This window comes from Oncorhynchus nerka, linkage group LG24, assembly GCF_034236695.1.
Source record: "Oncorhynchus nerka isolate Pitt River linkage group LG24, Oner_Uvic_2.0, whole genome shotgun sequence".
NCBI lineage: Eukaryota > Metazoa > Chordata > Actinopteri > Salmoniformes > Salmonidae > Oncorhynchus > Oncorhynchus nerka.
The window spans coordinates 24,132,482-24,345,966 of NC_088419.1; the positions used below are offsets into that span (position 1 = coordinate 24,132,482).

General features: G+C 42.8%; 2 protein-coding genes, 1 long non-coding RNA gene and 1 pseudogene across 12 annotated transcripts; 3 read left to right on the forward strand and 1 right to left on the reverse strand.

Annotated features, from left to right (window-relative positions):
- The first annotated feature begins 1,452 nt into the window (after positions 1 to 1,452).
- Positions 1,453 to 10,961, forward strand: LOC115107704 (transmembrane protein 200A-like). The gene is given in 3 exon segments (XM_029631248.2): positions 1,453 to 2,072; positions 8,586 to 9,782; positions 9,785 to 10,961. Coding segments are annotated over 2 exon segments (1,497 nt in total). The 5' UTR covers positions 1,453 to 2,072; positions 8,586 to 8,605; the 3' UTR covers positions 10,105 to 10,961.
- A 51,888-nt stretch (positions 10,962 to 62,849) lies between these two features.
- LOC115107705 (protein 4.1-like) lies at positions 62,850 to 163,643 on the reverse strand. Of its 10 annotated transcripts, XR_010460861.1 has the most exons (23): positions 163,507 to 163,642; positions 129,247 to 129,815; positions 127,125 to 127,355; positions 105,453 to 105,554; positions 102,157 to 102,199; positions 93,691 to 93,766; positions 92,490 to 92,708; positions 91,141 to 91,228; positions 89,861 to 90,013; positions 89,447 to 89,544; positions 84,554 to 84,726; positions 82,100 to 82,197; positions 79,355 to 79,408; positions 79,188 to 79,220; positions 71,226 to 71,384; positions 69,576 to 69,638; positions 68,600 to 69,283; positions 67,360 to 67,488; positions 67,175 to 67,273; positions 66,425 to 66,505; positions 65,615 to 65,730; positions 64,221 to 64,350; positions 62,850 to 63,936 (listed from the first exon to the last, which is right to left on the reverse strand). XR_010460861.1 is itself a non-coding variant. In XM_029631249.2 (22 exons), the coding sequence occupies exons 2-21, from the start codon at positions 129,799 to 129,801 to the stop codon at positions 65,623 to 65,625; spliced, it is 3,246 nt and encodes a 1,081-aa protein (XP_029487109.1). In that variant the 5' UTR covers positions 129,802 to 129,815; positions 163,507 to 163,642; the 3' UTR covers positions 62,850 to 63,936; positions 65,615 to 65,622. The 10 variants fall into 10 exon arrangements, 9 of the variants coding, with proteins under 9 accessions (XP_029487109.1, XP_029487110.1, XP_029487119.1 ...); XM_029631249.2 differs by lacking the exon at positions 64,221 to 64,350; XM_029631250.2 differs by lacking the exons at positions 64,221 to 64,350; positions 163,507 to 163,642 and adding an exon at positions 136,109 to 136,255.
- Positions 80,548 to 92,423, forward strand: LOC135564291 (uncharacterized). Its single transcript, XR_010460862.1, has 2 exons — positions 80,548 to 81,631; positions 91,403 to 92,423. It is a non-coding gene; the product is annotated as an uncharacterized LOC135564291 (long non-coding RNA).
- Positions 163,644 to 173,657: 10,014 nt separating the features above from the next.
- Positions 173,658 to 209,012, forward strand: LOC115107708 (A-kinase anchor protein 7-like; annotated as a pseudogene).
- The last annotated feature ends 4,473 nt before the right edge of the window (positions 209,013 to 213,485 follow it).

The following is a 213,485-nucleotide window of genomic DNA, read 5'->3' on the forward strand; positions in this document are numbered from 1 at the left end:
GAGATACTCCTCTTCACAATGTGGTTAATTGAATATGGTTCAAGATGGTGAATTTACACACAAAGAGAGACAGTAAATATAGTGCTGTACATGTGCACATTTGTCACACGTGTCATGCAGTACATCATAACGTATTACAGCTGGAGTGGATCCAGATCTCAGGACGTGCATGGCTGAAATCTGTTTCCTCCCCCTCGCTGAGACTCACTAGTCTAGCTGCATCACGCACGTTATTAGTCAGTTATGCAGTAGGATGTGACCACAAGCAGCTGACCCTGTCACACTTAGAAAAGTGTCCTCAGTTCGACAGCAGAGTTCCTCCCCAGTAAACTCCAAAGAAATAGGTTACATTTCTTTGGTAATCACACCCAGGCTGCGTCTCAAATGGTACTCTATTCCCTATATAATGCCTTACATTTGATCAGGGCCCATAGAGCTCTGGTTAAAAGTAGTGCACTATGCAGGGAATAGGGTACTATTTGAGACACAGCCCAACTCATTTCTCACATGGGCCTTGACGTAGTACACCGACAACTCCCTCTTAGAGCAATTGGAAAACCCAACCCGTCAAGGTCCCCATACGGTCAATCTCCCCATTTAACAAGCCTTGAGAATTCCTAACAAGGATCAGATGTGTGGGGAGACAGAGAACAGGCGTAGTAGTGGGACCTTACCCAGCCCCTCTTCAACCCTTCTCAGCCCCTCAACCCCAAAGGCTGAAGTGGAACCTAACTATACTAGAAGTTGGGTTAGTCCCATTTCAAATGAGAAAATATGCCTGTTTCTTTTGTCAGTAGCACAGGAGAGGAATGTAATATAGAAACCCAGCCACCTAAGCCCTATAGCCCATCAAGCCCCCTGTGAAAATGTTGTTTTTTGGTATCAAATTGAGCCAGATATGCATTGCATAAACACAGGAAATGACAGACATTAAAAAATCTGCAACTTTCAATACTGATCTTTGGGTTTTTAACCATATAATTGCTCCTGCTAAAATAAACTACAGTTGTTTGTTTACTCCAAGGGTGCTTACACATCACCACATGTAGGCAGTATGAACAGGGATTGTGTTTCATCTTGATTCAGTGGGAGGTATATTATCATACAGTGTCTCATTATACATATGCCTAATGATTGTGTTCATAAATGCCCATCCTCATAGGACTTGGTTTAACTCAACCATTTGCATCTCCAGATTGAAAGCAACATGCATGGAACTTACTGTAAGTTACCACATGTTTTCAATATTTGCATCAATTACTGTCTTTGCATTGGACACTATTATGATAATATTCTATTCAGATGCATTGACTTCTCCAAGCATAAATGAGTTAAATATGATTTATCTTGTTTCTTTTTTGTCGTCTCACTGTGCATCACTTATAGTGAAGCATCACGTGGGAGTACAAAGCTTGCCTAGTCTACCATCCCCAGTAATGCAATATTCCCGAGTTGAAGGGACGGTCTCTATCCTTGAAGATGCTGCAGAAGAGCTTTATCTACAAGCTACCGTTCCACGGAGGAATAGAAAGTGGACGTGATAATACATCTTGGTTCTACTCCAAAAGGATTATGAAGAGGACAGTGCTTTTTCCCCAGATGTGAACACTTCTTCATAAGAAATGTAAAAACATGTTTCTGTGCAGATTTTCTGCCAAAGCCAACTCTTAAGTTAATAGGCTAAACTGAAAACATATTTGATTATATTCTGGACATGAAACTGAAGTTTATGAGCCGACTGTAATGTGGACCACCGGGCATCAGTGACAACAAGTTGAGACGGTTAAAAGCAAAACAATAGTCATTCTCCGCGCGTCAGGCAGCTTGGAGCAGTTTACACAGCCGTGTGGCCAACAGTCCGGGTGCGCGTTTAGGAAATGGAGCGAAATAATGAACGCTTGTTTCTTTGGAAGTGTATTATTTTTCGTGTCGGCATCCGAATATAAATGTAATGGGAATACAAACAGACATAGCAAGTCAAACATGAGTGTTGAGATACATGGCTTATGTTATATTTTCCTATGCGTAATGGACAAATAACATTAGCTACAAAGAAGCACCCTCGTTTACAGGTAAGTAACATTATTTTTTAGGAATAGTGAATTGGCCTAGATGGCCTCTTCTTTAATAAAGTAAAGATGATTTGCTTGGTTCTATTTCAACCTTCATTTAAACCAACAGATGCTTTTCTCAATCGAATCCATAGACTGGGTAGTAATCATGGAGCAATTGCGCTCGTATCAAATATAATTTATATCTTCTCATCACTTTGATTTCTCAACTTAAATGTTCTATCATACAACTGGCGAATTCAAAATTCCTTCTCATCGTTTTACCACAGTCTATTATTCATAGCTGTTTTAAACCATTTACTATGTATGCCCTATTCGAGCTATAGGCGTTTTTTATGAAAATGCAAATATTACATTGGTCTGGTGTTTTGAGATTTCACATATATCGCAGCATAGCCTGCACGCGCACATGTAGTTATGATTGATTATAATATTGTGTATTGAATTACTGTGCAAATGATTCATTTTCCTGGAACGAGCGGTCCCATAACAGCGCCCACCCACGCACACACTCGCGTCTGTCTAGAAGTTACTGACACATTTGACTATCATCATCGTGGAGTTTTCTTGGCAACATACCTCTATACAACAGGATTTGTAATACATAACATGTTTCTTACCACAATAAGTGTAATGGTAGTTGACATAGGAAAGTAGGCTGCAGTGTAACGGTTGTTACATACTTAGGATATATCAGCTCTCTCTCGCTCTCGCCTCACTCTTAGAACAACCAAGTGTCACACAATTCCATGGTATCCTCTATTCACACATTATTGACGGTGTCTGGAACAACCCCTCCCCCGATCCCACCAATAATGCCCTGACCATGTTCCTACTCCTTGTCTCATCTGCCATGGCTGCAGTCAAAAAAAACTTTGCCAAAATAGCAAGGGCATTTTTGACAATATGTTCATTTTGGTTATCTCAGGTTTGACACATTATTTCAATCTGGGAAGACAACATTTTGTTCTCAGCACTGAACATAAATGTATATTCACTGACAGCACCAGTCTGTTTTTCATCTATTTAGTCTTATCTTTCACTGGTCCCTATGTCTTTTCCTGTCCACTGATGTTAATCCTTATGATATCCTCACAGGGCATCATATTCTTATTTAATTTCCTGTTTGTGTTTTTCGAAAACAGAGCAAAGCCATGGCATTCAAGAAATGTTCTCTGTTCTAAACACATTGTTAAAAATAAGAAAAGAAAGTTGATAGGAACTTCACTCTCTTCTTTATTGCTACCATCCACCCCCTGCTCATCCTGGTATTTAATAGAGAACTTTAGATAAGCCAACATCGAAAGGCTACATCGCCCACACCTGCTCACAGACCTAATGCTGGGGGTGGGTACAGGGTACGGGGCTGCAGTCAGAGAAGCAGGTCATGCAACTGTCATGCATTCGCCCAGGAGTCTCCTCTCCACCTGCAAGGGAATAATACCCTTTTCTAGATCTGAGTATTATGACATCTAGTATTTTCACCATGCAATCGTGTGCATTGACCTTAAGCTAATAAGGCAGTGCCTTGAGGTATGTACTTGGATATACAGTGCTGCTTGAAAGTATGTGAACCCTACAGGGCTGGTCATTATTTTTGCTATAAAATATTAAAATAAACATAAAATACTTATCTAATTTCCAATTTGTAATAAAGACATTCCAAGTAAATGACAGAAACAAAAATATATATTTTCAGTGTTTATTAACAAAAGTGGTTTATTTAACAGAAACTCAGATTTGATGTGTGCAAAAATGTGAACCACTTCAGTCAATAGCTTGCGGTACCTCCATTAGCAGTGATACTTTGGAGTAAACATCTCCTATAGCAAGTAATCAGTCTCTGACATCTGTTTTGATCGATTTTTGCCCACTCCTCCTTACAGAACTCAGCCAATTGAGTGAGGATTGAGGGGTGCCTGGCATGAACTGCCCGCTTCAGGTCCTGCGACACCATCTCGATTGGATTTAGGTCAGGACTTTAACTTGGCCAACCCAAAACACAAATCTTATTTCTCCTGAGTCATTCTTTGGTAGATTTGCTTGAATGCTTTGAGTCGTTGTCTTGTTGGAAGACCCATTTCCGGCCCAACTTTAGCTCCTTGACTGATGGCCTGACGTTCTGTTCAAGAATCTCCTGGTACACCTCAGACTTCATGGTTCCCTTAATGATGTGGAGTCATCCAGGTCCAGAGGAGGAAAAGCAGCCCCAGATCTTGACATTCCCACCACTATGCTTGACTATTGCGATAAGGTTATTTTGGTGGTAGGCAGTGTTGTGTTTCCGCCAAACATAGCAGTGTTGATTGACTAAAAAGGTCAATTTTGGACTCATCGGTCCAGAGAATGGACTTCCAGAAACCTTCAAATTTGTCCAGGTGGTCTTTGGCAAAGATAAGATGGGCAGTTTGGTTATTTTTGACAGCAGATGCTTCTTCCTAGCAACCCTCACATGAATGGCATTTCTATTCAGTGTTCTTCTTATTGTTGTTGAAGCATGCACAGTCACTTGAGATGCAGCAAGGGAGGTCTTCAAATCTCCAGATCTTTTGTGTGGGTTGGCTTTTACCAGATGTATTATTGTTCTTGTGGCTCTTGGGGATATTTTGGAAGAGCGTCCACTTCTAGGCTGAGTTGCTGTCATGTTAAATGCTCTCCATTTGTAAATGATTTGCCTCACAGTGGACTGATGGAGCTCAATCTTTTTGAGATGATTTTATAGCCTTTCCCAGACTGATGTGCTCTCACAACCCTCCTCCTGATATCCTCGGAGATCTCCTTTCCTCTCAGCATGGTGTGCTTTGTGTTGACCTGGATGGGTAACACCAAACTGACCAGGTTTCTTATCTCTATTTATCAGAGTCCCATCCAAATCTCTCCTTTGATTGGTTCATTTGGTGCACAATTATTTACCCACCTGATTCCACTTACCTACTTGATTTAAACAATGCTACTTGGGGTTCACTTATTCTTTGCACCTGCACTAATACCTTTTTTATTTTGTTTTTCTACTACATGCATGATTTTGTCTATACACCAACATATGGTATTGGTAAATATAAACATGTTAAGTCAGATCAAAAAGACTGGTTCTGATTAAATTAAGATTTCATGGTTAAAACAAAATAATCTGTAATTGAACAAGGGGTTCACATACTTTCAAGCAGCACTACATCTACAATGCCAATAGAAAGGCTACACCTCCTTGAACTTTCCCCCCCCCCACATTTTGCTGCCTTAAAATTGCATCTAAAAAGGGATTGAACTCAATACCCCCCCCCCCCTACAGATCTACTCCACATTTCAAAGTGAAAGAAAGTCATAGAACATTTTCCAAATACAAAAAAACAGAAAGAATATCTTAGATGGATAAGTCTCCACCCCTTAATTAACACTTCGTGGAAGCAAATTTTGCAGCCATTTAAACTCTTAAGCAATTTTATATCCATAGTTTAGTCAAAATTGCTTAGGTGTGTTGTGAGTATGGTGTGTAAACATGACAAATTGTCCACACTGCAGTACATCCTGTTAGTGCTGACAGAGATTGTTAATGATTCACTCAACACGCCTGTTGGTAAAGCACCATGTTACTACACATCTCCTACCTTCAGCTTGATTGGTGGAACATTTAAGGTGTTTTATTGGATACCATGTTATTTATTTTTGCTCTTTTGGATCCCAGTATCTCTACTTGCACATCAATCACTCCAGTGTTAATGCTAAAAGAATTAGTTCACTATGGCCTATTTATTGCCTTACCTACCTAATCTTACTACATTTGCACACTGTATATAGATTTTTCTATTGTGTTATTGTCTGCTTATCCCATGTGTAACTCTGTCGCTTTGCTTTGTCTTGACCAGGTTGCAGTTGTAAATGAGAACTCATTCTCAACTGGCCTACCTGGTTAACTAAATGTGAAATAAAAAAACAAGAGTACCCTTCTGAAATATAACATATTTCTCTTAAGGTATGGTGGCAAATGTTGAAGTATGAGAGTGTATGGCAGTCAGACCACCCATGAATGTACGGCTGACCAGAATACTGACCAGTGCTGCTTGTGCGTGCTGAGGATGGATTTTACTGTAAAATAGGTAAAGACCACTTCTGAGTCATCTCCATTAAGACTGTCAATCAATTCTACAGTCTTTAATTGAAGATCTCTTCATAAGGACTAAGTAACAGCAGCTTAGTTTTAAAACCCCTTTTATGAAATTAGATCCTCTTGAGATAACAAATAAATGTCTTCTCACTGTCAACTGTGTTTATTTTCAGCAAACTTATCGTTTGTAAATATTTGGATGAACATAATATTTAACAACTGAGACATAAGCTGAACAAGTTCCACAGACGTGACTAACAGAAATGGAATAATGTGTCCCTGAACAAGGGGGGGGGTCCAAATCAAAAGTAAGTCAGTATCTGGTGTGGCCACCAGCTGCATTAGGTACTGCAGTGCATCTCCTCCTCATGGACTGCACCAGATTTGCCAGTTCTTGCTGTGAGATGTTACCCCACTCTTCCACCAAGGCACCTGCAAGTCCTTGGATGTTTCTGGGGGGAATGGCCTTAGCCCTCGCCCTCTGATCCAACAGGTCCCAGACGTGTTCAATGGGATTGAGATCTGGGTTCTTCGCTGGCCATGGCAGAACACTGACATTACTGTACATTTACATTTTACATTTAAGTCATTTAGCAGACGCTCTTATCCAGAGCGACTTACAAATTGGTGCTTTCACCTTATGACATCCAGTGGAACAGCCACTTTACAATAGTGCATCTAGGTCTTTTAAGGGGGGGGGGGGGTGAGAAGGATTACTTTATCCTATCCTAGGTATTCCTTAAAGAGGTGGGGTTTCAGGTGTCTCCGGAAGGTGGTGATTGACTCCGCTGTCCTGGCGTCGTGAGGGAGTTTGTTCCACCATTGGGGGGCCAGAGCAGCGAACAGTTTTGACTGGGCTGAGTGGGAACTGTACTTCCTCAGTGGTAGGGAGGCGAGCAGGCCAGAGGTCTTGCAGGAAATCACACACAGAACAAGCAGTATGGCTGGTGGCATTGTCATGTTGGAGGGTCATGTCAGGATGAGCCTGCAGGAAGGGTACCACATGAGGGAGGAGGATGCCTTCCTGTAACGCACAGCATTGAGATTGCCTGCAATGACAAGCTCAGTCCGATGATGCTGTGACACACGGCCTCCACCTCCAAATCGATCCCGCTCCAGAGTACAGGCCTTGTTGTAACGCTCATTCCTTCGATGATAAATGCAAATCCGACCATCACACCTGGTGAGACAAAACCACGACAAGGCAGTGAAGAGCACTTTTTGTCAGTCCTGTCTGGTCCAGCAACGGTGGGTTTGTGCCCATAGGCAATGTTGTTGCCGGTGATGTCTGGTGAGAACCTGCCTTACAACAGGCCTACAAGCCCTCAGTCCAGCCTCTCAGCCTATTGCAGACAGTCTGAGCACTGATGGAGGGATTGTGCATTCCTGGTGTAACTCGGGCAGTTGTTGCCATCCTGTACCTGTCCTGCAGGTGTAATGTTCGGATGTACCGATCCTGTGCAGGTGTTACACATTGTCTGCAACTGAGAGGACGATCAGCTGTCCATCCTGTCTCCCTGTAGCACTGTCTTAGGCGTCTCACAGTACAGACATCGCAATTTATTGCCCTGGCCACATCTGTAGTCCTCATGCCTCCTTGCAGCATGCCTAAGGCATATTCACGCAGATAAGCAGGGACCCTGGGCATCTTTCTTTTGATGTTTTTCAGAGTCAGTAGAAAGGCCTCTTTAGTGTCCTAAGTGTTCATAATTGTGACCTTAATTGCCTACCGTCTGTAAGCTGTTAGTGTCGTTCCACAGGTGCATGTTCATTAATTGTTTATTGTTCATTGAACAAGCATGGTAAATGGTATTTAAACCCTTTACAATGAAGATCTGTGAAGTTATTTGGATTTTTACAAATTATCTTTGAAAGACCGGGTCCTGAAAGACGGTTCTTTTTTTGTTGAGTTTAGATGGCGTAAATGGGACTGAGTGTGTGTTTGTGTGTGTGAGGGAGTGAGTGAGTGATTGAGAGCAGAGTGACAGAGACCCACACAGCTGGAACAGAAAAGGCAGTGTTGTATTACAGTTAACTCTGGAGTCTTCTGCTCACAAACATAATGCATTTAGCCATTTCTATCATTTGGCTTCCAAAAATGCCCACCTTACTTTTTAGAGAGGAAATACAAAGAGGATTTAACACCAGATTTCCAAATGAATTGTTCCCTATGAGCTGTGACTAGAACAAATATTAAAACATAATTGTCATCAGTCGTAATTACCAAAGCAAGCATGAGAGCAGTTAACTGCAGATGCTGTTCCCAGCTTGATGGAGCCACCCCAAGGTCAATGGTATCTGCTTTTCACTGTGGGATTACCAGGAAGACAGTGCCAGCAATCAGAGAACAGACATCCCGTAAACATACCAGATGCCTCTCACTCCCCCTCTCTGTTTGTTTGTCTTTACAGGGCCATAGACAGCTGTAGTGATGATTTCAGCTGGGGGAGTGATCACAGGCCATCTTGCTGCGCTGAAGAGGCAGGACTCTGCCCGCTCCCAGCACCACCTGTCCATCCAGTCCCCAGCCTCAGGAGAGATCCAGGAGAAGAGGAAGGCCAAGCGTAAAACACGGGCCGATGTGGTGGTGGTCAGGGGGAAAATCCGCCTCTACTCTGCCTCTGGGTTCTTCCTCATCCTGGGTGTGTTGATCTTGATGGTGGGCGTTGCCATGGCCGTGCTGGGCTACTGGCCACACACAGATCCCCTTGTAGCGGCCAACACCAAGCTGTCCACCAACGACACCAGGGTGACCCGGGAGCAGGGCGGTAAGCTGATCCAGTTTTTTGAGCAGCACCTCCACTCTGAGAAGATGAAGATGCTGGGGCCGTTCACCATGGGTATTGGTATCTTCATCTTCATCTGTGCCAATGCCATCCTGCATGAAAACAGGGACCGGGAGACCAAGGTGATCCACATGAGAGACATGTACTCCACCGTCATCGACATCCACAGCCTGCGGATCAAAGAGCACCAGTACATGAACGGGGCCTACTCAGGCCCCTATGGGGAGCATGAGGTCAGGACCTATGAGAACCAGTGTGCCTCCAAACTAGCTGCTAACACCCTGCTAGGGTTCCCCAGTGTGGGGAACAATGTGAGAGTGTCATGCAGGACCAGCTCTACGGAGGACGAGGAGGGTCTTCTCAACGAGGCCAAAGGGGGGCATGGACTTGTGCCTTCGTTCTGCCGAGAGCGCTCTGGCTCCATCTTTGGCTTGCAGCATGAAGGCAGTCGCCATGAGAAGAGCAACTTGCCCAAGAGATGCCAGACCAGGTCCATCGTCTCATCCTCCATCAGCGCTTTTACCCTTCCTGTCATTAAGCTCAACAACTGTGTGATTGACGAGCCTGACATGGACAACATTACAGAGGACCTGGAACACATGAGGGTTAGGTCCAGACCCCCCTCTATGCAGTCCCTTTCCCTGGCTGTGCCTGTCCCGGCGGACATCGCCAAAGCCTACAAACCCCCTGGTATCATGCTCCTCAGGAGCAATTCGGCCACAGAGTCTCACACCGTGTCCTCTCGTAGCTCTCTGTCCCCAGGTTCTGCCAGTGGGAGCTACCTGTCCCCTGGGGCGGCCCGGAAGGACTTTGGCTCCAAAACTCCCTCCACATGCTGTCTTCTCACTCCAAGTCTCTGGACCTGGATCGAAGGCCCACCACCCTGACAGTGAAGCCAGAGCAGAGGAAACATCCCAGCTGGCCCCGACTGGAACGCAGCAACAGTAAAGGCTACATGAAGCTGGAGAACAAGGAGGATCCTATGGACAGACTGCAGCTGCCCCAGGTAGCAGTCAAACGGGATTACACCAAGAAAGAGAAACTGCTCATGATCTCCAGGTCTCACAATAACCTCAGCTTTGAACATGATGAGCAGTTCATGAGCAACACTATGAAACGAGGGAGCTCGGAGACCAGGTTTTAAACTCTTACAAAGCCTGGTCCCAGATGTTTGTACTGTCTTGCAAAAATGACCATACAGATGTAGGATCTTAATTTGAGCCAGTTAGCTACAGCAGGAAATATTATTGCAGTACCAGGAAATGTGCATTATAATTAATGGACATTTTTTGTAGGGGTTGATACATTTTTCAGTAGGGCAAATCAAGTCTGACATTTTAAAGTGGACATTGCTAACTTTAGAAGCCTTTTTAAACCTTGAATATACTACAAGTTTGCATTTCCTGCTCGGCAGAAAAATTATCAGCAACAAAAGAGCGATCAAATTAAGATTCGACATCTGTAGGAGTTGGCAAGACAGCAAAAACAGATCTGAGACCAGACTTTAAATGGTCCGCTACTTGGACCTAATTCTAACAATGGTGTTTCTTTGTGTCACGATCATTCTGCAATACGAATCACAATTCAAGCTGTTCACTGTCAGTGTTGAATAGTTCATTGTAAGTGTGATGACGCGCTCAGGTAGTCCGTCTGTTTGCAATGAGTCTAAAGAAAGAGAGGCTGTGTCACACACGGTGAGATTATTGCAGCGCAAATCAATTTGAACAAAATGTTGAAATTAGGTTCAAGGTGAACTTGAAAATACAGAAATCAATACGACTAAAATGTGGTTTGTTTTTCTCATCTTTGCATTGTTGCTACAGGCAGTTTTGTTTGTTTAAACTGGTCAGTGTATGTACCAGAGTTGGCTAGATATTTTGCTATGGAGCTTTTAATAATGTAATGTTCTCTACAAACACTGCTATTTTTTTTAAAGAAACGAGTTAACCTGTAAATGTACAGTTTACCCATTTCTCAGAATAAAATGAAGCTTTTCAGTGAGTAACATTTGTCTTTTATGATAGCCTATACCTTTTCTCGCCAGCCTTATGAAAATCCGCTATGTATTCACAAAAAGGTATGTCACCTGGCCTTAGTACATGCATTTTAAACACAAACATAATTGCACAAAGTCTGTGTCGAACAGTACAGAGTAACTCAATTTCCGTCTGTAATTCTGATGTTCATTCCGTCCATTGAATTCTCAAGGTCAATGAACTGAGAAATTCTTCAAAAAATATTCCTTCTCAACCCACAAACTTTGAGTCCGTTGAGAAGGGAAACTATTCTCTCTTTATCAAGATTGTGAATAGCATTCCCATATTGACCAATAGGAGCTCTGGGAGTACCAAGCTGGGAGCTGCCAGAATAGAGAGGAGACTCATAAGAGGGTTCCATCTGGAGGGGGAATCAACCAAGACATATGTGACTTCCAGGAAGCATGATATTTAAACAAGGATTGCATATTGTCAACATGAAGAGCAGAACCTGTGCTATATGAATGGTCAGGACCTGATAAATATTTTTTATGGTCTCTATTCGCTGAAATGAATTAAGACTAGCTGTCACCATTGGCGTCAGATACTAGAGATCCTAATTAAATAAATATACAAAAAAATATTATTTATCTCACTGCATTTGGAAAGACATTGGATTTCCTTTGATCGTGTTCTTTATTTTATGAGAATTTATTTTGTTCAGCTTACTGCCCTTTTCGTTTATCTATAAAAGGTAGTCCTGTCCAATTAGTCTCTCATAGTCTTCAACAATACAGCCTCTGCTTGCCGATTTGGTCCGTTATTGCTCTCTGAGCCTGATTAAGTTACTCATAAAGTTTCATCTTCCCACAAACCACTTACAAACAATAAGGTAGTATCATATGGATGAAGCACTGACTAATCAATCCTCTGATATTCTTAAGTAGTACATATTCATACTTGCAAAGTAATAAAGAGTAGCTTTTGTTTTGATTTAGTCTATTTTTATAGTAGTTCCTTGCCTACAGTATATAGGTTACAGTCCACACAGCTCCGGCTCGGATCCTCATCCTAAACAGAAAAAAATGACAGAAAAAGTTGAAGATAGTTTTGGATTTGACAAGGAAGATAAAGTTTGACTGAGGCCATCTTTGGAGTTAGTATAAAAGCCAAAAACATTGCGGCTTAGACAACAAAACAAATAAAAATATTATTTGTCACATTCGTCGTAAACAACAGCTTACATATGGGCCCTTCCCAACAATGCAGACTTTTTTTTATTGTCGTAAAAATGTAAAAAATAATAACAAATAAATAGAAAAATGATAACACAAGGAACAAATCAAATCACATTTTATTTGTCACATGCGCAAATACAATAGGTGTAGACCTTACAGTGAAATGCTTACTTACAAGCCCTTAACCAACAATGCAGTTTTAAGAAAATAAATAAATAAATAAAAGTAATAAATAATTAAAGAGCAGCAGTAAAATAATAATAGTGAGGCTATATACAGGGGGTACTGGTACAGAGTCAATGTGCGTGGGCACTGGTTAGTCAAGGTAATTGAGGTAATATACATGTAGGTAGAGTTATTAAAGTGACTTATGCATAGATAATAACATAGTTGCAGCAGTGAAAGGGGGGGAGAATGCAAATAGTCTGGGTAGCCATTTGATTACATGTTCAGTAGTCTTATGGCTTGGGGGTAGAAGCTGCTTAGAAGCCTCTTGGACCTAGACTTGATGCTCCAGTACCACTGCCGTGCAGTAGCAGAGAGAAGTCTATGACTAGGGTGGCTGGAGTCTTTGACAATTTCTGTGGCCAAGCTCCTGGATGGCAGGATGCTTGGCCACAGTGATGTACTGGGCCGTGCGCACAACCCTCTGTAGTGCCTTGCGGTCGGAGGCCGAGCAGTTACCATACCAGACGGTGATGCAACCAGTTATGCTCTCGAGTAATGATAACTACAGAGATGTTCGATCGGGTTCATGTCTGGCCTCTGGCTGGGCCACTCAAGGACATTCAGTGACTTGCCCCGAAGCCACTCCTGTGTTGTCTTGGCTGTGTGGTTAGGGTCGTTCTCCTGTTGGAAGGTGAACCTTCGCCCCAGACTGAGGTCCTGAGCACTCTGGAATAGATTTTCCTCAAGGATCTCTCTGTACTTTGCTCCGTTCATCCTTCCATTGATCCTGACTAGTCTCCCAGACCCTGCCGCTGAAAAACATCCCCACAGCATGATGCTGCCACCACCATGCTTCCCCGTAGGGATGGTATTGGCCAGGTGATGAGCGGTGCCTGGTTTCCCCAAGACATGACACTTGGCATTCAGGCCATAGAGTTCAATCTTGGTTTCATCAGACCAGAGAATCTTGTTTCTCATGGTCTGAGAGTCATTTAGGGGTCTGAGAGTCCTTTAGGTGCCTTTTGGCAAACTCCAAGCGGGCTGTCATGCCTTTTACTGAAGAGTGGCTTCCGTCTGGCCACTCTACCACAAAGGCCTGATTGCTGGAGTGCTGCAGAGATGATTGTCCATCTGGAAGGTTCTCCCATCTCCACAGAGGAACCCTGGAGCTCTGTCAGAGTGATCATTGGGTTCTTGGTCACCTCCCTGACCAATGCCCTTCTCCACCGATTGCTTAGCTTAGCCGGGCGGCCAGCTCTAGAACAGTCTAGGTGTCACATTCTGACCTTAGTTCTTTTTTTATGTATTTGTGTTAGGTTGGTCAGGTTGGGAGTTGGGGTGGGTAGTCTATGTTCTTTTTTCTATGTTGTTATATTTCTATGTGTTTGGCCTAGTATGGTTCTCAATCAGAGGCAGGTGTCGTTCGTTGTCTCTGATTGAGAATCATACTTAGGTAGCCTGTTTTCCGCATTTTGGTTGTGGGTGTTTAATTTCTGTTTAGTGTCTGTTCACCTGGCAGAACTGTTTCGTTTTCTCTTCGTTGTTATTTTGTGTAGTGTTCAGTTTTTCAATTAAAATATGACGAACACTTACCACGCTGCATATTGGTCCGATCCTTCTTACTCTTCCTCAGACGAAGAGGAGATTCGTTACACTAGGTGGTTCTAAATTTCTTCCATTTAAGAATGATGGAGGCTACTGTGTTCAATTTGAGGAAAAAGCTGTAACGTAACAAAATGTGGAAAAAGTCAAATACTGAATCCTTTCTGAATGCACTGTAGGTAGGGATAAAGTGACTAGGCAACAGGATATACAATAAATAGTAAGAGCAGAGTATAGGATGAGTCAAAATAAATTAGTGCGAGAAGGGTCAATGCAGATATTCCACGTACAGTTGAAGTCAGAAGTTTACATACACCATTACATACACAATTTTTCACAATTCCTGACATTTAATCCGAGTAATATTTCCATGTCTTAGGTCAGTTAGGATCACCACTTTATTTTAAGAAATGTGAAATATCAGAATAATAGAGAGAATGATTTATTTCAGCTTTTGTTTCTTTCATCACATTCCCAGTGGGTCAGAAGTTTACATACTTTCAATTAGTATTTGGTAGCATTGCCTTTAAATTGTTTAACTTGGATAAAACATTTTGGGTAGCCTTCCACAAGCTTCCCATAATAAATTGGGTGAATTTTGGCCCATTCCTCCTGACAGAGCTGGTGTAACTGAGTCAGGTTTGTAGGCCTCCTTGCTTCCACACACTTTTTCAGTTCTGCACACAACATTTTCTATGGGATTGAGGTCAGAGCTTTGTGATGGCCACTCCAATACCTTGACTTTGTTGTCCTTAAGTCATTTTGCCACAACTTTGGAAGCATGCTTGGGGTCATTGTCCATTTGGAAGACCCATTTGCGACCAAGCTTTAACTTCCTGACTGATGTCTTGAGATGTTGCTTCAATATATCCACATAATTCTTCTCCCTCATGATGCCACCTATTTTGTGAAGTGCACCAGTCCCTCCTGCAGCAAAGCACCCCCTCAACATGCTGCCACCCCCGGGCTTCACGGTTGGGATGGTGTTCTTCGGTTTGCAAGCATCCCCCTTTTTCCTCCAAACATAACGATGGTCATTATGGCCAAACAGTTCTATTTTTGTTTCATCAGACCAGAGCACATTTCTCCAAAAAGTACAATCTTCGTCCCCATGTGCAGTTGCAAACCGTAGTCTGGCTTTTTTATGCGATTTTGGAGTAGTGGCTTCTTCCATGCTGAGCGGCCTTTCAGGTTATGTCGATATAGGACTCGTTTTACTGTGGAGATAGATACTTTTGTATACCTTCAGGCATTTGGAAATTGCTCCCAAGGATGAACCAGACTTGTGGAGGTCTACAATTTTATTTCTGAGGTCTTGGCTGATTTATTTTGATGTTCCCATAACGTCAGGCAAAGACGCACTGAGTTTGAAGGTAGGCCTTGAAATACATCCACAGGTACACCTCCAATTGACTCAAATTATGTCAATTAGCCTATCAGAAGCTTCTAAAGCCATGACATAATTTTCGTTAATTTTCCAAGCTGTTTAAAGGCACAGTCAATTTATTGAATGTAAACTTCTGACCCACTGGAATTGTGATACAGTGAATTGTAAGTGAAATAATCTGTCTGTAAACAATTGTTTGAAAAACTACTTGTGTCATGCACAAAGTAGATGTCCTAACCGACTTGCCTAAACTCTAGTGTGTTAACAAGGAATTGTTTGAAAAACAGTTTTAATGACTCCAACCTCAGTGTATGTAAACTTCTGACTTCACCTGTACGTACAGTCACTGTGGGGACAACATTGTTGATGCACTTATTAATGAAGCCGGTGACTGATGTGGTAAACTCCTCAATGTCATTGGATGAATCCCGAAACATATTCCAGTCTGTGCTAGTGAAACAGTCTTGCAGTTTAGCATCCATTTCATCGGACCACTTCCATATTGAGATTATCACTGTTACTTCCTGTTTGAGTTTTGGCTTGTAAGCAGGAATCAGGAGGATAGAGTTGTGGTCAGATTTGCCAAATGGGGGGCGAGGGAGAGCTTTGTATGCATCTGTGTTTGGAGTAAAGGTGATCTAGATTGTTTTTCCACCTCTAGTTACACAGGTGACATGCTGGTAGAAATTAGGTTAAACTGATTTCAGTTTTCCTGCATTAAAGTCACCGGCCACTAGGAGCACCACCTCTGGGTGAGCATTTTCTTGTTGCTTATGGCCCTTACAGCTCGTTGAGTGCAGTCATAGTGCCAGCATCGGTTTGTGGTGGTAAATAGACAGCTATGAAAAATATAGATAAACTCTCTTAGTAAATTGTGTGGTCTACAGCTTATCATGAGGTAATCTAACTCAAGAGAGCAGAACCTTGAGACTTCCTCAATATTAGACGTCACGCACCAGCTGTTGCTAACAAAGAAACACACACACCCTCTGAGCTTCCCCATGCAGCTGTTCTGTCCTGTCGATGTATAGAAAAACCAGCTAGATTTATATTTACCATGTCCTTGTTCAACCACGCCTTGGAAAAACATAGGATTTTACAGTCCCTCATCCAGCTTTTTCTCCAGTGATTGCACGTTCGCCAATAGAATGGAGGGTAAAAGTGATTTATCCACTCTCCGACAGTCTCCACTATATAGCGCTGTCTCCTCCTTCTTCGAGTGTCGGGGACTTGCGCCTGGTCCAGGATAATCAATGTCTTTTGCCTCCGACTCATTGAAGTAAAAGTCCTCATCCAAATGGAGGTTAGTGAGAGCTGTTCTGATATCCAAAAACATTTTCACTCATAGGAAACAATGGTGGAAACATCATATTAAGATCATCGCCCAAAAATACACAAAATAGCCCAATTGGTCAGGAGCCCATAAAACAGCCACCATTTCAATCAACAACCCCCAAAATGTATTTTTATCATACATTTTACATCAATAGACAAAAACTACTTTTAAATTCTAATTGAATAAATCTCTGTGTTTCTTTTGCTTCATTGCTAGATCCTCCCACTGGTGCTCCTTGGGTACCGATGGCTAATTTCTTTGGTCGAGCAGGGCTGGGTTAATTGTTAAGAGCCTTGGGGTTTAGATCTCACTCACTCACCAGGGGAATGGGAGCTTTGGGTTAGACCTGGGCCTTCAGGATGCTATTCTAGCTGCAATTCTACCTCATTAGGGGCATCAATCTCCATCATAGTTTAGGTAGGGGTCCAGAACCCCCTCTTAATGCCATGGCAACAAAGGCACCCTCAGTATTTGACCCTGACTGCAGCTAGGCAGATGCTACATTTGACAAAGGAGAGCTGCAAAGACTCATGGGTCAAAACATGAAACATTAATATGAGATTTCGTAAAATAACATATTTGTTGTACTTTCATTTATACAGTAAGACACTGTCTTGCAATGAGGATGTCACCTCTGTTCAGTTATACATTAAATGTCAAATTTCGATATAAACCGTTTCTTACCCAAACTATTTAGAAGCTAAGGCTGTGCTTACTAATTGGCTGACCTTCCCAGGACCTTCAGCACCTTGTTATTGTCTTTCATGACCTGCTATTGGAAACTTCACCATTATGCTGCATCCAAAGTCACACAGAGGTATCCCACTCTTATTAGTGATGTCTCTACTTAGTCACATGGCCTATTATTCCCCATCCTCATTATCCAGGAGGCGTGTTGGTAAATCAGTGTGACCAGAGTGGTGTACTACGAATCTAGATAGAGGTGTTTTGGTCAACTTGGAGTTCAACTCGGGATAACTGGTGACACCTTTTAGCCAGGAAGACATCTAACAAAATATTTTATTGATCAAATGTTCTTGTGTGTTAAAAATAGCAATATTCAAATCACACAACACATTTAGTAATGACAAGATGCGTTGGAAACTTCACACGTACTAAAACTTTTGTATCACTTCATACAAGTAATTGTATTGGTAGGAGTAGGGGGGAAATTGAGTTGTGCATTGATAAGCACACCAAAGAATCAATTTGCGTAAGAAAGATGGCACTTGAAATAGCCCATTTTGCAGTTTTTTTTCTCTTTCATTTAGATTTTGGCAAAAATGTAAATGTGGCTCTGACTCGCCCATGGATGGATGTTTCGACATTGTCTCAATGAATAGTTTGGTGTTCGACTATCCATGTTCAACATGAACGCGCAGTTACAAGCACGCCTCGAGTAAGCGACGAGTGCATGATCAATATCTACCTTTGTAACATGGATGAAGCCTGACCTGGAATGTGAAGCTATGTAACTGAACTGCTGGCTAATTTCATAAAAACCTGAGTACGTCTAGCTAGATCTGTCCAGTCCTGTCCACACTGAGCTGATGGTGTTGGGTCATAGTCTCAGAAACCCAGACCTTGCAGCAACGGCATAAAAGGGGAGAAATAAAATCCTTCAGACAGATACTGTAACTCTCCCAACAGATCAAGAGCTAGGGTCGGTCCTGCTTTACATTCTAAACCAATCTCTGCCCACTTCTGCAGTGACATAGTTTGACCCATCCTCCTGCCCCATTCTAAAGGCACCTCTAAGTTCAGAGGTCAAGTCGTGTTTCAGGAAAATGTCTTAACGTGTGCTTGATCGAGCCAAGAGAATGATCATTATTATAGGCAAAGTAATATTTCATACTGCTTTTAAATACTGTATTGATTGAGAAAAGATCTGTAAGAGCACAGTTTGACTACACAATGGTCAGTGGCCACTGACAAAGTAGGCTTGAGTGACTACTTTGTCAGTGGCCACTGATGTGTTCATATTGTTATGCATGAGTACACTGACAATGACAATCAATAATGGACCTGAGGGCACACATAGTGTGTTGTGAATTCTGTAATGAATGTATTGTAATGTTTTTTAAATTGTATAACTACCTTAACTTTGCCGAACCCCAGGAAGAGTAGCTGCTGCCTTGGCAGCTAATGGGGATCCATAAGAAATGCAAATAAGAAATAACTTGTCAACTGTCAAATTTAAAGCCAAGTATGTGATGTCACTTCTATCTAAGGATGTTAAGGCTTGGTATATTGGATGTGCCACCATGCACTAAATGAAACTGTTGCAGAGTGAGTGGTTTACATGAATGATTCAGAGATCTTCCAGTATGTATTGTTCACAGCAACAAAAGGTATGTAGACATCTCTGTTTATATTCCCTATCTTCAATCCCTGTCAGCTTTTTTGACGTAATGGGTACATACGTTTGTTCTGGAAAAAGCTTCTCTCTGTTACCTTATTTTCGCTTTATTGTGCATAGTCTATGCTTTCTGCAACTTAAAAAATCAAGTCCGTAATGTTGGTGTAAAACAATGTACTATTTCTGGACCTGTCTGGCTTCGTAATAGTTTAGTTCTCGTGTCGTCTTTTGAATCAGGGTAAAATGCAGACTCAGTTAAAGTAGAGATAGTAGGCTACATTAGAAACAGTTAGATAATGTCTTAGGCATTTCCATTTCCTTCCTCTGTTTCAAAGAATGTATGAGATTTACCTGGATGGAATAATAGACATGTTAGTGAGCCTTATTTGGAATGCAACAAAACTTTTGTCCTATAAAATGTATTATTTAGTATTAGTGCTAAAAAGTTTGAAATATTTATTTGTGTAATATTTGCCACTTACAGTGGCAGTTGACAAGTGATAGTTTGAAAGGTTCAAAAGTTTGGTTGTAAGGTCAGGGCCTATGTCAGTAAAGTTACATTCTCCACAGTATGGAATACAGAAATAGTAACTTGGTACAAAATATATCTAGTTTGTCTGTAAGAGGGAAATGAATGCATAGTGTGTCTGCTGTCACCAATGTCAGTATGAGAATGAGAATATCGGAATATCGGATATATCGGATATCGGATATCCGGAATATCCTCTGAGCAGTCCATTAAAGGGTAGAGCGCAGCACCCTCCTAGCCTTCTGGGAAATGAAGGCATTGTGATCACTGGTAAAGAGGGGGCGTGTAGGTTGTGTCTGAAACCGTGAAGTTGAATCAATCTCTCAGTAAGGTGTGAGCAGCACACAGTCAACACCATCACATACCACTGTTTGCACAGTGTGTGATGTGAGGTGGGATGGTAACGTTGTCTACAACACTATGAGTGTGATGCTCACTTGTTTAACTGGAATATCATTATATCTAAGGTTCCTAAAGCTTCCCATTGCCTCATTCACCCCCCTTCCTCTCCCCTGTAACTATTCTCCAGGTCGTTGCTGAAATTAGAATGTCCTCAGTCAACTTGGCTGGTAAAATAAGGGTAAAAAAAAATTTAAATTGATGTTTTGCAAAGATTATATAATTACTCCTGTCTAAATAAAATAATTCAAAATATTTTAGCAGAGAGCTCGACTTAGCCACTTAAAAAAAAACAGCTGTGGATGGTTTCAAATCACAAGTGCAGAGGCCTATGCCAATTACATCTTGGGAATCCAGAAATTTGGGCAGCACACGTGGCAATAGGCCTAGTTGAGTATAGAGTTGCAGCACACAGGAGGTCCCGTTTAAAAAAACTACAGAATTCAACTGATTCGTTCTGGAGCCGGCCATGACAGTATGTTTGGATTTATACAGTGAGTAAATTAGAGTAAGATAGTGTTCGTTGTTCATTCAACTGGAAAGACTTCATGGCCAGCTACTCATGCTCCACACACTTTTTAATGACATGCAGACACATCCGAGAGAGAATATGGGGAGAAATGTATGGCTAAACAAATGTGGAGAGTGTGTGCATTTTGCAGTATTAAAGAGAAGCTTTAAGGAGCATGTCTATTGGCAGAACAATTTTCGCCGGCATTCTGTACCTAGTCATTCTTCAAAGGATACTTTTAGAACAGCCACAGTTAACGGGGTCTGTGAAAAGTGGTCCTATACCAGCCTCAGCCCATCATATGAATATAATGACATTTGCTGAGGCCTGCTGAATTGTTTGGCTATCGAGTACAGAATCATGTAGACTGGGAGAGTTCAAGCTGAGGCCCATTCCTTCCTTCAATATCCTGCCAGTACTGCACTGACATCATCTGCCCACACATCTGACCACAGGGGACCCATGCTCTGACTCCCCTCCGCCAATCCCTCTTAATCAGCCAATTAAATTATTCCTGCTTGAAGGGAACACCCGAAGGGCACCCAGAGCATCTCTCTCTAGCTACACGCCCATCCTCCTACTCCTCCTCCATCCCTAGCTCTTGTCATTCCATTCATCTTCCTCATTAAAGAAATCGGCCTTACTGTGCACGTCAATGCGGAGCATTGCAGAGATCCTATTGGTTAACCTCATTCCCTCTTGTACAAGCAAAGACACTGCTATTTAACATCCATTTTACGCGGTTTGAAAAGGTGGCTAAAACAAGGTGGATTAGGCTAAACATGAACGGCTGTGTTGTACAGCAAAGGCTTTTTTAGTCACCTTTAATTGTCTGAGAAAGACATGTACATTTTAAAGTGTCTGGTGATGATAGACATATTTGTGAAACTATTTGTGAATATTTAGAGAGAAAGGCCTGACACAGCTCTCACGGTAACTGTTCCATTGCTGTCACTGATTGCCATAATCTGTCCACTTTGCCAGCAGTGTTATCCCTCCTGTAAGTGGTGCTTATTATACACTATATTTCAATGTCAAATCTCTGAATTACTCAGGTCCCTCTTATTAATAATTGAATGGAGATCAAAACACAATCACTTACTCAAACAACTTCAAATATGTCCCTGACCCTGAATATCTCACCCACTAGACCTTTGGCACTCAGGAGACACACTACACACAAAAAAACTATTTTTAGTGTGATTAATTCCAATAATAAACAAACATTTAGTACATAATAGTGCATAATAAACTCCTTATTTATGCCCTAAAATACTAATTTCACCCATTTACTTACAGCTAAGTCATCAACACGTTCATAGAGGAGAGCTTGAGAATATAAATCAAGCTTTTTAATAACCATGTAATAAATTGGCCTCTACAATTTAAATGTACAGTACCAGTTAAAAGTTTGGACACACCTACTCATTCAAGGGTTTTTCTTTATTTTGACTATTTTCTACATTGTTGAATAATAGTGAAGACTTCAAAACTTTGAAATAACACACATGGAATCATGTAGTAAACCAAAAAGTAAATAAATAAAAATATATTTTATATTTGAGATTCTTCAAAGTAGTAGCCACCCTTTGCATTCTCTCAACCAGCTTCATAAAGTAGTCACCAGGAATTCATTTCAAATAAGTGTGCCTTATTAAAAGTTAATTTGTGGAATTTATTTCCTTCTTACTGTGTTTGAGCCAATCAGTTGTGTTGTGACAAGGTAGGGGTGGTATACAGACGATAGCCCTATTTGGTAAAATACCAAGTCCATATAATCACACAGGAAGCAGCGCAGGTCCTAATCCAGGCACTTGTCATCTCCCGTCTGGATTACTGCAACTCGCTGTTGGCTGGGCTCCCTGCCTGTGCCATTAAACCCCTACAACTCATCCAGAACGCCGCAGCCCGTCTGGTGTTCAACCTTCCCAAGTTCTCTCACGTCACCCCGCTCCTCCGCTCTCTCCACTGGCTTCCAGTTGAAGCTCGCATCCGCTACAAGACCATGGTGCTTGCCTACGGAGCTGTGAGGGGAACGGCACCTCAGTACCTCCAGGCTCTGATCAGGCCCTACACCCAAACAAGGGCACTGCGTTCATCCACCTCTGGCCTGCTCGCCTCCCTACCACTCAGGAAGTACAGTTCCCGCGCAGCCCAGTCAAAATTGTTCGCTGCTCTGGCCCCCCAATGGTGGAACAAACTCCCTCACGACGCCAGGACAGCGGAGTCAATCACCACCTTCCGGAGACACCTGAAACCCCACCTCTTTCAGGAATACCTAGGATAGGATAAAGTAATCCTTCTCACCCCCCTTAAAATATTTAGATGCACTATTGTAAAGTGGCTGTTCCACTGGATGTCTTAAGGTGAACGCACCAATTTGTAAGTCGCTCTGGATAAGAGCGTCTGCTAAATGACTTAAATGTAAAATGTAAATATAATGTCAAGCTCAAATAAGCAAAGAGAAACGACAGTCCATCATTACTTTAAGACATGAAGGTGAGTCAATCCGGAAAAAAAGTGCTATGATGAACCTGGGTCTCATGAGGACCACCACAGGAAAGGAAGACCTGCTGCAGAGGATAAGTTCATTAGAGTTACCAGCCTCAGAAATTGCAGCCCAAATAAATGCTTCACAAAGTTCAAGTAACAAACTCATCTCAACATCAACTGTTCAGAGGAGACTGCATTATTTTTTATTTATTTTTATTTAGGCAAGTCAGTTAAGAACACATTTTTATTTACAATGATGGCCTACTCCGGCCAAACCCGGACGACCCAGGGCTAACCCTATGGGACTCCCAATCTCGCCCGGATATGATACAGTCTGGATTTGAACAAGGTACTATAGTGATAGCTCTTGCACTGAGATGCAGTGCCTTAGACCGCTGCGCCACTCTGGAGCCCAGGGCTTCATGATTCAGGACTTCATGGTCGATTTACTGCAAAGAAGCCTCTATAAAGGACACCGATAAGAAGAGACTTGCTTGGGCCAAGAAACACAAGCATTGGACATTAGACCAGTGGAAATCTGTCCTTTGGTCTGATGACTCCAAATTTGAGATTTTTGGTTCCAACTGCTGTCTTTGTGAAACGCAGAGTAGGTGAACGGAGGATCTTCACATGTGTAGTTCCCACCGTGAGCATGGAGGAGGAGGTGTGCTTTGCTGATAACACTGTCAGTGATTTATTTAGAATTCAAGGCACACTTAACCAGCATGGCTACCACAGCATTCTGCAGAGATACGCCATCCCATCTGGTTTGCGCTTAATGGGACTATAATTTGTTTTTCAACAGGACAATGACCCAACACACCTCCAGGCTGTGTAAGGGCTATTTGACCATGGAGAGTGAGGGAGTGCTGCATCAGTTGACCTGGCCTCCACAATCACCTGACCTGAAACCAATTGAGATGGTTTGGGATGAGTTGGACCACAGAGTGATGAAAAAGCAGCCAACAAGTGCTCAGCATATGTGGGAACTCCTTAAAGACTGTTGGAAAAGCATTCCAGGTGAAGCTGGTTGAGAGAATGCCAAGAGTGTGCAAAGCTGTCATCAATGCAAAGGGTGGCTACTTTAAAGAATCTCAAATATAAAATATATTTCGATTTGTTTAACAGTTGTTTGGTTACTACATGATTCCATATGTGTTATTTCATAGTTTCGATGTCTTCACTATTATTCTACAATATAGAAAATAATACAAATAAAGAATGTGTAGGTGTGTCCAAACATTTCACTGGTACTGTATATAGTCAATAATTAAACAGTCAACCCTGTTGAGAGAGAGAGAGTACAGTTAACTTAAACCTCCCACTGTTGGCCTTGGCAGCTTTACAACAGTCCTCTCTTCTTTATTAATTCAGTTGTGCATCATAATGATATTAATATGTCAATAGATGTTACCAGCTCAAATGAATTAATTATGTACACTAGCCAGTGACTAAAATTATTTACTCAGAAAGCAACTGTTTCGCATTCTATCAAAAATGTACAACAATATCTCTCAGCCATTGCATTCCTATCTCTCTCATTCCCTTAATCCATCATCCAAACACAAATCCATGTGTCTGTATGAGCAGGGGAAAGTTGAGCAATTCTAATTTTACCAGACACATTCTCATTTGACTATTGAGGATATAAACAGTGTGTTTTATGTTTGTTTACCTTGAGCAAGTATGAATACTGTATTTAATGTACAGTTGTTAACTTGGGGTGAAAGTACAACTCTAAAAAGCATCTTTAAAATGTCTGGGTGCATCAAGGTTAAGTCCATACAGTCAATTGTCCAATAGTATCTGTATTGTTTGCCTCTAGACAGCCTCTCCTCATGTGCCTTCACTAGCTTTGTAAGGTGTGCTGTGTCAATGATCTACAGACACCCTACATTGAAATTAATCCGGGTTCTTGGTCGCAAAAGCTATTATAAATCTCTTCATATAACTGTGGCAAGGTGCCTTTCATATTTAAATTAATGCTTTGTTTGTATAGTTTTAATTCTAATGCAATCAAATGTGACAATGAGAACTGAATAAAGAGAAGCAGGCTGCCACTGGGGGTTAGATATGAATATTGCATTTCTTCAATTTACTAAATTATCACCCACTTATAAATTATAATTGCTCTACACCCTTAGAATTGATTTTATTTGTGCTTCTATATCGAACCTTTTGGCTATTTAGATGAGATTAAACAACCCTTTACTATTTTTTATATAGTAATGATGCTGCTACATGATTTCCCCTGGTCAGAAAAATGGCTAGCGACACTATTAATTCATGACAAGGGGTGCATGAAATTTGTATTTTGCAGTATTGTTGCTGATGTTGCAGTGGCAAATAGCAAGATTAATCTAACAGCACAGGTGTACATGAAGTAAAAACATTTTGGACCATAAAATCCTAAATGCCAGTAACTTCCACCATTTATTTTCCCTACATCACTTATTCCTGATGAGACATGAATGCAGCCCACTGTGATTGATACAATTGTTGTCCCTTTAAAGTCAAACCACCTATAAGGACTTTATGGGGAGTATTTATCAAGCGTCAGAGACCAATATCCAAAGGTTGGAATCAATCATGATACTTCCTTGTGAAAATTATTTGGCCAAACGGTGGTTTGGAGCAAGAGGACTGGACTTTGGTAGTGTCCTCCAAAAAGCTGTCGCAAATTGAACTAAATTAAAATATATATATAATCCTGATAGGTGGACCACTAATCCTCTTTGTTAGTCCTTCTCAAAAGTTGAAGCCCCCATTATTAAAAAGGACAGCACACAGTGTGTGGGTTTTGATAATATGTGGTCTAAACACGCACGCACAAAAGCGAATGCACACACACAGAGACGCGAGGCACGCGCACACGCACACACAAAGCTTTCTGTTATACTGTATGTCATGAGTCAGTTATTCAACTCCAACTAGGGGCTGGTGGTGTGTAAGATGAGGCCATCTATAAATGTCACAAACAACAGCTATGAAAAGACATTCGACTGGTATTATGGCCTCCAGAACTGCCACCGAATAAAGACATTCTATATCCACAAAAAAGGTACAGACAACATGGTGCAAGTCTGGAACGACAACTGTAAAGAACTGTACAAGGACCTCCTTAAAGCACAAGAGCTCTGCACTGTGCAATGCCTTCTGTGCAATGCTTTCAATGTACTTGAACATAATGATATCATTTAGTGTCCCTCTGCGGTTCCCCACAATAATGAAGACATGTAGAAATATCTTTAAGAAGAAACAAATGGGAAATTATTTGATAATTATTTGAGTCTATAATTATATGTTGTAACTAAGTACTGATGTTCCTATATTTGACCTGTTTAACTGCCATTATCAAATGTCTGCCAATGTTGAATGTTGTGGTTAAAGTTGACGCCAGGCTGGGCTGAGGTCACACTGATTATGTATCTGTGACACTGTGCGATTCTGTAGCAGCTGATGTTGTGACTATCTTCAAGCCTCTCGGGCTGGTGTTTACAGAACATTCGGTGCAGTGTGGTTAGACATTTCCTTTGGAGGTGTTCTCCCTGAATTCTTGTAATAAACTGGATATATTTGTTATATGATATTATCAATGACTCTCCTTTGTGTTCACCTGAAAATCCCCTTCACAGCTTCCCATTAAAATACAGTACATATGAGAATACAAATAAAAAGTCACAACATGTATTTACGTGGTTTTCTCTTCATGTCTTTTGAAAGGGGTTGACTCATCCTTATGAGGCATGTCGTGGCCTGGATAACTATTTCTTCTGGACTACGACTTGGCCGAATAGGGAAAGTCCTTTTTAGGCCAGGCTGCTCAGCACCAGCCCTCCTAACTCCCTTTATTCCCTGGCTGGCTGCATTGCATGCTGGGTGTGGAGAAGGATAGCGGTGATAAACATGTTTGTCAAGCCACATGTAGGACTCCAAGCTAAATATGGAGAGGCTGATAGACTAAGTACTTAGACTGGCTATAACTACTATTTAACTAATATAACTATTATATAACTACGATTGTACACACTTTTTCAATACATTTTATTGAATATTATTATTTATTTTTTCACACAATTTCATGGCATCCAATTGGTAGTTACCGTCTTGCCCCATCGCTGCAACTCCCGTATGGACCCAGGAGAGGCAAAGGTCGAGAGCCGTGCATCCTCCGAAACACAACCCACCCAAGCCGCACTGCTTCTTGACACAATGCCAGCTTAAGCCGGAAGCCAGTCGCACCAATGTGTTGGAGGAAACACTATGCACCTGGTGACCATGTCAGCATGCATTGCGCCCGGCCGCCACAGGAGTCACTAGTGCAAGATGGGACAAGAACTTCCCTGCTGGTCAAACCCTCCCCTAATCTGGACGATGCTGGGCCAATTGTGCGTCACCCCATGGGTCTCCTGGTTGCAGCCAGGTGCGACAGAGCCTGGACTTGAACCAGGATCTCTAGTGGCACAGCCTTAGACCCCTGCGCCACTCGGGAGGCCACTTTTTCTATTCAAATACAGTCAATAATGTCTATACACAACATCATATACATATATATGGAGTGTGTCCAGGGTGTCTGCGATGATGGTGTTGATGTGAGCCAAGACCAGCCTTTCAAAGCATTTCATGGATACAGATGTGAGTGCTATGGGGCGATAGTCCTTTAGACAGGTTACCTTGGCGTTCTTGGGCACGGGGACTATGGTGGTCTGCTTGAAACATGTAGGTATTACAGACTGGGTCAGGGAGAGGTTGAAAATGTCAATGAAGACACTGCCAGCTGTAATCCGTCTGGCCCTGCGGCCTTGTGAATGTTAACCTGTTTACATTTTTACTCAAATCGGCTACAACTGGTGCTCTCATGCATGGTTCAGTGTTGCTAGCCTTGAAGCAGAAGGTATTTCGCTAGTCCGGTAGGCTTGCATCACTGGACAGCTCGCGGCTGGATTTCCCTTTGCAATCCGTGACAGTTTGCAAGTCCGTACACATCCGAAGAGCGTCAGAGACAGTGTAGTAGGATTCTATCTTGGTCCCGTATTGACACATTGCCTGTTTTGACGGTTCGTCGGATGGTGCAGAGAGATTTCTTACACAGTTGAAGTCAGAAGTTTACATACACTTTAGCCAAATAGATTTAAACTCAGTTTTTCACAATTCCTGACATTTCAAATCAAATCAAATGTATTTGTCACATACACATGGTTAGCAGATGTTAATGCGAGTGTAGCGAAATGCTTGTGCTTCTAGTTCCGACAATGCAGTAATAACCCACGAGTAATCTAACCTAACAATTCCAAAACTACTACCTTATACACACAAGTGTAAAGGGATAAAGAATATGTACATAAACATATATGAATGAGTGATGGTACAGAACGACATAGGCAAGATGCAGTAGATGGTATCGAGTACAGTATATACATATGAGATGAGTAATGTAGGGTATGTAAACAAAGTGGCATAGTTTAAAGTGGCTAGTGATACATATATTACATAAAGATACAGTAGATGATGTAGAGTACAGTATATACATTTACATATGAGATGAGTAATGTAGAGTATGTAAACATTATATTTAGTAGGTGGCCCTGTTGAAGCATGTGCGAACAGCAGACTGGGATAAGGATTGATTGAATATGTCAGTAAACACACCAGCCAACTGGTCTGTGCATGCTCTGAGGACGCGGCTAGGGATGCCGTCTGGTCCTGCAGCCTTGTGAGGGTTAACACTAGAGGTCGACCGATTAATTAGGGCCGATTTCAAGTTTTCATAATAATCGGAAATCTGTATTTTTCTGTATTTTTGATTATATAAAAAAAAAATGAAAAAAATGTTAAGCCGTTAAGATTTTTTTTTAAATACTCTCATGTTCTCATGTTAAAAGGAACCACCAACTTTCATATGTTCTCATGTTTTGAGCAAGGAACTTAAACGTTAGCTTTTTTACATGGCACACATTTTTACATGCCACATATTACTTTCTTCTCCAACACTTTGTTTTTGCATTATTTAAACCAGTATTCAGTATGTTTCAGTATTTATTTGAGGCTAAATAGATTTTATTGATGTTTTATATTAAGTTAAAATAAGTGTTAATTCAGTATTGTTGTAATTGTCATTATTACAAATAAAAAAATTGTCCGATTGATCGGTATCGGCTTTTTTGGTCCTCCAATAATCGGTATCGGCGTTGAAAAATCATAATCGGTCGACCTCTAGTTAACACATTTAAATGTTTTACTCACGTCGGCTGCAGTGAAGGAGAGTCCGCAGATTTTGGTTGCTGGTCGTGTCAGTGGCACTGTATTGTCCTCAAAGCGTGCAAAAAAGTTATTTAGTCTGCCTGTGAGCAAGACATCCTGGTCCGAGACGGGGCTGGTTTTCTTTTTGTAATCCTTGATTGACTTTAGACCCTGCCACATCCCTTTTGTGTCTGAGCCGTTGAATTGTGACACTACTTTGTCTCTATACTGACGCTTAGCTTGTTGATTGCCTTGAGGAGGGAATAGCTACACTGTTTGTATTCGGTCATGTTTCTGGTCACCTTTCCTTGGTTAAAAGCAGTGGTTCGTGCTTTCAGTTTCACACGAAAGCTGCCATCAATCCACTGGAAGCAATGCGGAACATATCCCAGTCCACGTGACCGAAGCAGTCTTGAAGCGTGGAATCAGATTGGTCGGACCAGCGTTGAACAGACCTGAGCGCGGGAGCTTCTTGTTTTAGTTTCTGTCTGTAGGCAGGGAGCAACAAAATGGAGTCGTGGTCAGCTTTTCCGAAAGGAGGGCGGGGGAGTGCCTTATATGTGTCGCGGAGGTTAGAATAGCAATCCGAGTAAAAATTGCCTGTCTTAGGTCAGTTAGGATCACCACTTTATTTTAAGAATGTGAAATGTCAGAATAATTGTAGAGAGAATGATTTATTTCAGCTTTTGTTTCTTTCATCACATTCCCAGTGGGTCAGAAGTTTACATACACTCAATTAGTATTTGGTAGCATTGCCTTTAAATTGTTTAACTTGGGTCAAACATTTTGAGAAGCCTTCCACAAGCTTCCCACAATAAGTTGGGTGAATTTTGACCCATCCTCCTGACGGAGCTGGTGTAACTGAATCAGATTTGTAGGCCTCCTTTTTCGCACACGCTTTTTCAGTTCTGCCCACAAATGTTCTATAGGATTGAGGTCAGGGCTTTGTGATGGCCACTCCAATACCTTAACTTTGTTGTCCTTAAGCCATTTTGCCACAACTTTAGAAGTATGCTTGGGGTCATTGTCCATTTGGAAGACCCATTTGCGACCAGGCATTAACTTTCTGACTGATGTCTTGAGTTGTTGCTTCAATATATCCACATACTTTTCCGACCTCATGATGCCATCTAATTTGTGAAGTGCACCAGTCCCTCCTGCAGCAAAGCACCCCCACAACATGATGCTGCTACCCCCGTGCTTCACGGTTGGGATGGTGTTCTTCGACTTGCAAGTGTCCCCCTTTTTCCTCCAAACATAACGATGGTCATTATGGCAGAACAGTTCTATTTTTGTTTCATCAGACCAAAGGACATTTCTCCAAAAAGTACGATCTTTGTCCACATGTGCAGTTGCAAACCGTAGTCTTCATCCCAAGGATGAACCAGACCTGTGGAGGTCTACAATTTTATTTCTGAGGTCTTGGCTGATTTCTTTTGATTTTCCCATGATGTCAAGCAAAGAGGCACTGCATTTGAAGGTAGGCCTTGAAATACTTCCACAGGTACAACTCCAATTGACTCAAATGATGTCAATTAGCCTAATAGAAGCTTCTAAAGCCATGACATCATTTTCTGGAATTTTCCAAGCAGTTTAAAGGCACAGTCAACTTAGTGTATGTAAACTTCTGACCCACTGGTATTGTGATACAGTAAATAATAAGTGAAATAATCTTTCTGTAAACAATTGTTGGAAAAATTACTTGTGTCATGCACAAAGTAGATGTCCTAACCGACTTGCCAAAACTATAGTTTGTAAATAAGACATTTGTGGAGTGGTTGAAAAACAACTTTTAATGACTCCAACATAAGTGTATGTAAACTTCCGACTTTAAACTTTAAACGGAAATATGGATTAGGGAGAGTAACTTAGTGGTGATGTTGTTGTTGCTATTACATTCAGATGATGACTACATTATATTGTAAATAATAAACCAGAGTTTCACAGAGTGCAGAGATATCCTCCTACTCTTTGATTAAGAGACATACACAGCTGTGTAACTTCACACAGTAAAGCCAGCAGGCCAGATGTCTGAAAAGAGGGTGAGGGCTGTTGTGAAAAAAATGCACTGATTTCCTTCTGAGAGCTGGAGAGACTATATCCCCATGGCAACCTGCTCCTCAACATTGTCCTTGTAATCTCTGCTAGTACATTTCTCAACCCTGTTTGATCTCACCTCTAGGGTGTTAGCTCTGGTGCTAATAGGCCTGCTGCTGTTTGGAGATGTTTTATCTTCAGAAAGATGGTTCCATGATATTCAGTCACACTGAGAACGGTGGTAGATTTAGCTCATTCATGGTATGTACTGTACAGTAGCAGTGGAAAGTAGAGAGCCTCAAATAAATCATGAAACATGTTCAATTTGGTTTAAATAATGCAAAAACAAAGTGTTGGAGAAGAAAGTAAAAGTGCAATATGTGCCATGTAAGAAAGCTAACGTTTAAGTTCCTTGCTCAGAACATGAGAACATATGAAAGCTGGTGGTTCCTTTTAACATGAGTCTTCAATATTCCAAGGTAAGAAGTTTTAGGTTGTAGTTATTATAGGAATTACAGGACTATATCTCTCTATACCATTTGTATTTCATATACCTTTGACTATTGGATGTTCTTATAGGCACTATAGTATTGCCAGTGTAACAGTATAGCTTCCGTCCCTCTCCTCGCCCCTACCTGGGCTTGAACCTGGAACACATCGACAACAGCCACCCTCGAAGCAGGGTTACCCACGCAGAGCAAGGGGAATAACTACTCCTAGTCTCAGAGCAAGTGACGTTTGAAACGCTATTAGCACGCACCCCTCTAACTAGCTAGCCATTTCACATCGGTTACACCAGCCTAATCTCGGGAGTTGATGGGCTTGAAGTCATAAACAGCGCAATGCTTGAAGCATAGCAAAGAGCTGCTGGCAAAACGCACGAAAGTGCTGTTTGAATGAATGCTTACGAGCCTGCTGCTGCCTACCATTGCTCAGTCAGACTGCTCTATCAAATCATAGACTTAATTATAACATAATGACACACAGAAATACAAGCCTTTGGTCATTAATATGGTCGAATCCGGAAACTATCATCTCGAAAACAAGACATTTATTCTTTCAGTGAAATACGGGCATCCATAAGTCTAAATATTCCTGTTACATTGCACAACCTTCAATGTTATGTCATAATTACGTACAATTCTGGCAAATTAGGAGGCCCAAACTGTTGCATATACCCTGACTCTGCGAGCAATGAACGCAAGAGAAGTGACACAATTTCAACTGGTTAATATTGCCTGCTAACCTGGATTTCTTTTAGCTAAAAATGCAGGTTTAAAAATATATACTTCTGTGTATAGATTTTAAGAAAGGCATTAGGTACACATTGGAGCAAGGGCAGTCCATTTTCGCATATACGTACCGCATCGATTATATGCAACGCAGGACACGCTAGATAAACTAGTAATATCATCAACCATGTGTAGTTAACTAGTGATTATGATTGATTGTTTTTTATAAGATAAGTTTAATGCTAGCTAGCAACTTACCTTGGCTTACTGCATTCGCGTAACAGGCAGGCTTCTCATGGAGTGCAATGAGAGGCAGGTGGTTAGAGCGTTGGACTAGTCAACTGTAAGGTTGCAAGATTGAATCCCCGAGCTGACAAGGTAAAAATCTGGCATCCTGCCCCTGAACAAGGCAGTTAACCCGCCGTTCCTAGGCCGTCATTACCAGCTTCCGGGTTGGAGCGAGCGGTCGCATCTGCACTCGGTCCGCAGGTAGTATTACATTTCATTATAGTACAACGGTTTGATTTGTCTAATCTTAGCAATTTCTTCTTAGCTAGCTACATAGCCGTCTTTGTATCATAGATAATTGCGTAATTATCGTATTTCGTCGTCCTAACGCAGTCTACACTGCCCTGCAGCTAGCCAGCTAGCTAACGTCCACCGTTAGCTAGTCCACCGTCTACCGATTAGCAGCACAACTATTACACTCAACTGAACGACTTGATTAGTGTAGTGTTAGCTAGCTACATATTTGTCTTTGCTGTCTTCGTATCCAAGATAATTGTGTAGCTTAGAGTGTGTAGTTTTAGAGTGATTATCTTAATTTACCGAGGTTAGCTAGCCAGCTATTTGTCGTCCTTAACGTAGGAGACTCTGCTAGCTAGCCAACAGCTAGCCAACGTCTACCGAACAGAACTTCTGCACTCAACAATCCGGTCGCATTTCGCTTCGCTCCACAGGTAGTATCACATTTTTCATTTCATTTCATTACAGTACAACGGCTTGATTTGTTTGATCGTAGCTAGCTACATAGCTAGCTACATAGCCGTCTTTGTATCATAGATAATTGCGTAATTATCGTATTCCGTCGTCCTAACGCAGTCTACACTGCCCTGCAGCTAGCCAGCTAGCTAACGTCCACCGTTAGCTAGTCCACCGTCTACCGATTAGCAGCACAACTATTACACTCAACTGAACGGCTTGATTAGTGTAGTGTTAGCTAGCTACATAGTTGTCTTTGCTGTCTTCGTCTCCAAGATAATTGTGTAGTTTAGAGTGTGTAGTTTTAGAGTGATTATCTTAATCTACCGAGGTTAGCTAGCCAGCTATTTGTCGTCCTTAACGTAGGAGACTCTGCTAGCTAGCCAACAGTTAGCCAACGTCTACCGAACAGAACTTCTGCACTCAACAATCCGGTCGCATTTCGCTTCGCTCCACAGGTAGTATCACATTTTTCATTTCATTTCATTACAGTACAACGGCTTGATTTGTTTGATCGTAGCTAGCTACATAGCTAGCTACATAGCCGTCTTTGTATCAAAGATAATTGTGTAGTCTAGAGCGATTTCCTAGGTTAGCTAGCCAGCTATTGTCGTTCTTTTAACGCAACGTAACATAATCAACACTGCTAGCTAGCCAGCTAGCCCGAATAGCAGCACAGTAGAAACTATTACACTCAACGGAACGACTTGATTAGTGTAGTGTCAACAACGCAGCCAATGCCAGCTAGCCTACATAGTCAACAACGCAGCCTCTGCCAGCTAGCCTTCTTCAGCAGTACTGTGTCATTTTAATCATTTTAGTCAATAAGATTCTTGCTACGTAAGCTTAACTTTCTGAACACTCGAGACGTGTAGTCCACTTGTCATTCCAATCTCCTTTGCATTAGCGTAGCCTCTTGTGTAGCCTGTCAACTATGTGTCTGTCTATCCCTGTTCTCTCCTCTCTGCACAGACCATACAAACGCTCCACACCGCGTGGCCGCGGCCACCCTAATCTGGTGGTCCCAGCGCGCACGACCCACGTGGAGTTCCAGGTCTCCGGTAGCCTCTGGAACTGCCGATCTGCGGCCAACAAGGCAGAGTTCATCTCAGCCTATGCCTCCCTCCAGTCCCTCGACTTCTTGGCACTGACGGAAACATGGATCACCACAGACAACACTGCTACTCCTACTGCTCTCTCTTCGTCTGCCCACGTGTTCTCGCACACCCCGAGAGCTTCTGGTCAGCGGGGTGGTGGCACCGGGATCCTCATCTCTCCCAAGTGGTCATTCTCTCTTTCTCCCCTTACCCATCTGTCTATCGCCTCCTTTGAATTCCATGCTGTCACAGTTACCAGCCCTTTCAAGCTTAACATCCTTATCATTTATCGCCCTCCAGGTTCCCTCGGAGAGTTCATCAATGAGCTTGATGCCTTGATGAGCTCCTTTCCTGAGGACGGCTCACCTCTCACAGTTCTGGGCGACTTTAACCTCCCCACGTCTACCTTTGACTCATTCCTCTCTGCCTCCTTCTTTCCACTCCTCTCCTCTTTGACCTCACCCTCTCACCTTCCCCCTACTCACAAGGCAGGAAATACGCTCGACCTCATCTTTACTAGATGCTGTTCTTCCACTAACCTCATTGCAACTCCCCTCCAAGTCTCCGACCACTACCTTGTATCCTTTTCCCTCTCGCTCTCATCCAACACTTCCCACACTGCCCCTACTCGGATGGTATCGCGCCGTCCCAACCTTCGCTCTCTCTCCCCCGCTACTCTCTCCTCTTCCATCCTATCATCTCTTCCCTCTGCTCAAACCTTCTCCAACCTATCTCCTGATTCTGCCTCCTCAACCCTCCTCTCCTCCCTTTCTGCATCCTTTGACTCTCTATGTCCCCTATCCTCCAGGCCGGCCCGGTCCTCCCCTCCCGCCTCCGTGGCTCGACGACTCATTGCGAGCTCACAGAACAGGGCTCCGGGCAGCCGAGCGGAAATGGAGGAAAACCCGCCTCCCTGCGGACCTGACATCCTTTCACTCCCTCCTCTCTACATTTTCCTCTTCTCTCTGCTGCTAAAGCCACTTTCTACCACTCTAAATTCCAAGCATCTGCCTCTAACCCTAGGAAGCTCTTTGCAACCTTCTCCTCCCTCCTGAATCCTCCCCCCCCCTCCTCCCTCTCTGCAGATGACTTCGTCAACCATTTTGAAAAGAAGGTCGACGACATCCGATCCTCATTTGCTAAGTCAAACGACATCGCTGGTTCTGCTCACACTGCCCTACCCTGTGCTCTGACCTATTTCTCCCCTCTCTCCAGATGAAATCTCGCGTCTTGTGACGGCCGGCCGCCCAACAACCTGCCCGCTTGACCCTATCCCCTCCTCTTTCTCCAGACCTTTTCCGGAGACCTTCTCCCTTACCTCACCTCGCTCATCAACTCATCCCTGACCGCTGGCTACGTCCCTTCCGTCTTCAAGAGAGCGAGAGTTGCACCCCTTCTGAAAAAACCTACACTCGATCCCTCCGATGTCAACAACTACAGACCAGTATCCCTTCTTTCTTTTCTCTCCAAAACTCTTGAACGTGCCGTCCTTGGCCAGCTCTCCCGCTATCTCTCTCAGAATGACCTTCTTGATCCAAATCAGTCAGGTTTCAAGACTAGTCATTCAACTGAGACTGCTCTTCTCTGTATCACGGAGGCGCTCCGCACTGCTAAAGCTAACTCTCTCTCCTCTGCTCTCATCCTTCTAGACCTATCGGCTGCCTTCGATACTGTGAACCATCAGATCCTCCTCTCCACCCTCTCCGAGTTGGGCATCTCCGGCGCGGCCCACGCTTGGATTGCGTCCTACCTGACAGGTCGCTCCTACCAGGTGGCGTGGCGAGAATCCGTCTCCACACCACGTGCTCTCACCACTGGTGTCCCCCAGGGCTCTGTTCTTGGCCCTCTCCTATTCTCGCTATACACCAAGTCACTTGGCTCTGTCATAACCTCACATGGTCTCTTCCTATCATTGCTATGCAGACGACACACAATTAATCTTCTCCTTTCCCCCTTCTGATGACCAGGTGGCGAATCGCATCTCTGCATGTCTGGCAGACATATCAGTGTGGATGACGGATCACCACCTCAAGCTGAACCTCGGCAAGACGGAGCTGCTCTTCCTCCCGGGAAGGACTGCCCGTTCCATGATCTCGCCATCACGGTTGACAACTCCATTGTGTCCTCCTCCCAGAGCGCTAAGAACCTTGGCGTGATCCTGGACAACACCCTGTCGTTCTCAACTAACATCAAGGCGGTGGCCCGTTCCTGTAGGTTCATGCTCTACAACATCCGCAGAGTACGACCCTGCCTCACACAGGAAGCGGCGCAGGTCCTAATCCAGGCACTTGTCATCTCCCGTCTGGATTACTGCAACTCGCTGTTGGCTGGGCTCCCTGCCTGTGCCATTAAACCCCTACAACTCATCCAGAACGCCGCAGCCCGTCTGGTGTTCAACCTTCCCAAGTTCTCTCACGTCACCCCGCTCCTCCGCTCTCTCCACTGGCTTCCAGTTGAAGCTCGCATCCGCTACAAGACCATGGTGCTTGCCTACGGAGCTGTGAGGGGAACGGCACCTCAGTACCTCCAGGCTCTGATCAGGCCCTACACCCAAACAAGGGCACTGCGTTCATCCACCTCTGGCCTGCTCGCCTCCCTACCACTGAGGAAGTACAGTTCCCGCTCAGCCCAGTCAAAACTGTTCGCTGCTCTGGGCCCCCAATGGTGGAACAAACTCCCTCACGACGCCAGGACAGCGGAGTCAATCACCACCTTCCGGAGACACCTGAAACCCCACCTCTTTCAGGAATACCTAGGATAGGATAAAGTAATCCCTCTCACCTCCCCCCCCCTTAAAAGATTTAGATGCACTACTGTTCCACTGGATGTCATAAGGTGAATGCACCAATTTGTAAGTCGCTCTGGATAAGAGCGTCTGCTAAATGACTTAAATGTAAATGTAAATGTAAATAAATATGTGTTCTTAACTGACTTGCCTAATTAAATAAAGATTAAATAAAGGTGTAAAAAATATATATATATATATCGTCCAAATCGGTGTCCAAAAATACCGAATTCCGATTAATCGGTCGACCTCTAGTGGAGAGTACTGAGTGTGCTATGGTAATGCAGAAGCAGCTGGAGGTTTGAGAAGTGGAGGGGGGTACAGAACAGGTGTAACAGACATCCTGACAGCCTGACCTTTTCTCTATGTAAACAATGTAAAACTAAAGTGATGGGCAACACTTAGATAATAGACAGTAAATGCCATTGTTTCACGGCAGAATGCGCAGCGGCTATCTGCAACTGCGTGTCCCATTGGAATTACACCATCCAATGGAAGATATTGCACTACATACTGTAGCATCACAAGTTCACATACAGCACCTCTCTACAGAGATAGTAGGGAATTATTATTTGGTTGAACATGGTGAAACCAATTGTTTCTCATCGTCTTCAACCAGCCCTCGTTCCCTAATGAGATTCACCACATGAGAATCCCCAAGTGATTATTCAAGTTCCAATCCTCACCTCCTCCAGTGGAATACAGAGATGTGATCTTATCTTCTTATGGCTGCAGGGGCAGTATTGAGTAGCTTGGATGAAAGGTGCCCAGAGTCAACGGCCTGCTCCTCGGTCCCAGTTGCTAATATATGCATATTATTAGTACTATTGGATAGAAAACACTCTGAAGTTTCTAAAACTGTTTGAATGATGTCTGTGAGTATAACAGAACTCATATGGCAGGCAAAAACCTGAGAAGAAATCCAAACAGGAAGTGGGAAATCTGAGGTTGTCGATTTTCAACCCAACCCTTATTGAATACATTTACATTTACATTTAAGTCATTTAGCAGACGCTCTTATCCAGAGCGACTTACAAATTGGTGCGTTCACCTTAAGACATCCAGTGGAACAGCCACTTTACAATAGTGCATCTAAATATTTTAAGGGGGGTGAGAAGGATTACTTTATCCTATCCTAGGTATTCCTGAAAGAGGTGGGGTTTCAGGTGTCTCCGGAAGGTGGTGATTGACTCCGCTGTCCTGGCGTCGTGAGGGAGTTTGTTCCACCATTGGAACAATACACAGTGGTATATGGATAAAGTTGCACTTCCTAGGGCTTCCACTAGATGTCAACAGTCTTTAGAAACTTGAATGCTTCTACTGTGTTGTGGAGCCGGATGGGAGCTCTTTGAGTCAGTGGTCTGGCAGAGAGCCAGGTCCTGGTCACGCGCATTTCACATGATAGCGACCTGCGTTCCATGGCTTCTCTACAGACATAGGAATTCTCTGGTTGGAACTTTAATGAAGATTTATGATAACAACATCCTAAAGATTGATTCTATACTTAGTTTGACGAGTTTCTTCGACCTGTAATATAACTTTTTGAAGTTTTTGTCCGACACTCGCATGGACCTGCACGAGTGTTTGGATTTGTGTACTAAACGCGCTAACAAAAGGAGCTACTTGGACATAAATAATGGACATTGTCGAACAAATCAAGCATTTATTGTGGAACTTGGATGCCTGGGAGTGCATTCTGATGAAGATCGTCAAAGGTAAGGGAATATTTATAATGTGATTTCTGATGACTCCAAAATGGCGGATAATTTTATTTATTTTCTGAGCGTCAGATTATTGCATGGTTTGCTTTTTCTGTAAAGTTTTTAAAAAATCTGACACAGCATTAAGGAGAGGTATATCTATATTTCCATGTCTAACAATTGCATTTATCAACCTTTTTAAGGAGTATTTCTGTAAAATGATGTGGCTCTCTGCAATATAACCGGATGTTTTGGAACTAGTGAACGTTAAACGGCAATGTATATTGAGATTTTTTTATATAAATATTAACTTTATCAAACAAAACATACATGTATTGTGTAACATGAAGTCCTATGAGTGTCATCTGATGAAGATCATCAAAGGATAGTGATTCATTTTATCTCTATTTGTGCTTTTTGTGACTCCTCTCTTTGGTTGGAAAAATGGCAGAATTATTCTGTGAGTTGGTGGTGACCTAACATAATCACTTGTGTTGCTTTCGCTGTAAAGCCTATTTGAAATCGGACACTGTGGTGGGATTAACAACAAGATTACCTTTAAAACGGTATAAAATACATGTACAGTGCCTTGAGAAAGTATTCAGCCCCCTTGAACTTTGCAACCTTTTGCCACATTTCAGGCTTCAAACATAAAGATATAAAACTGTATTTTTTTGTGAAGAATCAACAACAAGTGGGACACAATCATGAAGTGGAACGACATTTATTGGATATTTCAAACTTTTTTAACAAATCAAAAACTGAAAAATTGGGCGTGCAAAATTATTTAAATCCCAATGCATTTTTTATGGAAATGATCATTTAATTAAGAGAAAAAGAGGCACAGTTACAATCCAAATGTGATTCATCATCATCCGTCCAGGATATCTCAACAAATCGTTGGTTTGGTCACAAAAAATGGGTATGGTGATTCACAGCCACGTTGTCTGTATAGTACATGCTGTAGAAGTTCTGCTGTGGTCTTAAACACTGCCAGTTTGATGTGATATTTCAAGATGTCAAATGAATAGAAAATAGAAATGGTTTTAACATACAGGCAGCAGTGTGATAACAGGGAACACCACTACACAATCAGACATTAACGTCACAAATACCCAATGGAACTCTTGAGTGGATACCGTTGGATTCCTGCAGAAACCGAGATTGGCTGCCCACTGTGGGGGTTTCCCTTTGTAGTCCCTAAACCTGAGGTACCTACGGAGGATTGATACTGACTGGCCACCTTATGCAAAGGCAGCCAAAGTATGCACCCCTGCCCGATACATCCTCCGTATCCATAGAAATTCTGTCAGCTAAAAGCCCCTCCATCACACGCAATTGGCAGATAAATTGCCAATGATCCGGGTTATTTTTTATCTCCCCATTTCATACAATAATGAGACAGATTTTGCTTCAGCATTTTTAAGTATATTACAGACCGCAGGCAGGAACGCAGTGGAAATGAGCTAAATTGATTTTCCCCTCCTACTCTACACCAGTTGAATGCCCTCATCCTGTTCAGCATAACATCATGAAATAAATGTAGAAATGACTGAAGCCATGTGTGTCTGATTGCCGTACTCTGCTGCACTGTGGCATCAGGGTGATACAGTATCTTATTCTGTCTTAATAAGTCTTTGTTCCATTACACAGAGAATACACTGAGTTTTCACATGCATGTATTATTACTGTTCACTGAGCATTGGTTATTGGATATACAGTAGATTAAAAACATATGTATGTTTTACAATAATGACTTCCAGTCAGATTGAATAGCATTGGTTATATATAGCATTCTTATTAAAGGATGTCAGGTCAGCACAAAGGGAATCTCTTGGCGATATAGATCAGTGTCCTGCATCTTAGACAGCCTTTGCTGTGAGCTCTGCTACACACAGGAAACACCATGGCTACACTGACACATAGGGAGACTAAGGTCCTGGGTGTCGTGAGAGTGAAATCAGGCGCAGGAAAGCAGAGTTCAATAAAGTGCTTCTTTAATGCACACACAGAGAACTACGGCCCCCCCACTTACGGGTGCTCAAACCAAATGCCCCAGACACAGGGTAACGAAAACAGTCTAGCACTAAATACACGAACATGTACATCTAATGTAAACACCAGGGTTACAATAATCAATCCCACAGAAAGAACCAGGCGGGCCGGCTGACTAATAAAGCCTCACTAATTATAACCAACTCAAAACAGGTGTACTCAATAAACACATAAGGAGGGGGAGAAAAGAATCAGTGGCAGCTAGTAGGCCTGCGAGGACGACCACCGAGCCCCACCCGAATGGGAAGGGGAGCCACCTTTGGTCAGAGTCGTGACAGAGTCGAGCCACCTTTGGTCAATGTCTGCAATCCATTTTAAAATCAATCCTAAAGTGTGTATGAATACTCGTAAGAGTGAAAATGTCACCACAAACCAAAGATCATGGATTTTGAATGGATGATATCTAATAAGATGGATCTTTGCAATGAGTGAAAATGAAGCTGAGTGTTGATTGAGGCTGATGAGAATAAGACGCCTGGCTCTAAACCAATCCTCACCTCCGGGGTGTCTGTCTTACCAGGAAATACACTGTAATTAAAGCCTATAGTGGTGACAGGTAGTAATCCGGCCTGGCTCCGGAGTCATTAGGACCAATGTGTGGGATACAGCCATGAGAAGAGGGAGGGGAGAAGCAGCAGGAGGCACTGGATCTATTTCAGTCTAGAGTTTATACGTTATAGATCATCGCTTCCAGGGAATGTTTTGATGAATGGTGGGCTCTAGAGGGAATGACGCTTCCAGCCGTTACTACTATGCCACTCTGAGAAAAGACTGTCTCTTTAGAACAAAAGACAGGAAAGTCAACAGGTGCTACTGTTATTCTACGCTCATAAAGGGCAAGTGTCAAGCAGGTGGTGAATCACTGATAGTTGTTGTCATAACGTTTCCATAAAGATCTAATTAACAGTAATTCATTCATGTTGATATCAATCTAGAACAACAATGTCAGAAAATTATCCGCTTGTCTATGCCAGAAAAGGTGTAGCACCCAACTGCTGTAGCTCTCAGTGTCTAAAACAGTTTCCAAACGTAGTTCAGAATGTGGACATGCCAACCCATCCACTTCACACCTTTTATAATGTCAAGTAACAGTACCATACAAAAATCCACACATAAACGTTTCTGAAAGGGGAAATAGCGGTGGGGACTTCACTGCAATCTGCTTGAATGAAAAGGCCATTCTCATCCAGAGTGAAGTGCCGTAGATGAAAGACAGAGGAGTCTGCAAACCAAACAAGGCCATGATACCAAGGTGTAACTGACTGGTGTGCTCCCTTGGTCTGCAAACCAAACAAGGCCATGATACCAAGGTGTAACTGACTGGTGTGCTCCCTTGGTCTTGGTCTGAAGCTCACTATGTGGCCAGCTCATCAACCTGTTAGTGTACATACAGGACAGATAAAGTACATCATCTTTTATTGTGAACACACATCCAGTACAACAATCAGTAGACTTGCCACTCAACACAGCTGGTGATGTTGTGACGATGGAGCCTGTCAGTACACCAGTATGGGAGGCATGACACTGGATATTGTCGTAAACCAGAACAAGTTGAGGACATGGTTCATTTGAGAATACAGTATTTTCAGTTCACATGTTATTGCAGGACCAATGATGGAATCCTAATCAACCTCCCACACATTACATGCTGAAGAATTTATTGGGTTGCTACTCCAACCATGGGAAAAACAAGTTTCTACAGAGGGTGGAATCTCCTTCTAATCCTTGACACCAATCAAGCAGTAACACAAAACACTGCCAATTAGGAAGAATACAAATGTACAAAACAGCACAAGAAAATGTGTGATGCTACATTCACAGCGAATACATTAAGTTACATAACAACTTTTAATTGACAATCTCAATGCGTATTCAGACATTTCAGACAGAAGTTGAGGGGTACAGCATACTGAACAAATGAATCTTCGAGTCAAAGATTGAGACAGATCCTGAAGACAGGCTGTATCTGGGTTAAGCTATTACATGTCAGGTAGAGTCAGTAAGGGAATATGTTCTGCAGCTACTGCTGATACAGTAGGAACATTCTCCACAGCTTTTCCCTAGCAGACCCAGACTCCAGCCTGGAACAGAAAAACAGCCTCCATCCAAAAACACTTCAGTCCTGTGGGATCAGCTGCGTTCTAACCACTAAATGCTGTTCCCTGGCAACGACTGGTATAAAGTACACAGTCAAAAACAGCATTCAAAGGAAAGTTACAGTTTGACGAGACTGTTCTCTACAAGCAGAATAAACACAGAACAGACATACATTATTTACATGAAGACGTGCTAAGTGTTCGTAATCAAGTATGACCTTGAAGCTGTTTTCATTCACTCTAAAGACTCCATTAAGTCTCTTTACCTTCACCGTTATATACTGTACTTTTGTGGTCAACATCGTTTTTATACCGTTCTGAAAATCTCAGATGTAAACATGGAACCAGTGAGAAAAGTTTTGTCCTGTAAATGTGGTCCCTAGAGCATTTAACATCACACAATAGCTCTGTAATACTGTTTCCATACTTTACCCTACTTTCCCAATAATCCCCTTCTGACAGCTAAGTTCTCTACTGTAGCTACAAGTTAAAATACATGGCTCTCTCAATTCATGCTACTTAGAAAGGCTGGTAAATGAAACATATTTCACCTCAAAGCAGGCAAACACAATCCCACGTTGTCCCAGATATGATGGCAGATGGTCTGTATTATAGAAACCATCCCTTTCTTTTTCAGAGAAGAGGAGAAAAGGAGTCAGGAATAGCAATTACACCGAGGTCAAGCTGTATGTCACTAAATCTACAGCGTATGCCGTGCTTATGCAAAACATTTAGCTGTTACAGAGTGACAATGTCATGTAGCTTGCTGGCATCCCATTGGACAGAAGCCTTTTGTTGCCATAACACCCCTGCCCTTGTGTCATTTCCCATCAACGTAAGACTATATTCAGTCAAACATATAGTCTTAGGGCATGAAATTAAACTGACTGCCATGAGTTTCAATCAAATCTTTGCTTAGTCAAAAGATTATATCCTAATTCTCATGTCACATTGTTTTTAAACAAATCCTCTAAATGGGCAGATGGGATTTTCCTCCATGCCAACAACTTGACATTACTCAGTGCCAAGATTGTGCATGTAATCATTTCATGGGGCCAAAAACACATATATTTAGTGTGAGTTTCCTCTATGACCCAAAAGGCAGACTGTCCCTGAGGGTTAAAGGAAGGCTGTGGGCTTCTTCACTAATAGGTTTTTCTTTCCACAGAGTGGAGATTGTCCTGCAGCTTGTACACATACAGTATCATTACATTTGCTAAACAATCTATGTACATGCAACTATGTAAAGTACTGTACTATGATAGCAAAAATGTGTGTACAGTAATGATATGTATAATGACCAACAGTAATCAAATGTTCCATTGGGCTGAAACTATTTTAGAACGATAGACCACCAGGATTTGGGTGATCGAGGGGCTGTACACACTAAACACAGATATCTAGATGCTGAATTACTATTCCAAACACATCCCCTTAGATCACAACAAAACAGTGGAATGCTAAACGCTATCAACTACACCCCTGGCCAGTTCACCTCTGTTGCCTACAATACACACAGTTGCTCTAAATGCATCATTCCTGCAATTACAATATGCTACAGACTTAGAACTCTGTCACAATTACACACCAGCACTGTTTCCATAGTTACCCAACAAAACCAGGCATTGTTTCCTCAAGCATTTCAAAACGTTTTGATTTGCGTTGTTACACTTAAATGGGAGATTTTCCCAAAAATGTAAGTAGTGCGTTTTCACGGATATATTGTAAAATGCCCAAGATAACAGATATACTCCATTGACATGTGATGGTCAGAATATATTTTTGCTCCATAATCACATTCAGAAAGATGTACCACAAGATCGATTAAAGACAAATCACAATGAAATACACATAACAGTTTTATCATAACCCACGTGGGAGGGAATAGTCAGGAAGCAGCCTATGGTATCAGTGTGCTTCACTCATACAACAGTGTTTACAGAAGTGGGAAAACAAAGTCCTTAGGTACAGTCCATTAACAGAATACTAAATTATATCAAATGATGGTTGATAAGTCTAGGCCGTTACTCACCAACACAAAGTAATGAAAGAAGAAATCATTATCACTCCTACTGTCCCCTGTCCAACACAAAAAATCACTCTCTCATCTTTTAACGAACTGTATTTTACACCCATGTTTGTATTCTGGTATATTTTGTATAATGGTATATACACACTTGGCAGCTTCTATATAATGAAAAACAGGTTTAAATGCATCCAGTAAACTAATGAGACCTCAAGGGAGAGAGAAAGGAAAGGTACATGTTTATCAGGGACATGTTAGAAGAGCCATTCACACACACATGCCATCAACAAGGTACAGAAGCTCGCTGTGAGGAGTGATAACACAGAGGGCAGAGGTCAAACACTTTTACTCAAACCTTCTGCTGCAGAGAACACCACCTGCTGTAACTATATTTCTCCATAATGAATCCCTCTCTCTGTCCATTCCTTCTCGCTTTCCCCACAAATGGATGTATAACCACACGAGCAGCTGTGTAAACACTCCATATGTACTATAAATGGTTGAGAGCTGCAGGCTCTGGTAAACGAGAACAAGCCAGCAGTACTACCAAAGTAACCAGTTAATAGATAAACATGTTATGATCGTCAGGTAGGAGGGTGTGCCTCATCCTAGACTTTCAGTGCCCTGTCTGATTCAGTCTTCTTCCAGTGTCTGGCTGGGCTCCATTTGGGAGAGATTGGGAGAGCCCACAAAGATGAGCCTACCAGCCAGCAGGGCTGATGGACAGAACAGAAACACAGCTAGTATAAATTAATTGGAGCACTTGCTATTTGTTCTCCTCCTTTTGTCGTGCTCAAAAACCTTTCAGGGCCTGACTAATTGGCGCGCTGAAAGAATGGAAAAATGTGCGTCATTCAAACCCTATTGAAGCAGCTGGCAGCACAGCCTTGTTTTCAGGAACACCGTTTACACAAAGGTTTCAAACAAGCCATAATATAAAATTGCAGCAATAACACCCTGCCCAATGCAAAAGAGCAGCCTACTAATTAGAACCAAATCTCAACTCCCAGCCCTTCCCGCCCTGGGCTAAAACAGCTCTTCCCAGACAGATGTACTTTATAAAAATGTCTCCAAGACACCCACTGCAATGCCTATGCTGTGCCTTCCGAAGGTATTCACACCCCTTGACTTTCCACAAAATGTTTATAAATTAATTAAAAATGAAAAGCTGAAATGTCTTGAGTCAATAAGTATTCAATCTCTTTCTTAAGGCAAGCCTAAATAAGTTTAGGAGCAATATGAGCTTAATAAAATGCATGGACTCACTCTGTGTGCAATAATAGTGCCTAATAAGATTTTGGAATGACTACCTCAACTCTAAACCCCACTTACAGTACTTTCGGAAAGTACTCCTCCTAACCCTGGACTTTTTCCACATTTCGTCACGTTTTTTTATTTTTTATTTTATTTCACCTTTATTTAACCAGGTAGGCTAGTTGAGAACAAGTTCTCATTTGCAACTGCGACCTGGCCAAGATAAAGCATAGCAGTGTGAACAGACAACACAGAGTTACACATGGAGTAAACAATTAACAAGTCAATAACACAGTAGAAAAAAAAATGGGCAGTCTATATACAATGTGTGCAAAAGGCATGAGTAGGTTGGCGAATAATACAATTTTGCAGATTAACACTGGAGTGATAAATGATCAGATGGTCATGTACAGGTAGAGATATTGGTGTGCAAAAGAGCAGAAAAGTAAATAAATAAAAAACAGTGTAAAAACAGTATGGGAATGAGGTAGGTGAAAATGGGTGGGCTATTTACCAATAGACTATGTACAGCTGCAGCGATCGGTTAGCTGCTCGGATAGCTGATGTTTAAAGTTGGTGAGGGAGATAAAAGTCTCCAACTTCAGCGATTTTTGCAGTTCGTTCCAGTCACAGGCAGCAGAGTACTGGAACGAAAGGCGGCCAAATGAGGTGTTGGCTTTAGGGATGATCAGTGAGATACACCTGCTGGAGCGCGTGCTACGGATAGGTGTTGCCATCGTGACCAGTGAACTGAGATAAGGCGGAGCTTTACCTAGCATGGACTTGTAGATGACCTGGAGCCAGTGGGTCTGGCGACGAATATGTAGCGAGGGCCAGCCGACTAGAGCATACAAGTCGCAGTGGTGGGTGGTATAAGGTGCTTTGGTGACAGAACGGATGGCACTGTGATAGACTGCATCCAGTTTGCTGAGTAGAGTGTTGGAAGCCATTTTGTAGATGACATTGCCGAAGTCGAGGATCGGTAGGATAGTCAGTTTTACTAGGGTAAGCTTGGCGGCGTGAGTGAAGGAGGCTTTGTTGCGGAATAGAAAGCCGACTCTTGATTTGATTTTCGATTGGAGATGTTTGATGTGAGTCTGGAAGGAGAGTTTGCAGTCTAGCCAGACACCTAGGTACTTATAGATGTCCACATATTCAAGGTCGGAACCATCCAGGGTGGTGATGCTAGTCGGGCATGCGGGTGCAGGCAGCGATCGGTTGAAAAGCATGCATTTGGTTTTACTCGCGTTTAAGAGCAGTTGGAGGCCACGGAAGGAGTGCTGTATGGCATTGAAGCTCGTTTGGAGGTTAGATAGCACAGTGTCCAATGACGGGCCGAAAGTATATAGAATGGTGTCGTCTGCGTAGAGGTGGATCAGGGAATCGCCCGCAGCAAGAGCAACATCATTGATATATACAGAGAAAAGAGTCGGCCCGAGAATTGAACCCTGTGGCACCCCCATAGAGACTGCCAGAGGACCAGACAGCATGCCCTCCGATTTGACACACTGAACTCTGTCTGCAAAGTAATTGGTGAACCAGGCAAGGCAGTCATCCGAAAAACCGAGGCTATTGAGTCTGCCGATAAGAATATGGTGATTGACAGAGTCGAAAGCCTTGGCGAGGTCGATGAAGACGGCTGCACAGTACTGTCTTTTATCGATGGCGGTTATGATATCGTTTAGTACCTTGAGTATGGCTGAGGTGCACCCGTGACCGGCTCGGAAACCAGATTGCACAGCGGAGAAGGTACGGTGGGATTGGAGATGGTCTGTGACCTGTTTGTTGACTTGGCTTTCGAAGACCTTAGATAGGCAGGGCAGGATGGATATAGGTCTATAGCAGTTTGGGTCCAGGGTGTCTCCCCCTTTGAAGAGGGGGATGACTGCGGCAGCTTTCCAATCCTTGGGGATCTCAGACGATATGAAAGAGAGGTTGAACAGGCTGGTAATAGGGGTTGCGACAATGGCGGCAGATAGTTTCAGAAATAGAGGGTCCAGATTGTCAAGCCCAGCTGATTTGTACGGGTCCAGGTTTTGCAGCTCTTTCAGAACATCTGCTATCTGGATTTGGGTAAAGGAGAACCTGGAGAGGCTTGGGCGAGGAGCTGCGGGGGGGGGGCGGAGCTGTTGGCCGAGGTTGGAATAGCCAGGCGGAAGGCATGGCCAGCCGTTGAGAAGTGCTTATTGAAGTTTTCGATAATCATGGATTTATCGGTGGAGACCGTGTTACCTAGCCTCAGTGCAGTGGGCAGCTGGGAGGAGGTGCTCTTGTTCTCCATGGACTTCACAGTGTCCCAGAACTTTTTGGAGTTGGAGCTACAGGATGCAAACTTCTGCCTGAAGAAGCTGGCCTTAGCTTTCCTGACTGACTGCGTGTATTGGTTCCTGACTTCCCTGAACAGTTGCATATCACGGGGGGCTATTCGATGCTATTGCAGTCCGCCACAGGATGTTTTTGTGCTGGTCGAGGGCAGTCAGGTCTGGAGTGAACCAAGGGCTGTATCTGTTCTTGGTTCTGCATTTTTTGAACGGAGCATGCTTATCTAAAATGGTGAGGAAGTTACTTTTAAAGAATGACCAGGCATCCTCAACTGACGGGATGAGGTCAATGTCCTTCCAGGATACCCGGGCCAGGTCGATTAGAAAGGCCTGCTCACAGAAGTGTTTTAGGGAGCGTTTGACAGTGATGAGGGGTGGTCGTTTGACTGCGGCTCCGTGGCGGATACAGGCAATGAGGCAGTGATCACTGAGATCCTGGTTGAAGACAGCGGAGGTGTATTTGGAGGGCCAGTTGGTCAGGATGACGTCTATGAGGGTGCCCTTGTTTACAGAGTTAGGGTTGTACCTGGTGGGTTCCTTGATGATTTGAGTGAGATTGAGGGCATCTAGCTTACATTGTAGGACTGCCGGGGTGTTAAGCATATCCCAGTTTAGGGCACCTAACGTTACAGCGTTATTCTTAGATGGATTAAATAAAAAATCCTCAGCAATCTATAGACAATACCCCATAATGCGTTTTGCAAATGTATTACAAATATAAAACAGAAATACCTTATTTACATATTCAGTATTCAGACCCTTTGCAATGAGACTCGAAATTTAACTCCGTTGCATCTTGTTTCCATTGATCATTCTTGAGATGTTTCTACAACTTGGAGTCCACCTGTGGTAAATTCAATTGATTGAACATGATTTGGAAATACGCACAGCTGTCTATATAAGGTCCCACAATTGACAGTGCATGTCAGAGCAAAAACCAAGCCATGAGGTCGAAGGAATTGTCCGTAAAGCTCCAAGACAGGATTGCGTCGAGGCACAGATCTGGGGAAGGGTACCAAAAAATGTCTGCAGCATTGAAGGTCGCCAAAAATAGTGGCTATAGTTTGGAACCACCAAAACTCTTCCTAGAGCTGGACGCCCAGCCAAACTGAGCAATCGGGGGAGAAGGGCCTTGGTCAGGAAGGTGACCAAGAACCCGATGATCACTCTGACAGAGCTCCAGAGTTCCTCTGTGGAGACGGGACAATCTTCCAGAAGGACAACCATCACTGCAGCACTCCACCAGGCCAGACTGAAGCCACTCTTCAGTAAAAAGGCACATGACAGCCCACTTGGAGTTTGCCAAAAGGCACCTAAAGATTCTCAGACCATGAGAAACAAGATTCTCTGTTCTGATGAAACCAAGATTCAACTCTTTGGCCTGAATGCCAAGCACCATATCTGGAGGAAACCTGGCATCATCCCTACGGTTAAGCATGGTGGTGGCAGCATCATGCTGTGGGGATGTTTTTCAGTGTAAGGGAATGGGAGGCTAGTCAGGATCAAGGGAAAGATGAAAAGAGCAAAGTACAGAGAGATCCTTGATGAAAACCTGCTCCAGAGCGCTCAGGACCTCAGACTGGGGTGAAGGTTCACCTTCCAATAGGACAACAACCCTAAGCACACAGCCAAGACAACGGAGGAGAGGCTTCGGGACAAGTCTCTGAATATCCTTGAGTGACCCAGCCAGAGCCCGGACTTGAACCCGATCGAACATCTCTGGAGAGACCTGAAAATAGCGGTGCAGCGTCGCTCCCTATCCAACCTGACAGAGCTTGAAAGGAACTGCAGAGAAGAATGTGAGAAACTCCTCAAATACAGGTTTGCCAAGCTTGTAGCATCATACTCAAGACTGTAATCGCTGCCAAAGGTGCATCAACAAAGCACTGAGTAAAGGGTCTGAAAATTTATGTAAATGTGATATTTCAGTTCTTTTTTTATACATTTTTGCTGTGTCATTATGGGTTATTGTGTGTAGATTGATGAGGGGGAAAAACAATTGAATCAATTTTAGAATACGGCTGTAATGTAACAAAATGTGGGAAAAGTACAGTACAATAATCTATAAGGTCCCTCAGTCAAGCATTGAATTTCAAACATAGATTCAACCACAAAGACCAAGGAGTTTTTCCAATGCCTCGCAAATAAGTGCACCTGTTGGTAAAAAACAAACAAACATTGAATATCCTTTTGAGCATGGTGAAGTTATTAACTACACTTTGGTGACTAAACAGTTATAGTTTAATAGTTGTGATAGGAGAAAACTGAGGATGGATCAACAACATTGTAGATACTCACAATACTAACCTAAATGACAGAGTGAAAAGAAGGAAGTCTTTATATATATAAAAAATGCATCCTGTTTGCAAAACCTGTAGAAAATGTGGCAAAAAAAGAGAACTTTATGTTCTAAATGCAAAGCATTATGTTTTGGGCAAATCCAATACATCTCTGAGTACCTGTCCTTGTATTTTCAAGCATTTTGGTGGCTGTATCTTTTTATGGGTATGCTTTTCATCAGCAAGGACTAGGGAGTTTTTGGGGATAAAAATAAACAGAATAGAGATATGCACAGGCAAAATCCTAGAGGATAACCTAGTTCAGTTTGCATTCCAACAGACACAGATAAATTCACCTTTCAGCAGGACAATAACCTAAAACGCAAGGCCAAATCTACATTGGAGTTTCTTACCAAGACGGCATTAAATGTTCCTGAGTAGCCTTGTTCCAGTTCTGACTTAAATCGGCATAAAAATATGGCAACACCTGAAAATGGCTGTCTAGCAATGACCAACTTGACAGAGCTTGAAGAATTGTTTTAATAACGTGCAAATATTGTACAATCCAGGTGTGCAAAGCTTTTAGAGACTTACCCAGAAAGGCGAACATCTGTAATCGCTGCCACAAGAGATTCTAACACGTATTGACTCAGGGGTGTGAATACTTAGAAATTAGACATATCTGTATTAAATGTTCAATAAATGTGCAAAAATGTATAAAACACGTGTTCACTTTGTCATTATGGGGTATTGTGATGTCATTATGGGGTATTGTGTGTCAAATAAATGTTGAATTCAGGTTGTAACACAACAATATGTGGAATAAGCGGTATGAATACTTTCTGGAGGCACTGTATAGCAGAACATTGTAATAGTTTAGTTTTAAAGTGTAATCATTGTGGAAAATAATTACCGGTTGACCTCATATTGCTCAACATAAAAACAAACAGGCTCATTAAATCCTATGGTAGAGCACTGTTTGACGGTAGAGCAGTGTTTGAAGAACAAACAATGATTTTGCGGCACTCTCTTCTACCACTGATAGGCGGAATCAAACCATCAAATATAAATCTAGTGTAATCTACAGGATTTAAAACCTACTCATTCCAGTTTTTTACAACTTTCTATATTGTAGAATAATAGTGAAGAAATAACTATGAAATAACACATATGGAATCATTTAAGTAACCAAAAAAGTGTTAAACAAATCCAAATATATTTGAGATTCTTCAAGTAGCCACCCTTTGCCTTGATGACAGCCTTGATCACACTTGGCATTCTCTTAACCAGCATCATAAGATAGTCACCTGGAATGCATTTGAATTAACAGGTGTGCCTTGTTAAAAGTTAATTTGTGGAATTCCTTTCCTTCCTAACGCGTTTGTGCCAATCAGTTGTGTTGCGACAAGGTAGGGCTGGTACACAGAAGACAGCCCTACTTGGTAAAATACCAAGTCAATATTATGGCAAGAACAGCTCAAATAAGCAAAGAGAAACGACAGTCCATCATTACTTTAAAACATGAAGGTCAGTCAATTCAGAAAATTTCAAGAACTTTGAACGTTTCTTCAAGTGCAGTCGCAAAAACCATCAAGCACTATGATGAACCTGGCTCTCAAGAGGATCTCCACAGGAAAGGAAGACCCAGAGTGACTTCTGCTGTAGAGGATAAGTTAAATGAGTTAAATGCACCTCAGATTGCAGCCCAAATAAATGCTTCATAGAGTTCAAGAAACAGACACATGGTTCCCACTGTAAAGCATGGAAGAGGTGGTGTGATGGTGCTTTGCTGGTGACACTGTGATTGATTTAGAATTCAAGGCACACTTAACCAGCATGGCTACCACAACATTCTTCAGCAATACGCCACGCCACGCCATCCCATCTGGTTTGCGCTTAGTGGGACTATGGACAATGACACAAAACACACCTCCAGGCTGTGTAAGGGCTATTTGACCAAGAAGGAGAATGATGCCAATATGCTAGATGTAGTTTGAAGAGAGCAGAGTTGGAGAGACTTGCACTTTCTCTTGAGCTATATGTATAGCCTATCTTTTAGGAGTGGGTGATTTTCAGACAGAATAATTGTTGATCAATATTTAGGCCTATTTCCAAGCAATGTAGTAAACTATAGTGTAATCATAGGCCTATTTAGGAAGTACATTTCCTTGGAAAGATAACCTGTCCCGTGCTTCTCCCAGCCCATGTATACATTGGCTATAGCCTACTCTATTTAATTGAGAACACACGCGCACCTGATCTCACAGGTATGGCTACTGAACTGGAGGCAGCAAGAGTGATGACAGTGACACCTGCTACGGTTTGCATAGGCCTATAGGATATATCCTACTGTTTTGCAGTCAGAGACAAATACATGGGTAATCCATACTTATTTAAAATGAAAAGGTGCAAGCTCTCTCACCATAGTAGCCCAACCTATGTGCGCATTGTGCGTTTTCCTTTGCAATCATGATCAAAACATTTGGATTGCACTTCGACTCACATTGGTTGAGCGCCCTCCACTTCTTTTCATTATTACTATTTATTTATAGACAGTGTAGTAAACTACAGTCTAATTATATTTAAGATCATTTCATATTCAAGTTAACTGCCACGTGATTCTCCGCCCATGTAGGCAGCCTACTCTATTTCAATGAGACCACACATACTAGACGCACTTGAACACAGGATGCCGCAAGGTGAAACGCTGCTTCATTTCAATGGAAGGAAAGTGGTGTGAAGCGGAGAGGGCGGGGATCTTTGGGCAGTGTGATGGGGGCGTGGTAGGCAGTGAAAAATGTTCACTTTTCCCAACTTCATGCAAATCACCAGCGGACCGCTGGGCGATGACCAATCATATCTGTTTCCCATGACGAATTTGATGCTGTGTGGCCCAAGGCTGGAGACTTTCTTCAGCAAAGATACCAACACATCTTGACCACCAAAGTCCAATTGATGTCACAATGCTGTCCAGTACTTTAAAAATATCCTCTCCTATTGTTCTGGTTTCCAGTGGTTTGCAGAAGAGGATGTATTTTTTAATTGACCCCCAGTAATCGTAACGGACATATACCAGGAGCTGTGCCAGGCTCGCCACCTCTGACTCATCCAGCTGTAAAGCATATAATTCACTGGCTTGTATGCGAAGCATCTCAAAACATCTCCTGTCATGTCACTGATGCATCGTGAAACAGTGTTGTTTGATGAAGGCATTGCCTGTATAGGCCTTTTCTCTCAGCATTATCCCAGCCATATCCGCCATATCTCGAAAGTCATGTTAATTCTGGCAAAAAAAACCTCCTGTGCCTTATTTTTCAAATTGGCAGGTTTTGTTTCCATCGTGTTGTGAAATAGTACTTTGCACATAACACACTGTGGCTGAGGAAAGGCACTACTCCCAATATAAGTGAACCCCAAAATCAATGTAGTTATCATCATATTCCCACTGGCTCCAGGTCATCTACAAGACCCTGCTAGGTAAAGTCCCCCCTTATCTCAGCTCACTGGTCACCATAGCAGCACCCACCTGTAGCACGCGCTCCAGCAGGTATATCTCTCTGGTCACCCCCAAAACCAATTCTTCCTTTGGCCACCTCTCCTTCCAGTTCTCTGCTGCCAATGGCTGGAACGAACTACAAAAATCTCTGAAACTGGAAACACTCCCTCACTAGCTTTAAGCACCAGCTGTCAGAGCAGCTCACAGATTACTGCACATAGGCCATCTATAATTTAGCCCAAACAACTGCCTCTCCGCCTACTGTATTTATTTATTTTGCGCCTATCTCTACTTTGCACCTATCACTTACTTTGCATGTTGTGTCGAACTGCTTTGCTTTATCTTGGCCAGGTCGCAATTGTAAATGAGAACTTGTTCTCAACTTGCCTACCTGGTCAAATAAAAGTAAAAATATATATATATTTGCGCTTCTTCGATGGTCCAACATCCGTCTGTTGTTCGGTGCTTTCCCGCTAAGGGAGCAGTAGCTCTTCGGCTGCATCAGTGTGTGTCACTGTCAGTGTCCATGCTATCTAGGCTAACAACAAATGTAGAATTACTGATTGCATTAGCATTGGATGTGCTCGTGGAAGCAGAACAATGTGTCATCAACATGTGCAGGTGTAGTACTGCTGGGAGTATCAGTACTACCAGTAGAGTAGGTATGTGTCTCTATGGACGCGGCCTTACTTTTAACCATTTATCCATTTTTGAGCAAACGGAATTAGCAGCAGTTACGTTTGGATACATACGGACTGTTAGTAGAATTCCCGCAAGAGAGTAACGGTTAATGTGATTGGATATTATTTGACAAGGCTACCTGTATTTGACAATGTGTTGTTATTTTGCTGAACAGTAGATGGTTTCATTTTATTTTTGGCAGTGAAGTGAGGCTACTCAGGTGAGAAAAAAACCTCAGCCAAATGTACAGACCGTTGGAAAATACAAATGGACTGTTTGAAAATGTGAAGAAATGATTATTTCTTTGTTTAAATGTGAATCCCCTTTTGATTTGGAGTACCCCCGAAGGCATTGTGCATACCCCAGTTTGGGAATACCTGTCTTAGCAGGATCAGATGGTGACAGCGGTCCCAGCAGGGTCAAACAGCCAGGGAAGACCAGTCTACGGAGCTCAGGTGAATTTTGCAGTATATTCAGTGAATTATACAAAAGTTGCATCTTGAGTTGATGGGTAGACCTACAGTAGCTACATGACAGCACCTTAAGTTTAAAGCTACAGTCTGGGATCTGGGAATAATGGTAATTTCAATTATCGAACCATTGACTCAATTCGTACTAACGTACTTAAGTAAAAAAAATACTTGAAAGTACTACTTAAGTAGTTGTACGTTTTACCCCATACATTTTCCTTGACTTTCAAAAGTACTTGTAACATTTTGAATGCTTAGCATGACAGGAACATTTTCTAATTCACACTTATCAAGAGAACATCCCTGGTCATCCTTACTGCCTCTGATCTGGCAGACTCACTAAACACATGCTTAGTTTGTAAATGATGTCTGAGTGTTGGAGCATGCTCCTGGCTGTCTGTACATTTAGAAAACAAGAAAATGATGCCGTCTGGTTTGCTTTATACAAGGAACTTGAAATGAACTATACTTTTACTTAAGTATATTTAAAACTAAATACTTTTAGACTTTTACTAAAGTAGTATTTTAGTGGGTGACTTTTACTTGAGCCATTTTCTATCAAGGTATCTTTACTTTTACTCAAGCATGACGATTGGGTACTTTTTCCATCACTGTATGGAATACTGTACAACAAAGGGAGTCTGTATTGAAAACATTCCCACGTCAGGGAAGATCTAGGCAATCCCTAGCAGCTGGGCTGCACAGTCCTGGCCCTGGGGGTCTGCTGTACTGATGTCACCCTGGCCTTGGTCTAACACACCTGAAACCAATAATGAATGTTTCACTAAGACTATAAAGCTGAGTGGTGTGTGCTGGATTGGGGCGCTACAAGGCCGTGGACTCTTAGGGGCAGGACAGGGTGACCCAGCTATTTGTGTGGAAGTAAAAAGAGCTCTACAGTACTATTAGACCTTTGATATGAATTAAATGGAGGGTGTACGGTTTCTGTGTGTTAATGTGTATGTGAGTTTTCATTAAACTTTTGTTTTCCAAACCATTCCCTTGAGACAAAAAAAAGATGGGAAGGAAGTTGGGGAGAGAGTTGAGTTATTGACTAGACTGGTGGGGGTCGGGCGTGTAGGCGGCTCGGGTTGGCTGGGCGGTCTGGCTGAAATTTTTATGTACCTTAGAGGTCATCTTAAAGATAGTCAAAAGTTGTCTTTGTACTTTATTTGTAAGAGTTGTTCATTGGTTAAGCTATTGGTTAAAGGTGCATCATGGATCTAGTTCAGTCTTATTAATCACTAAAACATTTTTCATTATCTCTTACCTAGCTTGATGACTGGGAATTTTTGCTTATTTTTTGTTGTTCTATATAGAGATGGCTAGAAGGGCCATTGATCATATTAGATTGTGTAGTAATGCAGGAAATGTGCTTTAGATGCCCCAAACAATGGGAGGGCCCCCTGACAAATTATGTCCCCCTCTGCAACTAGCACAGCTGGGGGGATTTAATCATTCATAATCAATCGATCAAAAATATAAAAATAATCTTAGCAAAAAAATGTATTTTAAAATTACAATATGTAGAAACTATGAGAATAGAAATGTTCAGAACTTTTGTGAAACATCCCAGCACAGTTGAAAAATAAATGGCAAATAGAAATCCAAACTGGATCGTGTTCAGAGATAGATGGGAGGGGTTGAGTGGAGTTGAAGGATGGGACTAACAAACAAAAAAGATAACCATTGTGAAATATACTGTGTCCGTAGAATGTATAATCTGGAAGTAGAAGCCTAAATGTTGTTGTCCATTAGTTTACAACAATTACGGGAGGGATGATAGGGTTCGGGGAAAATAATAAAGGAAAATATATATTTACAAAAAAGATAGGGACAGGAAATGATGCAGACAATTACATTGATGGAAGCCACAATGTATGTGCAATATTAAAGCTGACCCCACTTCTAAAACCAAAGTTGTTCCCCTGATAAACACAGATATTAAACGGTTTTCCAAAATGTTGTTGTTCTGTCTCGAGCCTTACTTACCCAAAATGGTCATCACGGATCAAAACAGGTCAGTAAAAAAATGTATCCTCGTAAACCTCCGTCAACTATTACGTATTTTAGATGCTTCATCAGAAACAACAGCTACTTGGACTATATCTTCCGATGCAGAAAAAGCTCTTGATAAACTAGAATGGTCATATCCCTAGTCTGTCTTAGAACATATGATAATTGGCTGCAATTTCATTAATATGATTAACATTCTATATGCCAATCCCTCAGCCATAGTTGTAACAGGCAATATATGTTCTGCTCCATTCAGAATCACTAGAGGAAGCAGACAAGGTGACCCAATTTCCCCTTTGCTATTCTTATTATCGATGAACCCCTGGCTCAGGCAACTCGTGGAAATAACACAAACTTCCCTAAACTCTACTGATCACTTCATCTCATTAGAGAGACAATATTTTACTATATCTAGACAATGTACTTGAATCGCTCCCAAACACAATGAAGATCATAGATAAATTCAGCTTCATCTCAAGTCATAAAATTAATCTTCTCAAGCGCCCGATGGACAACTCCATCTCTACATATGGAATCCCAATAGTTTTCCATTTTAAATATATGGGAATTGATACATTTCTTTCCTTAGAGATAACCTTTGCCAGAAACTTCAACAGAACGCTCAAATCAATTAAACCTGACCTCAGTAGATGGAATAATATCCCAGTTGCTTTAAGCGGCAGAATATCTATTGTCAAAATTAATACATTGCAACGGCTGAATTTCTGTAGTTCAATGCTTCCCATGGCTCTCCCTTCTGGCTATTGGGATCAAATTCATAGTTTCAAAATGTATATGGCAAGGTAAACGATCACAGATAACATGAACACATTTACAAAGAGGGAACGACGTAGGACTATCCTTTAAATTGCATTTCCAGGCACTATCATTTCACCCATAATAATAATAAATTGTCTTCGACATGATTCTTCTGCCCCCTGGCTGAGTATAGAGTGTGCTCTTCACTGATATATCCCTCGAACAATGTAAACCATGCTTGGGTACTATTATTGCTCACAATTTCGATTTGGCACAAAATTAAAAAACAATGCAACTGGGAATCAAAATGGCATGCCCATACACAAGAGTTTCACAAAAAATGCCTTGCGATCTGGAGGGCGGCCTTTTGCATCCCCCCAACGTGGAATCCGTATCCTTACCGATATCATGGACGGTAATGGTTTGAGAACATTCCAAGACTGGAAACATACAGACATATCACCAGACAACTCCTTTTTTCTATACCTACAAACTTAGGTCAGCTGTACTGACTCTCTGTAGACAGCAGTCATACATTTACAATGGACAAAACAGGGGGTCAAACAATGTTTTCAGAGATGAGCAAAATCAATAGGTGGAAGATGAGGTGGAAAGAGACATTTCTGAGAACGTGCGATCTTGAAAACTGAAATAACCTTGGGTTAATGCTGAGCGCTGGTGACTAGAAATAGTCTGCTGGTTTCAAAATGAAGCATGATGGCATGCATAGAACATTGGCAACTCTGTCTCACCAACATACAAATGGCTGTTAAATGCTCATTTCCTATCTAGGAGAGAAAATATGGCGACAATACAGTATGCTTCGCATGACAACGCCAATGACCAATTTAGCCTTGATTAACCACTATCAGAAGCCCCTCCATTATGTCTCATCCAGTGACTGTCAATATGATTGACAGGCGTGTGATTGAATGCAGGAGAAGTGTGATGGTGGGGCAATGAGTGGACCCAGACCTGATCACTGTAGGGGCCCATCCAATGACAGAAGTAGGATCTTCATTGGAGCCAGTTTGCTACAGCAGGACAAAATCATGCAGCAGCAGGAAATGTAAAGGGAAATCAAGCCTGAAATTTCAAAATGGAAATGACCAACTTCAAATAAAATACAAGTTTAAAATGTCCTGCATTGTAGGAAAGTTCCCCTGCAACAGGGTGATCAAATTACGGTCTCTCCTCAATCATGGTACAGTATCATGGTTTTACCTACTGAAGTCTGAGTTAGTCTAAACATAATTAATTCAATCTCTTCTGGGTTGGGGCTAGGTAATTACATGCTGATCATGTTTTGTGGTGCTGTTTGAACTTTATCATTTCCATTCATTAAGGAGTAATTTTCGCTCTCTTTTTAATAGACTGACTGTTTATGAACTATTTTTAGCTCTTGTGACAGTTTGTGGAGTTTAGATCAGCGGTTCTCAACTGGTGGGACGCAACCCAAAATTATAAACATGTCCTATTGCTGCAGGAATATTTTCCCAGATTTGGGTCACAGGTTAGAGTAAAACATTTCAACCTGAACTTAAACAACTAAAACCGTGTAGAAATTATAATTAAATCGCTGAACTATTTTTCTTCAACACAGTAGTTTTTTATATAAAGCTATTAGCAGCACTATTTTGCAGACTTGGTTGATGTTGTAGTCTCAAACCAGTGATGATATTATTGTGCAAAATTGTACTAGAGACCTATAAGACTATTTATATAAAAGCAGCACACCCTGGCCCCTACACCTTCAAAATCCAGCCTAAACCTATGACTGCCCCACGAACCAGAGTGATACCCATTCAAAACTCCAGTTAGTGTGCTAACTGTGGAAATGTCAGTCATGACTAATTCCTGTGAAGTAGCATGGCTGAGTAGCCAGAGTAAGAGACATGGGGCCCGATGGAAGAGACAGTTATACCAGCTGATTCCATTATGAGAGAGGGCTCAACTCATCCAGACAGTGACACTGTGCACATGGAGTTCGATCATACATACAGTTCTCTCTGTCTGGAACTGAGCTTGACAGAGCTGTTGGGTTTGTGCTGTCTAAAGTCAAGCTGGAGGTGTATTCTCTTAGTATGATATAGCAAGACCTAGTACCCACAACGCTGAATGCCATTGAATATTCTACCTCTGTATGCAATAAGCACAGTGATTGTATGTTAAGTACATCCCCTCTCCGGAGAACATGAGAGCAAGTGAGTCAGAGAAAATTCCTTAAAGCTAGAATCCTTAATTGAAAAAATAAAGCAGCCACTCATTCTCTAGATGGGTCTGGAGAAATGTAGCCACACTCAAATTCATAGACAGCGCAATGGATGCGAGGACTAACCACCCATATCATCAAAATGTATTTTATCCTTAGTTGGTACAGAAATCCCCAAGAAACCATGATGCCTGGCAGAGCAAAATGTTTTTGTTGCCAAAATAAGCTAATGATCAAATGGGAGAAGGAGATATTCTAATTCATTGATCATGATGGTTGGAAGTCAAAATTAGCGGTCAAAGTGTCTGTCCCGCAATCTGATAGCTGAGTGGTGAAGGTTGTTGCTAGGGTCGAGTGATTCATTACAAAGCAGATCAAAGATTCATCTGATGGATTTCTCACTCTATGCAAATGAACAAGAAACCACAAAAACAAGAGAGCCTCAGAAATGGCCTGATATCCAGATGATTGCGAAAAAGGGTTTTTAATCGCAGTATCCCCCAAAGGCTCATTTGAATAACTGGATAAGTAAATAACCAAAACGGCAAAGAATTGAACATTACTAGGCCAGATGAAGCAGGAAGCAGTATAACATTCTTCCTACACAGAACAGTTGGTTGGGGGGGGTAAATTGGGTTCAGAATTGCTCATTAAGTGTTGTAAATCCTTCCTCTAATCATATCAGGCAGAGGCTTTATATCTTTAGTGTTTAGGGAACATTCTCTCATGTTTATTCAAGAAACACACTGCATATTGACAGCATTCGATTGCCGAACTTAATTCAGTTCAAAGGCGCAGCGGAGAATAAAGCCTGTTTCTCAAAGCAAACAGTGCTTATCGTGCCAATAACGAAAGTTAGGGAACATCACCTGTTTATAATAAATCATAATCCTTTTCAATTCTATATATGAACAATTGGAAATAGCTTGGGGATTTGGAAGATAAATGGCAGTGATCTGTTATCAATTCTGATTTCAATTGTATTCTGAATAAGTAACTGTTTGGGAGAAGTATAGAGACTTCCACAACACGGTCAGAGAGCAGTATAATAGCAAAGTCAATCTATTTCTATCACATGTACTAAACAAACCAAACAATAGACATTCACACAGAACCTTCCAACAACAGCTTCACTCAAAATGTCTGTTCGGCCAATTACAATCTCTCAAATATCCAGTTTACTTCAACAGACCAGACGTGTCCATCAAACCCTTCATACTTTCTCAGAGAAATGAAAATTATCCAAAGTGGAGACTATGTTTATGACATCATGGATTGGTGCTGGATTGGCCACTCAGCACCAGGGTTGGGTAAACTTAACCAGGCAGTAGTACATCTAAGTAATCACTGGGTTGTTTAAACAGATCAAAGTCCACAAGTGGTATTTCTACAGCAGCGTGCCACAGGGCCAAAGGCCTTACTTGTAGCATACTGTTACTGGACACCCAGCCTGTGTAAACCTGGTAGGATTTGACTTGCTGCATATTACTGAATTACAGCTGCATTAGCATAGAAACAGTCCTACTTTTCAAACATACAAAAACATAATTTTGAGAAATGTTCCCATCTGAGAGAAGTAAGTCTTTAGAACGTGGCTTAGTGTGGAGCTGGCCTTAAAGGCTCAGCCACCTGTCGATACTTTCTCCATTTCATTATTGATGGTATTACTGATGGAGCTCTACCTCTCAGCAGGGCTGACCTCACAGCTTTCAAACATTGCTGGCTGCAGACAGAGGATGTGACCACACACTCTCTCTCCTTCCTTTATAATCAGTAGAGGCAGAGTTGTCTTCATTCAGCACCTTACCCCAGGGACATGGCCTCCAGCCTGAGCTACACAACCTCATCACCCAGGCAGAGACGACAGGCTGAGGGGAAGATGTGCATATTTTATTACTAAAATAATTGTTTATTGTACCATCAGTATTAAATTATTTCTAAGAATTGTTCAAGTTCTTTTCAGACTATTGCCTATGGTTGACAGGTCCCAGAAGTCCACAATGTGGACTTTATGTAAAAAGATCTGAGCCTTTTCTAAAGCAATTAAAACTTTTGAGAATGGTCTGTTTTTTTGTGGTTCAACAGGAAGCAAGCAAGAACTCAGATGTTTGGCTGCTGAAGGGTGTTGTGTAAAAAGAAACCAAAGTCATCCAATTAGAGAATAACAAATGTTTATTTCAGTGTTACACAGAGGGTTAGGTGGCTGTGGTGGAGAGGGGGAAAACAATTTTCAAGCTGCTGAATATCTAAGATGATCTGCTATACACATGGTCCGTCATTGGACTTGGTGGGGTTGGTCAGACTGCAGAGAGCACTAGGCAGCCATCTCTTTAATCTACAGGTAAAATGTTAAAATGGTGGCAACTGTTTCTTTTAGCTGTCAAAAAACCTCTGAAATATATTAAAAATATATTTTTTAAAAGGGGCAAACACACCTCATCAACATCTACAGTAAATCAGTTTACAGATAAATACACCAAAAAGTTTAAAAGACCCCCCCAAAAGTTCTACAAATATATTTATGATTAATGATGCCAGAAAGTCACAGAAAAAAAAAAAAGTGTCCAAGCTTTTAATTTGACAGTTTTTTTTCTGAGTGATGTATTGGAAAAGCACCTGCACTTTAATGGAATGCTTCAGTTTTGAATGCATAGAGAAGAACATGTGTTGGCACTGTATTGCAATGTACAAAATGACACAGTGCTTCACCCTTTGCTGATCCCTTGGAAACTCCCCCAATTAAATTAATTTGCTGTTCTTCTGTGTGCCCCCCCCCCAAAAAAAATGATAAACATCTGGCTCTAAGAACATAGAACAAGACTAGGTCCAAAGCTAATTTCCACCTAGTCTTACTTCCTGTCCACATACAGATGCAAGAATCCAGGAAGCTAGATATTGAAATGTACTTTCTCATAACACCAGCTGTCTGTACATACTAGGAATGTGAATACTGCGCAACAATAAAAATTACCACTTGATAAATCCTATCTGGTTTTAACAATGATAGCCATTTTTTTCTTATTTTAGCAAAAAACACATAAGAATAAAAACGCACTACAAACATTAGCTAAGTGGTTCTCTTCTGAGTGATAAAAAAAGGAAGGCGTGCGATGAAACAGACACATAGGAGTTCAGCCTCTGGGTTGTCTTCACCTCGTCTTCTCACCAGGTTGACTCTCAGTTTGGGAGAGGACAGGAGTTTCTCAAACATCCATGTATGAACTTCACAGGCTCTTCAGCTCTGTGAAAGACAAGGAGAGAGGGATGAATATTATATTTAACATGAATGAGTCTAACACCAACTGGAGTCATTTAAAGCGGTGTCTAGAGGTCTATTTGATATAACCTAAAATAGCTTGGTATGGTAATGCCACTGCCTTGCACTGATTAACAGTGATTATACAGTTGATCATATCTACTATTTTCTAATTTAATTAGGAAGAATTCATCTGCTTCACTGAAAGTGGCCAAATCCTGAGCTTTAGTGCTAATAGGGCATAAATTGGATTTTCATTAGATACTTGCCTACTGGGATTTAAAGCCACCATCTCCTTGGGGCAAACCCAAACCAGCTAGTACTCCATCGCCTGCTTCAAAGTCTTTTGATGAGAGAGGTATCTCTCACGTCATGCCAGGTAGGTAGAGAGGAGGGAGACTATAGCGAGACAAAAGCACTTGATGATCTGACAACAGCTGCCGCAGCATTCTCACAGAAGGTTACACATGCTGCTTCACCAATCAAAGTGTTACTCTATTCTCAGCAACCACCGCAGTCTTGCTCATTTCCCCCCCAATTCAGCAGAACTGGAGAGGCATGACAGAACTAAACACTTGAGCTGGGCTGGCTGGGGCTCTATCTGGGCCACCTCTGAAGTGGAAATAAATGGACTACTTTTATCAGTCCCACTTTCCTGTTGGCAGTTATTGCGTTGCTGAAGTGCAGAGCTGGCTCTGCATGGAGATGGATTGTAAACCAAAGCTTTACTGTAATGTAAACAAATCGCTGTGCATCGGACAACTGGCATGATGAGCTGTCTGAACTTGCCAAACGAAACGAGGATATACCGCTATATGGACAGGGTGGAGGCAGAGCAATGAGCTAGTTTATACAGAGTAATACCAAAGTAATGAAGGCATATGATCCACCCAGCACCCATGGATTCACTGTCCCAATCAATTGGCTCAGAGCCTCTGCTTTGCTGTGGGTACATTTAATCCTATTGTATGGACCCCACTTCTGACTCATTTTTGATGAGCCATAGATACTGCTTTGTAACTGAAGTAATTGAGGTGTTTTCAAAACAATTCTCTGGGCGTGATCCAAGCTTTTTGAGACCTCAATGGATTATAATGGCTTCATGTCCAATGGTTGACAAAGTCAAATAACTGATGAAAGAGCTATTGTAAAGGGCTTTCAAGCTAACAACCTACAGGGAATATTTGTTTCCTCCTCCCTTACACCAATTAATTAGCATAGTCATTAATCTGCTGTTCCAATGTGTATGAAGTGTCATAATGTCTGGTGGAGTGTGGTGCCACAGTCTGCCAGCACTGTGCATGTTAGAATACAGACAGTGATGTCACAAGGATTAGCAAAGCAAGTAAAACAAAAATATTTTGCTCAGACAAAATGATACATCTGCAGATGTTTGGTTCTGACATTTTGTATGAATTGTGACATTTCATCCCAAAATAGCTCAGTCAAATGCAGACAGAGCAACCGGGGAGTTAACAGAGAAGATGAAGAACTCAAAGACAAAGACAAGGAGACAGACAGTTCCACCATGTGGGGGGACTTATTTCCAGCGGATGCCGCTGATGTGCTGTCTATTTGGGCTAGTAGGGCTCCTGTAGAGTAAGAGCAGAGGGACGCCTCCCTCACTCTATACCCCTCTAATCACCACACCCTTGGGCCTTACCTGGTGCCTCAGTCCTCGCCCTCCTCGGCCAGCTCAGTCTCTTTGTGGACCACCACCCGGGTCACTGACATGTCAGGGTGCTGCTCTTTGGCTTCCTTTATAGCCTGGGCCAAGGCCTATCCGGGGTGGCAACACACCCCACCCAAAAGGAAAGGGAGACGATGGCATTAACAGAAATAATGGAACACAAAGGAACCGAAAACAATTGACAGATGAGAAAAGTAGTGGTAGCAACAACAAAACAATCAGTAAAACATCAAATGAGAGGACAAAGGATGGGAGGGGTTGAGGAGGATATGGAAAGCATGACTTGGTAGTCTGCCCATGCTTGTCCCTGTGGGGTTTGTGGTGAACTTCTACTGTGGAAACATACGTTGCCGTAAATATTTGTACGTTCTACAGGGACTTCTGTATGGAGTGTATCAGTCTGCTGTACTCTTTAGTTTAATGTCCAGAGAACAGAACAAATCAGCAGCGCTCTCATACGGAGGGAGGTAAAAGACTAACTCTTGACACTATAAATCAGACAGCTGGGTCTTGTAACAGGAATCGATGCATCTCTTTCAGCTGAGACATTCACTACACAATATGAGCGAGCTATTGATTGCAATTGGTAGTATGGCATATAATATATAAATATGACAGATTCTCATTTAATTTCCATATTAAGTATAAATGTTCACTAAATGGACAAAAGTGACCAATGTATTAGACCGACAACTTCCATTCAGTAGTACAAGCTGCTGTGGTGTACTGTGTAATTGGTTCCCACCAGAGGGTGTCTGATTGTTGTGACTGACTGACGCTCACCTGATCGTGGTCGATGTCTGAGTCTCCGGTGATGACAATGCGCTTCTCGATCCTGGTTTCTGAGAGACCACCTTTTAATGTCTGCAAACAGCAATATGTTCAGGATAAGTGCACAGACATATTGTACTAGTAAGACAACAAATCCATCAGGAGGCTTAAATGATGCACTGAGCCGAATTTCATCAAGTTCAAATCTTCCAATCTTGGAAGTATCTCCTTGTGGACATGTGTGCTCCCAGGGAGGAGGATTTAAAAAGAAAACATCCCCAGCTATGTGTATAAATGAGTTTGGTGCCACCAGCAAGAGAGCAGATGAAAACCAGAGTTCTTCAGCAAGCTTGCTAGAGATACTGTCCAGCAGCTGTCAGGTGTCTGCTTAAGCCAGGCGTTTGGCATCTAGGAGTCGGCATCAAGTCACAACAGAGGAATGATGCCTAGGCTGGGCTGGGTAGGTGCCAGTCACAGCCCCAAGCATCGACACTACAGAGCAGGCTGCTCTTCATTTGCACACAGATTACACTGAATAATGCTGCCAGATGGGAATCCAGTCCTCCCTGCAACAGTTTTCATACCATGGTGTTTACACAATCGACCAGGGAGAGCTGGACCGTTACCATGGTGATGATGTGGCTTGGAGGTTACCATGGTGAAGTGTGTAGTAACCGTGATGACGTGTGTGTGTGTGGTTAACTTTGTGGTGTGTTTGGCCGTGTGGTTACCATGGTGATGTGTATGGTTACATGTAGCTACCTTGGTGATGTGTGTGGTGGTGGTGGTGCACAGCGACTCAGAGGTAATGGTTTGGGCGGTCATGAGAATGCCTGGTTCACCGTCTCCACTGCCGTCCAGCTGGAGAACAAACAGAGCCAGGTTGAGCATCATATTCCCGGCTGAACACTAGCTATGGTGGTGGTCTATTGAAAGAGTGGTCATACCTGTGCAGCCTCGTAAGTGATGGTCTTTGTCTCTGTGTGCACGATGGGAACCTCCTTAGTGGCAATCTCAGTCTTCTGGGCCGCAAACGTGTCTGAGATGGTCACCATCTCGGTCTTCACCACAGGTGGCTTGGGGGCAGGGAGGGAGTGAGTCAGACCAGACACACACACACCATGCTGGTCCACTTCACTACGCAAATACCACATGCAATGGCCAGGCAAAAACAGCACAACCGCTAAAGTAGAAGTAACAGAGCTCATGCACAGGCTGCAAATGAACGTTACAAAAACTCACAGAACTATAAACTACAATCTCTTCGGCGTAACCATGCAACCAAGCGCATGCCAGCTAAGTTACCAACTGAAAATGCAAAAAAGGCAAATAATATACAGAAGTTTTTGTAATTGTTATGTAAGTGCACCATGCATTTTTTGCTTTGATCTTTGACAGACATGCATTAACGTTCCCACAAATGAACGTTGTGGCATTTAAGTGGTTGGGAGGACGAGTCCTTGAAGACAGTCACGTTGGGGACTAAACCCAATTAATGCCAACGACCAAGCAATAACGCATCTTACCCAAGCACTTACAGATAAAGACCCTATACAGGGGAGGAGACACAATCCACATGCTGTAACACACACACACACACACACACAACATGCAGTGCACAATACCTCCATTCCCATGCAATTCTCAGCTCCATTTCTGCCAGTGGGTTCACAAACACAGGGCCCAGGGGCAACCAATACAGTGCTCACAGTATGTATAATGTATGAATGTATGAAGGGACACAGTATGCAGAGTCAAAATAAAACCCCAACAGAAACGTGCTGCACTGAGGTGGTAATGATTACAGTGAAGTAGTCTGGGAGGGTGCAGATTGACAGTAGAGGGCAGCACTTTGGCACAGATCCACAATGGCTGTTGCTTCTGCTGGGGGATATTAGCTATTATTTCTTAAGATTATCACTTATCAACATTCAACTTGCTTAGAAAAATAGCCCAAGCGACCGCTGTGCAGGTGAAAGGCCTTCAGATAGCTTCCCATTGCTATGACGCTCAGGTGCTAAGCGAGAGAAGCACGGACAGACAGAGAAGCAGCAGGTAGGTGTGTAGGTACAGTAGGTAGCTAGGTATATAGTAGGTAGGTAGGAGGGGAGGTGGGTGGTGGTGAAGGTCAGAAGTGTGCATGGCTCAGTACTACGCAGCTCTGTGAGGCCGCAGCCATTCATTTACCTCAGAGCAACAAATAACCTGAGGAATGCGCTCCGTCTCAGCGTGAGACGCGTCCCCGTTGACTCTGGGCTCCTCCTCTTCCTCCTCTTCTTCTTCCACAGCCACCAGGCCAGGCTGGTCCTCAGCATGCCCGTTAGGGGCCTCCTCAGGGGTAACCAGGATGTCCTCGGTGCGCTCCTCCTCAGCGGGGGCATCGACCACAAGGGCTGTCTCTGGCTCTGCCATAGGCGTTTCTTCCACTACTGCAGGGGAAGGCATGGTCTCTACCTCAACCTCTGGGAGTGGTTCGGGCTCTGCAACTTGCTCTGGTTCTTCATGGTTGTCCACTTCCTCCTTATCCTCTTCCTCAGGCTCTTCTTTGATCTGTTCCACTGAGGTGCTGACAGTGACCTGGGGGTGGTACTCCCCTGCCTCTTCCTCGCTCTCACTGTGGCTGTCTGAGGACACGCTCACAGGCCTCTTCTGCTCCTCCTTAACTTCCTCTATCACTTCCTCTATCACTTCCTCTTCGGGCTTCTCGACCTCTGTCTCCACGGCGACAGGGGTGACCACCACCTCGGGGGTGGTGATGGTGACAGAGCCTTTGGGTGCCACCCTGATCTCCTCGACGACTACCGTCTCTTCTATCTCAACCTCTGCTGCCTGCAACGTTGTCTCGTCTGATTTCTGTTTGTCATCTGAACTCTAAACCAGAGAACAAAAACAACAAACGGAATAGAGAGAAAAAAACTAAAACTTAAAAGATGACCACACAACCCAACAAAGGACAACACCAACTAAAAAATACAACACAACAAACATAAGGAGGGATGGAAATGGCAACAGATGAAGAACAGTCAGCATAATGGCAACCAGAGAGATATGGATGGGTGGAAGAAGAGATGTCCGGAATAAAACAACTGATGAGCTGGCAGTTAAGAATATGTGTGGGGGAGAGAAAGCAGAAGGTGGGTGTGTTAGATGAGGGGGGGACCACCTTAGAGACCGTGTCCACTGTGAGGTCAGAGAGAGGTTCCTGGGTTGTGGGTGGGGGGCTCCTCTGTGGAACAAAGGCAATGGTCACTCACACCAGCATGGCATCAGGAATCACTAGGGTTAGTTACTATAGCACTGTACAGGTTCCCCTCTGAGCGGGTTAGGAGGGAGAGACTCTGCCATGCACAAACATTACCATCTCATTACCCATCTGTAAGGGAACTTTTAACAGTTCTATATAAAAACATATAGTGTAGTAACACTCAGAGCACTTAAAGTCAGAATAAACATTCAGAACAAGAGGCGAATGACAGAAGAGAATGAAATGTCGAGAAAATATTCAAGTTTATGGCCAGCCTTGTTTGTGCTCTTACAGCTTGTGTACAAAATTAGTAGGTTTGTGCATTGACAAGCTAATGACACATCTTGTCACAATAATGTGTATACACTGTAAATTCAGCCATTACTTTGATTGTGTGTGGAGGTCTGGACTGGTCATGAACTTGCTACGGCAGCAGTGAGAAGGAACAATGGACAATACATTAGTTGTGGCATGGTTTTATTTGATCTGTACTTAGGAGCACCTGGGCAGTGAGTGGAGCTGAGGCCATTGGGCTAGAGAATACAGCGCCAGCGCCCTCTGCTGCTCTCTTAATGGTGCTACAGCCAGGGTCAACCAGACCAGACTCGCAGGCAAATTTACTGAATAAAATAGAGGTAATTTCCTCTTCTAAGCTCTACACGGGTTAGAGAATGACAAAGCAAAGAGGTCAGAGTTAGATGCTGGACAAACACATTTATGGAGAGAAGACAAACTAACTTTCACAAGCTAATCCACACAGTTCAAAAAACACAACAGAAAACATAGAAGTGCCCTTAAAAGTTTAGTGGCTAAGGGTGGCAGATTGACATCAGAGAAACTGGAGAGATGAAAGCTGGAAAAGGTGCCACAGTAGAAGCTTTCAGCTGTGAAACAAAGAGGGAGACAGGGATAATGGAACAAAGACATGCCACACACACTGTTTATCACACAGGTCCAGGACGTGGCCCCAGGCCTGTGTGTGAACACTATCACCTGCTTGTTGGGTGTAGACACAGAGTGACAAGAGGCATGCAGTACGTCACGCAACACAGTCAAACACAGGGTGGGAAATCAGAAGAGGAGACACGAAGTAGGAAATCAAAAGTGAGGCTTGTCCAGCTGAAAGGAGGAGCGATTACACCGATGCACAAGTGCACGTGAAAGAAGCATACCGTTTTTAAATACAGCAGTGAAAATTAAAGCTCAGTAAGAAAGGAATTTTCAACAGTAGTGCAAATATACCCTTATGTTCAGTGTCACTTCAAAATATAAGAGGCTGAGAAAATTGTGAACACAGAAAATCTAGCGCAAAAGAACATTGGTTGGGGCAGTGTGGCATGTGTAGCTACAAAAGAAAGTTAGTGGAATTAGGTACACAGAGAGAAGGAGAAGGGGTGATACTTCTATATCCAACTGTCACATCAATCATACAGAGAGTCAGAACCAGGGTACAGAGGTTGGAGCCAGGACCTCCCTGCAGACTAGAGAGATCAGAGAGGTGGAAACAGGAGGAGAGTAGAGGACATGCAGGCAGGCTGGTGGGACAGGAGGACACGGCTGGACACGTACCCCTTGGGCCTGCAGACGCAGACTGGTAGCCGGGCTGGCAGTGAGGCGCTTTTCCCATTGACTGGGACGCGTCTCAGGGGTGGCCTCCATAAAACTGCGCTTTAACTCACTAGTGCTAGCCTGATGTTTCAAAACATCCTCCTGAGTCTTATCCAGGTCCTAGCAGTGCCAGGAGGATGCCACACACAGCCATGGTGGGGGAGAGGGGAGGACAACAGGTACATTAGTCTGTAAACCATGATAGTAACAGGAAGGATGCCAAGCCTCACTGTCTGCCCATTTATGGTTAGTTTTAGTGTGTGTATGGGTGAACTGTTTTAGACCTAGCGCAGAGTAAAGAGTGCATTTCCTAAGGAGCCACCAAGAGGCGATATCACTCCATAGAATGTACAGGTTATTATTGGGCACTACCCATTTCAAATGGTCACACACTGTCCCAAATGAGACCTCAATCCAATTATCAGATAACAATATCGAATTGAAAGCACTCTGGGTTCAACTTGTTGTGACCCCTTTTAGAGAGGAGGATGTAGAAAACATCCACACTGATCAAGGGTTGTGATGAGGGATCAGTGAGGCGAGGCGTTGTTTTGAGTTTAAACCCTTTAGCTCAGTAGTACACCTGAACATGAAAACGTGGAACTGCCAGTGGAACCCAACCAGAGGGATACATTTCCCTTTATGAGACTGTTGAACAAGGGGATGACTCTGAACTGTGTTAGTCTTGTCACACAAGTTGGCAGGTGTAAAATTATACATCGCATAGGCACCTGCTATTGCCATGGCGATAAGTGACATGGAGGGCGGTTTCACTATACATACAATTATATCATTCTTATTTCAAAGTGAGTCCTACAGTACCAGTCAAACGTTTGGGCACACCTCATTCAAGGGTTTTTCTTTATTTTGACTATGTTCTACATTGCAGAACGGAGAGATTTGAAAGATCAGGAAACATAAATGTGCACACACACGCTTACCCCTTATTTTAGGCCACAAAACAGTCGCCATATATACAGTACCAATCAAAAGTTGACACATTTACTCATTCTAGGATTTTTCTTTATTTTTACCATTTTCTACATTGTGTTAAATCAAAATATATTTTATATTTGAGATTCTTCAAAGTAGCCACCCTTTGCCTTGATGATAGCTTTGCACACTCTTGGGATTAGCTCAACCAGCTTCATGAGGTAGTCACCTGGAATGCATTTCAATTAACAGGTGTGCCTGGTTAAAAGATAATTTGTGGAATTTCTTTCCTTCTTAATGCATTTGAGCCAATCAGTTATGTCGTGACAAGGTAGGGGTGATATACAGAAGATAGCCCTATTTGGTAAAAGACCAAGTCCATATTATGGAAAGAGCAGCTCAAATAAGCAAAGCGAAACAGACCATCATAACTTTAATTAAGACATGGTCAATTAATCAGGAAAATGTAAAGAACTTTCAAAGTTTCTTCAAGTGCAGTCGCAAAAAGCATTAAGCGCTATGATGAAACTGGCTCTCATGAGGACCGCCACAGGAAAGGAAAACCCAGAGTTACCTCTGCTGCAGAGGATAAGTTCATTAGTTACCAGCCTCAGAAATTGCAGCCCAAATAAATGCTTCAGAGTCAAGTAACACACACATCTACTGTCTGATTCAGAGGGGTTGGGTTAAATGCAGAAGTTGAATGCATTCAGTTGTACTGAGTAGGTATCCCCCTTTCCCTTGGATGTCATAAGGTGAATGCACCAATTTGTAAGTCGCTCTGGATAAGAGCGTCTGCTAAATGACTTAAATGTAATGTAAATGTTTGAGGAGATTGAGTGAATTAGGCCTTCATGATCGAATTGCGTCAAAGAAACCATTACTAAAAGGTCACTGATAAGAAGACTTGCTTGGGCCAAGAAACACAAGCGTTGGACATTAGACCAGTGGAAATCTGTCCTTTGGTCTGATGACTCCAAATTTGACATTTTTGTTTCCAACTGCTGTGTCTTTGTGAGACACAGATTAGGTAAATGATCTGCGCATGTGTGGTTCCCACTGTGAAGCATTGAGGTGGTGGTGTGATGGTGCTTTGCTGGTGACACTGTGTGATTTATTTAGAATTCAAGTCACACTTAACCAGCATGGCTACCACAGCATTCTGCAGCGATACACCATTCCATCTGGTTTGCGCTTATTTGGAATATCATTTGTTTTTCAACAGGACAATGACCCAACATACCTCCAGGCTGTGTAAGGGCTATTTGACCAAGGAGGGTGATGGAGTGCTGCATCAGATGACCTGGCCTCCACAGTCACCCGACCTCAACCCAATTTTTTTATTTTTTATTTTTTTATTTCACCTTTATTTAACCAGGTAGGCTAGTTGAGAACAAGTTCTCATTTGCAACTGCGACCTGGCCAAGATAAAGCATAGCAGTGTGAACAGACAACACAGAGTTACACATGGAGTAAGCAATTAACAAGTCAATAACACAGTAGAAAAAAAATGGGTAGTCTATATACAATGTGTGCAAAAGGCATGAGGAGGTAGGCGAATAATACAATTTTGCAGATTAACACTGGGGTGATAAATGATCAGATGGTCATGTACAGGTAGAGATATTGGTGTGCAAAAGAGCAGAAAAGTAAATAAATAAATAAAAAAAACAGTATAAAAACAGTATGGGGATGAGGTAGGTGAAAATGGGTGGGCTATTTACCAATAGACTATGTACAGCTGCAGCGATCGGTTAGATGCTCGGATAGCTGATGTTTGAAGTTGGTGAGGGAGATAAAAGTCTCCAACTTCAGCGATTTTTGCAGTTCGTTCCAGTCACAGGCAGCAGAGTACTGGAACGAAAGGCGGCCAAATGAGGTGTTGGCTTTAGGGATGATCAGTGAGATACACCTGCTGGAGCGTGTGCTACGGATGGGTGTTGCCATCGTGACCAGTGAACTGAGATAAGGCGGAGCTTTACCTAGCATGGACTTGTAGATGACCTGGAGCCAGTGGGTCTGGCGACGAATATGTAGCGAGGGCCAGCCGACTAGAGCATACAAGTCGCAGTGGTGGGTGGTATAAGGTGCTTTGGTGACAAAACGGATGGCACTATGATAGACTGCATCCAGTTTGCTGAGTAGAGTGTTGGAAGCCATTTTGTAGATGACATCGCCGAAATCGAGGATCGGTAGGATAGTCAGTTTTACTAGGGTAAGCTTGGCGGCGTGAGTGAAGGAGGCTTTGTTGCGGAATAGAAAGCCGACTCTTGATTTGATTTTCGATTGGAGATGTTTGATGTGAGTCTGGAAGGAGAGTTTGCAGTCTAGCCAGACACCTAGGTACTTATAGATGTCCACATATTCAAGGTCGGAACCATCCAGGGTGGTGATGCTAGTCGGGCATGCGGGTGCAGGCAGCGATCGGTTGAAAAGCATGCATTTGGTTTTACTCGCGTTTAAGAGCAGTTGGAGGCCACGGAAGGAGTGCTGTATGGCATTGAAGCTCGTTTGGAGGTTAGATAGCACAGTGTCCAATGACGGGCCGAAAGTATATAGAATGGTGTCGTCTGCGTAGAGGTGGATCAGGGAATCGCCCGCAGCAAGAGCAACATCATTGATATATACAGAGAAAAGAGTCGGCCCGAGAATTGAACCCTGTGGCACCCCCATAGAGACTGCCAGAGGACCGGACAGCATGCCCTCCGATTTGACACACTGAACTCTGTCTGCAAAGTAATTGGTGAACCAGGCAAGGCAGTCATCCGAGAAACCGAGGCTATTGAGTCTGCCGATAAGAATATGGTGATTGACAGAGTCGAAAGCCTTGGCGAGGTCGATGAAGACGGCTGCACAGTACTGTCTTTTATCGATGGCGGTTATGATATCGTTTAGTACCTTGAGCGTGGCTGAGGTGCACCCGTGACCGGCTCGGAAACCAGATTGCACAGCGGAGAAGGTACGGTGGGATTCGAGATGGTCAGTGACCTGTTTGTTGACTTGGCTTTCAAGACCTTAGATAGGCAGGGCAGGATGGATATAGGTCTATAGCAGTTTGGGTCCAGGGTGTCTCCCCCTTTGAAGAGGGGGATGACTGCGGCAGCTTTCCAATCCTTGGGGATCTCAGACGATATGAAAGAGAGGTTGAACAGGCTGGTAATAGGGGTTGCGACAATGGCGGCAGATAGTTTCAGAAATAGAGGGTCCAGATTGTCAAGCCCAGCTGATTTGTACGGGTCTAGGTTTTGCAGCTCTTTCAGAACATCTGCTATCTGGATTTGGGTAAAGGAGAACCTGGAGAGGCTTGGGCGAGGAGCTGCGGGGGCGGAGCTGTTGGCCGAGGTTGGAGTAGCCAGGCGGAAGGCATGGCCAGCCGTTGAGAAGTGCTTATTGAAGCTTTCGATAATCGTGGATTTATCGGTGGAGACCGTGTTACCTAGCCTCAGTGCAGTGGGCAGCTGGGAGGAGGTACTCTTGTTCTCCATGGACTTCACAGTGTCCCAGAACTTTTTGGAGTTGGAGCTACAGGATGCAAACTTCTGCCTGAAGAAGCTGGCCTTAGCTTTCCTGACTGACTGCGTGTATTGGTTCCTGACTTCCCTGAACAGTTGCATATCACGGGGCTATTCGATGCTATTGCAGTCCGCCACAGGATGTTTTTGTGCTGGTCGAGGGCAGTCAGGTCTGGAGTGAACCAAGGGCTGTATCTGTTCTTGGTTCTGCATTTTTTGAACGGAGCATGCTTATCTAAAATGGTGAGGAAGTTACTTTTAAAGAATGACCAGGCATCCTCAACTGACGGGATGAGGTCAATGTCCTTCCAGGATACCCGGGCCAGGTCGATTAGAAAGGCCTGCTCACAGAAGTGTTTTAGGGAGCGTTTGACAGTGATGAGGGGTGGTCGTTTGACTGCGGCTCCGTAGCGGATACAGGCAATGAGGCAGTGATCGCTGAGATCCTGGTTGAAGACAGCGGAGGTGTATTTGGAGGGCCAGTTGGTCAGGATGACGTCTATGAGGGTGCCCTTGTTCACAGAGTTAGGGTTGTACCTGGTGGGTTCCTTGATGATTTGAGTGAGATTGAGGGCATCTAGCTTACATTGTAGGACTGCCGGGGTGTTAAGCATATCCCAGTTTAGGTCACCTAACAGAACAAACTCTGAAGCTAGATGGGGGGCGATCAATTCACAAATGGTGTCCAGGGCACAGCTGGGAGCTGAGGGTGGCCGGTAGCAGGCGGCAACAGTGAGAGACTTATTTCTGGAGAGGGTAATTTTCAAAATTAGTAGTTCGAACTGTTTGGGTATGGACCTGGAAAGTATGACATTACTTTGCAGGCTATCTCTGCAGTAGACTGCAACTCCGCCCCCTTTGGTAGTTCTATCTTGACGGAAGATGTTATAGTTGGGTATGGAAATCTCTGAATTTTTGGTGGCCTTCCTGAGCCAGGATTCAGACACGGCAAGGACATCAGGGTTAGCAGAGTGTGCTAAAGCAGTGAGTAAAACAAACTTAGGGAGGAGGCTTCTGATGTTGACATGCATAAAACCAAGGCTTTTTCGATCACAGAAGTCAACAAATGAGGGTACCTGGGGACATGCAGGGCCTGGGTTTACCTCCACATCACCCGCGGAACAGAGAAGGAGTAGTATGAGGGTGCGGCTAAAGACTATCAAAACTGGTCGCCTAGAGCGTTGGGGGCAGAGGATAAGAGGAGCAGGTTTCTGGGCATGGTAGAGTATATTCAGGGCATAATGCACAGACAGGGGTATGGTGGGGTGCGGGTACAGCGGAGGTAAGCCCAGGCACTGGGTGATGATGAGACAGGTTGTATCTCTGGACATGCTGGTTGTAATGGGTGAGGTCACCGCATGTGTGGGAGGTGGGACAAAGGAGGTAACAGGGGTATGCAGAGTGGGTCTAGGGGCTCCATTGTGAACTAAAACAATTATAACTAACCTGAACAACAGTATACAAGGCATATTGACATCTGAGAGAGACATACAGCGAGGCATACAGTAATCACAGGTGTTGAATTTGGAAAGCTAGCTAAAAACAGTAGGCGAGGCTAATCCGCTAGCACAACAAACAGCAGGTAAAATGGCGTTGACTAGGCAACGGGGCCGACAGGTAAGACAAACAAGCAGAAAGCAGAAAGGAGTACCGTGATTAATGGACAGTCCAGCGTGCGTCAGCTATGTAGCCAAGAGATCAGTTTGGGATGAGTTGGACCGCAGAGTGAAGGAAAAGCAGCCAACAAGTGCTCAACATGTGTGAACTCCTTCAAGACTGTTGGAAAAGCATTCCTCATGAAGCTGGTTGAGAGAATGCCAAGAGTGTGCAAAGCTGTCATCAAGGCAAAGGGTGGCTACTTTGAAGAATATAAAATAGATTTTTTGGTTACATGATTCCATGAGTTATTTCATAGTTGAGGTCTTCACTATTATTCTACAATGTAGAAAATAGTAAAAATAAAGAAAAACCCTTGAATGAGTAGGTGTATCCAAACTTTTGACTGGTACTGTACGGCAACTAGTATCGAGGGACCTTCAGACAAGTCTTGTAAGGCCTGTGGGCGTGTTTGTGAGAGTCTCACCTTTCCACATGGTAGTTGGTTGCCCAAACTGTTAGGACGCTACAGACCAATGTTGGCAGATCGGCTGTGTTGACTTCAGACGAGCCCCAAGACACAATCGTGTTTGTGAGAGAGTCTCATCTTTCCATAGAGGGTCATAATAATAGGACAAACCGTTCCGACACTACAGACCATTTTGTGAGAAGACCGATTTTCGGGATGTCTCATGGTCTGGATGCGGTGGATTGAGACGCGGGGCAGCAGACAGCGACTATAGGAGGTTAAAGACATTCTGGTAATTACATCATTTTAAAAGGGCACTAATGACAGTTCCACGTTTCTAATGTGTGAGATTATAGAACACTCTGGGTAGGTTTAGTTTGTTATCACCATTACAAATTCACAACTTAAATCAAGCAAACCAGAGCAGGAAAATCACTTATTGGGTGAGGGAAACATTAGTCCTGTTAAAAACACATCCCCGGAAAATACTAAATATCCAAAACAATTTTCAACTCAATAACAGGAGAGGTTGAGCGTTCATCAGCACTCCCCCTCGCCCCAATAAACCCTTTTTGGTCAGACATGCACCCCATCCCACATGCAAAATCATGCAATGGTGTTCAAACACACACAGAGATACAGAGCCTGAGAGTGAAAGGTAGACTGGAGAAGACAGCCTGGGACAAGAGCCAAGAGAGAGGACGCAGGCTTGGGCTTTGATTCCCTTTAGTTACGGGCCAATAGTTATCACAGTCATACCAACCTCCAACATTAAATTGCTATGTCTGACATATATATTTTCCCCCTGCACTCTCAACTTTCCGCTCTGTGGAATCAAAAAATGAAGACGCATTTGTGAAAAACACATAAAAAAGGAAATAAAATGCCTAAGCGCCCAGAGGTGAGAATCTGTGCAGTCAGGACAGTTCCACTACAGAGCAGAGGCTGTGGAGACTGGGACAGAACTACACTGGACGTCCACTACTGGTCAGGGCAGACCAGAATGGACCCTGTCTAAACCACACATCACCTTAGCTGTGTAGTCATTAACTATAATACTGTAGAGATAGAGAATATTTACTCCTCACAAGGTAGAGCTTATTTGGGTGTTAATCCGTAGAATGCTGCAGCTAAGGCAAGCCTATCCAGAACAATTTCCCATCCAGAACAATGTCCTATCCTCAGCATGTTCAGCTGTGGTGGCGTGTGGTTGAACAGCAGTGTGTTGAGAAAAACCATACACGTCACAGATCACAGTGGCAGCAGCACAAAGATACAAAAAACAAAGCATACATTCCTGTAGGATAAGTGAAACCCAGGTTACAAAATAAAGAGCAGCGAAGATGTAAAAAAGCCCAGATGATCTATAGACAAAGTCACCATCAAACAATCAATCACAGTTAATCAATCAACCTGCTGGGAGGAGTCTGGCTCATCTCTTTTCATCTGTTAGCATCCAGAAGAAAAGGACATGTTAGTTTGATACCTGCACTGCCCAGAGCTCCGTGTATATACACTGTATTACAAATACTCTTAAAAGGTGCAGTATGATGGTAAAGATGCCCACTGCCCTCACAGACCTCAGTGCCTTCAGTAGGTGTGGCCGCCGCCCTTTCGCTAGGCTCCTCCTCTACCTGCGTGGTTTTTGTAGTGGGAATGTTTTTTGTCAGGGAAAAGAAAAGGTGAAATGGATGATGAAAAAGCCTGATTCCCAGCAGCACCACCTAACGATGCAATGTCATGTGACAGAGGGAGGAGCGCCCAGGCTCTGCCCACATGAGAGTGAGACCTGATGAGATGGGGGCGGTGCACATGCTGGCCTCGGAATACTGGTCATTTTTCTGTGTAGAGCTGATTTAACTGTTTTGTGTCATCTGTCATTTCCTACTTTATGTTTCTTATTGTTGCCTAAATGTCAGAAACGCAGGTGTACTAAATGTCAGAAACACGGGTGTACTAAATGTCAGAAACTCGGGTGTACTAAATGTCAGAAACTCGGGTGTACTAAATGTCAGAAACTCTGGTGTACTAAATGTCAGAAACTCGGGTGTACTAAATGTCAGAAACGCAGGTCTACTAAATGGTGACTAATAACACTGAATGGGACAGGGGGTGCAACACAGGCAATGACATCCTTATAGCGCAAAACTAACTTGAAAACAGAGCTATATATATACACACTAAATCTACCTGTGTATGACTATGGCATTTACAGCCAAACAGATAGGGACACAGGAATAAGAATTATCATCTTACAACACTAAAAAGGTTTAAATTATTTTTATGACAGAGCAGCCAATACTGGTACAATAAGAGTGATTAGTATTTAATAATAATAGTATTTAACTCATTTAAGATTTCTAAAGAATGGCGAAAGACTGAAATTCTATTTACTAATTTTATACAGAAATCAAGGGTTTTAAGAAGAAAGGAGAGTGAAATATAACAGGGATGGAGGGAGTGCAGAACACAGACGTGCTGGCTAAGGTGAGGGGTGGGAGGAGCTGACAGAAGCAGGGGGGTGATGAGATGGTGCCATTCAGGCGGCGGGGTCACACAGCTCTTCCTGCAGCAGGGAAGTGTGTGTGTCAGTGTGTGTGTCTGAGCAGGGTGTGGCCACAGGGGGATGAGCGGGGACAGGTGCCTTATGCTCCAGGTAGCAGAGCGACAGGGCCAGGGGCAGGGCCAGGAGGAAAGCCAGAGCCAGGGACTGGAAGGCAGACAGCAGCAAAGCCAAGATGAACATGAATGAGGGCACCAGGGAGGGGGAGGAGAGGGGCAGGTAGCGCTGCAGCCCCGAGGGGATCAAGCAGGCAGCACAGTCCTTGGGAAGGCTGGGGAAGCAGAGGTAGCCATCCGCATCCAGCAGAGAGAAGGGCAGGAAGCCCAGGCCCATCAACATCCCCAGCACGGAGAAGCCCTGACTGGACTGAGCCACATCATTGGCCTGGACGGGTGACCCTTCCTGGGGCTCTGAGCTGCAGGCCAGGGGGGAGGGAGGAGGAAAGGCCTCTAGAGGCTGGTGATGGTAGTGCCCTGTTGCAGCCAAACTGTCTGCATGCTGCTGGGGGGTAAAATCAGGATCCCAAATACCCGGGTAGTCCCCGTCCCCATCTAGCTGGCCCCAGGACAGGGGGTCGTCCTCCGAGATGTCGGACAGAACGTCTAGCTCAGAGATGGTGTCCAGGATGGGAGGGATGGATGAGTTGGAGGAGGATAAGGACAGGGGGAACATGAAGATTGACTACACAGTGATTAACCCGTCGTTTCCCCCATGTAGAGAAAGAGAGAGAAGGCCACATGTAGACACCATGCAGGGAAGGAAGCAGTGAGAGGGAAAAACAAGCAGTAATCACAACCAAGAGAAGAAGAAACAAATGTGTGTGAAAAATAATAAAACGGTAAGAGGAATGTGTGCGCAGGAAAAGAGGGGAGAAAGAAACACCATTAGTGAGACGTGTCAGGTCACGGGTGCAGACAAGAGGTCACATAGTGGGGGCAGTGAGAGGTCAGGGGTCAAAGGGTGGGTCCAAGAGGTTCTGGGGGAGGAGGGTCAAGCGCATTCTACAACTGTACAACAACAGGATCAGAACTGAGAACACTAGTGGACAGATGCAGAGAGAAGTCAGAGTAGATGACAGGAAGGGGAAGAATCTAAAGCAACCCAAAAACAGGAAGGTCTTTGTGATTGAGTTAGAGATATAGCACAGTTAAACTCTGGTTGTTCCAATTCAATTTGAATTCAAAACTCTTACTTTTAGCCCTGTCCCCTTAATTTTTACTTCCAGGTAAACCCCCCAGAGAACCAGAAATCTTCCCTGACCATGGCAGGACAACATCCGCCGAGCAAGAATCCAGTAAGTGGAGTCTCGATTAATATCACAATGTTAGGAGGGGATCCTATTGGTGTACATTACCCCTAGTACAACTAAGACAGTGCCCCCCCCCATAATGAAATAATGATATTGCATTATGGACAAGTCACTGTTATGTTAAGGCTGAATATGATCCTTTATACAGCACCCACATGTCAAGAGTCTTACACTCTCCTAATAGGAGTTATGGTACGAAGCAAACAGTTCAGAATGTCATCCTATAGCTCTGGCTAATTCAACTCCACAGTGCTACAGTGTGGGGGGGGGGGTGACAAAACCAAGATTAAGTCAATAAATTTAAGCTAGACAGTGGAGATAATTAATTGACTTCCTTTGAGACAAAATTATTAGGCATTAGTCAGACAGACTATTCATTTCCAGATGTCAGATGTTTGGTTCTTCCTTGAAAGACAAGAGATAGAGTTAGATCATCCCGCTACCTCCTCTCACCTTGGAGGAGTCAGAGGAGAGTTCCAGGCCAGGCTCCCTGCCGTTCCCCACAGAGGTGGGGGCCGAGTCCTGGGCCTCGATCATGTTGATCACTGGCGCTGAAGGGGCACAGACAAGATGACACATATCCAAGCTTTATATAACATTCATATTCTCCATTCATGTATGTATACTTCAGAGAGCTCTTCAATTCAGCACATCATGCTAATGTCAATGCATGGCCAGCAGAGGGCGCTCTAACCCCAGAGCACAGTTTAATCTGGACCATATGAAAACAATAAAAATTAAATGTACCCGCCTTTTGTGGATGAGATAAGACCATAATTGCATGGATTCATAGTACATACCAGACATGGCTATTTGTTTTGGTATAGTAAATGCCTATGTCCAATAGCTATTCAGATGGAAAGAGGTCAGAGGTCAGAGAAATTACACAGGATCAGTTATTTGGCTAAATGCTAGGTCTATGTGAAACTACAGTAATGATTGACATGTCATGCTAGCCGTAGTGTATTTAGCAGTGCCAACACACAGTGGTGCGGTGTAGTCATGGATTCTTGAGGTTTAGTAGTAAGGGTTTGATATGGAACCTGATATCATCAGTAACTGACCATGCCACCCACAGCACAGCCGCCACTCCCTGTATTGTTGTGCCATGTGTTGGGAGGGGGAGAGGGATTTATCCAGAGATCAGGAACAAATTCTCCTCGGCTAGCCCCTGTCTCATTCAGAGTCCCAGTCTCACACCTGCTGTATCTGAAGCTCTGGGGGCCATAGTCAGGGGCCAGAGGAGAGAGCGAAGTCTCGACGGCTGGCCAGTCAGAAAACAAAATGGTTCCCTCCCGCCCTCTTCTTATTTTTCCCTCTACTACAGAGGAAGGCGAGGGAATTAATAGTACACTGCATTGGGCTGATGATGAATGATCAAGAGGCTCAGAGAGGCCCTACATACAGGAGGGGAAAGAAGGAGTGAGGAAGCAAAGAAAAGGGATTCCAGAGCAGGTCCAGGTTAGCGTGAGTGAGTCGAGTAACCCTTTAATAATGAATGGCCCGGCCCTAGTACACATTGGGTATTTGGGACGGAGTTGAGTTATCCTAGATTTACAAGCTAGACAGAGAGGGAAGAAAGGCGAAAGCCCTCATCTTGCTAAATGTTATGGTAGGCTATTCATGGCAAAGTAAAGTATCGAGATTGGCATTCCTTTGGTGACTCATGTTCATCTAGGATTCTCCTCCTAGATTTGTGCTGCTGAAGTTGGAAGCAAAAAACTGAACAGTCAATATAACACACTAATCTTTACATTTTCAAGCTTCGCCATTTAATTACTACTTCACTTTCAGCTACACCATCACCCGCATTTAATCTGCATAGCAGCTGGGCCAGTCCAGTATTACTGTATTTTAGTCTAATTCCCCACATCACACAAAGACACTAGGTTTTGCTCAGAGCAATTTCTAGAATGCTTTTATGGTGGAAAATAGGCTTACAAATTCACATGGACCTTGGCCTGAGAACATCCTTCATGCTTGTTAAGGTTTTAGTGGCACTGTTTCTTTCCCATGTTAAATGTACAATGTAACATACACCGCCTGGGTCTAGTCATAGAAACACATTGAAATCCCCTGGTCAAAAAGAACGAGTCCAGTTTCATCCACAGTCCTTCCCAAAGTTCCAACAAAGGGAAAGATGTTAGAGCCATTTCCCGTATATAGGCAATAGCAATGACAGTGGGGGAATGTGCCAAGCCTACAGCTAAACACTAACTGACGTTGCACAGGACACTGCAAAATGGTTCTTCTAAAAACACTTGGAAAAGAGAAATAGCCTCATAGTAGGCTATAGGAATGTTCATCCCTAGTCATTGTAACATGTTTGGCTAAATGCAAAACCAGCACAGTTCAGCTCACCAGACAGTTTGAGCTGACTAAAACGAGGAGGATAGTGGTTTGTTCCCTCTAAACTTTAATGGTTGGCGGGGGAACAGAATGCATGCTGAGGCACGTTGATGAGCGTTGTCACGGAACGGGGCCTTTTCTGTATATCTCACGGTAATGGTTTTCCTCTGATCCTGCGGGTCCTTTGTTACTTTATCTACTTCTCTCGCTCACTGTTATGGGAGTGTTTCTTCAGCAGTTTATCTAAATGTCTCTTTGATGGCAGGGCTGAGGTAGCCTGTGGTTCTGTGACGGACCCCCTACGGTGTCTGCACTGAGCTGACTGAATGAGAACCCTCTCATGATCACAAAGAGACCGGCTGCTGCAGAATCAGAGGCTATGCTCCACTGAGTAACACTCATCTCCTCGCCTGCAGAGACAGCTATGGACTGACTCATACTGTACTCATTACCAGAATACCAGCGCTGCCCATAGTCCAAGGTAGTGGGCACTGGGCATAACAATACATCAACCCAAATCCCAACTGTGTGTGTGTGTTGTCTAGTGCCACTGCCTACCTCCATCCAGGCTTCGTGAGATGCGCTTGCTGGAGGTGCGCTCGAAGTAGGGTGCCGGCCTGTCGATGAGGGTGCTGGCCTGTCGTGTTTGGGCCTGGGTCCGCCCACTGTAGCGGAATTTAGAGCCCAGTGTGAGGAACTTGGCTTTAGTGGGTGCTTCTTGAGTCATCAACCTGGAGTGAGAATAGGACCAAAATAAAATGAAACTATTCTGAAAACAAACAAATACTGTATCATATACAGTATTTGGTGCAGTGTGTAAACTCCATGTGGATATGTTATTTCAGGTTACTGGATGACAGTGAGGCTATATAGATAAAGAGTACTGTCTTTTTTCACTATAATTAAAAAAATGTATGTTTTTGTCCTGCCTGTGACCTAGGATAACCACAGGTGGAAGTGATAAACCTAGCTATCTCTGTGTGTAAATGCAGAGATTATGAATGAGTCATGAAGACCTAGGTAAAAGGGATCCGTTCAACAGTCTCATTGTTTGTCAGTGACCGTACGTGAACATGAGCTGTAAACCACATCAAACTCTGGGCGCCGAACAGTAAGCAGTCTCCTATTCTCCTTCGCTGGCTCTGAGTAACAGCTGTGTTTGAGGCTAGATATTCAAAATCGTCCCTGCCCCTATCCTTAATCTCCTATGGAGACAGGGCTTTCCTGTCCGCCCATCTCCTCCCATTTGCTTTGCAGGGCCCCTCACTCAGACATTTATCACACACACACACACACACACACACACACACACGTATGTGCACAGCCTGAGGGAGCGGCAGGCTGGGGTCCAGATGTCTCTGGCATCTTTCTAGTGGTGTCAGGTTAAGCCATACTGGGGTCCTCTCCAAGGCTCTGCTCTCTGCTGTTATACAGGCAGACTAGGGCATGCAGGCTAGGGCTGATTTCAACCCCATTTAAACACACTGGCCCTAGGTGTGCTGCTGGGATGTCAGGGTGTCTGTGGATCCCATTATGATCTCAGCATCCCAGCATGACCTCCATCCCAGCCCAGCCAGGGCTGGGGTCTGTCATGACATCATGCCCTCACAATACAGCCCAAGAAAAGCCACTCTTCGGACCCAATTGCTAATAAGCGGGACAATTGAACTTCTCTAGGGTTGGGGGTAGCATTCAGAATTTTGGATGAAAAGCATGCCCAAATTAAACAGCCTGCTACTAGGGCCCAGAAGATATGATATGCATATAACTGGTAGATTTGGATAGAAAACCCTAAAGTTTCCAAAACTGTTAAAATAGTGTCTGAGTATAACAGAACTGATTTGGCTGGCGAAAACCTGAGAAAAATCCATTCAGGAAGTAGTTTTTTCTTTTTTTTTTTGTTTTCTATTCAATGCCATTACAGTATCCATTGAATTAGGACTCAAAATTGCAGTTCCTATGCCTTCCACTAGATGGCAACAGTCTTTAGAAATTGTTTCGGGCTTGTGCAATCTGGTTTCCGAGCCGGTCACGGGTGCACCTCAGCCAAGCTCAAGGTACTAAACGATATCATAACCGCCATCGATAAAAGACAGTACTGTGCAGCCGTCTTCATCGACCTTGCCAAGGCTTTCGACTCGGTCAATCACCATATTCTTATCGGCAGACTCAGCAGCCTCGGTTTTTCGGATGACTGCCTTGCCTGGTTCACCAATTACTTTGCAGACAGAGTTCAGTGTGTCAAATTGGAGGGCATGCTGTCCGGTCCTCTGGAAGTCTCTATGGGGGTGCCACAGGGTTCAATCCTTGGGCCGACTCTTTTTTCTGTATATATCAATGATGTTGCTCTTGCTGCGGGCGATTCCCTGATCCACCTCTACGCAGACGACACCATTCTATATACTTCCGGCCAGTCCTTGGACACTGTGCTATCTAACCTCCAAACGAGCTTCAATGCCATACAACACTCCTTCCGTGGCCTCCAACTGCTCTTAAACGCTAGTAAAACCAAATGCATGCTTTTCAACCGTTCGCTGCCTGCACCCGCACGCCTGACCAGCATCACCACCCTGGATGGTTCCAACCTTGAATATGTGGACATCTATAAGTACCTAGGTGTCTGGCTAGACTGTAAACTCTCCTTCCAGACTCATATCTCCAATCGAAAATCAAATCAAGAATCGGCTTTCTATTCCGCAACAAAGCCTCCTTCACTCACGCCGCCAAACTTACCCTAGTAAAACTGACTATCCTACCGATCCTCGACTTCGGCGATGTCATCTACAAAATTGCTTCCAACACTACTCAGCAAACTGGATGCAGTTTATCACAGTGCCATCCGTTTTGTCACTAAAGCACCTTATACCACCCACCACTGCGACTTGTACGCTCTAGTCGGCTGGCCCTCGCTACATATTCGTCACCAGACCCACTGGCTCCAGGTCATCTACAAGTCCATGCTAGGTAAAGCTCCGCCTTATCTCAGTTCACTGGTCACGATGGCAACACCCATCCGTAGCACGCGCTCCAGCAGGTGTATCTCACTGATCATCCCTAAAGCCAACACCTCATTTGGCCGCCTTTCGTTCCAGTTCTCTGCTGCCTGTGACTGGAACGAATTGCAAAAATCGCTGACTTTTATCTCCCTCACCAACTTCAAACATTTGCTATCTGAGCAGCTAACCGATCGCTGCAGCTGTACATAGTCTATCGGCAAATAGCCCACCCATTTTTACCTACCTCATCCCCATACTGTTTTTATTTATTTACTTTTCTGCTCTTTTGCACACCAATATCTCTACCTGTACATGACCATCTGATCATTTATCACTCCAGTGTTAATCTGCAAAATTGTAATTATTCGCCTACCTCCTCATGCCTTTTGCACACAATGTATATAGACTCCCCTTTTTTTCCGTCCTTTTATGTTATTTACTTGTTAATTGTTTACTCCATGTGTAACTCTGTGTTGTCTGCTCACACTGCTATGCTTTATCTTGGCCAGGTCGCAGTTGCAAATGAGAACTTGTTCTCAACTAGCCTACCTGGATAAATAAAGGTGAAATAAAAATATAAAAAAATAAAAGTATTCTGATAAATGAGGGAGTAAAACCAGTCTGAATGAATGGACCCTGACGTGTCACAGAGCTTTTTCATGCGCAATCCCGAGAGAGTGCCTTTCTTGTTTACCTTTTAGATTGACAACGTTATTGTCCGGTTGAAATATTATAGATTTAGGCTAAAAAACAACCTGAGGCTTGAATATAAACATCGTTTGACATGTTTCTATGAACTTTACGGATACAATTTTGATTTTTTTGCCTGCCTGTTTTGACTAAGTTTGAGCCTGTGGATTACTGAAGAAAACGCGAGGTTTTTGGATATAAAGAGACTTTATCGAACAAAAGGAACATTTATTGAGTAAATGAATGTCTTCTGAGTGCAACCATATGAAGATCAAAGGTAAGGGATTAATTTTCTCTCTATTTCTGAGTTGTGTAACTCTTCTGCTTGGCTGGTTACTGTTTGTAATGATTTGTCTGCTGGGCCATGTTCTCAAATCATCTTAAAGTATGCTTTCACCATAAAGCATTTTTTAAATCTGACACCGTGGTTGGATTCACAAGAAGTTAATCTTTAAACCTATGTAAAATATGTTTTGTGAATATTTATAATGAGTATTTCTGTATTTGAATTTGGCGCTCTGTAATCTCACTGGATGTTGGCCAGGTGGGACGCTAAAGTCCCACATAGCCTAGAGATGTTAAAAGCCCTCATAGGTATTGATATCAATATACAAGACCATTAAAGTGGATGGCAGTGTTTGAAATTCAAATTTGACAGATTAAGGAGTAATTACTAGGAGTTTCTTTTGCACACAGAAGATCTGAATGAGAGGAGAGGAGAAAGAGCGGCGCTACAGGGCTTTGGGATATTACTGGTTGGGTTGAAAGCAAGGCAGTGAGTGATTGTTGCTTTGTGTTTGTTGAGGCTGTGGCTCCCCTCCTCGTTGTCCATGCCAAGAATAACAACTCGATTAAACAGCCGAGGATCTCCATGCCGTATCTGGTTTCAATTTGGAGTGTGCCGACAATCCTCTTACGAACTGTCAAATAATGAGATGCGCAGCAGGGATTTATTATGTGATACAACACACTTCCGCATTGTCTCCATACTGCTGTACCGTTTGTTGCTACTTGGCTACCTGCCAAACTTTTGCTTTTTACTTTTGCTTTTTACTTTTAAGTATTTCATCAAACTCGGTACTTAACAAGTTTACCAAGGTCTTAGTTTTATCCTCACACAACTTTTTTAATTCAACTTTTTCACCCCGGATGCTTCATCTGGACATGGATCTACAGGACCTCCTCCGGGCAAAAAAAACAAAACAAACTAAGTAACATGATGCCTTCTCATTGCAGTCGCTGTACTCTTAATATACAGGATTACTATCGCCTTGTGGTGAGGATAGCAGAGTTGCAAGCCGGACTTGAGACGCAAATCATTAGGCAAGGGCAATTTAAGTGTAGGAAAAGATGATGCTGCATCTGTACCACAAATACAAGCGTCCCCTATACCATAAGAAGTTAAGCGCATGATAATGGCCATGGCTTTAGGCCTCAGACAGAGAAGCTGCCTGAACAAATAAGTGCATAGGGTGGGGGTGGGGGGGGGGCATTTAACACTCCCCACTGACATGGGGTAGGACAAACTGTGTTAGCTTAGACACATTTCACAGAGTCAACAGGTTAGAAAGGACCTATAGATAAAGTTGCAAGGAGGAACAGAACACTATAAAGAAAGGTGCAATCGTTAAAAAACAACAGACTTCAGAGGACCTAACACACTAGTTCTTCCTGGTTCAGACATCTTTTAGAGTCTGTGGCAGTGAGTTGGAGGTTAAACCTATGTTGGTGTCGTTGACATGGGAGCGGAGAGTGTGATTGTTACCTGAAGAAGGTGTGATTCTCCACGCAGACCTTCCAGACCCTCTTGGAAGAGCGGTGGTTGGGCAGCTTGAAGCCCACGGTGCTCTCAAACTGCTCCGTCTGTAAGACAGAGCATATAGCTGAGTTCCCCCGAGTACAAGAACTAGCCAAGCTAGAAAACATATACTCCACAAAAAACGAGATATGGACCAACCCCCCCCCCCCCCCACAAAACTAGTTTGAATTGGGCCTTGAGAAAGAAATATCTAAACGTCAGCATTTCCATCTCCACAATCAAACCATGTCCTAACATTGTCAGTATTTGGCTCAATGACAGTCTCTTTCCTACAGCTGATCTCTGGAGTGGGTTTTGGAAAGGACAAGAGTAAATTGTGGAAATATCTTGTTTTCCTCTGAGAGCGGTGCAGTTCTGTACCTCTCCCGGCCTGATTTTGATATAGAAGTTGCTACGTTTGTAGGAGATCTTGAGGATTTTTGGCCAGGCAAAGCGGTTTATCCGGAGTCGGTCTTTGTAGATCAGCAGGCCATTGGCACACACTCCCAACATGATGTCCACTCCCTCAGAGTCCTGCAGACACAAAGACAACAGCCAAAGCAACAGTTCAGCAAAGTATAATGAACAGAAAACAGTCACGTTTACAGCAGTACAGACAACATGGATAGAGAACAGACAACGTTCTCAGATTTCAGTCCAGAATATTTATAATATTGCCAAGGCTCACAATGGAATAAGATGACATACAATTGAATAAGGCTGGATATGCAATCATCCCACCATAACTCAATGGTAACGTTATCGAACTTGCATGATGCCATAAAGGGTATTTTAAGTCTGGGACATATGGATAGTTTGATACTGAGTGGCTATTGATTTGTGTATCAAACTGTAAAACGAGGAGGAAAATCCATCGCCGCTGATGGGCATGGCAACTATTTGACACCAATGCATGGCTTTCAACCACCCCCTCTCACTCCCCATGGCCATGACATGCTTCTCCACACAACCCTTGTACGTGGCTGTCTGCCTACCTACTGAAAGAGAGAGGACATAAGGGCCTGACATGCACTTTTCTCACTAATTACTGACGGTTGGGAACTGCCCCCCCCTCTCTCGTCCTCTCCCTAACGCCCCCTTCTCGCCATCCCCCTCTGTGCTCTAGACCAACAGAACATTTCTGTGAGTATTTTCAACCCATGTCCAGTCCACCGGGAGAGAGAATGGTTCATTCCACAGGGCTGTTCCCATGCAGACGGCCCAGTGAAAAGAGCTCCGACTCCACCACATGTATTTGTACAGCTGATGCACTTTCTGCTTTGGCTTTGTGTTTTCTGCCTGCCTCTCTTCCCCTCACTGCACACTACATCAAAGGGGCCTCCCTGAGTCCTGTGTGCTCTCACAGTTTCAACAGACTTCCATACACAAAGAATGGAGCGTAGGAGAACAGTTCCTTGATAAATGACTAAGTTTGGATACTGACCAGTAGGCTATGTGTCCTTGTTAAGAACTTACAGTTCAATCATGTTTGTTTTACAGCTATGAGGTTGACATTTTCTCATTGCAGGGCATTTTATAAACGTCACAAATGTATTTCCTAGTATTTCCCAAAACATGTATACAGGAGTGATTTCTTAAACAAAATCTCTGGTTGGATTGGACATTTCAAAACCCGGTGCCTGGGGCCATGTGTCAGTCACCTTGGCATGGTGGAGATCGACACCATACATCGACAACTTCTTGGCGTTTTCTAAGAACTGGGTATCTGCTTGAGCAGGAGTCATCCCCCTAGAATGGTAGACAAAACATAGAACAATCCAAAACAAACAGAGGTGAAAAGTTCAAGTCAATGATAATTCAATCGATAAATGGGAGATGTTGAAAACAGGGAATTCAAAATATGATAATCACAGGGTTTAGTAATCACAGGCCAGGGGTAATTTCCAATCTAATTTCTCACAGGTGTCTTTCCCCAGTCCCCACAGCCGGGTGGTTTTAGAGGCCCCTTCAGTGATGACTTCAATGTCAGTGTCAGAAGAGGGGATGATCGTGGACTACAAGAAAACTGAAGAGGAAGCACCTCCCTATCCACATCGACGGGACAGTAGCGGAGAAGGTGGAAAGTTAAGTTCCTCGGCTTACACATCACGGACAAACTGAAATGGTCTACCCACACAGACAGTGTGGTGATGAAGGCGCAACAGCGTCTCAACCTCAGGAGGCTGAAGAAATTTGGCTTATCATCTAAAAACACTCAAGCGTTTAGACGCACAATCGAGAGCATCCTGTCAGGCTGTATCACCGCCTGTTCGGCAATGGCACCGCCCTCAACCGCAAGGCTCTCCAGAGAGTAGTGTGGTCTGCACAACACATCACCGGGGGCAAACTACCTGCCCTCCAGGACACCTACAGCACCCGATATCACAGGAAGGCCAAAAAGATCATCAAGGACAACAACCACCTGAGTCACTGCCTGTTCACCCCGCTATCATCCAGAAGGCGAGGTCGGTACAGGTGCATCAAATCTGGGACCGAGAGACTGAAAAACAGCTTCTATCTCAAGGCCATCAGACTGTTAAACAGCCATCGCTAACATAGAGGCTGCTACCAACATAGACTCAAATCTCTGGCCACGTAAATAAATGGACTTAATAAAATGTATCACTAGTCACCTTAAATAACGCCACTTTAATAATGTTTACAAATCCTACATTACTCATCTCATATGTATATACTGTACTCTATACCATCTACTGCATCTTGCCTATGCCGCACGTCCATCGCTCATCCATATATTTATATGTACATATTCTATTCATCCCTTTACATTTGTGTGTATAATGTAGTTGTTGTGAATTTGTTAGATTATTTTTTAGATATTACATCGTAGTCGGAACTAGAAGCACAAGCATTTTGCTACACTCGCATTAACATCTGCTAACCATGTGTATGTGGCCAATAAAATGTGATTTGATTTGTGTCACTTCCTCTTGCTTGCTTTAAAGGGATAGTTCTCTGAACTATCCCTTTAACCCCACACGGCTCTGACCTGTGAGTTTTGTGGAGCTCTACCACCTTCTCCTCCATCTCCTTAGTCTGTGAGGGGGCAAACTGGAAGTCGCTGATGTAGTCGAGGCGTTGCTCATCGGGGTCGTGATCTCCCAGCTCGGCCTGCAGGGAGTAGGAACCCAGCAGAGAGTGGGTGACGAAGGAGCAGGGCAGACGCCCCGAAACTATGTCCTGCCGCAGCTGAAGGCACAGGAGATATCTACAGGGAGATGGAGAGATGGGAGGAGGGGAAGAAAGAGAGTGAGCGAGATGGGATCAAAGGGCATGAAATAGATTTTGTACATTTGGTCTGTATGTTTATCATGACACTAATCCACTAGTTCAGATCTGACATTCAGCACGTGAACGTGGTGTGTGGGGGCGGTTTCCTGTGCCTTACAGTACAGCAGCAGCCTGCAGACTCACAACAGCAGAAATAGCATGTGCGGTAATGGCACACAGAGAGAGAGAGAGGGAAAAAAAGGTAGGTGTGCGAGATGATTGCCTGTGACCTTGGATCTGGGGCTGTGCTGAAACTAAACTCTGGAGGCTGAAGACGGCTCCACTGCATTCAATATTGCTGCAACCTTTTGACGGGTTCCGATCAAAGAGGGCATTCTACGCTAGATTAGGGAGTAACCGGAGTGACCCGCTGAGGGCTCAGAGCCGAGTGTGATGAGACACTGGGGGAACACACGGACATTGAACACTCCGTGTACAGCACACCGTTCCCCCTTGTGCTCTGCTCTTCTGACCTTATCGACCAGGGGTCTACTGCATGTTGCTGCTGTGGTGTGCAACTACTGTGCAGCACAGTACTACAGCTCCCTTTACTGGATTAGAGGTTTATATATTCACAGTTGTACAGTGAATAACAGTGCTTTCTTATGTGTTAGTTACGTGTGCATGCTGGCCGAAAAACAACATGTACTGTAGATACCGTAACAGTACAACTATTTACATTTCCTGAGTACAAAATACTCTGGAAAGATGTCAGAAGTGTGAATGCAACATTTTAACAGACTGTAGGTTATTGACTGCTCCAGGCCACCTGCGTGGCATACATACATTCTGTGTTTGCACAACTGGGCAGATCATTTCATTGCTATACGACTAACACAATAAAGCCAAACAATCAAATGTACAATGAAAAGGAGTGGCTGTTTGACCTTTGTTTCCTTATGAAACGGACAGTACAATACCTGGTAATATCCTCGGTCAGCTGGGACGGATCAGGAGGGTAGAACTTGACATTGAACGCTAACTGCCAGGAGGGATCTGTGGAGAGAGAACAGGACTCGTCTGATTTAAAGATGCACCTTCATTGTCATAACACAACATATTATACATTCCTCTGAGGCGCCAGGCCACGTGTTCAAGCCTAGAAGTGACTCCGGCTAAGCATTTGGGTGAGCGTTTGTACTGTATGTAGAGGAAAGCAATTATTAGTTTAGTGTCAAATAACCAACAAAGAAAAACAAGTGATGGTGGAATCTTCCCGAGCCAGAGAACACATGCTTGCTCGAACAGCTGTGCTCATCGACTGTCCGTAAGGAGTGTGGGTGTGGTGGGGGAGAGAAAGCAGAGACGGGGGAGATGGGGCAAAGAGATGGAAAGAGGAAGAGAACACACTGGGAAGGAGCGCTGTAAGCAATTACACAACAGCTAAGACCTGCGAGGAGAGGCTTTGAAGTGCAAGTTTTAGCAAGCCTGGAAAGACATGGGCCAGCCTGAGGAGTCGTTTTGATTTGGTCGTGCACAGAGACTAATCTAAAATGGTAGTAGAAACAAGGCCTTTAAAATTAAACTCCTTTTCCATTTTGAGTATTCATCATTAGACACACTGAGGGGACTTTATCAGTAAAATAGACTACATTTGGATTCAACCAGCTAGCAGAAAACATTTCAGAACCACACACTCAACTCCCACAAAAGGGGTTTTAAAATCAACGTCAAATCTTCAACACTAAATTATGATATGGATTCACTTTTACAAAAGCAATCTACTTTCTAGTAGTAGCCTACTTTTTATATAGAGACTACTAGTGTTGGGGTCAAATGGGGGCCAGATGGGCTTAAGAGCCCTTTGCAGGGCTCCATGTTATACTTCCTGTTGTCAGCGATAAGAGAGCCGCCATGTGAGATGAGACAGGATTAGCAGTGCTAATACACACTACCTACGCAACTCTGTGTGTGTGTCCAGTCACAGACCACTGGCTTTATGTGGCAATGCCTAGAGCCTCGTCAGCATTAGGGTAGGGCTGGTTGTCACCTAGCAACCGCTAACTAAGAGAGAAAGAGAGAGAAGGGGTGGGTCGGGGGGGGGGGGTTGCGCTATCCTGATTACACCGGGGAGAGAAGAGATGGATGATGATCACAGTCTCTCACCCTCTGGGTGGGAGACATGATGTTATGCAATGGCTCAATTTACAACAAATATCCACCGTGTCCTGACATAAGACTTAAAATGGTCTTCCCACTCTCTTTCCCTGAAATGTATGTTCCAAAACATGAGGAATTCAGGCTTTTTCATCCAGAAAAGGGATATTGAAATAAGAGGTTTTCTGTGTCTGCTCATCAGTGGAGAGTGAGAGTAATATCCTTTTGGTCTATCTGCAGGTGAGTGAGTTTAACTGGTCTGGACAGTATGCTTGAACAGAGTAATCATATAGGGATTCCATGCGGGCCATTTGTTTTGCTGCAGAACTGAATGGCTCTGCTTTTCATTCTTCCCAGAACCTTAGAGAAGGCCTCATGAGAAGGAACATAAGGAATTAGAGCCAGGCAAGGAAGGAATTTCATTGACTGTGCGGAGAAAATGACATTAGGGGATTAATTCATTTCTCTTTTCAAGTCTGCACAACATCGAGAATTCAAGGAAAATCATAGAAAAACAATGCTCTTCCCCCCCCCTTTTTAAATCTACAAAACACAAGAAGGAAAACCATGCCAAATTCACACATGCTTAGTGCGGGCATGGGATACAGGATATGTTATTAAAGAGGAATTCCCAAAATTACCCCACAAACTAAACTGCCACTGTTCCTCTCCTGTTACAACTGTGGTCATATTGTAGCCATTGTCCTTTGGCCAGACCGAGCGGAGAGATCAGTGACCGTTTGAGGAAGCAAGGAGCAAAAAAACTGGTGTCATCTAGCACAGAAACAGCTTTGGAAATCAGGGTAATTTTCTAAGTGAGCATTCATGGGCAGACTCTTACAAAGTAAGCGTTTTTATAAAGATGACCTTCAAAAAGTCAGCTGTGGTGGTGTGACATGGGATTTCAGTCTCCCCCTCATCTCTGGCCTATTTTTTGATTTTCAATTATCCTTGAAACGTTCCAGTCTGAGTCACAGGCTGAAGATAAATGGGTCTGAGCTGAGGCCTCAATTCATGTGATAGGCTAGCCTCCATTCCCTAGTACCACACACACACACACTATAGAGTGCTATTACAGGGCACACAGGCACAGCAGCTTGCATGAAATGGAATTGGGAGGGGAGTGCCATATCATAGAATCATATCCACAAGCAGCAATACCCCCAGAGGTACGCGCAATGCTGTTCGGGGGCACGCCAAATAAAAATGTGAATCACATTTAAAAAAATATATAGACTACTGTTCAAAAGTTTGGGGGTCGGTCACTTAGAAATGTCCTTGTTTTTGAAATATATATATTTTTTGTCCATTAAAATATCAAATGGATCAGAAATAGTGTAGACATTGTTCATGTTGTAAATGGCTATTGTAGCTGGAAATGGCAGATTTGTGGAATATCTACATAGGCGTACAGAGGCCCATTATCAGCAACCATCACTCCTGTGTTCCAATGGCACGTAGTGTTAGCTAATCCAAGTTCATAATTTTAAAAAGGCTAATTGATCATTAGAAAACCCTTTCGCAATTATGAAAGCACAGCTGAATACTGTTGCCCTGATTAAAGAAGCAATAAAACTGGCCTTCTTTAGACCAGTTGAGTATCTGGAGCATCAGCATTTGTGGGTTCGATTACAGGCTCAAAATGGCCAGAAACAGAGATCTTTCTTCTGAAACTCGTCAGTCTATTCTTGTTCTGAGATAAGGCTATTCCATGCAAGAAACTGAAGATCTCGTACGATGCTGTGTACTACTCCCTTCACAGAACAGCACAAACTGGCCATAAACAGAATAGAAAGAGTGGGAGTCCCCAGTACACAAAAGAGCAAGGGGACAAGTACATTAGTGTGTCTAGTTTAAAAACAGATGACTCACAAGTCCTCAACTGGCAGCTTCATTAAACAATACCCGCAAAACACCAGTCTCAACGTCAACAGTGAAAAGGCGACTCCGGGATGCTGGCCTTCAAGCATGCTGGTTATCAAAGGGCAAAGTATTGAGAAGTCTTTTTTTGAATTGAGAGACAAGCTTAAAGTTCTCTTTACTGACCATAATTTGCACTTGTTTGACTTCTGTTCACCTGATTTAGAATTCCTCACAATCAAATGTAGACCGCATTATCTTCCAAGAGAATTCTCTTCGATTATAATCACAGCCGTATATATCCCCCCCCCCCAAGCAGACACATCGATGGCTCTGAACGAACTTTATTTAACTCTTTGCAAACTGGAAACCATTTATCCGGAGGCTGCATTCATTGTAGCTGGGGATTTTAACAAAGCTAATCTGAAAACAAGACTCCCTACATTTTATCAGCATATCGATTGCGCAACCAGGGGTGGTAAAACCTTGGATCATTGTTACTCTAACTTCCGCGACGCATATAAGGCCCTGCCCCGCCCCCTTTCGGAAAAGCTGACCACGACTCCATTTTGTTGATCCCTGCCTACAGGCAGAAACTTAAAGAGGCTCCCACGCTGAGGTCTGTCCAACGCTGGTCAGACCAAGCTGACTCCACACTCCAAGACTGCTTCCATCACGTGGACTGGGACATGTTTCGTATTGCGTCAGGTAAAAATATTGACGAATACGCTGATTCGGTGTGCGAGTTCATTAGAACGTGCGTTGAAGATGTCGTTCCCATAGCAACGATAAAAACATTCCCTAACCAGAAACCGTGGATTGATGGCAGCATTCGCGTGAAACTGAAAGCGCGAACCACTGCTTTTAATCAGGGCAAGGTGTCTGGCAACATGACAGAATACAAACAGTGCAGCTATTCCCTCCGCAAGGCTATTAAACAAGCTAAGCGTCAGTACAGAGACAAAGTAGAATCTCAATTCAACGGCTCAGACACAAGAGGCATGTGGCAGGGTCTACAGTCAATCACGGACTACAAGAAGAAACCCAGCCCAGTCACGGACCAGGATGTCTTGCTCCCAGGCAGACTAAATAACTTTTTTGCCCGCTTTGAGGACAATACAGTGCCACTGACACGGCCTGCAACGAATACATGCGAATACAACGAATACACGAATACACGGGGGCCCCACAAGGGTGCGTTCTGAGCCCTCTCCTGTACTCCCTGTTCACCCACGACTGCGTGGCCACGCACGCCTCCAACTCAATCATCAAGTTTGCGGACGACACAACAGTGGTAGGCTTGATTACCAACAACGACGAGACGGCCTACAGGGAGGAGGTGAGGGCCCTCGGAGTGTGGTGTCAGGAAAATAACCTCACACTCAAAGTCAACAAAACTAAGGAGATGATTGTGGACTTCAGGAAACAGCAGAGGGAACACCCCCCTATCCACATCGATGGAACAGTAGTGGAGAGGGTAGCAAGTTTTAAGTTCCTCGGCATACACATCACAGACAAACTGAATTGGTCCACTCACACTGACAGCGTCGTGAAGAAGGCGCAGCAGCGCCTCTTCAACCTCAGGAGGCTGAAGAAATTCGGCTTGTCACCAAAAGCACACAAACTTCTACAGATGCACAATCGAGAGCATCCTGGCGGGCTGTATCACCGCCTGGTACGGTAACTGCTCCGCCCTCAACCGTAAGGCTCTCCAGAGGGTAGTGAGGTCTGCACAACGCATCACCGGGGGCAAACTACCTGCCCTCCAGGACACCTACACCACCCGATGTTACAGGAAGGCCATAAAGATCATCAAGGACATCAACCACCCGAACCACTGCCTGTTCACCCCGCTATCATCCAGAAGGCGAGGTCAGTACAGGTGCATCAAAGCTGGGACCGAGAGACTGAAAAACAGCTTCTATCTCAAGGCCATCAGACTGTTAAACAGCCACCACTAACATTGAGTGGCTGCTGCCAACACACTGTCATTGACAGTGACCCAACTCCAGCCACTTTAATAATGGGAATTGATGGGAAATGATGTAAATATATCACTAGCCACTTTAAACAATGCTACCTTATATAATGTTACTTACCCTACATTATTCATCTCATATGCATACGTATATACTCTACTCTACATCATCGACTGCATCCTTATGTAATACATGTATCACTAGCCACTTTAACTATGCCACTTTGTTTACTTTGTCTACATACTCATCTCATATGTATATACTGTACTCGATACCATCTACTGTATGCTGCTCTGTACCATCACTCATTCATATATCCTTATGTACATATTCTTTATCCCCTTACACTGTGTATAAGACAGTAGTTTTGGAATTGTTAGATTACTTGTTGGTTATCACTGCATTGTCAGAACTAGAAGCACAAGCATTTCGCTACACTCGCATTAACATCTGCTAACCATGTGTATGTGACAAATAAAATTTGATTTGATTTGATTGCATGATGACAAGTTTCTCACACGACTGGCCCACCTGGGTGATGTTTTTTCTGGGTGATATGTTTCTCCCCTGAATGATCTGAATCTAGGATTACAGGGACTCTCCCCTCTCGAATCCAAAGCCAAGTAGTTGGGAAAAAAATATTTCGTTCTGCCCTTGAGGAATTCACTTAACCCTAATTTCTCCTGTAAATCGCTCTGGATAAGAGCATTTTTAGTAATTGACTAAAGCCTAAATACACTTTTTTTACGCACATGTACACGCTAGAATTAGAATGCACGGTAGAGTATGAGAGAAAACAAATGTCATCAAGCATTTCAAATTAAGTATTTTTTTATTGCGTCTACACAAAGCAATGCTGGTAAAGTGAGAGGATAAATTGCCAGAAAATAGACTGTTTGCATTATGTCTGGAATTGTGACATGTAGACTTTTTTTTTTTTTTTTTACTATACATTTAGTGTTTATAATGTAATGACCTGGCTAGATCATAAATGACAAAAGTCCAGACAGAGGATTGAGTTTACGAATTCCCCGTTTATTAACAACTCAAAACAGGCTACTGTTCGGCCGTAGCCCACGCAAAATAAATCAAGGATCCCAGTATAAAACACTGACCATCTCTTGTTAAGATGGTTAACGTAAGAGAGAACAATGGCTAAGCATGGTCTTACACTTGCAGTGCTCCACCAACCACAAGGATGCTCGGCACCGGAACATTCCAGACATTCCAGTGGTTGGCAGATAGTAGGTTGACAAGCATGTCAAACCCTGCAAACACTGGGTACTGGTAAGTACAACACAACAAACAAACAGCATAACACACAGCTAGCTGTCTGTGCAGGTCGCTACAAAAAGTTTAGCTGCCATTGCCAATAATACATTTTTGCAAACAATAACTTTATGCCCACCGTTGTTGATTTCAAGCACATAGCCTGCAGGCAACAGCTGGGAAACCCGAGGAACTTCGTTCAAGAGAGAATATTGTTAAGCAGAAAGATTGAGACTAGCTTAATTTCATTCAAACATGTAGGAAGAGGATAGCTAGCTTTTGCTAGCTAACGTTATCTGCTGTCACTTCAACAAGCAACTGAACACATTGACCGTAAAATCCACCCCTCCAAAGAAAGCATGGTTCCGTGGCTTCTCCGAGACGCCACCCGATCTGTGATCGGATCCACGTCCGAAGCATGGCATTTCAGTAGAGCCAGCCCTCGGCAGGCCGTATAGAAAACTCTATAGAGCATAGAGGTAGCAAGCTTGCTAGCTATTTAATTTACCCAGTTCACTTCTATGCCAGGGATAATGCTCACGGCTGTTTGAGATGCTTTAGCGCCACAATGGACAGCATCCACTTTGAGAAACAACTTCTTGTTAAAGTCATCCTTCCATTGTTGATAGCCCTGGAAGTTGTCAGGGATGAAATGTGCCCCGCAGATTGACGAGTAGACACCCAATTTACCCGTCTCATTTTCAAATTGATCCTACTTTTAACAAGTTTTTAATTCACCATGTGACACTGACCCCAGGGCATTGTGGGATTGTTTTTACAAAGCTAGAGATGACTTGGAGAAAACCTCAGACCAAATGTTTAGAATGACAATATTATAACAATTGCTTTAAAGAGTTTGTAAATTGGGAAGGTTTTCTTGGGGTTCTCCAAGTTACTATTATATGCGTTTCTGGCATTGAGAAATAGGCACTACACCGCCTTTAAAGAAAATGGAGTGTCCCAATATCTACCATTTCCCTGGATCCCACGGGCAGTCAGTGACCATAAACCCCTAGTGATCTCAGTTACAGACTTGGTAGTGAACTCTGCCTGCCTACAGACCGGAATCAGTCAAGTCAGTATAACAGTGGTCTCACTTGTCAGAAAGTGCTCCAGATCCATTGACTATCTCAGAGAGCAAACTGTGGCTGACAGACAGGTATAGGGCATCTGTTTCTCACTCATTGACGCAAGGTGTTAAAACAGTTCAAACAAGACAGAGATAAGTCGAGAAAACAGGCATAGCTTTGGCTGCTGGACAGCCAGATAAAATGGGGATTTCTTTGCTGACGGTCATCTGCTCTTAAATGTTCTTGCATCGTCACTGACAGCCGCTGTCACAGTCGGTGTGGCAGAAAACTCAAACACAGAACGACCAAAAGGCACTAATAAGCATGGCTGTGCCTGGCTTAGTGCAGTGACTGGGTCCTGGGTGACCTGCAGATGTGGGTTTGGATAACAACATTAAAATCACTACCAGGCAGCACAATGGGTCTTTATTGAACCAGGCAGGGGTACAACACATGAAGCAGCCTTGACTGTTGCATCTTTCAGAGGGAGGATCCCTTTCTCTCCCCTGAAGGAGGGACCAGACCAGCCCAGCGACTCTGAACATGATCCAAACGGATACATCAAGTTAAGGAGAGAGAAAGAGGCCAGTTTTGGGCCGCTGTAGACCAACACATCCCAGGCCCTGGACAGGAAAGTACCTCCGCTCGGAGCTGCCGTTCCCATGGCTAGAGTGAATTCCCTCTGTGTGTTTATAAACGCCTGGTCGTTGTTACTGGCAGTGCTCTGGAAGTATCAGACTGGGGATGGGTGAGCAGGCTCCCCCCACCAAACACACATCATCACAAACACATCCCCCCCAGCCCCATCCAGAATTACTGCAATCCAGTTACCAGATGTGAAAAGAGCATGTCACTCCAGGAGACGATAAATAACGTATCTGCTCAAGATCCAGTAAATGTCAACAGTAACATTAGTTATTAGTTCTACTGGAATAGACTTGGGGGATAGAGTGATCGGGGTGCTTTAGGAGAAATTATAGGGTATAGTGTGGAAGTCTTTCTTGAGGTTGGTATGTACAGTAAAGCCAATTGGTGTGAACTCCGGTGGCCATGTTACTTAATGAGACACTTCATACAGAAAGTTTCAAAAGGTTAAAAAGCCACAACTTACTGCAGATCTGACGTTTGATCTCCTTTGTAGGGTCCAGCCAGCACTATAGAAGAGAAACAAAGGAGATATTAGCTTTGGTATTAACAAGTACGCAGAAATTGTAACACAGTATCAAACTTCTACCAATTAATCACAGACTTCAAATTTTCCCTGTTGAGTAACCATGGTGATTGGCAACATGTTAGAATAATGAGATGGGATTTTGATTGTAAAGGCATTCATATTGCAATTAACTACTTGGCCAGACTATACCACCTAAACATAGAACACTGTGCCGTTTCTAATCCAAATACACTAGGACCTCCTTTTATTTCCCTTCTCAGATACTTTAGTAGATCAGGTATGTCAAGAAAAGTAGAATCAAACAAGACAGAAGGTAGCATTTTGCACAGAGCTACTGTAAAGAGCATAACTCTCAATTTAGCACCAGTCCAGACCACAGACAACAAAACTAGCCATGGTGGTCATTACTGGTCTGATCCCTGAACTCCAGCACACCACTTTCATATAAACAAACACACATGATGAAAACACTTCCACTAAACTACACAGCCTAGCCTCTCTCCCCTCATCTCCACACCCCACCCCCGTGGCTAGCCTACAGTTTCCAGTTCAAAGTGGAACAAAAGTCAGCATTTAGCCCCACTGCAAATATGCTAATCTCTCCCAAAAGTCTCCCTCACGGACTGATCTGGAGCCTGCAGAGACAGTGGAGCGTGTTGACTGTCTCATTAACTTCTCTAGGGTAGGGTCAGCATTGGGAATTTTGGATGAAAAGTGTGCCCAAATTAAACTGCCTGCTACTCTGCCATAAAAGCTAGAATATGCATAGAAGATTTGGATAGAAAACACTGAAGTTTCTAAAACGGTTTGAATGATGAATGATGGGCGGCAGGGTAGCCTAGTGGTTAGAGCATTGGACTAGTAACCGGAAGGTTGCAAAGCTGACAAGGTACAAATCTGTCGTTCTGCCCCTGAACAGGCAGTTAAACCCACTGTTCCTAGGCAGTCATTGAAAATAAGAATTTGTTCCTAACTAACTTGCCTAGTTAAATAAAGGTAAAATAAAAAAAATTATAAAAAAATGTGTGTATAACAGAACTCATATGGCAGGCAAAAACCTGAGAAAAATCCAACCAGGAAGTGGAAAATCTTGAGGTTTGTAGTTTTGACTCTTGTCCTATAGAATACAGTGTCTATGGGGTCATGTTGCACTTCCTAAGGCTTCCACTAGATGTCAGTCTTTAGAACCTTGTTTGATGCTTCTACTGTGATGTGGGGGCAAATGAGAGGGGAATGAGTCAGAGGTCTGCCAGCAGCCACGAGCTCAGTCTCGCGTGTTCACGTGAGAGTGACCTGCATTCCATTGAAGACAAAGAAATTCTCCGGTTGGAACATTATTGAAGATTTATGTTAAAAACATCCTAAAGATTGATTCTATACATCGTTTGACATGTTTCTACGGACTGTAACGGAACTTTTGGACTTTGTCTGCTCGTGCGTCATGAAGCTAGATTACTGGCCTGAACGTGCTAACAACGAGGATTTTGGACATAAATGATGGACATTATCAAACAAAAAAAACATTTGTTGTGGAACTGGGATTCCTGGGAGTGCATTCTGATGAAGATCAAAGGTAAGTGAACATTTATAATGCTATTTTTGACTTCTGTTGACTCAAACATGGCAGATATCAATTTGGCTTGATTTGTCGTCTGAGCGCCGTACTCATGGTTTGTTTGTTTTAAATCTGACACAGCGGTTGCATTAAGGAGAAGTATATTTTTAATTCTGTAAATAACACTTGTATCGTTTATCAATGTTTATTATGAGTATTTCTGTAAATTGATGTGGCTCCCTGCAAAATCACCAGATGTTTTGGAACTACTGAATCTAACTCGCCAATGTAAACTCCGATTTACTTTACCGAACCAAACATACATGTATTATGTAACATGAAGTCCTATGAGTGTCATCTGATGAAGAGCAAAGGTTAGTGATGAATTTTATCTATATTTCCACTTTTTGTGACTCCTCTCTTTGGCTGGAAAAATGGCTGTGTTTTGGCTCTGACCTTACAATCATTCGGTTTGCTTTTGTCGTAAAGCCTTTTTGAAATCGGACACTGGCTGGATTTACAACAAGTGCATCTTTAAAATGGTGTAAAATACATGTATGTTTGAGGTATTTTAATTATGGGATTTCTGTTTTGAATTTGGCGCCCTGCAGTTTCACTGGCTGTTGACCGGTGGGACGCTACCGTACCACGTACCCTAGAGAGGTTAAGCTCCAATTACAGTGTGCAGGGGAGAGTTCAACATCCAGGCCCAAAGCCATAAGATCTGAGAAGGATACAGTCTGTGAACAAGGCCTGGGTTCAATTACCACTTGAAATAATTTCAAAAACTTTAGGTGTGCCTGATTGATTGGCTGTTGCAATGGAACCAATATAAGTCCCAAAATTGCAATTAAAATAGTATTTGAACCAGTGTTGGGATCAATTCCATTTCAATTCAGGAAGTACACCGAAATGACAAATTCTGCCTATCCGCAATGCTTTTCAATTAGAAACATTTTGAATTGGAATTTGGTTTACTTTCTGAATTAAAATTAAAATTGACCCCAACCCTGATTTGAATCCAGGTCTTCTGTGAACCAGGCATGCTTGGCAGCAGGCAAGAGCAGAGTCAGATTGGACTGAAGTTTGTGAGAGGAGCCTCGTTTGTCTCGAACCAGTGATATTACAGCCCTCTCCAATAAACAGTGTCGACACAGATATGGAAAATAACGAATGTTATTCCCTGGTAGCATATCTGGGTTCTCTGGAGGTTTACTGCACACTTCAGACATCCTGTGAGGATGGAGTGGACTTAAAGTACTTCCCTGTGTTTCATCATCCATCACAGGCCTTTGTTAAAACGATCAATTATATGGTCTATCAGGCCCGCTGAAGGTTTAGAATGTCTAAAGAGCGCATATTGATCTTGAGGAATATTATGTGGTATCAGTTACAAGTCAAGCCATTGGTCATTGTTGCTATTGTAGCAGAGAAACAATATAAAACGTTTAGGACATAATTGCAAAAACATCTGTGCCATTAGGTGAGAAGGATATATGATACATTTTATGAAGTAGTTATGCCTGAAGTAGTAATGGTACTTCAGAAACAAAACATACAAAAAAATGGATTGGAAAGCTTTATGTACAAGAGGAGTTTGTATTTTGTAACGTGTTTGCTGTTCTGGAAAAGCCTCTTACTGTACAAGAATGTGGTACAAAAAAACAAACAACTTTACCATCTGGTCAGCGTTTTTGTAACTCAACCCAAAGTAGTCCTTCTCCAGTAGGTTCAGGGCTTCACACACTTTGAAAAACAGGTACTGGCCTTTGGCCCGTTTCTACAGAGAGGGAAGAACAAAGACAAGAGAATGAAAAACATTACATTAATCATCAATTAGAAAGAACAGTTGACATTTAGAAATAACGACCTACAACCGCAGCGAGGCAGATTATTTTGAGAACTAGACTCGGGATAAATATTTCTACCACCCATCATTCCTCATGCATTTCATTTAACGGAAAACACCTTTACAAAACTTAAAGGACAAAACCTTAAATTACACAATCTTTCACAGTTCGTTACGACAGGGTTAATTTACGTGGAGTTTAATATATGTGGCTCATGAATGCAACAGCTGTAATGGTTGTGTGTGGAAAGTGTCAGAAACTCTAGAGAATGCACTCTATCTTGGGTGTGAGGTGATATTTGCCCTGCAGACAGACAAACGTGCAGTTTGGGACAGCTTGGCAGCTCTCTTCAGCTGGTCCTGTATTCACCTGCACAGCAGAACTAGACAGTATGGGCATTACAGAAAAATCCCCACAAAAGCCTACGAACTGTGTGATCACTGCATATTGGTCCTTTGACACTCGTGGAATGAGGGAGCAATTTTAGATGAATTGCAGTGTGGACAAAGGGGACAAACTCTACCTCCCGGGGTAACACATTGCCTCAGGCGGCAGTAACAATAGCCATAAAAAGTTCACAAAGGACAATGACACTGCATTCTAGACAGGGGGGGGGGGGGGGGGGGTAAAGAATGCTGTGCATTTGTGTTTCTCCTCCTTGGGAAGGTCGAGACATTTAAGATATGCTGGTATCAGCCACTTCAGAGAAAGACACAAGGCTTTTTGAATGCCACTTAATTTCCCCTCTCTCTGACAACATACACTGTTACATTAGATAGTATGTTGTGTGTGTGTGTGCAGACTATGTGCTGGGAGGCAGCAACATGCTGGTAGCCAGAGGAGTGCAGCCCTGAGAGACAATTTAGTAGATTCTATGTTGTATGTCTAAGGTTTTGCCTTTGGTTTCAAATAAACATCTTTACACATGACCTTGCATCTTCTGCCATGGCACGTCCCTCTGAGCTACATATTGATCAATCAGAACAGGAACTCAGTTGATTTTTAATTTACATTGTAAATAAGATTTTGTTCTTAATTAACTTGCCTGGATAGTTAAGTTCAATACAATAAACAAGGCTGATGGTGAAGACAAATGTTCAGGGCCAGCTCTTTCCACTACTAAAGCACTTCAGTGCTGACTGGTCAACAGTCATTAAGTATTGTTGGCACAGAACAAAATGGATTTTACACATGTTTACTATCGATCATGCAGAAGCCATGGCCTTGGAGTGCATTAGGCAGCACTGTATAAAAAAAAAAAAAAAAAAAAAAAATGTCAGTTTGCCCATTAGGCAAGAGATTTCAGATGTTTCTAATTGAATCTTGGGTTACAGTGCAAATGCAATGGAACTGTCTGTGCTCTGGGCTGATAATTGTGCCTGACAGAGAGAGACTGCAGCACAAGCAGACTAGTCCTGATATGAATTACTGCCTCCTGCTCAGTGTCATGTAATTCCCAATAAAATATGTTTGATGGCAACATCTCATTGGAACGAGAAAAGCAACCCAATCTCATTGGTAGGTGTAACAGTACAGAGCCACAGACAAAAGGCTTCATAAAACTTCAGGTCATACACTGTATATTCCATCCAAATAGGCTAACACAGTCTCTTACAGCCTTAAAAAAAATGTTATAAATCACAGAGCTATTTACGCTATGTTCAACTGGAGGTGAGGTAAACACACATGACCCTAATCCCCATGGTGTTGGTGAGAGAGATGCTCCTTCCTGAGGGCTGTCGTAACCAGGACAATGCTCCATGGAAACAAACGTATGCATGAGAGGCAGATCATCCACTATGGGTCTCTATGGACTGAAGCCATCTGTCAAAAAGGTGTAGCTAGGCCTATGCTATGCTAGCGAACTACTAGCTTGCCTCATTAGGTTTCTTCCATTGGCCAGCGCGCTACAGTGCAGGTCAATTAGCTCAGTCATTAACATGCTAACAGAGGGCACTTCAGCCACGGAAGGAACATAGAGCATTAGTATTACCTCATTTGCAATCACAAGTCAAGCGAGTTTGCGTATGTTTTACGTCAGTATTTGTGTGTACATTCCCTATATATGCGCGCCAAGCTTACAAAGGGTGTATACAAAGCACCAGAAATCTTTGGAAACATAAAGTCATGCTTTGGCACATTACAGTAAATGGGTGGTCGAATTATGAATGCTAGCGAGTTGCCCTGAAAACACACTGAAAGTTCAATAATGCAGCGGTGCAGGAGATGATGCATAGAGTAACACAGTGGCACAGCCAACAATACACCCAGTGAGGAGGACTAGCAGGCTAAGTGGAGATGGGTTAGTGCTGGGTGCATTACTGCAGCCTAATTGAAATTGGCAGGTTGGAACAAGCAAAAGTCCTGGGCTGTCTGCTAAGGATTTAACAGAGCACATGGTTAAGGGTAGGAAGCAGTTTTTACTCACCAAAGTAACACAGTGAGGTGAATGACTTAGTAACGTAGTTGTAGTCACGCTCGTTACCTATAATTACAGTTATTTTGTATACATTGTTTTAGCAACGGTAATTTTTTAAATATATATAATATTTGATAGTTACATGTTGGGATATTATTTGACATGTCGCAATATTTATTTCAATGACTGATCAAAACTAATTTTCTCATTGCGCTCTCGTCTCCAAACAGCTAATACTGAGTCGGACCCCCCGTTGCCTCCTGAACCGGCAGAATTCTTCAGGGCATTCAATAAGGTGTCGGAAACGTTTCACAGGGATGTTAGTCCATGCTGACGCGATGGCATCCCGCAGTAGCTGCCGAGGTACATTCCTGCTGCGAACAGCCGTTCCATCTCATCCCAAAGATGCTCTATTGGGTTGAGGTCTGGGGACTGTGCAGGCCACTCAAGTAAACTGAACTCGCTGTCATCTTGCAGGTGATGATTTTCCACTCAATTGTCCAGTGTTGGTGATCGCGTTCCTACTGGAGCTGCTTCTTCTTGTTTTTAGCTGATAGTAGTGGAACACAGGTGGTCGTCTGCTGCAATAGCCCATTCGTAACAAGGTTCGAGATGCTGTTCTGCACTCCACTGTTGTACTGCACCATTATTTGCGGCCCACCTGTTAGCTTGCACAATTCTTGCCGTTCACCTTCCAGCTCTCTCAATGAGCTGTTTACACCCACAGGACTGCTGCTAACTAGAAATGTTTTGGGCGTCGCACTATTTTTCAGTAAACGTGAAAAGCCCAGGAGGGTGGCAATTTCTGAGATACTGGATCCAGCGCACTGGGCACCGACGGTCATACCACGCACAAAGACACTTAGAATGGGCAAAACCAATAACCTAACGTTCAATTGAACAGTAACGGAACGCCTCATTGCCTGCCTCTCACGGTCTGTAGGAGCAATCCATTTTTTTGAACGGGGTGGTGTACCTAATAAACTAGCTGGTGAGTGAATATTGTGAGCAATATGTTTGGAACATCGAATCGCAATACATTCGATGTTCTACTCAAGTAGGCCTACACAAATGACAGATTTGGCCCAAAATCTAGGCCTCTTTAAACACTGGGAATCCACACTGGATTTTCTACTCATTTGGCTTTATGGGAGCATTCCTGATGGTCTGGATATTGTTTTGCAATCAAAGAAGGGACGGTTCCATCTCTGGGGAATTAGAGACAGGGTGGGAGAGAGGAACAGAGTGGGGGAGAGACAGAGGGGAGTAATGTGACGCAGTCTGTCCATGGCTGGAAGAACCCTGATATCCAGATGCAGTTTTATAATTTCCCATAGGCTTTTAGAGAATCAGCTGTAAAAAAACACTCCACCTCTTCTTCTCCAACACGATGAGAATTAAATTCACACATTCAAACATCTAGAAAATCGTGGGGCAAGGAGAGAATGTGACAGACAATAACTCAAACACCCTTAAAAGCCTTTTTGTTTCTATCTGCAGAGAAGTGTGTTGTGTGATGGTGAGGCTGGTCTCTCTGGATCCCCAGAGCTCTGGGTTGTTACAGCGGATTAGACTCAAATGTATCCATCGGGACTGGAGCCCTAATGCTCGATGAGCTGGACGGCTAAATAATGCAGCAGGAGTCTAGCCAAGCAAAGCGCAGTGGAGGCAACAATGTACTGCACAGAGCTACACCACTGGCCGAAGAGGAGAAGACTGTGTTGCTGCACTCACTGACTGTGCCTCTCCTCTCTAATGAGCCCCAGACTCCATTACTGTTTGTTGACACAACATATTACGTTTTCATCACTTTTATATTGCAAGGCACTCACAACGCAAGGGAAAATACTGTATGCGTGAGGACAAGGATATACTGTACCTTGAGTTGCAGGGCTTTGTCAGAGTGATTGAGAATCATGCGTTATGTAGTGTGGCAGTATCAGAGCATGGTGTTTCTATGATAGCTTATGCATTAGACTCCAGCTCTCTCGCCGGTACTACAGAGTGAGCGGAGATTCATTTATAGGCTAGTCCTCTTTAGATATGCATGAATATTATTTTCCAGTACACAGACATTACAGAAGGGGTTGATTGAAGGAAGATCAATAAAGTAGGAGACAGGAGAATGAAGGATAGGATAATCAGAGACGTAGTCATTAACCTGTGGCACCTCATGCCCATCCCACCAGTGGATCCACCCTGAAGCCCAGACCCCCAGAGGAGAGAGGAAAAGGAAAGAGGGGGAGGGAGGAGAAAGGGGGGGGAGGGCGCCACCGAGGCTGCAGTCTCCCAGAGACACCTCAATGCCCCACTGAGTTCTAATGGGCTCGGTCTGCCTGGCCTGGGTGCTACACAGCCCAGCAGAGAAACCCGGAGAGCCTCAGAGTTCCAGCAGGTTCCATTATGCACTGGTTTCAGGTTAACTTCTCAGGGTAGAGAGATTAGAGAGTACCTTGGAGTCAGCGAGAGAGTAAACTCAGGCTGTGCTATAGTGTTTTTAAGAGTTATATCACTCATTTTGCATTGACATTAGCTTGCAGTTGAGTGATGACTAAGGAACTAAACAACAATGAGAGAAGAGCAGCCTATAAATCATTTTTACAACGGGAGACTGTTGAGAATATCTGAAGCGACCCTAGTGTGTTAACATGACACATTGTTTTCCACTGAGGGTTAGTGTTGGCGTTTGCTTTGCTTCTCCCAAAAATTAAGGTTAATCTCTGGAATGCTTTCTTGTCCTCATTTATTTTCTAAACGCTCCCAGATAGATGTAATTCCTCCACTGCAGTCTCATTATAAATTTGCCACTGTCTTCTGGCTGAATACTCCCCAACAATGGCATGTACTAATGCCTCAGCTTTTCTGAAACTGCGAACAAAGCTGTCTCTGTTCAAACAGTACTGTGCAATTAGTGTTGGACCCCATTCACAAACCATACCTCCATCGCAAAACGCATGTTCAGCGGCCCTGGGATCCACCATTAACACCGTCGATCACACAGTTCAACCCTCTCTAGCCTCTGGGATATTAAAAATGACTATCCTACACATGAATAACCAATGAGACAGTCAAAAGCAATAACATAACAGATCAGAGCCTGGTGAGGTAAACTTCCGCAACCAACTAGCTTTAACACTTGACTTGTAATTATGAATAAAGCAGCTCCATCTATCCTACGGAGTGGATCATTGGATCACTGCCCTCTGTCACTTCTCCCTCTTCCTAGTCCTTTAGTAGAGGATATGATGACTGGTTATGACTTTGCAGTCAGGGAGGGTTGGTTTGCCACGTGTCTGCGGGGGACAGCATATGCTATAGGTTTAATCTGTGGGGGGCTCAGAACCCCCCGCTAATCTGCCCTGCCCGTGGTTGGCTTCAGAGAACCAGACGAGCCCCCGCCATCCACCCTGCTTTTACCCCAGCCAGGCCCTGGGGCTTGGGCAGGGGTGTCACCCGCCCCAATCCCTCCAACGTCCAGGTCGGATTAAGGGCCGGCCCTCTCAATCAGCTCATTGGCTGATCTTTTACCCACTTCCATCAGTACGAGCGCTTACCCCAGTAGTGCAAAACATAAGTGGTTCCCAAATTGCAAGATGTATGGAATTGCAAGAAAATTTGCTTTAAAACTGCAAAAGTGTCTTTGCACCTCCGACAAAACAAAGAGTTGCAGGACAAAAACCTGCAAAATGTTCTCTCCACCAACAAGAGGAGTGAACAGTTTGGGTCATGTACAATGCGCAAGAAGATGTGGGCACACTCGCAAGATGTTCCCCAATGTTGGAATGGGGACCTGAGTGAAAAAGTTTGGGAACCTGTGCATTGCACCGCATTACTCCCACCCATACTCAGGCTTCATGTGCATCCGAGGACAAGAGAGAGAGGGCATCCAGCCCTCCACCAGACACAGGCCCAGTCCAATGATCTCCCAGCCCTAGACACACAACACTGGTCATTACACAGCCAAACCAGATGATAGCCCACATCATTAAAACCCATGGAAGAAGCCAAATGGAGCCAGACTTAAAAACATGAGCTAAGGTCCAATGTAGTGAAAGCCAATTGACCTGTACAGTACCAGTCAAAAGTTGAGACACCTACTCATTCAAGGGTTTTTATTTTTTTAACTATTTTCTACATTGTAGAATAATAGTGAAGACATCAGAACTATGTAATAACACATACAGTTCAAGTCAGAAGTTCACATAGGTTAGTCATTAAACCTTGTTTTTCCAACTACGCCAAAAATGTATTTTGGCAAGTTGGTTATGATATCTACTTCGTGCATGACAAGTAATTTTTCCCACAGACATTAATTCACTGTATCACAATTCCAGTGGGTCAGAAGTTAACATTCACTAAGTTGACTGTGCCTTTAAACAGCTTGGAAATTATGTCATGGCTTTAGAAGCTTCTGATAGGTTAATTGACATCATTTGAGTCAATTGGAGGTGTACCTGTGGATGTATTTCAAGGCTTACCGCTCAGGAAGGAGATGCGTTCTGTCTCCTAGAGATTAATGTACTTTGGTGCGAAAAGTGTAAATCAATCCCAGAACAACAGCAAAGGACCGTGCGAAGATGCTGGAGGAAACAGGTACAAAAGTAGCTATATCCACAGTAAAACGAGTTCTATATCGACATAACCTGAAAGGCCGCTCAGCAAGGAAAAAGCCACTGCAACAAAACCGCCATAAAAAAGCCAGACTACGGTTTGCAATTGCACATGGGGACAAAGATCGTACTTTTTGGAGAAATGTCCTCTGGACTGATGAAACAAAAATAGATGTTTGGAGGAAAAAGGGGAAGGCTTGCAAGCCGAAGAACACCGTCCCAACCGTGAAGCACGGGGGTGGCAGCACCACGTTGTGGGGGTGCTTTGCTGCAGGAAGGACTGGTGCACTTCAAAATAAATAGCATCATGAGAACAGAAAATTAAGTGGATATATTGAAGCAACATCAAGACATCAGTCAAGAAGTTCAAGCTTGGTCGCAAATGGGTCTTCCAAATGGACTATGACCCCAAGCATAATTCCAAAGTTGTGGAAAAATGGCTTAAGGACAACAAAGTCAAGGTATTGGAGTGACCATCAAAGCCCTGACCTCAATCCTATAGAAAACTTGTGGGCAGAACTGAAAAAGCATATGCGAGCAAGGAGGCCTACAAACCTGACCGTTACACCAGCTCTGTCAGGAGGAATGGGCCAAAATTCACCCAACTTATTGTGGGAAGCTTGTGGAAGGCTACCCAAAATGTTTGACCCAAGTTAAACAATTTAAAGTCGATGCTATCAAATACTAATTGAGTGTATGTAAACTTCTGACCCACTGCGAATGTGATGAAAGAAATAAAAGCTGAAATAAATCACTCTATTATTCTGACATTTTACATTCTTAAAATAAAGTGGTGAACCTTACTGACCTAAGACAGGGAATTTTTACTAGGATTAAATGTCTGGAACTGTGAAAAACTGAGTTTAAATGTATTTGGCCAAGTAAACTTCCAACTTCAACTGTATGGACCACAAAAAATGTGTTAACCAAAACAAAATATAGTTTTGATTTTAGATTCTTCAAAGTAGCCACCCTTTGCTTTGACGACAGCTTTGCACTCACTCAACCAGCTTCAAGAGGAATGCCTGGATGTGTGTTTTGGATCATTGTCCTGTTGAGAAAAAAATGACAGTGGGACTACGCGCAAACCAGTGCTGCAGAATGCTGTGGTGGCCATGCTGCTTAAGTGTGCCTTGAAATCTAAATAAAATCAGACCGTGTCACCAGCAAAGCACCATCACACCACCTCCATGCTTCACGGTGGGAACCACACATGCAGAGATCATCCGTTCACCTACCCTGTCTCACAAAGACATGGCAGAAATTCGACCATGAAGGCCTTAGTCATGCAGTCTCCTTTGAACAGTTGATGTTGAGATGCATCCGTTACTTGAAATCTGAAGCATTTATTTGGGCTGCAATTTCTGAGGCTGGTAACTCTAAATGAACTTATCCTCTGCACCAGAGGTAACTCTGGGTCTTCCTTTCCTGTTTGCACCTGCACTTGAAGAAACTTACAAAGTTCTTGGAATTTTCCAGATGAACTGACCTTCATGTCTTAAAGTATTGATGGACTGTCATTTGTCTTTGCTTGTTTGAGCTGTCATGTTGTAATCGACTTGTTTTTTTACCAAATAGGGCTATCTTCTGTATGCCACCCCTACCTTGTCACAACACAACTTACTGGCTCAAACGCAATAAGAAATTCCACAAATTAACTTAACAAGACATCTGTTATGTGACAACCTCATGAAGCTTGTTGAGAGAATGCCAAGAGTGTGCCAAGCTGTCATCAAGGGAAAGGGTGGCTACTTTGAAGAATCTCAAATATAATTTCATTTGTTGAACACTTTGTTTACTACATGATTTCATGAGTGTTATTTCATAGTTTTGATGTCTTCACTATTGTTCTACAAATGTCGAAAATAGTAAAAAATAAAGAAAAACCCTTGAATGAGTAGGTGTCCAAACTTTTAACTGGTACTGCATACTGACATTACAATAACGAGTAAAACCATCTGATATGTGGAGCTGGAGAAACAATACATGAGCTCAAACGGAGAGAGAGAAAAAAGACTAACTGATTTGAGATGCAGGCTAGAGTAGTATAGAATTCAGCCACAAACCTGTCCAATAATAACAGCTATACCATGCAGAGACGATGAGAGCCATTTAGTGAGCCAAGACTGACTGCCTTGATGTGTTCAGCCTCTCTATCCTACCTCTTACAGGGCACACCAGAATTTACTAAGCAACCATGCTAATGATTACCTGGCTCAAGACCAAAAATGAAATAACCATAATTTATAGCATTCCAGAGATGGGCCTAAATCAACAATAAATCCTTTAACCCAGCTGAGATTTAGACATACCAAATACAGTATTAGCAACGTCACACTATTAGCAACATTGTCATGGTCCCTGAGTCAGCAAAAAGGTTAAATCTCATCTCCCTGATGTTCGTCTCTGTGCACTCCTCTCCCTGCTGTGTGTCCTAATTTTATACAATTTTACTTTTAGTTTTTTCTAACTTATTTGAATAAAACAAAATATGTTGCTGTTTGTCCAATAAATCATAAAAATAGTACACTGGTTGAAGTTTACAGCAAACTAATCTTTATTATGTAAAATATTGTCTGGACATGTTTCTCGTTACATTTAAGACTTTTTGAAGTTGCTGTAAACACTAATCGTTTATTTTAAAAAATATTTAAAAATGACCCACGAATCTAGAGAACAAGTTCAATTTAATTTCTTCACTTAAATGCCTTCAAAACGAGAATCTTATTTTCAAACGCCCCCTTTACAACGCTTCACCTTCTCATTAGCGAAATTACTAAAAAGCTCAAAATGGAAAAAAAAAAAACTCAGAACCATTAACTTAATGGAAAAAAATAAAAATAATTTTTAAACAGAAAAAAATAGGCAAATTGGCGCCCATAAAAAACGATTTCCGATTGCTATGAAAACTTGAAATCGGCCCTAATTAAAAATCGGCCATTCCGATTAAATCGGTCAACCTCTAGTCACTATAGTACCTTGTTCGAATCCAGGCTGGATCACAACTGTCTGTGATTGGGAGTGCCATAGGGTGGCACACAATTGGCTCAACGTACTTCTTAACTGGCTTGCCTAGGTAAATAAAAAGGCATGAAAAGGGCTTTAGTGATGCGTTCTCCTATTACTTCCAGATTGCGACAAGGACATTACCGAAACACACCTCATTACAGCTATTTTTAGGATGTTTTTGGTAATGTGAACCTTAAACCTCTTGAGACTGAGGGCAGTATTTCATTTTTGGATGAAAAACGTTCCCGTTTTAAACAATATATTTTGTCACGAAAAGATGCTCGACTATGCATATAATTGACAGCTTTGGAAAGAAAACACTCTGACGTTTCCAAAACTGCAAAGATATTATCTGTGAGTGCCACAAAACTGATGCTACAGGCGAAACCAAGATGAAACTTCAAACAGGAAGTGAGCCAGATTTTTGAGGCGCTGTGTTCCAATGTCTCCTTATATGGCTGTGAATGCGCCAGGAACGAGCCTACACTTTCTGTCGTTTCCCCAAGGTGTCTGCAGCATTGTGACGTATTTGTAGGCATATCATTGGAAGATTGACCATAAGAGACTACATTTACCAGGTGTCCGCCTGGTGTCCTCCGTCGAAATTGGTGCGTAATCTCCAGCTGCAAGTATTTTTCCATGTGATTCAGAGGAGAAACCAAACTTCCACGAATGATATATCATCGAATAGATATGTGAAAAACACCTTGAGGGTTGATTCTAAACAACGTTTGCCATGTTTCAGTCGATATTATGGAGTTAATTTGGAAAAAAGTTTGGCGTTTTGATGACTGAATTTTTAGATTTTTTTGGTAGCCAAACGTGATGAATAAAACAGAGCGATTTCTCCTACACAAATAATATTTGGGGAAAAACTGAACATTTGCTATCTAACTGAGAGTCTCCTCATTGAAAACATCCTAAGTTCTTCAAAGGTAAATGATTTTATTTCAATGCTTTTCTTGTTTTTGTGAAAATGTTGCCTGCTGAATGCTAGGCTTAATGCTATGCTAGCTATCAATACTCTTACACAAATGCTTGTTTTGCTATGGTTGAAAAGCATATTTTGAAAAACTGAGATGACAGTGTTGTTAAAACCTGTTACTCCTACCCCCTACTTTTTCGAACATTCTGTTAAAAATCACGCAACATTTCAGCGCCCTGCTACTCATGCCAGGAATATAGTATATGCATATGATTAGTATGTGTGGATAGAAAACACTCAGTCGTTTATAAAACTGGTTAAATCACGGCTGTGACTAACAGAACGTGCGTTTCATCGAAAAGTGCAGGAAAATCTGATCACTGAAAATGGGAAAATATATCCATGCGCCACTTGAACCCATTGTTAAACGTGAACGACATTAAATGGGGCCGAGGTTGCAATACCTAAAGCTTCCACACGATGTCAGTCTTGTCATTTGCCTGCGATTTGTTTCTTGGTCAAACGGACGCTAGGCAGCGCCTTTCGTCCGGTCTCCGACCGGATATTTTGGTTGAGATTTACCCGGACATTATTTCCAGACGTACAGCTATAGAATATACATCGCCTCGTGATCAATTTGATAGCTTATTAACGTTTACTAATACCTAAAGTTGCATTACAAAAGTATTTCGAAGTGTTTTGTGAAAGTTTATCGGTCAACTTTTTTAATTTAAAAAAATGACGTTACGTTATAAAACGCTATTTTTTTCCTTGATCACACAGTCTTCATAGATCGATATCTAGGCTATATATGGACCGATTTAATCGAAAAAAAGACCCAATAGTGATGTTTATGGGACATCTAGGAGTGCCAACAAAGATGGTCAAAGGTAATGAATGTTTTATATTTTATTTGTGCGTTTTGTGTAGCGCTGACTATGCTAATTATTTTGTTTACGTCCCCTGCGGGTCTTTTGGAGTGTTACATGCTATCAGATAATAGCTTCTCATGCTTTCGCCATAAAAGCTTTTTAAAAATCTGACTTGTTGCCTGGATTCACAACGAGTGTAGCTTTAATTCAGTACCCTGCATGTGTATTTTAATGAACGTTTGAGTTTTAACGAGTGCTATTAGCATTTAGCGTAGCGCATTTGCATTTCCAGATGTCTAGATGGGACACCTGCGTGCCGGGTAGGAGCAAGAGGTTAACAAAAGGCTAAGCTTGAGAGCCAGTATATTTATTTCATTTCATTTGCGATTTTCATGAATAGTTAACATTGCGTTATGGTAATGAACATGAGGCTATGATTACGCTCCCGGATACGGGATTGCTAGTTTCAATAGGTGTGCTGTGCTGGTAGCTTTATTTACTAGGACCACTGCTCACACCTACTGTATAGATGTTTTGTAAAATAGTTATTTGATAAAGTAAGTGTTAAGAAATATGGGTGTATAAACCATTTAATTTACTTAAAGCCACCATCTGGAGTTAAGTAAACAACCCTGCCACTTAGAGGATGTGTACCTGTTTCAGCACTTACCTATACTGTAGTTTGAGAACCCAAGACAGTTGTGTCAATGTCCCCAAATATTTAGATACTTTATAGGCATAACATGTTATGCCATGTGCCCATAGGATACCATTCAATTTAGATAGATACATTAGTGGTTACCCCAAAAAAATAAACATCCAAAAGTCCAATTCAAGGTAGAAAGGAGGAATTGGAGAAGTCAACAACAGAAGCTGCGATGTATTTTTGCTCACTATAATCCATTATACAAGATGCGAGTAAGTGAATGACGTCTCGATGTCAAGCTGGCATCTTCCTGCTGTCGAGGAAGATTGCCTACGGAGCTGTGAGGGGAACGGCACCTCAGTACCTCCAGGCTCTGATCAGGCCCTACACCCAAACAAGGGCACTGCGTTCATCCACCTCTGGCCTGCTCGCCTCCCTACCACTGAGGAAGTACAGTTCCCGCTCAGCCCAGTCAAAACTGTTCGCTGCTCTGGCCCCCCAATGGTGGAACAAACTCCCTCACGACGCCAGGACAGCGGAGTCAATCACCACCTTCCGGAGACACCTGAAACCCCACCTCTTTAAGGAATACCTAGGATAGGATAAAGTAATCCCTCTCACCCCCCCTCCCCCTGAAAAGATTTAGATGCACTACTGTTCCACTGGAGGTCATAAGGTGAATGCACCAATTTGTAAGTCGCTCTGGATAAGAGCGTCTGCTAAATGACTTAAATGTAAATGTAAGATATCAAAATAAATCAAATCTTATCTTTTTTTTCCGGAGTGCTCCAACTCCTTTCTACCTCCATTTAATTCTTTGGTTGTTTTTATTGGTAAGCACTTCATGATTTTGTCAAAGTTGTTGAGCACCCCACCATCCCTTTGATTGCTGAAGTGCAAAGGCCCACCAGAACTCACATCTAAAATACCTTAAAACCATACATAACCACTTCCTAACAAACTAAGTGGCTGTAAAGACATAAGATTTTTTTGGTTTTATATGCTTAAGTCCACTTTTGACATTGAAAATACATGCATGTAGTTATAGTACTTATGCCAAAATAAGGGGTGATTTCTCAACTCTCTCAACCAGCTTCACGAGGTAGTCACTTGGAATGCATTTCAATTAACAGATATGCCTTGTTAAAAGTAATTTGTGGAATTTCTTTCCTGAACCTGGACAAATCAGCTGGGCTAGACAATCTGGACCCTCTCTTTCTAAAATTATCCGCCGCCATTGTTGCAACCCTTATTACCAGTCTGTTCAATCTCTCGTATAGTCTGAGATCCCTAAAGATTGGAAAGCTGCCGCGGTAATCCCCCTCTTTAAAAGGGGGTGATACTCTAGACCCAAACTGTTATAGCCCTATATCCATCCTGCCTCTCTAAAAAGTCTTCGAAAGCCAAGTCAACAAACAGATTACTGACCATTTCGAATCCCACCGTACCTTCTCCGCTGTGCAATCTGGTTTCCGAGCTGGTCACGGGTGCCCCCAAGCCATGAATAAAAGACAGTACTGTGCAGCCGTCATCAACCTGGCCAGGCTCAATAGCCTTGGTTTCTCAAATGACTGCCTCGCCTGGTTCAACAACTACTTCGCAGACAAGAGTCCAGTGTGTCAAATCGGAGGGCCTGTTGTCCGGACCTCTGTCAGTCTATGGGGGTACCAGAGGGTTCAATTCTCGGGCCGACTCTTTTCTCTGTATATATCAATGATGTCACTCTTTCTGCGGGTGATTCCCTGATACCATTCTGTATACAGCTGGCCCTTCTTTGGACACTTAACTTCTCTAGGGTAGGGGGCAGCATTTGGAATTTTGGATGAAAAGTGTGCCCAAACTAACTGCCTTCTACTCAGGCCCAGAAGATAGGGTAGGCATATAATTGGACTGATTTGGCAGGCAAAAACCTGAGAAAAACCCATTCAGGAAGTAGGATTGTTTGTAGTGTTCTATTCAATGCCATTGCAGTATCCATTGACTTAAGACTCAAATTGCAGTTCCTATGCCTTACACTCGATGTCAACAGTCTTTATAAATTGTTTCAGGCTTGTATTCTGAAAAATAAGGGAGTAAGAGCAGTCTGAATGAGTGGACCCTGCCGTGTCAGAGCTTTTTCGTGCGCGTGTCCGAGAGAGTGCCTTTCTTGTTTACCTTTTAAATTGACTACGTTATTGTCCAGTTGAATTATTATCGATTATTTAGGCTAAAAACAACCTGAGGATTGAATATAAACATCGTTTGACATGTTTCTATGAACTTTACGGATACAATTTGGATTTTTTTGTCTGCCTGTTGTGACTGCATTTGAGCCTGTGGATTACTAAAGAAAACATGCAAACAAAGAGGTTTTCAGATATAAAGACACTATCAAACAAAAGGAACATTTATTGAATAAATGAATGTCTTGAGTGCAGCCATATGAAGATCAAAGGTAAGTGATTCATTTTCTCTATTTCTGACTTGTGTAACTCTTCTACTTGGCTGGTTACTGTTTGTAATGATTTGTCTTCTGGGCCATGTTCTCAAATAATTGTATGGTATGCTTTCGCCGTAAAGCATTTTTGAAATCTTACAGTGGTTGGATTCACAAGAAGTTAATCTTTAAACCTATGTAAAATAGTTTAGTATCTTAGTATCTTTTAGTAAATAGTATCTTTCCTGAATTTTTATAATGAGTATTTCTGTATTTGAATTTGGCGCTCTGCAATCTCACTGGATGTTGGCCAGGCGGGACACTTAAGTCCAACATAGCCTAGAGAGGTTAACTAACCTCCAAACGAGCTTCAATCACAACACTCCTTCCGTGGCCTCCAACTGCTCATAAAAACGCTAGAAAAACCAAATGCATACTTTTCAACCGTTCGCTGCCCGCACCTGCCTGCCCGACTAGCATCATTACCCTGGACGTTTCTGACCTAGAATATGTGGACAACTACCTAGGTGTCTGGTTAGACTGTAAACTCTCCTTCCAGACTCATGTTAAACATCCCCAATCAAAAATGAAATCTCAAATCGGCTTTCTATTTCGCAACAAAGCCTCCTTCACTCACACCGCCAAACTTACCCTACCGATCCTCGACTTCGGCGACGTCATCTACAAAATAGTTTCCAACACTCTACTCAGCAAACTGGATGCAGTCTATCGCAGTGCCATCTGTTTTGTTACCAAAGCCCCATATACCACCCACCACTGCGACCTGTATGCTCTAGTCGGCTGGCCCTCGCTACATATTCATCGCCAGACCCATTGTCTCCAGGTCATCTAGAAGTCTACGCTAGGTAAAGCTCTGCCTTCTCAGCTCACTGGTCACAATAACAACACCCACCCGTAACATGCGCTCCAGCAAGTATATCTCATTAGTCATCCCCAAATCCAACACCTTTGGCTGCCTTTCCTTCCAAATCTCTGCTGCAGTGACTGGAACGAATTGCAAAAATCGCTGAAGCTGGAGACTTCCATTTCCCTTGCTAACTTTAAACATCAGCTATCGGAGCAGCTAACCGATCGCTGCAGCTGTACATAGTCCATCTGTAAATAGCCAGCCCAATCTACCTACCTCATCCCCATAGTTTTTATTTACTGTTCTGCTCTTTTGCACACCGGTATCTCTACTTGCACATCATCGTCTGCTCATTTATCACTCCAGTGTTACTCTGCTAAATTGTAATTACTTTGCTACTATGGCCTATTTATTGCCTACCTCCTCACCCCATCTGTGCACACTGTATATAGACTTTCTATTGTATTGACTGTACGCTTGTTTATTCCATGTGTAACTGTTGTTGTTTGTGTCGCGCTGCTTTGCTTTATCTTGGCCAGGTCACAGTTGTAAATTAGAACTTGTTCTCAACTAGCTTACCTAGTTAAATAAAAGGTGAAATAATACAAATAAAATGGTAGGGGTGGTATACAGAAGGAAGCCCTATTTGGTAAAAGACCAAGTACACATTATGGCAAGAACAGCTCAAATAAGAAAGAGAAATGACAGTTCATCATTACTTTAAAGACAAGGTCAGGCAATGCATAAAACTCCAAGAACTTCAAGTGCAGTTCCAAAAACCATCAAGTGCTATGATGAAAATTGCTCTCAGACCGCCACAGGAAAGGAAGACCCAGAGTTGCCTCTGCTACAGAGGATAAGTCCATTAGATACCATCCGCAGAAATCGGCAATTAACTGCACCTCAGATTGTAGCCCAAATAAATGCTAGAGTTCAAATAACACACATCAAAATCAACTGTTCAGAGGCAGTCTCCTCTGAACAGTTGATTTTAATGTGTGTTACTTGGGCTGTGAATTAGGCCTTCATGGTCAAATTGCTGTAAAGAAACCACTACTAAAAGGACACCAATAATAAGAAGAGACTTGCTTGGGCCAAGAAACACAAGAAATGGATATTAGACTGGTTGAAATCTGTCCTTTGGTCTGATAATTCCAAACGAGATTTTTGGCTCCAACCGCCGTGTCTTTGTGAGACGCAGAGTAGGTGAATGGATGATCTCCACATGTGTGGTTCCCACCATAAAGCATAGAGGTGGTGTGATGGTGCTTTGCTGGTGACAAGGATTTATTTAGAATTCAAGGCACACTTAACCAGCATTGCTACCACAGCATTCTGCTGCAATAAACCAAGAAGGAGAGTGATGAGTCCTGCATCAGAAGACCTGGCCTCCACAATCACCTGACCTCAACCCAAATGAGATGGTTTGGGATGAGTTGGACTGCAGAGCGAAAGAAAAGCAGCCAACAAGTGCTCAGCATATGTGCCAAGAGTGTGCAAAGCTGTCATCAAGGCAAAGGGTGGCTACTTTGAAGAATCTAAAATATATTTAGATTTGTATAACATTTTATTTGGTTACTTAATAGTTTTGATGTATTCACTATTATTCCACAATGTAGAAAATTGTACAAATAAAGAAAAATCGTTGAATGAGTAAATGTCTCCAAACTTTTGACTGGTAGTGTATATAAAATAAAAACAGATGTCACATTTACATAAGTATTTTGACCCTTTAATCAGTACTTTGTTGAAGCACCTTTGGCAGCATTGAGTGTTCTTGGGTATGACGCTACACGCTTGACACACCTGTATTTGGAGAGTTTCTCACATTCTTCTCTGCAGATCCTCTCAAGCTCTGTCGGGTTGGATGGGGAACATTGCTGCAAAGCTAGTTTTAAGTCTCTCCAGAGATGTTCAACCCGATCGAACATCTGGCCTCTGGCTGAGTCACTCAAGGACATTGAGACTTGTCCCGAAGCCACTCCTACGTTGAATTGGCTGTGTGCAACATGTCGTTGTCCTGTTGGAAGGTGAACCTTCACCCCAGTCTGTGGTCCTGAGCAAGTTTTTATCAAGGATCTCTGTACTTCGCTTCATTCATCGTTCCCTCGATCCTGACTAGCCTACCAGTCCCTGCTGCTGAAAACCACCCCCACAGCTTGATGCTGCCACCACCATGCTTTACCATAGGGATGGTGCCAGGTTTCCTTCAGATGTGATGCTTGGCATTCAGGCTAAAGAGTCGAATATTGGTTTCATCAGACCAGAGAATCGTGTTTCTCATGGTCTGAGAGTCTTTTGGCAAACTCCAAGCGGGCTGTCATGTGCCTTTTACAGAGGAGTGGCTTCTGTCTGGCCACTACCATAAAGGCCTGATTGGTGGAGTGCTACAGAGATGGTTGTCCTTCTGGAAAGTTCTCCCATCTCCACAGAGGAACTCTGGTCACTCTGACAGACCTCCATCGGGTTCTTGGTCACCTCCCTGACGAAGGCCCTTCTCCCCAGACTGCTCAGTTTGGCCGGGTGACGAGCTCTAAGGAGAGTCTAGGTGGTTCCAAACTTCTTCCATTTAAGAATGATGGAGGCCACTGTGTTCTAGGGGACCTTCAACGCCCCAGAAGTCTGTTGGTACATTTCCCCAGATCTGTGCCTCGACACAATCATGTCTCGGAGCTCTACGGACAATACCTTTGACCTCAAGGCTTGGTTTTTGCTCTGACATGTACTGTTAACTGTGGGACCTTAAATAGACAGATGTGTGCCTTTCCAAATCATGTCCAATTAATTGAATTTACCACAGGTGGATTCCAATCAAGTTATAGAAACCTCAAGGATGATCAATGGAAACAGGATGCATCAGAGCTCAATTTCAAGCCTCATCGCAAAGGGTCTGAATACTTATGTAAATAAGGTATGTTTATTTTTAATACATTTGCAAACATTTCTACAAAGCTGTTTTTGCTTTGTCATTATGGGCTATTGTGTGTAGATTTCTGAGGATTTTATTTAATCAATTCTCGAATAAGGCTGTAAAGTAACAAAATGTGGAAAAAGTCAAGGTTTCTAAATCCTTTCCGAAGGCACTGTGTGTGAGTGAGTGAGAGAGTGAGAGATATTTTTTAAATATATATATTTGTTTGTTGTGAAATGCCAGTTTGGTGAGAATCATCCAGTCACCACCTGTCCTGTGTTTACAGGTTGATGTCCTGTTGAGATCGTCTGCAGAAGCAGCAGCACATAGCAGAGAAGCTATAAATAGTCCCAGGGTCCACCGGTAGCATGGGAGGAAATAATGGGCCTGACATGAAAACCTGGCAATCTATTCAACAGGATTATACGTTACGCTCTCCTCTTCCTGCACTAAACAACATTATCGTAATGAGGCTCATCGAATAAGGAGAGGCTACAGTCAGTGCTGTGGACAGCTCCAATACATCCAGGGGATGGGTGCACTGCACTGTTTTCTCCTGGGACAATACTAAGTAAACATGACAATGGTTCTGAATCTTAGCGCAGAGATACAACTCAGTCAGGGGTGTCAACCTCATTCCATGGAGGGCCTAGTGTCTGCTGGTTTTAGGTTTTTCCCTTTCAATTAAGACCTAGACCAGTGGTTTTATATTTTATTTCACAGTTCCTCTGTGGTTCCCAAATGGTGGGGCGCGCCCCGAGAAACTCAGTCCGGCTTTCAACTTACTCTTGAAAGTTGTAATTGGGTAGTGCATCATCTGTTTTCCTCGTCATGTTAGTCATTGTATACCTTAGAGCTATTTAGAACTTGTCAAATGTCCAAAATCAACTAGCCCATGTCAGCTAACATTTTTTAGCCCATAGATTGTTTTAATGTTCCGAGTCACTCAAATTTCACGAGACATGGCAAAATATATATAATTGCAAGAAAATGTACTTTAAATCTGCTAAATGTTTTGTACCCCTTGAATTGTTTTTTCAGAAAATAAGCTTTAAAATGTGCAAAATTGTCTCTCCAACAATAAGGGTGTGAACAGTTTGTGTGATGAACAGTGCTTGTGCACATAGAAATAGATGTGTGTGTGTGGGGGGGGCGCGCAGGATGTTCTCCAATGCTGGAAGGGGAGCCTGAGTGAAAACGTTTGGGAACGCCTGACTTAAGACAACTAGATGAGAAGAGTTCCTTAATAATCAGTGGCCTTAATTCATCAATCAAGTACAAGGGAGGAGCAAAAACCCGCAGGCCCTCAGTGGAATGAGTATGACATGTGAACTAGGCTATTAATCTGTCAGAACACAGGATTAAAAAGGTAGGCTATTTTTTCCTCTGAAGGATAGAAAAAAGGCAATTACCACAAGCTTCAAAATAACCTTGGAACTCCTCACAATATACACTATAGTAAACACTGGAAACATCTGGTCTGACTTCTATCCCCAATATTCAACGATATGTGACTCATTTCAGGAAACTAGGCATATGTCGCATGTCACTACTTCACAGGAGCAGCATTTGAACATAAGCAGATTTTTTTGTATCAATATGTTTTTTGGGGCAGAAATGCCTTCTGGAACATTTGAACTTTCATGTGCCTTAAACTTGTATTACATCCATAAATACAAATAAAATTGGCAAATTACGATTCTAGTTGGTTTAGCCATGGAAAAAAAGCAGGAACCTTCCCACTAGCCATGACTGGCTGTGATAATGGCTGGACATGCCGAGAGATGAGTTTAGATTGGTCTGCCACGTAGCAAGCTTCTGTCTTTTACGTGAGCTGTTCAGTGTACATTGAAAGTCCTTCCTACAACGCTGTTTTTGAAAGATGTAACATTAGCCATCGAGAAGTACAAAAGTTTTGGTACTTTTCTCAACATTGATGCCCTGAATTTAGCAGGCGCCATCGACAGATCAGTAAGGAAAAGTGATGGGCTACTTTCTGCACACGCCACAGTCAGTGTGAACCGGAGTGACTTGACACAAAGCTGGGCAAACAAGATGTAGCTACAAACAAAACGGAGTTAAATGGTGACAGTCTGCCGTGATGCGTTGATCCATGTATACAGGTAAAAGTCTAGCTACATTTTCCAGATATAACGTTCCAATTTAGCCAGAATGTTGTTTTATTACAAGTTAAAGCGTACTGTTCGTTAGCTAGCAAACGTTAGCTTGCTGTCTCGCTAACTAACGTTACATGTATGATCGGCGTAGTAATATCATTTGAATCAGAAATCCATTTGCATTGCTAGTTATAGCCTAATGTTAGCTAGCTAACATTGAACCTAGTTTGTTAGCTTGCGCTACCTGCAGATTCATACTACAGCTATGACAATGTTTGTATTGGTAGTATGAGTTGGGGTTATTCTGGTTCATTGTTTAGTTAGCTAGCTACAAGTCCAAAGAAAAAAGACAATGGATTATTGCAAACAAAGAAGAGCTCTCCAGTAGGTACTAAAACATTAAAGGGCCATTTTCTCAAAAGTGGGGTTGCAAGTTTATCAACTTTCAAAGCAAAATTACTTTCCCATTGTTCCTCAACTGCAGTGTATGATATACCATTTTCTAGCTCTGAGTCTCTACTTTCATCAAATGTAAAAAAAAAAAAAAAGAATAAGCATAATAATTTTTTTGCAACATAAGACCGAATCAAGGCGGTCGGTCACATATGATCAGAAACTATTATATTTGGAGTCTCGTCCAGGATCTGGACTTTGATATAGTGTGTGTTACTTTGCTTAGAACAATGGGATAGACTTAAGACACTCACCTCCACCTCACAGGGGAACTGGCTTCCATCCAGCATGATCACATGACACATCACCATCTTCACCTTCTTGGTCAGTTTCAGAGGCGACTTGATAAAATAACGCCCTCCCTCGGGCTTCAAGCTCTCTTCCTGGTCTTTCTTCTCCTCTCCTCCTTCCTCTGTTTCTTTTTTCTCCTCCTCCGCTGCACTCTTTTCCTGAGATTTCTCTGATGCTTTCTCCTCCTTAGCAGGCTAGACACAAATCACCAAGAGGAGAATCAGAGACAGAACAACCCTTTAAATCCATGCAGGCCATTTTGTCAACAGTGATTTGTCAAAGAGTAGCCTAGTTCTGCTTAGTGCCATAGATTGTTGGCACGGCTCTGAGAACCAAGAGTGTAACTTTGATGGCAGTACACACTGCTTTTAACCAGCAGAACTCATGTTTTCCATTGGCCTGATCACCGCAGATGATGTCATCGGGTGGATAAAATTTTTAACATGGACAAGGGCTTGGCTGGAATATCGACAAGCACAACGAGGAGATGTTTCTCCTGCAGCATAATAGCTTGCAGGGATCCAACATACCGTAATTGCTGGACTATAAGCCGCTACTTTATTCCCACGCTTTGAACCTCGCGGTTTATACAATGACGCGGCTAATTTATGGATTTTTCCTGCTTTCACAAGATTCATGCCGCCAAAAAACTGAGCACCGTCACAATGTGACATAAAATCGAGCGTGCTCAAACTTCATCATTCTGATTACGGTAGTAATTTTGTCACCCTCATCAAATCAAATCAAATGTATTTATATAGCCCTTCGTACATCAGCTGATATCTCAAAGTGCTGTACAGAAACCCAGCCTAAAACCCCAAACAGCAAGCAATGCAGATGTAGAAGCACGGTGGCTAGGAAAAACTCCCTAGAAAGGCCAAAACCTATGGCAAAGACACGGAGCAATGCATATGATGCAGCTTTGAAGTTGAAGGCGATCGATCTGGCTGTTGGAAAAGGAAAGAGAGCTGCTGCACGGGAGCTTGGCCTTAATGAGTCGATGATAAGACGTTGGAAACAGCAGCGTGAGGAACTGACTCAGTGCAAAAAGACAACAAAGGCTTTCAGAGGGAAGAAAAGCAGATGGCCCAAAGTATTTGCAGCCACTCGACATCAGTGTAAATCGTGCATTTAAGGTGGCGCTCCTTGTTCAGTGGGAGTCTTGGATGACAAGTGGGGAGAAATCCTTCACCAAAATGGGCCGCATGCGAAGAGCAACTTATGGTCAAGTCTGCCAGTGGGTCCTGACAGCGTGGAGCATTGTCAAAAAATCCACTATCATCAACGGGTTTCGAAAGGCTGGACTGCTGCGTGTTGAAGGGGCAGCATGGGCTCAGCGGGGTATTTGCCTCCGGATGAAAGTGACGAGAGCGACAATGAAAACGATCCAACATCGGATGAAGTAATTCTGAGGCTATTCATCTCCGACACCGAAGGAGTTGACTTCAGTGGTTTCAGTGCACAGGAAGATAGTGACCAAGTTCATTTGTTTCAATGTACCGGTAGGCACCTGCGGCTAATAGACATGTGCGGCGTATTTATGTACAAAATACATATTTTTTTTATAATTCAATGGGTGCGGTTTATATTCAGGTGCGCTTAATAGTCCAGCAATTACGGTAATACAAACGTCTTAAATAATATCTATAAAAGACCAATAAGGAGAACATTCAACATCTCTATACTAATAGAGCAGTACCTTTTCTGTGACTGATGAATAATACTGTATCAACAGACGTTTTTTTAAACTCATAACCTCAGGGTTGCAAAGGATGAACCTTGACAGAGAGCTCTAGTGGATTGAAATAAGTGGCACCCATTCCTCAGGGTCCCTGCTTGGCTTGCTGTGGTTGAATCAAGTTGGGTGACTGCAAGGTCAACAATGACACACTACTGTCAGCAAGCCAGCAGAGAAGCAGACCATCTCGATAAGTAAAGCTATAGTAAACATAATAATCTGGGTTCTCACCTGCCAGGAATCCATCTAAATCTGAGAATAGTTTAATTGAAAGACCAATGCAAAGATAATGGATAGACAGTAAGGGGTGTGTAGAGAATTTATATGGCGAATATCGGCTAGCATACCTGAGTTTCTGCACTGCCAGTGGAATGATTCTCCGCGTGTTCCTCTGAATTCACTTCCTCTTTCTGTTCTGGCTCCGCCTCGACGTTCACTTGCTCTTCTTCAACCTGTGGCTCAGCTGCTGTGGTCGATGATGTCTGCTCTGCTTTGGCCTGCTCCGCCTTTTCACCCTCCCCGTTCACCAGAACCACACCTCCCTCTTCCTTGGGTGTCACCTGGCTCTCTTTGGGTCCCACCACACTCTGAGACTTCTGCTTCTTAAGCCATGGAGGGAGGAACCTGGAGATGCCTTTCTTCTCTGAAGCTGGTGGTGAGGCTGGGGGCTCCTCTCCCTCCGGTCCTGTGGCGTTGTCGGCAGGCTGGGCCTCCTCCTGGTTCTCCTTTGCCTCTGCTGAGTCTGTGGCCAGAGCGGGGCTTTCGTTGGACTGCTCGGCGGCCTCAACGACCTTGACCTCGTCTGTCTGGTTGGTGGCTGGTCGTTCAGGTTCTGCAGGCTGCTCCTCTGCCTTCTCCGGCTCTTTTTTCACCTCTGTTTCAGATCCCACCTCTGTCGTCATGGTCCCCAGTCACACTGCACATAGAGAGAGAGAGACAGGGAATACAGTTAAACCAGGAGAAGACAGCTAGTGATGCGAGTACATATGATAGCCTATTAGCAAACAGATGTCATGTTGCAGGTAGGTAAAAGTGTAAATCAATTCTATTAGTTATTTTATCATGTAACAACTGAAAAAACAAAGATGACGCAACAATATCAGCTGTGATTCCTTCTGACAGACTTCGCTGACAAATATTGGAGCTCACTAAAATGGCATGTGCAGTGGCCATCAATGGCTGGTTGCTAAGGAGCTAACTGTTAACTGCATCACCCCACAAGAGAGGAGCAGTAGCCACAGGCAGAACCAGGCTTCAACCCAAATATCAGTGACAAGGACACGGCTCTGCACAGCGCACTTACTCAACATGACAACAGGACTAAAAGTTAAGAGATTCAGGTTTGCCACACCCCTCTCCATTTCACAGAAAAGGGCACAGCTCAAAATAAGTCACGGAATGATAGAGCCGAGAATCTGGATAATGGTTTTAGGAGAATATTGGAGAATGTGAATCCGACAGATTGTTTTGGAAGCATCATGTTCCAGAGAGAAGGACGTACAGGTTTAGTCGGAAGTTTACATACACACCCTTTTCCGCATTGCGTCAAACAACATTGACGAATACGCTGATTCGGTGAGCGAGTTTATTATCAAGTGCATCAGCGATGTCGTACCCACAGCAACTATTAAAACATTCCCAAACCAGAAACCGTGGATTGATAGCAGCATTTGCGAAAAACTGAAAGTGCAAACCACTGCTTTTAACCAGGCCAAGGTGACCGAATACAAACAGTGTAGCTAATCCCTCCGCAAGGCAATCAAACAAAGCTAAGCGTCAGTATAGAGACAAAGTAGAGTTGCAATTCAACGGCTCAGACACGAGAGGGATGTGGCAGGGTCTACAGTCAATCACGGATTACAAAAAGCAAACCAGCCTCGTCGCAGACCAGGATGCCTTGCTCCCAGACAGACTAAACAACTTCTTTGCTCGCTTTGAGGACAATACAGTGCCACTAACACGGCCCGCTTCTAAAACCTGCGGACTCTCCTTCACTGCAGTCAACGTGAGTAAAACATTTAAACGTGTTAACCCTCGCAAGGCTGCAGGCCCAGAAGGCATCCCTAGCCGCGTCCTCAGAGCATGCAAAGACCAGCTGGCTGGTGTGTTTACAGACATATTCAATCAATCCTTATCCCAGTCTGCTGTTCCCACTGCTGTTCCCACATTCAAGAGGGCCACCATTGTTCCTGTTCCCAAGAAATCTAAGGTAACTGAGCTAAACGACTACCGCCCCGTAGCACTCACTTCCGTCATCACGAAGTGCATTGAGAGACTAGTCAAGGACCATATCACCTCCACCCTACCTGACACTCTAGACCCTCTCCAATTTGGTACCCACCCCCAATAGATCCACAGACAACGCAACGCAATCGCAACCACACTGCCCTAACCCATCTGGACAAGAGGAATACCTGTGAGACTGCTGTTCATCGACTACAGCTCAGCATTTAACACCATAGTACCCTCCAAACTCGCCATCAAGCTCGAGACCCTGGGACTCGACCCGCCCTCTACAACTGGGTACTGGACCGCCCCCATGTGGTGAGGGTAGGTAACATCTCCACCCCGCTGATCCACAAGGGTGCGGTTCTGAGCCGTCTCCTGTACTCCCTGTTCACCCACGACTGCGTGGCCATGCACGCATCCAACTCAATCATCAAGTTTGCGGACGACACTACAGTGGTAGGCTTGAAGGTACCACGTTCATCTGTACAAACAATAGCACGCAACTATAAAACACCATGGGACCACGCAGCCTTCATACCGCTCAGGAAGGAGACGCGTTCTGTCTCCTAGATATGAACATACTTTGGTGCGAAAAGTGCAAATCAATCCCAGAACAGCAGCAAAGGACCTTGTGAAGGTGCTGGAAGAAACGGGTACAAAAGTATCTATATCCACAGTAAAACGAGTCCTAAATCGACATAACCTGAAAGGCCGCTCAGCAAGGAAAAAGCCACTGTTCCAAAACCACCATAAAAAAATGCCAGACTAGGGTTTGCAACTGCACATGGGGACAAAGGTCCTTTTGAGAAATGTCCTCTGGTCTGATGAAACAAAAATAGACCTGTTTGGCCATCGTTATGTTTGGAGGAAAAAGGGGGAGGCTTGCAAGCTGAAGAACACCATCCCAACCGTGAAGAACGGGGGTGGCAGCATCATGTTGTGGGGGTGCTTTGCTGCAGGAGGGACTAGTACACTTCACAAAATAGCATGAGCATGAGGACAGAAAATGATGTGGACATATTGAAGCAACATCTCAAGACATCAGTCAGGAAGTTAAAGCTTGGTCCCAAATGGACAATGACCCCAAGCATACTTCCAAAGTTATGGCTTAAGGACAACAAAGTCAAGGTATTGGAGTAGCCATCACAAAGCCCTGACCTCAATCCTATAGAAAATTTGTGGGCAGAGCTGAAAAAGCATGTGCGAGCAAGGAGGCCTACATACCTGACTCATTTACACCAGCTCTGTCAGGAGGAATGGGCCAAAATTCACCCAACTTATTGTGGGAAGCTTGTGGAAGGCTACCCGAAAGATTAGACCCAACTATTTAAAGTCAATGCTACCAAATACTAATTGAGTGTATGTAAACTTCTGACATACTGGGAATGTGCTGAAAAAAATAAAAGCTGAAATAAATCAATCACTATTATTCTGACATTTCACATTCTTAAATTAAAAGTGGTGATCCTAACTGACCTATTACAGGGAATTTTTACTGGGAATAAATGTCTGGAATTGTGAAAAACTGAGTTTAAATGTATTTGGCTAAGGTGTATGTAAACTTCCGACTTCAACTGTACCCTCTGAAATTAAAATGGACAAAGTGCTGCAGGTTTGATCAATGACTCAGCCAGTCTCCATAGAGACAAATTCACCTAAATTATCTACCCTGACTAAATCAGTTTATTTCCTTTCTCCTGATTACAAATGTGATTGTATTGAAAATATTAACCTTAGCTAGCTACCTCTAGAGTCAAGTCAGAATTGATAATTAATGTACCTGGCATTCCATGGTTCACTTCAGTTACTTTTGTCATAATCAATGAGAGGAGCACATACACTAGGCAACACACAGGGGGATTTATAAATAGAAAATGGTCCCTCGCACATGACTGGCCACTGGGTTGAGGGAGAGAAGCCATTTTATGGTCATTTTTGGGTTCTGCAAATTTTACAGCAGGTCATGTAACATGTTGACACATGAATTAAGGAAGGCAGCAACTGAGAAGACTCAGGGGAACGGTTGAAAATATAACCAAGGAAAGGACATTCTAGTATTATTCTAACAATAATTAAAAGGGGCGAGGGACACATTGGTAGCTAAATGTAACGGACAGAACTGGCTAGGACACATTTCGGGCTTCTTCAGATCAGATTAGTCTTAATCAAGTTCAAACTGAAGTAAAAGACCTCTGCAACAAATCAAATGACAGCCCAAAAAAAGTAAACTGTAGATGACATGCATCAACCGTGAGCAACTTAACCCAATGAATGGCATCGTAATGGACACTGCTTCCTCACTGATGTGTGGGCTACATTTAGGACACACATACAGAAACAAATGAAGACATGCTGTGTAGGCCTAGGCTACACATAAAATTGGTTCAAATTTGACCTATTAATCAATCTATTTGAAGAAATAGGCTACATCTAGGCCTAATTTAATCAAGAAAATACTGTTGAATTTAAACATCAATTCACTGTGAATAATGCACCTTGATTGTAGGGCAGGCTCAGTCTGGTATATGAAATCACAACAGAGATGACCTGAAATAGAATATTATGTTTAAAACTATAGCCTGCAGGTTCAAAACTCAACCTTGCCACAGGGGAGCGACTAGCGCGGCCATTCAGTGGCATTATGGTCTGGCCACCCCAGCAGAGTGCAGGCTAAATCAAGTAATCTGCAAACGCTTGCACATCATGGGAGTTTGTGAAACACAGCCTGTCAGAACCAAATCAAGGTCCTTGTCAGCAAAAAACTAAATGGCATCTTTATAGAGAGATGTGACTGACATGCTCCAGTCGCATGCCATCAGATCTTTTCTTTAATAAACTCATACCATCAGACATAATCCAGTAGACAGACACAATAGACCAGAGGTCAGATACCCTCAACACATTCTGGTCCTGGAGGTGGGTTATGGTTAGCCTAAGTGTTTTTGCTTGTAAAAACATGCGTCTCGGTTTATGTCGTCTATATAATCGTCAGTTACCTTAGGAGAACTGTGGGTGACAGTAAGCATGCGTGCGTGTGTTTGCTGTACACATCCAACTCAAGTGTAGGCTATATGGAGGTGATGAGGGACTTGGCTCATCTCCAGTCGTATCAAACCCGTCACCACAACAGCCTATCGCTTCATTACACTAATTAGACACGTTTGGACAATTAAGTGAACACCGACAACGTGTATACGATAAGGAAATTATTTTCTCTCGTTACAGACATTCACTGTGTGACAGTCTGGCTAGGTTTCCATGCAATTGAGAATATAAAAAAAAATTTCTGCGTAAAGATATTTCTCACGAATGGTGTTTCTCCATCAAATGGACTTGTAGATAAAAATCAATGTGCAATGACAAAGTGCACATGAAATTACTTTATTAAGTTTTCATGTACCGAATAAAAGTGCAGTATGTTTCCATCGAATTTAACTCTACCACGTTAAATAGCAAATGTGCCTACTCTGATCTTGGCACCTGCGCTCTAGCCAACAACTCGCAGATACAGTGTGGGTAGTCTTGTCTACATGAGATTATGGATAAGAGTGAGCATATTTGTATTTGTCAAGGGTAGTCAAGCGTCGATCATCATGTCACCAGAATAAGACAATCAATATTTACTCACCGTGCACTTTCACCACTCAGTGAAGTTCAGCACTTGTTTCATTTGTAGCCTAATAAAACTGCAGTTTCCCCGAGTCGTAGTGGGAGGACCACACACCATATCATTGTGTGATTCCAAGTTTACTTCGGTATGATGGTTCTTATAATCAATATTTGCTCATAAACTGTTTCCACCTCAATTTCTCACATACTACATTTTACCGACACAAACGATCCCACATGCCGGATAAACAAATTGTTGGCATTTCCACAACTGTGCCGAAAACATCCTGTTTCCATCACAGCTGTCACGATTTAAATATTTTTTGTAATACTCTATGATTTTACTTGCATAAAAACTGTGGATGGAAACGTGGCTTGTGATAAACAATCTCTGGTCATTCCCAATTGACTGCAGTGTGTTTGTCGTTATTGTACTGTTCAATATGAATATCATTATAGTCCACGTAGTGCAGAGAGCAGTCTGCTCTGATTGTTTTGCTTAGTGTCTGCGCCCTACGAGGCATACCGTACCGGGAATGCTGCAGCTTCGAAAGGATCCGTACCGGGAATCCTGCAGCTTCAAAAGGATCCGTACCGGGAATACCGTACCGGGAATGCTGCAGCTTCGAAAGGATCTGCGACAAGCAGGCTTTCATTTCCCCCTTATCCCACGACTCTACCCTCCAACCCACGACTCCACCCCAGCCTCCAATAAAAACAACACATCCCCCAACAGTGGCAGAAGAATACTATGAAATAACTGCCATGGCTTCCATTCTGTTTCATCTTTAGACACAGGTTAGCCATTTTATTGTAGCACGGTGTTGTGTTTGCGTATCAAGCGATTGAAAGACACGCCCTCGTATCTCCTCGCTTTGTGACAATACCACATGGGGAATTTTATAATCACCAACAGAGCACACATGCATAAGGACTACTCAAGTCTTAACCACACACACAGCCTGACAATGATGTGCTTGGGAAAACAAGGATGTCACTGCAACAACAACCAAGACAACGCCCCTCACTGATTAGTCCAATCAAAACTCATTAAAAGCGGGTACATTGCCTAGCTGAAGTCAAATTGCCAGGAAATTATTTTCAAATTCCAAAGCAAAACATTTGGTTTATCCCCATATCTACTCAACCTTCTGAATCACAAGTTCCTGGAATGGCTGCGTCCTGAGCACTCGGTGTCCCGCTAAAGTCAAATCAGCTGATTTAGACATTCTATCAAAGTGAACGGAAGATGAACTGCATTGACTATTAGCCAACCGCGTCAGCCTCAGAGCAGTATCCTCAGTACAGTAAGCCAGTGCACAGCTGTGGTGCAGGGCTGGGTGTGGGTGTGAGCACCAAGTAGCGCCTTACCGTGATCTCTCCCCTCTGATGTCCGACTCAAGACTTCCCTTTCCTGTCACCTTCCTGTGCTCTATTCCAGCTGATCAGCTTCCTGCTCTACACGCTGCGGTCATTACCGCACTCAGCACCAAACTCAGGGGGACAGAGAGCCAGAGAGAAGAATGAGGCTGAGAGAGAGTGAGCCAAACGTGACAGAGAGAAATAATGGGGAGGGAGGAGGGAGAGAGTGAAGGAGGCAGACCCCACCCCCGCAGTGTATGTGCCAAGAGAGGGGTTGTTGGTGGACACTAGCATTCAGGGATCTTTCTCCTCGTCAGTAGTGTCCTCTCTAGTCTCCTCAGGGGACACTACAATCCAAATCTAGTTTAATAACAGTCTCAAACCAGCTCTGTGCGGCAGAAGATCACTAACCACAAGCTTTAACATGCAGACCCACTGTGGTTTGATGCCCATCTAACCTAAATGACTGGAGTTTAAAGAGTCAGTCCTCAAACAAACAATCAATTTTTACACATCATTCCAGAGCATAGACAAGAGATAGGCCTATTCTCAGCACAACAGAGGCTTACAGTACAAGAATCAACAAAGTTCTAACTCTATTATTCTAATGGTGTAAGCAGGCGCTGCCCTAAATTACTTTTTGGCCAAAGCTTTATCCCAGTATTAGTGCCATCATCACACATACTTCTATTAAATGTATACTTCTGCAAAGAAATTATATTCTACTGCCATTTACTTTGTTCTTATCTTGTATTATTTCTTATTGTTGTTGCATTGTCGAGAAGGAACCTGTATTTAGTTGGACGATGTATACCATGAGTATCCTGTACATACGACTAATAAAACTTGAAAACATTGGGTGACAGATGGAAGTCCGAGTCATTTCAATGTACAGTGAAACAGCTGGATCTACAGTACACACGAGTGGGAGTTAATAGCCATGTGTCCAACAATGGTACAGTAATACACCAGAGAATGGAGCACTTTTGGAGGGGCACACTGAAGAGTCGGTATCCTCAAAGTGTGCCCTGTGAAGGGGTCCATGCCCCAAGAGAGATCAAAGCTGTGTGTCGTGCCGAAGCCACAGCCCCATCATTGGGAAGGTCACCGCAGGATTAAACTAAGAAGAATGTCCAGACACCCCAAAGGATGAAAATACCACAGACAGAGGCTCATTTCCCCGGGTCTCATGGCACTAAATGTACATTTTATCTGTCCTCTGAAGCCTTCGGCAACGGTATCGAAGCACACCAAGTACAGATTTCTTTTTTGGAGGTCAAACAATGAGTTTGGCTGTTAAATGGATACGGGGACGAGCAAATAGCCACAAGTTCCGGAACTGAAGCATATATTTTGTACCACATCTAAACCAAACTTTATCTGGGATTTAGGAGAGTTGCTATAGCAACAGGAAGTGCACAGTTGTGCATGCATCTCAATGGCAGGATAAAAGCCTGTTTGAATCAATGTCGCTCTAGAGTTCAGACCAGAGTATCTGAGCGGAGAGAACCAAGTTTGACTGGAGATTGGAGCGAGTTACCAAAAGGCTGGAGCGTCAGCTTCCTCACCCGCTCCAATTTCACTCCAGTACTGCTCATTTAATGAACTTCGGGCATGCCCGGCCCAGCATGTTTTTGTAGGCTACTTGTGTGCTGCTATAGCCCTTTAACTATTGTCATGGAGTTTGGTAAATATTTTATAAAAATAAAAAAATCAACTGATGATGCACATCAAGGTGATTTACAAGATGAGAACCAAGAGCATGAGAGGGAGTGCGGTGATGTACTGTCCACAACTAAAGAATCATTGTGGAATTTGAAAAGACACATATCCCGAAAGGATGGTGGTGTAGTACGTGCACATAACAAAGAAACAAGGTGGGTAGCTAGCCAAGTGTTTCATTGTAGCAAAGTATTTCTTTTTTTACATCTGATCTCTTAAAAGTTTAGTTCATTTTCATTCTATTATCAATACAATAGGGCATCACTGATTTTGGCCCAATAGGACTGACATATTAGCTCTTCCACGGAGCTGTCTGTTTTGATAGGGTTATTTTGCATAAAAACATTTAGGCCTAGCTATAGAGAAATACAAAAACAAACTGCATCCCTACCTAAGCTGGCAGGAGTGTCCTGAAGGGCTCTGAAGGCGCAGAGGGTATCCTCTGCTGCTGCCCTGCTGTCCAGGCAACATCACATATATGTGTTTCTAATAGTGAAAGGCACTATTTCACAGCCTATATGTGCAATTTAGACGAATATGATTTAATACAACAAAATGTTGATTAAATGCTGAGCGCTTAAAATGGATAATCCACCCCAAACTCCTATGATAGAAAGCTAGAAAACATAGGTACACAACAATAAAAAAAGCCAAGCTCGGCAAGGAAAAAGCCACTGCTCCAGAACCGCCATAAAAAAGCCAGACTACGGTTTGCAACTGCACATGGGGACAAAGATCGTACTTTTTTGAGAAATGTCCTCTGGACTGATGAAACAAAAATAGAACTGTTTGGCCATAATGACAATCGTTATGTTTGGAGGAAAAAGGGGGAGGGTTGCAAGCCGAAGAGCACCTTTCCAAACGTGAAGCACAGGGCTGGCAGCACCATGTTGTGGGGGTGCTTTGCTGCAGGAGGGACTGGTGCACTTCACAAAATAGATGGCAGCATGAGGACAATTATGTGGATATATTCAAGCAACATCTCAAGACAACAGTCAGGAAGTTAAAGCTTGGTCTGAAATGGGTCTTCCAAATGGACAATGACCCCCAAGCATACTTCCAAAGTTGTGGGAAAAGGGCTTAAGGACAACAAAGTCAAGGTATTGGAGTGGCCATCACAAATCCCTGACCTCAATCCTATAAAAAATGTGTGGGTAGAACTTAAAAAGCGTGTGCGAGCAAGGAGGCCTACATACCCAACTCATTTACACCAGCTCTGTCAGGAGGAATGGGCCAAAATTCACCCAACTTATTGTGGGAAGCTTGTGGAAGGCTACCTGAAACCTTTGACCCAAGTGAAACAATTTAAAGTCAATGCTACCAAATAGTAATTGAGTGTATGTAAACTTCTGACCCACTGGGAATGTGATGAGAAATAAAAGCTGAAATAAATCACTGTCAACTATTATTCTGATTTCATTTCACATTCTGAAAATAAAGTGCTGAACCTAACTCACATAGGACAGGGAAGTTTTACTAGGATTAAATGTCAGGAATTATGAAAAACTGAGTTTAAATGTAGTTGGCTAAGGTGTAGGTAAACTTCAGACTTCATTGTGGTTCATATTGCTGACCAATCTGAAATCCCTGTACCGAACGGGTCGCTACAAATACGTTTACCATTACAGCCATTTAGTGTTCATATGCTGCTTCATATAGCATGTACAGTAGCATATTTGCAATGAGCTTTTCTTACTGTCAAATCCTATGGTTTTAATACTTCAAAACCAAAATGGTAGGTCCAGGTAGTCAAAAATAGATGGGTATTGGGATATCCGACCACTCAACTCTGCTCACATAATCAGCAGTGTCTGAACCAGAGTAACTCCACAACATTGGGAGCGCAGCGCCTCAGACTCAGTGTTTCCCAACCTTGGTCCTCGAGTACACCCAATAGTACACATTTGCTTTGTAACCCTGGACAAGCACACCTGATTCAACTTGCCAACTAAATCATCAAGCCCTCAATGAGCTGAATGAGATGTGTTCAAGGGCTACAACTAAACTGTGTACTGTTGGGGGTAATCGATGACCAGGGTTGGGAAACACTGGTGTAGAACAAATAGCTTTATTTGTTGTTAAATTAGAAAATCATGTTATGAGATGCTGGAACAATTTTACTTGGATATTTTATGCAGAAGATCACATTTGTTGGTCAATGCCAGTAAAAACTAAAATATCTTCACTTACAAGTTTATCAATAATTTGATGAGTTTATCAAGACAGATTTATCCCATGTGTTAAAACCCACTTGAATGCGTATTGAGCCACCTACCCCTAACCTCAATTCCCAATCTCTCTTATCTGGACATCTCCTTTGTGGCCTATGAATTCCTCCCATCGTCACCATCCATAGCTGAGGCAGTGACTGTGACCAACTTTGTCTCACGCTGCCTGCAAGTCCACAACAATATCGTGATCAATCACTGTCAGCCTCTGGGCTACTGTGTCCCACTGTCCCCTTCTGGCTGGCTCTCACAGGGCCTGGTTGAGCAGTGAAGGACTAAGCGGTAGGCTATTTATGGCTTGAAGGGAAAGATAAGAGATAAGAGTCCTAGAATTTTACAGGGAATCCATGACCATCACTGGTTTAGATGGTGTCTGAAGGGGTGATGTAGGCACCTAGAATAACTCCTCTCAGTTAAATTGCATTCAGGTCATCTTCAGCCACACACACTGGCATGCTTCTTTACCTGCGTCGGACACCAGAGAACACTGCAGCTCGTTAACAGTAACAATGAAGGCCATCAAATGTGGCTTCCTGTGTCTGCAAAGGTTCTCTTTGATTTGCAAGTGAAAGTAGTTTGTTGATGTCAAACTATACAAAGACAAGTGTTTACTGTGTTAAGTCCACCCCCAGTCGGATGGTTTAGGCTAATATTAGGTGTATCTACACATTACATCAGAGAGAAAATTGAAATAGACAGTCGCAAGAACACATGAGCTAGAGCCTGTCTCATGACACCATACAAACAAGAGGGTAAAGCACAGAAATTCCAAGTTCAGACTTCATAATGCTGATATCAAGATCAACTTAAAACATGCCAAATATAGCATTGTGTGAGTCCCATTTTTCCCTCGCATCCTCAACTGTCCTTCCCAGAGATAAAAATAAGCTCCTGGCTGCAGCACTGCCAATTTTGCTGTGTCGAGGGACAGAAATCCAGAATCAGGGCATATCGCTTAACTCCAGCGTCAAGTTGCACTAAATAAAGCCAGCAATAATACAGTGTGGTGACAGGACAGCTTTAGTTAATGGTTCCCTCCTCTTGGAAGCTTTTCAGCTGTTCCTAGAACTGATGCAGGGAAGGAGGGACACCAACACAATGTATAGGACACAGCCCCACAGAGATACTGGGTTGATATTAGCACACTTCCTGGCCTCCGGTTTGCCCCTGAAGCATTTGATCTCTGTTTGCTCAGTGTCTGGGCTAGATTTTATTTGGCCATAGATACTCCCACTGCAGGGACCCCAGTCCAGAGAGCCAACTTCCAGCTTCAACCCCTGCTCCAGACCGGGCTGGATTTCATCAGCGTGCTCTGGGAGCCCACACATTCAAGAACATTTGCAAAACAGATTCATATTGAGCCCTTCTTCATGATGTGCATAGCTTGAATGATAGCCTTTTTCTTTTACATGAGGAACCCAAGCATTGTTTGTAAACTAACAAATATGCTGCCAAAAGATTTAGGCTCAAATTCCAGTCAGACATCAGATTTGAACATTCCTCTGATATTGACACACAAAACATAGCTGGCTGTTAGGGTGAAGTACAGTACATTTCGTACAGGGGCATTATCATACAGATTAAAGCAAACACAGAATAACGCCTGTTTATTCCAGACAGCTGTTGAGTCTGGTGGAGTTGTTTTTGTGGATTAAAGTCTGTGGGCTGATGGACTAGTGATGTCATAGAATAAAAGCTATGGGCCCAGCCCTGGAATGGACCTCCTGAGGGAACACATCTGGGTTCTAGAGCAGTGACCACGTTCCACCCCGGACTCCCACCCACACACAATAGATTGGAGTCTAGAGCCAGAGGTTCTAATCCAACTCTGGGCTGGACACAAAATGTCATCTCCCTCAAAGCAGAGAGAGCAGCATTATGGAGCAGCTGGGCTGGGACAGACTGGGGTAAAGCTAATCTAATGAATGATAACCAATCCTAACAGTGACCCTCTCACAGGCTCAACGGAGACTTGTTGAAACAATTATATCATTTCTTTGTTTTTCTGTAGATTAGAGCATATCCTTTACGTGTGTCGAGCCTTAGGGCTACTTGAGGCTATTTTCCCAACAAACATGGGGATGAGTGGTATATGGTAGATACCTGTGAGGGTCATCTGTTGAGTAAAAATATGTATTGCGTTAATCACCTGAGAAAAACAAACCATGTCCTAATCCTTGTTGACAATGCCAGCCATCTGTCACACTCAGACAAGAGTTTTGGGTAATGGAATACGTCATTTTCAAATTCAACAATTTCACACTAAACTATGACAAATTTAAACCCTGATGTGTTGCACTGCAAGCCAGCCATGTGACATGATTCAGTGGTTATCTATGACACCTACTGATAACAACCCTCCAGGTTGTTTTTCATCCACCAGAGTATGAGCAATGACAAATTCATTGAAATGGCACGTTGTCCTGAACAGTGAATAACTGGAAGTAAGAACATGTTTTGTCATCCGATGCAGCACTCCAAGAGCAAGCACCACCATGTTGATGTCCATAGATATACATCTATGGCTGAGGGAGAAATTAAGACGTAGTCCATAGTGCTTCCTTGCCACTGACAGGTTAAAATGGTGTCATAATGAAGGGACATTCATGTGGAGAGGGCTCCAGTGTGCTGTGTTTAAACAGTAATAGAGGCTGACTGTGCGCCCTACAAGACCGCCCATTCCCCCTTTATTCTCTCTGAATGTCTGAGTGTTCCAAATCTGAATAATACAAATCAGTTATAAATGCCCATGGTCCCTCACTATATTCCCATCTTCCATTAGTGATTTGAGCCACGGAGATGAGTGTTCCCAAGGGGCCACATGGAGGTAATCTCTGCACAGGTGCACGCACGGGGGTTCCCTTGGAAACACACCACAACTTTGTTATTCTGCGAGGTTCCTTGAAAAACAAATGTATTCCCTTAAATAGGGTTCAACTTTGGTCAAGAACAAAATGAGAAACCATTCAAAAATGTAGTCAAATTGTATCTAAACGATATTTACACATCGGGACATTTGACAATATTGTATCACAGCTAGCTGTTTGAAAACAGTATTTTTCCTTCATCGCCATCTTTTAAAATAATGAATTTCAGCACTTATTTACGTGACCATTTTGAAACGCTAGGGAGGGGGAAAAGTGTTATGTAATTGTTTTTTATATTAAAAAAAAATAGTAAGAAATAATTAAGGCAGCAGTAAAATAATAGCGAGGTTAAATACAGGGGGTACTGGAACAGAGTCAATGTGCGGTGGAACCAGGTTAGTTGAGGTAATATGTACTTTGAAGAAAATTAAGTTTAGGCAAGGCTTTTTTTCTCCTCTTCTAGTTTGTCAGCCTACTACATAGGGCTGGGAATGGCCAGGGACCTTGCGATACGATATCACGATACGTAGATGCCGATACAATATTTATTGCGATACTCAAGATTCTATGTATTGTGATTAGATACTGTGACTTCATTTAGAATCGATGTTTCAAACATATTGTTCACCATGTCTGCTACAGAGGGACAAGAGCGAGACATGAGAAAACAAGTTGATCAATCATGGAAATAAAAATATTGAAAAAAAATTGTCTCCCTATTTAAAAAAAAAAAGGGATGGAAAAAGGGTGTTTTGGTGCAGGTACAGCCAACTAGCACAAAAATATATATAACAAAGAAAACAAGATACACTTTCAAAAATACTACATCACTACGGTGATATAAATACTTTAAAATAAATATCAGGTGTTTCGACTTGTTCTTGGCTCTGATGACAGTAAATCACCAGCAGTCCTTGTGGGAAATCGCTGTTTTTTGGCAAGACAAAGTATTCGTTACACTCAAATAAAGTGTGTGACTGCACAGGAGGACCGTAGCAGAGCAGCAGCCTGTTCCGCCAGGCCAGCTCTTAGTCGTCATAGTTAGGGGCCATGTTTGTTTTCCAGAGAAGGAGCCATCAGCACCTCCTGCAATCTGCCCTAAACAGCCCTGTGAACTTTGTCCCCGCGGAGTAGGCCTGGGGTAACAGGAAGTCTGACGTGGTGACAAACTCCATCCGTCCCATTCAGGCCTGGCCGTTTCCTCAGTCTCATCCGCTAATCCCCATTCCTTTATCTCTCCCTCTCCAGCATGAACACAAGGGCATTTTTGTCTCACTAAAGGGTATGGAAAACTGAACTCCGCAGTTTAAAGAACATCCTCACGGTGTGATTTACTTTATCATAGCTTATGGGGGGTCCAAGCAGTGTTTACCTTTTGAAGGCAATTCAAAAGCTTTCTTTTGACACGCAAACTCACAATTCCGCACTACTCAAACAAATCCTTCAGCAGCTTAAAATCAGGCTCCTTAGAATAATCAATCCAGCTAAATCTGTGGGCTAATAAGAGCGGTCAATAACTTCCATCTATTTCTCTTTAGCTGGGGTTGAAAAAGATAGCGGTCCAAAATAGACTTATGGCCAATAGCCTCCTCGGTTTACTAAACCGATCTGCTAATAGTGGATTAAAGATCTTGAGGATCCCTCCGTTTGGCACGGGCTACTTGTAGTGGTGGAGGATACAACAAGGGGCTGTGAACACGGCTTCAATTAGTATTCCACGGTGGGGACGGACACATTTCAGACAGCCAGAGACGACCCTCGGAAGGATAGTCTTTGCTGTGATCATCACTGGAATTCCCCATACAGAAGCGGAAATCAGTGGCACAGACATTTTCCTGATGGGAAAAGTGGGATCGACAGGGCATTCTCATGATTTTCCAGTGCTGCTGCCCCAGTAACCAGAAGTAGAGCGGCTGCACTGCCTAAATATCTTGTTTACACAGCTTGGGGTTTCGTCACTGCTTCACCATCCAGCAGGACACCCAGCAGGAGACACTGATATGTAGACTACACCAACATACTTTTGGTCATGTACTGTGTGTGATATATATATATATATATATATATATATATATATATTAAAAAACACCATCAAACATACCATTCCAAAATCAGGGGCATTAATATGGACTTGGTCCCCTTTGCGGATATAACAACCTCTAGTCTTCTGGGAGAAGAGAGCAAGAGCATTGGTGAGATCGGGCGATTAGAGCATGATCGCAGTCAGCCTTCCAATTAATTCCAAAGGTGTTTGATGGGGTTGAGGTCAGGGCTCTGTGCAGGCCAGTCAAGTTCTTCCGGACTGATCTCAACAAACCATTTCTCTATGAACCTCACTTTGTGCACAGGGGCATTGTCATGCTGAAACAGGAAAGGGCCTTCCCAAAACTGTTGCCACAAAGTTGGAAGCACAGAATCGTCTAGAATGTCATTGTATGCTGTAATGTTAAGATTTTCCTTCCCTGGAACTAAGGGTCGAAGCCCGAACCATGAAAAACAGCCACCATTTTTCCTCCTCCGCCAAACTTTACAGTTGGCACAATGGACTCAGGCAGGTAGCCTTCTCCTGGCATCGGCCAAACCCAGATGTCCGTCGGTCTGCCAGAGGGAGAAGCGTGATTCATCACTCCAGAATATGCACAAAATACAAAAAAAAGCATTCACTGTGAAAGTTGATTGGCCTACATGTAGCCTATTCATATGTTATTTATGCACTGCACTTAGTTCAATTTATCAAATCAGTTACGGGTTTCTTGCTCAAACCGCGAGCAACACTTGTCAAACTCAGACATTGGATTCACACGGTACTAGTATTATTCATCTCATTACATTGTCATACATTTTATCTCTAGCCTGTAGGCTACAGAAAAGGCCACATACTCTTTCTACCATATCGGTTACATGATTTATGTAAGATAATAATTTTGACTGAATGTTGGTGGAGCGCTGCAGAGATGAGTCTCTCCAACAGCACCCTGGAGAGGCGCGCTGGAAGTGGGCACTGCTTATCAAAGGGCGGCATCAGCGCTCACTTAAAAAGCCCATACCGTACTGGTTGAGAGAAAACATCATTGTTTTTGGACAGAATGTGAGGTTGTGTGCGCGCGCTGTTGGTGGCGAGTCTTGATCAGTTTAGCTCAGAAAATGCCGCCCTAGTTGGCCACCTAATGAACGGGCAGGCCGTGCCTAAAGCACATCAATAAATTAGCTATAACAAACTCAACACCGTAACGGCAAAATGGATGCAGAGTACGTGAAAAATAAATATTAAACTATTGAGTTTATAGGTTGCTCAGGTAAAGGGGAAGTCAGATGTGTGGAATAAATGTGGAGAATGTTGAAGATCAAGAATAGACTGAATATTGTGTGTTGTCAAACAGGTACTGTATAGATTAGAGGTCGACCGATTAAATCAAGGCCAATTTCAAGTTCTCATAACAATTGGAAATCGGTATTTTTGGACACCGATTTGGATTTTCTTTACACCTTTATTTAACTAGGCAAGTCAGTTAAGAACACATTCTTAATTTCAATGACGGCCTATGAATGGTGGGTTAACTGCCTTGTTCAGGGGCAGTACGACAATTTTTTACCTTGTCAGTTCGGGGATTCAATCTTGCAACCTTACAGTTGACTAGTCCAACGCTCTAACCACCTGCCTCTCATTGCACTCCACGAGGAGTCTGCCTGTTACACGAATGCAGTAAGAAGCCACGGTAAGTTGCTAGCTAGCATTAAACTTATCTTATAAAAATAAATAAATCAATCATAATAACTAGTTAACTACACATGGTTGATGATATTACTAGATATTTTCTATAGTGTCCTGCGTTGCATATAATCAATGCAACGCAGGGCGATGATTTAACAAAAGCACATTTGCGAAAAAAAAGCACAATCGTTGCACGACTGTACCTAACCATAAACACCAATGCCTTTAACTTCTTGGTGACAGGGTGCAGTATTTTCACGTCCGGATGAAATGCATGCCCAAATTCAACTGCCTGCTACTCATCCCCAGAAGATAAGATATGCATATTATTAGTAGATTGGATAGAAAACACTGGAGTTTCTAAAACGGTTTGAATCATGTCTGAGTAAAACAGAACTTATTTAGCAGGCGAAACCCCGAGGACAATCCACTGTTTTGTTTTGAGGTCACTTTTTTCAATGAGTTTTCATTGGGAATCCAGATTTCTAAGGGACCTTCTTGCAGTTCCTACCGCTTCCACTGGATGTCACCAGTGTTTAGAAATTGGTTGAGGTTATTGCTTTGTGTAATGAAGAAGTACGGCCATCTTGAACGAGGGTCACTTGAAGTGTACTGTTAGACAGAGGCGCGTGACCAGAAAGGTAGTGTCAGTTTGTTTTCTTCCTGTATTGAACACAGATCATCCAGTCTTCAATTTTAGCGATTATTTACTTTAAAAAAATATCCTTTTTGAAATCTGACATGTTGGCTGGATTCACAACACATGTAGTTTTAATTTGGTATCTTACATGTGTGATTTCATGAAAGTTAGATTTTTATAGGAATTTGGCGCTCTGCATTCTCTCTGGCTTTTGGCCAGGTGGGATGCGTCCCATATCCCAGAGAGGTTGGATCAATACACAGAAGTATATATTTTTAAACCTGCATATTTAGCTAAAAGAAATCCAGGTTAGCAGGCAATATTAACCAGGTGAAATTGTGTCACTTCTCGTGTTCATTGCACGCAGAGTCAGGGTATATGCAACCGTTTGGGCAGCCTGGCTCACTGCGAACTAATTTGCCAGAATTGTACGTAATTATGACATAACATTGCAGGTTGTACAATGTAACAGGAATATTTAGACTTAGGGATGCCACCCGTTAGATAAAATACGGAACGGTTCCGTATTTCACTGAAATAATAAACTTTTTTTCTCGAAATGATAGTTTACGGATTCGACCATATTAATGACCAAAGACTCGTATTTGTGTGTTATTGTTATAATTAAGTATATGATTTGATATTTGATAGAGCAGTCTGACTGAGCAGTGGTAGGCAGCAGCAGGCTCGTAAGCATTCATTCAAACAGCACTTTTGTGCATTGTGCCTGCAGCTCTTCCCTGTGCTTCAAGCATTGTGCTGTTTGACTTCAAGCCTATCAACTCCGGAGATTAGGCTGGTGTAACCGATGTGAAATGGCTAGCTAGTTAGCGGGGTGCGCGCTAATAGAGTTTTAAACAACACTCGCTCTGAGACTTGGAGTGGTTGTTCCCCTTGCTCTGCATGGGTAACGCTGCTTCGAGGGTGGCTGTTGTCGATGTGTTCCTGGTTCGAGCCCAGGTTGGGGCGAGGAGAGGGACGGAAGCTATACTGTTACACTGGCAATACTAAAGTGCCTATAAGAACATCCGTCAAAGGTATATAAAATACAAGTCGTATAGAGAGAAATAGTCCTATAATAACTACAACCTAAAACTTCTTACCTGGGAATATTGAAGACTCATATTAAAAGGAACAACCAGCTTTCATCTGTCCCCATGTTCTGAGCAAGGAACTTAAACGTTAGCTTTCTTACATGGCACATATTCCACTTTTACTTTCTTCTCCAACACTTTGTTTTTGTATTATTTAAACCAAATTGAACATGTTTCATTGTTTATTTGAGGCTAAATTTATTTTATTGATGTATTATATTAAGTTCAAATAAGTTTTCATTCAGTAGATGTAATTGTCATTATTACAAATAAATCAAATGTATAAAAAATTGTTTTTAAATAAATAGTGCCGATTAATCGGTATCGGCTTTTTTGGTCCTCCAATAATCGGTATCAGCGTTGAAAAATCATAATCGGTCGACCTCTACCTTGGACAGCAACCGCTTTCCAACGAGAGAAAAACAAAATGTGTTATTTATTCAAAAATATAATTGTTATTAGTGTTGCACCATTGTTCTTATGTAATATAACCATATACAATTTCAGTAGCACGTCTTAGACTGATGGACTGCGCCATCCCCACGGCCTCCACAGCGGATCAGTCCACTCAGACAGGCGTCTTGTACGGCGATTTTGAGATACTGCTTGACTAAAGAAATCGCGGTCGACCAACAGCCTATCGATCAAACAATTGACCAGATGATTAAATGGGGTCAGCCCTACCGAGGACAGGCACTTTTCACACGCTATGGGCTTCACCACTCAGTGGTCCCATTCTGTGAGCTTGTGTAGCCTACCACTTCACTGCTGAGCCTTTGTTGCACCTAAATGTTTCCACTTCACAATAACAGTTGTTAGCTGAAGAGATCCATCGGCCAATTTCTTAGGCCACTATACCTATTTTGCCAATTGGACTGGACCCCTTAGCTACACGGAACCCTATTAATTCATCATGACTGGTCTATCGACGTAACCACACGAGGAGGCTGTAACACAATTCCTCCGTCACGACGTCCCTAAGGCCCTTCTGCTAGCTTGCCAACTGTCTGAATCGCAGTATCTCCAACCAGCCTAACTACTCACTGGACCCCTATGATCACTCGGCTACGCATGCCTCTCCCTAATATCAATATGCCTTGTCCATTGCTGTTCTGGTTTGTGATTGTCTTATTTCACTGTAGAGCCTCTAGCCCTGCTCAATATGTCTAGCCAACACTAGGTTTACCTTCAAATGTATTCACAACCTACCATGCCTTTGTCTGTACATTATGCCTTGAATCTATTCTATCGCGCCCAGAAACCTGCTCATTTTACTCGGTTCCGAACGCACTAGACAACCAGTTCTTATAGCCTTAAGCCATACCCTTATCCTACTCCGGTGATGTAGAGGTTAACCTCTTGAACCTCTGGGGGCAGTATTTCTTTTTTGGATGAAAAACGTTCCCGTTTTAAACAAGATATTTTGTCACGAAAAGATGCTCGAATATGCATATAATTGACAGCTTTGGAAAGAAAACACTCTGACGTTTCCAAAACTGCAAATATATTATCTGTGAGTGCCTCAGAACTGATGCTACAGGCGAAACCAAGATGAAACTTCAAACAGGAAATGAGCAGGATTTTTGAGGCTCTGTTTTTCATTGTCTCCTTATATGGCTGTGAAAGCGCCAGGAATGAGCCTGCCCTTTCTATCGTTTCTCCAAGTTGTCTGCAGCATTGTGACGTATTTGTAGGCATATCATTGGAAGATTGGCCATAAGAGACTACATTTACCAGGTGTCCGCCCGGTGTCCTTTGTTGAAATTGCTGCGTAATCTCCAAGCTGCTCGCATTCATCCATGTGATTGAGACAGAGAGGAGACTTCCAGGAACGATATATCATGAAGAGATATGTGAAAAACACCCTGAGGATTGATTCTAAACAACGTTTACCATGTTTCAGTCGATATTATGGAGTTAATGTGGAAAAAAGATTGGCGTTTTGATGAATGAATTTTCGTTTTTTTTTGGTAGCCAAACATGACGCAGAAAACGGACTGATTTCTCCTGCACAAATAATCTTTCAGGAAAAACTGAACATTTGCCATCTAACTGAGAGTCTCCTCATTGAAAACATCAGAAGTTCTTCAAAGGTAAATTATTTTATTTGAATGGTTTTCTGGTTTTTGTGAAAATGTTGCCTGCTGAATGCTAACGCTAAATGCCCCCCCCCCCCCATCTATCTTCACATACTGCTAGGTGACCTAAACTGGGACATGCAACTTGACGCTACCCATCCCTTAAGAGGGATAATTGTCATCAGCAACCGCTGAATAGCATAGCGCCTCAGTCAAATATTACTAAAAATATTCATATTCATGAAATCACAAGTGCAATATTGCAAAACACAGCTCAGCCTTTTGTTAATCCACCTGTCGTCTCAGATTTTGAAATTATGCTTTACAGCGAAAGCAATCCAAGCGTTTGGTAAGTTTATCGATCGATTGACAAAACTTTAAGTACACTTAGCATCAGGTAGCTTAGTCACGCAAATAAGAAAAGCAATCAAATTAATCGTTTACCTTTGATGATCTTCGGATGTTTTCACTCACGAGACTCCCAGTTACACAACAAAATGTTCCTTTTGTTCCATAAAGATTATTTTTATATCCAAAATACCTCCGTTTGTTTGGCGCATTATGTTCAGAAATCCACAGGAAAGAGCGGTTACGACAACGCAGACAAATTCCAAATAATATCCGTAATGTCTACAGAAACATGTCAAACGTTTTTTTATAATCAATCCTCAGGTTTTTAAAATATATAATCGATAATATAATCAACCGCAAATGTCTTTCACAGTAGGAGAGGGAAAAGCAATACCTATCCAAAGTCTGTTGCGCGAGCAAAACTCATGTGACCACTTGACACGATGTTATCGTTCTGGCTCATTTTTCAAAATAAAAGCCTGAAACTATGTCTGAAGACTGTTGACACCTTGAGGAAGCGATAGGAAAAGGAATCTGGTTGATATTCCTTTAAATTGAGCAATGGGAGGCTATGGAACATGGAGTTTTCAAAATAGGAGGCACTTCCTGGTTTGATTTTTCTCAGGATTTCGCCTGCAATATCAGTTTTGTTATACTCACAAACAATATTTTGACAGTTTTGGAAACTTGTGTTTTCTATCCTAATCTGTCAATTATATGCATATTCTAGCATCTGGTCCTGAGAAATAGGCCGTTTACTTTGGGAACATTATTTTTCCAAACATAAAAATAGTACCCCCTAGCTTCAAGAGGTTAACACCCCGGCCATCCTAGAATCTAAGCTTGATGCCTTCAATCTCCCACAAATCAGCAATGAACCTACCAGGTACAACCCCAAATCTGTAAACATGAGCACCCTCATAGATATCATCCTAACCAACTTGCCTTCCAAATACACCTATGCTGTTTTCAACCAAGATCTCAGCAATCACTGCCTCATTGCCTGCATCTGTAATGCGTCTGCGGTCAAACCTCATCACTGTCAAACTCTCCCTAAAACACTTCGGCGAGCAGGCATTTCTAATTGACCTGGCCCGGGTATCCTGGAAGGATATTGACCTCATTCCGTCAGTAGAGGATGCCTGGTTATTCTTTACAAGTGCCTTCATCACCATCTTAAATAAGTATGCCCCCTAAAAAAAAAACATAGAACCAGGAACAGATATAGCCCTTGGTTCACTCCAGACCTGACTGCCCTTTACCAGCACAAAAACATCCTGTGGCGTACTGCATTAGCATCAAATAGCCCCCGCGATATGCAACTTTTCAGGGAAGTTTGGAACCAATATACACAGGCAGTTAGGAAAGCTGAGGCTAGCTTTTTAAAACAGAAATGTTCATCCTGTAGCACAAACGCAAAAAAGTTCTGGGATACTAAAGTCCATGGAGAATAAGAGCACCTCCCAGCTGCCCACTGCACTGAGGCTAGGAAACAATCACCACCAATAATTCCAATATAATTGAGAATTCCAATAAGTATTTTTCTACAGCTGGCCATGTTTTCCACCTGGCTACCCCTACTCCGGTCAACAGCCCTGTACCCTCCACAGCAACTCGCCCAAGCCTCCCCCCACCCAAATCCAGATAGCCGATGTTCTGAAAGAGAGGCAAAATCTGGACCCCTACAAAATCTGGACCCTCTTTCTAAAAATTAGCCACCAAAATTGTTGCAACCCCTATTACTAGTCCGTTCAACCTCTTTCGTATCGTCTGAGATTCCCAAAGATTGGAAAGGTGCTGTGATCATCCCCCTCTTCAAAGGGGGAGACACCCTAGACCCAAACTGCTACAGACCTATATCGATCCTACCCTGCCTTTCTAAGGTCCTAGAAAGCTAAGTCAACAAACAGATTACTGACCATTTCAAATCCCACCGTACCTTCTCCGCTATGAAAAATGGTTTCAGAGCTGGTCATGGGTGCACCTCAGCCACGCTCAAGGTCCTAAACGATATCATAACCGCCATCAATGAGAGACATTACTGTGCAGCCGTATTCATCGACCTGGAAAAGGCTGTCGACACTGTAAATCACCACATTCTGATCAGCAGACTCAACTTGGTTTCTCAAATGACTGCCTCGCCTGGTTCACCAACTACTTCTCTGATAGAGTTCAGTGTGTCAAATCGGAGGGCCTGTTGTCCGAACCTCTGGCAGTCTATGGGGGTGCCGCAGGGTTCAATTCTCTGGCCGACTCTTTTCTCTGTGTTGACCAGGGAACTCTAGCAGGGCAGACATTTTACAAACTGACTTGTTGGAAACTTGACATCCTATGACGTGCCAATGAGCTCTTCAGTAAGGACATTCTACTGCCAATGATTGTCTATGAAGATTGCATGGCTGTGTGCTCGATTTTATACTCTCATTTGCAACGGGTGTGGCTGAACTAGTCAAATCAACTCATTTGAAGGGGTGTCCACATACTTGTGGACAGAGGGCTTCAGAGGAGCATATAACAAGGAGGGTTTGAAGAACACCTGTGCCCCAGCCTTCACTACTTGTGCAAATTCAAAACCTCTATCACTAAACTAATGTTTCCCTACTTTGAAACCTACATCTAAAGACACAAATATAAATAAATATTGCAGCAAAATCCCTTACCATAGGGCAAAAGACTAGTGTATATCCACAACTAAAAATGCAACACAATTGGAACTCAACGTCCCAGGGGTGCTGTAAATTTGTAAAGAATGTAACTTTATTTTTTTCTAAGACAAATGTGCCTAGATTCCAAGACAAGTATAATTTGATTCAAATTACCTCTGCCTTACTGACATGGAAAGCCCTTGCTGCAAAATTGGACTCCTGCAGATAATCTCTTTTTAACTATGTTTGGGAGGGTGCCAAGCCACAGGCATCCAATTAAGGGGAACATTTATTTTTCCCCCTGTGCTGTTTCAAAGCAGGACACTTGCTAGGAGATGGCAAACCCCCCCTTTCGTCAGTAATGAGCAGAAAATTGCATTTATTGTGCCATTCAAAGGGCTGGTAGTGCAGCTTCTAAGATAAGCTGCAACATGGTGGCTTACTAAGAGCACAAGTAATTTCTGGTCACGGTTGAATTTTGTTTAGCTCCATCTATGAACCCAACTTGTTGCAAACAAGTATAGTTGAGAGAATTGTATGGAGCTTTGAAGGTGATGGAATCAAAAGCCTTGTGTTGGATTGGAAAGGCCATGTTTGAAAAATGCTCAATATGAAACTGAGAATCAACAGAGTTGGTGTTGCACGGAGTTTGTAATCTTTATTTGTTGAGTGATTCCATAAGAGCCTAAACCACTGACAATCCCTGTGGAAAAACAGTGGCCAAGGCAGGATGTCGGGAACACAGTACTCTAAAAGCGGGATGTTCCCATAACCCTTCCGAATGGTTAAGCAATCTCTCACAGTCCGCAGCAGAATTAGGAGACTAAGTGACACGTAGAGTGGTCTGTTCCAACAGGAAGCTCACCACAAGACCCAATGTTGGAGTAAATCCCTACCTCCCTTTTGTCCAATCAGAATCTGAGGTACTTACCTGTAGTGACAGTATGAGTTTGACAATTCAGAGCTCTGGTATTTCTTTCTCTTTTGCAACAATTTAGAATTGGCATATCAGTGTTTGATCTGACAGCTGGCAATGGTGCCAATATGGAGCATTTGAATGGTTAGTGAGATTACTCAGAAAGTAAAGTTGAAAGCCTGTTCAACAGGGGTCTTTGAGTACACAGGGGTCATACTGAATGCTACATTTAGCCTACAACACAGATAAGTCCAAACACCACTAACAAGTGGGGGGGCAGGATCAGTGGAGAGGACTGCACACATGACTACACAATGTCCTTGATGGTAAAGTACACAGAAGAGGGAGCACGTTTACAGTCCTTCTGAGGTACAGAAGAGAGGAAAGGGGACAGTTACCACCTCATACCATCTTGATGCAACTTGAAAGAAACTCATGCTCTTCGCCTGAGGTAGTCTAACAAACACCCTATGCTGTAGCTTCTCGCTCACCCTCCCATACACTACAGAGACGTTTCAACCTCTTAAAGCTAATGGACCATGAGCTAAGTCACAGGCTAAATCCTATAGAGCATGATTCCAGTTAAAATGTCTATATACTCAAAGACATACAGTACCAGTCAAAAGTTGACACCAACTCATTCAAGGATCTTCCTGTATTTTTAAACACTATCAAATCATGTCGTTAAAAAAAAGAACACGATTGAATCAAAGTAGCCACCCTTTGCCTTGATGACAGCTTTGCACACACTTGGCATTCTCTCAACCAGCTTCATGAGGTAGTCAACCTGGAATGCATTTCAATTAAAAAAGGTGTGCCTTGTTAAAAGTTAATTTATGGAATTGATTTCCTTCTTAATGCATTTGAGCCAATCAGTTCTGTTGTGACAAGGTAGGGGTGGTATACCGAAGACAGCCCTATTCAGTAAAAGGCCAAGGCCATATTAAGGCAAAAACAGTACAAATAAGCAAAGAGAAATGACAGTCCATTACTTTAAGACATGAAGGTCAGTTAATCCGGAACACTTCAAGAAGTGCAGTCGCAAAAACCATCAAACGCTATGATGAAACTGGCTCTCATGAGGACCGCAACAGGATAGGAAAACCCAGAGTTACCTCTGATGCAACGGATAACTAGAAAGATTGTCTACAGCCCAAGTAATTGTCTCTGGCCCCCTCTCAGTTAGGGGGAGTGATGAGCTCTACAGCAGTCTCACAACTCAATTGCTGGTTGAAAACGGTTCTGACCCTCCCAAAATACAGAATTTGTAGATAAGTGGCCTTCTTTCTGGGACTCACCCACAAACAGGACAAAGCCTGGACTGCTGAGGAGTGACGGACTCCATCCTAGCTGGAGGGGTGTTTGCATCTCATAAGAACATAGACAGGGCTCTAACTCCTCTATTATTATTTGACCCTGCTGGTCATCCATGAACATCTTGGCCATGTTCTGTTATAATCACCACCCAGCACAGCCAGAAGAGGACTGGCCACCCCTCAACCTGGTTCCCCTAGGTTTCTTCCTAGGTGCTGGCCTTCCTAGGGAGTTTTTCCTTGCCACCCTGCTTCTACACCTGCATTGCTTGCTGTTTGGGGTTTTAGGCTGGATATCTGTACAGCACTTTGTGACATCAGCTGATGTAAGAAGGGCTTTAGAAATCAATTTGATTTAGCTCCACAATGAGATTTCCAGCTTAGTGAAGTCTGCCACAAGCACAGTGTAGTCAGCTCAGCTATCCCCATTGAGACAGTGTGTGTCAATTAAAATAAATAAAAGCCTGCGTTTTCATCATGAAATCTATGCAGCCTACTCAACCACTTCTTATAGCTACTGTTTACAGGCCTCCTGGGCCATATACAGCGTTGCTCACTGAGTTCCCATCGGACCTTGTAGTCATGGCAAATATTTTACTTTTTGGTGAATTCAATATTCACATGGAAAAATCCAGACCCACTCCAAAAAAATTTGGGAGCCATCATCAACTCAGTGGATTTTGTCCTACATGTCTCTGGAACTACCTCACTGCCACAGTCATACTCTGGACCTAGTTGTGTCCTGTGGAATAAATATTGTTGATCTTAATGTTTTTCCTCAATCCTGGACTAATCGTACCACCATTTTATGTTTGCAACCAAGTCTGCCCAGATCCCAACCCAGGATCATCAAAAGCCGTGCTACAAATTTTGGGACAACCAAAAGATTCTTTGATGCCCTTCCAGACTCCCCCAATGTATCCAAGGACATCGGAGTACATACATTGTTTTATAATAAATATAGGTTAACCATCTAACTGAGGAACTTAATTTAACCTTGTGTGATACCCTAGATGCAGTCGCACCCCTAAAAACAAAAAACATTTGTCATAAGAAACTAGCTCCCTGGTATACAGAAAATACCCAAGCCCTGAAGCCAGCTTCCAGAAAATTGGAACGGAAATGGGGCTACACCAAACTGGAAGTCTTTTCCTACTAGCTTGGAAAGACAGTACTGTGCAGTATTGAAGAGCCCTCACTGCTGCTACACCAAACTGGAAGTCTTTTCCTACTAGCTTGGAAAGACAGTACTGTGCAGTATTGAAGAGCCCTCACTGCTGCTACACCAAACTGGAAGTCTTTTCCTACTAGCTTGGAAAGACAGTACTGTGAAGTATTGAAGAGCCCTCACTGCTGCTCGATCATCCTATTTTTACAACCTAATTGGGGAGAATAAGAACAATCCAAAATGTATGTTTGATACTGTCACAAAGCTAACTAAAAAGCATTCCCCAAGAAAGGATGGCTTTCACTTCAGCAGTGATAAATTCATGAACTTCTTTGATGAAAAGATCATGATCATTAGAAAGCAAATTACAGACTCCTCTTTAAATCTGCATATTTCTTTAAAGTTCAGTTGTCCTGAGTCTGCACAACACTGACAGGTCCTAGGATAAAGGGAGACACGCAAGTTGTTTAATCCTATATCTCTTGACATATTCATGAAATTAGTAATGGCCTCTAATCCTTCAAGCTGCATACTGGACCCTATTCCAACTAAACTACTGAAAGAGCTGCTTCCTGTGCTTGGCCCTACTATGTTGAACATAATAAATGGCTCTCTATCCACCAGCTGTGTACCAAACTCACTAAAAGTAGCAGTAATAAAGCCTCTTGAAAAATCCAAATCTTGACCAAGATTCTTTTTTTTTAAATGCTGGCCTATATCGAATCTCCCATTCCTCTCAATATGCCTTCCTGAATACAAATAATGTATACAAAACGCTTCAGTCTGGTTTTAGACTCCATCATAGCACTGAGACGTACGAACTTCGTGAGTGCAATTACATTTTAACGGCGTCAGACGAAGGCTCTGCATCTGTCCTCGTGCTCCTAGACCTTAGTGCTGCTTTTGATACCATTGACAAACCCAAATTGGTCTACACAGAAAGGTTCTGACCTGGTTTAGATCTTATCTGTCAGAAAGATAGGGGTTTGTTTCTGAATGGTTTGTCCTCTGACAAATCAACTGTAAATTTCAGTGTTCCTCAAGGTTCCATTTAAGGACTTCTATTGTTTACACTATACATCTCTTGGTGACATCATTCGGAAATAATGTTAACTTTCACTGCTATGTGGACAACACACAGCTGAACATTTCGATGAAACGTGGTGAAGCGTCACAATTGCCTTTCCTCGAAGCCTGTGTTTCAGACATAAGGAAGAGGATGGTGGCATTTTGTCACTTCTAGATTAGACTACTGCAATGCTCTACTCTCTGGCTACCCAGTTAAAGCACAAATAAACATCAGTTAATGCTCAACATGGCTGCTAGAATCCTGACTAGAACAAAAAAAAACATGTGATCACATTATTCCAGTGGTAGCCTCTACACTGGCTTCCTGTTAACTTCTTTGGGACAGGGGGTGGTATTTTGTCATCCGGATGAAAAGCATGCCCAAAGTAGACTACCTACTACTCAGGCGCAGACACTAGGATACGCATATAATTGGTAGATTTTGATTTTCTAAAAATTTTAAAATAATGTCTGAGTATAACAGAACTGAAATGGCAGGCAAAACCCAGAGGACAAATCAACCCCCCCCTCCAAAAAAGTCATCCTACCACTGATTTCAATGGCTGGCACTTTTAATAATAGGGCAAAATCATGCCCGATTGCAGTTCCTAGGCGTTCCACTAGATGTCAAGTCTTTAGAAAGAGTTTCAGGCTGGTTTTTGGAAGAATTAGCCAGAAATTGTAGTTTTTCTAGGTGGCTCCCATTTTGGCTGCAGTGTTTCCAAGTGCATGAATGAGAGCGCATTCTTTGGTATTTTTCTCCGGTAAAGACAAAGATTCTACGTCTTAAATGTTTCTTTGCATATTAGGGTACCTATGGTTTGATTATAAACATTGATTTACTTGTTTGGATAAGTTTATTGGTGACGTTTGGGATTTATTTTGTATACATTTTAGAGGATGGAAACAGAATGGATTATTGACTGAAGCGTGCCAGCTAAACTGAGTTTTAATGGATATAAATTAGTTTATCGTATAAAAGGACCATTTGTGATGTAACGGGGACCTTTTTAAGTGCCAACAGAAGAAGATCTTCAATGGTAAGGCATATAATACATCGCTATTTCTGACTTTCGTGTCGCAACTCCCTGGTTGAAAATGATTTGTTATACATGTGTGTGCTGGGCGCTGTCCTCAGATCATCGCATTGTTTGCTTTCGCAGTAAAGCCTTTTTTAAATCTGACACGGCGGCTGGATTAACAACAAGTTAAGCTTTATTTTGATGTATTACACTTGTGATTTCATGAAAGTTGGAAGTTGTTGAAATGGGACACTAGCGCCAATGATCCGCAAGAAGTTAAGGCTAGGGCTGATTTCAAGGTTGTACTGAACCTACAAAGCATTACATTGGCTTGCTCCTACCCATCTTTCTGATTTGGTCCTGCCGTACATACCTACACGTACGCTACAATCACAAGATACAGGCCTCCTTATTGTCCCTAGAATTTCTTCAATTGAGCTCCATTTTTATGGAATGGTCTGCCTATCCGTGTGAGAGACGTAGACTCGTTCAACCTTTAAGACTCCTCTGTTCAGTAGGTCCTATGATTGAGTATAGTCTAGCCCAGGGGTGTGACGGTGAACAGAAAGGCACTGGAGGTTAGAACCACCCTTGCCGTCTTTGCCTGGCTGGTTTCCCTCTCTTCACTGGGATTCTCTGCCTCTAACCCTAATACGGCACTGAGTCACTGGCGCTCTTCCATGCAGTCCCCCTAGGAGGGGTGCATTACTTGAGTGGGTTGAGTCTCTGCCGAGAACTTCCTGTCAAGCTTGGTGCCCCCCCTCGGGTTCGTGCCGTGGGGGAGATCGTCGTGGGCTATACTCGGCCATGTCTCAGGGTAGTAAGATATTCCTCTAGTGGTGTGGGGGCTGTGCTTTGGCAAAATGGGTGGGTTTATATCCTGCCTGGTTGGCCCTGTCCGGAGTGTGGTATAGTCCTCTCTCAGCCCTAGGACCATGCCTCAGGACTACATGGCCTGATGACGCCTTGCTTTCCCCAGTCCACCTGGTCGTGCTGCTGCTCCAGTTGCAACTGTTCTGTCTGCGGCTATAAAACCCTGACCTGTTCACTGGACGTGCTATCTTGACCCAGATCTGCTGTTTTTAACTCTCTACCGCACCTGCCGTCTCTAACTCTGAACACTCGGCTATGAAAAGTCAACTGACATTTACTACGGAGGTGCTGACCTGTTGCACCCTCTACAACCACTGATTATTATTATTGAACTGCTGGTCATCTATGAACATCTCAACCTGTCACAGCCAGAAGAGGACTGGCCACCTCTCAGAGCCTGGTTCCTTCAGGTTTCTTCCTAGGTTCCTGCCTTTCTAGGAGGTTTTGGGCTTCTACATCTGCATTGTTTGCCATTTGGGGTTTTAGGCTAGGTTTCCATATAGCACTTTGTGACATCGGCTGATGTAAATAGAGCTTTATAAATAAATGTGATTGATTGATAAGTTAGTGTTACCAGCCTCAGAAATTTCAGCCCAAACAACTGCTACAGAGTTCAAGTAACACACATCTCAACTGTTCAGAGGAGATTGCGTGAGTCAGGCCTTCATGGTCGAATTGCTGCAAAGAAACCACTTCTAAAGGACACCATTAAGAAGATGAAACTTGCTTGGGCCAAGAAAAACGAGCAATGGACATTAGACCAGTGGAAATCTGTCCCTTGATCTGATGCGTCCAAATATGCAATTTTTGGTTCCAACCGATGAGTCTTTGTGAGACGCAGAGTAGGTGAACGGATGATCTCCGCATGTGTGGTTCCTCTGTGAAGCATTGAGGTGGTGGTGTGATGGTGCTTTGCTGGTGACACGGTCTGTGATTTATTTAGAATTCAAGGCACACTTAACCAGCATGGCTAACACAGCAATACGCCATCCCATCTGGTTTGCGCTTAGTGGGACTATCATTTGTTTTTCAACAGGACAATAATCCAAAACACACCTCCAGGCTGTGTAAGGGCTATTTGACCAAGAAGAGTAATGGGTGCTGCATCAAATGACCTGGCCTCCACAATCACCCAACCTCAACTCAATTGAGATGGTTTGGACCGCAGAGTAAAGGACAAGCAGCCAACAAGTGCTCTACATGTGTGTGAACTTCTTCAAGACTGTTGGAAAAGCATTCCTCATGAAGCTGGTTGAGAAAATGCAAAGCTGTCAAGGCAAAGGGTGGTTACTTTGAAATATTTTGATTTGTTTAACACTTTTGGTTACTATATGATTCCTTGTGTTATTTCATAGTCGAGGTCTTCACTATTATTCTACAATGTAGAAAATCATTTTAAAAAATAAACCCTTGAATGAGTAGGTGTGTCCAAACTTTTGACTGGTACAGTATGTCAAAGAAAGAAATCTTGAAGCTGCAGGAGCATTGGCCAGGGGATAATAGTACAGCAGTTATCAGCATCAATTCCCTACGACAAATACATCATTTGGTGGGTGCTTATAGTTGTCCTATTTCACACATGTACAAGTGTGTATTCATGTGTGAATTGGAAATGTGCTTTTTGCATATCCTAACTCTTCCTGAGTCACCCGCGGAGAGTGGGGTCACAGCCAGGGTCAAACATCATAAACTGTGATCCTGGAGCAATTAGGGTTAAGTGCCTTGCTCAAGGGCACATAATGTTACCCTTGTCGGCTCTGGGATTCAAACTGGAGCCTAAGTTACCTCAAGCAAGTCTGTATTTCTCCTAGATTGTGTCCGGTGTGGCCCAAAAGCCTCAAACAAAAACCAGAATTTGTTGTACCATAACTACCCATTGAAAGGTTTAACAATTAAGTGTGCCATGAAGACCGTTTTCAACTCTGTGCCACAGGAACATGGCATTCTTCTAGTAAGTGAACTAGTCTATCCCTGCTGGTTAATTAAAAAAGAATTCTAGACTTATTTACTAATAAAGCTCAATAAACTCAAATAGTTGACTATTGAACCATTTAACCAGGGAGCCCACCTATACTCAATATGCCAACTACCAAACCTATGGCCCTCTCTGACAAGGCATCAGCAGCTTCACACAATAACTCACTGTCCAGTGTACTGCCATGCTACCCACCTTCTAATTATGAGATAAGCAACCCCAAACAATTAACAATGTCTCATTAGGCCATCTGACAAAACAAGCCACAATGAGGCACTGTGTTCACTTTCATCCTTTCAAACAAATGACCTTGCAAGTAATTTGCAGGCGGAAGTATTGACAAGTCATGAAGCATGACTTAACATTGCATCTCATCATAAATATCTCAAGAGTATACTGTAACTGATGTTTAGGCCCAATGCTTGCTGGCATTATAGAGCACAAATTAACATCAAACACTCTCCTCCTGCATACACGCAAAGTTGAATGTGTGCGAGTGAGAGAGCAATGTAACAATTGCTATACACAATGTAACACATGGACATTTTAGCTAACTTCGCTAGCTTTCTGCCTTGCAAGTGAAATCAAACAAACACTGTAGCAGTGGGTCGCTGACCGAACATGCCGTTTCTGCAATCATGACTACTTTCGAAATATTCTATGAGGATTTGAGTCACTAAAGAAATCCAAGTCACGAATTGATAACCTATTTATTCAATGCGCCATGTCTAACAACTCCAACTTTTAAGCCGATTGTAGTTAACGTTGCCTAACTAGCAAAAATTATATGCCATCTCATGAATTATTGATGTAACAAGTGCAGTATCCGCTCCTGAGTTGTGCTGCTAACATTGGCACTCTTGCTTTAAGTATTCTCTGCGAGCTATATAGTTGGTATAATTTACTCCACTGAAACTTAACCTAGCAAACCAAAATATAGCTGGGCATATCCTGAAAGACATAAGTTAAATCGACAATTATTAACGTCAGCTAGAGAAACTTGCAGGAGTTTCCAACACAAGGTAATGGGGGCGGGCGCAACCAATGCACAGATGGTTTTACAAATGTATTGTGGATTAGCGACCCCTTGTTTACATAGTTACGGCACGAATGATACACTAGTCAAATTTAGCGAGAAAGCGGTATTTTGTAAATTGTTTGGTAGCACTTGAGAGAACCAAGTAGCTAATTGACAGTCATTGGTTTTATAATTAGCCAGCTAATTTAGCTGAACCGGTATCTCTGCCTGAGAACTCTAACGCCCAGAAAGAAAGCTCTGATTCAAACTCCCATTCACCAGTTCGGCACGCGTTATAGTGTCAAAATACCTTTGTGGATCAGCCAATATGGAGTTTCGCTGAGCAACTACTGGTATCATCATTTACACTCGTTACGGCCGGTAAATAACATCCAAAAAAGGTGTCTTTAACGTTAAACATTATCAAGCAGCCAAGAAAAAAAGGCCTATTCTGCAAGGAACAGTTGGGGATGCTCAAAAAAAAAATATATATATATATATTTATTAACTGCATGGCTTGCTAGCTTACCAGTTAACTAGTTACAAGCGAAAACAATTTTGAAATGTTTGATAACGTTACCACATAGCATTGCTAACTATCTAGCAGGCTACAATCATGCAAGTAGCGTTTTAAAATAACTGATTTGTTTACCTCGCTTTTATCGTTCTACCAATTGTGTGCAAATTAGGTAGCACCATAACGTTACATCAACTTACCTGATGCAGTTCAGATGAAATAAGAAAAGCTTTTACAACGTGGTCTCGTGAAAATGTGCTCTGATAAACCTAAAATTGAAATTCCCAGACCAAAATCTGTCTGAGAAAATCCAACTGTCGATCATACACTAACTCCCCCCCAGTAAAAAAAAAAATACATGTGCCTCTCCAATTTAATTGGCTTGGGCATTTCACAAGTATCAGAGACTGCATTGTGATTGGTTCCTCCACCAGTCTGTAAATGTCGGCGTTTTCTATTGGTGGCCTAAAATTATTTGCATGTTGTGTTGGGGTGGTGAAGTGGCTCCCACTACTGAAAATATATTGTAATTGAAATTATTTTCCATTTACAGTAGCATCCAATGATAATTGGTTGAAATATTGCCTATTGTTTCTTTTGGAAATCAATTTGGAGCATAAACAACACAGGATAATTTTTATCTTAACATACTAAACGTATATTTTTTTAAATAGGCCCAATTTAGTATCAGAGTAACGTGTTCCAAGTTCAACAACAGCAGCATCAGATGACTTACAGTACCAGACAAAAGTCTGGACACACCCACTGATTCAAGGGTTTTTCTTTATTTTTGCTATTTTCTACATTGCGGAATAATAGTTTGGACATCCAAACTATGAAATAACACATATGGAATCATGTAGTAACCAAAAAAGTGTTAAACAAATCATTATTATTTTATTTTATTATTTGAGATTTGAGATTTTTCAAAGTAGCCACCCTTTGCCTTGATGACAGCTTTGTGCGCTCTTGGTTCTCTTAACCAGCTTCATGAGGTAGTCACCTGGAATGCATTTCAATTAACAGGTGTGCCTTGTTAAAAGTTAATGTGTTTTAGCCAATCAGTTGTGTTGTGACAAGGTAGGGTTGGTATACAAAAGATAGCCCTATTTAGTAAAATACCAAGTCCATATTATGACAAGAACAGCTCAAATAAGCAAAGAGAAATGACAGTCCATTATTACATTAAGACATGAAGGTCAGTCAATCCGGAATATTTCGAGAACTTTTAAAGTTTCTTCAATTGCAGTCGCAAAAACTATCAAGCGCTATGATAAAACTGGCTCTCATGAGGACCGCCACAGGAAAGGAAGGCCCAGAGTTACCTCTGAAGCAGAGGATAAGTTCATTAGTTACCAGTCTCAGAAATCAGCAATTAACTGCACCTCAGATTGCAGCCCAAATAACTGCTTCACAGAGTTCAAGTAACAGACACATCTCAACATCAACTGTTTAGAGGAGATTGCGTGAATCAGGTCCTCATGGTCAAATGCTGCAAATAAACCTCTATTAAAGGACACCAATAATAAGAAGAGACTTGCTTGGGCCAAAAAACACGAGCAATGGACTTTAGACAGGTGGAAATCTGTCCTTTGGTCTGATGTGTCTTTGTGAGAGGCAGAGTAGGGAAATGTACGATCTCCACGTGTTTGGTTCCCACCGTGAAGCATGAAAGAGGAGGTGCGATGGTGCTTTGCTGGTGACACTGTCTGTGATTTATTTAGAATTCAAGGCACACTTAACCAGCATGGCTACCACAGCATTCTTCAGCAATACGCCATCCCATCTGGTTTGCGATTAGTGGGACTATCATTTGTTTTTCAACAGGACAATGATCCAAAACATACTTCCAGGCTGTGTAAGGGCTATTTGACCAAGGAGAGTGATGGAGTGCTGCTTCAGATGACCTGGCCTCCACAATCACCCAACTTCAATGCAATTGAGATGGTTTGGGATGAGTTGGACTGCAGAGTGAAGGAAAAGCAGCAAACAAGTGCTCAGCATATGTGGGAACCCCTTCAAGACCGTTGGAAAAGCATTCCTCATGAAGCTGGTTCAGAGAATGCCAAGAGTGTGCAAGGCTGTCATTAAGGCAAAGCGTGGCTATTTGAACAATCTCAAATATAAAATATATTTTGATTTGTTGAACACTTTTTTGGTTACTACATGATTCCGTATGTGTTATTTCATAGTTTTGATGTCTTCTACTATTCTACAATGTAGAAAATAGTACAAATAAAGAAAAACCCTTGAATGAGTAGGTGTGTCCAAACATTTGACTGGTATTGTATATCAACAGCTTTACTTGGCAAAACAAATAAAGAATGGACCACCTTGCTGCAGGCTAGTGCAGCAGCACATACAAAACAATCATTAGCACTTTCGCTTGCCATCAAATATCCATTACGGAGCAGATATTCGGTTGTGGGCACTGAGGATCAATAGATACCATTAAAGTCTAGGAGGTTGAGGGTTCATTATTAATGCATTGATTGCCTCTTATTGTATGTTTGTAGCGAAATGGATCAATGGCCTTGTCTTTGTTTATAACCTTGACATGCTAGTACTTACTGCACAAGGTACATTAAGTTACTTACTAGTACATTGCTACTGTGTTGTACCAAATAACAGGACTGTGCTCTTGAGGTCTAAAGAGACACTCACAACACTGTCATGTGATAGGGTCATATGTCAAAAGGCCTGCATCTTAAACATCAAACCATGATGAAACCAAAACCAACATCGTAATTTCAGCCAACCAAATAATACATAAAATAGACTGAGGAATCACATTTTAAATATGCATTTTTCAGAAGGTTTTGAAAGGTAAATATCAAATAGGATTAAAGCACAAATGTAAAACAAGTCTTTCTTCACACATAAAAGTAAAAGTAACATCCAACTCACCAGTAGAAGATGATCATAATCACAGTTGAGAGGCACATCCACCGATTCATTCCAAGTGATCCACGTGCAAAATAAAAGCAAAGGGAGAATTAGGCCTATAATTAATTTCGTAGTTTCATATGCTTTCAGAGGTTGTGCAACATAAGATCACACCCATATACTGTAGACTTTAAAATGAGAAGTAAGAGAGAAATGATGTACCTCAATAGTGTTTTTCCTGTTTAAACCACAAATAATCAATTACAGATTACAGACATATATCCTAGTTCCAGTTGATTAGCATGATATGTGCTGTGATACTACCAGGGAATAAAACTGTCCTCTGTTACCCCCCCAGGATTGTTGTTTTTAATCAAATCCCAAAACATGGTTACAGATTTACCCCAAGGGATTAGTTAGAAGAATTATCACAATCCACCAACTGGCCCGTAGATATCAAATGCATTTTAAAAAACGAGTGTATTAAAAGATACCCTAGCTGCTTACTCTTTGACGGCAAAGAGGTTGCTCTAGGTTAATAACATCACCAACGGTAGAAGAGCTAGGTCAGGTTCGCCTTCGATGCGGCAAATTCCAGTACATCTAGGTCTCCTTACTGCTGACCAATGAGGAGGGCTAGTGTTAGGGAACAGTGGATTAAGAGGGAGAGAGACAAAGTACTTGGAGCAGTGACTCTCTCTCTGTGTGCACGTAAATCCTATTGATGCTATCTTGGGGCAGAGTCTTGAACACAGCCAGCCTGGTTAAAAAGATGACTTTATAAGGAAGTGTGTTTGACTGATGATTGAGTTGACAGCAACTGCTCTCTTCATAACGTTTTCATGCAATAGCCTCTCTGTAATGTCATAAATGGATTCCATGATGCAGGATGACTTTGCGGTGTACAGGTGCCTGCCAGTGGAGCCAATTGAATGTCTCAAATGCCATGAATTGTAATCCTCCACTTTATAATCTGTTTTATGACTGCACGCGTACATGCCTTTAATGACTGACATTCAGTACATACCACAATCAATTAAACACCTTTGAGATGATTATGTACATTTCAATAATATTTCAGTGTAAGAAGAGGTTTTTTGATTTTTGTGAAACACACACACAGCTACAATTTACATGTAAAACATCTTAAAATGTTGGTTTTATGAATGATAGCTGTTGTATAACATTGCACCCCAATTTTCATTATTCTATTTACTATGAAAAATGAATCAACAAAAAAATCAAACAGAGCCTATGTTCCTGTGGTACACATATCCTGGATGAAGGAACTGTGAGCAAATATAGGCGTTTCAGATTCTCACTCACCTCAGAGATTGTGTACTTAAATTCAGATAAGATGGGGAGATAAGCAGACAGACTCTCCAGGCTTTCACCTCTGTTCGGGTAAAGAACGAGTCGTCAAACTGGTCCTGCTATTACACCTGTTCCCTTTTTGTGATAGCAGGTATCTCCCCCATAATCTGAAACCAAATCCAGTGGTGTAGTCACAAAACACAAACAAAGGCGTTCACGGTAGAGAGAAGAACATACATGAGTCTTTTTTTCAAGGCATTGTTTGTTCCGCAAACAATACAGGTGTTACCTGGGGAGAGGATGGTGAACAAGGAAGAAGTATTGTGGTGTACTTTTAAACGATTGTATGGAAAGGTAACATTAAACTTTTTTAACGTAATATTTCAATACTGTATAAGCTCAATGTTGCATAATGACAAACTGCTGGCTTGTTTAGAGATCTGCCCTTCACTTCAACGTGTGTGACTTCTGTCTTTATTACAGGAGGGTGTATATTAGGTATTGATTTAAAATCAGTCTTTTCCTGCCAGTTATTTAAATACACGAAGAAAGGCGACATAGTTATAAAAACTCTATTCTATCTAGTTTGTGTCTCGTTTGTTCTAGGACTGGGTTGGGGTTGTACACTAGGCCATCTACACAGCATGTGTGCGTTACCATGTCCTGAGTTCTTCTGTTACAAGAATGGGTGTGGCCTAGTCTAATTTAGGTTAACAGGGCATATACTGATACTCTATCACCACCTGCTGCTGGCTATTTGTTTTCAGGAAGTAACAGTGCTCAGGCACAGAAAAGTGATTGACAAAATTTAGTGATAAATTAGTGCTCTGAATTTAGCTGAAGGAAAATTATTATCTTCTAAATACCTTGTCTATACAATATTGTAATCACCTCACACCATTGTCATTTAGCTATTGTATCAGTTAACAGAAACACTGTGTTTCAGTAACAGTGTCAAAGCACAGTGAAGGTTAACACTTGATCATGAATCAGTTCCATTCAATTACACATCAGAGTCATTGGATGAAGGCATCTTTTGTACAAGGTTTTTGTTCAGATCCCTGCTGCTCGGTCTGAACATTAACACGCATCTCTTGCAGTACGGATTTGCACGCTTAAGGTCCTAATCTTTCATATCAGAGAGAAATAATTTCCAAAAAACGAAACGTTAAATTGACACACACCTTTATAGGGTTACTGTTCCCACGAGGCCATATCGCCATGTTACAGTATGTGTTTACAGAAGACAGAAGGACCACCTGTTATTCCATGCCCCCTGAAAACATGTAATGTATGTAATGGACGAAGGCTGCCAAAAAACATGTCAATGAAAAAAAACTCTCCGGTTAAAAATTGATAAAAACCAGTTAAAACTACTGTTATTTTTCTTTATATATATATATATATACTATATTGCTCAAAAAAATAAAGGGAACTCTTAAACAACACAATGTAACTCCAAGTCAATCATACTTCTGTGAAATCAAACTGTCCACTTAGGAAGCAACACTGATTGACAATAAATTTCACATGCTGTTGTGCAAATGGAATAGACAACAGGTGGGAATTATAGGCAATTAGCAAGACACCCCCAATATAGGAGTGGTTCTGCAGGTGGGGACCACAGACCACTTCTCAGTTCCTATGCTTCCTGGCTGATGTTTTGGTCACTTTTGAATGCTGGCTGTGCTTTCACTCTAGTGGTAGCATGAGACGGAGTCTACAACCCACACAAGTGGCTCAGGTAGTGCAGCTCATCCAGGATGGGACATCAATGCGAGCTGTGGCAAGAAGGTTTGCTGTGTCTGTCAGCGTAGTGGCCAGAGCATGGAGGCGCTACCAGGAGACAGGCCAGTACATCAGGAGACGTGGAGGAGGCCGTAGGAGGGCAACAACCCAGCAGCAGGACCGCTACCTCCGCCTTTGTGCAAGGAGGAGCAGGAGGAGCACTGCCAGAGCCCTGCAAAATTACCTCCAGCAGGCCACAAATATGCATGTGTCTGCTCAAACGGTCAGAAACAGACTCCATTAGGGTGGTATGAGTGCCCGACGTCCACAGGTGAGAGCCCAACACCGTGCAGGACGTTTGGCATTTGCCAGAGAACACCAAGATTGGCAAATCCGCCACTGGCGCCCTGTGCTCTTCACAGATGAAAGCAGGTTCACACTGAGCACGTGACAGAGTCTGGAGACGCCGTGGAGAACGTTCTGCTGCCTGCAACATCCTCCAGCATGACCGGTTTGGCGGTGGGTCAGTCATGGTGTGGGGTGGCATTTCTTTGGGGGGCCGCACAGCTCTCCATGTGCTCGCCAGAGGTAGCCTGACTGCCATTAGGTACAGAGATGAGATCCTCAGACCCCTTGTGAGACCATATGCTGGTGCGGTTGGCCCTGGGTTCCTCCTAATGCAAGACAATGCTAGACCTCATGTGGCTGGAGTGTGTCAGCAGTTCCTGCAAGAGGAAGGCATTGATGCTATGGACTAGCCCGCCCGTTCCCCAGACCTGTATCCAATTGAGCACATCTGGGACATCATGTCTCGCTCCATCCACCAACGCCATGTTGCACCACAGACTGTTCAGGAGTTGGCGGATGCTTTAGTCCAGGTCTGGGAGGAGAGCCCTCAGGAGACCATCCGCCACCCCATCAGGAGCATGCCCAGGTGTTGTAGGGAGGTCATACATGCATGTGGAGGCCACACACACTACTGAGCCTCATTTTGACTTGTTTTAAGGACAATACATCAAAGTTGGATCAGCCTGTAGTGTGGTTTTCCACTTTAATTTTGAGTGGGACTCCAAATCCAGACCTCCATGGGTTGATAAATTTGATTTCCATTGATAATTTGTGTGATTATGTTGTCAGCACATTCAACTATGTAAAGAAAAAATATTTAAGAAGAATATTTCATTCATTCAGATCTAGGATGTGTTATTTTAGTGTTCCCTTAATTTTTTTGAGCAGTGTATATATACAGTGCCTTGCGAAAGTATTCGGCCTCCTTGAACTTTGCGACCTTTTGCCACATTTCAGGCTTCAAACATAAAGATATAAAACTGTATTTTTTTGTGAAGAATCAACAACAAGTGGGACACAATCATGAAGTGGAACATTTATTGGATATTTCAAACTTTTTTAACAAATCAAAAACTGAAAAATTGGGTGTGCAAAATTATTCAGCCCCCTTAAGTTAATACTTTGTAGCGCCACCTTTTGCTGCGATTACAGCTGTAAGTCGCTTGGGGTATGTCTCTATCAGTTTTGCACATCGAGAGACTGAATTTTTTTCCCATTCCTCCTTGCAAAACAGCTCGAGCTCAGTGAGGTTGGATGGAGAGCATTTGTGAACAGCAGTTTTCAGTTCTTTCCACAGATTCTCGATTGGATTCAGGTCTGGACTTTGACTTGGCCATTCTAACACCTGGATATGTTTATTTTTTAACCATTCCATTGTAGATTTTGCTTTATGTTTTGGATCATTGTCTTGTTGGAAGACAAATCTCCGTCCCAGTCTCAGGTCTTTTGCAGACTCCATCAGGTTTTGTTCCAGAATGGTCCTGTATCTGGCTCCACCCATCTTCCCATCAATTTTAACCATCTTCCCTGTCCCTGCTGAAGAAAAGCAGGCCCAAACCATGATGCTGCCACCACCATGTTTGACAGTGGGGATGGTGTGTTCAGGGTGATGCGCTGTGTTGCTTTTACGCCAAACATAACGTTTTGCATTGTTGCCAAAAAGTTCAATCTTGGTTTCATCTGACCAGAGCACCTTCTTCCACATGTTTGGTGTGTCTCCCAGGTGGCTTGTGGCAAACTTTAAACTACACTTTTTATGGATATCTTTAAGAAATGGCTTTCTTCTTGCCACTCTTCCATAAAGGCCAGATTTGTGCAATATACGACTGATTGTTGTCCTATGGACAGAGTCTCCCACCTCAGCTGTAGATCTCTGCAGTTCATCCAGAGTGATCATGGGCCTCTTGGCTGCATCTCTGATCAGTCTTCTCCTTGTATGAGCTGAAAGTTTAGAGGGACGGCCAGGTCTTGGTAGATTTGCAGTAGTCTGATACTCCTTCCATTTCAATATTATCGCTTGCACAGTGCTCCTTGGGATGTTTAAAGCTTGGGAAATCTTTTTGTATCCAAATCCGGCTTTAAACTTCTTCACAACAGTATCTCGGACCTGCCTGGTGTGTTCCTTGTTCTTCATGATGCTCTCTGCGCTTTTAATGGACCTCTGAGACTATCACAGTGCAGGTGCATTTATACGGAGACTTGATTACACACAGGTGGATTGTATTTATCATCATTAGTCATTTAGGTCAACATTGGGTCATTCAGAGATCCTCACTGAACTTCTGGAGAGGGTTTGCTGCACTGAAAGTAAAGGGGCTGAATAATTTTGCACGCCCAATTTTTCAGTTTTTGATTTGTTAAAAAAGTTTGAAATATCCAATAAATGTCGTTCCACTTCATGATTGTGTCCCACTTGTTGATTCTTCAGGAAAAAATACAGTTTTATATCTTTATGTTTGAAGCCTGAAATGTGGCAAAAGGTCGCAAAGTTCAAGGGGGCCGAATACTTTCGCAAGGCACTGTATATACACACACACATATACACACACACACACATACATACATACATACATACACACATACAGTTTATATACACACACACTGCTGACAACAGGAGTGCTGTTTTGAAGCAACTGCACTCCCTCGCCGTTGTAAAAAAAAGTTATAGAAATGCATTTACTAATGTCTACATTTGTTTTTGCCATGTTCATTCTATTACAGACACCTTAATGCTTACTTTTAAATTATATAATGTGAGCTAAATATACTAATTTAAATTTAAAAAATATAGAGAAAAACATTTTCATTAAGGTAGACTTTTTTGAAAGTACTAATGTTACTGTCCTCACTACAACAACAGAAATACTTGAAAACATGTAATTTTGTCCTTGAAACATTTAAATGAAATACTGTAGAATTCCATTCATTCCTATGGAGGACTGGTTTTCTGAGGATTGCCAATGTGGCCTACCGTTGGCTTCAAAGCCAATACATAGCATTAGTAATCCAGGGTTTCTATAAATCTTTGTTTAAAACTGTACATTTTGCATTTGTGAAATTATTTTGGTGTGATATGAAAGTTGTGGGCTTTATATTTCTAGAACCGTATTGCAATTGAGAATCGATTCACATTTAGTTTGAGTATTTGCCTGCCAGAGCCAGTCTACGTATGAAAATAACATACGGTAGCTAAGGTACTTTAATAAGCAGTAACAGTAAGGTTAGGCTCCATACAAGTATTGGGCTAAGTGAAGGTTACTAATCAACATCACTACATCTGTATTTGAAAATGTTATATATTCTGAAGAGTGAACTATGGACACTCTTACTGAGAGTTGTGGCTGCTTTGAGTGATGTATTGTTGTCTCTAGCTTATTGTCCTTTGTGCTTTTGTCTGTGCCCAATAATGTTTGTTCCCTGTTTTGTGCTGCTGCCATGTTGTGTTGCTACCATGTTGTTGTCATGTTGTGTTTCTACTATGCTATGTCGTCATCTTAGGTCGCTCTTTATGTAGAGTTGTCTCTCTTGTCATGTGTGTTTTGTCCTATATTTGTTATTATTTATTTATATATTTTTTTATCCAGCCCCCGTCCCCGACAAAGGCTTTTTGCCAGACCATCATTGTAAATAAGAATTTGTTCTAAGTGACTTGCCTAGTTAAATAAAGGTCAAATAAAAAAGCTAGCTAATTTAATTCCGTTTACAGTTCCGTTTACAGACAAACAAATATAAAAGGTAACACGTTGCCTTGATTGTCAAAAACTGGTTCTAGCGTTTTTTTGTCATAAGCGTATGTAATTTGATCATTTTGAGTATCCGTAGTCTTGTGTTTACATGTGTAGTGAGTTATGTTAGTTAGGAGTAAGCACACATTTTGCAGGTTTGCTGCAAAAAGTACCATTTAACTTTATGCTGAAAACAAATGCTGGACTTTTTGTTTTTAATTCTCTACCAAGCTAGCCTTTCAGTTTGCTAGCGACGTTACTAGCTAACTTGAATTAGACGTGTTTTAACAGATGACAGGAGCTAGTTAGCTAAAGGTAGCTAGCTAGCTAGTAATAAAAGACTGAATGATATGGCCTGGTCACTCGTGAGTTAACTATCTTTACTCCAAATGCTATGTAGCTAGCTAACGTTAGCTGGTTAGTCTCATTTAGGTTGTCCTGCTCAGACTTCACTTCTTAAATATATTAGAGGGATTTGCCTGCTTCACAGAAATCTTGCAGTCCGAGAACATCAATGTGCAAACTGCACGAAGCCCCACGCTAAATTTGACAAAGGAAGCTTATCAAAACGGTTTCTACTTTTCTGTATTTACCTCAAGGTCAGGTAACTTCTTTGGAATGCAGTCGGTCACTGAGACTGATTATGCTCGAGACGAGTAGCAAGGAACATGACAACGAACTCTTGCTGTCACCTGCACATGATCCATCGACTGATATAGTTGCTGCTGAGGAAAGTCAATTGCATTGCAATGTGAAGGAGTTCATCGCCCCTGGTAAGACATATATATAACCTATTATCATCACAGAAATGCGCTAAATGAGTGGAACCTGGCTTATTTGATTCCAAAGTTTGAGGGTGGGGCGTGACAGCTTTTCATTGACTCTGTGTAAAACGTCTTCCACATTGTAATTTGGAACAGCGATTGAGGAAGTCGACAAAACCATTCCATTGTTTCTGCAACTACATCCCCCTAACAAGCAATGTTTACAATGTATTCTACCCTCTTGTGGCTTTGAGACTCTATTGACTCTTGTCAAGGAGGGAAATTTAAGTAGTCCAACCTCAATTGAAAATTGAAATACTTAACTTCACTAGCTACTTGCTGTTTATTATCTATGCATAGTCACTTTACCCCTACCTAATATACAAATTGCCTCGACTAACCTGCACCCTGCATATTGATTCGGTACTGGTACCCCCTTTATATAGCCTCATTATTGTTACTTTTTTGTTGTAAATATTTTCTTAACTGCGTTGTTGGTTAAGGGCTTGTAAGTAAGCATTTCACGGTAAGGTGAAACACCTGTTGTATTCTGCCCATGTGACAAATTTAAAATGAGATTTGAAAAAGATAACTATTATTAGAGAATTGTGAGAACATTCTCTTCTCACTGTAACATCAAAGGTTAAGTGCATTCCATAGTCATTGGATGACATGCTGCACAAACAGATAGAACCCCCTTATTTTATTTTTTAATCGAAGTACATTATATTGTTATGTACTGTCTTGATGGTGGCCAGTTCCATGGCTTAATATCAGAAGTTCTAGGATCATCGCTCTCACACTGCATCACAAGAAACTGTTTGCATTCTTGTTGTTGTCAAAGCACCACAATGGATGGGGTGGAGTCACCACAGCAGGTTGGTGGCACCTTAATTGGGAAGAATGGGCTCGTGTTAATGACTGGAGTGGAATGGTATCAAACACATGGTTTCCAGATGTTTGAATCCATTTACTCCGTACTGGACATTATTATGAGCCGTTCTCCCCTCCGCATCCTCCTGTGAGTCACACACATAATCCATTCAGTCAGACCATACATTTTTACTATGAGCAGTTTTTTTGTTGTTGCTCAACTACTTTCAAGGAATAGCTTGTGTTCACTAGCTTCAAATATTCATTACATTCATCCAGAGTCTTGACGCTCTTTTGTTGGAAATTATGTCTGCGATATTAGGAGGATCCATCTTAGCCATTTGCATGCTGTCATCATCTCCCCCTTCTTCCTCAGAAAATGAAATAGTGAAGAGGATCAAGAAGAGACCCCAAAAGCCACGTGGAAGGAAACAGATGTCCAAGTCATCCGAATGCTCTGACAATCTCATGTCAGAACTTCCATTCGCAGCTACAGCAATATGGAACAACCTTGGCTGTAAACAGTTTATGCCATTTTATTTATGCATTTATATCTAGGTGAACTTAAATTAACATCTCCAGACTAATATAACATGGTTGTAACATACCTTTTTATAGAGAGGATGAGTTCAGTAGTTACCATGACAGGGCTCTATGGTGGTGGCACCAACTCTGTAAGCCTATAATGACTGGTTATTTGTAGTAGTTGCCAATTGATGCAAGGACCTTCCTTGTACCGCAGCTGCCCTTGAATTCAAATTTCCTCCAACTGCCTAGTGGCGATAAATAATGCATTGTTCACTTGACTGGAAGTTTGTTTTACAGGAGGGCAGTCAAATCCAACTACAGAATAGCAGAATCAGACATTTGTCTCCTGTAAAACACTAATCATTGTGCTACATTTCCCCTAGTTACCAAGCCAGAGGCCAATTTGAAGAAGAGGCGAAAGAGAGGTAGGTGGGTGTTTGGTTAGAGAGTGAGGAGGATGCAGAGAGACAGAAAACACAAGGCCCAAACTACTTTGTTTCAATACCCATCACAAATCGTAAAGTACAATTTTATGAATTTGTTTTTTTGTTTGTTGAAAAGTAAATGTTATATTTTTATTTTGCGGTATTTCTTAAAAGTTTCTCCACATGAGCTCACTGATAATTGGAATAAATTACTGCTTGTTTCACTTTAAATGTGATCACAAGGCAACTGCTGGAACTGGATGGCCAGAGAGTGAATGGCATGCTCTACTTGTGCAGATCAGTGCAGGCCCTGGTGATGCAGAGGGACTCCAGACTCACTCGGGCTCTGGTGCCTGTAGCCAGTCTCCACATCACGCTGCTGGTGACCCACTTGGCCAGTCGAGAGGAAGTAAACTTGTGAGTATCTGCAGCTGATCTCACTTATTTCAACCAAACAGCCACCCTCTGTTTATAGATGGCAGAAGCTATATTCTGTCTGTTTCTTTATCCTACACATTTGCAGAGAGAATACTGATTTAAAATATAATTTGTCCATAGGTGAAAATATTCAGTGCAGTGTGGTATTTTCTGAAAACATACAGTAAAACACAATGTAGGTAACCACTTCCACTTTCTTGAACCTCCATAGCCACTAAATATATAGTCCTAGAACTGTATCTCCCTATGACTAACACATGGCTACATGTCTGACTGTACACATTCCAGGAAATGTATATTTGCATCACTAAATACTGCAGGGGTAAATGTATGTATTAGCCTGACTGGACGGTGTGTGACCATGGTGGAAAGAGGATGAAGTAGAGAGAGAGCGAGGGATGGAGGGGATTAATGCTGTGCTCTGCTGACTGCAGGGCAGTGTGTGCAGTGGCCCAGATGAAGGCATCACTGCAGGACCTGCTGCGGGGGCGAGAGCTCATCCTGCCCTTCCACAGCATCGGACACTTCAGGAAGGTGGTGTTTTGTAGAGTTGGCCCAGGGAGAGAACCTTGTCAAACTGGTCCAGATTGCAGGTGGGTGCTACTGCTAGTCAGCTGCTGCTCCCCCACCCAACCTCCCTCTCCTTACTCTCTCGCTTCCCATTTTCCTCCACCTGCTTTCATCCCGTGTGTGGAGTCTTTGCAGTCACTCACCGTGCCTTTCTAGCTGTATATTGATGTGAGTTGGGCTGCCAATTTTAGAATAAATCTGTGTATATGAGCATTGTTTTTAGCCATTTTAAATGATATGCTTTCATAAATGAATATTTAAGCTGCAATATCAATTATTTATACAGCACATTTCAGACATGGAATGCAACGCAATGTGCGTCACGGGGGGGGGGAGAATAATCTAATTAACAATGAAAATAACTTCAATATTTACTACATAAAAGGATAAACTAAAGAATAACAATTAAAAACTGAATGACTAAAAAGCAGCCTAAGGAAAAGCGATGCTAAAAAGGTATGTTTCAGTCCCGCTTTACTCAGTAATTTGTTGGAACACCTTTGGCAGCGATTACAGCCTCGAGTCTTCTTGGGTAAGAAGCTACAAGCTTGGCACACCTTTATATGGGACGTTTCTCACATGCTTCTCTGCAGATCCTTTCAAGCGCTGTCAGGTTGGATGGGGAGCGTTGCTGCACAGCTATTTTCAGGTCTCTCCAGAGATGTTCGATCTGGTTCAAGTCCGGGCTCTGGCTGGGCCACTCAAGGACATTCAGAGACTTGTCCCAAAGCTGTGTGCTTAGGATCATTGTCCTGTTGGAAGGTGATCCTTCGCCCCAGTCTGAGAACCTGCTCCAGAGTGCCCAGGACTTCATCGAGGATCTCTCTGTACTTTACTCTGTTCATCTTTCCCCCGATGCTGACTAGTCTCCCAGTCTCTGCCGCTGAAAACATCCCCACAGCATGATGCTGCCACCACCATGCTTCACCGTAGGGATGGGGCCAGGTTTCCTCCAGATGTGACGCTTGTCATTCAGGCTAAAGTGTTCAATCTTGGTTTCATCAGACCAGAGAATCTTGTTTGTCATGGTCTGAGTCCTTTAGGTGTGTTTTGGCAAGCTCCAAGCGGGCTGCCACTCTACCGTAAAGGCCTGATTGGTGGAGTGCTGCAGAGATTGTGGAAGGTTCTCCCATCTCCACATAGGAACACTGGAGCTCTGTCAGTGACCATCGGGTTCTTGGTCACCTCCCTAGGTAGATAGATGGGCTATGTGCAGTGATCTGTGAGATGCTCTGACAGCTGGTGCTTAAAGCTAGTGAGGGAGATATGAATTCCGAGGTGCATATTGAAGATATTGGACTAACTGTCCATTTTACTTTTCATCAGCCAACAAGATGAGTAGGCCTAACGAACAGCAAAAACACTAGCCTATGTCAGTCTACTATCTCTCATAGTACAAAAGTTGACATTCTGTGCGAGAAATAAATATTCCGAACATAGTCTGGGTCAGTTGTGGGATGCGCCAGATCCCAAATTTAATACCACTAGCATCAACCTTTTTTACGCAATGTATGCATAAGGTCACAACATTTAGCTTAAAATGTTGATGGCCTAATAGTGCATTTCTTCACAAGCCAACTATGCGCTCATTGTAGTAGGCTATAAGCGCAAATGTTCCATTAGCAGAAGTGACCGCAAATGTAATTATGCATGTAATACTTTTATTATAAAGGTGCATTTTTATGGTGACAATGATCTTCCCCAAACTTTGAAACGCGCTCGCTGCTTATGTATGCCAGCTAGGCTTGTCACGAACTGTCTCGTAGCCCGTAATAAAAAGAGAGAAAACGTTGAGATAACAGCATAACAAAATATATTTATTAAACTTAACTATATAATTTACTGTGTGTGTATATAGATGGTGTTGAGAGGTGCCATAACAAATGGACTCAAAGAAGCCCCAAATTGCCACAACTAAAAACAAGTGTGTCTGCGTGAGAGAGTCTCTTCAATGTATGGGGGAAAGGCGTATTTATTTATACCCGGAACACACCTGAGCCCAGGGGTGTCCCATGTTGCTGACGACCCTCCCGGCTCCGCCCACCGACATCCTGTATGAGCAGACAGAGTGGGAGGGTTGTCACAGGCTCAGCACCCCTTGTAAAGCGGATTAAGGTGCTTAATTTTAAGAAGTTATGTTCTCTAGTTGTGATCCAAACCATATCAAGACAATGGGCTAGGCTACATGAGGTGTGCGCGTATGATTCGAAAAAGTAATTAAAAAATATATAAGGCATTGTTTTTTATGCTGGGCGTCATTCACAGGCGACAATATATAATTCACAAGTGGCACACGAGTGATAGGTTAATATTGTCACCCTTCAGACTATTCTTGATTTAATCTTGTTTTTACATATATCATTTAGTATATGTGAAATTTGTTTTGATTTAGAACGGACCATTATCATGCACCTGTATCAAAACTGGGGTAGCGAGAAAAGATAAGTGTCACCTATGCACTTAAATAGCGAATGGAGGAATCTTTCCCGTGGTTAATTTGTGCCAGCCAGGTAGGCTATACTCCTGTTGTAAAGAAAAGCAATGTGCTTAATATTAGGGAAGTTGAGATATAGATTGCTGATGGAATCGTTTATTTTTTATAGAAGCCATCACGTAATTGCATAGCCTATAGATATGTTGCGCAACATGAGCTCATGGGCTCTCATGAAATTTTTGATTACATTTGCATTGATGTCACAGTGATTAGAGGGTTGCGTACCAGGCAGTTAGCACGTTTGGTTGGCTGCTCATGACCATCAGAGCTTGGAGAAGCCTACTTACCGTGACTTAACTGGCGGTCACTTGTCTTCACTTGCTTTCGTGACTGGGAGTAATACGGTCACCACAACAGCCCTAGTCATAGATCAGTTATTGTCATTGAAAGCAAGTCTAAGAAGCGGTAGATCTGTTCAATGGGCACTTTTTCTGCTTCTATGTTTTAGTTTTTGCATCTTTCAGTTTTGTGCACTGGCTGAAAATACAATTATTTGTAGTTATGGAAAATATATTTCACACAATGTTTGTCTACACTATACTTGTTTGTTTTGTCACAAACTGAAATTCGGCTTACTTCCAATTTTAGCAACCACAAAATGGTGGAGCTATTTCTGCATTATAGTGCATCTTAAATGTTTTGCTTTTTTTTCTTGCATAATCAAAATGTGATATCTTTATTATTTTGTACTTTTTAGATATTACAAGATTTTTTTCAATGAGGCTGTGTTTTTTTAGATGGAGAAAGCTTCCCTAAAATAGAGACACTAACAGATTATCAGCTGCTGTCTTTTATTGCCCATTTGTGTTCTTCCACTAACCCCTATACCCCCCGCCCTCTCCTCCTATTGATTATCTCCTTGTCTTACACCACTCTGGCTTAAAGTTGCTCTCTCCCTCGTGGTCCTGAACTACAAATAGATCTGCTGTTGTTTTTCCCATCACCCTCACTCTGTCTCTGGTCATTTGCGCCAGGTCTTGTGAGGAAAACGTTTGAGGAGAAATGCATCTCGTCTGGTGACCGCAAAGCCTTCAAGCCTCACCTTACCTTCATGAAGCTGTCCAAAACTCCTCCTCTACACAGTCAGGTGAGCCTCCTCACTCCTGCTGGAACGATATGCATAGAGAAAACAACACAGCTGTGTGGAGATCTAAGCGCAGCTTCACTATCCCTTCTTACTGGCAACCTTTTCTGCCTTTGAGGGATACCTTATTTGGTTGTGTAGGTAAGATTGTTAGAGAATTCAAAGCCAAGTGTGTGTGTGTTTATTCTGTCTTTCATATCAATTTACGCAATTTACCCTGCAAGACCAAAGTCCTTATGATAATGTCATTGATTATAATAATGTGTAGATTATCATGAAATAAGTGTGATTATGCACATTCAGTGACTTAGGAATGAAAATCAGTAGATGTAATAATACAATATACTTGACAGTTAAGAACAAATTCATATTTACAATGACGGCCAAACTGGCACGACGCTGGGCCAATTGTGCGCCGCCCTATGGGACTCCAATCACGGCTGGATGTGATAGTCTGGATATGCTTTGATAGTGTAAGCCATTTATAAACTTAACAGTATCTTTATACTAAGTCACTGTCCCATGGCAGGAAGAAGGCCCTTTGATCAAATTGTGAACCATGATATTCACTCAGGTTGAGTGAATTTGTAGCAGCGGTCCACTGTGTGACATGTTTACCGTCCTGGCTGAGTGAATGATTGTTATGGCAGTCTATGTACAGTGGTCTGGCAAGGGGAGGAGGGATGAGGAGCATTTGACCTGGAGGGGGGGGGGGTAGTAGGAGGGGAAGATGGACGCTCCCTGCTTTATCGGTTTGTTGGCAGTGGATGACCTATTTCCTGCTGGTGTTATTGTTCCCACCAGACAACAGGCAGCCTAGAGAATACTTTGTTACTGTGTGGGGTCAGGGTGGATGGGTGTGTTCTGAAACATCCATATCTGGTCAGATGTGACATTGTGCACATCCCCATGTCTGTCTGTGTTGTCTCCCAGGGTTTAAAGAAGCTGTACTCTAACTACGCTCGTCACCACTTTGGAAACGAGAGGGTGTTCAGACTGGCCCTCTGCTCAATGGTGAAGAAAAGACCCCAGATGGATTCTACCACCGAGGTCAGTTTCGGTGAGTAGAACCATGAGGCAGACTTGAAACAATTGTAACTGAAAATCTCATCTGTCCGCATTGACATAATTTAGAATTCAAAGAGATGAACGTTTTTTGCTTCATACCTACTGTACCACTTCAATATCACATGAATTATGCACACAACTTTATTTACTCCAAAACTTGGGAGGTAAACTAAACCTGAGGAAAGTCTAAATATCATAATACAGACTAATAGTGAGTACAGTGGGGATTTTCTTACTGGGATTTAATATTTATCCTAGAAAAATGTCCAGAACCAGTTCATATAATGTGATGTAGCAAGGGATGTTATTGTTTTTTTTAGCCTAGATTTTATTTTCAAACTGCCCCTTGATGTTACTGAACGGAATTCTTGCGGGTTGCTTTGTTTTTATTTTGACCAGCAGAGGGAGTTTATCATCTTTTTTTAGGTGATTGTCTGTGAGGGTGGTGCTTTTCCTCTACATCATCTGGTCAACTCTTTACCCAGGGACTAACATTAGGAGGTTTAAGATGCTTGTTGTTCAGACCTGCCTTGATATTCCTCAGAGGTCTGTTCTGACAATCAATAGACACTCATAATCAAGACAGAATTGGTGGGGATTGTGTTTTGTGGCTTTTAGTACTTGTTTTTTGTTTGAATTCCCTGCTTCTTTGAATTTATAAATTATTTGAGGATGATGTTCTTCTCTGGGAACAAGTGTCTTTGTCAGCCGTTCACTTCGTGTTCTATTTTGACTGAGTAAACCACAGAACAGACCTTTTTTCAAATTAGCCTAATTGTTTAAAAACCCAGGAATGTTTATGTTTAGCCTCCAACTTCTGGAGATTTTAGTTTTTGCTCTTAAAGCCACTTAAAACCAAGCTTGGCAAAAGTCAAATGCACCCGCGGTGAGAGAAATAGTCTGTGTGAGATCAGCTAAAGGCTTGGAATTCATTAGCCAGTACACAGAGCTGACGAGGGAAGAAGTGTTGTGGGAACAGGGCAGCCTAATTCATGTGCACTGACTGTCTCCACTGTGCGCTCCTCTGGCTGTGTGTGTCTGCTTTTTAAGACGATCAGGAACAAGTTAATTGTGCTTCAGATTGCTGTCTAACAGCCTGTGAAATTGGTGGTACTTGGAATAGACTTGTTCTGCATATCAAATATGTACCATCCCACTGGGCACAGACGTCAATTCAATGTCTATTCCATGTTGGTTCAACGTCATTTTATTGGAAAGACGTGGATTCAACCAGTGTGTGTGCGCTCAGTGTGATGTATGTAGGGTCGACAACAAAACATTAAAATATGGTTTGGCTATTATGGTTTGGCTATAGCCTAGTTCATCTGTAATTAGTCCACAGAGCTTTTGGTTGGTCTATATGACTAACATGGAAATGTCTAAAAGCATCCAGTTGAGAGCAACATGGCTCCAATAGAAATGCCATATTAATTTGCCTGGTACTCCAGGTTGGTCTGGAAGGACTCCAACTGGATCAGGAAACTGTCAGCGGCGGGCAGGCTATACTTTGGAAGGGTGTTGATTTAGGAGGATGTGTTTGTTATACATGACAGAAATAGAGCTCAGCTCCATGGCTAATTTCTCATTTGAGAACAACCTGTAAACACACACACAATTAAAATATGACTGATATTACGATGAAGATAGAATTGGGATTGGTGTGCACATACACACTGGTGTGAGTTGATTAGTGCATATATAGTATATTATTCTCTTGTCTCCGTCAGCTGTCACTTGGACTCATGAAGGCTCTGGTTGGGTAGCAGTGCCAGCTAGGCAAGCTCTCCAGGACTTTCCCACTAGATGTGTGTAGTTGGCAGGTCGGGGGTCTCTCCCCAGCCCTCTGATCTCTACTAGCTGCTCCCAGGTCCTGTGGGGACTGTGGGCCACTGAGCTGGCCTTGTGAGGGGATGGCCCCACTCCCCTGACTGAGTCAGCTTGGTGTCACAGACAGGACGCAGCACACTGAGGGTTCCCTCTCTCTCACCTCACACAAGCAGCCAGCTGTGAAACCCATGTCAAGGAGCTGACATCACAGTTCTGAAACACTATTGCCGTACTCACCCTCTAAGGTTGGGGCAAGAGGTTAACCCATGTATATGTGAGACTTAGATTTGATAGTGTTACTATGTTGTGAATATGACTCTGTTTTGTGCGAACCGCCAAGGATGCTGCAGGCTGGTTCCTCTCATATTATGGATTATACGCTATTCATTATTCACTCTGCTGTCTGAGAAACTGCTATGTATTGATTAGGAAATAGATTTTAGGGTGGCTGAATGTCATGTTGTTTTTAGTTGAATATGGGTGGGTCGCACTCTCAATTTCAGTTGAAGGATCTACAATCACGCCTGACAAGGCCAATGAAATCGGCCTCTCGCTGGAAGCCCCACCTTCCGGCACTGGCCTAGGTCCTGTGGGGACTGTGGGCCACTGAGCTGGCCTTGTGAGGGGATGGCCCCACTCCCCTGACTGAGTCAGACTGGTGTCACAGACAGGACGCAGCACACTGAGGGTTCCCTCTCTCTCACCTCACACAAGCAGCCAGCTGTGAAACCCATGTCAAGGAGCTGACATCACAGTTCTGAAACACTATTGCCGTACTCACCCTCTAAGGTTGGGGCAAGAGGTTAACCCATGTATATGTGAGACTTAGATTTGATAGTGTTACTATGTTGTGAATATGACTCTGTTTTGTGCGAACCGCCAAGGATGCTGCAGGCTGGTTCCTCTCATATTATGGATTATACGCTATTCATTATTCACTCTGCTGTCTGAGAAACTGCTATGTATTGATTAGGAAATAGATTTTAGGGTGGCTGAATGTCATGTTGTTTTTAGTTGAATATGGGTGGGTCGCACTCTCAATTTCAGTTGAAGGATCTACAATCACGCCTGACAAGGCCAATGAAATCGGCCTCTCGCTGGAAGCCCCACCTTCCACAGGTGATAAGCGTGAGGCTCGGATTAATTCCTTCAACTCAGGAACGATTCACGCCACTAAAACAATTGCAAAACAAGACGGTCTTAGGTTGCACAAACTAAACTGTCCCATAGTGGTAGAGCCTATTCACCCCCTGGATGTTGTGTGCTGACGGTTGTACACTGAAGGTTATCCTTGTTCTAATAAGTTTTCTAATCACAATTAGTTATTCAATTTGCTGGTGCAATGAGTAAGATTGCTACGAAAACGACAGAGACGATGATAGCTAAGCCGGCTCTGGGTCGAGATCATTCTCCCAGTCGTGCGGTTATAGCATTTCTCTGGAAGATACTTACTCGCGATTTACAGAATGTGTAGTTACCAACGCTTCCTGCATCTCGGTCCCAGCCAAGGTCCTGGATGCTGGTACCTCGACTGAGACTGAGATGCAGGAAGCGGAGCTGGGTTGAGTGGTGGGAGCAAATGTCTTGTCTGCCTAGAGTATGTGGTGGCTGCCTGCACCCAACTGGATCCTGTGCGCTCGGTCACCAGTTACGGGAGGCTGGTGGGTACCCCACGCCACCTGTCTGCCTCGGTCTAGCACCGCTTGCCTCTTCCTAGACTTGTTGATGAAGCGATCTGGTCCAAAGTGGAATTTTGAGACCAGGCTAGCTAAACAAGCACTGCATAGCGTGCTATGATGAAGTTTCTGGGGTAGTTATTTTGTTTGGTATACGTAGCGGTAACTCACTTAGTTATTCTAAACGGACCTTTCTGCGGTCAGAGGCTAGCTAGCCTAACTTATGCTAAAAAGCGTTTTGGGTAACGTTGGCTAGCATGCTTAACTTCTGACAAATCACTTACTAGCTTTCCCCTGGTGTTATGTCAACACAATTCATATTTTTAGTTCCTGGAGTTGGAGGGAAGGAAGAAAACAACAGGGTTTGCATGCAGCCCCCGATCACTTGGCTGGGGTAATTCCCGGAGCAAGGGGCCTCCACAAAAAAATACTGCTCCCACGTTTGGCAAATGGGGTACTACATCAGCCATTTCCAGAGCCCCCTGTGCCTTCAAGTTGCCGATCATGCAGGCTATACAGTCTCACGAAATCACAACATATGTTGGACGCTTGGGCGTCCATGTTTAATGCTGCCTCAGTTACTCCGTGTTCCATGTTGTTCACAGGGTTCAAGGGGTATATTAGTCTTCCCAGGGTGAGCGTGACAATTTGGGTCAGTGTTCACAAGGGTGCCCCCCTCCCCATAGGAGGCTTGTTACTGGGATTTAAAAAAAAATATTTCACCTTTTATTTAACCAGGTAGGCCAGTTGAACAACTTTTCATTTACAACTGCGACCTGGCCAAGATAAAGCAAATCAATGTGACAAAAACAGCAACACAGAGTTACGTTGCACATAAACAAATGTACAGTCAATAACACAATAGAAAAATCTATGTTTAGTGTGCGCAAATGTAGAATAGTAGGGAGGTAAGGCAATAAAATGGGCCATAGAGGTGAAAATAATTACATTTTAGCATAGCTGACTCCTGCCTGTAGCTCACTAGTTGTTATGAGCTCTCTAGTGATACAGGCCATGGGCTCTATAGGCGATTTTAATTGTTGGGAGCAGAGTTGAAGGAATGAGCAGGGTTAGACACGACCACCCTATTATCCCAAATGCAGTCTCTGTGCCTCATATGAGCACCCAAATGAGCTAGCTGCCTATCTCCAGCTTAAAGGAAAAGTCCACCAAAAATCTTTTGGTATTTGTTTCACTAGTCCATTATTGACAGCCCGCTTCTCCTTCACCCAAATCCAGACAGCTGATGTTCTGAAAGAGCTAAAAAATCTGGATCCCTACAAACGGGCTAGACAATCTGGACCCTCTTTCTGAAATTATCCGCCGCAATGTCGTCTGCAAATTTTATAATTGAGTTGGATGTGTGCATGGCCACGCAGTCGTGGGTGAGCAGGGAGTACAGGAGAGGGCTGAGCATACACCCTTGTGGGGCCACAGTGTTGAGGATCAGCGATGTGGAGATGTTGTTTCCTACCTGCACCACCTGGGGGCAGCCCGTCAAAGTTCAGGACCCAGTTGCACAGGGTGGGGTTGAGACCCAGGGCCTCCAGCTTGATGAGCTTGGAGGGTATTATGGTGTTGAATGCTAAGCTGTAGTCAATGAACAGCTTTCTTACATGGGTATTCCTTTTGTCCATATGGGATAGGGCAGTGTGTTGGTGATTGCGTAGTCTGAACATGTTGGGGCGGTATGCAAACTGAAGTGGGTCTAGGGCGGCCGGTAAGGTGGAGGTGATATGATCCTTGACTAGTCTCTCAAAGCACTATATGATGACAGAAGTGAGTGCTACAGGGCGGTAGTCATTTAGTTCAGTTATCTGTGCCTTCTTGGGTACAGGAACAATGGTAGCCATCTTGAAGCATGTGGGGACAGCAGACTGGGATAGGGAGAGATTGAATATATCCGTAAACACACCAGCTAGCTGGTCTGTGCATGCTTTGAGGACGTGGCTCCGAATGCGTCTGAGCCTTGCGAGGGTTAACACGTTTAAATGTTTTTCTCACGTTGGCCACGGAGAAGGGGGGTGGGGGTGGTCGCAGTCCTTGTTAGCGGGCTGCGACGGTGGCAATGTATTATCCTCAAAGCGGGCAAAGAAGGTGTTTAGTTTGTCTGGTAGCATGACGTTGGTGTCCCTGGCGTGGCTGGATACCTTTTTGTAGTCCGTGATTTTCTGTAGACCCTGCTGCATACGTCTCGTGTCTGAGCCGTTGAATTGCGACTCCACCATGTCTCTGTACTGGCATTTTGCTTGTTTGATTTCCTTGCGGAGGGAATAACTACACTGTTTATATTCAGACATATTCCCAGACCTCTTTCCATGGTTAAATGCGGTGGATCGTGCTTTCAGTTTTGCGCGAATGCCGCCATACATCAACAGTTTCTGGTTAGGGTAGGTTTTAATAGTCAGTGGGTCCAATATCTCCAATGTACTTCTTTATAAACTCACTCACTGAGTCGGCGTATAGGTCGATGTTGTTCTCAGAGGCTGGCAGGAACATATTCCAGTCCGCATGATCTAAACAATCTTGCGGACCAGTGCTGAAAGGTTCTCGTCACTGGTACATCCGGTTTGAGTTTTTGCCTGAAAGACAGAAGGAGAAAGATTGCGTCGTGGTTGGATTTGACGAACAGAGTGTTGGGGAAGGCTTTGTATGCATCACGGAAGTTAGAGTAGAAGTGGTCGAGGGTGTTGCGCATGCGTGTAGCGCAATCAATATGCTTGAATTTCAGTAGACTTGTTCTCATATTTGCTTTGTTAAAATCCCCAGCGACAATAAATGCAGCCTCAGGATGCATAGTTTCCAGTTTGCATGTACTCCAGTGATGTTCCTTGATGGCCTTCTTTGGTATCTGCTTGAGGGGGAATGTACACAACTGCGACTATATAACTGACGAGAATTCTCTTGTTAGGTAGAATTGCCGGCACTTGATTGTAATTCTAGATTGGGTGAGCAGAAGGCCTTGAGTTCCTTAATGTTATGATTACACAATGAGTCGTTAATCATAAAGCATACACAACCACCAGGCCTTTTCCCAGAGAGGTGTTTATCTCTGTCAGTGCGATGCATGGAGGTGTCTGAACCGATTCCGACAACATATCCCGAGAGAGCCATGTTTCCGTGAAACAGTATGTTACAATCTGACTCTCTGGAAGGCAACCCTTGCTCAAATTTCGTCTACCTTGTTGTCAAGAGACAGGACATTGGCTAGTAGTATACTCGTGCACACCGCTCCTGTCTATGGGGCGTGGCCAGGTGGCCGCTTCGTCTGCCCCTTCTGCGGCTTCGTTATTTTGGATCGCCTACTGGAATTACCTCCGTTGTCCTGGGTGGTGGTCCACACAGAGGTCTCCGCTTCGGGAAAGTCGTATTCCCGGTCGTAATGTCAGTAAGTTGAAGTTGCTCTCATATCAAGTAGTTCTTCCCGGCTGTATGTAATAAGACTTAAGATTTCCTGGGGTAACAATGTAAGAAATTATACATTAAAAAACAATAAAAATAATATTACTGTGTAGTTTCCTAAGAACTCGAAGCGACCATCTCTATCGGTGCCATACCATCCACCTGACAGGTGTGGGAAGCTGACTAAACAGCATGCTCATTACACAGGTGCACCTTTTGCTGGTGACAAAAGGCCACTGTAAAATGTGCAGTTTTGTCAACACAATGCCATGGATGTCTCCAGTTTTGATGGAGCGTGCAATTGGCATGCTGACTGCAGGAATGTCCACCAAAGCTGTTGCCAGATAATTAAATCTTCATTTTTCTGCCATATGCCATTTCCAACGTCGTTTTAGGTCATTTGGCAGTATGTCCAACCTGCCTCAACCGCAGATCACATGTAACCAGCCCAGGACCTCCACATCCGGCTTCTTCACCTGCGGACAGCTGATGAAGCTGTGGGTTTGCACAACCAAAGAATTTCTGCAAAAATTGTCAAACCGTCTCAGGGAAGCTCATATGTTTTACTCTTCGTCCTCACCAGGGTCTTGACCTGACTGCTGTTTGGCGTCGTAACCAACTTCAGTTGTCAAATGCTCACCTTCGATGACCACTGGCACGCTGGAGAACTGTATTCTTCGTGGATGACTCCCGGTTTCAACTGGAAGGGGCAGATTTGGGCGAGCAGTTTGCTGATGTCAATGTTGTGAACAGAGTGCACCATGGTGGCGGTGTGGTTATGGTATGGGCAGGCATAAGCTATGGACAATGAACACAATTGCATTTTATTGATGGCCATTTGAATGCTCAGCGATACCGTGACGAGATCCCAAGGTCCATTGTCCTTCCATTTATCCACCTCCATCACATGTCACAAGGCTATGTATGCAATTCCTGTAAGCTGAAAATATCCCAGTTCTCCCATGGCCTGCCTACTCACCAGACATGTTACCCATTAAGCACATTTGGGATTCTCTGGATCGACATCCACGACAGCGCGTTCCAGTTCCTGCCAATATACAGCAACTTTGCACAGCCATTGAAGAGGAGTGGGACAACATTCCACAGGCCACAATCAATAGCTTGAGCAACTCTATGCGAAGGAGATGTGTTGTGTCGCATGAGGCAAATGGTGGCCCACCAGATACTGTGTTTTTTTTTTTTTTTAAGGTATCTGATCAACAAATGCATATCTGTATTCCCAGTAATGTGAAATCCATAGATTAGGGCCTCAATTTATTTCAATTGACTGTTTTCCTTTTATGAACTCAAACTTAATACTATCTTTGAAATTGTTGCATTTAATTTTTTTCAGTATATTATATGCTATTGATACTATTGATTCCACTACCCACTTTATATATGTAAGTGGTCTATTACTGTCTACTGGATGCTTCCTCTTCTACCTCTTATTTTTTACTTATTAATTTAATGTACTGTATTGTTGAGGGAGCTTGCGCATAAGCATTTTGCTGCACCTTTTACACCTGCTGTAAACTGTGACGAATACATTTGATTTGGTCAGCGGACTAGTGGTAGGTAGTGTGGGTGAATGTGGCGAGAGGAGCGTGCTACTGGTAACATAATTTTTTTTAAATGATTAATTATTATAAGCTGGGTGGTTTGAGCCCTGAATGCTGATAGGCTGAAAGCTGTTGTATACCACTGGTATGACAAAACCATTTTACTCTTGTTATTACGTTGGTAAGAGTTTATAATAGCAATACTGCATTGCTGAGGGAGCTAGCACACAGGGCAAAATGCTTATCTTTTACACCTGCTGTAAACTATGTGACGAATGCATTTGATTTTACATTTCGTCAGCAGACTAGCAGAAGGTAGTGTAGGTGGATTTGGTGAGAGGTGTGCTACTGGTGGGTTCTTGAAAAATAGGGGTAGGGTTGTAGAGAATCGAAAGACCATGAATGTAATAAGAAATCTTAGGTGCTGGCTTAAGGCCAGTAGCAACCACTACAGAATGTCTGATCAGAACAAGGATGAGGCGAACAAGGATAAGGAGTTTAATGGAAGATGTCCACATTCACACACATCTGACCACTCATGGTTCAGTTAACTGAGACTCATGTCCAGTGAGAACTTGAAGTCGACCGATTTAGGATTTTTCAACGTCGATACCATTTATTGGAGGACCAAAATTAGCCGATGATGATTAATCTGCTTTTTTAATATTTTGTAATAATGACAATTACAACAATACTGAATGAACAGTGAACACTTGTATTTTAACTTACTATAATACATGAATAAAATATATTTAGTCTCAAATAAATAATGAAACGATGCTCAATTTGGTTTAAATAATGCAAAAACAGTGTTGAAGAAAGTAAAAGTGCAATATGTGCCATGTAAAAAAAGCAACCGTTTAAGTTCCTTGCTCAGTTCATATGAAAGCTGGTGGTTCAATATTCCCAGTTAGGAAGTTATAGGTTGTAGTTATTATATGAATTATGACGCGTTGACTTTCTCTCTATACCATTTATATTTCATATACCTTTGACTATTGGATGTTCTAATAGGCACTTTAGTATTGCCAGCCTAATCTCGGGAGTTGATAGGCTTGAAGTCATAAACAGCCATTACATTTACATTTAAGTCATTTAGCAGACGCTCTTATCCAGAGCGACTTACAAATTGGTGCATTCACCTTATGACATCCAGTGGAACAGCCACTTTACAATAGTGCATCTAAATCTTTTAAGGGTGAGAAGGATTACTTTATCCTATCCTAGGTATTCCTTAAAGAGGTGGGGTTTCAGGTGTCTCCGGAAGGTGGTGATTGACTCCGCTGTCCTGGCGTCGTGAGGGAGTTTGTTCCACCATTGGGGGGCCAGAGCAGCGAACAGTTTTGACTGGGCTGAGCGGGAACTGTACTTCCTCAGTGGTAGGGAGGCGAGCAGGCCAGAGGTGGATGAACGCAGTGCCCTTGTTTGGGTGTAGGGCCTGATCAGAGCCTGGAGGTATTGAGGTGCCGTTCCCCTCACAGCTCCGTAGGCAAGCACCATGGTCTTGTAGCGGATGCGAGCTTCAACTGGAAGCCAGTGGAGAGAGCGGAGGAGCGGGGTGACGTGAGAGAACTTGGGAAGGTTGAACACCAGACGGGCTGCATTCTGGATGATTTGTAGGGGTTTAATGGCACAGGCAGGGAGCCCAGCCAACAGCGAGTTGCAGTAATCCAGACGGGAGATGACAAGTGCCTGGATTAGGACCTGCGCCGCTTCCTGTGTGAGGCAGGGTCGTACTCTGCGGATGTTGTAGAGCATGAACCTACAGGAATGGGCCACCGCCTTGATGTTAGTTGAGAACGACAGGGTGTTGTCCAGGATCACGCCAAGGTTCTTAGCGCTCTGGGAGGAAGACACAATGGAGTTGTCAACCGTGATGGCGAGATCATGGAACGGGCAGTCCTTCCCCGGGAGGAAGAGCAGCTCCGTCTTGCCGAGGTTCAGCTTGAGGTGGTGATCCGTCATCCACACTGATATGTCTGCCAGACATGCAGAGATGCGATTCGCCACCTGGTCATCGGAAGGGGGAAAGGAGAAGATTAATTGTGTGTCGTCTGCATAGCAATGATAGGAGAGACCATGTGAGGTTATGACAGAGCCAAGTGACTTGGTGTATAGCGAGAATAGGAGAGGGCCTAGAACAGAGCCCTGGGGGACACCAGTGGTGAGAGCACGTGGTGAGGAGACAGATTCTCGCCACGCCACCTGGTAGGAGCGACCTGTCAGGTAGGACGCAATCCAAGCGTGGGCCGCGCCGGAGATGCCCAACTCGGAGAGGGTGGAGAGGAGGATCTGATGGTTCACAGTATCGAAGGCAGCCGATAGGTCTAGAAGGATGAGAGCAGAGGAGAGAGAGTTAGCTTTAGCAGTGCGGAGCGCCTCCGTGATACAGAGAAGAGCAGTCTCAGTTGAATGACTAGTCTTGAAACCTGACTGATTTGGATCAAGAAGGTCATTCTGAGAGAGCTAGCGGGAGAGCTGGCCAAGGACGGCACGTTCAAGAGTTTTGGAGAGAAAAGAAAGAAGGGATACTGGTCTGTAGTTGTTGACATCGGAGGGATCGAGTGTAGGTTTTTTCAGAAGGGGTGCAACTCTCGCTCTCTTGAAGACGGAAGGGACGTAGCCAGCGGTCAGGGATGAGTTGATGAGCGAGGTGAGGTAAGGGAGAAGGTCTCCGGAAATGGTCTGGAGAAGAGAGGAGGGGATAGGGTCAAGCGGGCAGGTTGTTGGGCGGCCGGCCGTCACAAGACGCGAGATTTCATCTGGAGAGAGAGGGGAGAAAGAGGTCAGAGCACAGGGTAGGGCAGTGTGAGCAGAACCAGCGGTGTCGTTTGACTTAGCAAACGAGGATCGGATGTCGTCGACCTTCTTTTCAAAATGGTTGACGAAGTCATCTGCATGCTTGAAGCACAGCGCTAAGAGCTGCTGGCAAACGCAGTAAAGTTTGAATGAATGCTTATGAGCCTGTTGCTGCCTACCACCGCTCAGTCTGACTCCTTTATCAAATCATAGGCTTAATTATAATAGAATAAACACAGAAATATGAGCCTTTGGTCATTAATATGGTCAAATCCAGAAACTATCATTTCAGAAACAAAACGTTTTATTAATTCAGTGAAATACGGAACCGTTCCATATTTTATCGAAGTCTAAATATTGCTGTTACATTGCACAACCTACATTGTTATGTCATAATTATGTAAAATTCATGTTTCTGACTACAAAGCGTGCTGGGGCCATAGACTAACAAACTGAAATCCCGGGAATCAAGGCTGCTGACAGGCTGAACGAGATGTGGTGGTGATTATTTTGTGTGACATTGACAAATAAGACACTAACAAAAGTGGGGGTCCTCTGAATGGGAGACTAAGCTGCCTGATTAGAACTAACCAGAAGGCATGGCTAAAATCAGCTGACTGAAGCTGGCCATTTTTAACAGTCCTAAAGATAGGCTGTTTCCCCCTCTGCTGCAGAACACATCAACTAGGATTTTGTGAGCTGGACATTGCTGTAGCAGGGTGGTGGTGTATTATAACAGTTGTTTTTGTAAATGTAGAAGGATCTCCAGTTAGGGGGATGTAGGAGGATCTCCAGTTAGGGGGATGTAGGAGGATCTCCAGTTAGGGGTGCACATGATCAATTCCTCCAGGCCTCATTGGTAAAAGAGAGCGAATAGCATTTGAGCTGTCCTGCTGAACTATGTCTAGGAAATACAGGATGTTTTCATCGCGTGCAATAGGCCTATTGGACAGTCCTCTTGCTCAAGTTGGAGGCATCATTACATTTCAAATGAGCACTGTGTATGTATTGATATATTGTGGTAATATTGATTAATTGTGCTGCCTAAATCCTTTGCCTGGCATTTCAGACAGATTTGACTATACACTGTAAGTTGATATTTATATAGGCTCAAGTGTGTTTTAATGATAATGGCCTCGACTTTGAGTGGGTGAAAGTGTGTGTGGTATTTAGGCTTGGACAGTTGATAATGTACCTTGGATGTTTGTCTAGCTACTAGAAACATCTATCTTGTGTAGTCAGTAAGCCATGATGGCACAGCGATGAATAACACTAGTCATATTCAAAAAGGTGATAGGAAGGGCCCTGTTATCTTTAGTGTGCATCTGCTTATGTGTGCCTACAGAAAGTATTTAAAACCCTTGACGTATTCTACATTCTGTTGTGTTCTAGCCCAAATTCAAGATAGACATTTGACTAGGTGAAAACCATGTTTTTGCAAATTGATTGAAAAAGAAACACAGAAATATCTCATTTACATAAGTATTCACACCTGAGTCATTACTTTGTAAAATCACCTTTGGTAGTGATTTACAGCTGAGCGTTTTTCTGGGTAAGTCTCTAAGAGATTTCCACACCTGGATTGTGCAATATTTTCCCATTCTTTTCAAAAATTATTCAAACTCTGTCACATTGGTTGTTGATTGCTAGACCACCATTTTCAGGTTTTGCGATTTAGATTTTCAAGCATATTTAAGTCAAAACTAACTTGGCCACTCAGTATCATCACATTATATTGGTCACATCCCCTAACCAGAAACTGGGGATGGATGGCGGCATTCGCACAAAACTGAAAGCGCGAACCACCGCATTTAATAATGGAAAGAGGACATTCACTGTCGTCTTGGTAAGCAACCAGTGTAGATTTGGCCTTGTGTTTTAGGTTGTTGTCCTGCTGAAAGGTGAATTAATCTCCTAGTGGAAAGCAGACTGAACCAGGTTTTCATCTCGGAATTTGCCTATGCTTTGCTCCATTCTGTTTTTTTGGCAGTAGAATGGCCCGTACTGAAGAGCTCAGTGACTTTCAACGTAGCACTGTCATAAGATGCCACTTTTCCAACAAATCAGTTTGTCAAATTTCTGCACTGTTAGAGCTGCCCCGGTCAACTGTAAGTGCTGTTATTGTGAAGTGGAAATGTCTAGGAGTAACAATGGTTCAGCCGCGAAGTGGTAGGCCACACAAGCTCACAGAACGGGACCGCCAAATGCTGAAGCAAAGTCCGCACAAGAACTGTTCGTCAGGAGCTTCATGAAATGGGTTTCCATGGCATAGCACCGTTCACCATTCCCAATGCCAAGCGTCAGATGGAGTGGTGTAAAGCTCGCCACCATTGGACTCTGGAGCACATTTCACCATCTGGCATCAGGACAGAATCTGCATTTCGTGTCTTGCTCAACACCCCAAATGCAAAGCATTTTCTTTGTTGACAGAATTTTATAGAATATCTTTCACTGAAAGGCTTTTGAGTATGTATCTATTGATGTTTTGTATGTACAATTTTAAGACCTGCTTCCATGATTTGGCTTGTCATATCTTTCCAATACGTTTGAAATATACACGGATCAAAAAAATAAAGGGACCACTTAAACAACACAATGTAACTCCAAGTCAATCACACTTCTGTGAAATCAAACTGTCCACTTAGGAAGCAACACTGATTGACAATAAATTTCACATGCTGTTGTGCAAATGGAATAGACAACAGGTGGAAATTATAGGCATTTAGCAAGACACCCCCAATAAAGGAGTGGTTCTGCATGTGGGGACCACAGACCACTTCTCAGTTCCTATGCTTCCTGCCTGATGTTTTGGTCACTTTTGAATGCTGGCGGTGCTTTCACTCTAGTGGTAGCATGAGACTGAGTCTACAACCCACACAAGTGGCTCAGGTAGTGCAGCTCATCCAGGATGGAACATCAATGCGAGCTGTGGCAAGAAAGTTTGCTGTGTCTGTCAGCGTAGTGTCCAGAGCATGGAGAAGATACCAGGAGACAGGCCAGTACATCAGGAGACGTGGAGGAGGCCGTAGGAGGTTAACAACCCAGCAGCAGGACTGCTACCTCTGCCTTTGTGCAAGGAGGACCAGGAGGAGCACTGCCAGAGCCCTGCAAAATTACCTCCAGCAGGCCACAAATGTGCATGTGTCTGCTCAAACGGTCAGAAACAGACTCCATTAGGGTGGTATGAGGGCCCGACATCCACAGGTGGGGGTTGTGCTTACAGCCCAACACCGTGCAGGATGTTTGGCATTTGCCAGAGAACACCAAGATTGGCAAATTGATCATGGTGGATTATATTTTGTATCACTTTTCTAATTTTTAAAGAAATACATTTTTGACATTATACAGTCATCACAACCAAGTAACGTGATATTGAACTTCTGCATGTTACTTTAATAATGAAATGAATCCCTCGTGGTGGGTGCCGGATAGTAGGGGTTTCTGTAAAGAACATTTTATATACCTCAATTGGAATTCCATCAACCTGGTGACTTGCCTATTTTTGAATGATTCAACGGCATAAAGTAGTTCCTCCTCGATCAAATCTTGCTGCTCGTCAGTAAGTTTCGGGTGGGGGTGATTCTATATAAAATCTCTGAGAATGATCAGATTTTAGGGCTGTCTTCCTCTAAGGTGAACAGCTATTTGAAATATTATATATATCATTGGGAGATGACAATGCCATTCTCTCTCATTCGTTTTGATATATTTCTCCTGGCAACATTTCTCTGCTGTAAATGCATGAAATGTTGGGAGCATTTTTCACATGTTCTATCCATGTGGCTCCAAACCTCTCTAGCTCTCTCTGTTTTCCACTGACTAATGGTAATGTTGTAATTCAATCTTTAGAAGAATTGTCCATTTGTTGGTTTAGAGTGATCATTTAATCTGTTAAAAGCTTTTTCCTTGGCCAGAAACCTTTTCTTTCTCTTGATGATTAGTTAACAAGTTGAATCAGGTGTGCTTGTCCATGGCTACAACAAAACGTGTACTTTTGGGGTTACTGGAGGACTGGCGTTGGGAAACTGCCCTAGCTCATCATGAACATCCAGTCATGTGTTTTTGTACCCTGTCATTTTTCTCCTGTTCCATTGAAGCACAGCGATTGGCACATTGTAGCACCACAATGGGATGGGGAGGGTTTAACAGTGTATGTGTGCCCATTTTGGTCTGTGTCCACGAGCGTGTGTGCCTAATTTTGCCTACACGTGTGAGTGAATCTGTGCATTTTAGTGTGTTTTTTTTAGAGTAGAAGCAGCTGTGTGGTTACTGTTGTTGGGAGCTGGAGACTGCTGGCCCTCTCAGCCAGCTGAGGACAAATGCTGCCGTGTATGTGGTCCATCAATGGCCTGTTACAATGCCATCACACATCCTTAACGGCCTGACTCAGGTTTAATCCAGCATCTAGGATTGGCCACAACTCATCACTCAGACAGCTGCTGGTCCTCCATAATAGATTGACTCCAACTAAATCTCTTCCAATCACTGTTTAAGAGTACAGCATAGTCCCATCAATGACAACCACAGTTTGGAGCGACTTAGGCTCCCATATGCCGATCAACAAAGCTTTGGTAAGATGTTCAGCTGCCTCGTCTAACCTCGTCAATACCAGTAGCTCTGTGAACGATAAGAAAATCCCCCTGTATAGATAAGCAGTAACTAGTGGAGGAAAAATGTGAGGTGAGTTGGACCCATGCTGGTTGCGATAACTTCCCCCCTGCTTCCATTTTAGTCATTTAGCAGATGCTCTTATCCAGACCGATTTACAGGAGCAATTAGGGTTAAGTGCCTTGCTCAGAGCACGTCGACATATTTTTCACCTAGTTGGCTCAGGGATTCGAACCAGCAACCTTTTGGTTACTGGCCCAATGCTTTTAACTGCTAGACTACCTGTCACCGCACAACAAGGGCCTCGCCCTACCTGCTCGCTCAGACTCTGCATATGAAACATGCTGTTGTATGGATCTGATGCTGTTTGTTGTGCGATTATTAATTATGTGGACACATCTCTATGATCTACACTGTAAGACTCAGTGGTCTCTGCACTGTCTGAATAAATCTATTCATTTCTCGCACAAAAACAAGTCCCTGATTCATTTAGTATCTGTCAGATTCACGCTGTCCAACATTAAAAGTAATGCTCGGGTGCATTTGACTTTCAATACATGTCGATAGATCTGATTTAATCAAGGCTTTGATCTTTCAAACGCAACTAGACCTGGTAAATCGCCATCAGTGGGACATTCCAGAAATAATAAACACTGGCGTTCCAAGCTAAAATAGCTCTGATGTTATCCGTGTTTAACAACAATAACAGAGCTGTGTCTGAGATCAGCACCGTCATCTAGACTAGGTCCACAGACTGATAGACAGACCATTTTTCCCCCTTAGTAGAGACTTCCAGGCGTCTAGCAGTGCTGACCTCCAGAGAGCAGTTTTATTTCATTATTTTCTAAGCAGGCGTCACCCTGTCATGGCCGTGTGTGTGTGTGTGAGAGATCCAAGCTGGCCTTTGTGTGCCCACCCATCCATCTCGCACTCCTCCACAATCACATATGTTTTTGAATACCAACAGACTAGATTGAATTAGCTGCTAATTAAATCTTGTATGTCGAGGGTTAAGTAGAGGAGAGGCATGTAGTTACCCTGGCGTAGTATTTCACAAATGCTGCCTTCTAGTGGGCCTTGGATGGTGGGTAAGAGGTGGTGACAGTGTTGAGAGGGGTACCTGGGCCAGTGGGGTCAGAGCAGAGATGGCTAATAATGAAGTGGACATCAGAGATAAGTGTTCATTACCTATAGCTAGATCTGTATGTCCTGTCTCTCTGCCTGACATGTCATTTTTCTATTCTTAGTTTTTGCTCGAAAAGCCACTGTCTAAAAGCATTTACAATTGTTCAACTTTTGAATTGTAGAAAAGGATAATTGGATTTTCACTTACAGCATTCTGTTGCACTTTGACATTTTGATCTGTTGGTGTGATTCTTATTTGATCTTTTGGGTCTGTAGGTGAGTTAAATGTGAGTTAGTCGTAGTGCGTCAATTTGTTTTTTAAGCCGATAAATAACAGTCGTCGGCCAAAATGACCAAAAAATAAATCCTGTGGCAAAATGCTTTTTGTTCATTGATTGAAATACCAGTCGATGTAAATACGTTTGACCATCATGCTTATTTGTCTATAGTTTCATTTGCATAATTTAGTGAAATTTAAATTGGGCTTTTGTGTGTTGCTAGTCATGTGTCATATTTATCCAACACAACTATCACACGCCCAGCACACAGAGCCTATTTTGAGAACTTCTCTTGCAGCTCCTCAGCTGGTTGCTGCTGGAATAAAACATGTGCCTCTATTATCCCATTCATTGTGCAACAATTCTAAATGCAGTTGTGTGTAAAACAGTTTTGGTGCACGATTAAAAAGAGGTACTATTTTTATTTCTCAACTGGTAATTTAAGCTCGCCTCCCATTCAACTGCAGGCAACAGGCTATCAGTGTGTCACCCACCACTTTACAATGTCAGCTAAAGGCAGTATGCATTTTGAAAATATACTTAATGGTTTGAATTCTGAATGTTTTATTTCATATTATGAGGCATGTCTTACCTCGCTTCAAAGTAGCCTATAGGCTACATCCTACCACTGAAACGGGAGGCAATTATTTCAAAAAGACTTCATAGCTGGTGCGTGAATGTCGGGATGCTTACGATGTATCCTACTGTACCATTCTGCGTGCCAGTTATGATTTTCAAATGCAAATTTTCGTGGATGAGCTTAATTTCAATAATATAGTTTTGAAATACACGAGTGTACAAAAATTAGGCACAAACACACACAATCCATGTCTCAATTGTCAAAAAAGCTTAAGTCTTTAACCTGTCTCATCCCCTTCATCTACACTGATTGAAGTGGATTTAACAAGTGACATCAATAAGGGATCCCAGTTTTCACCTGGATTCACCTGGTCAGTCTATATCATGGAAAGAGCAGGTCTTCTTAAGGTTTTGTACACTCACTGTATGTAATGGGGAATTGATAAAACATTTCTATTAAAGAGCGAACAATTCACACAGTGAATGCGCAAGAATTGGCAGAAGACAGCTGAGCCATTCTGGAGAGAGACTCGCCTATATCTTCGCCAAACACCCCTTGTCTCAACATTTTCAATTATACTCGAGACCCGCTTTTCACGGACGGCCGCAACTCAATAATCAGCTAGGCCTATTGCCACGCAGGCTTCCTGAATAGACATAGGCCTGCCTAAAAGCTTGCGATTTGAAACAATCAACAGCAATTTTTTAAATGAAGGTATTGATCCTCAATTCCTCTGTGGCTATGTCAGGCTTTCTGGTGAAGTATGTTGAAGTATTTTATTTATTTCTGTATAGACAGGATTCATTATATACACTACCATTCAAAAGTGTGGGGTTACTTAGAAATGTCCCTGTTTTTGAAAAAAACTTTTTTTTGTCAATTTATTGTTGTTATTGTTAATGTTGTAAATGACTAATGTAGCTGGAAACCCGCTGATTTTTGATGGAATATCTACATAGGTGTACAGAGGACCATTCTCAGCAACCATCACTCCTGTGTTCCAATGGCACGTTGTGTTCGCTAATCCAAGTTGATCATTTTAAAAGGCTAATTGATCATTAGAAAACCCTTTTGCATTTATGTTAGCACAGCTGAAAACTGTTGTCTGATTAAAGAAGCAATAAAACTGACCTTCTTTAGACTAGTTGAGTATCTGGAGCATCAGCATTTGTGGGTTCAATTACAGGCTCAGATTAAAATCTCTTATGAACTTGAAAGAGGGGGAGTCTAAAGATGCAACAACTAGGATGGGTTGCTGATATGACTGGAATTGTGCCTTTGGCTCTGGACAACGAAAGAAAGTTGATACGAAAACCAATAGAACAGGAGCGAAATGGCATAGCGGTGGGTCCAATAGGGAAGTACATGGAAATACATTTGCCTAATGTACACTACCGTTCAAAGTTTAGAAATGTCCTTGTCTTTACGGAACTGCTATCAGGTGTGCTGTTTTAGAATAGTGATTTACAGCAAATTGCATTTTGGCAAATGTTTGAAAATGACGTTTTATTGGCTGCTTCATTACAGGAGTTGCGTGTTCTGTTAAGAAGCATTACCATAATCTAAGTATGATTTCTGTTATTCTGAGCACCGTGGGTGGATGCCCTAATGGGTTACTTATCCAATGCATATGGTTCCGGTAAATTTCTCAAATTGCCAGTAAATTAAAATCTTCCCTGTCACGTTGTCCGGACTCTCACACCCCTCCCCTCTCTATCACAGAGCGAACGCAGCATTCAGCCCCTCGTTTACACCCTCATTCACTCACTCCCTCTCAGGCGGTGTGGAAGCTGTGCTGGATTTTACCACTCATCCGTTTGCAACGGAATAGAGCAGGGAGTGATAGAGAGGGGAGGAGAGGATCGGCCATGGGGCAGTTGTGTTGCTTTCCCTTCTCCCGAGCGGAGGAGAAGATCAGTAAGTGTGTGTGTGTCTGTCTTATGGTTTGCATGTGGCTGGGACTCTAAATCAGATCTATAGGAGAAATAAAGGGGCTCATAATTGTAGTGTGTGTGTGTGTGGGTAAGTATGTGATTTTGTGTGGGTGTGTACTTGTATTTGCACTTTAGGTCTCATCTTGGCGTTGCGGAGGAGTTTACAGTCCAACACCGTGCACATGCCATAAATGTGCATGCTCCTGTCTCTGTAACTAGTGTGTAGATGTGGACTTGGGGCTGTCTGTCAAAGTGACAGTTTCTCTTTCTAGAGCTGCTGTGCGCCAACAGCCTCTCCAACAATGGACATTGCAGCACTCTCAGCACTGGCAGCTCCCATGCTGCCAACCAATGAATGTTTCATTTCTCAAGACAGTTTTATGAGTTGGTCCAAAGGTCTGACCAGTCTGGAAAAGTTAGGTTAAATTGGGATGTATTTTTTGATTTGGCAGGATTTTCTGTCTGCATTCTTTCTCTGTCTCAAACTCTATGCAGCCCTTTCTCTCTGAAACACTGCAGTCAGAGAGCTTGCCTTGTTCTGAGAGCCTGTTTGCCCTACTTCTTGCTAGGGGGTGAGGGGGAGTGAGAGAGGGAAAATAGAGGGATGGCGAAGAGAATGAGAGGGGTGAATAGGTTTGTTGTAAGAGGTCAGATGCTTGTTGGGTGATGACTGACGTCGCCATCCCTCGTGAGCACAGCTGGGTGCGAGAAGCGTGTGCTCGTTTCGCCGCTGGCTGGCCGTGTGAATACTGTATTTTCCATGGAAAAAGGGGCTGTCTTTTGTTCCACCAGCACAAACTGAGCCCAGAGCCTCTGACAACCCCGACAGGGCTACATAATGGCTTTGGGATTTTAAAAGGCAGCATGGCGGAGAGGGGTGGGGTGGTGGTAAGAGGGGGGATTGTACCCAGCTAGAGCTGATCGGTATGCCTGTCCTTCACAGTGCAGTTAACAGCCACTGGAGGAGAAAAGATGGGGGAATGACTCAGAACAAAACCACACACACAGAAAATCTGTGCTAGTTGCCTTATTTGGATCTGTGATACAATTCTCATTTCAGTGTGTTCTATGCTGCATCCATATTGTGAGAGAAACCTTGATTGGTTTCTTGCTATGCATTATTGTCCTGCTTGTTGCTGCCTGTCTGCACTCCTCTCTGTCTGTCTTTCTGCTTGCTTTTATGTAGCCACTGTGCCCTGGGAAAGAGGGCACTCCTTTTCTCTCCTGCCATTTGTTCTTTGCTCCGTCTCATACTGGATGTTTTATTATAAAACATTTAAAAATCACCTTTATTTAACCAGGTATGCTAGTTGAGAACAAGTTCTCATTTACAACTGTGACCTGGCCAAGATAGAGAGACATGATTTGCTTTATCACACACACAGCCTTTGCTAACCTCGTTAGGAAAGATTGGAGCTGAGACCCAATGACAACTTTGTCAGGCCACCAGGCCCCCTGTCGCCTCATTTCCATTAGATGACCTGGTGGTTTAGGAGGAACTCTCCTCTCAGGATCTCTCTAATGGAGCTGCCGTTTCATCAGGAAATACCTCCAGACAGGCCCCACTGCACAGCTCCCCCTCCCGGGGATGGAGGAAAGCAACTTACATTTCTGGCATTTCTAATGAAATGTCTGGCCACAAGAGTGGAGGAGAGAGGGCAACAGAGAGACAGACTGAGTGAGTGGTGTTCGATACCTGCATAGTTCAATACTCTCAACCTCATTCTAATGCTATCGCCATGATTACGAAACCTAGGCGAGACTGGGTTTGGGCTTCCATTGTCTCAGTCCAAATGAAAAGGTGAACCACCTCTCTCTCTGATACGCCCTGCTGGCCAGCTCTTAATCTGTCAGCCGTATCGCTCACACTATTGTGGGTGCTGATGGAGCATTTACTGCTCTCATAAGGTTGTGCAGCAGCTAATGGAATAGAGTTTAGCCTCTCCGGCTACTCAATATTATAGCTAGAGTGGAAGAGAAAGTCTAGTCTACGATGTTCAGGTTTGCTGTCAAGTCAACGCAAAGCTGTCTCCTCTAGGTGTGATGTATGCATACCTAGAAATAAAATGACTAGCATAGAGTTCAATGGATGTATGCACAACCTTATATGTATTGTACACTGTGTCTCTGTTCTGAGGACTTCCATGGTTCAAAGTGCACTCTCCTGCCTTGATTGAGTTGTGTTTTTCTTCACACTCCTGACGGTGAGGAACTAACGCTCCACGTGTCACTAATATAACGGCTCTCTCTTTATTCTAATCTTCACACTGTAGGTTAACAAAAAAGGTAATTACTTTGCAGTCTAAAGAAAGCTAATTATTTATCCACCTTTGCTGTAAGTATTTAATTAAATGTCTTTAATTAAATCCCTAAGAGAAAAATAATACTCTTAATCTTTCTTAATCTGACTACTTGATTCTGTAACACAGTGGTCCTCTGAGTACAAGACCATAAAACACCACATAAATCAAATGTGTGAAGTATTATGAGTACTTTTGAAGTACTATTTCAAAATGAGTGTTGACATTTATCAAGCTCAAATCATTCAGCACTGAAATCAAGGTATGCTCTGTCAATCAATCAAAATATGTATGGCCAATCTAAAAACTGAATAGACTAATTGCCACACAAACTCGTCTGTGAGAAATGGAGTCTGATTTGATTTGAGAAGTGCTATTCTGTTGCTAAATGGCTATTGTTTGTCTTGCAGATCTTTTTCAGAGCGGGCCTCGGGCTGCTCGGACAAGTACGTGCCTCTCTGTCTCTGTGGGCTCTCTGAGGCCCAAAGCACCATTTCATTTAATGCACTGTATTCTCCCTGACTCCCTCCCTTGACATGTTATTGTGTTGACTGACTCACCAACACTACTGGAGCAACTGCATGAAAGATTGATAGCAGTGTTTGTCCTGCTTTAGTCTCCGCTAGCTTCTCAGTGTTCTCACTGTAAATACCCAATCCCCTGTCATTCTAATGCACAATCCCAACTCTAATACACTGGCAGACTGTCACTGATACAATAGCTAACAAGAGAACATTACTGCAGGCACTGACTATCTCATGCAGCTATAGCCACAGTGAATTCACAGACCCTTAAAAACAGGTCACTTAATTTCTCAAATGTACTTCCCAGTCTCTGTGAATGTGCTTTGATACTGTATGATCTTACCATCACTACTAACTGATTAACTTTGAGCCTTGAAGAGCTTTTAACCAGGGGGGCTCTTGTTGTGTTGACAGAAGTTGACACTGGGCTGGAATAGAGCAAGTGTAATATAGCCTAGACCTGCTAGGCTGCATGGTGTGAGTAGTAACAGGGTAGTGATGCTAGCTGTTGTGATGTCGTTGGTTCTATAGGTGTCAAGAGGGGTCCGGAGCCTGACGATGAAGAGCTTGTGAGCCTGAGTAAGAGGCTGGTGGAAGACGCCGTGCTGCTGGCCGTGCAGCAGTTCATGGACGAGACTCAACACAACGGGGCCACGTCATCTGACACGGCGCGGCCCTCAGACAACCTCAACACTAACGCTGTCAAAACAACCGACACCAGCACCAGCAGCAAGTGACCACAGCCAATTCCCCCAGGCAGCACTGGACACTAACCAGTCAGGCAGTCAGCCAGCCAGCCAGCCAGCCAACCGGCCCAGGAGCCAATGGGCAGTACTGTTACTGGATCAAGCCCAGTTGAGGTGTTTTACTAGAGAAGGAAGAAAGGTTTTGTGGCAAAACTCTGGATTGAGTGTGGAATCCATATGCAGTTTTATGTGTACTTGATTTTGTGTACCTGATTGTCACCAATGATCAAGGCAGCCTCGCGCCACACAATCCCTCCTGTCATGTCTGTCAGTCCATCTGTCTAGTGTGGACCTTTGTTCATTCTTGATTTATCTGTGACCTGGGAGAAAGAGTTGGCCTTCTGAAGGAAATTTCTGTTCTGATTAATATGCTATGTGAGGTGTGGGTCGTTCCAATGCTCAGAGTGGAGCTGACATGTCACGACACACACTACAGACTGATCTTGGTTAGGTTAGGCTGTACCTCGGCCCTCCAAGGTGCAGTCAGTACATTCACTGTCTTTCTACTAAGCTAAAACAAAACAGCACTACAAAAGGAACTGCAACTCAAAAACCTGAGACAAGGGAAAATGAGCTCATCTATGCAGCTGGACAATATGCTGTGAACTATGTTTACATGATCCTGTCTCATCTGTGCTGTATGTGGCTAAAACTTGAAAAGGTAAATGAAGAGTGGGTCCCATGTGCTACCTGTGGTAAAATATGCATGTTAAAATATGACAACTAGGTTGACCTACCAGCAATGAGGATCATGTTAGGTTCGTGTTTGTTTGTTTGTCCCCTGTAGGAGGGGCTGGTGATGCAGCAGGCCTGGTTAGGAAGGCCCAGTGCACACACAATCATTCTCTGTCTCAGAACCTACAGGACATAAAGGAGCATCTATCCCAGCCGGCTGTCCAAGCTAGCATCCGCCAGGAGATCTCTGGCACCTGACTGACTGAACACTCCCAGCTCCCACCAGCAGTGCGGAGACAGCACCAAGGAACTACAGATACTGTAGTAGGCTAGTGTACTACACACAGTAGATAGATACAGTGCATTCGGAAAGTATTCAGACCCATTGACTTTTTTCCATATTTTGTTACGTTACAGCCTTATTCTAAAATGGATTGAATGTTTTTTCCCTTCATCAATCTACACACATTGGGTATTGTGACAAAGCAAAAACTGTTTTTTTTAAAACTTTTTGCAATTTTATAAAGAATTATATTAACTAAAATATCATATTTACATTAGTATTCAGACCCTTTACTCAGTAATTTGTTGAAGCACCTTTGGCAGTGATAACAGCATCGAGTCTTCTTGGGTATGACGCTACAAGCTTGGCATGCCTGTATTTAGGGAGTTTCTCCCCTTCTCTGCATATCCTCTCAAGCGCTGTCAGGTTGGATGGGGAGTGTCGCTGCACAGCTATTTTCAGGTCTCTCCAGAGATGTTAGCTCGGGTTCAAGTCCGGGCTCTGGCTGGGCCACTCAAGGACATTCAGAGACTTGTCCCGAAGCCACTCCTGCATTGTCTTGGCTGTGTGCTTAGGGTCGTTGTCCTGTTGGAAATAGAACCTTTGCCCCAGTCTGAGGTCCTGAGCGCTCTGAAGCAGGTTTTCATCAACATCAAGGTTTTCATCAACTTTACTCCGTTCATCTTTCCCTTGATCCTGACTAGTCTACCAGTCCCTGCCACTGAAAAACATCCCCACAGCATGATGCTGCCACAACCATGCTTCGCCGTAGGGATGGTGCCATGCTTCCTCCAGACGTGACGCTTGGTATTCAGGTCAGAGTTCAATCTCGGTTTCAGCAGACCAGAGAATGTTATTTCTCATGGTCTGAGAGTCCTTTAGGTGCCTTTTGGCAAACTCCAAGCGGGCTGTTGTGCCTTTTACTGAGTGACTTCCGTCTGGCGACTATTATAAATACCTGATTGGTGGAGTGCTACAGAGATGGTTGTCCTCCTGGAAGGACTATCCCATCTCCACAGAGGAACACTGGAGCTCTGTCAGAGTGACCATCGGGTTCTTGGTCACCTCTCTGACCAAGTCCCTTCTCCCCTGATAAGCTCAGTTTGGTCGGGCGGCCCGCTCTAGGAAGAATTTTGCTGGTTCCAAACTTCTTCCATTTAAGAATGGTCCATCATTCTGTGATGACCACTGTGTTCTGTGATCGGCCACTGTGTTCTTAGGGACCTTCAATGCTGCAGAAATGTTCTGGTACTCACCCAAGATCAATGCCTCGACACAATCCTGTCTCGGAGCTCTACGGACAATTCCTTTGACTTCAGGGCTTGGTTTTTGCTCTGACATGCACTGTTAACTGTGGGACCTTATATAGACAGATGTGTACCTTTCCAAATCATGTCCAATCAATTTAATTTGAATTTAGTTTGATTATTTAAAAAAATAATAATAATATTGATGGAAACAGGATGCACCTGAGCTCAAGTTTGAGTTTCATACTGTAAAAAAAGTATTTGTTTTATATTTAATACATTTGCAAACATTTCTAAACTTGTTTTCGCTTTGTCATTATGGGGTATTCTGTGTAGATTGATGAGAAAATATTAGATTAAATTATTTTAGAATAAGGCTGTAACAAAATGTGGGAAAAGGGAAGGGGTCTGAATACTTTTCTAATGCACTGTACCACAGAACGAACACAACAGGAAGTATACACTTTTCCATTATTCATTTTATATATTTTTTAAAGAAAATGTTTAATTTTGAAATGAGTAGAAAGAAACTAGTTGGGGGGGAAAAAAGCACATTGTGAATTTCAGTTTTTTTTTACTTGCTTTTAGCACTATGCTTTAAATACCACTTCCAAGTGGCTTTAATAAAGACAGAGGCTATTCACTGAGGCTTTCGTTTGATGTTTTTGTTGATCTTTTGCATAATTTCACCAGAACCTTAATATATGCTTTGTCACAGATGTGTCATGGGATGCTACAACATTGTCTGCTTCCTTGCTCATGGTCTCAACAGTCGAGATGTTGTTCTGTATACCAGGTGTGCTGGATGTCAACTGTTTGTGTATCATGTCTAGCCACAATACAAAAATCATGATATGAAGATTGATTTAACAGAGTTTGTTTCCCATGTGGTTTTAGATGATTTGTTTTTATTTAACCAGGACAAGACCCTTGAGGTTAGAAACCACTTTCTCAAGGGGGACCTGGAAACTATGGTGTCTATCTTGGGCGATGGGAAGGTTAAAGGCAAAGAGCTCTCACTCTTAGGTGCAGTGATGGCGAGCCTTGTGTAATGCACACAGTACCCTTATATTCGGATTTCCTCGCAACAGATGGGTCAGTGACTTCTTCTTGTATTTTTAAAGCATCTGCCTCAAGCTGTTTTTCATTTTTTTACTCATATGCTTCTATTTTTGGTCTTCGCCCTCAAAGCTCCCGTTCGCCTCAGCTCTGGATCCATCTGCCAAAGCAGGAGAAAAAGACAAAGGAGTGCACAGCGTGAGTGGATAAGGATTGGCAGGCTGTGGGCTGAAACTATACTTATCATTTTTTGAATCTCTGGTTTTGACCTGCTCCGATCGATACACGCTCCCTGCCAGAGCCACTACACGCTTAAATAAAAAAGGGGCTAGCTAGTACCTAAATGGGTTATTCGGCTGTACCCATAGGGTTTTACCTGGAACCAAAAAAGCTTCTACTTGGAACCAAAAACAGTTATCCTATGGGGACAGCCGAAGAACCCTTTTTTTAAGAGTGCAGCCTTCTCTTCAGACCAGTCTTTATCATCATAAACTCCCCTCTACTCAATAGCTCTCAGTATGATATGACCACTGCATTGAAGCCATTGGGTTGTTCTTGAATTGTGGAGGTATTTTCATCCCTTGGCTTTGTAATCATAAAAATGTAAAGACAATTACACATCATACATGTTTTTGTTTATATTTTACGCTGTTTATCAATGATAACATAAGTCCTTTATACTGCAAAACTATGTTAATGCAAAGTGTCTTGTGTAGAGTTGTTGTGAAATGTTTTGGGGATTTAGAGACATCTATTATTTAGAATTCTAGAAAGTGAACGAAAGTATTTCATATATTGTATAGATCAATAAAAACAAAAGGCTATTAAAATACCTATTTTCGGCTAGTATAATTAATGTCTGTCCCTCAGTTTTATGTAATTGGTGTTACCATCTTGAAAATCACAATTCTCTCCAGTGGAAAACTGTATCAGGGGAGGGGTCTATATTAAAGAAAATTGTTAGCTAATCACACCCTTTTAATGGCATAGTTTCCATTGATAATTGTGTCTAAAACCAAAATGTCACTTGGTTTTAATTTAAATGAAGGGAAATAACATTTTAAGTGATCTGATTAATAATTTTGTGCAAAGGATTTTTAAAGGATTAATCACCTTAGATTTGACCATCTGTGGGCTCCATTTAAGAAAATCCTCAACTTAAAATGTCTCGTGTTACTACTGATACTAGTGACACAATGTTAAAAAAAAAAGTAATTAAGTGGAACTGACAGTATTTGAACTACTTTGCAGATATGAAACAGATAATCATATCAGTCAAAAATATAAAATTCCCAGTTTATGCTACAAAACCAACTTCATAAGAGGTTTTAAAAATAGGTATTGTTTTCCTCAACATTCCATGATGTACACTAAGGCATTGTTGGCAGAATAGATTGATTCAGTTCAATGCATAATTCATATAATTCACCAATGTGTTTCTTGGTAGTCCCCAAAACAATATTGCTATCAGCTTGTAAATCACAGCTGCCCTGGTACATTGTTTGCTGCCTACATTCAGGATGCATGGTTTCAGTTTGAATGGCTCAATATTTTGTATCACGTTTGAAAGTAAGACCCAGGTGCAGACAGTGTCTAAGTAACAGAAGTTTATTAAATCGAACACGGGCAGGCAAAGGAACAGGACGGCAGGTAGGATCAAGTCAGGCAGAGATCGGTAATCCGGAGTAGTGGGGCAAAGGTACAGGGTGGCAGACAGGGTCAAGGCAGGCAGAAAGGTAAAAAACGGGAGAAACTAGAAACAGGAACTATAGACAAGACAGGGGCAAGGGGGAAACCACTGGTAGGTTTGATGAACAAAACAAACTGGCAACAGACAAACAGAGAACACGGGTATAAATACACAGGGGAAGATGGGGCGACACCTGGAGGGGGTGGAGACGAGCACAAAGACAGGTGAAACAGATCAGGGCGTGACAATTTTGGACCAAAACGGACAAATGTAACTAAGGCTGGGAATGACAATACAATCAAACTAGCAAGGGCAATGATCACAAGTCAGCCATAACATGGCTAATAGGCTAGCGTATCTATTTATGTAGCAAGCTAAAGAAAACGCAGCCTGACATTAGCTGCTAGGAGGATGTCATGTCATTGAAGGAGTGGGTGAATGACTTTTCCCCCTCATCAATTTTCCTTGGTTATACACAGCTCGAGATGCAGGTGTCATTTGGTTAGCTAGTAAGAACTTGAATGACTATTAGCATATAGCAGCATATAGTTTATAGTAGCATATAGTATATCTTGCATTTGAAAATTCACTTTAAAAATATATATATATTTCCCCTTTATTTAACCAGGTAAGCTAGTTGAGGACAAGTTCTCATTTACAACTGCGACCTGGCCAAGATAAAGCAAAGCAGTGCAACACTAACAACACAGAGTTACACATGGAATAATCAAATGGAGCAAAATAAATAACAGTATGAGGATGGGGTGGTTGGATGGGCTATTTACAGATGAGCTATGTACAGGTGCAGTGATCTGTGAGCTGCTCTGACAGCTGGTGCTTAAAGCTAGTGAGGGAGATATGAGTCTCCAGCTTCAGTGATTTTTGCAGTTTGTTCCAGTCATTGGCAGCAGAGAACTGGATGGAAAGGCGGCCGAAGGAGGAATTCATTTTGGCTATCTCTTCCAATTTCAGAGAAGTCTCATCTGAGTGTGCCAAAGCACAGAATAACTGATGAATTTACGAACGCTCAATATCCACTGAATATGACCGGTGTCAGTAAACGTAGGCAAGAAAGTAATAGTTAGTCAGGAATGCTCTAGATAACATGTAAACAGCCTAACCAGCTCTGTATTTGTGTCTGGAAGTAGCTAGCTAGCAAGCTTGACAACTTTAGCCAGTTAGGTTTGGGTGCTTGGTTGGGACAAGCTGCAGAAGGACGAGTAGGCTACAATTCCCCATCGTTTATCGGTGCAATTTTGGCGACCAACCAGCTGAAAAGGTTTGAGAGGGTTTATCTAATGTTCCTCCATAAGATGTCTCTCTGGTTAGCCTTAGTTGTTGATCTTGTTGTTGTTGATGTGCATAACTGAGGGAAAGAGCCAACATTTTCATGGTTGTTGGATCAATTGGACTTTAACGTTCCCAAATGTAAGAGGACTCCCAAGTGGTATTGACATATTTACAGAAATCTATTCAGGTGTATTTTGTGCGTTCTAATGATCTAAAGTCGCACCGTTGCAACTGCCTGTAAACGCACAGTCCGGTTCAAAGTGAATGATGTCAGGCCCATGTGCAAATGGCTTGTTTGCATATAGCTCTGATTGGCTATGGTGCACCGGTCTGCGTAAACTGGACCTGGACGAGACAGATGTTTTATTAGGTTTTATTTACTGCAGTGTATCCAAAAGCACAGCCGCGTTCACACTCTATTGCTATATAATTTTCACAAATGCCTTTAGTATACAGTACGTAACAAACATTCTAAAAATGTATGAAAATGTGAAAATGACCATATCTAAGTGTCAAATGTTTTAAAAGATGTCATATTCTTCCTAGGGGTGTATATGAACAGATTTTAATTAGATAAAATGCTGTCATTCCCACTTTAAGCTGTCATATTAGTTCAAGAACGACCCCACTGTCTGTCAATCATAACAGTCACACACACACAAGTTAAATGTGTCATGTTATGATATCAGTCCCAGAACAATTTATTTCAATATATTTGTAATCCATGTTTGAGTGAAGTCAGAATTGAGTATTTCATTGTTATCTGGTGGGTGAATTCCACTGTCGATACTAGGGTCATATGAATCATATAGCAGACATGTGCTCTTTACTCTCTACCTTTTCTCTAAGATTGTGTTTTATGATGGACTAGCTGGCTGCTTTTACAGCCCTATGTAGAAGAGACCATGTGCATCTAACCCTGTGAGCCAGAGCCATGTGAACTGTCAATCATATGTCCAAAATAAAAACAATTTATTTTAATGCTTGGAAAATCCCCTCCATCCTCAACACTATTACATCTCTAGGTATATGACTCTGAAATTTCTGATAGTCCTGAATGAATCATGAGTAATGATTGTGAAACGCAACCAAAACAAACAGCAAAAGCAGCCGACAAGTTTGTAGAGTCACAAGCTTGATGTAGTCAGTCATTGCATGCTAGGAATATGGGAGCAAATACTACATCTTTGATGACTTTATTAAAAACAATCTTTAGAGGTTGCAATCATTTTGACCCCCTACCTTTTTGAGAAAGAAAGTATTACTTGTTAAACAAATATATAATATAATTTCCCAATTTTTGTAGAGTATACAATATAGCTCAGTATGTGAATTATTGCTTATCTTTATCAAGGGTGTCAATCATTTCTGGCCCCACTGTATGTAGCTATAGCTATTGTTGTGAATGTGTCACCCCAAACACCTTGCATGATTGTAACTGTTCATGATAAATCCTGGCATGTATTCCTAGACAATGACAGCATGCAGGCTCACTCCACTAGGAGAAAATATCTTTAATATTTTACTGTTTTCATTGGCAGGCCTGTGATTTCCACCTCATTCTACTGCTTGTGATTGCATGTTGTTAGGTAAGGTAGTGCCTTGTGAATATTTATGCTTTCTGGGGCATATTTTAACGTTTGTCTCATCCTCCATGTTTGTATTCCATTCATTATGTATTCATAACCAGATCTTTCCTGTTTTTGTTCATTGTTATAATAATTCATAAATCTCTCATTCAGAAAAGAAAAGATGTCAGATCTATTCTGAACTAATGGAACTAAAGCAGGAAGAGATAGATTAGAGCCTTTGGCTTTACAGTGATGGGTAACAGATAGAAATAGATCCAGAATAATCACCCCTCATTAGATGCACAAACAATAATTTAGCATTTTTCTTTTTATGGCATGGACAAGGAAAACATAGTAGCACTGAGCATCCAACCCCCTCCCCCATAGATAATGAAGCTATTTCCACTTCCCAACACTTTCATTGAGAGTTTAATTACTGCTGTTTTCACAACAAAGACAAAGACAAATTGATTGTGCAGAGATGATTTTCTCAGGAACAGAACATAACATAAATCCTGTCAGTGAATAATTAACCCGCATGAGGCTGTTTGATTTGTGTTAAATGAGGGGAGAGCTGGTATTTTTCTCGCTTCATCAATTTCCTATTGCTACTAATGATTTTGCCGATGCACCAAATGCAACTGTCGCATTTACGATCCATATGTTCTTTCAACTTTCTGCTCTTTCATCAGAAAAGATAAAAGCTGGTCAATCCTGGGTTAGCATGTGTTCATTAGTGTATTTTCCCTGTTCCAGCG

What these genes read in the sequence shown, in the direction of transcription:
- LOC115107705 (XM_029631249.2), bottom strand. Translation starts at nt 129,801, where the DNA reads ATGACGACAGAGGTGGGATCTGAAACAGAGGTGAAAAAAGAGCCGGAG. An exon ending in AGTTCCCCTGTGAGGTGGAG is followed by an intron (nt 105,555 to 127,124) that starts GTGAGTGTCTTA and finishes CCCTCTCTGTAG; the next exon opens with AAACGGGCCAAAGGCCAGTA. An exon ending in ACAAAAACGCTGACCAGATG is followed by an intron (nt 102,200 to 105,452) that starts GTAAAGTTGTTT and finishes TCTCTTCTATAG; the next exon opens with TGCTGGCTGGACCCTACAAA.